At 33.0% G+C, this 288,358-nt stretch overlaps 1 pseudogene; it reads left to right on the top strand.

Moving 5' to 3' along the window:
* Positions 1–101,966: 101,966 nt before the first annotated feature.
* On the top strand, positions 101,967–257,748 carry LOC149577239 (putative LRR receptor-like serine/threonine-protein kinase At1g67720; annotated as a pseudogene).
* Positions 257,749–288,358: the final 30,610 nt, after the last annotated feature.

Genomic DNA, 288,358 nt, shown 5'->3' with positions numbered 1-288,358 from the left:
CTTTTTCCAATGGGGGAGGAATTTACCAAGGACCCACTAGGTGAAGGTTGTGGGCTAGGGGCTCTAAGACCCATAATCCTAAGGGGAACCATTTGGGATTAGGGGTACTGATGGGTAGGAATGTCAATTTTTACAATGCTAGGGGGGCTAGGGCAAGGTGGAATTGATACAACCTAAAAATCAAATCTTTGTGTAAAACTATAAAATTAACCCCTTTTTTCATTTTTTCCTTCACATCAACGACAATATCCTCTAATTCATGTAGTAGGAAGAAATGGAGTGAAATCAAATCATAGTGGCAAGAACGATTAAGGAGAGGAAAGTCATAGTAGTACCAGACTCCATACCTTCCTTCCAGGGTAAGATATTTCATCAAAACGAAACAAACCTCGTTCCATGGGTTAGGAAGTTTCTCCTGCATGAAACCTCCTCTATGTTGAATCAATTCCTCCCCATCCATGAAGAAACATTGTAGGCTCACATCATCTATCACCCTTGTCACCTTTTTCCATTTCCTACCCTTCATGGCCAAGCCCGTCACTAGAGCAATCACCTCCTCTAAAATATGAAATGAGATAACATTAATGGTAACTCTATAGTTCTCCCAGGAGTTAACATATTGCATAGAGCAATTCTCATCATGTCCATTAAGTGCCTCCATAAATGAGAGAAAACCACCCTCCTTCAGTAAGTACCACACCAGGGGCTTCCTCACATTTTGATCAATCATAGCTTGTTCAATGTGCATCAAATCACCACCCATCTCCATAATTTTTTCCTCTCCCCTCTTTCTCTTTAAAGCCCAGACATAGTTTCTAAAAAAGACTTCACACTTCGGTGGAAAAACCCAAAAGAAAAGATGATAATCACAATTAATAGTAATAATGAAAACAACCAACTTGGTAAGAAAGATCACATATCAGCCACCAGGATCTATCCCCCAATCATTTCCATTATTCCCAATGCACATCAAACCTTTAAAAAATAATTCCTTTCTCTGCACAACATATGTTGACACATTTAGGGAAATAAATAAAAAATCCCCCATTTCAAGCTTTCAATTTTTGGGCCATGAATATTTATTATTAGTGTACTCGATTCTTTACTCCTTAACACTTGTACATCAAGGACATGTCCTACTCACCAACTCAATAGTATACAAAATAACCAACTAGGACTCATCATTTATCACTTCATGGCTCACTAACTCCCTTACTAACTTTGGCAATGTATTCAAATTCCTCCAACATCTAAGCCCCTTCACCTTTAATATGATCACAACCATTCCATCAGCCACACTATTTCTCTCTTGAAATATGTGATTCAATAGGTACTTGATATCATCAGTCACATGTTTGATAGCCCATCTCTCTCTCATATTACCTTTGACAATCTCAATAATTATTTTAGAATCTCCTTCAATTTGCACATCCCTCTAACCCACACTTATGACCAATTTTAGGTCCCAATATAGAGCCATCACCTCTATGTTGTTTGAAACTTTCCCTAACTAACTAGTATACACAAACAACATCCTTCCCTTACTATCCTTGACTATACCTCCCCCCTACCAAACCCTCCTTTATGGCTACTCCATCAAAATTGATTTTTACCCAATTAGCAGGTAGGGTATTAGAATTATCAATTTCCATAATCCCTTCTACCAATGACCGACACTTGGCCACCCTGACCTCTAGGGTAGAAGGGGGAAACGTGAGTTTTCTCCACTTGGTGCAACTAATATTCTCGACTATCAATTTGTAGATCCTTTCCACCATGGCAATCTCCTCTCTCTCATCATTCCAAAAAACACTATTATTTCTCTCTTTCCAAATACCCCAACAAACATGTGGGGGAATGATCTTCCATAGACAGATAAGGACGGGTGGGTAAAGGGGCACTGCTAGTTCATTACCAATTGCCCCATGTCCACATTAAACATCCAATTCACCTCCAACATCTAAAGAATTCTCTCCCACACCTTTGAAACAAACCTAAAATGCAAGAATAAGTGGTTGATGTTTTCTTGCTCCATCTTACACATATGACATCTATTTGGTAATAAGAACCCCCAACTTATCAATTTTTCTATAGTGAGAATTTTTCCATGAATGGTGGTCCACTAGAAAATATTGATCTTTGGGATTAAGTGATTAAACCAAACATTCCCACAATCATTAGGTTCAAGGGTTTTTTCAACCATTAATTTGTAGGAAAATTTAACTGAGTACTCCCCTGTCAAGGTAGTCTTCCAAATGAACTCATCAATCCTATCTCTTCTTGGGATTCTGTACTCCTCAAGCAAAGAATTAAGCTCATTGATCAACTCCCTACCAACCATAACAGTTTTTTGTAGCGTCACCTTTTTCCACTTTCTTCCCTAACAAATAAAATCATGAGCTACCATTCCACCCCTTGGTTCTATAGGTAATACCGGAGAGACCCAAACTTTATTTTTATTAAAGGTTTATCTATAAGCCATGGATCCTTCCAAAAATTAATTTGGTTACCATTCCCCACAAGCCACCTAATACCCTCCTTTAAATGGGTTATGTTTCTCACAATATTTCCCTAGATTTTAAAGCCCATAAGAAGATTATTTCTCCAAGTGTAGTGAGAGAACATCAAATTTCCAAGCTACTTAGCTCTCATAATATTACACCAATTAGATTCTCCCTTCATTACATTCCACCCCATCCTAGTGAGAAGCACATTGTTTAGATTAGTTATCTTCCTAACTCCCAAACCTCCTTTCTACTTTGGTTTACAAACTATTTCCTAGCTAACCAAACTTATTCTAATCTTCTCGCTCCATACCAAAGAAAGTTACATTGATTTTTCTCCAGTTTATTAGCCATACACTAAGTAATTTTAAATAATGATAGGAAGTACACCGGTAATCCTTGAAGGGAGGAAATCAGCAGTTGCAGCTTGCCCACACTACTAAGGGTTTTACCTTTCCATCCTATCATCTTTTTCTCCATTCTTTCTATAATCCCATTCCAAAAGTTGTTACTCGTGTCTTTCATGGTTAATAGGAGACCCATATAAATATTCGGTAACTCAACAATTTTGTAGTCTAAAATATTAACAATCCTCAACTGTAGGTCAAGGGGGTATTAAAGAAGAACACCTTACTTTTATTGAAATTGATCTTTTGACCTACATTCATTGCATATATCTCCAACACCAACTTCCAAGTTCTAGCTTCACTCCAAGTTCTAGCATCCACAAACTATTGAATCACTTTAGGAGGTAGTGTGGAAGCAAGTTTAATGCCTTTGATTATCCCCCCTCCAACTTTCTCATCTTCAACAACCATAATAAATAGGTAGGGAGAGATAGGATGGCCTTGCCTAAGTCCTCTCTCCCCTCTAAAATTTCCCCAAGATAACCCATTAACCATCATAGAATAGATAACATTTTCCACCATTGACTTCACCAATCTAATAACCTTCTGACTAAGGCCTATCCTTTCCATAACTTTATACAAGAAGGTCCAACTAATCCTATCATAAGCTTTAGAGATGTAAAGTTTCAAGGCCATACCAGGATTAACAGTTTTCTCCATATAGTACAAGACTTTGTGCATTGTTATAGCAACATCCAAGATTTATTGCCCTAGGATAAACCTACTCTACATTTTCCCTATAAACTTATGTAGTAGTGGCTTCAACCTTTTCAAATAAATTTTAGAGAAGATCTTGTGAGTAGTGTTACATAGAGTGATCAACCTAAAGTTAGAAAGGACCTTTGGGTCTTTCACCTTGGGAATTAGTACAATCAAATTTTTATTCAGCTATTTAAGAAGCTTCCCAGTTCGAAAAAAATCATAGGCCACCCAAAGGAGGTCCAACTTGATAACCTCCCAAAAGTGTTGAAAGAACATCAGTGGGAAACCATCTAGTCCTAGGGATTCATAAGCTTTCATAGAGAACACTACTCTATGGACTTCCTCCTCAATCACCATTTGTTCTAACTCCTTGTTCTCTTCAATTGATATTACTATGGACATAGAATCAATCAACCATTGCCTATCCTCCTCTCTAAAGTCTCTTTACTCTTCCAGGTAAGAGTTTCTAAAATAAGCCATCGCCTAGTTCCCCATCTCCTTAGGCTTAAATAACTTCACATTATTGTCATCTTTGATGTTATCAACTGTGTTTCTTCATTTATGAATTTAGGAAAATCTATGAAAAAATGTAGTATTCCTATCACCCACTTTGAACCATAACACCCTAGATCTCTACTTCCAGTAAGTCTCCTCCCTGATCATCGTTTCCTTCCACACTTTTATATATGTATCATCCTCCTGAATAATCTTATCCATGGGTATGCTTTCCCCTATAGCTTTTTGGAGCTTGACTAACTTCCCTTCCACCTCTACCTTAGTCTTGAAGATATTGCCAAAATATTTTTTCTTCCAGGGCTGCACATTTTGTCTTATCTCTAGCTTAATAGAGAGTCTATACATTTAAGTTCCTTCAGTTCTAATCCCCCACCACTTAGCCACCCTAGTGCTGAAGTCAAGATGGGATTGCAACATTATTTCATATCTAAAAGGTCTTGGGCCCCTAGGGAATCTTCCTTCTAGTTATAAAGGATAGGGGCATGGTCCACGACCATCCTAGGTAGTCCCGTAAGAGAGGAGGAAGTTTATCCTTCCCATCTAGCTAGGACCATAACTCTATCCAGTTTGACTTGAATAAGGTCAACACCCTTCCTATTATTTGACCATGTGAACTTCACTTCTCACATATCCATATCTATTAAATCATTATTATTTATAAAATCAACCAAATCCTTCATACTATCATTAAAATCTATCATACCTCCAATTTTCTCTAAAGGGTATAGAGGGGAGTTAAAATCTCCCATGCAAAAGGTGTTCTTATTTTGAGAGAGAAAAATAGATAGCTCCTCACATAATCTATGTCTTCCATTTTTGGTATTAGGAGTATAAACATTAACAATATTCCAAATCTTATACCCCATCCTATGTTCAATTATAAGATAGAATTTAGAACTATAAATTAAACTTCCATTACTAGCATCTGGGTTCCAGAAGATAGCCACTCCTCTTGACACATCTTCTACTTCATTGTAGCAAAATTTTGCTCCTAGCAAAACATAACTTGCAATATTCTTCAAATTAATTATAGTCATTTGGACCTCCTAGATGAGTAGGATATCTATTTTTTGGTTTGCCAGTAGCTATTTGAGGGCAAACTATTTATGAGGGCTATTTAACCCCCTCATGTTCCATGATAGAATAATCATTTTCTATCTTTTAATAGGGATTCCAAAGTGGGCTTCCTACCACTTGCCACCTCGCTTGCCATCTTCTTCACTCTCTTACTTTACTTTCCTGACTTCCTTACATCCAACTTCAATTCAACTATCATCTGAGGTTTCCTTGAAACCCTTATCTGTCTTCTTTGTGTTTGCCACTTCCCTTCCATATTATCGAGTTGGGCCAAAAAATCCACCATCTTGTTTGATTGTTCATCCTCATTCCAAAAAAGGACCTTGGTGACCTCCCCCTCCTTTAAGTCGTTCACCTCACTATCCACCAAGGCCTTATCTATGTCCCCTCTAAAAACCTCCTCAATCACTAGGTTCCTTGAAGGGGTACTAAGGAGTTCCTTAATTCCTTCCAGAAAGGGAAAAGAAATCTCCCCTTCCTCCAAACCTCCCAGCTCGCCTTTTTATGTGCAAAGTGTCTCCAAGTCCCAAACCAAACTAGACCTCCCCTCCAACTCTTCCATTATAACCCTCCCCATCATAGCTTGATGGTTATCTTCTTGCTCCTTCCTAGTAAGGGAAGTCAACCCCTTCTCCATTTCTACTTGAGAGACCTTCACTTCTAGCTCCTTCCTAGGAGGAGGAGTCACCAACTTGCCATCATGATCAAGAGAACCAAAAGCCACCACTCCTAAATCCTAAGGAGGAGCCCCCCATTCTTCACCCTCAATATTCTCCTCAGACATGGCTTCTTACAATCTACAATCAAATTCCCAAATGATGATCATTTCTATCAAACCAATCCTACATTCTCATAAATGATGGGTTGAATCTTCTTACCCCACTTTGAGCTTAGTGTAATAGATTCAAGTAAGTAAGTTCCCATGTCCACATTTACACTAAACCTCAAAAAGACTAGCTGGGACCTCCACAAAGTTACCATGTCTGTAGCTACAAAGTTCCCAAAGGAATCCCCAATGGATTTCAGGATCTTCTCATCCCAAGACTCAAGTGGAAGGCCTAGTAACCAGACCTAGACTGGTGCCATCTTATTTAGCTCTTTTTCCTGATCCAATACTAGATGCCACTTTGGCACCACTAGGCTACGCTTTCCATATGACCAAGAACCACCAATAACCATTGTCATATCTTCTACTATTTTAAATTTAAAGCAAAATAGGTCTTTTGACATGGCTGAAACCATCACACTACCCTTCAACTTCCATCTTTGGCTTACTGACTTCCTGACCATCTCTATCGATGGGTGCAAGGAAAAAAATCTACCTGTGAGGTGCTTCAGATTAGCTAACACACTGTCAACCAAGCTATTTGATACCACTATTTCCACCCCCTCCTCACCATTGATCACTTTGGGAGCTTCCAATCAGGTGTTAGCTGCTTTCTCTCCAAGAACAACTTGTATGGCTTGTTTGAATCTCTTGGCCCAAAAATAATGTCACTGACTCCACAACCACCTCCCCCAATAGGAAAAATAGTGTCAACATTCCCCTGGGTAACCCTAGTCATAGTCAGAACAAGATATAGGTCTAGATAGGGATCCAAGACCAGGTCAAGCCCGTCAGGAGCATCCAAACTCATCCAAATTCAAAATATTCTATGTACACTAAAGCATGCATTTGTAACAATGTAATAATGTAGATTAAATTCTAGGCCAATAAGGTGGCTCTAGAAGTGGCCCACCTCTATGAGCTACTCAATCATTGGAGTAATGATCCCTATATGATTGCTAGAGTTCCTCTTGATGTCTTGATAGATCACACACTACCTAGGGACCACCACTATGGGCATAGTTCTTTTGCCCACCGCTCCCACATGCCTCATTCATAAGCTTCTCACCACCACTCTCCTAGTGGTGGTGATGGTGGTTGGCGTCATCACTTAGCTTCTTTTCCTGTCATGGCTCCAAGTGATCCTAAGGTCTAATGGCTCCCTCTCCTAATGCTCCTTGTGTGGTTTTTGGAAAATGGCCTTTTCGCCTAGAGTTGGTTATTTCTCCCCTATGAGCTGATACAAAGGTTGATGACTAGACCCCTAATGATGTTGCTGATGGTTGGACTATTCCTAGCCTACTTGCCAATCCTAGGGATGATAGGGGATTTCATGATCATGATGAACCAAACCCCTTAGCTGGCACTACTTTGGCAACCTGAGATGTTGGTTAATGTTTTTTTAATGAATAGTTGTTGATTCTAGCTTCGGTGGGGTGATCCTGTATCTCCCAACTCTTTTTTGTCAATTGTAACTAGTATATTATTTATTAATAGAAAAGGACTATTCATAAAAATTAAATAAAATTGTAAGAAACCATTTTTATTGACATTAAAAATAATAAGAGAGATTCTGGCCAAAAAAATCTTGAGCTTTTGTAGGGTAATCAATGCATTTTTCCATTGTGACCTATTATGAAAAGTCAATGAAAAATACTACCACAACTATGATTGCTTAGACTTCAAGTTTTTTTTTTGCTCTCCTTGTATGGTCTCAGTATCACACCAAACATGATTGAATAAAAACATCACATGGCCTCTTCATCATTACTACTGATGATGATACAAATACTTGCGACATAATTCCATTAGACTAGTATTCTTGCTCTGTTTAATCTTATTGAAAACTAGAAGTGAAAGACTCCCCCAACTCCATCTCTGTGGATGGGGATCCATCAAGTGTCAAACAAAAAGATTGATGTTCATGGAGTGAGAAAAAGATCCCTTAAATTTTTTAAAGCAAATTCATCATCAAAGTAGCATATGAAACCACATGCATTGGAATTTGAGGAGAGATGAAGTGAATATATATATATATATATATATATATATATATATATATATATATATATATATATATATATATATATATGTAATTTATTATTTGAAGATTTTGATAGTCGAATGAAGATAAGGTGAAGCATGTCTTCAACTCGTTGCATGTTATATAACACTAGAATATCTTTCATCAACAATAATATTTTTTAGAATTAGATCAAGATGACTTTACAATGCAAGAACAAAGACCTCGCCCATCTGCAACTTCAATTTTTCCAATCTCTATATTTAAACCACAAAATATTTGACAGAGCCTATCGTGTCCTCTGATAGCTACAACATTCAAATTCATTCAACTTTAAACATATGTTTGCCCCACCTAGATTTTTTGCTCTTCTTTACTTGAACATTTGGCAAGCATTAATTGAGTCAAGTCATCTAAATGACATAGTAGGTGAAAGATATTCTACCCCTTTTAAAGCAACCAAACACCAAGATGAATAGGATGGTTGTTGAGGGTATTGAAACACTCTCAGTCATTGATGGACAAAATGAGCTTGTCCATATCATATAGGGAATTCCTTTGGCATAACAATGGTTGTTGAGATGTTTTAAGAATATTTAAATGTCAATAATCCTATGAAAATTTATAGTCTATTTCATGTTAACAGTTTTATCTTTTCAATTCAAGAATTGTGTATTTGATAAAAAATCAAATTTATTTTGTTTCTAAATGTTTAAATTTAGTGAGAATAAAATATACAAATTGTTGATATGCAACTAACTATTATTCTAAGCTGATGCATCTATTTCTAGCTCCACCCTATTTTGACTCTTTATAATTTAAAGATCAAAAAATGAGGGACTTCTATTCAAAAGAAAAAGATTCTAAATAATATTCCAACCCTCCAAAAACCCTCTCATATGATCTCTTCTGCCTTCAAAAAAATAGAGTTGTAGGCCCTCCCGTTGGGCCATTACCTTAGAATTTTTCTTTATTTTAAGAATAGTTATTTTTTGAAATTGTTTTATCATCGATTTATGGATAAGCTTAAAATTGCTTAGTTTATATCCTAACTAAACTATATCTCTCATTTTTAAATCCTATTCTATTTTGTATTTTCATTTTTCTTTCAAAAAGTCTATATATTGTAATTGTATCCATATGGAAATTAAGATGAAAGAGTTTATTATTTATATTCTTTTTCTAAATATATGATCATCGATCTCTAAATTTTCTTTCTTTTATACCTAGATTAACTATGATGTGCAAGTTAGGCTAAATTTTATATGGTATTAAAAATTGCTTAAATTTTACATGGTATCAAAGCTTACAATTGTTAGAAATAAGAATAGAACTTCTTTTACAATTGGTCAAGGAATTTAGATCTTTTAAAGAATGGGATTTTTAGCCATCACAAATTTGATTCTATATTACTATTTCACATGGGAAAAAAATTATTTCTTCAGCACAAGAGTAGATGTTTGGATCAAATAATAATTTAAATAGAGCTTGAACAAGGTTCTATTTGTCCATCAAAAATGGAGTAGGGTCATGCCCTTTTCACATTTTTTTTTTTCTCCTCATTCTTCTTCATAACACATTGTCTCAATGGACATGTCACACTTCACTTTTTAGCATCATGGAGGGGTTTTCTACTATATGTGTTGATGTTTTCTTCATTTCATAGTTATTCAGTTTTATACACAATTGACATGTGTATTTTAGTCTAAGAATTTACTCTTTTGTGGTTCAGTAGTGTTTTCTAGGGTCACTCATAATGATTCATGAGTTATCTACATTATTAATAGATATATATTTTTTCTTTATCTATCATTTTATACTATTTTGGGGTACCTATTTAGACTATTGTCTTGCATATATTTGACTCACAAATATCCTATATTTTTATGTCATCAACTTATTATTCAATAGTGCCATTAGGAGCACTGATGCAATTGTTGTGAATTCAAAGGAAAAAATTTATTCACCACTATGATAATTATCATCCAATAGTCATCTATACATTTTTTGTGTTTAAGCAGATGTTATTCCAGTATATATATTTTTGGGTGCATGTGTGTGGGTTGGGGTAGGTGGGGGAGTGTTGAGGAGGGGCTTGATCTTACTAGGTTTTCCCTTTATTGTCCTTTTTCTTCCTCAACCCAAATGTCTCCTTAATTAGAATTAAAGGAAGGTGTTGGTGTAATAAAATAGAAAAACTTGGTTTTTTATGTAATTTCGAGGATGGTATTTTATCAACCTTTCTTTTATCTTTGATTTATGAATAAAATTTTAATTGCATAGTTTTTTATGCTAATTAAGGATGACATTTGATTTTTCATTTTTATACTATTTTTCTCCACTCTTTGTTTTGAGGAAGTCTAAAGATTGTATTTGTATTCATATGTAAATTAATATGAAAGAGTTTACTATTCTTCATCTTTCTCTATATTTTTATAGTTTAATCTATAAATTTGTTTAAGGTATGTTAAATTTTATATCTTATTTAAATCTCTATAAATTTAAAATACTATTTATACATTTTTTCTCAAGCTAACTATATATATAATGCTTGACCAACAAATTGAAACAATGTACCTCTATGAGGTCAAATGCGTGATCATTGAGTAATCTTAGCATATATATTCTTCTTTGTATCTAAAATAATTTTGCTTGTTGAGAGGTCCTTGGTCTACTAGTGAAGTTGAATGGCTCACAAAGAGCCCACCAAGGATCAAGTCTTTCCAAGTGTAAGGCTTGACACCATAAGGGATGAGTTTGGGATTGTCTCCTTGGTGATTTTGATGGTGTGACTGCCCTTAGTCCTTGGCCCTAAACTAAGGAGGTTCACATGTGGGCCTATATTAGGTTCCTAGCCCTTCAACCCCCAATAACAATTATCCTTGCTTTTGTTTATTTCTATATTTATTATTAACTTATATCTTACATATGTCATATTTAAAATAAAGTATTTAATTTAATTTAGGTCTAGTATTTATATTATTAATTTTAAAATTTATACAACCTATACAAGTGGTAGAGTTATCTTAATGTTGTGGGTAGTTTCCCATGGTCTCAACTTTTATTCTAAATTTAAGAAAAAAGACATCAACTAATCTAACCCAAGGGGAGACTAGTGTCATGCTAACTCTTCAAGTACCCAAAATATGAATTGTTGGTTAGTGGCAAGGATCTGGTAATATCTCTAATGCAAAAATATATTAAAATTTAATATAGTTTATGAAGAACATGTTAAATTAATACAATTATAAAAAAAAATATTTCTTATATGATATATTAAATAATTAAGGATGAAAAAACTTACTTTTTAAACATTGTAGAATGATTGTGGAATTTTTTCACTTTAATGCATCTTTTCCACTAAAGGGATATATAGATAAGTTTCTTTATAAATATTGTTAAATATCTCTAATATAAAGAAATAATAACAAATTATACATAATTAAAAATAAATTGTAAAAAATGCATGAAATTTTTTATTTTAATATTGACTTACTAAATGCCAAAACATTAATTATAAGATTAAAATTTTATGTATGCAATAGAATTTGAATTTATAAAAACCCATCATTTTGGTGATTATTTCAAACTCCACAAGAGTTAAGAATAATCTACAACTAAAATACCTATCACATCTCAAGAGAAGAATAACATTGACTTAATTACATTTCTTGATAAACACCTAAATTTTTCTTGCATAATTAAATAAATATTTAATTAATTTAATATTTCTACCATAATATCCTCTATTCATTAAATAAATGTTTTATTTAAAAACTAATTCACTATCCTCTTTTCCTATTATTTAAAATATTCTTATCATTTATTTATTTAATTCTTTAGCCATTTATATCAAATAATCAAACTAGCACTTGCATCCCAATGAGGTCTAATGGTTACATTCATAGTAAAATATTTATTTAGTAATCACATTATGGTGTTACCATGGCAATATTTGTAGCTGTATTTTTGTTCTATAAGGAGGAATCCCTTAAAATAATTATATCTAAGAATTTCCATATCCATAAAATAATTACATTTTCCTTCTCCTTCTTCTTATTATTCTTATTCTCATTCTCCTTCTATTTATATTTCTTCACCTTGTCAATCTCCTTATTCTTCTAATTCCAAACATATGGTTTGTTAAAAATAACTCATCCTAGAGGTTGTAGAAATGGACTTTAAAGAAAAGTAGGCTTAATATTGGAGGAAACCTTGTGACTAAACATGGTTTAATTTCAATAGTATTTGGATGTGTGACATCCTAATGTTTCAACTCAATGACTAGCACCTTGATGCAATGAATGCTAAGTATTCTATGAATTCTCATTAGATATGGTTTCTATTAAACCACTAATCCTAAAATATGTGTAAATTATTCTCACCTAAAAAGTGCACATTTAAATCTTGATAAAAAAATCACAAGCTAACTATTCTCAATATATTAGTATATTTAATTATTAATTAAATTTTAATTGAAGAATATAAGGTATAATTTATTAGTAATTGGTTTATTTATTGATAAAAATATGAATATAACACATTAATTTAGTATTTACTTTGTGTAAGTAAATGAAAGAATATAACAAGATTGAGAACTGTTGACAAAAAAGTTAGCACCATTGCTTAAGGTATGCCCTTAAGAAACCTTGTGTAACATGGAAACAATCTCCAAGCTATGGGACTTTAACTGTGAGGTTGAGTCTCTAAAGAAGGTTGAATTCCTCACAATCTGGATGCACCTAACTACTACTTGAGAGGAGAAGGGAGAAGGAGATGTAGGAAAGTAAATTGCTAAAAGGCAAAGGGGGTGATGCACCTAATTGAAATGATTACAACTCTTCCCTTTTATGCACAACATATTAATGAAAAGGCTAGATACACAGATCCTAACTCTATTCCACTTTCAAAGTGTTCACATGTAGGTTTACAACTAGTCAAGTGTTGAATAGAAAGACATCTTCACAATACAACAATCATCAATAGTTTGAAAACAACATACAACATTTAGAACTATGAAAGGAACATTCAAAACAAGGAAAGATACATTCACAAATAATGAATGACAAGAAGAGATAAAGAAGAGAGTTATTTGATTAATGGAAAGTGAGGAATATAGTTGTAGAGCACAAGGCTACTACAAATAGAGATGATAGAATAGAGCATAAACCTCAAAACATATTTACAACTTCCTTTTATAGAGTTCAGACATAATCATGATGTTTACATTAAAAATCTAAACTCAACCACTAAGCTCAAGTTGCAGAAGAGCAATAACTATTGGTCAAAAAAAGATCTAATTAGATGCATGTCCTCATACAAAAAATATGATCTTTCCATACAAATCTAGCCTTGAATAGATGGAAACAATAGACATAACTATATGGCTAGCTTGATGGATAACCCAAGGTGGTGAAATGAATAAAATTGCATTTAACACTCATGGAGAACACCAAAGAAAGTTGCAAACAATCAAAAGGATTTGAGCACTATGAAAGAGCTACTTATGATAGTATTCTCAATGTGTGAAGCCAATAATACCATCAAATTAGCTAAATTCAACTATCTAACTTTGTTATGTGGCCCTATGACCTTTACAATTTTTGCCACCTTGCCTAGTATTCTAACTATCTCATTGACCCATGCTCACAACCATTCATGGCTTTACAACTTATCTTCTCTATTAACTGCTTGATATTGTGAAGCTACAACCTTCCTATTTTATGCCTTATCATTGGTTCGTAGCCCTGTATCACTCTATCCCTTTGACTATTGCAACCTTGCAAACAACATAGAATTTTCCTTCTCGCACCCTCACCGTGGTTTGGATCTAACACTTACTTTTCATTATGACAGTGCAATGTCTTTATCTTCAACTGTGTCACATATTTGCAATTTCCTAATAGACATCTTTCTTAACCATGCAATGTTGCGAATACCATGAAATTTAACTACATCACCCATTAGAACCCCAAATGAAAAACATGGTTAGAATAAGCAACTTTGCAACCTTTAACTCATCTTTTGACCCTTGTGAGATTGTACTAAAGGTATTTCCCAACCTTGCCACCCTAATCTACAGTTATCTTTGATCACTTATGATGAAACGATGAAGAGGCTTAAATAAACCTATCCCACCATGACAGGCAGCAAAATCTTGTATTCATACTTTGGCTAGAATTTGTGCAACCTTAGAAAGTGGGAATACACCAATCATTGATCTAACAAGATTTGATGGCAAAGAAATCTACATCATTTGGAAACTAGAATGAGGCCCACAAGGATAGGTGTGAACTACTTATATTCCTGCATTCACTAAACTTCATGTATTTTTAGAAAGAGGGGATATGCCAGATGTTGATTAACCGAGATCTGATCATCAAGAAGATCATGGTCCCCTTAAGTGATTCTTAAGGCATAGCTTGAACTATAATCATGCAATTAAATTCTTCCATTCGCTTGCAACATGAAACTATACTCTAGCACTAATAGCTGTGAAATCATATTGACAATTATGTTGACTAATTTGGATCTTTGCAACCCATCTAATGGTTAAGTCATAAACTAGAGTGACAAGGTGATGAAAGGCAGTCACATGATGCACCTTGAAATATTCAGAAGAACATAACATGCAATATGAAGAATTTAAAGACAAAGGGATATCAAAGAAGAGAATAAGGTTTTTATGTATCCCTAACATGTTTGCATGGTAATAAAAGAATAATTCAAAGAAGATGGTCATGGCCATCACCTTGGGTGTTCATGAAACTGACAACATTTGGAAAAAAAAATTTGTGGGGGGGGGGGGTGTTGGTAGGGTGGGGGGCATCGGGGCACAAATATGGCTATCATTTCTAGAAATTCAAGGGGGGTGCTTTCCTACTAAGCATGGACCAGTGGCCTCAAGCAATCCATTGGGCTATAGAGTCTCAAAAATGAGCCACTGCTCTATAATCAACAAGAAAAAACTACAACCCTTGTAACTAGAAAGACTTCAAAACTTTGATATTTTACATAGAAATAGATTTTTCTCATGCACTTCTTGGGAAACTAAAAAATACTCTATTATGTACAAAAATGTATAGATATGAAAATTTAAACAAATCTAGTGATTGGTTTGTTGACATAGTTTCCCTTCCTCACCAATTGATTTCTTCTCCCATGCATGCAGCCAACTAAAAATAATAGCAAGCATGGAAAGCACACTACTACATGGAACACCTCCTTCCCAATGCTAAAAATAATGAATATTTTCAATAATATGACATTGTTAACTTAAGAAAAATTTGCTTTCTCTTCTTTGTGCTCTTCTCCCTCATGCTCAAGGGTAAGCATGAACGGGGGCAACTTGTTGATTTTTTGTAGAGCTAGATGCCTTATGGGGCATCCTCTTGATGGAATAGGGTCAAAGAAATCATCCTTGACCCTTTTTTTGTGCTCTACAACCTTTAAATCCTCTTGGCTAGTAGGGGCTAGCTCTGACTATAAGGCTAGTTATGTGTATGTTTCTTCATGTTGTAGTTGGAACATGTATTCCTCCTCAAGTCCATGTGAATCCTTGCAAACAAGAGGTTGTACTTCCTACACTTGTACAAGCTCTTGTGATATGGGAGGGGGGGATGGTTATGTCTCTTTTGCCTTTAATGTAGCACTCATCATCTTGATCAACCTCTCTTTTAGTTCCTTCTCACATCGTTCCTTTTGTGCAGCTAACTTGCTTGCAAGAATTGCTTCATGCTCTTGTTGTTGGGCCTCTAACCTCCTTGAAAACTCTGCCTCAAATTTCTTTGAAATCTTTTCCTTTGGTTTCCACAACCTTGTTTCTCCCTCTACAATGTGTGATGGTTCATGAGCAGCAACTGATACCTCTTGAACTTGGGGCAACAAAGGAAATGCTTCCTCCTCTATCATATCATGGGAGACCTCCTACTACAACATATAGTCTAGATTTTTTTTCTTTTGTAGTAGGTGCTCAAGCTCCATCTTAGGCTCAAAAGCCAAACTTTTTTCCTCAGGAAGAAGAGCATCCTCATTGTTATTTGTCTCTATCTCATCCACACTTGGATACAACTCAACATTAGGCTAAGGAGCTATAGGCTCTAAATCATTGTAGCAAGGAATTGAAATCTAAGGAGGGTCACTCCTTCTTAAGCTAGCAAACTTGCATTTGGGTGGCTCTTCTTCAAATGGATTTGGCAATATTTTTTCTAAGTGGCCCTATTGCTCTGATGTTTTGTCTTACAAGATAATAGGGCTGCTCTACAACAAGTAAGAAAATTTTCTCCTTGGATGTCCTTGAACTTCAGCTCTCTACATTTGGACAAGCTTGAGCCTTGTCTCCTCTTTTGCAGTAGCCAATCTTCTTGCAAGATCCTCCTTAGATTGCCTCTATTTTAATTCCTCCTCCTACTACAAATGGAGGAGAGTCTCATGAGCCTCATTCAAAATATCAAATGCCTCTAATACCATGGTGCAAACACAAGGATCATTCTCCCACATCTCCATGTCATCTTTCAACTCCATAAGCCAAGAGATCATAAAAATATTAACATAGGAAAAGTTCCTAAAATTTGTATTACGGTAAGGATTTTACACATAGTTGAAAAACTTAGAAAAAATAGCAAACCCAGATCTCAAATTATTTGAATAGACCTGAAGCTCAAAAAGCTTCAAGTTGAGCTTTGGGTAATTAGGTTGATCACAACCAGGTTATGGTTGAAATAGGGGATGGGATAGTGGAGGAGTAGCCTCTTCATGAAATGGGGAAAATTTAGAAGCATCTCTATGAAGGGGATCCATGGTAAAGCATTTAGGAAAACAAACTCAAAGAAATACTCAAGAAACATAAAAATTGAAAAACATACCAGGGTAAAAGTACAAAGTTGCATCACCTTTCAGGCTGACTTATCAGAGTGACTAGATCTGAGTATTTCTATTGAACAATTAATTTTTTGAAACATATGATCTAGATAAATTCATTCTAGCTAAGTTACATATGGTCTCACACTTTTTCAATTGGAAATGTCAATTAAATGCATGTTTTATACTAGTTTGTATCCAATCACTAAAGAAATAAAATTATTTCAAAAATATAACATTTCAATAACTCTTACTATTTTTTATGATACTTTTTTAGTAGCATATAAACACCATTTTATACAACTCATAATTAAGAATATCATCATATAGAATTTATAGTGTTTTAATTAGATATAGTATATTAAAATTAGAAAATTTTACAAGTATGTATTTTAACACTCGAAAATCTATTGATTTTGAGAAAGAAACAAATATTGATTCATGTCAAAAAAAGTTTAAAATTATATGACATTCTAGAGTAGAGAGTCCTCTTTCAGAATGTATAATTTTTCTTCTAGTTAGATTAGACTTATTTTGAAAAATGTGGTGGGAGGTGAAAACTATTGATTTCACATGAGTTGAAATTTGAATCATTATAAAAGAGAAAATATAGGTTTAATGTAAATTTTTATTTTTGATTGTTCTAGATATATATGTTATCTATAACATAGTCTAAGTTCAAATGGAAATAATTTTATTTCCATATAGTTTTGTGGTGGGAATGAAAGCCCTAATTTTCAATGTTTTTCATCAACTAAAAAATTATTTTAAAAAATTAGGAAAATATATCAATTTTTATTGAGAATAATTATAAAAAATTATAATCCTAAACTTCATCCATTTCTACACATATCATTAATTTATTTTAGTTTCAAATTCTAAATAATAATACTAGTTTTGTGTCATTGAAGGTGAAAAGTTATACTTTTGTTAGCCTTTTCCTTTAGAAAAGGGTGACACAGGTTTTTTTTTTTTACTCACCAGCACTTGATCTATTGAATCCAAAAGATGCATAGAGTCACCATGGTGTTAGATGAATGCCTCCAAAGGGTAATGACACTGAGAAAAACAACCAATTTCTCAGTGAATAAAAATCAACTAGCTAACTAATACACTTACGAATATGAGTTTGTCCCATTGGGCATGCTAAAAACTATTAACACAAAATTCTACACCCTTGCTTAAGACTTATGAATATGAATCTATCCCATCGGGCATACTAAAAACTATTGACACAAAATTCTACACCCTTGCTTAAATGACCTTGTATAACATGGAAACAATCTAAGCCAAGTTATAGGACTTGAACTATGAGACTGAGTCCCCAGAGAAGGTTAACTTCCTTATAATCAGGATGCACCTAACTACTACTTAAGAGGAAAAGGGAAAAGGAGATTCAAGAAAGTAAATTATTGATAGGGAAATGGGGTGATGCACCTAATTGAAATAATTACAACTCTTCACTTTTATGCACAACACATCAATAAAAATCCTATATACAAAGATCCTAACCCTATTCCACTTTCAAAGAGTTCACATGCAAGTTTAGAACTAATCAAGTGTTGAACAAAAAGATATCTTCACAATACAATAATGATCAATACTTTGAACACAACATACAACATTTAGTACTAGGAAAGAAACTTTCAAAAAAAGGAGAAATACATGCACAAATAATGAATGGAAAAAAGAGGTAAAGAATAGAGATATTTCATTAATGGAAAGAAAGGAATATAGTTACAGAGTACAAGGCTACTACAAGTAGACATGATAGAATAGAGGAGAATCCTCAAAACATATTTACAACTATCTTTTATAGACTTCAGTCATAACTCTAATGTTTGCATTGAAACTCTAAACTCAAACACTAAGTTCAAGTTGCAAAAGAGCAATAGCTATTGGTCAGAGAAAGATCTGATTAGATGCATGTTCCCATATAGAAAATCTGATCCTTGCATGCAAATCTAGCCCTGAATAGATGGAAATAGTGGGCATAACTGCATGGTTGGGTAGATGGATAACCCAAGGTGGTAGAATGAAGAAAATTGCTTTTATCACTCATGGAGAACACCAAAATAGGTTGCAAACAATCAAAAGGTAATGATCACTATTAAAGAGCTACTTCTAATTGTGTTCTTGATACACCAAGAAAACAATGTCATCAAATCAACTAAATTTGTCTATCTAACTTCACCATATAGCCATATGAACTTTAAGAATTCTACCTCCTTGCCCAACATTCTAACTATCTCATTGTCCTATGCTCACAACCATTTGTAGCTTCACAACTTATCTTCTTAATTAACTACTTGATCTTACAAAACCATGGCCTTCCTACTTTACCGTATCGCTACTTCACAGCTTTTATCACTTTGGCCCTCTGACTATTGTGAGCCTGCAAACAACATAGAATTGGCCTTCTCACACCCTCACCATGGTTTAGACCTAACACTTACTTTTCCCTATGACATTGTGATGCCTTTATCTTCAAGTGTGTCACCTCTTCACAAGCACCATACACACATCTTTCTTAACCATGCCATGTTATGATTTCCACAAACTTTAACCACATTGCCCCATGAGAACTGCCAAAACATGAAAGATGTTTGGAATATGTGACATTGCGCTAGCAACTAACTTTGACTATTTCATACCTCATATTGCAACTTTGTAACCTTAAACTCAACTTTTGACCCTTGCGAGAGTGCAACAAAGGTATTTCACAACCTCGTCACCCTAATCTAGGGTTAGCTTTGATCACTTATGTTGATGTGATGAATATGCTCAAATGTGCCTCACCCAGCATAACACTCATCAAAAGCTTGTATTTGCACTTTGGTTAAACTTCACATAACTTTAGAAAGCAAGAATATGCTAGTTCTTGATCTAACAAGATCTAACAATTAGGAAATGTGTTCAACAATGTGAGAATGATAATGTGATAAGAGTAAAAAATATGGATCTCACACATAAAGTGTAATGAGATAAAAACTATCAGCATCTAAAGTCAATGTTCTCCTATCCCATTTGCTGAAATCTTATACAAATTTGTAGTTGTCTTTAATGGAATTTGTCATGTATGAATTATCTTATAAAGATTAAGTAAAGTATAATGAGAAATAATTTATTAAACTAGCATATATGTTTAATTTAAACTTATGGGAACACAATTAAACTCACAATTATATATGACAATGTAAGATGGGATCCAAATACTAGATATCCATGTAAAATATGAAATTGCAAAAGAAATGGAATAAAATATCTCTGTAGTAAGTAAAATGGTAGGAGCTATGCCACTAAATTAGGGGATAAAGATGAGGAATTCTATACCACAAAGTAGATTGAAAAAGATCCACTAGGGAAGAAAGGAAAACCCATAAGACATTAACGTTGAAAGTTTAGAGACCTCTTTCTATTGATCTTCAGTTTAAGATAATTGTGATAGAATGTGTATGAATCTGATATATGATAAGAAAAGTAAAATATAGAGAGAGGAATGCATGCAATATTGAGATAAGTAGAAAAAGAAACATAAATATCTTATTTACTATGCATTGGAAGCTCATAATGAATTTATTTCAATTTTGAGCCCCTTGAAACTATTAGAAATGGAAAAAGAAATCTGTAAATAAACAATACCAGGAAAGAATCTAAGTGAGTAAATGCATGAAAAGATATTACCATAAAATAGGAGAGAGAAAGCTTCAAGCTCCAACACCATGAGACAAGATATTTGGAAAGGGGAAAGCAAAGAAAACCCCTTGTGATATTATGAATGAGGCATGAAAAGCCTAAGAAGGAAAAGAGAAAGAGTAAGAGAGCAATTGCTCATACAATAATTGAGAAGAGGAAGAAACCTCATTGTTGTTGAATGAGAGAGGAGGGCCATCTCTTAAATAGAGATGAGAGAGAGGAGTTAGAATGTAACTCCCATGTCTATGAATGCCACCATTCATATGTGTGTGAGGCCAAGTGTGAGATTCCTCTTAAGGAGGAATAATCTAAAATTAGAAATTACAATATATATTTGTCCTCACATATTCCACTAGATGACAAAATAAGATGTAGTGGAAAAGGACAAAAAAGAAATATATTAGGATACCTTGGCTTATATCCTAATATATTATAATAATAAATAAAGGAGTTCTAACCTTGGTTTATAAATACACCAAGGAAAGATTACAACTTCTAACAGAAACTATGAACTCCAAAGTGAGTTGGAATTTTTTCTTCAATACTAGATGGGTATGATTTGGGATATTAAGGATGACCTCAAACTTAAGCCAAGGTCATGGTCATCCTTGACCTTGAACTGGACCATAAATTGATGCCATAATCCTCAAATTGGCACTATGAGCTATAAAATCAATAACTAAATTACAACTAAAACTACAAGGTTACAAATAGCCTCAACTTTAGCTCTAGAGTGTTAGAACATAGAATGATATACAGATCTAAAAATTTCTTTAAAAAATCTTTAGATATGTTCTTAGAACTATACACTAAATTTGAGCTTCTATATAATAGAGGGAGAAATTGGTTTTTTGTTATGGGCTTGCTTCTTCCAAGCCCTAGTTGAGGAATGAACCTCAAATTTAGATAAAATCTAATAAATCAATTCTACCATGTAGTAGAATTAATACATAACAATGCAAAATATCATAGCAGTTTTGATGTAACTAATTTTAATATGTGACCAAGTATCTTTATGCAGTAGCTTTAACTCAACACAAAACCAAAATATAAATCATATATTATAAAATACCATATATAAGTATTCTTGTAATCTTATATGATATATTATTGAATAGAAGTAGATCACCTTCTTAATGGAATTATTATACAATGAATCAATATCTATATGTAAAAATGCATGATAAAGAATGAAGAAGGATACCTTGCTTGACTTTTTTATTTCTTGGGAACCTCTTTGAATGAACCTTGATATTGTGTGCATGTATATCTTGTGAATTGATTTTTTTTTTATCTATGAGATACTCAAATGAAGAGAGAATGTATTATTTTATAGTGATTTTGTAGAAAGAAACCAAGAAGGGGTGACTCAACAAACTAGCAAAAAGAAATAGTTAGCATTAGGTTTGAGAGCTCTTCAAGAAAGTAATATGGGAAAGCACTAACATCATCCCTTGCCCAAGGTGATTGATGAGCTCTTCCATAACATGGAGGTTACAGGCCCCCAAAATAGGCTCCAAATTTTATAAATATTAGAAAACAAAGGAAAAATGATAACATCACCTAAACACAAATTGTGTGAAATGTAACATTGATGGTAAACAATGGGATATATAGGGGGAGGGGTGATAAAATATTGGGAAATAAATTTATTAATGGCCTTTTAAAAGAATATAGGAAATAGTTTTAATAATTATACTAAAGAGGTGGTGATGTGATACAAGATTAAAACCCTTAGTGATAATGGAAAAGCCAATAGTCATTTAAGGAGACTCCAAACTTATTCACCCTACAAACATCCATACCCTTAAGCCTTTTTTTTTTTTTTCCCAATACAATCTCTTCTCTTACGTCACTGAATGAAGCAATGTCCTAGACTCCTTCTCTTCCTTACATTCTTGTAGATGAAAATCTTTGCTTCTGACCAACCATCTCTATAAATAGAAAATTAAGATCTTTTGTCGTACATCCTCCTTTGTCCATTGTAGGGTTAGGTTGGATTGGGTAGGATTCAATGACTCTACCCATCATTTCATGTCATTCCCTTCTAGTAACTTCTCCTTCAATCCTCTTTAAATTCACCTCAAAATGGTTCATCTTGAATTTTGTGCCACTAGCTCATCAATATTATCTTCATGCAATTCATACAATCCAGAAATCAAACTTTTCAGCTCAAATTCATTGAATTCACAAACTTTCTCATAATGCTGACACTTGGCATTAACTTGCTTCTAATACTCAAAACATACTGTGTTGCTTGAAATCCACTATCAAAACACTTAGCACAAACTAAAGTTGACTAGTGCTTGGCATCAACTAAACTTTACTTGGCTTACACTATATCACTTAGCTTACATTGAAATTTTCTTTGTTCGGCTCCAACTAATTTTCTACTTGGCTTGCACTAACTTTTCTCGGCATCTACTATGTAGATTGTTAAGCTTGGCAGACATACTTGATTTAACTTGTTCTTCTGAACTTTATTAGTGTATCCATTCTTTTCAACCGTAAGTAGATTATCAATGCACTATAATATTATTCTCTTAACTAGTCCTTGTACTCCTTTTCCATATCATAACTCAACCTTTCCTCTAGCTACTATTGTTACCTCATTTTATCAAAATCTCTTTATCAATAAAAAAAATGATATTAATCAAATTATCTAAGAAATTGTGTTACCATCAAGTAGTAGGTTTGACATTAGTGAAAAACAATAATTAAAACACATATTCATACTTGTATCAATCTATTTTTAACAACCCCTAGAGGTTGAAATGTATAATGGAGGATTGCAACAAGATGATTTTTAATTTCCATGATATTAGAATTAAGGATACCCTAAGGCAAGGAAATGAGGCAATAGATTTCCTAGCCATTCAGGGGCATAATTCTTATGAGTGGAAACAAATTAATTTTGAAGATTTCCCCCAGGAACTAGAATGTATCATTTATAATGATAGAGAATATCACTAAGTATATTGTCACTACTAGGAACCCAGGGATGCCTTCTACTATCAGTTGGAGTATGGAAAGTTTGAACAATTTTTTGAATTTGCAAAGTTCACAAAACAACAATAGAGAAAGGATTTCAATGAATGGCCTTTTTCTAAAAAACTTCAAAAGGATGGAATTGAAGAATTTTTCATATATCAACATCTATCTCAAAGTGTATCATGAGAGGACCAGAAGCATGATTACATTTTGTAATCCTATTTAGTGGGGTCTAAAATTGACACCTTTTTCCATCAGCTAACTTTTTATTGCATTTCTACTAAATTTATTCCTAATGATAATTAGGTAAGAAATATTTTGAAGTAGAGATGGGATGATTATGTAATTTTAAGAAAGTACAATATTTTAATGCCCAGGTTAGGTGACCTTACTACCCAAAAAGTATAGATTAATGCCATAAAAAAAAGACATCTTGTCACTCCAATTAATCAAATATTTTTGTTACTCTTGGATATTTTAATTATCACCCATGTGATCATTAATGCTCACTTTAATCCAACAATGACAGCATTCAGGTTAGCTTTCTTTTGTAGAGGAATAAAGCTATATCTATTGTTGGAGTGGTAAGGGCTATAACGTAGGCTATTCTTGTAGAAAACATAAAAAACCTAAAAGTGAAGGAGATGAATCCTCGTAAAGAGGAAGATTTAGATACTATGAATGATATAGGTGTTGGAAGCATGGATGTTTATGATATTCCTATGGGGGATTATTGTAGAAACATGACTAGATCATTATCATGATGATATGTTACATTCATGACTATGTTTGTCATTGATGTCAACATAGTAGTTTTCTGTGGTATCTGATAGAGGAACAATGTTAAAGATACAGTTGGTATGGATAGATGGTTGAGTATTTTCCCTGGATAGATGGATAGATACTACTAAGTGTCTAGTATATCCTGCTAAACTCGAGTGCAAAAGACATTAAGTCTAGAAGAAGTTATGCAAGTTTTGGTGAAAACTGTTCTGACATAGAGTTTATAGAAACATGTTCTGGTAAACTTGCTATATCTCTTAGATAAGTTGTTATTCTAAGAAGAAAGATTAAAAGCATGTAGAATAAATGTTGGAGATGACATGTCTAAGGTTGCTCATCATAATATTACACATATGGAAGGTTATTGAAGTTATAAGTTGACAAATTAATATTATTGCTAAGTAAAACATGTTCTTAATGTGGTCCTATAATAATTAATTGAGAAAGTGTAATAGCTAACTCAAGGAAATTATTTTATGGAATTGGTATAAAGGAAGGATATTTTTCTTTTTTATACATGAAACTATGACTAAAGGATGAAGAGCAGAAAAGAGGAGAAATGATATGAACATTGAGTAATTGTGAAGATAAGTAGAGTAGAGAAAAGTTGGAGAAAACTTTATTACTAAGATTTTATTTTGAGATCCAAGGTTTGATATTTGGATCTAAGGTTTGTGACCTAGTCTACAAGGTTTGATAGTGATTGGTCTAGTTGATAGGACAATGGAAAGAGGATAAAGAATAGTATGAACAATTATTCTACCAGGAATAGTAGAGAGATTAGTTGGAGAGTGAAGTTCAATGGTCTTGCCCCAAAAGTTATTTGGATAGTGGGTCCTTCTACCTTCTACTACTCCTAATAGGGTTGGAATCTTCTAACAAGGATTCAAAGTTTACTAACATGGACTCTTATGTACTAAATGTGTTTATAGACTCCTAATAGGGTCCATCCTCTAACAAGGAATATATATATATCAGCATATCTTTGTGGGCATCATTCCCATCATGGTTTTCACTCTAATCAAGGGTTTCACTAGTTAACAAATCTAGTGTAATTTTGTATGTACATCTTGTTATAGTTTTTTTTTACTTTGATTGAATGGTTAAGATTAATTAAGGTCGATAAATGTTCTAGTTGGATAATTGATTCACACCACACCCCACCCCCCCTCCCTCTTAGTTATCTTTGGGGACTATAATTTCTAATAATTAGAATCAGAGCAATAGGTCCTTGAAGATAAAGTTTAACAACTTTGGGAGATCCATTGATAACATATTCAGAAAGGATAGTCTAAAGTTTTATGGAATTAATTATGACAATTGGAAGGAAAACATGAAGAAACATCTGATGTGTATGGGTCCACGATATTAGATCTTGACCAAATAAAAAAAGACAATTATTATTGAAAGTGCAATAGAAACTTGTACCAAGGATGAGAGAGAAATTTGTATGCCAAACATGAGAGCTATAGAAGAACTATTATTTGCACTTCCTGAAGTAGAGTACAACTATGTAAAAACAGATGATACATCTCATAATATTTGGAAAGCTTTGAAAAATAGTTTTGAAGGTAATGTACATTTTAATAAAATGAGGCTACAAAAATGGATTTGTGCATTTCAAGATGCTAAAATGATGGAAGATGAATCTATGAGAATATATGTAGGTAGCATATTAGAAATTGTTGCAGGTATCATATCTCAATGAGGAACCAAGGAAGATGATGAAGAGATTTGGAAGATATTGAATAATTTAATACCACCATTTAAGAAGACAGCTCAAATGATATAGTTGTTGATCCCTTGTGCCAAAGATTTCACCAAGAAAACATAACTTGGGAGACTTGAAGTAGTTGAGAATAATCTTAGACTATCAGGAGAATTGTCTAGAAAAGAGACAACTTTTAGTGCCCTAAACATTTGACGTAATCTGTCAAGGAGCACAAGTGCTAGAGGAGAATTGGCTAGTAGTATCAAATCTAATGAGGACATAAAGATAGAAGGAGTAGCCCTTCTTGTAAGAAGAGACAAAGATAGTAAGAAATTCTTTTAAATATTGAACTTATAATGAGTTTGGTCATTATGCATCTAAGTTTCCTAAAAGAGAGAAAAAGTATAGAAGAAAGTTCAAACCTAGAAGAGATAGAGATTGTTTGTATGCCATTGAAAAGATGAATATGATGAACAAGTAGTAAGTGCTAGTGATGATCAAATAGGATTTGTGGATATTAAGGAATAAAGTCTAGAGAAAATGGCTTTGATATCATAGGTTGAAAAGAAATTTGATTGGATAATTAATAGTGGTTGTTCACATCATATAACTAGTGATATGAATAAGTTTATTGATTTCAAAAGTTATGATGAAAGCATTGTCAAATTTGGAAAAAATGCATCTTTCCATGTTAAAGGTATTGGATCTATAACTCTTGATGGTAAGATTAACACTAAGGATGTATACTTTGTTGATGGTTTGAAACACAATCTTTTGAGTGTTGGACAACTAGTGGAAAAAGCTTATCAATTGCAATTCATAGAGAAGACATGCATGATCAAAGACAAAGATGGAAAGGTAACTGGAAAAGCAACAAGATCTAGAGGCAATATATTTCAGCTAAATCCCACTGAAATGATTTGTTTGGTTACACAGGTAGATGAAAGTTGGTTATGGCATAAGAGATTTTTTTATATCAACTTTGACAGTATTGTGAAAACTAGTAATATGTTTGCAATTAGAGATTTGCCTAAGATTGTAAAGCTTGCTAACACAATTTGCAAGGAATGTGTATTCGCAAAGCATAACAAAGCTTCTTTTCCTAGCAAGAAGTTTACTAGTACATAAAAGTTGAAGATTGTACACACAGATCTTAGTGGTCCTACAAAGACTAAAAGATTCTATGGTAAAAGTTACTTTATGATTATTTTTGATGACTTGTATAGAATGATGTGGGTTGCATTTAATAAAGGAAAATCTAAGGCAATTGACAAGTTAAAGATATTCAAGAATAGAGTTGAGAATGAATTAGGTATGAAGATTAAATGTTTAAGATCAAATAGAGGAGGAGAGTTTACTTGAAATGAGTTTAACATCTTTTGTGAAGCGAATGGAATCAAAAGTCAAGTTTCGAGTCCTAAAACCCCTAAACAAAATGGCATTGCAAAGAGAAGAAACATGTTAATGACAAAAGTAGCAAAAGCTATGTTAGCTAAGAATGATGTATCCAAGATGTTTTGGAAAGATGCTATGAATACAATAGGTTAGACTATGAATTAAGTGTAGGTCAGGAAAGAGAAAAATAAGATGCCTTATAAACTATGGTTTGATCACTTGCCTACAATTAAGTATTTTAGAATTTATGGCAACAAATGTTATATCAAAAGAGATGATGATGTTGGTAAATTTGATGCTAGAAGTGATGAAGGTATGTATCTTGGTTATTCCTTGAAAAGAAGAGCTTATAGGTGTTATAATCTGAGAACTAAGACCATTGTTGAAAGTGCAAGTGTAAGAGTCAACAAGAAATTTAGGATATAAGAAATAATAGTTGACTACAACTCTGATGATGAGAATGTTGTTGTTACTAAACCAAGGAATGATGAAGTATTCTTTAAGACTAACAATAATTTATAGAATAAAGGTGAGCAAAGGTGGGAACAAAGTTCATAACCTAGAATAGAGCCAAAAGTTGAGAAAACAACTCCTACTTATGCTAAGAATATGACAAAGATCATCCACCAAAGTAGATCATTAGCAATATATAAAGGTGTAATGAAAAGAAGTAGAATCAATGAAGAACTATGTTTTATATCTCAAGTAGAATCAAAGAATGTAGATGAGGCATGCAAAGATGACTAATGGAAGCAAGCTATGAAAGAAGAATTGGATCAAATAGTGAAGAATGAGACATGGGAATTGGTCCCAAGATAAGAAGACAAGAATGTGATAGGAACATAATGGGTATTCAAGAACAAGATGAATGAACTAGGTGATGTTTTAAGGAACAAAGAAGAATTGGTATGTAAAGGTTACTCATAGAAAGAAGCAATATACTATGAAGAAAACAATGCTCCTGTGGCAATAATTGAAGTAGTAAGGTTATTCTTAGCCTATACAGCACATAAGAAATTCAAATTGTATCAAATGGATGTCAAGTCAACATTTTTGAATGGAGAACTTGAAGAAGAGGTATACATAGAATAGCCTAAATGTTTTCCTTTAGCAGATGAAAAGGATATGGTATATAGATTGAAGAAGGCACTATAAGGCTTAAAACAAGCACCCAAAACCTAGTATGCAAGGTTGGGCAAGCATTTGACAAAAAAGAGAATTAGGAAAGGTATGGTAGATAGTAATCTATACTTGAATGACATAGATGATGGATTGATGATTTTGGTGATATTTGTTGATGATATCATATTTGGAGGAGATCATAGTGAAAGTGACAAGTTTATAGAAGAAATGAAGAAGGAATTTGAAATGAGCATGAAAGGGGAAATGAAATACTTCCTAGGATTGCAGATTGTCTAGGATAAAGAAGGAATCTTTATTTATTAGACTAAGTATTTGAAAGATGTATTGAAAAGGTTTGGTTTAGAAACATGTAAACCAATTGGAATATATATGATAACTAGACACAAGTTATCTATGAAGGATGAGAGACCTGCTATTGAGCAGAAGAAGTATAGATCTAGGATTGGAGGATTGCAATATCTAACTCACACAAGGCTAGATATGGAAAATTTGTAGTTTGAATTGTTGCAAGATTTCAAGCTAATCCGAGAGAGCATTATGTAGTAGTTAAAAGGATATTTAGATATCTAAAGGGAACTGTTACCTTTCGCTCACCCGCCAAAGCTTTAAATTTTAAATGCTCAGCTCCTCCAACGACTAGCCACGGAAATATTATTATTTTTTATGCCAAGATCGGACCTTATGATGTATTTCGCAGCCCGCAGGATCTTCTCCATCAAATTTTAGCAAGATCGATGGTCGACGCGATCTCGTCATTAGAGATGCACGGGAAATAGCATCAGCGACATCGCACCTAATTGACACATGTCTGGTGGGTCTGGCGAGCGGGCTACAACGGAGGGCGGGTCAGGAAAGTTTTTCGATGCCGCAAGCGATATGTCGCTATCGCATGCCGGTCGAAAAATCTCCATAGCGACATAGCGCCTGGCAAAAATGCTCACGTCAACAGGCGACACGTTTCCACGGGCCGAAAGTTTCAAAACATGGCAAGGCGCCATGCCGCCAATGGAAAACCAATGCATTTTTTGATGGCGACATAGCGCCCAATCAGAAAATCCACCGTGGTGAGGAAGAATCATGCAAATGGGTCCCGTTGGTACTCTGCAACGCAATTTTCTAGCTCGGCGTCAAGATGGGTAATTAGATGTAGCCACGTATTCATCAGTGGGGTCAAGGCAACACAGACCCTCCGAGTTGGTGCTTTGTCAGACCAGGGAGGTGTCTCATTGGGCCAATAAAGAGCGACCACGTCCTCCAAGTCAGAGTTCAGTTAGCATCACTGGTACATGGAAGGGTAAGATCTCCACCATCAGATCAATCCAGATCAGCAGATGGCACCATCTCGCTATGGCAGAGATGCACGGGTTTTAACATGGCGACATAGCGACCATCCACCACGTGTCGACGGGAATCAGGTCTTACCCATCGGCATCAGGACAACGAATCAAATGCTGACATGCATTCAGTAGGCCCAGTAGTTTCGGGAGGAATGGCAGGTCTTCACGATCGTCGAATCCGCAGGGATCTACGGCTGGCGCTATCTCGCCATCGAAAACTGCCTGAGAGTTAACATTGGCGACATAGTGCCCAGGCACCACGTGTCTTGGTGGAACTGGGTTTCACGCAGCTGGCGCAGGAAGGATTAAGCGATCATCGGACCAATAGGAAAGTGCCACATGTGTCGCAGGCCCAGTGACTTACAAGGGAAGGGAGTTGCAGAATGATGAGTCTCCATGATCGTTGGATCGAGGCTGATCGACGGTAGGTGCCATCGCGCTATGGCAGAGATGTGCGAAGGTTATGTTGGCGACATAGCACCCGGCTGGGGGATGTGACGGAAAGCAGGTTTACGACGGGCCAGTTTTGTGGCGGGAAGAGGTCAGGCAGCCAGAAAGTTTAGAAATGTTGGTGGGGCGCCATGGCGCCATCAAAAAAATCACGAGTTTTCCGTTAGCGACATAGCACCTTAGTACCATGTGCCAGGTCAGTGGGGCCAAGTGTTAGGGAATTTTCCAGAATGGTGCTATGTCAGGCCAATGAAGGACTACCACATATGCCAGATCAGAACATAGACATGAGGTGGCACTAGATCTTCAACGCGGCTAGCGCAGTCAGGGGTTGAATTTTGAGCCATCAGATCTGTAGAGATCAAGGGTAGGCACCATCGCGCTATGGGGAAATTGCGTGAGGTTTTCCATAGCGAGTTGGAGCCTTTCTGCCACGTGTCCTTGGGGCCTAGGGGGGGATGCATAGGTAACATCACAGTTACGATTGACAGTTAATTTGCCAAGTCAATGATACAGTCTGGTTGGGGCATCGCAGTCATAGTTTGGTACCACCACGCATAGAGATAACTGTTGGGCGCTATATCACTATTAGGAACTTCAGGGCATGGCACCCATAGCGACATAGCGCCTAGTCAAACATAAAGGTGTGGTCAGCGCGTGAAGAGGACTGCCAGGGTGGCAAAGGGGAGGAAAGTGATTGCCCCATGTGGCCCAGTCAACATGTCGACCTAGTTGACCTTTTTGACCCTGCTGTTTCGTGAACCAGAAAGGATAGAAATCATTTATTTATTTTTTCCCATGGATCTAATTTCATAATCAATTTCCACCAACTCAGAGTGAATATCAGGTGTAGAGGGACACTCCATCTATCTAGTCGATCCATCTACCATGTCAGGGAATGTTGTGGCATCGTTTCTATCTTCTCTAGGCTCTTTCTCAGAAAGATATGAGATTTCTTGGTATGCAAGCCAGGATTCAATCAGATCTTCAATTGGATTCTCAAGATGGGAAGTTAATGCCAGTAGGTAAGAAGTGAGTGTGACACAGAAATCTTTAATTATGCCTGATCTATAAAGGCAATTTGGTGACTTGTTCTTAGGGTCGACTCTTCCTGATTTTCTCTACTACTGCTTGCAGACCTGCAATATAGAATCCCTGTGTCTCTGAGCTACATAGTATCATGTGTCATTCTTTTCAGTGGTCAATGTGTATGTGCTTCATTTTGCCTCTCATTGATGCATTATTGAGATTAGTGGTCCACATGTTGTATCTATCTTTGGCCTATTGGATAATATACAAGTGAAATCTTCTTTTCCTGGTGTCATTTAGTTGGTTTTCTGATCTGTATGTGATTATTGATCGATATAAGTCTAGATGTGTATGACTTTTGGATGTTACCCTAGTTCTATAGTGCATATATGGGCAGGAATGAGTCTGAACACTCTGTTTTGGTGCATCACCACCTTAGATTAGACTAGGTAGGTTTGCCTTAGTGCTCTCTTTCTCCCTTTTTCTCCTGAGAATAGATAGGTGCACCCTGACAGTAAGAGGAAGCCGGCCTTCTCCGGAGACTCAACCTCGTAGTTCAAGTCCCACAGCTTGGAGTTTGTTTCCATGTTTCACTAGGTTGTCCTCGCACATAGGCCTTGGACAAGGGTGCAAACCTAAGTGACAATAGTTTTGGGCACGCCCGGTGGGACTCATATCAGAATATTTAAGGTCTACTGGTGTTAAGAAGAGAGAATTCCAGGGATCAATGCTGAAGAAGTAGTGCTGGCTTCAGTATTCAAGCCTTCAAGAGGCTGATTCTTCAAGTACTTGGTGACTCTGAACATCAAAAAGTCTGGTTCCAGACCAAGTTTGCAGTGATTCATGCCCATGACTGAAACAAGGGCGTCTTCTAGAGGTAAATTTTGATATCAAGAGCTTTCTCTTTCAAATCCTAGGAGAAGAAGGACTAGAACTTCATTATCACCAGTTAGGGGTAGAATAACAGTTGATATACCCATAAGATCTATATCTACTCCCCCTACTATTTGAACTCAGCCTAGATTGCCATCAACACTCATCAATAGAACACTTGTTTATATGGCACAACCAAGAGTTCATCCTTTTGCCACCTTTAATGGTGGAAGTCCTCTGTTGTTAGCCCAAAGACATGATATACCAGTAGCTGCACTAAAAAGCATACCTGATTTTACTGGTGAAACTTCTATTTCCCCTTTAGAGCATATCCAAGAGGTAGCAAATGTCTGTAATATTCATGGTATTACAGAGAATGATGTTGCTGTCAGACTTCTAGCCTCATCTTTGAAAGGAAAAGCATTATAGTGGTATAGAGGCTTAGCTCATGGTTCCATAACTGATTGGGATGGACTAGGAGCGGGATTATGGAAACATTTTGAGGATAAGAGTGACCATTTGTCACCATTGGAGCAACTGACTACAATAAAAAGAGCCCCCCATGAATGTATGACTGATTTTAATTACAGATTCCACAAGACATGGGATAGAATACCTACTATAGTGAAACCTGCCCCTGGTAATGCTTTCTTGCATTACCTTAGAGCTTTCAACAGTCACATTGCCACTACAATCCAAACTATGGGAGGAGATACATTACCGAATGCTTATGAGACAGCTATAAAAGCTGAGAATATCCTAATACAAGGTGGGAAGTTGGCTCCAAGGCCTCCTATGCCTTTCTTTCCCGATGTTCCCAACCACCAACCAGCAATAGCCCCTCTTCCTACAATTTCTACATCACAAGCCCTTACTCCAGTTCCCCAAGCTTCCACATCCTCAAACGGAATAGATGAACTCAAGGAAATGCTCCAAGGTCTAGTGCTGAACACAGATAAAAGAGAGAAGACCCTGGATAAAAAATTACAAGAATAGGGGAGGGAGTTGAAGGACCAAGGGAAGAGATTAGAGGATAGTTTTTCTCTAATACAAAAGATGAGTAACAAGGTGGTGGCCTTAGAAAGGCAGCAAGCCCAAAGTGGCAAGCCTCCCTAATTACAATATCAGGCTCCAAGTGGTGGTAGGCCTCCTAATTAGTGGAATAGCTCTTTTGATCAGAATAGGCAAAATAGTCATGCTGCTACTTCAAGCTCAAATCAGAGTAGAGCTATAGTCCCTCAAAATAACTTGGCCGAAAAGCAAGACTTTTGTCCTTCATGTAACTATTCTTATACCTACTGGCTATGTCAGAAAGCAGAATCTTATTTGGCCCTAACTGTCCAAGAGTCCATAGTAAAGTAGTCACACAAGGAAGATCATCCCAAAGAGGCCTCATATGTTCAGAGGCAGGGTGATTGCTCTTTTATGAATCACTAGATAGAGGAGCATTGTAATGTAAACCAGGATTTTGTTGCTCATAACACAAGAAGTAAGAAGAGAGCTATGGAACATGCTGCTCCTCCTTCTCCTAAGCAGGCCTCAACTTCAAGTGTTATACCTCATACACAAAAAGCAAATGAGCAAACAAACACTTCACAAATGCAAAGGCAAGGTCCAAGAGAGGAGAATGCGAGTGATCCCTATGCTGCTCCATCTCAGCCTCTCATGGGTGTAGCTAATAAAGTTTCTACCAAAATTCCTAACGCACCATTGAGTGTGGTAGAGCAAATGAAGAAGACCAATGTAAACATTTCCATGTGGGATGTTGTTGCTACCATACCAATGCAGAGGAAGATGCTATAGCAAGAATTGGAAAGGATTGAACCCAAGGATCAGTCATCTACCGTGGAGAGTGCCACTAGTTTAGTACAACCAGCAGGAGATGTGGAGACAAGAAAAAAGGTTAGACCTCCTCCATTTTATGTTTCTCTGATTATAGGGGGAAAATTAGTCCATAATTAAATGATAGATTCGGGGGCTAGTAGCTCAGTAATGCCTAGGTGTGTTGCTGATGCTTTAGGGATGAAATATGAGCCCATTGTTAGGGATGTGTTACAACTAGATGGGAGTACTGTCAAAACCATAGGCATCCATAGAAGTGTGGAAATCGCCCTACATGCATGCCCTGGTTGTACTGTGATTCAAGACATATCTGTTGCTGAGATCAAGCCCTATTTTGCCATCTGTCTTTCAAGAGACTTCACTGCTCAAATTGGTGGATTCATATCTGTTGATTGGTCTTATATGTCATTTAAGACTACATATGGGGCCAATGCTTCAATAAGAGCAGAACCTCAAGCCCTTCATCACACTGAACCCTACACCCCCAACTTCATTAATATGAATTGCCCTATTTTGGAGATGGATGAAAATGACATAGTGAACAAGCCTGCCACCTCCATAGTAGAGATTCCTGATTTCTTCTTAGATGAGTGGGAAAATACATGTCAGTTTGAGCCTATGTTGGAAACTCTTGAAACAGGCCTTAGTACATATTGCATAATAGAAAAGGAGGCTCAAGTTCCTGATCTTGTTGGAGCTAATGATGACATGAGTGGAATATGGAGTATGTACTTTGATGGCTCAAGGAATAGAAATGGATCAGGAGCTGGTGTTATGTTGATCTCTCCTACACAAATAAGATATTATTTCTCTTTTAGACCCCAATTCAGTTGTACCAATAATGTGGCTGAGTATGAATCTTTGATCCAAGGTCTCCTACTTGGCCAAAAGAGGGGAATTCAAGCCTTGAAAGTATATGGGGACAGTGAGTTGGTAGTGAACCAAGTGAGAAATCAGAATATCACCAAAAATGGCTTGTTCAAGTCTTATAAACACAAAGTCTGGGATTTGCTTGAGGGTTTCCAAGCATTTAATATCCAAAGCATTCCTAGGAAAGAAAAAAAATATGCTGATAGACTTGCAGCAGTGGGTGCATCTTATGATGTGCCAGGGAATCTTGAGGAAGAGAAGAAGCAACAAATAAGGGTGGTAATAAGGCCTGTTATTCCTGATAATAATACTCATTGGCAAGTGTTTGAGTCTGATGAGAAAATTGTGAGTTTCTTGTAGAATGAAGCGAAATTTTCAGAAAGAAATCAGTCAAGACTACAAGACCAGTATGGTGATCAGATCATCCACCTCAGTTCCAACAAGTTTCCCAAGGGTCTTATTACCTTGGAGAGTATCTTTAATCCTGATGATCAGTCAAGGGGCAAAGGAATAAATCTAGCTACAAAAAAGAATGATCATGCTCCAGTTACTATTGCTGATGGAAAATCTCTTAACATGGGGAAGGTATGTTTTGAAGCTGAGCAAGAAAATTTCATTCATCTATGTCAAGAATTTAGTGATGTATTTTCTTGGACGTATGATGACTTAAAAGGTTTCAACCCTAGTTTGTTTCAGCATACCATAGATTTGGTTGATAGGGTCAAACCAGTAAGACAAAAACAGAGGCCAGTGAATCCCAAGATTGAACCCTTAATGAGGAAGGAACTATCCAAATTGATTGAAGCTAACATAATTTTTCCTATCAAACACTCATCATGGGTGGCTAACCTTGTCCCTGTGAGGAAGAAGAATGGAGAAATCAGACTGTGTGTGGACTTTAGGGATCTTAATCAAGATTCCCTTAAGGATCACCATCCTCTCCCTTCTATGGAGCAAATTCTGTACAAGGTCAGTGGGTCAAGGAGATTCTCTTTTCTTGATGGGTTTTATGGTTATAACCAAGTGCTAGTTAAAGAGTCTGATAGATACAAGACAGCATTTACTACTAAATGGGGCACCTATGCTTATTGCAAAATGCCATTTGGATTAACAAATGTAGGTGCCACATTCCAAAAGGCAATGGAGGTAGCTTTCAAAAGATTAATTGACAAGTTTGTCTTAGTATACCTCAATGATATAACTGTGTATTCCAAGAATGTAGAAGATCATCTTGATCATTTGAGATAGGTATTTCTAAGATGTTGAGAGTTTGGGGTTTCTCTCAACCCTGCCAAGTGTGTCTTCACTACAAACCAAGGAAACCTATTGGGACACATTGTATCTAAGGATGGATTGACCATTGATCTAGAAAGAACAAAAGCAATACGTGCCCTTCCTCTCCTTAAATACAAGAAGGGGCTGCAAAGTTTCCTTGGTAGGATAAATTTTGTAAGAAGGTTTATTCCTAATCTTGCTACCATGGTGAAACCCCTTACAGGCATGCTCAAGAAAGATATGGTCTTCTCATGGACCAAGGAGGGGAAGGAGAGTTTTGAAAAGATCAAGGCAGCCATAGCATCGGCCCCTACCCTTATGAACCCAAATTTTGAGAAAGATTTCATCCTCTACACTTTAGGTGGTGAGTCAAGTATTTCTACTGTCTTGACTCAAACAAATGACAAGAATGAGGAGCAGCCCATAGCCTTCTTTAGTGAAGGGCTCAAGGAATATGAAGATAAGTATACATTTGTTGAGAAGCAAGCCCTTGCAGTTATTAGAGCCTTGAAGAAATTCAGACACCTCTTATCCCATAATAGGATCCATTTGTTGGTGCCCCATGCAAGTGTAAAAGACTTCCTATTAAACAAAGATATCAGTGAGAAGAGAGCTGGATGGATCACTAGGGTAATGGAATATGATGTTGACATTCAGATTACCAAATTGGTAAGAGGGAGAGGATTATGCAAAGAAATGTTATCAAGTCAGGATTCAGATGAAGAAGTTGCTATGGTAATTATACAGCAGCAGCAGAAGTTGCTATGGATACCCTTAGGGATTGGACAGAGCTAAAAGAAGACAATATAGACTACAATCCATTCCCTATGTTTTGATTGATGATATCCTATTTAGGAGGGATTTTAATGGGACTGTGTTGAGATGTGTTGAAGAGGATCAGGCTGAAAGGATGATTAAAGAACTCCATGATGGCCCTGATGGTGGCCACTTCTCTGCGAGAACAACTGCCATGAAGATCATGAGGGCTGGTTATTACTGGCCATCTGTGTTTCATGATTGTCATAGGTATGTGAGAAAATGTGAGAAGTGCACTTTCTTCTCAGGAAAACAGAGACTTGCAGCTCTTCCTCTCCATCCCATTCAGGTGGATCAGCCCTTAACCCAGTGGGGGTTGGATTTCATAGGCCCCATTAATCCTCCATCTAGTGCAGGTCATAAATGAATCTTAGCTGCTACCGATTATTTCACTAGGTGGACGGAGGCAGTTGCCTTGAAGGATGCTACAGAGCCATCAGTTGTTGAATTCCTTGATGGAATTGTATCTAGGTTTGGAGCTCCTTCTACTATCATCTCAGATAATGCCAAATATTTTGTTGGAAGCCAGATTTGTGCATGGGCAATGAGTCACAATATCTATCTGAGCACATCATCAAATTACTACCCGCAAGGTAATGGTTTGGCTGAATCCTCCAATAAGAATCTGATCAGAATCATAAAGAGAACGATAGAAGACAATCAGAGGGCCTGGCATAAGAAGCTAAGAACTGCTCTATGGGCTGATAGGATAACACCCAAGAGATCTATTGGGAATTCACCTTTTGTGCTGGTATATGGTAGGGAGGCCAGACTCCCAATCTCATTGGAATTCCCATCCTTGGAGTTGGCTCATCAGCTGGAACTAATTGAAGATGATGCCATGTCAGTAAGAATGGCAGAACTAATTGAACTGGAAGAAAAGAGAAGCAAATCTATGCAAACTCTAGAGATACATCAGCAACAGATTAAGAGGAGCTTTGACAAGAAGGCAAGGGCCAGAATCTTCAGAGAAGGAGATTTTGTTCTCAAATGGGACTCAGACAGAGAAAAACTAGGAAGGCACTCCAAATTTGATCCACTATGGAGTGGCCCTTATCTGATCTCCGGTTGCAAACAAGCCAACGTGTTCTAGCTAAGCAGGCCAAATGGTGAAGTTCTACCCATTCCATTCAATGGGATCCATTTGAAGCCCTGTTTCTGAAAGTTTGGGAATCCATGTACATAAGTAGTTTAGTTCTCTCTATTTGTTCCTGTTTTCCAATAAGTGCACGTGCACAGAGTTTCTCCCTTGAGTTGCCAGTCCTCAAAATTTTGACAAGCCTCAGGTTGCTGAGGAGGTCCTATTTTTTGTTTCCAAGTCGCAGAGCCAGAGTTCAAGGGTTTTTTTTAATGTTTTGATTTCCTCATTTAGGGTTAGGGTTTCTTGCAGCTCTCAGTTCCATACCTTTTAGGCCCTCTTTTCTGACTCCATGGCCCAATGGATCATTCTCAGGCACTGGTCATGCATTGAGCAGGCTCATGCCCACTGTAAGTCGCCAGAATTTTTACCTTTCACTCACCCACCAAAGGTTTAAATTTTAAATGCTCAGCTCGTCCAACGGCTAGCCGCAAAAATATTTTTTTTTTTAATGCCAAGATCGGACCTTATGATGTATTTCGCAGCCTGCAGGATCTTCTCCGTCAGATTTCAGGGAGATCGATGGTCGGCGCGATCTCGTCATTAGAGATGCACATGAAATAGCATCAGTGACATCACGCCCAATTGACGCGTGTCTGGTGGGTCCAAAAAATAGGCTACAATGGAGGACGGGTCGGGAAAATTTTTTGGTGCCGCAGGCGCTATGACGCTATCGCATGTCGGCCGAAAAATCTCCATAGCGACATAGCACCCGGCAGAAATGCTCACGTCGCCGGGCAACATGTTTCCACGAGCCAAAAGTTTCAAAACACGGCGAGGCGCTAGGCACCAATAGAAAACCAATGCATTTTCCGATGGCGACATAGCGCCCAATCAGAAAATCCACCATGGCAAGGAAGGATCGGGCAAATGGGTCCCGTCGGTACTCTGCAACGCAATTCGCCAACCCGGCGTCAAGATGGCGAATCAGATGTAGCCACGTATTCATTAGTGGGGTCAAGGCAATACGGACCCTTCGAGTTGGTGCTTTTTCAGACCAGGGAGGTGTCTCATTGGGACAATAAAGAGCGACCACGTCCTCCAAGTCAGAGTTCAGTCAGCATCACCAGTACATGGAAGGGTAAGATCTCCACCATCAGATCGATCCAGATCAGCGGATGGCACCATCTCGCTATGGCAGAGATGCACAGGTTTTTACATGGCAACATAGCGACCATCCACCACGTGTTGGTGGGAATCAGGTCTTACCCATCGGCGTCAGGAGAATGAATCAAATGTTGACACGCATTCAACAGGCCCAGTAGTTTCGGGAGGAATGGCGAGTCTTCACGATCGTCAGATTTGCAGGGATCTACAGCTGGCGCTATCTCGCCATCAAAAACTGCCTGAGAGTTAATGTTGTTGACATAGCACCCAGGCGCCATGTGTCTTGGTGGAACTGGGTTTCACGCAGCTGGCACAGTAAGGATTAAGCGATCAGCAAACCAATAGGGAAGTGCCACATGTGTTGCGGGCCCAGTGACTTACAAGGGAAGGGAGTTGTGGAATGACGAGTCTCCATGATCGTTGGATTGAGGCCGATCGACGGTAGGCACCATCGCACTATGGTAGAGATGTGCGAAGGTTATGTTGGCGACATAGCGCTCGACCGGGAGATGTGACAGCAAGAAGGTTTATGACGGGTCAGTTTTGCGGCAGGAAGAGGTCAGGCAGCTAGAAAGTTTAGAAATGCTGGTGGGGCGCCATGGCGCCATTGAAAAACTCACGAGTTTTTTGTTAGCGACATAGCGCCTTAGTACCATGTGCCAGTTCAGTGGGGTCAAGTGTTAGGGAATTCGCCAGAATGGTGCTACGTCAGGCCAATGAAGGACTGCCACATATGCCAGATCAGAACATAGACATGAGGTGGCACTAGATCTTCAATGCGGCTAGCGCAGTCAGGGGTTGAATTTTGAGCCGTCAGATCTGCAGAGATCAAGGGTAGGCACCATCGCGCTATGAGGAAATTGGACGAGGTTTGCCATAGCGAGTTGGAGCCTTTCTGCCATGTGTCCTTGGCACCTAGGGGGAGATGCACAGTTAACATCACAGTTACAATTGACAGTTAAGTTGCCAAGTCAATGATACAGTCTGGTTGGGGCATCGCAGTCATAGTTTGGTACCACCACACATAGAGATAACTGTTGGGCGCTATGTTGCTATTAGGAACTTCAGGGCATGGCGCCCATAGCGACATAGCACCCAGTCAAACATAAAGGTGTGGTCAGCGCGTGAAGAGGACTATCAGGGTGGCAAAGGGGAGGAAAGTGATTGCCCCACGTGGCCTAGTCAGTATGTCGACCTGGTTGACCTTTTTGACCCTGCTGTTTCGTGAACCAAAAAGGATAGAAATTATTTATTTATTTTTTGCCGTGGATCTGATTTCATAATCAATTGCCACCAACTCAGAGTGAATATGAGGTGCAGAGGGACACTCCATCTATCCAGTCAATCCATCTACCATGTCAGGGAATGTTGTGGCGTCGTTTCTATCTTCTCCAAGCTCTTTCTCAGAAAGATATGAGATTTCTTGGTATGCAAGCCAGGATTCAATCAGATCTTCGATTAGATTCTCAAGATGGGAAGTTAATGCCAGAAGGTAAGAAGTGAGTGTGATACAGAAATCTTTAATTATGCCTGATCTATAAAGGCAATTTGGTGACTTGTTCTTAGGGTCGACTCTTCCTGATTTTCTCTACTACTACTTGCAGACTTGCAATATAGAATCCCTGTGTCTCTGAGCTACATATTATCATGTGTCATTCTTTTCAGTGGTCAATGTGTATGTGCTTCATTTTGCCTCTCATTGATGCATTATTGAGATTAGTGGTCCACATGTTGTATCTATCTTTGGCCTATTGGATAATATACAAGTGAAATCTTCTTTTCCTGGTGTCATTCAGTTAGTTTTCAGATCTGTATGTGATTATTGATCGATATAAGTCTGGACGTGTATGACTTTTGGATGTTACCCTAGTTCTGTAGTGCATATATGGGCAGGAATGAGTCTGAACACTCTGTTTTGGTGCATCACCACCTTAGATTAGACTAGGTAGATTTGCCTTAGTGCTCTCTTTCTCCCTTTTTCTCCTGAGAATAGATAGGTGCGCCCTGACAGTAAGAGGAAGCCGGCCTTCTTCGGAGACTCAACCTCGTAGTTCAAGTCCCACAGCTTGGAGGTTGTTTCCATGTTTCACTAGGTTGTCCTCACGCATAGGCCTTGGACAAGGGTGCAAACCTAAGTGACAACAGGAACACAAGAATTCTGATTGTGGTATGAAAGATTTAATTATTTTACTTTATATGCTTATATTGATGTTGATTGGCTAGGCGGTATGGATGATAGAAAGAGCACTAGTGGTGGAGCATTCTTTCTAGGAGGAAGATTGCTTTCTTCATTAAAAAAGAAGCAAGATTGTATCTCATAGAGTAAAATAGAGGAAAAATATGTTGCAGCAGCAAACAACTGTAATTAAGTTGTTTGGATGAAACACATACTAAAGGATATAAGGATAGAACTCAATGAATGAGGAATCCCATGCAGATGAACAATATCCTCCAAGAAAACATGTGTTATAGAAGAAGCTATGTAGGATGCTCCCATGGGTGAAAAATTTGCTACCTTGGATAACTTGTCCAGTGTCACCATGATGACATAGGCAACTGTGTGATAAAATCAATAGATATCATATCCCACTTCCATTCTAGAATGGTATGTGGCTACAAAAGACCCACTAGATGCCGATGCTCTACCTTCATTTTTTGGCACTCAAGGCATCTAACAACAAAATCAGCAACATTATGCTTCATCCCTACCCAAAAGTACACTTGTTTGAGATTAGCATGCATCTTCTTGACACCAGGATGTGCAAAATATGGTGCATAATGTGCTTTTGACAAAACCAAGGCATGAAAGTCACCTAACACAGGTGCATAGATACACCCCAAGTGTCATAGTAGTCCATCGGTCTCAAGCATATAACCTAAAAATTTCCCATCAAGAGTATGTCTAGACTCAATCTCCTCCCTTACCTCCTGATACCAAGTACCACTAGGACAAGCCTCCAAGATATGGCCTCACAAATCCACTCCCAATGACATCACTAATACCTCATATCACCTCCTACTCAAGGCATCCATGATGACATTATCCTTCCCTTTTATGTAATGAAAATCAAAGTCATACTTGCACAAAAACTCCATCTAGTGACATTGTTGTGCATTTAGCTTTGGCTGAGTAAACATATACTAAAAGCTCCTATGATTGCTATGTAACTCAAACCTATATCCCATAAGGAAATGTCTCCAATGGACAAGAGCATGCACTATAACCATGAGTTTCAAATCATGAGTGGGGTATTTAAGCTCATTGTCCTTGAGTTTTCTAGACTCATACATAACCACTCAACCATCTTACATCAACACCACACCCACACCTTCCAATAAAGCATCTGTGAAAATTGTAAAATCACCTATAGGATTAGACTCTGTAAGGACTAGTACACTGGTCAAACACTCCTTCAAAGCATTAAATTTTGCCTCACACTAATCTAACCAAACATACTTCTTCCCTTTCTACTGAAGAGAAGTGATGGGATGAGCTACTCGTGAGAAATCCTTCAAAAAATAATGGTAGTAACCTGCCAATCGCATGAAACTACAAACTTTTAATACATTATTGGGTACCGGCCAATCCATGATAGCACAAATTTTCACTAGATCCATTGCAATTCCATCACTAGTGATGATATTTCCCAAATACTTCACATCTAACTAGAAGAACCACATTTATTCAAGTTGCCAAACAACTGATGGTCTCTCAAGTACTGCAATACCTGACATAAATGGACTTCATGCTTCTCCATAGTCTTCAAATAGATCAATATTTCATCTAAGAATACAATGAAACATTAATCAAGGTATGTGTGAAATACACCATTCATCAAGCTCATAGACACTGATGGCACATTGGTTAACCCAAAGGGTACAATCGTGAACTCATAATGTCCATACCATGTATGAAAAGCTACTTGATAAATATCAACCTACTAGATACAAAGTCGACGGTATCATGACTTCAAATCAATATTTGGGAACACTCACACTCCCTTCATCTAATTGAATAAGTCATTTATCCTCAGCAAAGGATATTGATTCCTCACCATTACCTTATTCAACTACAGGTAGTTGATGCATTAATGCAATGAACCATCCTTCTTCTTCACAAAGATGACTATGCAACCCATGGGGATACACTTGGATGAGTATGACCCTTGGACAATAACTCCTCCGACTACAATCTAAGCTCACTCAACTTTTGAATATTCATGTGGTAATGAGCTCATAAAATCAGCTCTGCTCATGGTATAAGATCAATCTAAAAATCAATGTCATGTTGTGGTGGCATACCTAGAATCTTATGAGTGGGCTATCATGAAGTGTCACTGTACAACTCTTGGCTTCCTCAAGATCACTAATAGAAACAAGAAACAACTAACAACCCTTCTGTACACTCCAATTTAGGTAATTAGCTGAGATCATATGAAGTGATACTGGTTTTGAACTCCCAAAAGTTCTACCTACCCACCTATGTAATCAACACACCATATCATCTTACAATGACAATCAATATTTCCCTGATGTGTGGCTAACCAATCCATGCCCAACACAATGTTATATGATACCAAAGGTAGAATGCATAGATCCACTATGGTGGTGAAAATACCCAAATTCAAAAAACATCCTCTGACCAAAGAATCTACAACCACTCTAGAACCTATGGGTAACTCAACTTGCCACTTATTGACCTGACATACTACCACTAGCCCACATCACTAAACAAGAGATGGTGAAATGAAAGAATTTGAAGCACTAGATTCAAACAAAATTGAAGTTGAAATACCATGCAATGTACATCTAGCCTTGACTAATGTACCTTGATGATGCACTTGACAGCTATCAACCACTACAAAGACTTAATGATTCCTACCAGTGTCTCCTACAGCAGGTTAAGATCTGACTACATCCTTACCAGGTCTTGAAGATAGTTTTATGGAGCACTCAAAATATTTATGGCCATGTTGGCCATAAGAATAATAATTTCCTCTAAAGTTGGAACCTATTCTGCAACCAACTTGGGTAGCACTAGGATAAGGTGCACTACCCCAACTAGAATTCTACTAAGCACTCTAAGGAAGACAATCCTACTAAGATTTTTTTCATCACTTTTGATTATCTCATTTCTTTCCTCAGTTACCAAAGGACTATCCACCTTTTTTCCAAAACCTCTTCTTATTTCTACAGTGATTTCCACCCTAAGAGGGCTCTAATTAGGCTTGGCCCTTCCTAGAAGACTAAGTGAACTGAGCATCTTACCCTAAAAGCCAAGTACTTTGGTTTTGAGAACCAAATCTACTACTTAAACCTCTAGCTAGATTCTCCGCTACAATACATACATTCTCAACAACAAGAATAAGAGTCCTAGGCTAGTGTATAAAAACTTCTCCAACGAGTGCATCCTTAAGGCCTTGGATGAAATGATGAGCTAGGAGTAAATAATCATGGTTGTAGTATGAATACTTGCTAAGCTCAAAGAATCAAATTTTATACTAATCTAGAGTCATGTTTCCCTACTAGATTACATGGAACTCATTAGCATAAGCCTCTCTAAATTGAGGAGATAAGAATCTCTCTTGAAGCCTCTCCTCAAAGATCACCTAGGTGAGATCTGGAACATTAATCTAGAGCTTTTGATTCTCAATATTCCACCAAATGGATGTGTAGTCCCTCAACTGCATAATCATACAACGTTCTCTCATATTGGTTGAATATGGATACATGTGAAGTAGTGCTCCATGTACAATAACCAATTTTTAGCCTTGAGGCTACCACCCTTGGCATCATATAATGGTTGTTTAGATTGTTAAAGAGACTTCATAATATACAACCTAATGGAATCTTCACTATTGTGATCCCTACCACCCCAATGGTGCCCTCTTCCCCATGCTAGATTATGGGAATAATCACATTCATGTCCCTCCTCTCTATGCTCTGAATGGTAGGAATCCCCATGATGGGATCCCTCTTCCTGATTCTAATCCTGCTAGTGTTCCTCTACATGAGGGCCCAATTGAGCAAGAATCACCTAGAGTATTGGCATTAATGCCAACATGGAATTATAATTAGCATTATTAGATAGTTCTCCCTCTCCTTGTTGATGTCCCTCATCATGGTATTTTTCTCCACGGTTACCACTATGGGTACCACCATGACCACCAGGTCTATGTGCTGGAGGCATCACTATGGGAACAACAAGATACTATCAAAACAATCAAATCACAAGCATAAGAGTCAAAACCATGAACTAACAACCTATCAAACTAGTAATCATAATATAACAATACAATGAGAAACAAAACCATAGTGGAAGCACAACATAGAGATCCCAATGTTGCAACAAGGGCTCTGATACCAAATGTAATGCCCCGTGCAGAGATCCTTGGGACAAGGATGAAATACAAGACAAGATATTTTTTAAGAAAACAAGTATGAGATCAAATGAAAATGTCATACAAAAATCACATAGATCACAATGGAAGACTTAACCATCATCTCAACAACAAAAGAAACTCCTAATGCCACTACCGGAATTGACACAACACAACAAGAAAAAGAAACCCAAAATGACAAAAGTACCAAGAATCTAATATTTTTCCAATTAAGGAAAATTAAGTCAACCCAATGGGTACTTGAATCACCAAAATTTGATCCTCAAAAACTAACGCAGATACCTCCTATTTTCCGCATGAGGACCTACCTCTAATAGATTTTCATGCAAAAAAGTGCACCATGCCATGTAAAGAAATACCTTTCGGTGCAAAGATGTGCATAATGGCACAAAAAAGTGTTTGGTCATACAACCAAGACACCTAGAACATGTGTAGGGTTTCATGCAAGAATATGCTAAGCCATGCAAAAAAAACTCACTACACCATGCAAGATCTTACATCCTCATGCAAGAAAGTACAATTTTGCATGAGATCTCAAGTAAACATGCCAAAAACAAAACTAGTAAAAAGCTAAGAAAACTAAGTTTCAAAGTTCCTCCACACCAAGGGGTACCAAATCCACATTTTGAGGCAAGGACACTTGAATAGTAACTAGAAAATAGAAAACACAATCTAACCATCTAATAGTTAGTGAAGGCAAAGTAGAGAAGGAACATCATAGTGTACTGAAAGTAACATTGCATTTAAATAGAAATAACATTGCAATGAGAAATACAACCAAACTAAGTATGTAGTTGCTTCCAACCATAATAGCATCATAAGACCATTGTGGGCCCTAGCCATCCCCTACATGTAACATCCCAAGCTAACAATCAGATTATCTGTACTATCATAATAGGGATGTCACTACTTAAACATGCTAGAGGTAAAGCATAAGATAATCCTACAAAATAGATAACATCATCTATCATATTCTAATCATCATAATAAGAAATGTGATACTAACTAACATCATCTAAACATAGTATACAAGAATTTCAATGAAACCTAAAACCACAAGAAAACATACTCTAGAACCCAAAGTACCAAGTGAAAACATCTAGCAATGGTCACACTAGGACAATAGACCATCTCTGTACACTGGTCCCTAGCAATGGTGTAGGTAGCTACACCTCCCAACCACATGGAGCCTATAGGCCCACACTCGTCGTACTGATGGAAATAGTGATCCAACCACAAACACACATAAAGCACAACATCCATGGCTAACACTCATGCCAAACAATATGATGCTTGAAGCTAAGACATAGACAATGCATAGATGATAGGTCCTAGTTAGACACTCAACGAGCTGCTAAGTAGGGGTTGACAACATAGAGAGTCACTTGGCATCAACAAGCCCAAGCTTGTATTGGAAGCTCAAACTTCTCAATAGAAGGAGCACATCCCAAACCTTTTTAATATCTTTAATTTTTATTACCACCTAGTGTTTTATTCAGTTATCACTTTGTTAGTGAAAAACTTTTCCCATGAATGTTCATTTATCAAAATAGAGAAAATAATGTAAACTAACAAATGAATTCCTATTCGAAGGACTTAGGAATTCTCTGCTTAAAATTTCTTCAATTGAAATAGGTGCAGCTACCTTTATTGCATTGGGAGTTTTAACCAAATAAACTCAACAGAAAACTTTCCAAGGATGCAATCTGCTGGAGGTGTTGAAACAACTTATTTCATCTCATGAATATGAAACAAACTTTAATGCAAAAGAACCACTCGATTTTAATTATCAAAATGATCCACATAGCTGAATAATTAAATTATTGAGCAGGAAAATTTCATGAACTAATTTCCCATAGAATTTCCAAATTTAGAGTTCACAATTTCAAAATGAATAACAGGTGTAGCTAAAAGCTTAAATAGTATCTATAGAAATACCAAAATAAGTAGACAATAGTACCCACTTACAAATATTTCAACCCAAAATCAAACTATAAAGTTTCATGTGTCTGCTGAAGTTCTAAAATGTTGCTTCTAAACTAGAAATAAAACCATAAACAAAAGTAGTTCTATCTACCAGTCTACTGGAGAAATTTGAACCCCCTAAACAATACTAATTATTACATTTATAGGCATGGGGCTAGACTTAAGCCAAAATTACCCTGCCAGGAGTTAATTTTCTTTTGGAAATAACTGATAACTGAAAATGCAAGAAAACCAAATGGTAAAGAAACTACAACTAAACAGTTTTTGATCAGGTTGCATTGTCGCCACCAACCGCTCCTCTTGCCAACTTCCACATTTCGTAGGTAGTTGAAAAGGAAGAAATAATGGATTGATGTGGAAGACCAATGTAGGTGAGCCATTTCTTCCAAATTTCCTTCATCTTCTTCAGTTCAACAGCCTTTTCCTTGTGCATCTCCAAGTGCTTCAGATTGATAATCAACATAGCTTCAGTGTGAGCCACGTTGGAAAAATCCTGCTTGGTTGGTGTCCTCTTGTCCTGCCATTCTTGAATTTTTTTTTGGACTTCTTTGATTATTTTGTTTAATTGGGCAACAGAGTCATCTTCTCTTTCCATAAACTATTTTACAAACCACTTAAGGTCATTCTGAAGAATCTGATGTATAACCTTAAGTTCTTGTAATGCTTCTTTGATTTCAGATACCCCCTATGCCAGTGCTTCATTTCACCATTCAATGCAATCTTTTATGATGTACAAAGTTTTTTCATCAAGACCCACTACAGGACATTCAGCTTGAAATTCTGCAACCGAAATTCTTGCACATCTTCTAACGATATTACCACTTTTGCCCAGTTATTCTTCTCTTTTTCATATCCATCATTACTTACCTCCAGCTTTTTAGTAATGTTTGATATCTCCTTTGAGGCGTGATCTAGATGTCCAATGTGTTTTATAGTGTTAACTAGAACATCTTGTACCCATTCACCTGCTACTTTGGCTACTGCTTTGCACTTGTGTAGGTTCTCCAACGATTGTTGATTGGTTGCAGAGGTTACGTCAACAATGGCTGACATCTCATAGATTAGCTTTGCTTCAGGATGCAAGATAGCATTAATGTACTGCGCCATGTTCTTTATTGTCTCCTTCATTTCTTTCTTGTCTTGCCCATCCTTCCACACTCTCTCTGCAATCTTCTTATTGGATACCTCAAATAATCTCATGTCAACTTCACGGTTTCATTTTCCCAAATCAACCTTTGTTATTTGGAAATCTTGAGGCACTACAGAATCATGAGAACTCCCATCAAGTGGCGTAGCTATCTCCGCTGCCCATTGACCTAAACTTTTGTCAAAATTGATTCTTGCTTCAGTCCTTGCTTTTTTTTACTTTGGGTGCTTTACCAAGGCATTTGCTAACCAGGTCGTCAATAGGCATATTTATTGGGACCATACTTCTCTTCTTCTCCACTGATTTCTCAAGCCATTTAGGAGTAGTTTGATCCTTTGCAGTAGTAGGGGAACATTTAACTAAGGTGAGATTACTTTCCTGATTTCCTATATCCACTGGGGAATTTTGGGATTCAAAAACATTATCCGCCATAGATAGGTCTTATCCTATCTCCAATTCCAACGTTATGGTGCTTTTACTTTTGACGGCTGATGCCTTCTTCGTGCTTGAGCGGGTTACCCTCCTTCCTTTTGGAGTTTCTTCTTGAACTTGAAGTTGAAGTGTTTCTGGAACGGCTTCAAGTTCAACTTCAAGTGGACCTGCAACAGAATCAGGGACATTTTGATTAGTTTTCTTATGAGCAGTCCTTTTACTCTTGCTTCTTGAAGACTTCTCAGAAAAGCTTGGAGTAGCCGTTGTTTTGGACTTTATCGATTTGGCAGTTCTTACTATTACATCCTTGGTACTGGCATATATATCATTTTCTTCCCTTTTCTGCCAATCAATTTCAGGGATAGGCATGCATTCAATCTGATCCATGTAAAATTGATCAAGCACACCTTCAGAATCATCATCTTTCAGCCCATAGGTATCTAACTCCACATTGAACATGGTAACTTGATTAATGGTCAAGCACGACCATAGCCTCTTCCTTATTCCAAATTCATCATGACAGTTCACCTAGAAATCCTCTAGTTGCGGGGAATGAAAGAGAGAAGCTGCATTTTTGACATTGTTTCTAATAAAGCCGGTGTAGTCAAAATCTAATCGAGAGGTGAAAGATTTAAGACATAAACGAGTTAAAGATTTGGCTGACAATATGGTTTCTTTCACACTGGGGCATCTATAATGTCCAATTTCAATCAGGAAGAATACTGAAGAGGATTTTTTGGAAATTTGAAAGGACTCAACAAGGGAAGCAAACTGCCAACACATTTCTGACAACACTATAGAATCTAAACAGTAGCGTGGTAATTTCAAAGGTTCACCAGGAAAACCACCCACTCTGATATAGGTAAATCTAGGAAATTGGATGAAATAACAACCATAAATTTGCACAACCTGCATGGCCTCCTCTGACATCCTATCATTTTCTCGACCCTGTAGTTCAAAAACCAGTTTCCCTAGAAAAACATCATTGACCTTCTTAAACTCTTTGCATGATATATCTTCCTAGAGATCTCTGTAATATTGGTAGATAGGCATGTCATGTACCCAAGGTATATGTGGAAGATAATCCCAATCTTTGGATGTGGCTAGGGTATAAATCAAGTAAGAGGACAAGAAAAATGGACCGCAATTGATAACATCTATCAGGCTCTTATGTAAGTTCTCTGCCATTAGGTCTGACCAATTGATGAATTTGACACCTTCAACTATCTTCTGTATGAAGAAGTACATCCAAGACTCCCAATGGAAAGCATGTTCATTTCCCTTAATTCTATTCAGCAAGAATACAATATCTGCAATCTCCTTGATGAAGTGTTCGACGGTCAATGGTTTAGGCAACCTAGAACCTCCCTCTACAAGCTTCAAGAGCGAGGACTGAGCAATCTTGGTGTCATAGCTAGTTTTGTTTGTGTCATACAAGTGTTTAGCTTCTTTGAACATCCATGGCTCATAGGGTTCTTTATGAGGAATCCTGAGGGTGGAATTGACACTGGTCCTATTAATTTTGACAACTACTTCCCCTGAGGTTTTCTTAATGCATCTTGAAACAGGGTCATAATGGTTTGCACATTCAAGGATGAGCTCTGGGCATGGGATTGCAGCGGGAAAAGCAATGGCTTCTAATAAACCACTATCAACTAGCCTCTGGTAAATGGGACTTGACAGAGTAGTTTTGGTTCTTTCAACAACTTCAGATAAATTTCTATTACCCAAAAATGTATCGTGGATTTCAGGCAAGGAACTGAGTAATGGTGGCTTCTCTAATTTGGGCATTTTTGGTTGAACAAGTGTCATGATTATTATGACAACAAATCTATAGGACCAGGTTTTAAAATAATTTCAAAATGAAGCAAAGCACAACCAAAATGCAAAGGGGAATGGAGATGCACTTATATTTTGACAAAGACACAGCCCGAAATTTGCCTTTCTTACCCAGAACCGTCGAGATTTTTCTGGAGAAAATGAGATGAGTGGGAAAGGGTAATTGCATGCATTTAAGAAATGACATGGACAGAGAATCACAAGACATATTTATTGAGTAAAAATAATCATTACTCATTCGTGTGACATTCATTGGAAAAGGCGTCGTGGGTGTTCTTGTTTTAATTACCCTGTCAAATCCGCACGTACCTTCCCATAACAAGTAATCATGGAATGACATTGTTAATACTCCATTAAGTATTGTCCAGCTAAATATGTGCTGCCTTAAATTTCTTTGCATATGACTTCAGGTGCTTTGGGAAAATATTATGCTGCGACCCACCTTGGAATGGCTCGAGAATCTTTAATCTGCATACAAAAATCATTAGCAGACAAAATCAACACTGAAATTGAAGTTGAAGTTTTGAGTGATCAGGCTTCAACATCAACTTGGACTTCAATTTTACAAAGGTCGACTTGATAAAACTAGTGCGCTTATCACATGGCAGACCAACAAGACTTTGAACCTGAAGTTAAGGTAAATTACTATTTCAAGTTCAACTTCAATGGGAAGACTTGGGACCAAAACCTGTTAGGGTGTGACCAAGTTTACAAGCTCTAACACACTTATTAACCAAGCTTCTCCATACCAACCCTTGAGAAATAGACATTGGGCTATGGAGATAGAAACCCCTGCCATATGTAACCCTACCCTATCCATGCTCAATCAATGATGAGTGCCCATAGGCATGCAAATTCCCAACCCAAACCCAATGATCATAACTTTCAAAACTAGAATGGAAGATCGGGCCTTGCAAGTCACCCAACAAATGTACACGCATGTACTGGTGTGTGGCACACCATTGACACAAAGATCATAACACAAGGACTGGATGAGAACACAAAGCCAAAAGTCACTCAACTAAAAATAGACTTGAGAGGATGGATGAAACATGCAACCCAATGCAACAGAAAAGTGCAATAAAGGTCTGACTGACATCCAAATAGATAATCTAGGTCAACAACCCAACTCATGCCAAAAACCCCTAAGAAACTAGGGCAGCACACAAAATAAGGTAAACACCCCACAAATTGGAAAATTTTAAAATTAGAAACCATTTGATCTTTGGGTAAAAAACCCCAAAAATCCAAATATAATTGAGTTCAAACATTGTATACAAAAAATGGCTAGCATAACAATGCAAAACCCCAAACCCCCATCCTAAAAACAAGGAAAATGTTCATACCTAACCAACCGAATAGAACCAACAAACAAAAATAGATGGTAACACTAGTTCTCAGCCTCTTGCCAAATGGCTACCAATAACAAAAGCTAAAATAGATTAGAAACAATAAAATAGGAAGGCCCTACCTGATAGCAAAAGGGGTAGAAACTAAAACTTGTACAATAAAATTAATTGCCTGTCAAATCTGCCCAAATTTATAGCAAAGCAAGGTCTACCTGAGCCAAATCCTACAAGACTAATCTCACAAAAATCTCATGCTCACAGCTTCTAGAATGAACAAAAATCAAATCATTCAAAAGAGGATTTTAGAAAGGCTCTCCAAATTTCCAACTCCGAAATAGAAAAAGTGAGGAATTAAATTCCTCTTTCAATACTTATTCACTTTTCAAGTGAATAGTTGATTAAAGCAAATAGCCATTTATACTAGCTAGATCCAAATTAGCCCAAACAAAAATAGTTTATTCCTCGTAAAGGGAATTCACCTAAGGCAAAGCTACCAAAAATTAAATCTGAAAAGATTTAAAGCCCAAAAACCTAAAATCATAGAAATCACTTAACACTTTCACAACAACACAAACTTCTAAATGTACAGACGTACTCACTAGTCTAATCACATAATGCAGATGAGTTCAAATTTAATAATCACTGAAAGGTTTTAATTTAAACAATTTAAAATAAGAATGCATTGACCATATAGGGACAACATTGGTAAAATATGAATAGTTGAATCACTAGCTCGATGAGCCACTGCCAGGGATATAATTTTTGCACAGTAAAACATAGGATCAAGTGCAAGTGCATATAGTATTATAGCCAAAACAACAAAAGTATTAAATAGCCAATTTAACCATTTATTAAATTATAGCTAAATAATCCATTTACATCACTCATTTTTTCATAAAGCATAAAAATACAAGAATAAAGTAAATAACCATAGCATAAAATCCATCACATAACATAATAAGAATGTAAGAAATGATAATGTTGAGCAAGGAACGAGAAACAATCCAAGTAAGTTAAGTGTGAAACAATGTTACCATAAGATAAGCAACTCCAAGAGCATACACCAAGATGGTTCAACAATGGAGACAAGGATTTATAAGGGGAAAGCAAAGAAAACCCCTTGTGAGTTATTATGAATGAAGGCAAATGCCTAGAGAAGAGAGAGAGAGAGTGTTGGAGAAAAAGTAGCTCAATACAATAACATCAAGTGCTTAGAGTGGTGTTGTAGTTGTGAAGAAAGAAGGAGGAGCATCTCTTATATAGAGATGAGAGAGGAGTTGCATTTGTAACTCCCATTTCTATGAATGCCACATTCATAATAGGTGTGTGCAAAGTGTCACAATCCTCTTAAGGAGGATAAACTAAATAAAGAAATAAACAAGAGTTGTCCTTACATGTGGAATAAAGGACAAACAATGACATGTCCTCCACATGTGTACAAGTGGACAAACTACATGTAGGGACCCTTGGAATATCCCAATTAAAATATATTCAAGGAAAGATTAACCTTTCTAACACCCCCCCTTAATCTTTACTTGGGGAGTTTACTTCAACGGGTTGTAAACCCAAATTTTTAAAATGGAACTGAAATCTCTCTTTAGAAAGTGGTTTGGTTAAAATATCAGCCACTTGATCTTCTCCTTTACAATAAAGAAGAATAATTTGATTGTCTTCAACTTGTTCTCAAATGAAGTGATGTTGAAGTGAAATATGTTTGGTGCGGGCATGATACACTGGATTCTTTGCCAAGGCAATAGCACTTTGATTGTCACAATGTATAGGTGTAGGTAATTGTTGAGGTAGACCCAAATCATCAAGAAGTCTTCGAATCCACAAACCTTCCTTAGCTGCATTGGTACAACCTTTGTATTCAGCTTTAGTTGAGCATAGGGAAATAGAGTGTTCCTTTTTGCTTTTCCAAGAAATTGGACCTGAACCAACAAAGAAAAAATAACCACAAGTGGATTTCCCATCATTGGGATCTCCACCTAGATCGGAATCAGTATAGCCATGTAAAATAAATTCAGAGTTTGGATCATAAAATAAACCTATATTAATAGTTCCTTTAATATACCTTAAGATGCGTTTAGCAACTTTAAAATGAGTTTGTTGAGGTTTAGCCATAAAGCGAGAAACTAATCCAACACTATAAGCAATATCAGGTCTAGTAAGAGTTAAATAATTTAAACTTCCTACTAACTGTCTATACAAAGTTTCATCAACAAAAGGAGTATTCATATCATTCATTAATTTAGTTCCTAATTCACATGGAATTGAAACATGGTTAGAGTCATTCATCTTAAATTTTTCTAAAAGATCATAAGCATACTTGCTTTGAGAAACAAAGATACCTTTAGGAGTTTGAAAATTTTGTATACCTAAGAAGTAATGTAAGATACCTAAGTCTGTCATTTGAAATTTTTGTTTAAGTTGGAACTTAATATCAAAAATCAAAATGTCTGAACTAGAAGTGAGAATTAAATCATCTACATAAACAATAACAATGATAATATCATCGTTAGTATGTTTAATATACAAATTAGGATCATTTTTGCTTCTAGTAAAACCTTGAGAAATGAAGAAGGAATTAATTTTAGAATACCATTCTCTAGGTGATTGTTTAAGACCATAAATATATTTGTTCAATTTGCAAACTAGATTTTCACTACCTTTCTTAACAAATCCAGGAGGTTGAGCCATATAGATTTCTTCATGTAACTCACCATTTAAGAAGGCACTTTTAACATCCATTTGATGAATGGGACAATTTATTTTAGATGCTAAAGAAAGAACTAATTTGATAGTAGGCATTTTAGCAACAGGTGCAAAGGTTTCATTATAGTCTAAGCCTTCAATTTGGGAAAAACCTCTAGCAACTAGTCTAGCTTTAAACTTACTAATTTCATTATTAGTATTCAATTTTGTTTTATATAACCATTTACATGAAACTAGATTTTTGCCAAGAGGTAATGTGACTAAGTCCCAAGTGTGATTAGCAAGTAACGAATCATATTCCTCTTGCATGGCTTTCTGCCAATGAGGTTGAGAGTTAGCTTGATCAAAAGACTTAGGATCGTTAGAATTCATAATAGTAGTCATCAAAGCATAATTACAATAATTAATCCTTCTATGTTTAATTCCACCAGATTTAGAAATATAATCATCAGCTTCATTGATGAGGTTTTGAGCCCATTTAGGTTTACGTTTAGTTGTAATGGAATTATCACTAGAGGAAGAATCATGAGTAAGAAAAGTATCATTAATATCTATTTGAATATCATGAGATGTAGGAGCAGAAATAACCGGTGGTACTTGATTAAGAGAAAGAGTAGGGTTAAGAGAAGGAGGTTGGTCCTCCACTAGCACAATTTTAGTGCCATTGAATTCTTCATCCGTTGTAGTAGAGCAATCATGTACTCCATTTTCTGCAATACAAATATCTCTAGCAACTTGAACTTTGTTAGTAGTGGAATCATAAACACGATAACCCTTAGTGTTTTCATCATAGCCAACAAACATATAAGGAGATGACTTAGCATCTAATTTATGCCTTTTCTGTTTAGGCGTATGAACATAAGCAATAGAACCAAATATTCGTAAATGATGTAAATTCGCTTTCCTACCAGACCAAGCCTCTTTTGGAGTGATAGCCTTGAGAGCTTTGGTAGGAGTCCGATTAAGAATATAAGTTGCACAAAACATGGCTTCAGCCCAAAATTTATAATGCAAATTCTTAGCATGCAACATGCTTCGAGCCATTTCAACAATGGTCCGATGCTTTCTTTCCGCTACACCATTTTGTTGTGGTGTATAAGGAATAGTAAGCTCATGCTTAATTCCACACGATTTCAAATAAGAATGAAAAGCATTATTCACATATTCCTTCCCATTATCAGTTCTAAGAATTTTAAGTTTATACCCAGATTGCCTTTCAACATATAACTGAAATTCAATAAATATATCAAGAACTTGATCCTTGCTATGCAAAAAATAGATCCAAGTTCGTCTAGAAAAATCATCAACAAAGGTAAGTGCATACCGAGAACCTTGGATGGAGGTATTCTCCATGGGACCCAAAAGATCACTATGGACAAGATGCAACTTATGAGTTGCTCGCCATGATTTTCCACTTGGAAAGGGCTCCCTATGCATTTTACCACTCATACAACCTGTACAGGCAATCTTGGAAGGAATAATGTTAGGCAAGCCATCAACCATATTATGCTTTTGCATGAAAGTAATATAATCAGAATTTAAATGACCAAGTCTTTCATGCCATATATTGAAATCAATAGAAGTATGTAAAGAATATCGTGAACTAGCAAATTCATGGAATTTAAACAAATTGTCATTATCCATTTTAGCATGAGCAATCACTTTGAGAGTTTGAGGATCTATAATATAACATGTATCTTTGTAGAATTCAACTTTATAGTTCTGACATAGCTGTGAAACAGAAAGTAGATTAGTTTTCAAGTCAGGTACATATAAAACATCATGCAATTTGCCATTAGGAATAGTAACATCACCTAGTCCTTCAACTTTACAAGTCTGATTATTAGCTAACTGAATAGGAATGTTAGCAATATCAGGTTGTAAAGAATCAAAAATTTCTTTATGAGAAGTGACATGTTGTGATGCACCGCTATCAACAATCCATTCTAAAGGTTTACAAAGATTAAAGCTACAAGTAAAAGCATGACGAGGATTAGAACTAGTCGAATTACCTTTTTTATGGTTTGAGGTTTGATGATTGCTACTATGATTCATAGGTTTTTTATCATTTTGTTTTTTAAAACAGTTATTGACAAGGTGACCATCTTTGCCACAATAAGAACAATGAGGTTTGGAATTGGAATGGTTCCTTTGATTATTAGTATTACAAGTATTATTAGGATGATGGGTATTATTATATTTGGGATGAAATTTATTGTTGGTGTTATGTGAATTAGAATTAGATTGTTTGTAATTATTATTATTGGAACGAAAATTATTAGTTGAATTTCTAGAGACAAATGCATGTTCAGTTGATTTGAGAGTACCAAACTGAATTAGCTTAGCTTCTTCCTGTCTTAATAAAGTTTGAAAAATAACATAAGTTAACTGAGAAGTTAAAGTAGGAATAGCAAGTTGTGCATGAATATTGGTTATAAACTGTTGAAACTGTCTAGGAAGACATTTTTTAAGAATAAGATGGATTAAACGAATGTCCTCTAATTGAACACCTAAAGCCATAATTTGACTTTTAAGAGAATCAAATTTTAAGAGGAATTCATCCATACCTTTAAAATCTACATACCTGAGATCTTCGAGTTGATCTTGCACTTGTATTTTGCGGTATTCATCGCCACTATCATACTTGGTTTTCAAGATGGACCATGCATCATGAGCTTTAGAACAGTGAGCAATTAAGACATATAAATTTGGAATAATAGAAATACCAATTAACCCTAAAGCTTCTTCATTTTTAGCTTTCCAAGTATCTTTCTCGTCTTGAGTAGCCGCTGAACCGGGCTCAAGAGAAGGGTCAATGGCTATTTCGAAGAGATGTTTAAAATGAAAAATAAATGAGATATGAGTTTTCCAAGAATGATAATTAGAATAATTAAGTTTGATTTTTGGAATTAATGTTGACATGATTAGGGAAAAAAAATTCTTCGCTTTTTTTTTGAAGAAAAAAAAAATGCCCTAATTTGAAAATCAGATGAATTGAAAAAAAAATGTTGTTAAATGAGAGAAAAAAAAATTTTAATTTTATTAATTGAAAAAAATTGGTTTTTTTTTTTTTTTTTTTTAATAAGATTAAGAATATTTTTTATTTAATTTTAACTATTTGTGTGAAAGAAAATTAAAAAAATTGATTTGTTAAACAAATAAAAACATTAATATAAAACAGGTGTTATTAGTTTGAGTTAAAACAAAATTTTAAAAAACATAAAAGGTGGAAAATTAGCAAAGAGGGGGAAAATTTTTTTTAAAAATTTGAAACGAGAGCAGAGCTTGTCGGTGGCTGCCGCGTGGCCAAAGGAGGGGCCGAGGTCGGTTTGCGGGCGGAGTTATGGGAGCGGCGAAAGTGGTGGTTAGGGTTTAAAATGTGAGCAGAGTTGCTTTAGAGTCGCAGAGGTGCAGAGCTGTACCGGCGGCGGTGTTTGCGCGCGGTGGCGCGGAGTCTGTACCGGCGGCGATGTTTGCGCGCAGTGGCGCGAGTCTATACCGGCGGCGGTGTTTGCGCGTGGCGGCGCGAGTCTGTACCGGCGGCGGTGTTTGCGTGCGGCGGCGCGAGTCTGGACCACGGCGGTGTTTGCGTGCGGAGATATGGGGTCTGTGCCGTCGGTGGCGGTTGCGCGGGGTGGCGCGTGGGTGGCGCGGCCGCCCAACCAAATTCAAAAAATTATATATACATATATATATATATATTTTTTTTTTAATTTTATATATAAAAAGAAGCTTTGCACTATGTTTATAAAAAAATACAATATAGTAAAATATATTTTTTTTTTAAAGAAATTTTTTTTTTTATAAATGAAGTAAGAAAAAGTAGAGAGTTAGAAATCTTTACTATTGTGTTTTTATAAAAAGCTTTACCAATGTAATATGTTTTGTTTTGGCGGCATGCCGTCCAAAACAAACCAAAAAAAATTAAAATTTACTAAGAAAACCCTTTGGCGGCAAGCCTTCCAAAGAGGGTTAGTAAAAAAAAAATGAAGCTTTACAAGAAAACCCTTTGGCGGCAAGCCTTCCAAAGAGGGTTAGTAAAAAATGAAGCTTTACAAGAAAACCTTTTGGCGGCAAGCCTTCCAAAGAGGGTTAGTAAAAAAAATATGAAGCTTGCATGCACAAGATTAGTTAAAAAGAGCTAAAATCACAACACAAACTTCTTCTCTCAATAACGTCTCCAAATAAGGTGTGCTCCAATGAATGGCAACCTTCACCACAAAACTTAAAACAAGGATTAGATAACCAAGCTCTGATACCATGTAAGAAATGATAATGTTGAGCAAGGAACGAGAAACAATCCAAGTAAGTTAAGTGTGAAACAATGTTACCATAAGATAAGCAACTCCAAGAGCATACACCAAGATGGTTCAACAATGGAGACAAGGATTTATAAGGGGAAAGCAAAGAAAACCCCTTGTGAGTTATTATGAATGAAGGCAAATGCCTAGAGAAGAGAGAGAGAGTGTGTGTTGGAGCAAAAGTAGCTCAATACAATAACATCAAGTGCTTAGAGTGGTGTTGTAGTTGTGAAGAAAGAAGGAGGAGCATCTCTTATATAGAGATGAGAGAGGAGTTTCATTTGTAACTCCCATTTCTATGAATGCCACATTCATAATAGGTGTGTGCAAAGTGTCACAATCCTCTTAAGGAGGATAAACTAAATAAAGAAATAAACAAGAGTTGTCCTTACATGTGGAATAAAGGACAAACAATGATATGTCCTCCACATGTGTACAAGTGGAAAAACTACATGTAGGGACCCTTGGAATATCCAAATTAAAATATATCCAAGGAAAGATTAACCTTTCTAACAAAGAAAATATGTCCAAATACTAGATAATCAGATATCTTTAATAGACCTATTGTTATCACAAAATGGCATCAACATGCAAATATGATAAAATGAATAGCATAGTAGCATAGCGTCTATGGTACTCAATCAAAGTATAACATTTGACCCTTAGGTCATCTCAAAATAAAAATAACAAGAGTATCAAGTATCTCTTGAATCAAAATAGACAAGGTACAGACTACAAACATGAAATGCACTACATCATTCTCCTACCTACATTAGAGTAGATGATACAAGAGTGGATCAATCTAGTGGTGTAGAGCACTATTTTTTGTCTAGACTGAATGTTGATTCTTCTTGTATGGGGGAGTATTTATGATGGACAAAGTCATCAAGGACTCTTGATAGATTTTATTTTGAATAGTGTCTTTGAACACTTGAGTAGGTTAGAGATAGTTGTTGTAGAGATTGACAAGATGAAATGATAAATGGTTGTTGAAACCTTTGACATTAATGTCAGTGGAGGAGAGATTAGAACATGAAAAACATTTTTATATAGAGCACATTGAGGTATATTAATGGGTAGAAGTGTGTGAACACAGAAGCTAGTATGATTGATGAAGAGGATTTGAAAAGAAAGGATCACACTCTTTAATAGTTGGTATTCTTGGAACTAGATGTTTTCATTTATGTTGCCATTAATGCTAAAGGGGGAGATTATTAGAAGCATGAATTTTGATGATATTCCTATGGGGGAGTATTTTAGAAACATGATTACATTATTATCATTATGATATGTTACATTCATGACTATGTTTTCCAATGATGTCAACATAGTAGTTTTCTATGGCAATGGATAGAACAACAATAGTAAATATCAAGTTGGTACTTATAGATCATCGAGTATTTTCACTGATGAAGTTAAAGGGAGATAATACTAAGTGTCTAGTATATGAAACTAACCTCAGGTGCAAAATATATTAATTCTAGAAGAAGTTATGCAAGTTTTGGTGAAGATTGTTCTAAGACAGAGTTTACAGAAGCATGTTCTAGTAAACATATTATATCTCTTAGTAGAGTTGTTATTTTGAGAAGCAAGGTTAAAGGTGTGTAGAAGACATATTGGAGATGATGTGGCTAATCTTGCTCACCATAATATTATACATATGGAAAGTTATTCAAGTTAAAAGGTGAAATATTAATGTTATCGCTAAGTAAAACATATTCTTAATGTGGTCCTATAATAATTAATTGAGAAAGTGTAATACCCTACTCAAGGGAATTGTTTTATGGACTTGGTATAAAGGAAGGAAATTTTCCTTTTTTATACATGAAGGTATGAATGAAGTACAAAAAATGGAAAGGAGGAGAAAAGATATGAATGCTAAGTAATTGTGAAGATAAGCAGAGCAGAGTGAAGTTTGAGAAAACTTCATTGCCGAGGTTTCATTTTGAGATCCGAGGTTTGATATTTGGATCCAAGGTTTGTGACCTAGTCAACAAGGTATGATGGTGATAGGTCTAGTTAACAGGATAGAGAAAAGAGCATAAAGCATAGTACAAATAATTTTTTCTACAAGGAATAGTTGAGAGATTTTTTGGACAGTGAAGTTTAGTGGTCTTGCACTAGTAGCTATTTGGATAGTGGGTCCTTCTTCCTTCTACAACTCCTAATAGGGTTGGCAAAACTCCTAACAAGGTTGGAATCTTCTAACAAGGATTCAAAATCTCCTAGTAGGGACTCTTATGTACTAAATGTGTTTATAGACTCCTAATAGGGTTCATCCTCTAACAAGGAATATATATTCATATATCTTTATGGGCATCATTCCTACTAGGGTTTTTCCTCTAATCAAGGGTTTCCCTAGTTAACAAATCTCGTGTAATTGTGTATGTGCATCTTATTATGGTTCATTTTTACTTTTATTGAATGGTTAAGATTAATTAAGGTTGATAAATGTTCTTGTTGGATAACTAATTCACCCCCCCTCCTCTCAGTTATCTTGGTGGACTAGTATTTCTAACAATGGTTGGTCATCATCCTAAGAAGGTTGAACATATTGAATTCAAAGAGTCATTCCAAAAAAAGGAAATATGTACATAAGTATTTTAAAATGGAAGACTGTGATAGCTATATCCTAGCTAAAAGAGGGTTTAAGAACCTATTGTCCAAATAAAAATTAAGTCACACAAGGGCTAGGTCACTATTGGTAGCATTAATTTTATGGTAGTCCCTAATTTTATTGATAAAGCCAAGAGCCTAAAGTGTTTTGGTGAGAATGTATAAGGGAAAAGTGAGGTTGGTACAAACAATTACAAAAAAAAAAAACACTTTGAGGAGAAAGAGAAATCAATCCCCATTAGCTCAAAAAATGGGTATGAACATTTTTCTCTTCCTTCTCATTATTTTGTTATTTATTTGTGATTAATAAAATTCTTTATCTTGGAAGTTCATTTCACCTCTTATAATAACTATTACTTTCCCCTAATTAACATCTTAAGGAATATAGACAAAATTGATGTCCCCTTTGTCATTTTCACCTCTTTGCACAATAGTATTGCTAGGGAATAATCCTCCCCTTCACTAGGGCCCAATTGATCTTCTCTGCTAACATGTCTTCTCTTGCACATTGGGAATGGGTAGGTGCATTACTTATCATAAGAATGCCATGGAGAATCGTCCATCCTCTATTGTATTATAAGAATTAGGGTTGGACCCATTGGCTAAGAATTTCCTCTCTACATCCCATAAGAAAGTTAAGATGCCAAAAATTCTCCCAATCAAAAATATTAACATCCATTCCATAGAATAAACCTTGCTCACCATGACTTTGGCTAAGAAAAAATATTTCATCTATGAACAACTTGGTGAATACCCAAAAGCATTATGTGTCAAAAAAATGTGGACAAATAGCAAACACACTTCTATGTATCCTTACACTCAAAATCCTTCAAAATAACACCATGAAAATGCAAGATCTCAAGAATCGACTCATAGCTTCCTATTAGTAATGTGCAAAGACCTTCAAAGGTTTGAGGTGGTGGCTCTTATATGAACATGAGTCTTGGTCTTTGCAAGTGCATCCAATGAACAAAAGATTCAAAAGAAAAAAGTATTATTATTATTTTAGAGGCAAATATTAAATATTCTGTCACACATAAAATTAAGTGAGAACGGGTTTTATTTAATTAAAAGGGAGAAAACTCCTTTAATGAAATAATACAAAAATTAAGATGATCAAACCATTTATTTAAAATAATTAAATAAATGAATTCGAATTTAATCCAAGAAATTGATGTAAAATAATAATGATTAATTAAATAATTCAAATAAGTCAAATAAATTAAATAATTCAAATAATTTAATTTGATCAAAGGAAATGATGATGCAAATATTGATTGAAGCTTGACATAAATTATGAAACTGGGGCACATAGTCAAGATGACCATTTTTGTGTGCTTACACATAGTAGGATGGCAAAAGAAATTATAGATGTGTAAAATAATGAAATGGAGGGTGGTACCAAGTCTAAGGATGGGGAAAACCCTAGACTATGGCAAAGAAAGTATGATTCTAGAGCACTGGGGAGAAACACTCATCTAATCTAAAGAATAAATAGGGGAGAACCTTTAAGGAGGATAATATTGAGTAAGGTATCACCATGCAAGATGATGTTGTCTACAAGATAAAGTTGGTGTGTCACCCTAATAACAAAGTAAACACCAACTTAGAGGATGAATACTATAAAGTTGAAGAGGTGGACAATATGAAAGATGAGTGAGTGGAATATAAGCGACTAGATATTGAGGTGGAATTAGGGGAGAAATACTCATCAAGGTTGAAGAATAAAGAAGGGGGAACTTTAAAGAGGATAATATTGATTAAAGTCTCACCTTGCAGGATGATGTGATCTACAAGATGAAGTTGGAGTGTCAACCTTATAAGAAAGAGAAAACCAACTCAAAGGATGAAGACTATGAACTATGAAATTGAAGAGGCAAACAATATGAAAGATGAGGGAGGGGAATATAAAGGACTAGAGACTGAGGTGGAATTAGGTATTGAAATTTCAAGACAAGGAGAGAAAGAATTTTTGATTAAAGAGGAAAAATAAAAGGATACATCTACTCGGTTATAAAATATGATGCTGATAGTGGAGGAGAATTTTATATGAAAAATGTGTTCCCTTGAAAATATAGTCATTGGGCTAGAGAATACCATGTAGGATTGTGTATCAATCATCCAATTTGGGTTTCTATTTCTCAATTTTTTAATATATAGTGGGAAATGATGAAAAAGGTAGTGTTCAACACTATAACTAGGAGTAGTAAATTGAAGAAAGTAGGTAAAAATATTGATGGCATGTTCAAGGAAGAACAAGAAGTTGTTGATTTAAAAGATTGGAGTGATGATCTCAAGAATCTTATGGTTGAGTGGGAAGCAATTAAGAATACCTAATTTAATCCCTTGATCTTTATTGTTTATTTAAGTTTTCTTTTTATTGGTAGTTTTGGTGGACAAAGATTAATTCATGTATCCTTATCTTGTTATTTTCCAGAATAGAAATGTTATTACACTATTATCTTCTTCATTTCTTTTACTAATTGCAAGTTTGATTGGTTAGAAAATTGGTATATTAGGGATAGTTATATTAGTTTAGTTATCTTGAACATGGTTATTTTTAATAGATTTTTCTAAGAATGTTTGACAATTTTTTTCTTTTTGGTCGATGTTGTGATAACCTATTATTCAATTGTAATGTCAAATCATAGAGATACCTCATTTTTTGTGTATTTGTTTCTTTATGTTCAAGTCTCTCTCTCTACCTTCTTTATATAAAAAATCAATGCACCTTTAAAAATGAAATGAATCAAGTAACCCCTTAAAATAGATGATTTTTGCACTTTATATGTAGTTCATAAATATTTTCTACTTTCTTGTGATTTTGATAAATATAGTACACATTGTGAAGGAATAATAAATGAACATAATTAGGACACAAGATCACTAAAGGATCTAATTGATTCCAGGTATCAAATAGGTCAAAAGAGATCAAATTATAAAAGTGAAATTTCCATCCAAATAAGCTTATAGCTTGAGAGTGAATGTAGATTTTTCTAAGACAATAATGCACTTTTTAAAAAAAGTGGTAGCTTAAAATGTGTCCTTATGATCCCAAACAAAACTTATGAACATATAGATGAAGGATTAGATTGGTATATCCACCAAAATATAAAATTTATGAAAAATATATTCACCAAAAATAGAAATTGATAGCACCAATGATAAGTTTAAGAAATCTTATACAAAAACAAAAATTAAACCAAATATTATACAAGCACAATGGCCTCTCATGCAATGAGAATTCAAAATTATAAATGTTGAGAGGGTATAAATTTGAACTCTAATGATTTCATAAATCCCAAGGGATCAAATTTGATGATAAAATGACCATCACAACAAAAACAAAAATACCCATATTTGACAATCAAATGGTGGTCAATTTTTGCATGATGATTCCAAATACATGGAAAAGGGACTATTTAGAGGATGAATGGATGATTATGTGTTTGGCACAACTAAATATAATGACTAGACTCTTGATATTGTGATCTTGTTGATAGATTAAAGACTATTTTTGGTTTAGATGGATCAAATTTTTGTGGTGACTTGACTAAGAGAGTCGAGGTGAGAGATCAAGTCATCTCCAACAATCTAGAAAGATCAATATGAAATGTCTTTATGTGTCAAGGTTAATACGGAGAGATTTATTATTATACATTTAGCAAGATAGGTTTGCATCTAAATGGTGATAAGGAAATGCAATTTTAGCTCAATAGATTAAGGTTAGAGAGGATTAAAAAATAAGCTCAAATCGAGCTTGAATTAATACACCTCAATTTATCCAATTTGAATTCTTCACTATTTGAGTTCAATATTCTATATATTGAAGTAGAATTTTCAATGCATTTATCTTATGTCAAGGTGTTGAACTATCTAGGTGTATCTTGATGTCTTCCTGGATAAGTTTGCAATATCTATAGTGTTTGATAAAGAATTATCGATGCAGATTAAAGTCTCAGAGTCAATTTGGGATGTGGGTTGGGTTTTTTGACTAGTAAGGGCTCCATCTCCTAGTTATTATATTTCTTCAAACTATTAGGTCCAATGCACTCTCAATCTCAGATAGCATGAATGATTATAATGATTGTTGATGACAAGTAGTCTACTCATATGGTTGTGATGCTAGTTGTATTTAATGGGTGATATACAATAAGAACACCTAATTGATGGATCTAATACCATCTTAGAATAGGCCTCAATATTTTATACAATGTAAGAAAATCTCTAAGGAAAATAATGAAAATACCAAAATATATAAGCCCAATAAAAACCACAAGTGAGATAGGAAAAATGGTATGGTAAATTGATTAAGTTAATAATGATTAAGAGTAAAATTAATAAGATACCCATAGATTTATAACGTATATGTACATAGTTATACAAGCAGTGTATGATAACTATGATTATTGCAAGTGATAACCTATAAACTAGACAAAGTGTAATCACGTGTCCACCAAAAGTGGATCTTCTATTATAGAACAAAGTATTGCAACATGTGCAACAAAGAGATGATGTTAATGTGATAAGAGAACTAGATGGATCTCACACATAAAGCGGTATGAGATAACAACTAATTCTGCCTTAAGTGGATTTCTCCAATACCATGTGCTCAACTGAAATGCAAATTCTTATGAATCTACATGAAAATAAATAAGCAAATGTGTTCTTCTATGTAAACTTAAGTAAAGTGTAATTAGTAAATTTTAAGCACACCAACAAAAGAATTTTTTTAAGGTGGCGGTATTCCTTACAAGTGAATAATATATTTATTCTTAGGTTCATATACATGAAAAGTTGTAGGTCATGATTGTTGGGTGTGATCAAGTAGTTCTTGGATAGTTTAAAATAAAATAAGAAGTTGTGTTTAACTAGATCTATACAAGAAAATTAGAAGTAATAATTTCATATCATTTCACTTATTTAATTCTATTACATTCAAGAAGATAACTCCCTTTACTAGGTTAATCTTAACAAAGTGAGCATAATTCAAACATGTATGGAGTTAAATCTCTTGATCAATGGATAATTAATTTGAGTTTCAAATACTTTGGAAAGGTTACTCCTAATAGGACTAGGGGATGATTCCTTTGTCAAATGACTTCTAATATGGTTTTCTATTAACTAGGAATTACTATAAGCTCCTAAAAAAACTATGCCAATAATAATTTATAATTTAGAAGAGTGAAAATACTTGTGGGTATTGATTGTTGGAAATATTTAATCAAAAACAAGATAGTGAGAGATAGGGGGTGTAAAAATAAATTACTTATTTCATACCAAATTCATCTCATATCTTAAATCTATCACCAAAATTGTAATGCTGAAATGAAATTAAAACATAACATCCATCAAAAGTTTCAACACATAACACAAATGATTTGGTTACCTATAAACACTTCAATGTGAAGGTAAAATTGGGGTGGGGACAAAACCCACAAATATTCATTGCTGTAACAATAAAGTTAACCTATTAGGGTTAAAATGTTGATCATAATGAATGATCTACCCTATGAGGGATCTAACCTGTTAAAATCTTTAAGACTATTAGGTCTTACCCTATTTAGGGATTTTACACCTGAAATCAAGTAAGGATTCTATTAGGAGACTCTAAATATATCTGTTAGGATCACTCTTTTAAGAGATTTTCCTTGATTCAATCTATTAACACTAATTTAGTACCTGGGCCTCAATTTTCTCTAATATCTCATCTCGGATCTACTTTATTCAATGTCTCAATCTGATCTCTTGATCTAATATTTCCATTCCATTCTTCACTTCTTATATATCACTATCTGATATCCTTTTAGACTTGTCCTTTCTTGCTCTTTTATGTCCTTGTTAATTCCTTCACTTGTTCATTCACCCATTCATTACTTCTCTCATCAATGCATTATATTATCCTAGGGTTAGATCCCTCTTTAAATAAGTAATCTTCAAAAGTTCTAGATCATAATTAGCGGTTCACCATTCATCCCTTTATTATTTTTTGTTATGATTGGTTGTTCTAATTTATCTCTACAATCATTAAATGTTATAAAGAAGTCAACCAAAAACAATTTACATAAGTGTCTATGTGATTACAAACTCATATGACAAAATGGTTTACTTGGCATCTGAATGTTTTGACACTTAGTCACAACTAACATTCATGTTGGCACATAACTTCTACATAATTGGTCTATTCTATTCACTCAAGAAAAACATTGTCTTACAATTTTACTTGGTCTCAAAAGTGAAAGCTCGGCTTCTATATGTGTTCAACAATCTCTAACATTCTTGACATATAATTCAAAACAAATAAGTCTTTGTATTGTTGGCCTTTGCTAGATGACTCAGTCATAGTGATGACTATTCAACCTTGTGTACTAAATGACTAAGTGCTTTTACACTAATAGGTAACTTAGGCATAGACATCAACAATCTCCCTCTTTGACATCAATGGCTAAAACACTTTGTCATTATTTTTCCATGAATACTCCCCCTAAGACTATAATTTGGATCTACAAATGTGGTGAATCTATGAAATATTTGTAATATATTTCCCCCTTCTACTCTTACTCCCCCCTTATTGCTTATTACTCTTATTTTTGTCACTTGTGGATTGGGGTTCACCATGGCTAACTTATACTTATCACAAAAATACTAATGACTTGTCAAAATTTCTTCATAGCCTTTATTCCATTGATCCTTTACTATCTCCAAAACTTGAAATTGAATTTCTAGCTTGGTAGGTAGATCAATTAAACTTTCAACATTTGAGAAATGTGTATCTTTCTTCAAGATATTATGTTTTGTAGATACTACATTCTAAATAATCTCTGAATGTGGTAATAATAAAGATTGAATTAATATTAGTTTGTTCCTCATGTCATTGTATCGAGTTCTTAGCTGAACTAGCCTTTGCTAACCAAATGTTAACTTGTTATATGAGGGTTAGCTTGAACTTGCATTTTTGCCCAATGAAATAGTACAAGCCCTCATTTCAGCATGTATCAAATCAATAGATCATTTATTATCTAATCTAAAGAACTTAACATCACAAAGCTTTATATGATAAGAGTGAATAGTCTTCAAACTTTCTTTGATTGAGTGACTAAATTAGAAAGTTCTATTTGTCCATTTCCAAGTTCATGGGAGACTTTCTCCAAAACTTTGTGCTCAAATATTCTCTTAGACCATTACAATAATTTTTCATTGGTCTCAATATCTTCTGATTGAACCTTTTCAACTATATATACTAACTAATTGAAAATTTGATGTTGATTTTTCAAGTTAGCTATTTTGAATGCATCAACAAAAATGTCTTTAACATTATGCAATGCCTATTTATTTTTGTGCTCTCTCCTTAGTTGTTATTGATTTTCCTTGTGGCTCAACAAATTTTTTAATTCTTGCATTTTCTCCAATGTCAAGTTGTTCAAGTCATACATAGGTAGAGTAATTACCTCATCTATACTTACTAACTCATCTACCATCTCTTCCTATTGTGTCATAATATGAGATTGTGGGGTTGCATCACTATGTAGTGATATTTGCAATTGTTTACCCTTCTCAATCAATATAGATATTTTTGGTTGCTTCTCTTGAATAGGTATCACCTATTGTTTAGGTATTCTAGTCAATGATTCTGATCGTTTTTTACTTGGAAATTGTGTAATATTCCATGCATTTTCTTTCTCTTTTGGTGTCTTATCCTCTTCTATCAACTTTTCTCTTGACTTCTATTATCTTCCCTTTGGTCTGAGACATAGGAAAACAAGTAAATTGTGGAAATAAAATTATAGGCTTTCCTAGTTGATCAATATTTGTACCCTTAGTAACTAATGTAACCTCAAAATTATTAGTCTTTTCACTTTCAATCCTTGGAAAATCTATGATTTGTAACAAAACTGGATTGATGTTGGGTAGATATGTATTAAGCTCAACATTTTCCAGGTCTTCTTCTCTTAACCCATTCTAATCGACCAGTGTTGAAATATAAATATTTTCAATGGTGTCAACATCTTATTATTCACATCCTTCTACTTTTTACCTAATCTCCTCAACAAGTTTGGCAACTTCAATTGTATCATCTTCCTCTTCTTTGATCTCTCCGTCTCTTTTCACTTCTTCATCATCTCCTTTATTAGGTGATGGATTGAGAAATTCAAAATCATCCTTCCATATATTTATGCTTTTTTTCTCAACATCATGAGATTTATTCCTCAGAATTTTTTATACCCTCTCTTTTGGCATGAATTATTGAAAACACATTAATTTAATACAAGAATGAATATATGTTTCAATCATTATTTTTTCACTAGTGTCAAACCTACTACTTGCTGGTAAGATAATTTCTTAGATGATTTGAGTATTGTTATTTGTTTGATTAATGAAGAGGAATTGATCGAATGAGGTAACAATAGCACCTAGAGGAAAGGTTCAATTATGATATGGAAAAGGAGTACAAGGATCAATTAAGATAGTGATATTATAATGTATTGATAATCTAATTAAGGTTGCAAAGGATGGATATACTGATTAAGTTAAGAAGAACAAGTTAAACAAAGTATGTCTTCCAAGCTTAACAATCTGCATAGTATGTGCCAAGCAATTTTAGTTGGAGCCAAGTATATAATTAGTTGGTGCTAATAAAACTCAAATTCTAGTGCATGTCGAGTGATACAATGTAAGCTGAGTAAAGTATAGTTGATTTTGAGCACTAGAAAACTTTAGTTCATGTCAAGTGTTTTGATAGTGGATGCCGAGCAATGCAGTATGTGATGAACATCAAAAGCAAGTCAATGCTCAGTGTCATCATTATGAGAAAGATTGTGAATTCAATGAATATGAGCCAACAAGTTTGATTTCTTGGATTGTGTTAACCGTGTGGAAGATAAGCTTGACGAGTTGGTGACACAAAATTCAAGATAAACCATTTTGAAGTGAATTCAAAGAGAATTGAAGGAGAAGTTTCTAGAAGGGAATAAAATGAAAAGATGTTTAGACTCATTGAATCCTACCTAATCAAGCCTAGCCCTAAAATAGATGATAGAAGATGAATGAAAAAAGATCCTAATATTCTATTTATAAAGATGGCTACACAGAAGCAAAGGTTGTCATGTGCAAGAACCTATGGAAGATAAGGAGTCTAGGGTATTGCTTCATTTAATGACCTAAGAGAAGAGATTACTACTAGCAAGAAAAGCACGAAGGCTTAAGATTATGGATTCTTGAAGGGTGAAGAAGCTATTAGAGTTGAAGTATGTGAAAGCTAAATAGAATGAAGGGCTGAAATAGAGATCTCTAATCTACAAAATGAAGTTGTAAGTTGTTATTAGATCAAGCCTTATTGTTACCTTCTAATAATTGCCCTAGTCTAAGGTAAATCTTGTGGATTAAGGTTGACCTAACATTCATTTGTAAATCCTCTAACTAGGTCACATTCCAAGTGAATCATCTAAAGTCCTCTAACAAGGCTCACTCCTAATAGGGTGATTGAAATCCTCTAACCAAGTCACATTTAACAATGTGGATTGTAACCTTTAATACGGTTGGACTTTCATAGGGTATCACTTTGGAAGAGTGAGAAATAGTGGCATATTACTGGTGTTTCCTTTCAAAATTTGGGTTTCCATGTTAAATGATTTTTTCAAATGTGTTATTGAATCTATTATGTTTCATGCTTACATTTTTACAAAATTATTTGACAGTATCCTACAAGTTTAAATGATTGTATGATCTAATGGATGCATGCGTGATGAAAATTATTTATGGATATGGGTTCAAGAAGTTGTGAAAATGTTTATCTATACATCTAGACCTTGGATAACTGATTCATCCCCCTCTTAGTTATTCTAAATAGTTCTAACAATTGGTATCAGAGCCATCTACTTAAGAGGAATAGTTTGAAGGTGCTAGAAGAAAAAGATCAAGATGTCATAAAGAGATTTACCTAGGCTTAATAGAGATAAATTTCATGCATGGAAAATTCTAATGAAGCTACACCTAGGAGGTCTTAGAGATCATGCACAATCTATCATTACAAATGAACATGTTGATCCTGCTAGAGCCCTGATTGTTGAAGATCTAAAAAGAAGAAATAAAAAAACTAGGCAATGTTGGAGATTACCTATGCCCTAAGTTATGTTGAGTTTGATGATATCAAGGGTTGTGTTGGTGCAAATAAAATGTGGGATGCTTGACACACCATCTATGGAGGTGATGTAAATGTTCTAAGAGAAAAATCTAAAAGTCTTAGAGGTAAGTTCAATGATATGAGAATACAAGAAGGTGAAAATGTTGCTCAATATTGATGTACAATAAAGGATGTTGTTAATATTACAAGGGGATCTACTAGTAAGATAGATGATGAGATTGTATTAAGAAAAATATGAAAATATTGTTTCTTATTTATGCTAATAGAGTTTCTACAAGAATTGAGATGTGTACTAGGTTCTAATCTGACTCTTGAAGGTCTGATAGGTAGGCTCACTACTTTTGAGCTATCTAATTTTGATAATTTCAAATCTAAAAATGTTCAATTTGTGTTCAAAGCCAAGCTATCATAGAAGAAACCTAATGAGAAGAAAAAGAATAAGGTAAAATATGTGTCTAATAATAGTGATACATATGAGGAGGATGTAGAATAACTTGAAACACTACAAGCAAGGATATTTCATAGAGGTAAAGAAAAATTCAAAGGTAAGTTAACTCTCATATGTTTCAATTGTAATGAGGTTGGTCATATTGTTGCTAGATGCCTAGAGAAGAAGAATTATAAAGGTGGAGAGAAGTACAAAAGTAGAAGAAATGAAGATGACAAAGATTACAAAGACAAAGGCAAGAAGCCTTGCTACATTGTTGAAGAGAAAACTAAAGATGGATCTGACAATCATCATGATGAAATGGTGTATGTTACATTGAAGGATGATTTTGATGAGGATGAGGCAACTACACTAGTGTCTTGTGTGAATAAAAATGATAAAGGGATCATTAATAGTGGGTGTTCACATCACATGACTAGAGATAAAAGTAAGTTCATTATCTTGAATTATTATGATGGAAATAGTGTAAGGTTTGTTAGTGATGCACCCTATCTGATAAAAGTTAAAAGCTCTATCAAACTCACAAAAATGATTTTATGTGACAATGCTTATTATGTTGAAGGACTTAACTACAATTTGTTCAGTGTGTTACAACTATATAGTTTAGGTTGTAAGGTAGAGTTTGAAAATAAGATTGCTAAGATATATGATATTGATGGAAAACTAATTGGAAAAGGTAATCAAACTAGAGGTAATCTATTCTACCTTGATATAGAAGATGCTACTTGTTTAGTTATAGAATTAGATGATGTGTGGTTATGACACAAGAGGTTATGTCATGTTAATTTTGATAACTTGGTTAGTATTAGTAACATGAGAAGAGTTAGAGGTTTGCCTCAGTTGAAGAAACTTGACAATATAATTTGAAAAAAATCTTACTTAGGAAAAATGACAAAGTCAAGTTTTAAGAGTAAGACTCATACCTCTAAAATAATATTTGAGATTGTTCATACCAAATTGTGTGGACCAATAAATATGCAAAGCTACAAGGAGATAAGTACATTGTGTGATATTTTGATGATTATTCTAGAATGATGACAATTATGTTTCTAAAATAGAAAGCTAATGTTTTCAAAATGTTTAAGTGGTACTTAGCAAGAGTTGAGAAGAAAATAGGTACACATATGAAATGTTTGAGATCTAACAAAGGAGGAGAATTTATATCAAATGAGTTTGAGATGTTTCGTAATGATGGAGGAATCAAAAGACAGAAATTTGCTCCTAGGACCCATCCACAAAATGGAATTGCTGAAAGGAGGAATGGATCTATAATGGACTATGCAAGGACACTCATGATGGAGAAAAATGTTGCTTTGAAATACTAGAGAGAAGTTGTAATTATAGTTGTATATACCTTGAACCATGTACAAGTCAAGAAATGTATTCATTCAACACATTTTGAATTGTGGTATGGATACTCACCTAATGTAAAATATTTTAATGTATTTGGAAGCAAGTATCATATTCCCAAGGATTTTAGGAATGGTAAATTAGATGCAAAAATTGAAGATGGTATATTCCTTGGCTATTCTACAAGAAGTAAAGCATATAAGTGTTTAAATACTAACACTAACAAAGTTGTGGAAACTACAAATGTGAAATTTGATGAATATATAGAAGTACATGAGGCCAAACCTATGAAGGAGCTAGAAGAATACAAATAATTTGTATATATTTACAAAGATATGCCTATTTAAGAAGATGTTGTAAATCAAGTTACAAGTCAAGAACAAGTTTCAGTGACTCCAAAGTCACATACTATGAATGCCTTGTTGAATTTAGAAATTGAGCTAGATTCAAGTGCTAAGTTACAAAATGAAGTTGAGGCACATTCTAATTCTAGGATTGGTTTACATGAAAGATATTTTAAGCTACCCAATAGAGACATAAATACTAATTCAAAAATTGAGATACCAAATGAGGAAAATAAAGCAGAACTAAGACTGTCAAAGTATGTCAAAAGATATCACCCTATAGCACAAATCATTGGAGATAAAGATACTAGACCAATGACAAAGAACAAGTTGAGAAATGATACATCTTTTCTTAGCATGCATGAACCTAAAATAGTGAAAGATACTTTAGAGGATGTGGACTAGAGTAAATCCATGAAAGAAGAGATTGAGCAAATTGAGAAAAATAAGACATGGACTCTAGTTCCTAGACTAGAAGATAAAAATATGATTGGTCCCAAGTGGGTGTACAGAAACAAGTTAGATAAAAATGGTAAAGTCATAAGGAACAAGGAAAGATTAGTCTATAAAGGATATGCACAATAAAAAGGGATAGACTATGGAGAAACATTCACTCTTGTTGCAAGATTGGAAGGAGTAAGAACTATGCTTGCTTACTCTACATACAAAGGCATCAAAGCTCATCAAATGGATGTTAAATCTGCATTTCTAAATGGTATATTGAAGGAAGAGGTTTATAAAGAATAACCAAAAGGATTTGCTGATGCTCACAAAAAAAAACTTTTATGTAGAATACACAAACTTCTATATGGTTTGAAGCAAGCACCAATAGAATGGTATTAAAGACTTCATAATTATCTTATGAATATTGGATTTGAGAACCTGACTGATAATAATAACAACTTGTACTTGAAGAGGGAGAAAGAAAAAGCTATTTTACTATCTAAAATTTTGTTGGTGATATCATTTTTAGAGGTCAAGATACTCTATGTAAGGCTTTTCCAAATGAAATGAAGAAAGAATTTGAGATGTCTTTTTTTTGGAGAAATCAAGTTCTTCATGAGTTTGCAAGTACATTACATGAAATATGGTATATACATCACTCAATCAAAGTATGTAAAGGAGATACTCAAAACTTTTCGATTGGAAAATTCCATGCCAGTAAGTACACCTATGGTGATAGGACATAAATTGTCAAAGAATGATGATTCTGCTGAGGTAAATCAAACATTGTACATGTCTATAATTAGTAAATTACAATATGTAGTACATAATAGACCTGATATTACATTACATGTTGGGATAGTTGCAATATTCTCTACTAATCCCTGGGAGAATCATTTGATGGTAGTTAAGAGAATAATGAGATTTCTAAAAGGAATAGAAGACTATGGTCTATACTATAAGAAAAATGAGAAATTTGAATTGAGAGCCTACACTAATGTTGATTGGGTTGGAAATATTAATGATGGAAAGAGCACTACTAGAGGAGCATTTTTCTTAGGAAAAGGGCTAGCTACATGGACTAATAAGAAACAAAACTCTATATCTCAATCTTCTACCGAAGCTGAATATGTTGTTGTTGTAGTAAATTGTACAAACATTGTATGGATCAAATAGCTACACAAAGGTATGAACAGGGAAATCATTGATCCTATGATACTTTATTGTGATAATACAAGTGTTATAAATATATCAAACAATCATGTGATGCATACAAAGACTATGCACATTTCAATAAAGTACCATTACTTGGGAGAGTGAGTTCAAGTTAAAGAGGTGAAGATGGAATATGTTAACACAAAAGAGAAAATAGCTAACATCTTCACAAACTAAGAGGTAAACTAGGGGTGATATCCCTATCAAAGGCTATTTAAGAAACATGAGAAGTGCCCTGTATTAAACAATATGATTGACATATGTTACACATTAATGCAGTGGGTCTTACTTTAGGAGTTTCCTAAATTAATCAAAGAGTTGGAGCTACAAATCAATCACAAGCTAGGTGATTGAGGGAGAAATTGAAACTGTTCATATTTGCATATTAAGGTGACAAGTCTTTGGCATTGTTGCCAAAGAGAGAGAAATATTAAAAGGAGAAAGAAGATATAGAAGAAATATGAAATATCAGCCAGCAAGAGATAATGTCAAGGGAGATATGAGAAGTGATTGACTATCTGTTGATAAAAATAGAATTTTGTAACCTATTCAAAAGATCAAAATTATTTATAGAGGGAGATTTTCCAATACAAGGAATAAATTTCTTTTTAGTGTTATTATTACTTGTACTGATTAAGTTTAGTTTACCATCAATACCAAAGAGGAAGATTGTTCAAAATAGTTTAATAAAAGTATGAATATATATTTCAATCATTATTTTATCACTGATGTCAAACCTACTACTTTCTTGTAAGACAATTTCTTAGATGATTTCAGTACTACCATTTTTTGATTAATGAAGAGGATTTGATCAAATGAGGTAATAATAGCACCTAGAGGAAAGGTTGAGTTATGATATAGAAAAGGAGTACAAGGGTCAATTAAGATAGTGATATTATAGTGCATTGATAATCTACTTAAGGTTGCAAAGGATGGATACACTAATTAAGTTTAGAAAAACAAGTTAAACAAAGTATGTCTACCAAGTTTTAAAAATTGCATAGTAGGTGTTGAGCAATGTTAGTTGGAGTTGAGTAGAAAATCAGTTGGAGCTAAGAAAAGTCAAATTCTACTGTATATCGAGTGATACATTGTAAGCTAAGTAAAGATTAGTTGATTTTCAAGCACCAATAAACTTTAGTTCATGTCGAGTGTTTTGATAGTGGATGTTGAGAAATACAATATATGTCGAGCATCAAAAGAAAGTCAAAGTTGAGTATCAACATTATGAGAAAGATCATGAATTTAATGAATATGAGCTAACAAGTTTAATTTCTTGGATTGTGTGAACTATGTGGAAGATAAGATTGATGAGCTAGTGGCACAAAATTCAAGATAAATAATTTTGAGGTGAATTTAAAGAGAATTGAAGGAGAAGTTTTTAGAAGGGAATAAAATGAAAAGATGGGTAGATTCATTGAATCCTACCTAATCAATCCTAACCCTCAAATGGATGATGGAAGATGCATGGAAAAAGATCCTAATTTTCTATTTATAGAGATGAAGAAAAGTTTTTCATATGCAAGAGCCTTTGGAAGATAAGCAATCTAGGAAATTACTTCATTCAATGACCTAAGAGAAGTGAGTGTTATTAGAAAGAAAAGCAAGAAGGCTTAAGGGTATGGATGCTTGAGTGTGAACAAGCTATCAGAGCTGAAGTGTGTGAAAGCCAAGTAGAATGTACGAGAGAAACATAGATTTTTAATCTATAAAATGGAGTCATAATTTGTTATTAGATCAATCCTTTCTGTTACTTTCTAATCATTATACTAGTCTTCAGTAAAAAATTTTGATTAAGGTTGACTTAACAGTCATTTGTAAATCCTCTAGCCAGGTAACATTTAAAGTGAATGATGTAAAGTCCTCTAATAAGGCTCACTCCTAACAAGGTGATTGAAATCCTCTAACTAGGTCACATTTAATAGTGTGTGTTATAACCTTTAATAGGGTTGACCTTTCATAGGGCATCACTTCAAAAGAGTGAGAATTAGTAGTATGTTATTGGTGGTTTTTCCCAAATTGGTTTTCCACATTAAATAATTGTGTCAAATTTGTTATTGAAACTTTTCTACAAAATTGATTTGATAACAACCTACAAGTTTAAATGATTACACAATGTAATGGATGCATGCATGATGAAAATGATTTATTGATATTGGTTCACTAAGTTGTGAAAAGTTTTTTTTGTACATCTAGATCTTGGATAACTGATTCACCCCCTCTCTCAATTATTCTAAAGAATTCCAACATGAATGTCTTAACAAAATCTTTTAAGTAAATAGACATATGTGTCTTCCCTAAATCTAGCATTGTTTTTACTAGAGTGGTCTCCATGATCTTTTTCTTTTAGTAGATAATGACCACTTCCACTTAGCATCAACCTTATTGTACAATTTTTTTGGAATACCTTATCCTAACTCTATAGGTATAGTTTTAAATTGTATCATCATTTCTATCAAATATTTTTCAAGTTTTCTTGATCTTGTTTATTTAAGGAAACAAAATTGATGTCTTTGAATCATGGCAAGCTTGTTAGTTCAGTAATTTATTGATGTGTACCTTATCTACAATTGTAGAAGGTGGTTTTGGCATAATCTAAAATTTTCTCAAATCATCAAACTTGGTCTCTTCACCATCTTCTTCCTCCTCTGTTACAACTAATTTTCTCTTCAGCCACTTAGGAATGTTCTGTTGAGGTGAACTAGCATGTTTCTCTTTGCTACACCTTCTCTTGTTTTGACAACAAGAGGTTGGGCTATCTTTGATAGATCATTATCATTTTTTTTTAGGCTCCTAAGGTGTAGTACCTTCTACACAACTTTCTTGAGATCAGCTTTTACTTTGGGATTAATAATTATCACTTTCTTTTGCTTGGATGTCATAGGATTAGTAGTCGCTAGCTCTTGACCTTTTCCTTCTTCGACATTAGATGATATTTTTGATCCTTCTCCTTATTCACAATCCTTTTCCTCAAGACTTCCCTTTTTCCTTTTCTTGTCTATATTTGGCTCACTTGACTCTACATTCATTTCATCCTTCACTTTGTCATATCTGTTGAATGGCTTATTATTTTCATCAACATCTTCTGACAAAGTGGAGTCACCACCATTGTAACTTCATTAACATTAACTTCATAAGGCATCAACCTTACCCATGCAATTCTAGGTATTACTCCCTGTACACAAACAGAATCTGTGTCTACCATTAAGCATATCTCATCATTTGAAATATTTATCTACAATAAATTTGGGAATCCTCATTTGATTTCTCATTATATTTTTGAATTCCTTAAAATAGCTATCCAAAATTCCTTCAAAATTTTCTTCCAATTGACTTATCAAGTCATTTATTTATTCCATACTAGCTTGTTCCTATCCCATACTACTGTACCGACTGTAGGAAAAGATTTTTGTACATAGAAAAATGCATGTAAACTAACAAAGACCCAAAATTACACGATGTATTATTTTCTTTCCTTATTCTCCCTAGATTCTCTGTTAGTTTTTGTAATTTTAACTCAAAAAGATCATAACTATCATCCTTTTTGACAATTTTGTAGCCAAGGTCTACTACAATGCATGGTACATTGTTCAATCTACTAGACTAGAAGAATTTGTGTGCTATCACTCATATTGAAAATTTAAAAATAAGATCATCAATCCCATCAATTAACATCCCTTGACCATTCCAATTTTCTTTGGTTGATTTATCAATTTCATTTCATGATGTGCTTCTTATGCTCTTTGGTCTATCCAAGGTAGGGTATCTAGTAACTTGATGTATTATGGCCTTGTTAATTTGATTGGTCCTCCTTCTAACCATGCATTCATATCATGAATACAACTTAGGAAACTCTTTATCCACTCATCTATGAAAAATTTAGGAAGACCTACGGAATGAATAAGCCCTTTCTTTGCAATGATTTTGTATTCATCTTTTAGTACTCCATTGTTGCATAGCTTCTCATAAGATTCCCTTATCTTGAAATGTCTATTTTTTCCTATTTTGCACAAATAACAAGATCTCACATTTTGAAAAGTCAAAACCCTAGGTGGAATTGAAGATAGGGTGACAATATCATCTCGAGGTTCCTCAAATTTCACATTGTTCCTCAAATTCAATGGAGGACACTAATCATTCCTCATAATTTGAGCATTGCTCTCTTTCAATATTTCACTTGTTGATGTCATTTAAATCTAGGGTTTATGAAACAAAATCTTCTATGATAATCGTAGAAAATAATTAACTCAACACGGAAAGTATGACTTACTAACTTACCAAGTTCACCAATGCTTCACTATGATTTGCTTGCGTTGTTGCTAAATTTTCCTTGATCACCTTTGAATCACTTGTGAACTCTAAAATCACTTGGTGATTAAAAATGAATGCCCAAATCTAATAAATACCTTCAATTGTTGAGATAATGGGTGTTGCACACATTGCATAATATTGTTATTTTATTATTTTATTTTTTATTATGTAATGTTGTACCTAGATGGACGTGCAACATGTGATTCCCATGGAATATTCTTGATGAGTTGTATTGTAACATTGTAAAAATATTTCATGTAATTATTTAATATTGGGGAAAAGAATTAAATGCCCAATATTAAATGTGGGGTCAGTGGGTTAGGTAGCACATGGTTTTAGCACATGATTTATGTAATACCACTTGGTGGTTTTGTGGGTCTTGCTACTATATAAGAAGCCACAAGGGTAGTTGTTGTATAGAGAGTGACAAGGAGAAGACAAAAGGCAAGAGTCAAGCAGGAGCATTTGTGAAGGTTGAAAGCATGGCATGGGATGTGTGGATTCATTCTTGTTCACATAGTTTGCTCGGTTGTGGCTATGGCCATGAAGGCTTCCATGGTTGTATGGCAATGGTATTTTTTGCTGAATAATACATGGTGATGGATGCTTTTGGAGGCTGGGTTTTTCCCTCAATGAGGGTTTCCCAGGGTATATCTTGTGTCACAATTTTGTGAGTATGTTTTCTATTCTCTTGCATGTGGATTTTAATTTCGTGATTATTTCAGATTTATTATGGGTTATGTGGAAACTGTTATATTCTTCATCGCCAAGTTTCCTTACATCAATTACTCATTTAGGTCTTCAATAAATATTTTTGTACTTGGTAGGTGTATGAAAGTTCTCCCCATCTCCATGCTTACCTACTCGGTTCTTGTTACCTTACTCAGCTAATAAAAACTCCTTTGGTCTACACATAAGTTCTTAGTCTATACTGCAATGCTTGGTCAATATATATTGTATTGTTGATGCTTGGTACTTCATCTTGTAACTAATTCTCTTTCATTTTTCTCTCCATAGAACATTTATTAATGCATCTTTTATTATGCAGATATGAACTTTTAGCACATCATTTATTAGGAACTGATGTAAGATATATAATTAAATATACAATTCTATTGGTGCAAATATGTATTCACTATTTACACTTACTTAAGTTTACTTAGGTTAATGCATTAGTTAATTATTTTGCATTAATTTATTTGTGAGAAACTTAGGAGTTTGTGCACTTTTGTGAGTTGTCATGATGACATCACAGGGGGTCTGCACCTCTTTTAAGCACATGTTGTCTACAACACAAGAATCTTCTACACACATATGCCACTTTGTCATTCTTATCCATTCATCTAGAATGTTGGATAAGGTGCTTAGTTGTCTTATCTTCTGGTTGTTTCTAGAGACATTCTAGGTACTTCCTGAGAGGCCTTTTTATACAAGCACTTCTAGTGTACTCTTAATCATGGCATATTGAATATATTGTCATTCTAATCATACTCTATCTCTCTTTGGTCTATTGTGTGCTTGTGTTTGAGTTCTTAGTTCCTAGGTGAATTTTTTCCTTAGGAAAATTTTTATATGGTATCAGAGCAACTTGGAGACTTTCTCATCACATAGCCATTCAAAACCACGCTTGCTTCAACACCTCAGCCTGAATCCAAAAAACTATAGAAATTGGGAGTGTCTAGAGCTAGATCTAACCTTTCCATTGCATTTGGAATGTTGAATTGATGAAAATTAACTATAAACTCGGCTACCTTGGCCTAAAGTTGATCGTGGGGCAAAAAAATTTTGCAAATTGGAACCTAGAGGCCTCGATTTGTAAATCGAGTATGGTTGTTTCATTGATTTGATTATTTTATTTTTGGATTTGAATTCTCTATAATTTTTGGATCTATTATTTTTTGGTCAAATCGGGTGGTGACTCCCTGGCTCAGCTTTGTATTTTGGTGGCAGATATATTTTTTTATTGTAGGGTTTTAATTATTCGATGGGTATCTACAAATCAAATCTATGGCCATACTATTAAATCGGCATAATTTGGCATGCTAACCATTCACAAGCCCATACCCTACTAAACTCGGCGACCCAAACACTAGCTGACAACATCACTGACACCCATTGCAATTTTGGTCGCACCCTCTTTGTCTGTGTAAACTTGAGCATAGTGTTATTTATAAAATAATGAATCTCAAGTTCCCACGAATGTGGGACAAAAAAGTGAATCCCACTGCCCATAAAACCAAATTCTGACAATTGCTTTTCAAACCTAGTGATGTTCATAGATCTAGCGAAGATTCTGGCACACACAAACTCTAGCGTCGAACTGTTGCATTTCCCCGATAGGCTTTCTAGCCATGGGTTTCACATTCCACCATCAGATAAATCTTTTTCGATAGTCAATCACTTGTAGTGGCAACTAAAACAATTCTCGGTGATGACTCGCTTTTTCCAGCCATAGTTTATTTTCTCGCCTATTTAATCTCCCATCCATAAATGATAGATTCAGCAACCCATCTGACAAGCAACATTTTTTAATTTTCCAAGTCTAATAGAGTCACATCATTCAACCATAAGTTAGCACTCACTATGTGAAGACTCGGCAAGGACACACCATCCTTTTTCATATGTTTCGTAAGCAAAAATACACACTCAACTGACACGTCACCTAGAGGACCCAATTTTTTGTTGACATCATCCATTTATTATGTTAAAATTGACGATCGTCTAACTATCATAGTAGGGTAATTTACAACTATAGTGACGTCCATTTGACAAGTCAAATTTAGACTCATAGTTTTCCTTCCAGACCCCTCTCTAGATTGCTTTTCAGTTTGGTAGATTGACTTTGTGAGCCCATAACTTGGACATCTAGACTCCGATTCAGGTGTAATTTTTTTTAAAATTGGGTAGAATTTCATGAATTTTCTAGTGGTGGTGTTTTTTTTCTAGTTTTGGTGCACATATTTTGCAAAAAATTGCATCTTTTGGTGACTATACATGCATAATCCTATGTTTCACAACTTCAGAAGCTCAGTATGGGCACATCTGTTCACTTTTTTAGGTTCTTTTTTTATTTGAAAATACGTTATTTTTTTCTACTTTCTAGATTTGAAGTCAGATTCTAGGGTTGTGTGGACCAATTTCTCACTTTTAGAATTAGGCCTTTTTAGGCATTGTAAAGCTTTGATTCTTTTTCAAAATTGTTGTAAAATTAAACTATAGTGCTTAAGTGACAGATTTCAGCCTCATAAGGTAGTTGTAAAAGAAAAATCAAAAAGTCCACTTAGTTCATTTTGACAAGTGGCCTATTGTAAACGCACTACTTATAAAGTGCCAAAAACATCTTCTTCTTTTTTTTTTGGGGGGGGGGGGGGGGGGTCTTTTGATTGAGTGAAAAGGGGGGGGGGGGGGGGGGGGGGGTGTACTATGTTCTTGTGTCTCTATTGTGCTCTTTTCATTTTCTGCATCATGGGGTTTAAATGTCCTCCTCTAACTTCATGCAACTATTCTACATGGAAAGATATTGCATGGAGTAGATTAATGGAAAAGGGATATAGTGTATATGTTGATGGTACAATTACCAAACCTACTGATGCTAAAGAACTCATTGATTGGAAAATTCAAGACCAACAGGTTTTAGGTGTTATTAGGAGTTGTGTACATGGGGATCTTCTCTTTCACATTAAAAATTGTTCAAACTCTAAATAAGCTTGGGATAAACTTGAACAGTTGTATGGTAAAGTGGATGAAGAAAAGGGATTTCAGATTAAGGATGATCTACTTCTCTTGGATCCTAAGAATTTTGACACAATTCAAGATTACATCATTAAAGTCAATGAGTATAGGGCACTTCTTAAAGAATGTGGAAATCCCATGAAGGATGACAGGTTGATTCATCACATCCTAAAGAAGCTACCTTTTGAGTATGCCAACTTTGTTTTGAGTTTTAATACTCACAGGTTGACCATGGGATCTACTTACCAGAAGCTTTCCTTTGATGCATTTGTAGAGATGTTGATTGTTGAAAAAACTCACTTGGTGGATTTTGGACTTCTCAAGTCATCAAAAATGAAAGCCTTGGTGGCTAGTGATGATCACAAATCAAGTCAAGGGGCGAAAAGCAACAACAAGAAGAAGCAGTAGAAGCAGAAACAAAAATATGAGACACAACAATCATCCTCTCAACAAGGTGGTTCTTCTTCAAACAAGAAAGGAATTAATGAAAAGAAGGACAAACTTTTTTGTGCATATTGTAAAAAGCCAAATCATGACAAGCTTCATTGCAAGACAAAAAGAATTGATGAGTTAGAAAATCTACTCAAGAAGAACAAGATTCAAGTGCCAGGTACTTTCAAGGATTCAACTCCAACCTCTTCAAAAGGTAAAGGTCAAGCACTTATGGCAAACACAAATTCTTCTTTGGAATGGATACTTGACTTAGGTGCCTCTTACCACATGGGTTCTACAAAGGAAGACTTTTCTTCATTAAAGCAGTCAAAGGTACCACACATCTTTATGGGAGATCATACTAAAATAGAAGTTGAAGGGAGAGGACATGTAGAGATGGAAAATGGGGAATTCAAAGATGATCTCTACGTTCCAAACCTTAGTTCCAATCTCCTATCAGTTTACCAAATCACTCACCTTGGAGATGGTCACAAAGTTGAGTTCCTTCCAAATTTAGTGATGGTGTGAAGTCTAAAACTTGATTCATTGGTTGCAATAGAGAAATTCAATGATGACAAGAGGCTTTATTCCTTCTCCCACTTTGTGTCTAAGAGTCCTTCCCAAGCCTTGTTGACTCACTCTACTTCAAACATCAACTTATGGCATGAGTGGTTTGGTCACCTTGACTTCCACTCTCTTTAGCAACTTTGCTCAAAACACATGGTCAAAGGTCTACCTAATATCAGCTTTTCTAAGGGAGGATGTTCATCATGTTTAGTGGATATGAATCTCAAGGAGAAGTATGATAAAGGGAAATCTTCTTGAGCTCTAGTTGTTCTTTAGCTAGTTCACATGGTTTTAGTAGGACCCTTTGTAGTGACTTCAATTAGCCAAGGCCACTACATACTTACATTTGTTGATGATATTTCAAGATTCACTTGGGTCTTCTTCCTTCATCATAAGAATGAAGTGGTTCATAAGCTTCAAGACTTCAAGACTCATGTTGAACACAAGTCAAGGAAAGCCATCAAGGTATTATGAGTGGACAATGAGAATAAATATGTAGACATAAAACTTAAGAACTTTTGCAGAATTAAGGGGATTGATCTTTAGAACCCACTAGCATTCAGTCCACACAAGATAGATGTTGTAGTACTAAGGATTAGGACTCTCAGGGTCATGGCAAGTTGCATGATTAATGCCAAGTCTCCTCATCCTAAACTTGAAGTTGAAGCAATTAGCAATGCTACTCACATACTTAATAGATCTCCTCATCTAGCCTTAGATGGCAAGACTCCTTTTGAGGCATGGTGCAGAAAAAAACCAATTGTGAGTCACCTTAGAGTCTCTGGTTGTCTATCATGGGCAAACCTATCCTCCAGGGGTTGCAAGGCACCGACACCTAGGCCGTGTACCTTCATCGGGTATAAAGACAATGCTAAAGCTTACAGACTTATGGATCTAGAGACTCATGAGATTTTTGTGGAGAAGGATGTTCACTTTGAGGAGAGTTCACCAAGCTTATCCCCTAGTCCTCTTCGCACTTCATACACAATGGAAATTGATAGTGACACTAGTGATAGTGCTTCAACAGGTTCAAACACATGGGGTTCTGTCAATAGTTGCAATAAGAGGTCATGTCAATCCAATCCAAATGCCTACATTGCCATAATGAAAGATCCAACATAGCATGGTATATCTTGTCTTCTAGCTCTAGCTTCAGTTGACTTGGGAGACACACTTGAGGACATACATCTTCTCATTGATGAAGGTGATCCTTCTATAGTTGTTGTGAGTTCTCACTCTGACCCTCATGTCCATTCTATACATGATCAATCTTCATAGGTTAGTGTGATTGTGGATCCTTATGAATAGAAATTAGTGGAGGGCTCTTTGCTAGTTGAGGAGAGAGATGGTTCAGTGGAATAGGTTCAATAGACATCCTTGACAGATCTACATTCATTCTTTTCAGCACAGTTGGAAGCGATGAACTTTAGCATCAGCACTAGGATACTTGAGTAGATTTCAAGGCCACCATACATCTTCAAGAGTGTACCTTTGCCTTTCTTTCTTCCTAAGGGAAAGAATAGCATTCTGCATTCATGGACCAGCTTCTTCATCGAGGTGGCTTTCACTTGTTGGCATTCTTTCTTTTTTTGGGGGGGAGGGGGGGGAGAGGAGCCTATTTTTTCTCTCTTCCTTCTCTCAATCTCTTATGTATATACTGGATGTATGTCATAATGGGGGGGTCTTGATTACTCCATCCATCTATGCATCCCTATTTATCTCTCTTTTTGGGGGAGGGTTTTCCCCATGAGGTTTTCCCTCTTTCCCCACTTTATAAGAGATTTTCATTTTCATTATGTACATGGGTACCTAATATGGCCTAGTAGCAGGGAACCATTATGCATCTTCATCCTAGTTTTTTAAGCTTAATGGCATTCCCCTAAGTTGCACTTAAGCGGGGTGTTGGTGTAAATACATATTCACTATTTACACTTACTTAAGTTTACTTAGGTTAATGCATTAGTTAATTATTTTGCATTATTTTATTTGTGAGACACTTAGGAGTTTGTGCACTCTTGTGAGTTGTCATGATGACATCACAAGGGGTCTACACCTCTTTTAAGCACATGTTGTCTACAACACAGGAATCTTCTACACACATATGACACTTTGTCATTCTTATCCATTCATCTAAAATGTTGGATAAGCTGCTTAGTTGTCTTACCTTCTGGTTGTCTCTAGAGACATTCTAGGTGCTTCCTAAGAGGCCTTTATATATAGGCACTCCTAGTGTTCTCTTAATCATGGCATATTGAATATATTGTCATTCTAATCATACTCTATCTCTCTTTGGTCTACTATGTGCTTGTGTTTGAGTTCTTAGTTCTTGGGTGAATTTTTGCCTTAGGAAAATTCTTACAAATTCTTACATATGTTCTTCATTTAATTAGTTGTGATGGGACTTCCTATTCCATTGGATTGGGTGCTCTCAACTTTGCTTGCTCTGTTGCTTCCAACTTTTACTTTCTCTTACCATGTTTTCTTTCTGTCAATCTTTTCTTTACCTTTCTCATTGCAATTGTTTGGTGCTGGTACTCTAGTTCTATAGTTTTTGCTTACATGTCCAACTTTAAGAAAGCTAAAAGAAACTAGTTCTCCATTCAACCACTTGTAATTTCTTTTGAAATGTGTCTTGATACAATTCTCTTTAATGTGTCCATATTCTCCACAATAATGACAAGTATACAATGTATTATAATCCCATTTGTGAGAGTTACCTTTTCTTGGTGCATGTACTTACTTTTCATATGTCTGGCAAGATTTTTTATTTAATCCACACTCATGAGTTCTATGTCTATATTTATGACAATTATAACAATGTCCTTCAAATCTAGGCGTTGTGGATAGATTACTCTTTTTTAATCTACATTCATGTGCTTGGTGTCCTACCTTATGGCAATTAAAGAAATGACCAATAAACTTAAGTTTAGAAGTTTACATACCATTCTTAGTTCTGTAGATGTTGGTTGTATGTTTAGATTTTCCACAATGATGACATGTGGGTTAGCCTTTGTATTTTGCATATCATTTCTCTTCATTTTTTGATGATTCTTCTTCATCAGTAGATTAAAAATGCTTGATGTTGATCTAGGTGATCTCATCAATTCTTCAAAATATTTGATAGCTTCACTTGGTTTATTTATTCTTTCTAGAAGTTTCTTTTTAGTCCTCAACTCATTTCTTAGATGCTCATTTTGTGACCTTAAACTCATGATCTCCATGTCCTTCATCTTTACTTCCCAAGTTGCAATTTTCAACTTATTCATCATATCCAATTGATTGTTTGTGAGCTTCTATACTTCAAATGATCTCTCTTCAAGTCTAGTTGCCATCTATCTTTTATCTTATTCAACCATGATTTCTTCTCCTTCTTCTTTCTTCTTTTTCTCTCTCACTTCACATAGTCTTCCTGACTGGGTTTCCGATTCTATCTCAAGTCCTTTTAGGTCTTTTATCATAATGTTGTTCTTCTCCACTAGTTCTTCTATTGTGTCATCAATATCACAATTTTTTCTATTGTAAAGTATTTCATCCATATCAATATTTTTGTATAGGGTGTCATTTTGTTGAATTGTCATTGCTTTCCTTTTTCTCAAATATTTTCTTAACTCTTGTCTCACCCCTTCAATTTTGTGTAATATGATCTACATATCAATCATTTGGTTCTCAATGATTTTTCCTATCTTGTATTCCTCCATCTCCAAGATATGATCCTCTCAATTTTTTAGAATTCTTCTAAGAGAACAAAGCTCTAATACCAACTGTTAGAAGGGTTTAATGGTAAACAAGATAATTAGAAGGGGGGTGAATCAGGATCTTAAACTTTTTCTACCAAAAACAAATTACTGATTTCACACCTAATTCATCTCATATCTTAAATCTATCAGCAAAACTATAATGCTAAAATGAAATGAAAACATAACATCCATGAAAAGTTTCAACACATAACACAAATGATTTGGTTACCCAAAAATACTTCAGTGTGAAGGTTAAACTAGGGTGGGGATGAAACCCCCAAATCTTCATTGTTGCAACAATAAAGTTAACTTGTTTACAATATTAATGATAATGAACGAGCTACCCTTTGAGGGGTCTACCCTACTAAAGGATTTAAGACTATTAGGTCTTACCTTTCTAAAGGATTTTACACTTACAATCAAGTAAGGACTCTATTAGGAGATTCTAAATAGATTTATTAGAATGACTCTATTAAGAGATTTACCTTGATTCAATCTATAAAAATTGATTCAGTACCTAATCCTTAGTTTCTGCTAAAATATAATTTTGGATCTCCTCTATTCAATGTCTCAATCTTATCTCTTAATCTTATATCTTCATTATGTAGGTAAGTGCACCAAGTTGTTGTACCAAAAAGATGACAACTTTTTTTTCCTTTCTAATTTTGAAAAGCATGTATGTGCTATTGCACACACGCACTATAGTGTGTATGCATTATAGTGTGTACGTGCTTTTCAAAAAAAAAATTATAAAGTGTGTATGCACTATTAAGAATTAAATTTAAATAGTACATACATGCTATAGTGTGTACGCACTATAGCACGTATGCACTTTTCAAAAAGTAAAACAAATTATAAAGCACATACGTGCTATTTAGAATTAAATTTAAAAGGGTTTAAATAGTGCATGCATGCTATAGCATGCACACACTATAGGGTACATGTGTTATTTAAATGCTTTGCATTCTACCAAGCCTAAGGTTTGGTTTTGCCTTGGGGATCCAACCCAAAGGTTTGGAGTTTGTAAACTAGTTTGAGACGTGTTTTGCTACAAACATACAAAAAATGATTGATTTTTCTTGTGTGCTCTCCTTTAAGTTTCCTCATGGTTGAGCATCGATAAAATTAGGTTACATGACATTGAAGGTCTCTGTGTTAGCTATATAACAGTATAATTTATTTTTAAATTGAACTATTTCAAGCCTTTCATCTATAATTTCTTTTGAATGTATGTCCATTTTTTGTCAAAAACCACCATGTACTAATTGGACTGTAGATTTTAGCTCGTTCATTGAATTTTGTAAAATGTTTTGATTTTAGATTAGTTTTCAATTATTTCTAGGGGGAGCACATAGATATTTCACATATTTGGGATGTGTCTAGTTAAAAAAATTATTTTAAAAAAATACACATTATAAAATCACCCGAAAAAATTGGGATAAATTACATAGTGTTAAGTAACTTTTGACCAAAGCGATTAAAGAATTGAAAAAAAAATTTAAAATTTTAGGGGGGCCACACTTTGTACTATGTTATTTTTTTTTCAAATAAATAGTACCACTTTCTGTGGCCCCCTTTTTTTAGGACTTAGAACTAAACCATTTTGAAAAAAAATTAGTAGTTTAGAAACTAGATTCAAAGGACTATGACTTTTTATTTTGTGATATCTTAAAATTTTGAGCATAACTATCTTCAAATTCTTGTTGAAGTTCAGAAATTGCTGATTTTAGGAAAAAGGTGTCCACTTATACCCCCCTTTTGGCACCACAACTTGGTGCACTTACCCATGTCCTTCACTCCTTAGATTGCCCTATTTGATCTCCTTTTAGAATTATTCTTTCTTTCTTTGTTCTTTCCTTTTTTTCTCCTTCACTTCTGCATGGACACATTCATTAATTCTCTCATCCATGCATTATATTAATCCTAGGGTTAGAGTCCTCTTTAAATAGATAATCTTTAAAAATTTTGGATAGTAATCAATGTTTCTCAAATCATCACCTTTTCCATTTTCCTTCTAATTTTCTAATTGGTTGTTCTTCCTTTCTTGAGAACATTACCTTTTGCAATGATGCATAAAATCCATCTTAACTATCTCTACAACATTAAATGTTGTATAGAAGTTGGTCAAAAATGGTTTACATAGGCGTCTATATGATTGCAAACTCATATGACAAAATTAGTTTACTTGGCATCCTAATGTTCTCATGCTTAGTCAAAACTAACATTCATGGTGGCACTTGGCTTCTACACACTTGATCTATTTTGTGCACATGAAAAAAAACATTATCTTACAATTTTACTTGGCCTTAATGGTGTAAGTTTGTCTTTTATATGTGCTCAGTCTCAACTATGGTACTCGTCAATCTCTAACTTTCTCGGCATGTAATGCAATATAAACAGTTTCTTCCATAATTAGCCTTTACTAGATGACTTGGTCAAAGTGATAACCATTCAACCTTTCCTAGTGAATGACTAAGTGTTTGGACACTAATAGGAAACTTAGACATAGAGATCAATGCTGATTTTTACCATGGTTTTTCACTTTAACTAAGGGTATCCATGATAAAAATCTTGGTGATATTATTTTTCTTTTGTGGATGGTTTCATTTGATTCATTATTTTCTACTTCACAAGTTATAAGTTATGCATGACCTTGAATCGTTCACTCCTATCACTAATTTTGGAGGTTATAATAATTTGGTTTTTTTTGTGGCTAGCTAGTGGAACCTCACTCCTTTTTTAATCTTCTACAACTTGTAAAGAACATGAGGGAATGACCTAAGCTCAAATATTGATGGTTTCTGTTAAGTTTCTGAAATAATGACATTCATGTTGATAAGGATTTCATAGAGGTGGTGAGTATATACTAGTAATGAATGTGGTAGTTATAGGGTGGCATTCACCCCTTTGGGAAGTCCTCACTGAAATATCTACAAGATTCAAGTAGAACCTTCAATAGAAATTTCTAGAATTGGGCATTAACAAATATTTTGACATTTTTATCGGTATCTTAAGAAAAGTATTCATATTTGAATCATTATCTTGTTTCCAAGCATGTCCATGTATTTATCCCATCAACTTGTGCCTCAACTTTTTTTCTTATTATCTCAATGATCAAAAGATAATTGTATATTATTTTAATCCTAATATTTGAATCATAGCATTAAATCAAATAACAATTCATATACATTCTAATAAGAACCAACTTGGCTAATATCAAAATTCATTTATTATATATTCACAAGAACAACACTGATTAAAATCAGAATTAATTTATAATATATTGATAAAAATAGTGTTTGAACCATATTTTTAGTATTTAACATTCCAAATTTAATCTTTTATTTGAAGTATCTTTCTTATTAAAGAAACTATGAAAAATCAAGAAGACATTTTTTCTTCAAAATATTGTACCATCTTTCACTTAGATATAGATGAACATTTTGAAAATCTAGTCTAGTCCTAAGTTTTCAACTATTTACGTAACATTTGAAAGGTTTGTGTGTAGCATAAATTCATAATATTGTTTGAAATCTAAAGGGAAAGAAAGAAACTGAGGGGGGGGTTAATTGGGATCTATAAAACTTTAACACTTCAAACAAGTATCAAACCAAATATCTTCACCATTAATACTTATCTCAATAATACCATAAATTAAATAAACATTTATTGCAATGCACAGTCGGATCTAGCATCTAATAACATGAATAACCCACAAATATGAAAAGTAACTCATAACACATGAATAAAAATATTTGGTTACATAGAAACCCTCCAAGGTGAAGGTAAAACTATGGTGGGGTTGACACCCACAAATATTGTACTAGTAAAGTTTTCTTGTTATGGATACAAGTTTTATCACCTCAGATGATCTACCTTGTGGGTGGTTTACCCTTTTGAGAGATTACATTACTTATTCAGTCTTCCTTGATTAAAGGATTTAAACTTACAACTAAGTAAGTACTCTATTAAGAGATTTACAAAGGTCTATTAGGACAACTTTATTAAGATATCTAAACCCTGACTATACATGTTAAAATGTATGAGTACCCAATCCTTCGATTTGTACTAATATACTAATAACAAATCTCCTATATACATTAATTGTTCCCACCTCTCTAATATGATATGCATCTACCTCTACACTTCACTATACTACTAGATCTCTACATTCTATCTTATCCACCTTCAACCTTAAACATATCCAAGGGTAAAAGCACAAACCCATGTCACCCTTTTGTAAAGGAAAAGGCTAACAAAAGTATAATTGTTCACCTTCAATGATATAAAATTGGTATTATTATTTAGAATTTGAAAATGAAGTAAACTAATGAAATGTGTAGAAATTGATCAAGTTTAGGATTATAATTTTTAGCAATTATTTGGAATAGGAATTCATATTTTTTCATATTTTTTTATACATGATTTTTATTTACTAAAAAATGCTTAAAATTAGGGGTCTAGTTCCTACTACAAAACTATATTGAAATAAACATATTTCCCTTTGATCTTAGAGTACATTATACATAACATATATATCTAGAAAATTCAAAAATAAAAATTGGCTTTAGACCTATATTTTCCCTTTTATAATGATTCAAATTTCAACACACTTAAAATTGATAGTTTTCCTCTCCCACCACATTTTTCAAAACAAATCTATACTAACATAAAAAAACTATACATTCTAGAAGAGGACTATCTCCTCTAGAATGACATATGATTTTTATAATTTTTTGATATGCTTAAATATTTTTTTCTTTCTCAAAATTGACATCTTTTGGAGTGTTAAAATACGTGCTTGTAGAATTTTTTAATTACAATATACTATATCTAATTAAAACACTAAAAAATCTATATGAAAATATTCTTGACCTTGAGCTCTATAAAGTGGTGTTTATAAGTTATTAAAAATATATCATAAAAAATAGTAAGAGTTATTAAAACATCACATTTCTGAAATTATTATATTTCTTTAGTAACTTGATACAAACTAGTATCTAGAATATGCATTTAATAGACATTTCCAATTGGAAAAGTGTGAGACCATGTATAACTTAGCTATAATCAGTTTATCTAGATCATATCTTTGAAGAAAATTGATTTTTAGATAAAAATACTCAAATTCATTCATTCTGATAAGTCAGCCTAAAAGGTGACATAGCTTTGTACTTTTACCCCCAATCCTTCGCACTTCTTATGCACACAACATACTTTTTGAATTAGGTAATAGACTCTTCTTAAATAGATGATTTGGTGAACCTTCTAAGTCTAAATCAATAATATAGAATCAATCCTTTTTCTCATTTAGACCTTGCAATTTTCTAATTGGTGGAATCTCTTTCCTAGGGATTAACTATACTCAAAATAATACTTAATCACCTCCTTGAGTACCTCCTCAATCTTAAAAATACACTTCCAGCTTGACAAAAATTGTTAAGATGGATTTTATTGCCATTCCAAGTAAAATTATAAAACTATGTTACTCAACACTCACATCACACTAACATTCAACATACATTATTTCTTCATGTTGTCCCTCAGCATTAACCATGCTCAACAAATACTGAACAACTTGGTCTTTATAACATGCATCTTCAACTAAATTCTACCTAACTCAATAGTCATGTGAGTACTCGGAGACCATTAGTACACTTAGTAGTAACTACTGCTTGTTACTTGACATAGAATATTTACAAAACTTCATTCCTTTTCTCAACTTATATGGGATGACTTGCTCACAATGATTGAATAATCATGCCTTGTACTGACTAAGCATTTGACACTAATAGACAACATGACTTAGGGATTGACAATCTCCTTGTTTCACATAGTGTCAAAAACACTTTGTCATGATAAAAACTCTTCAATATAGAATTAAAACACAAGTACTACCCCTAAGGATATAATCCATACCTTACTTAGTATCTAGTGTACATGTATTGACTCTGCCACTTTCTATATACATGCAAAACTCAAAAAGAAAAATCAAAACAATTTTCTATTATTCTACAAAAATAAAGTTCATTTTATTCATCTAATCCCTTTATTCATCTCGTTTATCTAATCATGTCCATTAGTCCCATTTTTTTTCACTCATGTTTGTTCAGGTGGAGTAATGGTAATGTCACACTTGTCTAAAAATAGTTTTTGAATTTGTGCTATCATGGCTAAAGCATGATCACAACTTATCCTTACAGACTTCAAAAATTGAATCTTTATTTCTATCATGGGAGATAGTTCTCCCTAACTATCAATAGTAGAGAGATTTGAATCTCTTTGTGCCACCTCCTTTGCTAACTGAAGCTCTCCCTACAAAACCTCTAAGCCAGATATAAACATTGTTTGAATAGAGATCAGGTTATCCCTAATTTTTCTATCATTAGCCATCAACTTGAGTAACCTAGCTTGGGAAAATGTTAATCAATTAAAATGAAATTAGTTTGAACCTGCATCCATGCTCAATGAATGTACCATAGACTTTAAATCTTCTTGTTGTCTATGTATGAGCTCTTGATTTTCCTTTTTAAAGAATTTAACATCACATAACTTTCTATGCAAAGAATGAATATTCTTGACAACTTCTTCTACATTATATACAAGGTTTGATAAATGAACTTTCCTTAATGCATTTTAGTGGAAACTTTTCGTATAACTTTCTTCTCAAACTTTCATGTTGTCCACTACATCAGCTTCTCATTTGAATCAACATCTATATGATTGGCCTTCTTCTTAATAGGATCCTTCTCATTGGTTTTCTGCATTGAACACTTCTAGGAAAATATCCTTAATCTCATGTAACACTGTCTTCTATTGTTCCTTCCTTCTCAAATCTACTTGTCTCATATTCCTTGCCAATAGGTCTTTAAAGGTTATCATCTACTCATATGTCAAGTTATTAGTGTCCCAATTCATAATCACAATAACTTCATCCAATGTTGTTGGCTTCCTAGGTGATTGGTCCTTTTTCTTGATCATCTTTCCTTTAGAATTTGGAGTACTATAGCTCGACAATGACAATTGCACACTTTGATTTTGTAGCTCTAGGATCAAACTTTGAACAATACCTTGTGTGCCCTTAACACCTTTTGGCTCCTTTGTTGGTCTATGTTAGTTGGTCACTACAATTTGATCAGTGGAACTTGGTTGCATTGTCTCCATTTCTTCCTCATTCAAAGGTTGAGAGACATTTGGTCTCTTAATGCCTATTGTAGATTTCTCCACTTGTGGACTTTGTCTTTCTGACTCCTTTCTCTCCTTATGTGTCAGCCCACTTTGTTTCTTCACAATAGCTACAACCTCATCTAAAATTTGAACATTTTTTTCAATAGTAACTTTAGATGTATCAATTATACTTAATGTTACTCATTGAGATGGTTGTTGATCACCAATCTTTGGATATTCCTTGATTTGAAAAATCATTGGTTTGGTGTCCATCAATGTGTCCTTAATAGATTTAGGAGCTTTCTCCTCTTTTTCTAGCTCAATAGACACTATCTTCTCTCTCTCTTCTCTAGCTATAGCCACATTGGGAAATGTAGTATCAGGGGTTTGATCTTCAATGGTGACTACTTTTGTCTACTTTTCACTTTATTGCAGCTATCTTCTAAACTATTTCAACTAACTTCTCAATATCATTGTAGATGTCTTCTTAATTATCCAACTTAATTTACTCTTCATCCTTTTCTTCTTATTCTTTACATTTACAACCATCACTCCAAATATATTCTTCCAAACTATTTTACTTTCCTATACAGCATCTTCAATTTTATTTCTCAAAATTTTGTATACACTTTCCTTTGGCACAAATTTCTTTGCATAATATTTCATGGCTATTTCCATATGATGCTTCCCTAAATCAGGCATGACTTGGGCTAATGTAACCTCTCTCATTTTCATTTCACTATTCAATTCCCATTTCTATCTTTCATCAATTTTATTATACAGCTCTTTTGGTAATTCTTTACCTAGCTTTATTGGCATATATTTAAAATTTACCATCATAACTAGAGATGTCTACCTTTTCAACTTTCTCTTTATCAACTTTTCCTAAAGTTTCATACTTAATATGCTTAAAACCAAATAATACTATTGAACTTCTCAAATTTTCCTATACCTTATCAATGTCTTGAGGCACTCTCATTGGCATAATTTGAAACTAACTGAAGTCATCTGACTCAGTCCTACCAGACTCATTATCCACAACATCTAGTTTGACAACTAAGTGTCTTCTAGGATTCTTCTTTTATTTCCCTTTCTTAACCCCATTAGCCTCTAATTTCTTCTTCTTCAGACTTTTTATCTCAACTGACCTCGTAATCTTCACTAGGCCTTTTCTTACTAGCTCCACAACTACAAGACTTTCTACCTTATATCTCTTCCTAGTTACTCTTTTTGGTGTAGAAGTGGACTAGGTTGCCACTTTCATTAAACTCTTCTTCACTTTAGACTCAACTAAAAAAATACTTTTTCTTTAGTTGACTTAGTCTCAGCAACAACAAGTTCCTTTCCTTTTCCTCCATCTTCTACACCATCACCTTCATCACTGCTAAGATCTTCTCCTTTACCTTAATTAATCTAGAGTGGTGTATCTTGAAGCTTACTTTCCAAGTCTTGGATCATCTTCTTTCTCTTTTTGTCCAACTTGGAGACTTTGGTCTTCATCATCATCTTTATTATAGCAGTCTCATATGTACCAAATGGCTTGACATTCTTATTGATCTCCTCAGCTAATAAATCTATAATGGTAGATGATACTTCATTGACATTAACTTCATAATGCAAATGCCTTATCCATACCACTCTAGGTATTACTACCTATACATATCTATGATCCCTATCAATAAGAAAACATATGTGATCATAGTACTAATCAACTATCGACTTAGGTATTCTGGAACTATTCTTCATCTTCCTCTTCAAATATTCAAAATAACCATCCATAATGGTTTCAAAATTCTCACCCATCTAATCAATATACTCATTTATCTAGTCAATCATAGGCTTGGTCTTATCCCAATCAACATCTCCAAGGTTGTTCGCAAGCCGTATTAATTGTAACTTAGCCAAATCATAGTTGTGGTCCTTCTTGACCAATTTGTAGCCCATGTCAATAGCTACACATGGCACCCTATTCATTTCGCTCAACTAATAAATCTTATAATCAATCACACAAAATGCAAAATCAAACAAAGGATGCTCAATCTTTTTGATTGACATACCTCAACCATTCCACTTTTCCTTTGTGAGGTCTTCAATCACATCCCATTCCTAACAATAAAGAGTCTTCACTCAGTACAAAATAAGGTAATCGATTACATTATGAATAATAGACTTCATTATTTTGACTGGCCCATCCTCCAACCATAATTTCATGTCGTGTATCTTGTCAAGAGAAAGATCTTAATCTATTAGGATTTGTTTAGTTTGCATTACATGCTAAGAAAATCAAAGGTTGTTGAGTACCCTAGTTAAGATCAAGAGTATATATAATCCAAGCATACATAGTTGAGACAAAGAAAAATGATAGATAATTTTTTGTGAAGCAAAGAGAAAGGATCAAGTGTGTAGAGGTCAAGTGATGGAAGGAATTCTAGTTATGACAAACTGTTATAACATTCAAATGTTGAATAAACCAATTTTGACATATGAGTTTGTAATGGAACAAACACTCATGCAAATCATTTTGGCCAACTTCCATATAATATTTAATGATTGTAGAGACAGTTCAGATGGACTCTACATGTCATTGCATATGGTATTGATTCTAAGGAAATCATATCAACCAATATGAAGGGAAACAAAAAAAAAATAGGTGAATTGTGAACCATTGGTTATGATCCAAAATGTTTGAAGATTATCTATTTTAAGAGGGTTCTAACCTATGACTAGAGAGAAACTATGTGGAAAGAGAAATGTGTGTGTTCAAATAAATGAATGAACAAGCAAGTGAAGGAGAGAACAAGGATAGAATGGAGAAAGGAAGGATAAGTTTGAAACAAGACAAGACAGAGTGACCTAAGAAGTGAAGAAAATAATGGAGATATTAGATTAAAAGATCAAATTGAGATATTAGAAAGAGAAGATTCAAAATCATCTTTCACAAAAAACTAATGGTCATGCACTAAATTAGTTCTAATAGATTGAGTTAGGGAAAATCTCTTAACCAAGTGATCTTAATAGATCTATGTAAATCTCCTAATAGAGCCCTTACTTAATTGTGAGCATAAAATCCTTTAATAGGGCAAGAACTAATAGCCTTAAAGATTTTAATAGGGTAGACCCTTCACTAGGTAGATCATATATTATGATCAACATTAACCCTAATAGGTTAATGTGATTGTTGCAATAGTGAAGATTTGTGGGTTTCAACCCCACCCCAATTTTACCTTCACATAGAAGTGCTTTTAGGTTACCAAATTATTAGTGTTATGTGTTGCAATTTTCATGGATGTTCATTTAATTTTAGAATTACAATTTGATGTTAGATATTCTAAGATATGAGATGAACTAGGTGTGAAATTAGTAATATGTTTTACAAGTAAAAGTTTGAAGATCTTGATTCCTTCCCCCTCACCCACACTCAATATCTTGCTTCCTATTAAATCATTTTGATATGACCTTGTTCTCATCCTTTAATATACCATTTTCACACAACTTATCATAGGCATTACTTAGTTCAAATTCACCCATCTCTCCAATCTAGCACATATCACATGATCTTACATCGTGAAGCATGATCATTAAGGGAAGAATTGAAGATAAAGCTCTGATGAGTCTCTTCTCAAATCAATATCTAGATATGCCTTAAATTTTGGTGGAGGGCATACATCATTGTGAAGAATTTGTGCATTGTTATCCTTTAATGCTTCTTTCTTCTCAGTCATGGACATAAATGATGTCATTCTTGCAATCTAGGGTTTCAAGCTTAGACAACTTACATGTTTAGCTAATGATACACTTTTCAATCTCCCTATAACTTCACACAAAATGCTCCTAGAAATCTCTTTATTTCTTTGGTCTATGAACTTGATAACCTAGTGAGTCAAAATGAATGTCAAAATTGGCTATATAGCTTCAAATGGTTGAATTAAACTTCCATTAAATGTTTTGTATGAAGTAGGTGTACACAAAGTACATGACAATTATCTAAGCTTTCTCAATCTATTAAAACTTTAACACTTGAAACAAGTATCAAATTTGATTTCACCATAAACCCTAATCTCAATAATACCATAAATTAAATGAACATTTACTACAATTCATAATCAAGACTAGCATCTAATAGCACAAATAACTCTCAAATATGAAAAGTAACTCATAACACATGAACACATAGATTTGGTTACCCATAAACTCTCCAAGGTGAAGGTAAAAATGGAGTGGAGATGACAACCACAAATCTTCACTAGCATAGTAATTAAGTTCACCTATTATGGCTACAAGTTTGATCACTTCTAATGATCTACTCTATGAGGGGTTTTCCCTTTTAAGAGGTTATAAGACTTGTTCAGTCTACCTTGCTTAAAGGATTTAATCTTACAACTAAGTTTAAGTACTTTGTTAAGAGATTTATTGAGGTCTATTACGACTACTCTGTAATGAGATCTAAACGTTGACTACACCTATTAAAATGTATCAGTACCTAATCCTTCAGTTTGGACTAATATGCTAATAAAAAATCTCCTCTATACATTAACTAGTCACCTCTTTGATCTGATATGTATTCATCTCTACACTTCACTATACTACTTTATCTCTGCACTCTATCTTATCCACCTTCAACCTTGCATGCATCAAATTTTTCACACTTCTTACGTATGCAACAACCTTTTACAATTAGGCCATGGACCCTTCTTAAATAAATGATTGGGTGAACCTTCTAGATCCAAATCGACAATCTAGAATCAATCCTTTTTCCATTTAGACCTTGTGATATTCTGATTGGTGGAATCCATTGCCTAGAGATTAGTAATCCTCAACAAAATGCATAATCACCTACTTGATTACCTCCTCAATATTCAAAACATGCTTACAAATCAATGAAAATGGCTAACATAGATTTCAGTGCCATTCTAAACAAAAATGTAAAACTATGTTACTTGACACTTACATCCAACTAGTGTTCAACTTACATTGTTTCTTCATCTTGTCCATCAGCCTTAACTATTTTGAACATATACTCAACAACTTGGCTTATATAATAGTCAGCTTTCGCTAAACTTTGACTAACTCTGCAATCATGTGAGTACTCAGCGACCATCAGCATGCTTGGCCATAACTACTATTTGGTATTGACTTAGAATATTTATAAGCCTGCATTCTTTTGCTCGACCTATATGGGATAACTTGCTTGCAGTGATGACTGAATAATCCTACCTTGTGAATGATTAAATGTTTGACACTAATAGACAACATGGCTTAGGAATTAAGAAAAGCATGATAAAAACATTTTGCTTTCTATGTTTATATGAGCTAGGACAGTTTGATTGTTCGTGGTCTTATTACAAGGCTTGGAAATGGCTATTTCTTACCATGAGTTAGGTTGACCATTATTTAGTCTCATGCCATTCAAAACAAGAACCTATCACATAACCTTTTATCGTATCGTAAAATTTCTTTGGACTTGCTTGAATGCACTTGTGGTAGTCTTGCCTTCAAAAAAAACTTTTAAATAGGAAAACATTCATGGTATTCCTTTAACTTGTGTATTTCTCATGACTTGAACAAAACGAGAGTAGTTAATAGTAGCTTGGAAAACAAAATCATTTTGAAAGGCCACTAGTTGTTCTAGTTGGAAAATTAAGATATTTTAAACGCTGGTGAAATAAAAGGTAGTTTCAACTATTCACAGTGGCAATTTTCTAACTTACTTTCCCATTCTATATTGTATGTCACTACTTGACGCGAAGCCTTGTATAGGTAAGTCGCAAAAATGCTTTCTAAGATTCCCAGCTTTTCGCGGTCATAGACGGCTGTCATTCAGTCAAGCGCCCGACCCTTTTTAATTGGGCATCTGGCCGGCCGTAGATGCAATGATGAATGCCATTGTTTGTTTAATATTGTTTAAACGATAGCCTGATAATGAGAATGGAAGCTATCGTCTGTGTTTTGACTCTCATGGTATCGTGGGGTGTATACTTTTGTTGCGCCGAATCAGGTGCAATTCTCATTTTTCTTAAATTCCATCTTTTGTCCCTCTGTCTACTGGCTATCTGATGTTATTGATCCTTTTAACACAGGATTTCTGAGCCTCGATTGCGGTGGAACAGAAACCGCAGAGATCCTAAAACGGGCATTACCTGGACTCCCGATGACAAGTTCATCCATGGTGGTCACAGAAAAGTCCATATTGACCCAAGCCTTGAATTTTACCAGCAAAGTTTACAACTCTTCCCCAAGCCTCTCAACAAATCTTGCTATAACCTCCCCATCCAACCTGACGTGCCTTTATTGTTAAGATTATACTTCTTGGGGATGGATTACACTAATAAAATTCAAGATTTCGACTACTCCATCGAGGCGCAGGACATGCTAAGCTTAAGTGAACCAACTCTTCAAAGTGAAATCCCTAAAGCAAGTGAGATCAGTGGCGGACAAGCGCTGTATATTTGCTTGATCAGAAAATCGGAGGATGTCGATCTATTTATTTCTTCTATTGAGCTCAGACCTCTTCGACAGGGCATGTACGCTCCTCATCTTAGCCCTGGTTTAATGTTTCAATTCTTAATGAGGCAGAATTTCGGCGCATCTGAGCTTCTCAGGTTAATAATGCTCACTCTATTCATTTTTGTATCCCAAGATTTGTAATTTACACCTCTTTTAATAATTCGGCCATGAAATAATCATTCATTTAGGTACCCTCAAGACCAATTCGACCGCACGTGGGAGCCGCAAATAGTTAATGGAGCAGATAACGTTACTTCTGTTGAGAAGATTTCAACAAGCGATACCCGAGATCTTCCTCCACCTCTGGTCATGCAAACGGCGGCGTAGTTCTAGAGTAGTTTACTAACTTAGATAATCTGAAAGTGTAAAGTTTAGGTCTCTTTCTTTGTTAGAAGATACATCATAATTATATTCCTGTGATAACAAAGATCTAATTATCTTATCTATTATAATTTTTCCAAATCCTTCAATTACTCAATTGTTACAACTATAATTAAATTTATTATGTAGATTTTTTCAACTAATATGAATAATTTTAACACATAATTCATTCACACAACCTATATGCCTTGCCCAATAGAGATTTCAATAGTTTTTAAGCTAGTACTATGATCAACAAAACTTCATCAAATAATAGCAACAGTGCACAAACCTAGCTCTTTTTACTTCTCTCCTCCACACAGGAATAGCGATTTTGGTAGATACTTCATACTCTCCAACACCTTCAACTCTCTTATTACAGAACACTTCAAATGCAAGGCTTCCATTCAATCTCTCTCTTTATTCTTTTCATGACCCAACACACAATGCAAATTTCTAAGCCAAAATTGCAACATCACCAAACTACCATTCAAATGTTGTTCATATTTCTTCATAACAACACTCTCACACTAAGTGTCTATGCACTTTCTGGCACTCCCACTTGCAAAAAGGTGATCCACAAACTACTAATCTCTGATCGACAACTTCACACAAATCTCTGATTGATAGCTTCATACAATGCAACAATTTTTTTTTTTGCAAGCACACAAAGCAAAAAAAATGGCAGATTAATCACAACTCAATTGAAACTGCACAGTCATCGCAAATTCTAAATATGTGTGCTGCCAATGCCAATGAGTAAAAACTTGAGCCTATGTCTTCCACTCAAAATTTTTTGTACTTCTCAGACAGTTGCACACAACAAAAATGCTCCAAAACAATTCGAATGAAACATTGCACAAAAGAGTGCTAAAGTAAACTTGAGCTCACACCACTTGTCACCTTTGCTTCAAATGGCTTGCACAGTATGCTCTAATTTTTAATTTCAGCTCCTTCATGCAACTCCTAACAACAATTTTTGAATCCTTTACTTCTCCCCTCAGCTCACTATGCAAAATATAATTCAGCAATCCTCAATCATGGCTCTGATCACGAAGTTGAGAAACCTAAATATGGGCTCTACTAATCACAGGTCGAATTTATAAGCAAATAAAATGTGTAGTAGGATTGTATGCAACATTAATGACAGACAGTTGAGTTGGACGGTGCAAGATAGCTCACTATATATGAAACATGTTCTTCTCTATGGTATGTGCTAACATATAGTTGGGATTGTTCAAAAGATCTAACAATAAAGTAGGCTGAACAATGAATAATTCAGTAATATTTTTTAAAAAATAAATTCCAATTGACAATAGTTTGGCTACTTTTAGTCTTGTGCAAAAATTAATACTTCTAATTTATAAGATAACAATCTTCATTATCGTAGTGTCATTCAGTCTATTAAACATTGATATAATTTTAAACTTTTTACTTAACCATTAGATTATACATACCTCTTTGATTATTTTCCAAAATCTAAAATTTTTCTTTTAAATAATGATCTCAAATCAGTGATTAAACTTATAGTTATGGGCATTCCTCTTCTTGTACACTGAAGTCTATTTCTTAGATAGTGATTTCTTGAATGTGGTATTTACAAATAGGAAAATAAACTTATTAAATAAAAAAATCATATTACCAAGGTACCAAATAGTTAAGTACTGTATAAAAAACAATTAAAATGTCTAATTTCAATTATTCTCCAGAATAACAATAGCCAACTCTTATTAAAAAAATATACAGAGACTAGATTTGCATATACAAAAATTATAAAAAAATCATATGACTACAGTAAGCCATATAATGAACTAAGGGAAAATTTTATTTTAACTTTAACCATATAATTGTATGTACAGAATTATTAAAACTATGTTAAAATAGTGCCCAAAATTCTACATGTTACATGTTCCATGTAATCATTTATCAGCATATATTACCCAGTTCAATATCATGCATCCTACGAATGACTTTTGAAGATTGTGGCCTTGATATTATTAAATGGGTGTAAGTTTGGTTTAGGATATTTTCATCAAGCTTGTGTTTACTCTCTGGGCACGTGTGATTAGATCTCCCTCAAAATTTTCTATCTTTAGTTTAGGAAACTTGAAAATAATATCTATTGAAACATGTAAACGTAGTTTTGTTTTCTCGACTATTTAATTTGGTGTAGGTCTGTAAGGTTTTATTTCTTGTGAAACTCTCCCACTTTGCTTATGTTATTTTTGTTATTGAGTTCTGGCCCTCTCCTAATTTATAATATGTAAATATAACAATAGCAAACTGGAGTCGTTGTTCAAGTATTTACAAAACAATTTGTTAAGTGGGCATCTTCCAGACTGGCTCTCTGAGCTACCTAATCTGAAAGAGTTGTACGCATCTCATCCAAGCCAATTAATGCATGTGAAAATCTTAAATAGCAAATCAATTTCATTTGTAGTACCCAATTGAGAGAACTTGTTATACTATGCTACACCTAAAATTTCATTTCGACTTCCTTCTGTTCTTGTGACAGGTTTATAGAGAACAACAATTTCAGTGGTGTGATTCCGCAAAAACTTCAAGATACCAATTTATTGAAATTCACGTAATTTGATGTTTTATTACATTACTGTTTTGTCAAACCTTGAAACTTAAGAGCTATGTTGCATATTCTTCATGACCATGAACCTTAGATGTTAGATTTTTTATATCCAGGAATTTGGTGGTTTGAATTAATTTGATATGTAACAGATATGAAGGCAACCGATTTCTCTGTATAAAAAGGGAGGAATGCCGATTGTCCTCATATTTCAAATGGGCACCGGAGAAAGACTCTAACAGTGGAAATAGTGTGTCCAATTGCGATAGGAGCTCTACTTTTGCTGGTAGAAATCAGCATTTATAGAAAGAAATTGAGGAGAAATAACATTGTCGATTCAGGCACTAAAGGCTTCGCTCAAGTGACAATCTATATATGTGTGTGGCCAAGGTGTGACAATCTTTTCGTGCTCGATTTCCAAATATTATATATAATTAGATTTTGTTAACCGTATTGGCTGAGGTTAAGTACAGAAGACATAGTTATAGGGGATATCTACACATGCCAATTACTCTAATGCATAATTTTTAGCTGGCGTGCCGATCACTTGAGTGTTTTGGTACCAAGTACACCAAAATCTAGGTCATTCTCTCTACAAGAGATGATAATGGCTACTAAAAACTTTAGTGACAAGATTGGACACGGTGGATTTGGATCAGTGCTTCTAGGTGAACTCGCGGAAGGAGAACAAATTGCTGTGAATGTTCTCTCCTTATTCTCCAATCAAGGGATTGTACAGTTTTTAAATGAGGTAATTTATCTGTAATGAATCATGTCTAGCAAAGACTAATCTTTGACACTATTGTTTGGTTAGTGAAACTAAATTGTGCATGATGAACAGATTGAACTTCTGTCGAGAGTTCATCATAGGAACTTGGTGTGTTTGCTTGGATATTGTAATGAATCTAGGGATCTCATGCTTGTCTATGAGTACATGTCTGGAGGCTCACTAAGTGATCGCCTTTATGGTAAAAGCTCTTCCAACTATTTCCTACTCTAGTAGGCATTGAAAAAGCAACTCAAAATTATAAGAAACACATCTAATATTTGTTACGTTGGGGTTCTAAGTCGTAATTGAGAGGTTAAATATATACATTCTGAATTTAACTAATTATTACTATGCCTTCTAAGAAGAGGAGGTAATTAAGCGAGTACACAGTGTGACATACAATTCTTTTAGGTTAGGCAATTGAGATAGCCAAGCTAGAACTTCCCCACTCAAGTTATTGTTTTGTAAATGCCTGCACAATCACTTAAGGTTTGAGTTGGTATGTTTGCATATTCGACTAGTGATTATTTTGCATGTTTAAGATGATTAATATGAAAATTTTGAGGGGTTTATGCATGAGTAACTTATAGGCTCTCCAACTTTCCTAAGTCTGGTAAACCTCCACTAAGATGGTTATTGTTTAGTGATCTGATCACATATTCCCATAAAGTAAATAGACGCTCAATGAAATATTTAAATAGAATATCCCGTGTCTTTTCCTATAGGCTAAGTTGCAGGACATTGCCATGTAATATGTAGAATTACCCAATCATATGGGTAAGAAAATATTTTAGTTGTTGCATTTTCATAAAAAAAAATTAGTCATTTAGAACTTGATATTTAATTTTTAGTCGATGATAGGAAACTTATGCAATCATTTAGCTCAATAAAATTACTAATCAAATCATTTGACTAGCCAAAAAGAAAATTTAAAAATGAGGTCTTAATTATTTTTTATAAAGTTCTATTCTTTTAGTATATTTATTAAAATGAAAAAAAAACTATTTATATAGAATCTTATTGGTTACTTTGGAAAATAGTGTTAAAAATAGAAAAATAATAGAGAAGGAATCAATATCTGCATTTAAGTAATTATGAATTTTACTACAATGTAGTGTGTCCAATATAATTTACTAGAATTTATAATGTGCAAAAATCTAGCCAAAATAGAGAACCCTTAGTAATGAGGTGAACAATACAATATAAAGGAAAGTTTTCATCAAGGGCCACATAGATGATGAAAACAAGAAAGGAAAGGGATCAAGTGCTAGAAACATCGGTTGATGACATCAAAAGTCTCAACCCAAGTGTAATTGATGTGAAACTTCAAATGAATGTTCAATTCCCTCTAATTATCTCAAAATCATTAAAACATTAGTGGGTTAGATAGAAGGATAAATCCTTATAACATAAGAGTTGAACTACATGAAATACCAAGTCAACTAATCCAAAAGGCTTTCCAAGTCATCTAGAATTGGTACTACCCTCAAAATACTCTAGGATAAATTAAAAATTTCCCTTGGATGACCCACCAAACTGAGAGAAAATAAAAACCCCCTTTTGGGATATGCATTTACATATGGAAAAAATATAAATGTGTCCATCATGCTAGAAAATGACCTCAAGATGCACTTCAACCAATCTCCATGGACTAAGAAAAGAACTCTAAGTCCTACCATAGAAAGATGCCCTCATTATGTAAAATATCCTCTAGTTATATATGAAAAAAATCTTCTTGGATGAAAACTCCACCTCAAGATAGAAATTTATTACAATTTCTTTTAACTACCCTTAAATTTAATCTTTATGGTAAATAGGAAAAAAAATATCCATGTTTTATTTAAAATTATGTATGGGTGAACTGGTGGTTGCCTATACTGGGAATTTCAGAGGGGGCTAAAAAAATGAAGCAAAAGCAATGGCTCTTCTATGGAGAATGAGAATTGTGAGAGCTAGAGGAATTAACAGGTTATCTATTGAGGGGGATTCAATGTTAATTATTAAACGTGTTAAAGGAGAGGATTAAAGTAGTTGAAGATCAAAGTGACAATATATGAAATTCACAAGTTGATGGAGGGGTGTCAAAAGATCCATGTGAACCACATTTAGTGTGAAGGCAATGGAGTGATAGACAAGGTGAAAAAATTTGGCCATAATATTGTTGGAATTATAAATGGAGTAACTGAGGGGGGGGTGAATTAATTACCACAAAAAAAATCCACAAATCCCTTAGTTGCCTTAAATAACTAGTTACTATTATCACTCAGTAGCCACATAGAAAAATGTTGTAACTTGGTAGATTAACTTGTTATTGATCTTTAAGCATTAAAAATCATTAACATGCATGCAAAAGAAAATAACATCAACACAAGAGACACTAGATTTAACATGGAAACCCAATATGGGAAAAGCCACCGAGTAACTAGCTATCAATTTTTACTCTTCTGAAGTGAGCCTTGTTAGGAACCAACCCTATTAAAGGTTACAAAATACATTTTTAGGTGTGACCCTATTAGAGGATTTATTTACCTTGCTAGGAGTGGCCTTGCTAGAGGACTTTAGAAAAATTTAGCAGAACCGTCCACCTTGTTAGAGGATTTACAAAATGGCTATTAGACCAACTCTATTAAGAGATTTACAAATCACTACTACAATGATGAAAAAGTAACAATGAAGTGACCTGAATGAGATGCAACTAAACTTTTATATTATAGATCTCTGTTCTACTTCAATAGATCCTCACTAATCAGATACAACTCTACTGCTCCTCAAGGATATCTTATCCTTCTTCAAAATTTCCTCACACTTTTCTCTTTTCATAATCAACTCACTTGCATACTCACTCATTACAATTAGAATCCACAACCTGGCCTTTTATTTATACATTACAAATTGTCAAGTCGGCTCGTTTACAAGTTACATTTACTAATAAATAATACATCAGCCGGCTACAAACATTACATGAAGCAAATAAACTTTATTTCTAAAAATAATGAAATCCTTCATTGGCCAACCCTACTCTATAAACAGTGCTCCAAAAATGATTTCTACTGTTGACCAAGTGAAGCTCGGTAAACACTACAAACTCTGCAAAAATCCTTTGGAGACTGAGTGAACTCAGTAAGAATTGATTTCTCATCTCTAACCTTGTGAGGTTCGCAGAAATTGTGTTTTGTCATAAAATCCTTCAGTGCCCTAGTGAGCTCAATAGAAACTGTCTCCACAATGTAATATTCAAGAATGCTTGGTAGACTCTGTAAGTCACTTTGCTAACCTTCTAAGCTCGATAGACTCTATCTTTTGCTTTGTTGACCAGCTGAGCTTGGTAGACTCTATCTGATAACTGATATGACATTTGTGTAACATCAAAGAAAACACACAATTGAATAATTATATCCAACAATCTCCCTCTTTGACATTGATGGCAACACAACATGTCATAGTAGAATGAAATTTGAGAACAAGTCTTTTCTGACAGAATGTTTCTCCCTCTTACATTTCATTCCACAAAACTTCAAATACAGTAATCTCCCTCTGTGAAGGAATTACATAGCTTCTTTGCAAACATCAAACTCTTCACAAAAAAATTTAAATTTCAGAAAGATATGACAGTATACTCTCCCTATTTGAATACACATGCCAAAGACAACACAAACCAAATAAAGAACAATGTACCTTATGTACTGATTCATATGCAATATTCTTATGACTATACTACATCAATTGAAAGATCTTCAACATGGTACCTATTGATGCATCACTAGAACTTCATTTTAGTGAGCTTTAGATAGGGGAATGACCCCTAATTTACATCTTAGATACAAAAATTCATCCTTAGGTAAAGGCTTGGTGAATATGTTAGCAACTTGTTCTTTTGTATGGACATATTCCAATCTGACCTCCTTATCCTACACCAATTCTCTTACAAAGTGATACTTTATTGCAATGTGCTTGGTTTTTGAATGCATCACTAGATTTTTAGATATATTAGTTGCACTTATGTTGTCACAAAACATAACAACAGGTTTTTTGATTTCTTAAATAACTAGTTACTGCTGTCACTTGATAGCCACACAGAAAAATATTGTAACTCTGTAGATTAACTTGTTTTTTATCTTTAAGCATTCATAATCATTAACATGCATGCAAAAGAAAATAACATCAACACAAGAGACACCAGATTTAACGTAAAAACCTAATATGGGAAAAACCACGAAGTAATTAGATACCAATTTTCACTCTTTTGAAGTGAGCCCTATTAGGAGCCAAGCCTATTAAAGGTTACAAAACACTCTATTAGGTGTGACCCTATTAGAGGATTTAATCACCCTGCTAGGAGTGGCTTTGCTAGAGGACTTTAGAATAATTCAGTAGAACTGTCCACCTTGTTAGAGGATTTACAAAATGGCTGTTAGACCAACTCTATTAAGAGATTTACAAATCACTGCTACAATGATGAAAAAGTAACAATGAAGTGACCTGAATGAGATGCAACTAAACTTTATTGTTACAGATCTCTATTTTTCTTCAATAGATCCTCACTGATCGGATACAACTTTGTTGCTCCTCAAGGATATCTGATCCTTCTTCAAAATTTGCTCACACCTTCCTCTTTTCATAATCAACTCACTTGCATACTTGCTCATTACAATTAGAATCCACAACTTGACCTTTTATTTATACATTGCAATTTGTCAAGTCGGCTCATTTACAAGTTACATTTACCAATAAACAATACATCAGTTAGCTACAAACATTACATTAAACAAATAAACTTTATTTCCCAAAACAATGAAATCCTTCATTAGCTAACCCTACTCGGTAAACACTGCTCGAAAAATGATTTCCAATGTTGACCAAGTGAAGCTCATTAAACACTACAAACTCTACAAAAATCCTTTGGAGACCGAGTGAACTCAGTAAGAACTGATTTCTCTTCTCTAACATTGTGAGCTCGGTAGAAACTGTCTCCATAGTGTAATGTCTAGGAATGCTCGGTAGACTCTATAATTCACTTTGCCAACCTTATAAGCTTGGTCGACTCTGTATTTTTCTTTTTTGGCTAGCTGAGCTCGGTAGACTCTATCTGATAACTGATATGACATTTGCGTAACATCAAGGACAACAAATTGAAAAATTGTATCCAACAAATATCATGTGGCTTAGCCAAACTCTGTCATCAACTCAAGTGATGATGGAACACAAGTTTACTTCTCATAATGTTGCATGAATCATTACAATAGGTAGCATGTCTTTAAGAATCGACGTAGGTGGGAAGGCTAGCGGATTTCCTTTCATAAAGTAACATTTTGGCAAGATTTTATTAGGATTTTCTTTTATGATCCTCTTACCGCAAGCCTTAATTATTTCTAAAAAAGGATGAATGGAGTGGATTTGTCAAGATATAAAATACTGACAAAGAAAGATGATAAAGAAACTTTAATCAAACCCCACTCTAACTACAACTAGTGATGAGTGATTACAAAAGAAAAGGTACTAATCACATGTGCCATTGAGGGAAGTTTTTCAATTTTAGGGAAACCTTGCATTCTTATGATGGGTTTTTGATGCCTTAACATTTTCATCTTGTGCAATTTCTTTTAACCAACTGTGACTACCAAATTTTTAATAAGGAGATGTCTAAAAAATTTGAGGAGTTGGTGGTTGAGTTGGGTGGAGAAATGGGTACAAGTAACTGCATTGAATTTGTGGGGGTTGAGGCTTGCATTCATAAGAGTGAAGTTGTGATGGTTTATCTTTGAGAAGGTGGTTTACTACCATTTATGGAAGGAATGGAAAAACATGACGAGCACATTTCAATGGAATTCTTCAACTTTTCGAATGACAGGAAAGTGAACATTAATGGGATGGCATTCAAAATCATGGAAGAGCTTATTGCTATGGTTAGAGGATTTTCCCTGATGGTCAAGAATTGGCGCAAGTAGGTTAGAGTGAACAAAGAAACTAGTATGAGGAAGTTCTTTAAATTTAATAAGGAGTCATTTTGCATGCATGGTGGGTTTTCTAGAGAGCATCTTTTGAAGCCCTGGGATACTATTTTCTACACCATAATGAGGTATATTACCCTTGAAGATCAGTTCTAGGTAATATATTACTACCATTTCCCCATTCTCAACCATTCCAAGAACTTGGATCAGATTTCTTTTCTGTATCTTATTTTGAATTCCATGGAAGACCGTGTCTGTAAGGCTAGGAAAAAGAAAGAGGAGGGTAAACCCTCTTATCTCATTTAAATTTTACAACTACCACATTGCCTTAAACTAACCACATAGAAGGATAAATCCCTACAACATAAGAGTTGAACCACATGAAATACCAAGCCAACTAATCCAAAAGGCTTTCCAAGTCATCTAGAATTGATACTAGTATAAAAACTGCTCTGGAATAAATTTTAAAAACCCCTTGGATGACCCTCAAACTGGGATAAAATTTAAAAACCCCTTCTGCGATATGCATGTACATATAGAAAATTTTTAAGTGACTCTATAAAATGAACTCAAGATGTACTTCAATCAATCTCCATGGACTAAGAAAAGAACTCTAAGCCGTACTAGATAAAGATGCCCTCATTATGTAAAATATCCTCTAGTTATATGTGAAAAAAAAATTCTTGAATGAAAACTCCACTTCACCATGGAAATTTATTACAATCTTTTTTTTAACTACCCCTAAATTTAATCTTTATGATAAAAAGAAAAAAATATATCCATGTTTTATTTAAAGTAAAATTTATTAATTTTAAATGATATAATGTAAATGAATATTATCTTGGATAATATTTTTCTATGTTATAGAACTTATAAATTAATAAATGTCATTTAAAGTATAATTTAGAAAAAAAACTATATTAAACATCAAAAATATTAAAATAAATGTAGCATCCTAACAATATCAAATCATAATTGTTTAGGTGAGAGACATAGCATATTATAATGAAATAAATCAGAGAACACATGATATCATACAATGCTTTTGAAAACCCAAAACTAAAACAACTCATTCATTTTGGCATTTTGGAACTTTGTTGTTGTTATTGTTGGAACAAAATGGAAGTCCTCTATTGTGCATCAACATGATGAAAATGGGTTTCATCTTTATCTTAAGAAGATTTTTTAAAAATATTTGATGAGTTCTCTTTGAGGACTACTACATGGGTATGTAACTATTTAGGTTTAGAAAGATTATTGGCTATGAATAGCTTTACTTCTATCTCTTATTAGTCTAATTGCCACTTATGTAATGCAGGTATCTTTTTTCTTCTCATATTCATTGATTTTATGCCACAATAATATAGTAGACTATAGAGTTTGTCTACAAATTGTTTTTGCTCTCTCTCTCTCTCTCTCTCTCTCTCTCTCTCTCTCTCTCTCTCTCTCTCTCTCTCTCTCTCTCTCTCTCTCTCTCTACTTTTCTTCCGGAACAATATTCCCTTAAATAATTAGTTGCAATATATCCTTATCGGTGAAGATGAATTGACACTATTAAGAAATTACATATTCTATATTTTGTTTATATTTGAAAAGGGTTTTCCTTTTAACTCCACGTTGTGTCTTCCATGAATTCTTTCTTTCATCTTTATATTTACAACTAAATTTTTTCTAGGATTTTACCCTTTGAAATGATAAGTACCATGGTCCAAAATGGGCTTTGTATTTTTGTGTCAATTTTTTTCAAAATAAAAATTGGTTATCTATTTGGGCATTCTAAAAATGTTCTTCAAGGCTGTAAGTGTGCACATTGAATAAGGATTGAGAGGCTTCCTGTCTTTTCCATGTGCAAAATCTCCTTGGGAAACCAAAATTTGTTTATTTTACCCAACTCTCTCTCTCTCTCTCTCTCTCTCTCACACACACACACACACACACACACATTTCTATATTTTTATTGCATGTAAATCCTTCTAAAATCCATCTATGGTATAGTATACCATGGGGTACAAGCATAGATCTGTGTCAACTTATGAGGACCTCTAAACCTATTTTGGTCAAATCTCATTTCTCTATATAAACTCAATTTTTTCCTAAAACTAAAAATACCCTTATATAGATCTTGTAATTAAAACCATCATTTTATAAATTTCATAGTGCTTTTATTAATAAAAATATGTTATGATTTCAAAATATTATAAGTATTTATTTTAACATTTGAAAAGATGCTACCTCAAGAAAGAAAGAAAAATAGTAAATCATAGATTGATGTAGTTTCTAGGATTGATTGTGTTTGGTATTTTTGCATCAAGATTTTGAATAACACTATGTGATCCATCATCAAGATGAGAAGTTTTTGGAGGTTATTGTTCTTGCACTTCTCATCTTGATGATGAATCATAGAGTGTGATTTGAAACATTGATGCAAAAACATCAAACACAATCAATTCCAGAAATTGCATCAATCTAAGTTATGGATTGTGGAAATATATTCAAATTAATAGAAAATCATATAAAATAGATTTATCATAGAGGAGATAATCTTCTTCAATAATATGTAATTGTTTTTTCAAAAAGGTATAAATTTGATAGAGAAGTTTTGAGGAGAGGAAACAAGAGTTGGTTTTTAATAAGGTTGATCTCAAGTTCTGATAAAAAAGAAAATATACATAAAAAGAAAAAATTTCTTTTGTGACCTGGCTATACATTTTTATCTATAACATATTTTCAAATTAGTGCAAAAAAGATGATTTTCATATACTTATTTGATGGGAACTATACCTTATATTTTTTGTAGTTTAAAAAAAAAGACTTCAAAAATTTTTTAAAATGAATAAATTCTTATTAAAAAAATTTTTAAAGTTTATAGGCATAAAACCCATCCAATTTTATGCATTTCATCAGTTTACATAATCTTCAAATTATAAACACAAATACCATTTTTATGACAGAAAAGTTGAACAATTCATGTTCTGGGATCCTTTTTCTTTATAAAACGTGACACAGGTTTGTGCTTTTACTGCATGAAGGAGGAGTAGAATGATAATAAGGAGACCCTTCACATAAATAAGGTTGTTGACACCATAGAGAAATTTGGGCTTAAATTTGTGGAGTATCTTAAGAACCTTGTCTAGCTAAGGCTTTGTGTTGGTTTTTTCCTATTTTGTGTTGTTTTCTAGTCCATTGTTTTTGTTTCTTGATGTAGGTGGTTCTATTTTGGATTTTGTATAGGTGCTAGTGTATGATAATTTTGTTTAATATTTTGTCTAAGTTGTGTTTCAATGCTTATTGTCTTTATATGCCAGTGAAAAAGGGTTTTAGGACCCCTTTAGAACCTACTTTCATTTAACAAAAAACAAATAATGGTGTTCACAATTGCAACAATGGATGATCAAAAAGTGGTGTTCACAAGACTAAGTAGTCACACAGAGCCCTTTAAAGAAGGTGAGGCCCCAAGTTAAGCTGATTCAAAATCGTGATCTCTCAATTTTTTTTTGAATTCTAGGCTTTCTAACTACATTATCACCATGTAAGGTTTTAACAATACCTTTTCCCTCACATTTATTTGATTCTTGGAACAATGGATAGGTCTCCATTAGTAGTATCAAGTTTGTGGTGATACTAGAACTCATTATTGAAGACAGTAGTTTGGAATGTAATGACAACCTTGATGAGAGAAAGAGGGCTCGAGATTACAAAATCTACAAGAAATAATTCACTAAGAAGGATGAAATATTGGTAGTTGCTTCTTCCAACTTTGAGTACTCTAGATCCTCCTATCCCCCTCCGTATCCTCATTTTTTTTGTATATAATAAATTATTTTACTTTATAGGGTGGTTGTACTAGGTATCATGGATACAAATTCATTATTCTCAACTACAACTTCCATGGTGAAAATGTTACTATTTTATTTCACTTGCTTTTGTCTCTCAATAATTGTAATAAAAAAGGTGATGGACCTCCCCTCCATCAAGGTCTTATGTATTTTCTATATCAACATGTTTTTAGTCATGTTTCCTCTACTAGTAGAAATCTTACTTACCTATAGTTGGGTAGCACTCCCAAAAGATTAGTGAGCCTTAAGCCTTTGATAAGTGAACCCCTAAAGTTAAAAATAAAGTTCTATGAGAGCTATACTATCTAAGTGTCTAAATACACTATGAAGTCTTGAATCTAGAAATTTTGTATAAACCTAAGATTGACACCTACAATTAATTAAAAAAAAGATGGAAGAAAATGACTATTTAAGGATGCAATTAAGATAGTTTTAGGTTGTTGGTTCAAAGTTGATTTAATTGTTGATCATATTGTTGGAGTGTTAAGTTGTTTGAATGTGAAGTTGAAGAAAGGGAAAGAAGATAATTTAGCTAGGTGAACTGAGAAAAGTTTGAGAAAGTGAAGGTGTTAATTAGCCAGTCAAAAGTATGGAGTGAAAAGAGATCCAAGAGAGAGACTAAACATAGAAAGAGAAAGGAACTAAGATCTAAAAAAGTTAAAGTAGTTTCTATTCATAGCAGATCATCTCTACAATTACTTTTTCACCATTGTAGTAAAAAATCTCAAAAGTACCAAGTGGACCTAACAAGTCCATGAAATCCTATATGTAACATCGATTAGTGGTGTTGGTAAGTCCTTTAAATCAGGCTACTCTTTAGTCATGAACAAGGAGTGATAAGGTCTATATGATCTTTTGTTATAATCCTCCAACACGGTCACATTAACAATTTGTATATAACCTGTAACAAGGTTGGCTCCTACAATACCTCACTTCAACAGAGTGAATATTTTTGAGTTTTCTATTCTAGGTGTTTTTCCCCTTCACATGGTTTTCATGTTAAAATCATGGTGTTAAATGTGTGAATGTTATTTGTGTTGCAAGTTGTTTCACATATTTTATACTTTACTGCGCAACTTGGTAATAACTAAGTTTATGGTTGGTAATTTTGAATTTATTTATTGATACTCAATAATATAAAGAACAATAAGTTAACAATTTGGAAAAAAAAAAAGTGAATAATAGAGTTAAATGATTAGTTGAATGATTACATAGAGTGATTACTTTTTAAGTTTCTAAAGTTTTGATGGTACTAAAATAGTTTAAAGGTACTGGTATTGAATGTAAGCTCGGGCATTAAGGAATACTTGTTCCACGTGGTTATGAGACCTGACGTTGCCTGTACCTCCACGTTGTCCTACCGTGACTGATCAATTATATCCTTTTGTATTCAATGAGTTTCTATGATTCTCTTAAGTCTATTGTCCCTTGATATGCTACGGTCAGTACTCAATGTAAAGCTTGCTGGAGATTTCAGAATTAATGCTTGATGCTAGACCCGATGAGATTGGGTGTAGATCTTGACAAATATCATGATGATGATTAGTAAATGCACTCGATGCTGATTCCCTTCAAAAATATTGATGTCATTCCGAGTGACCACGTCTTCGCTGTATTTTCTATTAGTGTCGTGGCATATATTTACTTCTCTTGTTTTTAGGAGAATCGGTGTTGCTACCTTATCCCCTTGGTCTGTGCACATTTGGGGTTAAGCAATGTAATAATCGATACTTTTTCTAGTCAGCTATCCCTTTTAACCGTTCGCTCACCTCTTTAAGTATTAGCTCGATGTGACACAACTCTTCCTTGTCATCAATGGTTTATGTATTCTGTTGGTTGGGTATATTAATAAGTCTTTGGTATAACCGTATGTTGTAATAATAATATTACTAAGATCAATGGTTTATGTATTCTGTTGGTTGGGTATATTAATAAGTCTTTGGTATAACCGTATGTTGTAATAATAATATTACTAAGACCAAATAGTATTATTATTATTATTATTACATAGTGTATTTGATTGTTTATAAATATAGTTACATAGTGTATTTGATTGTTTATAAATATATTTACTACTCATATTTGAAGTAATATATTATAATATTATATGTGGATATGTGTTATTCCATTATAAAATTATTAATGCTATTTCATATTAATTATAATTAATATCTTTGTAATTATTATATGCTATTATAACATATTAAATATATGTTATGTAAATATAATATCATATTGTGCTATCACTTAAATTAATTCTTGAATTATTATTATATATTATATTGATTAGTCTATTAATCAATTTATTATTATTATCATTAATTATTAAATTCAAATATTCATATATCCTTAAATTTGGGCTCATGACAAGTCCGCCCCTCTTGAATTTGCTTCTCCTCAACCAATAATCATTTTCATATTTGTTCATCTTATATAACAAAATTGACTACTAGATCCCATTCAATTTTTTTTCTTATAAGATTACTTCATTCTATTCTATAAAGAGCCACACATGCAGTATGCATTTGAATGCGAAGTATACATATGAATGTATGGAGACACAAAGAAAACACAAAGCATACACATTGATGCCTAAAGACACGATGTAGACACATCATACATAACCTTGATTAGATCCTAAACTGCATAATGACTATACTTCTTTTTTAGGCTTATAAACCCTGCAACCACAAAATAAGCATAAATACATGCATATATATATATAAACTTCAAAGAAATTTGAATGATATTAAGTTAATCCAAGCCAATTCCATGCTAAGCCCAAGAGCGGAACTTTGGCCCCCTTGGCCTCGATGGTAGGTGTTAGGCATCCACATGAGGTTGTCCACATAGTGGATTTCTTGTTTGGCTAGAAAGGTTCTTGTGAAAAGGAGCCATTATTATCTTTCCCTTAACCAGTACTACAATAGGGTGTCCTAACCGCTCTCCCTTGATTGCAGACTCCATAGGAAAGTTGGTAGGGTGCCCTTACTATCTTCCCCTTAACTAGTACTACAATAGGGTGTTCTCACCTGATTGCAGACTCCATAGGAAAGTGATAGGGTTCCCTTACTATCTTCCCCTTAACTAGTACTGCAATAGGGTATCATAGCAACTCTTTCCCGATTGTAGACTTCATAGGAAGGATAGATGCCCTTATAGTCTTTCCCTTAACTAGTACTACAATAAGGTGTCTTAACAGACCTTCCTTATTGCAGACTCCATAGGAAAGTTAAATATGGCCTTTCCCTAAATTGATACTACAATAAGGTGTCTTAACAGACCTCCCTTAATTGTAGACCCCATAGGAAAGTTAAATATGGCCTTTCCCTTAATTGATACTACAATAAGGTGTCTTAACAAACCTCCCTTAACTACAAACCCCATAGGAAACTTAAATATGGCATTTCCCTTAACTGATACTACAATATGGTGTCTTAACAGACCTCCCTTAACTGCAGACCCCATGGGAAAGTTAAATGTGGCCTTTCCCTTAACTGATACTACAATAAGGTGTCTTAACAGACCTCCCTTAACTGTAGACCCCATAGGAAAGTTAAATATGGCCTTTCCCTTAACTGATACTACAATAAGGTGTCTTAACAGACCTCCCTTAAGTGCAAACCTCACAGGAAAGTTAAATATGGCCTTTCCCTTAACTGATACTACAATAAGGTGTCTTAATAGACCTCAATTAATTGTAGACCCCGTAGGAAAGTTAAATATAGTAGGGTTTCTATATTTCCCTTAACTAGTACTATAATAAGGCATCTTATAGACCTTCCTTGATTGTAGACTCCATAGGAAAGCTACTTGAAATCCCTAAATCATTTTTCAAGTAATCAACTTTACATCTTTATGATTACATTAATTAAGAAAATTTACAATTTCATATTTTAACTATGGTTGAACTTCCTCGAAGCTCCATTGGTTTCCCTCTTTGTTTATTGACTGAATTTTATTGATGTTCCCTTGATTATATCTCATCTTCTTTAGTGATGTCCCTTCTAATTTTGGGTTGATTATTTCCTCTATTCTATGAACTTGGCTTTTCTTCCCACATTTATGTCCTGGATTTATGTCCTGGTTCCCATGATTCCTTGCATTTGAAGCATAAATTCTTCCTTCTTAAGTCTTCTCATTATTTTTGAGCTTTCTCATCTTGGCATAGGTGACCCTTTTCAAAGTCCTCACCATAGTGAAAACATTTTCTTTTTGGGAGTTCTTGATTGTGCTTTTCACTCGTATCATGGAATGGTTTGCTTTGGTTGTTTGAAGGTCTACAACTTGATGATGAAATTTCTAATCTCAAAGCTATTTCAATGGCATCGTCCAAAGATGTTGGTTTAAGAGCACTAACAAACCCTCTTAGTGAATCTTTTAATCCTTCCATTAACAAGTAAGTGAGTCTGTCATTATCTACTCCTGTAACTCTGACTGAGAGTTTTTGGAATTCGGTTATATACCCTTCAATTAATCCTTGTTGCTTGATTTAAGTCAACTTTCTAAAGTCTTCTTGAGGGTGCTTCCTATCAAACCTTTTAATGATTTTTTGAGAGAATTCTTCATAAGAAGTAATATTTTGGCATCCTTGAGTAACAAGGCCATGATGCCACCAATCATGTGTCGTGCCTTCTAAGTGAAGGATCACAAATTGAAGTGCATCCTCTTCTATCATCAGGCTAAGGGTAAGATAAGTGTTCAACTTTTGTAGCCAAGCACGTGCAGTGGTCTTTTTCGATCCATCAAAATTTGAGAGTGTTATTTTATTTATTTTGCATTTAAGATCTTGATTTTGCAGTCTTCTTCCTTTCGTGGGAGTTTCTTGCCTGTTGGCTTCATAGAATTCTCTAAATGTTGCTCTCTGATTTTTGGTTCAAGACTAGCATAATCTCTTGCATTCTCAATAGCATGATTGGTTGTTCGTCCCTCTCCTTCCATCGATGGGTCCTCCTGAGGTAAGAAAGGGGGATTGGGCACTCGAGATGATGAAGCTCCATTATTTGTTGAGTGGTTTGAACTTACATCTCTTCCACTAGCATTATTGTTTCTTAGATTGTTTATGGAATTTCCCATGTTTTGCAAGGCTTGAAGAAGTGCTTGATTTGATCTTTCTATTTGTTCTGCTAAGGTTTGGTTTGTCTATTCCATAACATTTCTAATTTAATTAGATAATTGCTCACTCATCTTTACTCCTCTTGTCATTTACTATATTTCTTAGGATGGCAGGATCAGGCTCTGATACCCATTGTAATGAACCCAATTTGGGCTATACCTCAAGTTGCTCTTGGTTCCAGTTTAAAGGCTTCAAATATATATTTTATACTTAGAATTATATAGAATTTGTAATTGTCTTCAAGAAATTCTAATCTTTAAATATATATTTATATCAATTTAATATTCTTTCCTTATTAATAATCTAATTCAACTTCAATAATTCTCCCCTATATTAATGAGATTGAAACAATAGTAATGTATCCTGATTATGGTATTGAATGTAAGCTCGGGCATTTAGGAATACTTGTTCGACGTGGTTATAAGACCTGACGTTGCCTGTACCTCCATGTTGTCCTGTCGTGACTGATCAATTATATCCTTTTGTATTCAATGAGTTTCCTATGATTCTCTTATGTCTGTTTTCCCTTGATATGCTACGATCAGTACTCAACGTAAAGCGTGTTGGAGATTTCAGAATTAATGCTTGATGTTGTACCTGATGAGATTGGGTGTAGGTCTTGACAAATATCATGATGATGATCAGTAAATACACTCGATGTTGATTCCCTTCAAAAATATTGATGTCATTCCAAGTGACCACGTCTTCGCTGTATTTTCTATTAGTGTGGTGGTATATATTTACTTCTCTTGTTTTTAGGAGAATCGATGTTGCTACCTTATCGCCTTGGTCTGTGCACGTTTGGGGTTAAGGAATGTAATAATCGATACTTTCTCTAGTCAGCTATCCCTTTTAACCATTCGCTCACCTCTTTAGGTATTAGCTCAATGTGACACGACTCTTCCTTGTCATCGATGGTTTATGTATTATGTTGGTTGGGTATATTAATGTGTCTTTGGTATAACCGTATGTTGTAATAATAATATTAGTAACACCAAATATTATTATTATTATTACATAGTGTATTTGCTTGTTTATAAATATATTTACTACTCATATTTGAAGTATTATATTATAATGATATATTATAATATTATGCGTGGATATGTGTTATTCCATTATAAAATTATTATTGTTATTTCATATTATTTATAATTAATATCTTTGTAATTATTATATTCTATTATAACATATTAAATATATGTTATGTAAATATAATATCATATTGTGTTATCACTTAAATTAATTCTTGTATTATTATTATATATTATATTGATTACTCTATTAATCAATTTATTATTAATATCATTAGTTATTAAATTCAAATATTCATATATCCTTAAATTTGGGCTCATGACACCTTCTCTTCCTACTCCTCATACTACTTCTCCAAACTATATGTTTCATTCCTATGGATAATATAAATGTCAAAAAAATTATGAGTTAATTATGCCTTGCGACCTTTTTCCTACAACCTCAATAACTATTTCTTATGATTTTCCAATTTCTAACAATCATGGCCCCTTGCATCTCCCAATCCTCCTAGTGTGGCTCCTTCAGCTAGTATGACTCCTCCTACTTTGGTTCCTCCTTCTACATTTCAACTTTATATTGTTCCTCCTCTTGTGTTATCAAAAGGTAAGGAACATATGGTTTTTGATCCTCCTTCATCTTGTCAACATATGGTTTAACTTGATTTGGATATTTTACTTGTGCCATCAAGTGATTCTTTTGTTTTGAGGGACCTGGCAAGGACCAGCAGACAATCTCCTCTTCCTCACTATAAGAAAAAGTTGCATCTACCAATGGATCTTATTCTTCTATAAACTAACAGTTGATCTCAAGACTCTTTTCTTCAATAATATCTTTATCGAGGATAAGAGTCTTTCCAATGGGTTCCTAAATTTCTTCCTCATGCTAACACAACCATTCTTTGGGTTTAACTTCATTTCTTCTTTGTTTAACTAGAGTTAGAGTTGTAGCTATTGGCAAAACACAAGTGGAATTCTCTAGTGCAGGTATGAGATCATCAAAAGATTCTTCTTTAGAGGGCTCTGATGGAGTATTGTCACCTTGATCTATAACATTAGGAATAACTTCTTGTCTACCAAAGACTACAATAATATGAGAACTAGAATTAGGTTGCACTACCAAGGGGGTTGCATGATCAGGTGTAGATACTATCTTCAGCTTTAGGTCATTTCTCTTGTCTTTTGTCTAGTCCTTCAAATTTTGGAATCAGTTGCAGAGGTGGCCCCATATCATTCTTGCTTTGGGGTCATGTCCTCTATTGAGGTTCTCTGCAAGATTCAACAAGATCTTTTGAAATACCTTGTCCTTAGTTGCATGGAGTTCTTCAAGAGTAGGCTTAGGCTTTGGCCTCTCCTTCATGTTCACATCAAGAATGTTCACCTACTCTTTAAACATCTAAAAAACATAAGGAATAGGGTAAAGTGACCTTACCAAGGGTTTTTTATGTTCAACTATCTATACTTGTTTCAGCTTCCTTCTTTCACTTTCTTATAGGTCCTTGAGTCTTTGAAAATAGGCACATCTGTGACTCCAAAGCATCTTTGACATATGATCATCTTCTATGTTGATGTTTTCTTGAGCTTCATAAGAGATGCTTTGTCTATACTGGTCAAAAATATCATGAAGCACCTTGTCATTTGTGGTGGAAAGATCTTCAAAAGAATGAATGAGCTTCATCCTTGCTTGTTTCAACCTCAACTCCTCTCTTTGCATGTCTTTCAGTTTTTATAATCTAGAGCACACACAATTCCACAAAGATGCATAAACATGATCATCTTCAATGATAATATTATTTTGGATAATATGGGAGATGCTTTTTTTATATAGAAGCACAAGCTCTTGTAAAAGCTTGTTATTAATCTCATTAAGTTCTTAGAGAGTGGGTTTAGGCCTCTACCTTCTCCTAGTCCTTGAATTTGACATGACCATTGAGTTAAACTAGACCTTCTTAGATCAAAGGGAGCAGGTCCTTCATACAGAGTCACCAGTCTTCATCCTAGGGAAGACACCTTTAAATTCCTGAGAATGAGAAACCAAGCACTAGTCCTAGATTCCAATCCCTAGTGGAGTCGCTGAAAACTATTGGTTAACAATTTTTTCCTCTTGCTAACTTGGCTTTACCTTGACTCTAGATGCCTAGAATGTGAGAAACAAAAGGATGCCACCAAAAAATGGGTCATTGTATGTGTTATATCATTTCCCTTTGAATTATAAGGTACAACTCCCTTATATGCAAGATATGCAATGAATTATGTTTTAATAGACAATTAGGATGGGGGTAACCTCTTAACTTGAGAGAAAATGAGGATAAGCCAGGATGCTCATAGCTACAAACACCCCGGGCAGAAATAGATTTGGACAACTTATAACACCTAGTGGAATGGATATCACAAGTTACCTTAAAGCCCTTCTAATACTACTCCTACTCTAATCTAAATATAGACTAGTCCTAGTGAAATCCAATCTAGGGAGAGAGTAGAGATGCACATGAAAGATGAAATGGATTCCACCTTAACTAATAACCATTTACCAAAATGGAATCTAACAAGGAATTAATAGCTTCAAATGCTTCATTCCTACAATCCCATAAAAAATATTCTAAGATGCAAGGTTACCTTAGCTAAAGAAGACAATGAAAGAAACCTGGGCATGCTAGTCCTAAATGGAATCAAAACATCACATTACCTAACTGACAACATCATACAAATCCTTCATTCCATCTAACTCTTTGATTCTCACTCAACATCTGGAAATGTAGGGGGAATAGTTGGTCAGAATTTGCTGATTTATTCTATTAACTTAGAGAATTACATATATAGGCCCCATCTTAGGGTTCTTTGCCAATTACAGATCCATCTATTCTATTAAAAAAACACATGAATTGCTCAAAAATCCAATAGTCATCAATTACAATTCAATACATCAAATAAAGAAACTAGAATGATTAGAAATCCTCAAAATGATTCATATTCTTCTCTAATCTGTTGGTGCCAAATTCATATAGTTTGAATCTCAATGATCACAACAGCTTTAAATCTCTACCACTGATCACAATCAAAACCTTTTAATCCTCTTTATTTCTCCCTTATCACTTATTCATTACTTTCTTTCATCCAATATATTTACTCGATGCAATGATATGGTCCAATAAGTATTATCTCATTTCACATTTTCATAGCCTGAAATGTTTTGAATTCCTTTTATCTATTGACCTTACGATTACTCTTATTCACCACTTTGTAGCTTGACTTGTCTCCATTTTACTAACCCCGATGACTTAGTGACAACTTCACACTAACATGATCATGCCTTCACAACTTGAAATAACTTCAATGTATTCTAACTTGTGACCTTGCGATGACCATTTGAGGTTGACTGCTATCACTTTCTCCACATTGCAACTTAAAATGTATTAAATTCTTTTTAGTTGGTGAACTTTGTGAAAACTGTGCACCTTAACTTTTATTGTCTTCTACACTTTCACTATAGTTTATACCTTAACATTTTCTCAGATTGTGATCATGTGAAAAGGTTTAACTCTATTATTTTGCACTATTGCAACCCTAATTCATGGTCAACATAAACTAGCAGTGACAACATGACCTTTAGCTTTTCACTGCATTGTGAATTCAAAGTCAACCTATGCATCCTATTGGCTACATATGTAATGTTCTTGAGTCTTCATTGTAGAGTGGAAAATAGAGTTACTCATGATCGAGAACGTATAGCTCGAGAGTAGCGAGTTTTGGTTTGTAATCTAGAATGTATTGGCTGTGATTAGGAAGGCCTTCCAACCCTCTATATTTCTTAGCATTTTGTATGTGATTTGTGTAATAAATTAATATTAAGTGGTGAATAGGAGGGTATTTTGTTAATAAATTGAGGTGTTTCCATTTGTACCTTGTTATACTTCTATTGTTTTGTTCTTTATGGGGGCTCAATCTTCTCCTTTGGGGACACACCTATCTTGCACTACATCATGTTTTGTGATATTCAACATCTTCCAAAAAAATGGGATTAATATCTTGTAGACATACATTTTATGGAATTTTAGATTGCATAGTTAAGAAACTAGTAGGATATGCTTTCCACAAAAAATCAAATTGTATTGATAATATGCTTGTCCTCTTTGTTCATAGCCATGTTATCAACGTTAGCTAACCACTACCATCATCTCTAGATCTAGCTCAACACCACTCTTCAAAGGTTTCTTTTTTACATCACTTGTTTTCAATTGGAAAGGAACATATGTTGGAATTACAAATTGGAAACATGTGCTTTTGAGAGGAGGGGTGAATCAAAAATTCAAACTTCAGCTATTAAAACTTTTACCGTTCATTTGATGCATTTAATATATGGATTGAAAATAACATGTAAAGCACATACATCTAAATCATGTAAGCATATAAGAAAACACTCACACTTAACACCAAATATGATTAACTAGAAACCCTCCAAATGAGAAGGTAAAACTAGGGTGGGGATGACACCCACAAATATTCACTACTACAACAATAAAGTGTAACCAATTAAGGTTACAATGGTTTGACCATGAAACATGATCTGCCTTGTGAAAGGCCTGCCTCGTTAAAGGCTTACAAAGACTATTAAGTCCCACCTTGTTAGAGGATTTAAAAAATTGTTAGAAGTGTGCCTAGTTAAAGGAATTTAGAACATCCACTTGAAATGTCACCCTATCAAAGGATTTACTACAACCTATTAGGACTACTCTACCTAGGAGATTTAACTAAAATCACTTGTTAGGATATTTCAGCATTGATCTCATGAGTGACTCTGGTTGCATGATTACAGATCAAATCTGTATAGTGTCCTTCTTGATCCTCTTTGATCTAATATAACAATTGATGAATCCTTCTATTCTTTGTTCTCCTCCACCTAATTCTGCAATTCACTCTCACTGCTAAGTCACCTCTAATGCTTTATGAACAAATTTGATCATTCACCCCTTGTTACCTCCTATAACTTGATCTCTTTCTCGCTCTTGATTCCCTTTAATTGTTGGGGCTTTGTCTTCCTTATAAAGACTTTGGTGGATAATGGTTAGGTATGAATCTATAGCTAAGATTCATTCTTTTTTTTTCCCGCGTAATCCTTCTTATTTTTTGATTGGCTACTTGCAAATACATAGGAATTTTGCAAATGGATTCATCTTTATTTTTAAAGAATCAAAATAGAACCTTATGTTAACTTGAAAACATTTTACATAGTTGTTTGTGCAATCACAAAAAAGTATGTCCAATCTGTGTTACTTGACACTTGAAGTTACTGATGTTTGGCACATATTGTAATTTTTTTTCTGACTTGGCACTTGAACTACTTGGCATCTACTGTTCACTCAGCACTTGGATTGCTCAACATTGTCTATCTACTCGGCACATGAGTGACTCAACACTCATTGCAACTCAACACAGTCTTGTATTTACATATTATACTTGGCATGCATTACTACTTTGACATTAACTAAGTAAATTTCTTAAGTGTGTTGACACTTAATTGTCAAAACCAATCTGAGATCAACAACATGTTCCCTCATTCAGGATTATATTCCCTATCATCCAACTTATAGAAAAGGGTTTTCCAATCCATTATGGATATATTTCTTCTTAGGGTTAAAAAAGTTATTTAGATATGATATATCATTTTCTACCTTTAATCTTTCATTTTTAGCACAATAAATACTTCATTACAAATGGATTCATATCTACCACTTCCCTACCCTACTAAGAAGACATATAGTATCCTTGTGTGACATATAAGTACTCATAGGGAGTCATATCAAGTGCTTCTACCCTTCTTTCACTATTGTATTTCTATATTTTTCTTTTATCTCTAGAGTTTTTTTATGTGGTTTATTTGTACATGGATACATCATCAAGTCACATGACATAACCCATCCTTGCATGCATCACTATATGATAATTTAGTGGAATCTAAGCTTCTTAATAAGCCAACCTTAAGGAGAAATGCTGGAGTAATTAGGCTAATACTAAGTTTATTAATAATTAGTTGATTAGTTAGATCTCCTATTGCATATTTTACTTAGATTTAACTTAGCAACACTTCCCTCCATCAGATTTCATATATTTTTTTCATTAGCATTTATTGTAAACATTGCAATCTCTTTGAATTTTCAAGCTCATCTCAATATTAGATAATTTGTGGATCAATCTTTAGAAATCCAAGTCATTTTTTTACATGGATTTATGAAATGTATAGAGGAAAAATTGGACATGCAATGTTCTCTTACACAAGGTGATAACATACTCTTAATGTCTAATGATTAAGGGTAATGTGATTGAAGTAAATAAAAAATTATATATTATGAAGTGGGAGTTAATCTTCAAGGTAGATATTTCAAAGCAAGTACTATGATTAGGTATACTTTTATGACATCGACAAGAGAAGGGTGACATTTAAACAACAAACTAAAACATATATCTTACCAAGGGAACACATGATTTTTATTTTCTGTCCAAACCTCCTTTATATAGTTTAAATTTTAGTTTGTTGGATAACCATTTCCTAAAAATAGGTAAAATTCAAGTCATAGGGTGCATGTAATCAAGATTTTCTTGCGGGCTATAAGATTAAAATAGTGTTATAGTTCAAGAGGTGTTTGGTCTACTGATAAAGTTCGAAGGTTTTTTAAAAAAGGATCATACCCTGAGTAGCCATAAGACTCATGCTCTCATATGGAATAGTTAAAACAATTTCATGAAAAGCCTTATTTAAAGAAAAAAAGGGCGTGAGAGGCTTTATAAGAGTTTATTTAGATGGAGTGTACATGGAGGATTTTCTTGTAGCTATTCAGGAAAATTGGGCACGATTATCGAGGCCTCTGCCATTTTGATGGAATCAAGACAAACACTATTAATCCGCTTGTAGATACAAGGTAACTTATATGCACCTGTATCAAATGTTAAATAGTCTAAAGAACTTATGTTTCCATTGAAAACAGGTGCATATAAGTTACACCGGATGGTGCCATATATTAGTCACTGTGTACTAGCTTGTAATGAAATTTGTGTCACTTCCCTGGAAACATTTTCATCTATAATACAACATTCAGTCAAGGGGCTCAAATTCGCACAGCTGTAAATTCGACATGTAAATTGAGTCAGGATCTGCCCTATCTTGTCGTGTAGGATACATTTCATGCTGTCATCCATGGTGACGGATCATAATAACAAATGACATGTGATACAAGTTACGGTTGTAGGAGAGAACGTGAAGGTCCTGCAAAAACTGTACAAAGGTGACAGAAAATATGTGGTGAACATAGCTGCTATCCAGAAAGACTTCATGTAATTCCAAAACCATGCCAGCTCTCTCTCTTACGCCTACGCGACTAGGGAATATTCTCTAATTTCAATTAACTCCCTATATAATTCACCACTCGTCTTCTCATTTGATCAGAGTTGAGTTTGCTAAGGATGAAGATGTGGGGGTTTCAGCCGCTTAGCCTGTTTCTTCTTATTTGCGTTGCAATTACAGACTTAGAGAATGTTGAGGGAACTCGAACAGTTAATATCCCTGACATTGTTGCGAGAGCTTGCACTGGTTTTCGCATCTTTCTCTCCCTTGCTGGTGGCGGCAGTGCTGTTAATTCTGTTGGAACCCAAGGAGTAAAACAAGACGTTCAGGTTGTGGAAAATCCTGACCAGTTCCACCCATAGACCGCTATTTATGTATTTTCTGTCTCTATGTTTATGCAGTCTAGCGCGTCTATGTATGCTATTATATAATTAGTCTAGTGTCTCTAATGTAATGTGTAGGCTATCGGTCATTAATTTCTTTTCATGGACTGTTGAGACCTGGAAGCAATCTGAGGTACGACCACATAGACACAATTTAATGTTGTATATTTTAATATTTATAATGGTACCTATTTTTCTATTGCTTAATGACATTCCGAAGTAGCTGAACACTCTTTGTGAGATAACAATATTGATTTGTTGTAAAAGGATATCTTTTATTTATGTATGAATTTACTGGTTTTTTTAGAGATATCCTTCATGAGGTGTCTATTGCACTTACTTTAGACAATTTATGAAAATAGGTGCCTCCACACTTATATATATATATAAAAGCTTGGAGCACTAGCAGGGTAACATGAAAGACATTATTATTAGTTTTAATTATAGTTAATTTATAATGATAAATTTTAATTATTAATTATATAATATTTTTATAGTATATTATACATTTTATATGTAATTTTTAATATATCTACTTTGGATAACTCTACCTTTCTTCCATCTCTCTCCCAATCTAACCATTGCTTCCCCCCCTCCCCCCCCCCCCCCACTCTCTCTCTCACTCACTCACACACACACCCCTCTACCCCTAATTACTTTCTTTCAGTCCTTGCCCCTTTTTTCATAATCTATCCTCCTATTTACCCTCTATATATGCCTCATATTTCTCACCCCCCCTCTCTCCTATCCCTTGTCTCTCACAATCTCTCTATGTCAACCTTGTGTCTATATCCCTATAAACCCTTCTCTCTCTCAAACAAAATTTCCCTCCCATATGTCCCCTTATCTGCCAAATTCTCTCTATATGTACATGTTTTGATTATGGTATAGGTTTACAATGAGTGGTTAATATTATTGTTACTGTTAGGATTTAGGATTAGGTTAATATTAGGGATTAACATCTATTAATATGGCTAGGATTAATATTTATCAATTGTAGGATTATAGTTAGGTAAATGTCTATGATTATTATTTTTAATTAGGGATGGAGTTAGGATGTACATCATGATTAGGGATAGGGATAGGGTTATCATAAGGGTTAGGGTTAGTGGTATTATTAGGGTTCAAGTTATAATTATGGTTAGTGCAAAAATTATGATTAAGGTTAGGACTAAGAGTGTTGTTCTAACTGTAGGATTCAAATCAACCTTTAGTTAGGATTCAAATTAGGGTTTGGTAATCATTATGGAAGGGTTAAAATAGGGATATATTTGTTGAATTAATATTATGATTCAAAGAAAATTAAGGTTAGATTTCACATTAGGTTAGGGTTAAGGTAAAATTTATAGACAAATTTTTATTTATAATTAGGGTTTTAAAAACTTAAAAGTTAGAGTTTGGTTATGGTTATATTTTAGGGTTATATTAAACTTAGGTGGAGTATTAGGTTTTTATTAGTTCTATAATCAGAGTAGTAAATTAATTATATTACATTAGGTTTAAGTTGAGGCTTAGGGTTCAAGTTGTATTAGATTAGAGTTATAGTTACGACACACACATATAAAACTAGATAATATCATTTAAAATTAGGGTCATGCTGCACATGTGTATGTGAACTTATATATCTTAAACTTAATATTATAATTTAGGATTAGGGTTAACTTATTTAAACTTTATGTAAATTAATATTCAATTGTGAATTGGGGTTTTAGTGAAAGAGTTATAGTTAGGCTCAAGTTTAGGTTTAATATATCAAGTGACTATTTTATTTATCTTAGGTTGGAGTATATTTGTGAAGCGTTGAGAATTATTAACCATGCTTAGGGTTTAAAGATTGGGATTGAAATAAGGATGGTACTATGGTATGGTTTTATAATAAATTGGGCTAGCCAACCAAGGGTGAAGGATAGGATTAAAATTTTTGTTAGATCTATCAAACAACAGTAAATTTGAATCTTAACATTTTTGGAAGTTAAAAAAGCATTATCATATTCTTAACAATATTAAAATAAATTTAAAACTAAAATTTATATGTTAAAATATTGTTCCTATTTCTAAAGATATTTAAACAATATTTTGGTTGCATTCAAATCAATTAAATTTTTTTGAATTGATCTTCTCATTTTGTAGTGACTTTCAAAGTAAAATCTTGATTTGGTAGTTTTTTCTATAACTTTTTAAAATATTTAAAAAATAAAATTACTAAATAGAAAATAGAAACATAAATGGTTTTATAAGTAGATATGGATTTATAAAAATGTATGTTTAAATAATCATCATAATCAAACTTTAAAAAAAAATTAAATTAAATCATCATAAAATCTAGATTTAAGAGAATCTTTGTAAACTTTTATGCACATTAATTTAATTTAAGAATTGTGATTTATTTTTCATTTTTAAGAAACTTTAAAAAAAAAATATTGATTTAATAAATTACACACACACCCACACACACACACACACACTATATATATATATATATATATATATATATATATATATATATATATATATATATATATATATATATATATATATATATATATATATATATATATATATATATATATATATATATATATATATAGAATCAAGGATTTGCAAGAGAAAAATAGAGGAGCAAGAATCACCAAAGGTTGCTTTGTTTCAAAAATGAAATAGAAGCAAACAATAATAAATGATTAGGCATAATATATTATACTAATTCCTTTATAGGATAACTACTTATCTTTTTTGGTAAAATAAAAATATCCATAGCATCATAATGTATTTTTTAAACTTAAAAAAAATCATGCAATTCCTTTTTTCGTTAAAACTATGAATGAGTAACACTAAATGGGATATGTTTTAGAGGTATTTTTTACTACTTGAAGCAATTAAAATCAGTAGATTTTTTTTTAAGATAAGGCATTAGAAATATAACCTACAATAACAAGTAGATTTACATAATGGGAACAATTTATAGCTATAAAATAGAAGCATATCATTGCCACATCAAAGCTTTGAATCTAAAATTGGCCAAACATATATATCTTAGAAATGACAGAAATAACGACAAAATAAAATGTGTCAACTTGGCTGAATACAAAATCTAAGCCTAGTGTTTAGCTAGGTTAGCGAATTTGAAAAATGATAGAACAAAAAGGGCAATAACATATTAGGTGGGCATATAGAAACTAGTTTTTTGACACCAATATAGAATGAAAAAGATAGATACCATACAGGAATAATCAACAAAAGCATTTTTTTGAAATACTAAAAATGATTGTGAGAGAAATTGAGTTACACTTCAAGAATTAAGACCAAAATATAGTGCTCTAATGGAAAGAATGAATACAACAGAGAAGAGATATGGAAAGTATAAACCTAATATTTTTCAATATTGAATTATAGTGGAAGCAATAGCTTTTGAAGGAAAAATTTTTAATTTTATTTTTTCACTCTATTAGAATTACTTGAATGTGAAATAATAATATAATATTTAACTATTTTGTGTTGAATCTAGGGTCCAAGTCTTTAGATATAAGATTTTTCAATATAATGTCATTCCTGATCCATAGAGGAATCTTATATTACATAAGAAAGTAGTGAGGATTGGGCTTACTAGTTAATTTGTGATAAAACTTTGAGAATTTATCAATGTTGACTAGGTTCGATCCATGCTCTAAGCTCCCAAAAAGTGAATTCTAGTTTCCTTTTCAAAATCTACTTTTCTTCTACACCTCTCACCTGGACTTTAAATATTTTTTTAAAATAGGTCCAATTTAGAAAAAACAAATAAATCAAAGAGTATGAACTCTTCAGCAAATGCAAAGGCATTCATTACGGCCTCAATAAATAGGTTGTGCACCTTAAAGGTAGAAGTAACACTCAAATCAAAGGATATTGCAAACACTATTTTGTAGGGATCCAAATATTGAAGTGGCCAAAACTATGCTATAGATGGGGAAATATCAATTATAAACAATGATTGGGCATTGTATAGGTGATCAAGAGTGGCATAACCTTGAGATTAGAATGAATCTAGATAAGATCCTTACCTTGCATGCGATGATTTTTGAGTAGGGGAAAGGATTTTCATACATAGAACTTCATGAGCACAAATTGGTTATTCTCTAATAAACAATCCATCTCTATTTTTGATTGAATTTGTGAGAGATTGGAAGAAAATTCTCTCTTCCACTAAAGCGTATTTAATGGAAACCTTTTGTTGTTATGAAAGTTGTATGAATTTCAATCTTTGCATTCATGATATTATCGTTTATGTTATCTATTTTAAGCTTCCTTTGAAACATTTTCTTATCGCATGGCTTTAATTTTGTCTATAACTATACTTTTAGTTACACATCAAATTTATTGAAAAATAAAAAAGTTTATATTGATGAATACTTCCACTATAGAAAGCCTCTCGGCTTAATGAGTTTTTAAATTAGGATTGTGTGTACTTCCAAATCAATGCAGTTTAACAATTGCCTCAAATAATAAATTAAATAGTGGCTTGGAAAATAAATAAATAGAATTATTTGGTGAAAAAGCGTAATATGTTGTTTAATATTTAATAATTTAAAAATTAGGATTTGAGGTATACATATCAAAATCATTCATATTCATCATTAATATGATTTATACAATAGAGTGTGGCAAATTGTTTTATGTATATATTTATATATGCTTAATAGAAAGATAAAATACTCATTAGTAGATTTAAATGATTTAATTAATGTAGATGGGGAACACTTCTATTATTATAAATGATTAAGGATTTACTTTTTTTGAATTTTTCCTAGGCTAGTATTATTGCTTTCACTTTGTAAGTTGTAAGATTTTGGGAGATTATCCAAGCTCAATTGTATTATCCACGTGTATTGACTTATTAATCCATTTCATTTTTTAATACACAAACCATCCAACAATGAGATGTAACATTTTGAAAAATAAATATTTAAAATTACATATTATTCATATACAATATTAAACTTTTCAAGAACCACTTTCAACATACGTAGGCTAAGTACTATTGTGATACATATTGAATTTTACACTTTAACTAGTGATTAAATTTTTTAGTTTGTACGATTCAAAATTAATTGTTGTTAACTTCTGTTATCAAACTATTATGGTCAACAACATAGATGCAAGATTTTAAACTTTACAATTTTTAGAATATATATTTCTAATATTTGATTGGGTGAATTAATTTAGATCCTATATTGGTTGGGTTCGATGGATTGTATAGTTTTTTTTATTATGGTCAGTGTGATTCATTTTTTAATATTTTATTTTTGATCGGTAAATGGCCGAAGCCTAGATTAATTATTATTATTTGTTGCAATTTATTATTATTATATGTTAAGTGAACGTAGATTCAAACCCAAGACCTCCCACATGAGAGGCTCGCAAGTTACCATTGCGTTGTAGGCTTTTGCCTATTTTTAATATATTTTTTTAATCTAAGTGGGTTGGCTTAGATTTTTTATTTTAATATTACATTTTTTTATAATATAATTTTAATCATTCAATTAAAATACTAAAAAAATGATATTTCCTATATTATATAATTGTTTCAGAAATATTATTATAAAGATATTATAATTTATTTATAATATAATAGTATCACATGATATATATGCAATAAAACATGTATATCAATAATTATATTAATAAAGAAAATTTAAATTTAATTTATAATTAATATCATTATAAAAACTATAAATATATAATATTTTTATTAATTAAAATATTTGATAAACTATAATAAATTTATTAAATCAAAACTGTATATATTAAAATTAAAAATAAAGGCAAGTACTAAGCAAGTATGAGGCACTTGTTATTGTTCAACTTGTAGTTATATCTATTTTATAATTACTAATTTAATATATGAAAGAAGATCAATTATCTAATTTAGACATTGATTATTCAATGCCAATATAGTCCTATTTCTTTCATATTTCTGTAAAAAGAGTGGGCTTTCTTTATAGTTTGGGACAATGAATTAAAAGATGTGATTTAATTTAAAATATGAATATTAAATATCTTAATATTATTTATTTTTCAAAAATATTTTTAATTGAACAAAGAATTGGAAAAGTGTATCTTTTAATCATTAGTTTAGAGCTATCTATGTTTTAATATTCAAATATTTTATTTGTTTGGTTAACAATAAAATATCACATATAATTTGTATCTTTCTAATATTTCAATCACTTTACTACATTAAACTATTTGCTTTGATATTTGTTCATGATTTAGTTAGTTTCTTGTCTTAAATATTTCAATTTTTTATTTAGAACTTGGCTAATTGAATAATTGTATGTTTTATATTTTCTAACTATATATAATACACAATCATTAATTAACTTAAAGGAAAATACATGCCACTACATGGCACTTGTTAAATATAACATTTAAGTGAACTCTTCTTTTCTACTCTCATTATTTGTTGCTATTGAAATTCACAATTTGTCACCATGTTTTGGTTCAATGTTATTGTTGATATGCTTAATGAATGTGTGTCATGTCCTCACAATGGATGGAAGGTTTAGAAGTAGAATTTTCCTCTTTCCTACTCTCAGAGTTTGTTGGTGTTGAAATTCATGATCTGTCCCCATATTTTTGGTTCAATGTTATTGTTGATATGCTTGTTGAATGGGCATCATAACCTCACAGTGGATGGAAGGTTTAGATGTGGAACTTTCCTCCTTGTGTTTTCTTAAAAGCATAGGGTTGATTATAGTTCTTCTATTATGAGTTTTTCTAGTATCATGTCCTTTTTAGTTGATTTATTAGGAGAGCATCTTGTATTTTAATTATTTTTTTTAGTGGTAGCTATAAGACTATTGTGAAGTATTTTTGTTTTTCAATGAAGTATCTTTGATTATAAATTTTTAGATTATTTATATTAGGATATGAAGTCTAATACTCATACTCCAATTCAACTTGTCATGTCTCTTTGCTTGAGGGCTATATGTGAATGTATAAATGGACATATGTAGTCATGTGTTGTAATGGTTTGTTGATTGGATTAATATAATAATTCTCTAATAAAAAAGACAAGTTTGTGCGATGAAAATAGATATTATATTCTTGTATTTGGTGTTCCTCATTTACATTTTATTATGTTTCTTTTCTTGTTTTACATTTACAATTTAACTATTTTAAATTTTTTTAATGATTATTTAACATCTTATACATATTATTATTGTTATATAGATTTATGAGACTTTTTATTTTCTATCCAATTATGCTGAAAATTATAAAATTGAAATAATAATTTTACGAAATTAATGTAGCTCCACTAATATGATAATACTTATAAACACTAAATTTAAAATTTTGATTTTTTCAATGTGATGTCATCCATGTGCTTTGACATTTATCTTTTCATTGTTCCAAAATAAATAGATTAATAAATAAATTTATATTGTATTTCACATTGCCATATACTTAGTATTTCATAAATATTTTCCATTCAATACTTATTACCATTTGGAAGGTATAACCATTAAAATATGTTTTATAAATAAATGCAATCAATATATCAATTCAATCTACTTAGTTTAATAGATAGTTAAAAATATATATGATAAATGCATAAACTTAATTTGAAATAGTGATTAAAAATAAATTTGAAATTGCTAAAAATATCATTATCAAATAATCAATTTAGTGAAGAGTGCTCCCTTTAGTACCAAAAATAAACTAGCATACTTCAAATTTACATTTTTTTTTTTTGGTAAATTAAGCTAAGAGATATCTAATTTAAAATATGTAAATTTTTAAAAATATAAATAGTTCATCATAGAAATATCATAGAATTAATTTATTTTAAATAATACAAATATTATAAATAATCATAACAAATAGGCAGAAAAAAATTAAAAGAAAGAATAATCAAAATAGTTGGAAAAGATTTTTGTAATTTGGTTCATTCACTTTTGTAGTATTTTTAGAAAATCTTTATGACATCTAAAATATTGTTATATCTATTAGATTTCACAATTTACTATTTACCCATATCCAAATCAATTTTTTACATTTAGCAAATCCAAGATATTCATTCTATTCTAGTTAAAAATATAATTTTATACTAAAAGTTTTAATTTATTTTGAATAATAAAATAATAGAAACATCATAGAATTACTAATTGAATATATAGATAACAAATAGATTAAAAAAATAGAACTTAGTTACTTATTGAAAATTAGGAACCCTATAATAGTTGACAAGGATGATAAAAATGACTAGTTCTTGTTTCAGTTACAAAATTAATTAAATCAAATCATGTTAATGTTCAGTATTGCTAATATAATTTATCTTCCATTTCAATACGCATGACACCAAAATGACTATCATTTTGTTTAAATGATGGAAATTTTACATTGATAAATGCTTCTACTGTAGAAAGCCTCTCAACTTAATAACAAAAGTAAAGAAATAACAAAAATTTGCGAGAAAAAATATGGGCTTCTTATTATCATTGCAAAAGTAGAATTATAGAATTTTGAATTATAATATGCAACCCCACATGGATTCCTTCCTTACAATAATTTTCAAGATAAAGCTATGAACTATCACCTAGAGTTATCCTAGACAATCTATGGGCCTTTCTTATATAGGAAATTTTATGCCACTTGAGAAGTTTCTAGAAATCAAATCATAACCCTTGATGTTGACCAACCCTAAAATTACATATAGAATCAACCCAAAACAATTATGACATTATTTTAGAAATTTTGATTAGCTCAACTTTGAAAGACCATAACTTGCAAACCGTTTCTCTTATTGACTATTATAACGCCATTCTAGAATCCATAGCTTTTGATCTACAAGGTCTAATTCATGCAAGCTCTTGTGGACCCCACTATGGAGCCCATCCAAAGACTCTGAAGCCTTCAAAACTGAAGCTGAATTTTTTCTACCAAAATTGTACACTAAAAATCTGCAATAACTTCACAAATACTCATGATATGCAATTGAGTCTAACTAATAGGATCATATATCCAAGATGAACATCCACCTCTAAAATTAGGACATTCCAAGCTCATATGACAAAATTACTAAGTAGTAAGCCTCTAGAAACAATAACTCTACACTAAAACAACCCTTATTTAAGAAACATAAATGAAATATTTCTAGGTGATGCAAGATTGATCTTACACCTAGGATCCTCCTACATCAGATACTCGGGGTAATTCGAGAAGTCATCTCTTCATGTCTTAAGAAGTCAGATGTAAACCAAGATGATCAACCTCCTCCCTTGCTAGTGTGAATCCTCCACTAGCCTCCCTTTTTATTTGACTAGATACTCTTCATATATTATGTTCCTTATACTTCTTCCAACATGATCATCCAATATCTCATCAATCTCCTTTGTAGATGAAGTTGTTGATGGAATACAACACTGTGCTTATGCAACTTCATCTCCATCATAACCTTCATAATATTATGTCAAATCTAAAATGTTAAATATTAGTGAAATATTCAGTACAATAGGAAACTCTACTTCATTGGCACTTCCAAAATTGTTCTTTTTTGGTATTTTGCATGGTCTAAACTTCTTCATTTACAACTTTGTATATGTACCCACTAGAAATCCCGCATTCCTCAAATGAACCATGACTTCATTTCCAATCTAAAATTCTTTATATCTACTTTTCATATATGCCTTAGCCTTGTACTATGTATTTATCTTTGTAATGTGCTTCCTCACCACCTCATGAATGTTCTTCAAATATTTAGAAAAATCCTCCACTTTAGCACTACATATCTCTCCTTTATCCAATGGCCTCAATTCAAAACCATTTCTGGGATTGCTTCAATGTATAATATATAATGGTGATTTACCAATACCCTTTTTGATAGAATTATTATGTGAAAATTATACCAGTGGGAAAATTTGAAATCATCCTTTTGGCTTATCTCTAATCAATCATCCTAGAGAGATTCCTAAGCTTTGATTCACAACTTCTATTTTTCCATTAATCTATGGATGATGTGATGAGTTGAACTTCAAATATTTCATCAACTTCTTCCATAATGTATGCTCAAGATGCCCAACAAACTTGGTGTCTCAATTGAACACTAAGCTATTTGGAAGACCATGTAGTCTCAAAACTTCTTTGAAAAAAAAACTCTGTCATATGAACACCATCACTAGTCTTCTTGTATAGAATGAAATTTGTAATCTTTGAAAACTTGTCAACCACCATAAATATCACATCATGCCCTCACTATGTCATTGGTAATCCAAGAAGAAAATCCATACCAATATCTTCTAATGGCTTCTCAGGTATAGGTAGTGGTTGATACAACCCTGTATTCTGCTTCACTCCTTTCACCATTTGAAAATCTACAAATCTATACAAACTTCTTCATATCTTATAGTGACTATGGTTAGTAATAATTCTCAACAACCAAAAAAAGGTTATATCTCTACCAAATTGTCCACCCAATCCTCCACGATGCTTCTCCCTAATAGAACTTTTGGGAATGCACAATTGACTTCCTTTTAATGACAATCCATGTTGGATTATAAAATCCAACTACTTTCCCAAATTTTATACAAGCTTTCAAGGAATTACCAAAATCAAGATTCTCTAGATACAAATTTTCTTGAGTTCCTTGAACCCAACCACCACAATCTACATCCTTGTGAACAAAAGTCATCTTCTAAGAAGAGCATCTCCAACTATGTTAGACTTCACACTGCTATGTTTTAAATTAAATATATAAATTTGCAAAACCACAACCCATTTGAAATATATTGGGTTCAATTTTCCTTGACTATTGAAATATTGTAATGCTTGATGATCAATATACAAAAGAAAATTCTTAGGAAGAATATTGTGTCTCCACTTCTTTAATGCCTACACTATAGATTAAAATTCCTGATCATAAATATAATATTTTCTTTTGTCATCATTCAACTTCTCACTGAAATAAGCAACAGGTCTACCTTATTGACTCAAAAAAAAATCCTATTGTAGTACCACTCACATCACTTTCTACTTGAAACACCTTGTTAAAATCTGCAAGTGCTAAAATAGGATGCTATGTAACTTTATATTTAAAAAAAATTAAAACTCTTCCTCTAAAATTTGAATCTATGGGTGACAAAAAGAGGAGAAGATTTTGAACATACCACAATAATTACATTATACTAAAAAGAATAGGATGTACTAATTTAAAACAAAGAAAGGGTAGAAGGAAAGTATCATAACCTATACACTATAAAGTATGCATAGATTGGTTAAATATTTGAGCTTGTGGATAGGATTTCTAGCTTTTGAAGTGGATACATTGACCTAGAAATTAACATAAATACATTGGATTTACTACAATTTCTAAAGGATCAATGCATCGTCTCTAGTCTACAACTTGCACAACTTTATCAGAATATTATTATACTCGACTATAGTGGAAGTATATAAGGTCAAGAACATGCACCTAAAGAGTGCTAAATTATTTGGGGCATTGTATGTAAATTTGAGCACATGTATGGGTTGAAATAACATGATCTATGCTAAAGTAAATAGTGTGCACACTATGGTTGAATAGGAGATTGATTAGTAGGGTAGCTTACGCTGCAAGAGTACTTGTAACTTTTGACATCTCACAGATGTAGGCCTCTAACTACACTTAAGTGAGCTAGTGAAAGATCATGAGGGCGACCATGTTAAAATAGGTGGATCATTGGTATTATGTGTGAGAAAAGACAATGATGATGATATTTCTAGTTATGGCATGCGAAAACAAGAGACAAAGATTTCACCTTTGTATGGGAATGTCATTGAACACATTGGAGAAAATAACATAGAATTTTTGGGTATAGATTTATGTTGCAAAGGTGAACTATTCGCTCAAGAAGAGAAAATATTTATTTTATCAAAAAAAAATTCTAGATACACCTTAACAATGATGAGTAGTTAACTACAAGATTTAATAAGGATTTGCAGTGTTACTAGGCTATCTTTGGTGGGATTGATTAGATATTAGCTTTGTTAAGACTTTTGAGTGAATTACTTCTGATTGGGATAGGCTACAACTGTACTCAAAGTACTAAAGGGGACTCCTATTGCACAAGAAAATTATATCCTACGAAAAATCTACAATGTTCTCTATTTTTTGTAGATAGAGATACTAGTATAACCTTAGCATGTAGGAGTTGTTCTATAAGGTGTTTGACATTTGAGAATATTTTAATATTTAAGTAAAAAGAATAGAAAGAGCATCAATAGAGTTACCATATATGCTATGTGACATGGAAGATCATTACATTAAATATGAGTGGGGTTTTTGGGTTATTGGTGGAGGGTGATTGAAAGATGCTAAAAATATAGGAATTTGTACATGTGTATACTGATGCTTTAGAAAATTATAAGGGATAAACTAGTAGGCATTATACTATGAAATATGTAATATCAGCCAATGTTAGTGGTGCTTATAGATCATCATTTAATAGAAATTGCATAGGTACACCGAGTAAGTTGGTAACACTAACATTCTTAGTGGGGATGAGGGCACAAAAATGAAAACCATCAAATTTTGGGGGACTTATGTTGTATCATGTAGGATATATATATGACATGGTATGATGTTTTTGACACATATGATGTAGGAGGATATGTGTATATATACAATATGCACGTAATTGAGATCTATGCTACTAAATGTTTGTGATGAAAGTTGTAATACATATTATATGTACATGGATCTATAATATATGGTATCGACAATTTCTGATGCACAATAACTATGAGCAATTAAAAAATATCTCGTGTTTCCTCATCCATCGTAAGAATCATGTTCTCATATGTATAAACTTAGTAGAGACTTAAAAAGAATGCATGAGGTAGGGTAAAATGTGTGATATGTATCACTGAATGATTTCATCTATAATTTGACAATGATACAAATAGGAAAAAATGATGGTGAGAGGCATCCCTTGATTTTGAACAACAAAATATCCTTAGATACTAGAGCCAGCTGCTAGTGACTAAACACATTCTAGATATTTTAGAGACATAAACCTATTAAACTCCTTATTCTATTTTTTGCACAACATCACACATTAGGACAACATTAAAGACACTAGTACCCAACATTTCTATTTTATGTGGTTAGTACCATATTTTAGTACCAAGTTCCTCTTCATATCTCATTTCTTATTTTTTCACTTTCTTTTATATCATTATTATATATAATTTATATTATTTTGGTCATGTTCAATTTTGAACTTTTGGCTTGTTTCTTTGCATGCACCTAGGAAATCCATATCATACACTTGCCAAATAAAAGTGTGATTCTAAGAGAGCTTGACTATACTTTATGGATAATAAATGAAATAATCTAAATAAGATATAAAATGAAGATATTTAGGCAATAAAAATAATAAGAATAAAACCACTTTCAACTCATAACTACAAGGACAATTTGAATATTTTGAAATTCTACAATGGGTTGTTTGAATACAAAAAAAAATTATAGTCTTGCCTTAGAGGTCAAACTTGAAGGTCATTTAGGATCTAATAGTGGGGATTGTTGGTTTTGAATATAATGCAATAGTAGTTTTTTCTCAAGTAATAAATTAGCTTTGGCAAGCTAGACCTGACACATCTAAGTTTGTGCAGATAGTTCAAATAAAATGACAACTCGAAAGAGGTGGAAGAGTATAAGAATCAAGCAAAACAACATAAGAGTGCTAAAAACTGAAGTTGAGATAAGAAAAAGTATCACACAAAATTAGTGCAAAATATAAGACAACATTTTAAAAATGTACAATTTACAAAACTAAATTAATACATGAGATAATAGAAAAAATAAAAAATAAAAAATAAAAAACTTCAAAGTTTATTTATATAAAAAGTGTGATAATTTTTTAAATGAAAATTTGTGATGGTTGGATGATTTAATCATTTTTCAACATCGTGAGATGTTTATGTATTCATAAATTGCATTTTTATACATATACATATAGCTTTTGAATGATCTTCTTTAGCCAGGAAAGTTGGAACTATTCTCACTGGAGGCTATCTCCTTCGATCCACTTGAGTAAGAAGTAGACACTTGGCTACCCATTTGATCAACATAGTCCTTGCTAAACTCTGACACGTCAAAAACATCACCTACATTGTTCTCCTTCTTGTATCTCATAGCCACTTTGATCTTAGCTACAATATCACTTACTGTTGGCCTAGCCAACGAATCGGCTTCACTGCATCTAATCCCTAGTTCCGCCACATGAATGACATATTTTATGTTATAATCATGTGACTGCAACCTCTTTTCCACTATATTTGATATTTTGATAGATATATCCTCTTCTACGTGAACATATGGTGTAACCTTCTCAACCATAAACTAATTATTTTTACTACTAGAGTAAATGAATGATATGTAAGTGTAATATATGAATATCCAAATCACTTCTTACCTATCTAACAAGATTAATTTCCTCTTTAGAAAGTTTTCCATCGATGGGTTTTCTACCGCATATGATTTCCAATAAGATTGCTCCAAAACTATACAAATCACTTTTTTCTGTGAGCATCTGAGTACTGAAATATCTATGAAACAAATAGAAACATAATATCATACTCATAAGAATCATCAAACTAGCTTGTAGTGCACATGAAAAGAAAAGAACAAAAGCTAAGTGAACATTTATAATTACTCTGGATCCAAGTATCCCATAGTTCCTTTTACAATGGTTGTTACATGGGATTCCTCTCTGTCTATCATAACTCTTGAAAGACCAAAATTAGCCAGTTTACCATTTAGATTTGCATCTAGAAGAATGTTTTCTATCTTTACATCCTTGTGAATTATTTTTGGGGTGCAACCCATGTGGAGGTATTCTAGCCCTTTGAAAAATTGCTTGATAGAGTTCGATTCGGGTGAACCACCCATAACAATTTCAAAAGTCAAAAGTCAACTTTATGGGTACTAAAGAGATGCTTTAATTCAATTTTACATGTCAAGCAATGGAACATAGTTGATAATCGTTACCATATGCAGCATCCAATGCTATTTTTTGCCTGGTTTTCCAATCTAGTTTGGCAATGCATTTGGACCTGGAGTAGGATGTTGGACACAAATGAATTATGCTTAGTAATTAATCTACTATTTTTAAGAAAAAATCAAGATTTAAAATGTATGTCAATTTTAATCATTTAACACTTATCTAGTATAACATACGTATTGGGGTACCTTAGGTCGTCAAAATGTTGAGACAAGTTTTTGGGATGAAGGAGCAAAAACACTAACCAAAATTATTGAACAATTACCATAGTAGCATAACCCAAAGTAATATTCAAAATCAAAATTCAAATAGAAATTCAAGTACCCATCTTGACTTTAGCATGATTATGGATAGAGGATAGGTTAGGATACTTGAGTGTTCCAAGCACTGGGGATTTATCAAAGGTAGGTACTTTGAAATTTTAAAATGAGCAAGTCACTATAATTCAGTACTTTTAACTTAAGAATCAGTCATAGTCATTAGAATGTAATATTTACAACAGAACAATGAATATTAGCACTAGAAAAAATAAATAACATAAGACCTTATTTACCATAGATGTAATCCTTGAGGGAGCCTCCAGGCATGTACTCGTAAGCAAGCATGAGCTCCCTAGACTCATTGCAGTAACCCAGTAAAGACACCAAGTTCTTGTGATGCACTCTTGACAGAAGATCAATTTATTAATAAGGTGATAAAAGGTAAGTGAATCAGGGTTCTTTTCGTCATCAGGGAAATTGCCGTGTCCATGAACGGTACTTCAATAGCAGAATTGTTTCTGACAAGACCAAGGTCGGATACTATTTTTCGCTCATCATTAATGGCTATGTCAAAAATTCTTGACCCAGACAAATTCATGATCTCTGCAAAATACAATTACAGTAAGTTTTTCCCTAGGGCCAATGCAAACACAAAATCTAAAGTCATGTTCGCTGTGGACACCGCTGTTTGCATGACCAGAGGTGGAGGAAGATCTCGTGTATCACTCATTTGTGGGGTTTCACTTTGAAGAGTTGGTTTTCTCGATGGAGTGAACAATTTAAACATCACACACTAATGCTTCATTCCTAAAGTAAAAGTGTTAAATAGTCAAAATTTGACTTTACTTTTCCAAGCTTAATTTCTTCGTTAGTGTGTAATATTTAAGATTCTTTGGAACATATGTCAACATATATTATATAGATTTTTAAACATCTACTTAACTATTTGGACTTCAAGAATATGCTTATGAATACCATATACAAATTTAGCTATCAAACTATGATTATTGACCGCAACATTTATCTATCTATTTTTGTATTCCATCGATGAAGTACTTGAAATCTGGAATTTTATTAGTGTAATCCATTCCCACTAAGTATAATCTTAATAAGAAAGGCACGTTAGGGGTAATGAGCAAGTTTTAACAAGATTTGTTGAGAGGCTTGGGGAACACACGTAAGCTTTGCTGGTAAAATTCAAGGCCGTTTGGATCAATACGGTGTTTTCTGTAACCGGCGTGGATGAACTTGTCATCGAGAGTCCAGGTAATACCGGTGTTGGGATCTGTGCGATTTCCACTTCCACCACAATCGTGGCTCAGAAATCCTGATCAAAAGAGTCGACTAAAATTACCTAAGCAGTAGAAATACAGATAAGAGACGAAATTATAGAAAAATTAGAATGGCACCTGATTCAGCGTAACAAAAGTATGCACCCCACGATACGATGAGAATTAAAACGCAAACGAGTGCTTCCATTCAGTTGCTCATTCTCAAAGCAATATCAGGCTATGGTGATTAATAAAACAAACAATGGCGTTCATCATTGCAACTACGGAAGGCCATGATATACCCAGTTCAATATGCTCGTGCGCTTGACTCAAAAACAGCCTTCTGTTTTATCGAGTTCATGATTAATGCTAATCAGTGCACTTATAATTTCTAATAAATCTCAAAGTCCTCTTCAATTGTTTCTTCTCCCTTTTATCTAAAATGCTCATATTATTTTTAATTTATGCCTCAAAAAGCATCTACCACTAAATCAATTAGCTGTTAAAGGCGAAATAATTTGGTAGTTGCGACTTTGACTGGTGAAATAATTCCAGAGCCTGCGTTTTTTTGTTTTTGGCAGCATGTTGAGAATGCAAACAAGTAATGTTGAGAATGCAAACAAGTACTATCAGACAGGATTAATTTCAGGTTTAGCTTTAGCTTAAAATGGGAGGCTTTAGCTTATATCTTTAGACTAATTAACAGGGTGCATACAAGTTGCCCATGTTTATCCTTGAATATTTGACAAGTCTATCAAAACACTAAAATAGCCACTTGAAATGACATTTCTTTATAATTGTTAAAAGAGCCATTATCATGACTCCTTCTGACGTCAGTGAGAGAGTTATATAAGGGATAAATGACTCCTCGTGACATCGGTAGATTCTACGAACATAAAATCTTCACGTGATCTCATCTGGTTAATTTCTCCAAGTTGGATGGATATGGTTCAGTATTCCTTTGGCTATCCTTCCTTTGCTTTTCGCATTCAATGCAGATTATTGTCTTAAACCTATCATCTTCTACATTGATCACCACTCCCTTATTTAATACTTTCGTTCGCAAGAGGACGTGATGAGAAAAGTCAATGACTCTAATTGTCACCGTTGTCAAAGACAATACATTAAAAATGATAGAATGTTATTTTTAATCATCTTTATGTTACTTTTATCATTTCGAAGGTCAAAGAGAAGCATATCACATGAAAGTAGACGCTCCCTAGCAGGCCTTTGAGGTCACCCTTATCTCTAACATGAATATTTTTACAATAGTTCGATCATTATCATTTTAATGCTTTTCATTATACATTTTATTAAAAAAATTGATTGGCAAATTTATACTTTTAATTTAAAAATAATTTACATATATTTAAAAAAATCTAAATATTTAACAATATATAAATATTATTTTAAATGAATTAAATTACTTTGATTTTTTTGCAATATTTGTAAAGTCACAAATTTACAATAGATTTCTAAATCATATATTTTATTATACAATGTATCAAATTAATTAAGCAAGTTGTTAAATTCATAACATGCTTTATTCTATCTTAATAATATTATAAATTATTATAAAAGAGATTCACAACATATAAAAATAAAAAGCTTATATATTATCAAATAAAAGATATATCATACATATATATTTACATTATTCAATAATATATTATACTTTCTTATAATAAATTTTGATGAATTTGAGTGTCATATTTATAGTTTTAGAAAAAAACGTCTAGCAATCTCTAAGTTCTATAAAAAATTCAGCTGTCATATAAGAATATTATTTATTTAGAATATTATTGGTTACTATAGAAAATGGTGTTAAAAATAGAAAAATAATGGAGAAGGAATCAATCTTTGAATGTAGCGTGTCCAATATAATTTACTAGAATTTGGAATGTGCAAAAATTAGGCCAAAAGAGAGAACCCTTAATAATGAGGTGAAAAATACAATATAAAGGCAAGTTTTCATCAAGGGTTAGATAGATGATGAAAGAAACAAAGGAAGGGGATGAAATGCTAGAAATATGCAGTTGACCATCTCAAAACTCTCAACCCAAGTGTAATTGATGCGAAATTCCAAACGAATGTCCAATTCTCTCTAGCTGCCTCAAAATCATTCAAATATAAGTGGGTTAGATAAAAGGATAAATCCCTATAACATAAGAGTTGAACTACATGAAATACCAAGCCAATTGATCCAAAAGGCTTCCCAATTCATCTAGAATTGACATTAGTCTCAAACTACTCTAGGATAAACAAAAATCCCTTGGATGACCCATGAAACTGAGAGAAGAAAAGAACCCTTCTAATATGCATGTATACATAGAAAAATTTAAAGTGCCCAAGCCATCAAACTGGAAAATGAACTCAAGATGTACTCCAATCAATCTTCACAGACTAAGAAAAGAACTCTAAGTCCTACTAGAGAAAGATTCCCACATTATGTAAAATATCCTCTAGTTATACATGAATTTTTTTCTTGGATGAAAACTCCTCTTCACCATGTAAATTTATTACAATCATTTTTTAAACTACCTCTAAATTTAATCTTTATTATAAAATGAAAAAAAAAATCCAAGTTTTAATTAAAATAACATTTATTAATTTTAAACAATATAATGTAAATTAATATTACCTTGGATAATATATTTATCTATGTTATAGAACTTATAAATTAATAAATATTATTTAAAGTATAATGTAGATAACTTTTTTATATTAAACATCAAAAATATTAAAATAAAGGTAGCATCCTAACATGCTTAAATTATAATTTTTAAGGTGAGAGACATTGCATATAATAATGCAATAAATCCAAGTGCACATGATATCATAAAATACTTTTGAAAGCCCTAAACTAAAACAATTCATTCATTTTGGCATTTTGGAACTTTGTCGTTGTTTTTGGAACAAAATGGAAGTCTTCTATTGTGTGTGAACATAATGAAAACAAGTTTCATCTTTATCTTAAGAATATTTTAAAAAAATCTTTGATGACTTCTCTTTGAAGACTACTACATGGGTATGTAACTATTTAGGTTCATAAATCTTATTGTCTATGAATAGCTTCACTTCTATCTCTTATCATTCTAATAGCTACTCATGTAATGTAGGAGTCTATTTTCTTCTCATATTCATTGATTCTATGCTGCAACAATACATTAGACTATTGGGATTGTCTACAAATTGTGCTCTCTCTCTCTCTCTCTCTCTCTCTCTCTCTCTCTCTCTCTCTCTCTCTCTACTTTTCTTAGGAAACAATTTTCCCTTAAACAATTAGTTGTAAAATATCCTTATTGGTGAAGATGAATATATTATTAAGTAATTAAATATTCTATATTTTGTTTAGATTTGACAATGGTTTTCCTCTTAACTCCATGTTGTAACTTCCATGAATTCTTTCTTTTATCTTTATATGTAAAATTGAATCTTTTCTGGGTTTTTACCATTTGAAATATAAGTACCATGTTCCAAAATCGGCTTTCTATTTTTGTGTGAATTTGTTACATTAGAAAAATTGGTTATCTTTTTTGAGCATTCTAAAATTGTTGTTCAAGGTTATAATTGTGCACTTTGAATGAGGATTGAGTGACTTCTAGTATATTCCATGTGTAAACTCTCTATGGTAGACCAAGATTTGATTCTTTTACCCAAGTTCTAGAATAAAATGAAGATTCTATTGTTCAAACTCATCCTAAGAACCCTTCATTTATATATAAGGGTTTTTTGTAATATAAAATTATAATATTGTAACTAATCTTGTATAATAGGATCCTAAGTCATAATATGTTGAATAACTGTGCTTTTTATATGACAACATGTTTCTATATTTTTATTGCATGCAACTCTTTGTAACAGCCTACCAAGGTGTAGTATACCATGGGGTAAAATCACATATCTGTGTCACCTTTTGAGGACCTCTAAACTTGTTTTGGTCAAATCTCATTTCTCTATAAAAACTCAACCTTCTTTCTAAAACTAAAAATACCCTTTTATATATCTCATGGTCAATATCACAATTTTATAAATTTCATAGTGTTTTGATTAATTATAATATGTTATAATTTCAAAATATTATAAGTAGTTATTTGAACATACGAAAAGATGCTACCTCAAAAAATGAAAAATATAGTAAATCATAGATCGATGTCATTTCTATGATTGCTTGTGTTTGGTTTTTTTGGATCAACATTTTGAATCACATTCAGTGATCCATCATCAGCATGAGAAGTTTCATGATGGACCACTGAGTGTGATTCAAAATATTGATGGAAAAATACCAAACACAATCAATCCTAGAAACTGCATTGATCTAAATTATGGATTGTGGAAATCTCTTTAGATTAATAGTAAGTCATATTAAAAAATATTTAAATAATGTATGTTTATCCTGAAAGGAGAGAGTCCTCTTCAAGAATATGTAATTTTTTTCAAATAGGTGTACATTTGATAGGAATGTTTTGATGGGAGGAAAAAACTATTGGTTTCTGATAAGGTTGATCTTGAGTTCTTATAAAAAAAGAAAATATACATCCAAAACAAATATTTCTTGTTATGTGCCCTAGCTATACATGTTTTTGAAGTAATTGATGGTAGCCAAAAAGACAGGAAGCTGACCCTGAAGTACAAAAAGGCAGGTAACATATAATTAGAGAAAAAAAGATAATCTGCACATAATTATTTGACAAGAACTACACTCTATATCCTTTGCAGTTTAAAAAATGACTAAATTTTTTTTTTAAATGAATAAATTCTTATTCAAAAAAATAAAAAAGTTTATAGGAATTAAATCCATCTAGTTTTACACATTTCATCAATTTACATCATCTTCAAATTATAAACACAAATACCATTTTTATATCATTAATATCAAACATTTTGTGTTTTGGGATCCTTTTTCTTTATAAAAAGGTGACACAAGTTTGTGCTTTGATGACATGAAGGAGTAGATTTCTAATAAGGAGATGCTCAACCTAAACAAGTTTGTTAACACCATAGAGAACCTTAGGCTTAAAGTTGTGGAGTACCTCAATAACCTTGTCTAGCTAAGCCTTTGTGTTGGTTTTTCTTTTTTCCATTTTTGTGTTGTTTTCTAGGATTGTTTTTGTTTCTTGATGTAGGCAGTTCTTTTTTGGCTTTTGTCAAGGTGCTAGTATATGATAATTTTATTTACCATTTTGTCTAAGTTGTGCCTCAATGCTTATTATCATTATATCCTAGTGAAAAAGGGTTTTAGGACCCCTTTAGAATTTGGAATTCTAGGCTTTCTAACTACATTATGACCTTGAAAAGATTTTTAATAGTACCTTTTCCCTCAAGTTTTTTAATTCTTGAAAGAATGGATGGGTCTTCATTAGTAGTATCAAGTTTGTGGTGATACTAGAACTCATTGTTGAAGGCACTAGTATGGAGTGTAATGATGACCCTGATGAGAGAAGGAGGGCTAGGAATTACAAATAATACAAGAAAAAAATCATTGAGAAGGAAGAAATATTGGTAGTTTTTTCTTCTAATATTGAGTACTCTAGATCCTCCTTTTCCCCTCCATATCCTTATATATTTGATATATTATGAATTATTTTACTTTATAGGGTCACTATAATAGGTATCATGGCTATAAATTTTTTATTCTCAACCACAACTTCCATGGTGAAAATATTACTATTTTATTTCACTTACTTTTTTCTCTTAATAATTGTAATACAAAAGGTGATAGGTCTCCCTGCCATTAAGGTCTTATGTATGTTTTATACCAACATCTTTTTAGTAACGTTAACTCTACTAGTAGATATCTTACTAACCTAAAGTTGGGTAGCACTCCTAAAAGATCAGTGAGAATTAAGCCCCTAAGAAGTGAACCCCTAAAGTTAAAAACAAAGTTCTATGAGAGTTATATTTATTGAGTGTCTAAATACATTGTATGAAGTCTTGAATCTAGAAATTTTGTATGAACCTAAGATTTATAGCTATGATTAAGAAAAAAGAGATGAAAAATATGGAGGCTTGGAAATGACTATTTAAGGAGGTGATTAAGAGATTTTTAGGCTGCTAGTTTAAACCTGATTTAATTGTTGACCATAGATTAGAGTGTTAAGTTGTTGTGAATGTGAAGTTGAAGAAGGTGAAAGAAGATAGTTTAGCCACATGAACCAAAAAAAGTTGGATAAAGGGAAGGTGTTTAATAAACCAGCCAAAAGTACAGAATGAAAGGAGATCCAAGAGAGAGATCAAACAAAAGAAAGAGAAAGGAAGAGAGATCTGAAAAAGAAAAGGTACTTTATATTTGAAGCGTATCATTTCTATTGTTAACTTTAGCCATTGTAGTAGAAAACATTATAAGTACCAAATGGATTTTAACAAGTCTATGAAATCGAATATGTTAACATCAATTAGTGGTGTTTGTAAGTCCTTTAAATTAGGCCACTCTTTAGTCAGGAAAAAGGAGTGATAAGGACTAGATGATCTTTTGCTGAAATCCTCTAATACAATCACATCAACACTATTTATGTAACCTTTAACAAGGTTGGTTACTAGAAGACCTCATTTAAAAAGAGTGAATATTTTTGGGTTGCCGGTTCTAGGTGGTTTTTCCTTTCACATGGTTTCATTGTTAAAATCATGGTGTTAAATGTGTGAATGTTATTTGTGTTACAAGTTGTTTCAAATATTTTATGGTTTACTGCATCTTGGTAATAACTAAGTTTCTAGTGGATAATTAGAAAGTAATTTACTAATACTCAGTAATGCAAAGAGTAGTAAATTAAAATTTTGGAATAAAAGTTAATGATAATTTGAATGGTTACATTGAGTGATTGTTGTTAAAGTTTGTGATGTTTTGATGGTACTGAAATAGTTTGAATTTACTATATGATAACTGGACATAACTGATTAACACCCCCACCTCTCAGTTATTTGACATCTTCTTGATCCTACTTCTATGGTTAACATCACCACTGAAAAAAATCTTTATAATAAAGGGAAACAATGTAACTTCTATGACTCAACTGATACTTGGATTCAATCTTGTAATGGTTTCTTGTATCCTCCATAAGTTTCCATTTTTTCCTATTGAGCTATGTGGTAAAATGGTGACTATTACTTTTTTTGCATTCCTGCTTCTGATTAGTTTCAAGTGAAGCTTGGTTTACCTTGGTTTATTTCCCTACAGGCTATTGATTGTCCTATCCATCAATGCATTGAATATCCTTATGATGTGGAGACTAAGAAGACCAATCATTGTCTTTATCATCCTTTTAGACCTCAATATTGTGATACTCTTTATTGTTTTGGCCTTCTATTCCTACTCCTCCTCCTACTCTTCCAAACTATATGTTTTTCATGTATCAAGTTTTTTTTTGAGTTAAGTATGCGTTGTTGACTTTCTCCTATAACCCCAATACCTATTCCTTCTGATTTTTCTATTTCTAATAATCAACCACCTCTTACATCTCCTAATCCTCCTAGTGTGGTTCCTTTGGCTAGTATGAACCCTCCTACCATGGGTCCTTCTCCTACATCTTAGCATTCTATTGTTCCTCCTCTTGTGTAATCAAAAGGTAAGGAATATATGGTTTTTGATCCTCATTCATCTTCTCAACAAATTCCTAATAAAACTAAGTATAACTGACATTATCATGAACATTGAAAGAACCATCAAGGTCATGCTAAAGCCTATATGAATGCTTCTCACCAACCCATGTCTATTGAAGAGGATAATGCTATTCATATTCATGTTTTGGATTCTATTACTATTAATTTAGATGAGGAGGGTACTTTAGATGATGAGAATAAGATTATTAATATTGATGTTGATTTATCTAACATGCTTTCAATGCATCTCACACTTACATCTACACTTGAGCATAATGACTCTCCTAAGAGTGCTTCTTTAGATTAAGCTATATTTCCTACTGTGTTGGACATAGATTCTCTTTCACATTTTCCACCTTTTCTTATTACTATTGATCAAGAAAGGGGGAGGAGGGTAACATGCTTGAAGTGAGTGATCTAACATAGTAGCTTTTTGTGTGTTTCCTTGTTTTTATGTGTTTCCCTTGTATTGTGTTTGCTAAATGTATGTTCATATTTCTTTAACCCATCCTTATTGCTCCTTGAACTCAAGGTGATAGAGAAATCACCACATCATGAAATTCTTCTATTTGTATCTTACTTGTTCTATTTGACATTCTATGCTATGTTGGATATGTACTAATGTTCTTACTTGTATCCATGCGTTGTTTGCTTGGATTTTTTTATATTGAAGCACTGACTCTTTCTGGTCTCTATGATGATGGTCCAAGAAGACTCTTCTTCGTAAATCTTACATGTATTTCTTCCATTGTATTTTAGTTATACTTCCTTTGGGGATGATGACATCTCATACTTGATATGATACTTATATATTACCATATGATCATATTGACTTGAGAGTTAATAGATTCCTTTTGTTCTCTTGCATGTTATATTTTCATTTCTCTTGATCTTTTCACTGCTAGGGACACCTCATAGTAGAAACATCTTAATGTAGGAGCATCAAGCATCACAAAAAATTAAAGGGGGCATGATAGAATCAATTTTAAAAAGTGGAGGACATAGAAATTAAAAAATATTAGGAAAAAAAAGAGAGGAGAAAAAGGCATTTCATTTATCAAGGTGCATAGGTAGTGTACAAAGAAAAAATATTAAAAAGGTTTTATTTCATTTATCAAGGTGTGCAGGTGGCATTTTAGAAGTTTGTGGAAAGTTCCTTAAATCATGCATCTAATATTTGTTGTGATCCACAAAGGCAATGTAATTTTCTAATTGGAGCACATGGTGGTGCTTAGTTGTCATTGAGTGAGAATTTAATTTTTGCTGTAAGGTAGTTAAATTTACCTGTTAACCCAAATTGGTTGTGTTTGTAATACCTTAGGTGGTAAGTGCCTATATAAGCAAGGTATCTAAGAATTTGTAAGCAATATCTAGAAGTGAAAGATCTTAGTTGGGAATTTCTTCTTGGTGAATCTCTTTGTATTCAAATTATTTCGTTGTAAACTATTATTGTGGAAACTCTTATCTTGGAAGCTCTTATTTGCAAGTTCTGTCATTTGAAGAATTTGTAAGCTTCTTTTGTAAACAATTATATTCTTCTTTTGGATAATTTGTAAGGATTTTTAAGTATAATAAAAGCATGATTTTTGAAGAATTTTTTCTTCTCTTTGTCTCATTGTTATCATGTTTACAATTATGAGTTGGTAAGGGTGGTGTGGCCCTTGATGAAGTAGTATTAAAGTAGGAGTTCCTAAGTGTGTGGATAGATCACCGAATGTGAGGCAGTTTGCACTAGGACCTTGGGTTGGGTGAAGTTCATCAAGAAGAAGTTCTTGAGTATGTAGATAAACCACTGACTATGATGGAGTTTGCACGAGGATTGTGATTTTAACTGTGTGAAGAAAAATCATTGATTGTGAGGTAGTTTGCATAAGGTGCTTGCATTGCACAAAGCTTTTCTTATGAAGATATGATTATGGAGAAGATAAAGAAAAAGACAACCTTTGTGATTGGATGGATTCTAAGGATTCCTAAAATTGAGAGATATAGAAAAAGAATGCACGAAGAAATATTGTTGTATTTGAATCTAAGAAAATGAATGAAATATAAAATGAGTTGCAAAAGAGATGTTTTCTTCATCCAGAAGGAGATGCTGATAATTATTTGGATTTAGAAAGAAAAAACACTTAGTGGAGTGTCACACATACAATAAAAAAAAAATTAAGAGCATGAAGACAAAAAAACTTGTGAATCCAAAGTAGATGAAGATGATTTGAAGATTTCAACACTAGAGGAAGAGTAAAATTCCTTTGTTGGAGGTCAAAAAATTGAAGTGGTTACATGCCTTGTTGAAGAAATGAAAGAAACAAATAAAGATGAAGGTATGGAAGAGGTAAATTATTTTGAATTATGAGATGCTGAATTTTTGATGGATTTGACAGAGAACAATTAATATTTCAATGAGGATCTTGTTAGTGATGTGTGGTATGAAAATGAAGATTTGTATGTTATTATAGAGTTTATTACAAGTGCATTAGATCCTACAAAATCAGAGATGGCTGAGAGTTATACTTGGACATAGTTAATTGTAGAGGAGTATTGTCAGTAGTAGATACTTGTTCCTGTTGGAAATATGGATGAAGTAACTAGGTTGGGGGGGGTGAATTAGTTACCAAAAAAAAAATTCTATAGACCTCTTAGATGGCTAGTAAAACTATTTACTGCTATCACTCAGTAAACATACTTAAAATATTGTAACTCGGTAAATGCAGTATATGTTATACTTTAATAGATGGGTATGTGCGGGATCATGGTGTACCAAAAAGTGGCGATCTGAAAAAATCTATAGTTCTAAAATGTCTCAACCATTTCAAAATCTATTCCAATTTTTTTCCCACCCAACCTACTACAAAATGAAAAAAATTAATATCTTTATAAGGTCTACTATATCTTTTGATACCAAACCTATATGATCAACGTTAAAAACATCCTAAAAATGTGTTTTTCGCTTGTTTTTATGTGATTTTTACCTCAAATATGTAGCTGACGACTTTTTTTTCACCAAAATTTGATGAAATGAAAAGAGTTTCTTAAGAATGTTCTTATCTTTCCATAATTGTAAGGTTTGTCAAATTATGAGATTACTGAGTAATTATTACTTATTTTATAATGGAGTTACATATAAAGTGCTAACTGACACACTACTTGAAAAACTACTATAACTTTCAAATGGTACAACATTTTTTAAATCTAAAAGATGCATCACATTCTATGTTTCTTCTACTATAAGGGAAAAAAAGGAAAAATTGAATTCTATAAAGTTTTGAATTAGTTAAGGTAGTTAGACACGAGATTTTTTTATTCCAAAAATACTAAAATCAAAAATTAGTTATTTATTATTTATTTAGAATAAAAATACCCAAAAATATGTGTCACATCTAGGTATGAGTCCATTACTTATATCTAGAATATTATTAAAAAATATTATCATTTGATTTTGATTAAGGTGGTCAAACATATGTCCACTTCTTATTTTTGTTCTAAATTTTTTGTAATATTGCATTAAAATTCAAAATTTTGACCAATCAATTTTTATTTTTTTGAGATAAGTCCTAGTAATTTATAAACTAGATTCAATTTCCTAGAGATTTTTTTCTCTCAACTTTTTGATATAAAGTTAATAACAAGTAGAAAATTGCATGTCAAGTTGACATAATCCTGATTTTCTAATTTTGTATTGCCACTTAAGAGCATAGTTTGGTTGACCATGATCCTGCACATACCCAGATCTTAAACATTCACAGTGATTAACATGCAAGCATAAAAGAAATAACATGAACACATGATACACCATATTTATTGTGGAAACCCAATATGGGAAAAACCACCAACACTAGTGCATTTTACCCTAAATTGCAACCAAAAATTGTGACCAAGTATTTTAAATGGGTTGGTTGGTCGAGTTATAAAGCAATTTTTTTTTTTTTAATAACATGCTCGTGTTTGTCGCAATTGCGACAAATTATTTTTGTCAGAATTGTGACACAGACCACAACATGAAACAAAACAAAAAAGGGAAAAAATATAACACATTTCATTTGGCGTGAGGGTTGCTGCAAGTTTGGAGAACAGAACATAAGGGCGGGCTTTTGATGGTTCACGATTGTCATATAATTTTAGGCATAGAATTGTATGGCAATCATTGGAATGCTTCTTGATGTGCTAGTGGTTGACCTCCTTTGACCCACCACTTCAACTCCTTCACTTCTAGCATTTTTCTCGCAGGAGGACATAGATTTTCAAGGGTGGCTTCCAGAAGAGAGGACTCGGCATTGTGTAGGGACCATTGTAACAGGTAAGAGTTTAGCGCTATATGGTTTTCTTTACCACGGCATTGTGTAGGGTTGTAATATATAAAATTTTAGTTGATAAGGTTTTTTTCTGGCTAATTATGTATGAAATCCTTGTGTTTGAGGTGTAGGATTAACCGCTGATTACTTCCCATATATACCTGAGGCCAAACATAGAAACTTGTTATTAAAAGCCTTGCAGGCTTTCAAACCCTTAATAGGACTCTCATGTTTAACTTTTTTTTCTCATAAATGTGTGTACATTTGGAGTACTGATTGTTAGATACATGTGTTCAAAGAGATCAGAGAAGGATTCTTCAGATGAGGATGGGAGTAATTTTTCCAAACGCTCACCACTTAGTAGTGAAGAATGTGAAACTCTTGAATTGTATGACTTAAATTCAATTGAGGAAGGGAGCGTTTTAACCTTCTATGGGACTTTGAATTATGATACTCTTGCTACAAATCAATCTTTTGGCTGCAGCTATGTGTCTAGATGGCAAGGAAGATCAACATGGGCTATAGGCACTCTGTGATCTGCGTCATTTTTTGTTGGTGCATTTTTTTGGTGGTAACTCCCATAGTCTAGTTTTGTCGCCCTCTATCTTGTCTAGACTCCACATAGATTCACCATGAATACCTTCATCCCCTCTTCCAAGCACTCAACTCCTCATGCATGATCAAGGGTTGGATCGTGACTTTTTTCGCATTCAAGCCCTTGTTTATGTATTGTTAGTTGGTACATGATTTACATGATTTATTATCCTCCTATATTCAATAGTAGAAAGTGTTCCCTTCTCCGCCATGTGGTGTCAATTCAACCACACCATAAGGGGTTTCATAAGAATATTCTTGGGGACTCCATGTTGGTGAAATTTTCTCCAAAATTAGTGGTTTGAGCACTCCATTCATTAATCTTGTGCTACTTTTTCAGTTTTGACTGCTTAATGCATCCTGGTCTTCTACAGACATGTGTTTTATTCATCTTGTGGAACTTCTGGTCCATCAAACTGTTTGTTAGAAGGGCTTTGAATGTGCATTTAAAAAACTTTCAAACAACCGTAATACTATGTACCATATAACAACTAAAAAGGATAGTACTTATGAAAAGAGATTGAAGTTATATTGAGCCCATTAAATTGAACAAAGAAATTAACCAAGATAATCTTTGATTTCATGCAAAAAGTAGCTTGGTGAGATATACATTTACGCTGTCCTGACAAGGCAATTTTTTCGCTATGGCATCCTACTTTTGGGGAGCTGAAAAACTAACAATTCAAATCTTAATTCAGTGTGCTGAGAAAGTTCTACCTAAAACATTTAGATTTTTTGAACCTATGTTATGATTGACTTCATTGACTTCAACTATTTCACTATTTTAAGCTTCATGCAACAATTTGGCTCATGTTTTGTGTCAGCTATACAATGCAATTTCTTTTAGACACTCTAATGGTTTGAATCTGTAGCCTGTGACATTTTTTCTACCAATTACTTTGGTTATTGGTAAAACTGATGAATAATATTCTGTATTTGGAGAAGTTATTATGGATTGAAGAAATCTTAGCTTGTTTAATAATATTTTATATAGGATCATGAGCTTTAGATTGGAACTTTTTATATTGGGAGCAACATAGTGATTATATTTGTTATTTGATATGGAAGTAGAATTCTCAGAGTGAAACTTTTTGGATTGATAGTTGAGAATGATATATATTTTTTATTGGATATAAGAGTATGAGTTCTAGATTAATATTTCTTGGAGAAATAATCAAGAATAATAATATTTTTTTATTGTTTGATATGAGAGCATGAGTCTTAGATTAGAGCTTCTTCAATTGTAAGCTAAGACCAATAATTGTCTTTGTTCTAGTCTGTATGGGAGCAAGAGCCTTAAACTGAAACCTTTTCAATTGAGTGACAAGGACAATAATTATTTTCGCTACTTGGTATGGAAGCCTGCGACCTAGCTTGAAAAACCTCTTTGATAAGAACCAAGAACCATAATTGTTTTTGTTACTTGATATGAGAGCGCAAACCTTAGATTGGGATATTCTTAATTGGTAGTGAAGAACACCAATCATCTTTGTTACTTGGTATGGGAGTGTGAGCCTTGTACTAAAACCTCTTCAACTGAGAGCCAAGAACAATAATTGTTTACGTTACATCACTAAGGGAATTTCCCTCTCATTTACTTATAGGCCCTCCAGAACTAGTGGAAATCAAGAAACTAATATGCTGACTGGTTTGAGATTTCTTTTCTTCTACATTAAATGGAATTTGCTTGAAACTTAACGGAAGTTTGGTGCTTTTGCTAATTGCATGTTATTCGTAGGGTTACAAAATAGTGTTAGCAAAAAATTTCTAGTTGCATTTGAGATGCAAAATTTTTAGCTTTTTCAACTAGTTATGGGTATTTCTAAGGGTAATTAAAAATGCCACGTTTATCACTTATAGTGGTGCATTGACCGGCTGGATTGGGGGCATCATAGAAGTTCAATTCATTGACTTTATTTTAATGTTCTCCACGAGCAATTTAGTGTGCCTATTTAACAATTTTCTCCTATACTTCTTTCCTTCTATTATGTGGCCTTATCTCACCAAGCTTTTCTTCTTTAATTTTGCATTGATCTATGTCTTATCAATACATCTGTATTTTATTGATGGAAACTTATGGCTCATAATTAGTGTTTTGTGTTTTAGTGAGTAGATAATGGAAAATGTAGAAGTATCCTTTTAAATGTAAATGTCGAAAATATGCTTTTCATATATACAACTAAGCTAGTCTTGATACCAAGGATGTCTATGAGATAAGGTAATATCTTCCAAAACTCATAACACATTTGTACATGATCTAGAAATAAGCATTACAACAAGTAAACAATAAGGTAAAGGCCATGTGAGATAAATGCACATTTAATAAATAGTAATTATTCTATTACAATTTGAAATGATTAGAACTCTTGAGTAGTAGTATATGAAATACTATACATCTCTAATGTAGTTTGTCTAGCATTTAGGAAAAACATTGGCATCATAGAATATCATTTCTTTAATATTTTGAGAGTTAAAAACTATGGTGAACTACTTATATATTTTTAATATTTCAAAAGTGTCATATAAATGTGGAACCAATTTTTGTTGTGTCTTATAAATGTGGAACCATGTTACACTACAAGTTTGGTATATCCTTACCTTACCTTCACCCATTTTGTTAATGGATTTTGACTGCAGTGAAAACAAAACCTTCCATAATTATTCATTATAAGTCAACTAATATTTTGAATCATAACGATTCCGGGATTTATATACATAAGTTGTCTATTTTTATCTTTCAAATGTGCTTTACTTCTTGCAGTTATTTCTATAAATTAGATTTTTTTGAATGTAATTTTTTGACATCTCTGGTAAAACTTAATCTTGTTTGGCATCCTCTTGGGTGATGGAGTTAAACAATCACAATATAGGAGTTATAAACTAGTATAGGAGTAGTTATGCATATAATTTCATACATCTGTACTATAATTTTTAGAAATGTGGAAGCACAACACTACAAATTTCACAATACCAAATCCAACTCCATAACTTAATATGTCAATTGCAACAACATGTATCCAAGATGAGAGAAGTTCTCTGTTAGATTTCAAGGGTGGCCTTTATCTTTCTTCGAGTCAGTTATTCTCTTGGCGTGGATTGAATTGTTGCGAGTGGGAGGGCGTTGGCTGTGATTATCATACATCACATGTGATTACCCTTGATCTAAGAAATCAGTTGAGTGGTGAAATTCATCCATCGGTGTTTGATCTGCAGCACCTATATCACTTGGATTTCAGCTATAATTACTTTCAAGGTATTTCTATTCCTCCACAGTTCTCAAAACTGCAGAGGCTTTCATTTCTTAGCTTGTCAAATGTTGGATTTGGCAGTTAGGTTCCTCTAGTGCTGGGAAATATGTCAAGCTTGTGTCATTTGGATCTTTCACATAATTGGGAATTTAAGGGTGTTAAGTTTGATGTATGGGTCAGAGGTCTGAGAAGCCTTGAATTCTTGGGAATGAATGAAGTGAACCTAACAATGGGCTTGGAGCGCTAGGGTGAGGCCCTTAGCAATCTTCAAAATCTCACCCAAATTCAACTATCTAGTTGTAGGCTGTCAGGTAATATTCTAGATCTATCAAATCTGATCTCTTTGTCCCTTCTGCATTTATCATGGAATTCATTCCCATCTGAACTACCCTCTTGGATTGAGAATGCGTCTTCATTGGTTTCACTTGATCTCAACTACATTAATCTAAATGGCTCCATCCCTTCCAATTTCATGCCTCATTCAAAATTGAGAAATCTTGACCTTAGTGGTAATAATGACTTGAAGGGAAACCTTTCTTTTGTTTTAGGCCATTCCAACTCACTTGTTGCTCTATCTCTTTCTGGCTGCAATTTAAGTGCAGAGTTTCCCACTCTGCTGTAAACTATTCAAAACTTGAGACCATGGATCTGTCCCATAATAATTTGGAGGGAACTATGCCATCCTCTTTTGACACCCTTTTATCCCTTGCACATCTAGACCTCAATAACAACCAGTTGTCAGGAAGAATCCTAGACTCCAATTCAACGCTGGCAAGTTTAAGAGTATTGTTACTCAGCCATAATCATCTGACTAGCCAGATTCCACCCTCTCTATGTGAGCTTTCAACATTAAGTGAGTTGTATCTGGGCAATAACTAGCTGTCAGGAACAATTCTAGATTCTCTTTTGAAGATGGCCAATTTAAAAGTGTTGGTGCTTGCTTCCAACAGATTAAGAGGCAACATTTCATTTCAGATGCTCAAAAATCTAACTCGCTTATGAGGATTGGAACTTTCTAAAAATTAGTTATCTATTACTATATCTGCAAGTTGGATTCCACAATTTGACCATTTGGAGTACTTGGCATTAAGGTCTTGCAATATAGAAGGTGCTTTCCCTGCATTTTTGTCCCAACAATATCAATTGAAGGAACTAGATCTTTCAAGTAACAAAATTGTGGGAAATATTCCTTTGTGGTTGTGGGATCTTCCTAATCTTGATACGCTCATTCTTTTAGATAACAATCTGGAAGGTTCTCTATCCTGGCAGATATCCCATCTATTTTCTGTGATGGATTTGCAAGGGAATAGATTGTATGGCACACTTCCTACTTTGGATTTTGTTTCATTCCTATTAGATCTATCAGATAATATGTTTAATGGCTTGATTCCAAACATTAGACCTCCATCAGATATTTGGGCATTGATCTTTCTATCATTGTCAAGAAATAACCTCTCCAGAGAAATTCCAAGTTCTACTTGCACAAATTCAGATAGAGTGGGTATTTTGGACTTGTCAAATAACAAGTTGATGGGCAAGATCCCTGCAAGTATCAAGTTGTGTTCTCAATAAGTGGTTTTAAAATTTTTTCACAATGATTTGGAAGGTTTGATTCCAGAGGAGTTGGGAAATCTCACAACTCTTCATGCACTAAATCTCAATGGCAATAGGTTTCAAGGTAATATTCCTTCATCCCTTTCAAATTGCACAGGTCTCAAAATATTTGATTTGGGAAATAATAAATTTGAAGGTAAAATTCCTGTTTGGATTGAAAAGCTGAAAGATTTGAAAATTTTGAGCTTAACCTCTAATAATTTTGAAGGTAAAATTCCATCCCGACTTATGAGGTTGCAGAATCTCCAAATTCTAGATTTATTGAGTAATTGTTTATCAAAAAGTATCCCTCAAGATCTAAGTAATCTATATGCTATGGTAAATCAATCTCAAATTATTGATGGATGACTTACCTTCTCTTATTTCACTGATCTAAATCTGGACTCTCCTTATGAATCAAAGTTCGAGGATGAAGTAACAATTTGGATAAAAGGAAGGGTTCAAACATACGAGAAGATAATCTATGTAGACAAGTTCATGGATCTCTCACATAACAACCTCTCAGGCAATATTCCTCCAACATTGGGAGTCCTCCAAGGTTTAATTTCTCTCAACTTCTCAAATAATTAGCTATGTGGTTCAATTCCTGAATCCTTAGCAAACATGGCTCATTTAGAGTCTCTAGATCTTTCAAAAACCAAGTTGTCAGGAAAAATTCTTTTCAAATTTTCAAATCTAAACTTCCTCAAAGTATTGAATCTTTTAAGCAACATGTTATTAGGATTAATACCATAGGCAAAACAATTCGCAACATTTGAGGCTTCCTCCTTTTTAGGAAACCCCAACCTTCCTGGGTTTCCACTTGAAAATATGACACTGGGTTGTGGTTCAGGTTGTAGAGAGCATCAAGCATAATGGAATAAGACTATAGTTGGTAGTAGCAAAGATATAATGGAGAGTCGATGGTGGGTAGTGGGATTGGGATTAAGTTATAGAGTTGGATTTGGTATTGTGATTGCAGTGTTGTGCTTCCACAGTAGTTATAAACTAGTATAGGAGTAGTTATGCATATAATTTCATACATCTGCACTATAATTTTATTTTTATGCATGGTTAGAACATTAGCTATAGTTTCTTAGTTTAGGAATTGAAGCATTATATAAACAAGTATGTACAATGTAAATAATATTGACAATTTTTTTGCAATAAAGCTTTATGCAATTGTTGCTTCACTCATGGTGTGAGAATGCTTATATCTATGTTGTTTGATTTTTTTCCACATCTTGTTCAAAACATATAATGCAATCTCATCTATGAAGCGTATTAAAAGCTAAGGATTTGGAGTGACTCATATACAATTCATTTTTTGTCTCATTATATGGTTTGAACAAGTGTGGAAAAAAATCAAATTTTTATTATGAATTTTCTGTTCACCAATCTATGTTAAACTAATCAGCAAGGTCACTTTCCTAATACTTTATGAACTAGATGCTATTCGCAAGGTCAGTTTCCTAATACTCACTATAGTACTTGCTATTCAATTGAGATAGACATGGCTCATTAGTTTGTTTGTATTCTCTTTGGATTTTGTTAAAGAAGATAGTTGAATGCTATACGAACTAAAATTTCTATGGTGTCAACAGGCTTGTGCATATCTTGAGCCAAATTACCAGCCCCAATGACATTTTTTGTTGTTCAAAAGTGGCACCATACTAGACTATTTGCAAACAACCATGTAGATAGGCATTCTATAGATAGACTTGGGAACATCTTGCCAAGTCTTCAGTACATAATAGAGCAACTGAATTTCATAAATTTTTTTTTGATAGTTGATTTGTTTAAATATTTCCCATCAAAAATTACTTAGTACATCTCATCCTTTTTTTGCACAGGAGTTTGCAGTTTTGAAGAATCTGATAGCAAAGAATTTGAAGAAGATATTGTAGCAAAGGTATATCTGGCGTTCTTTTTTAAGTGAAAATGTGATTGGAAATTTTGTATATTGTCATATTTCACTTGCAAAAAGGTCAAATTGTAAATAGAGGTGAAGTTGTATGGATTTAAGTTTCTTCTTCATTATTTATAATGCTCTTGATTCCTCCTTTGTAGCTGTAAAAATACTTGTTTATTTTCACCTTTCCAAATACCATTTACTAGGTTCTTCAAGATTCCAAAATATCTTGGGCTGACTCCACTCTAGCATGTCCTAACTCCTACTTGGTTCAGAGACCTAACTCCTTTTTATATGTGTCTTCCTCTTACTACTCCATTTGTAGGTTGCAAACAAATCATCCTTCTTCCACCAATGAGTCATTCCTTTCAAGAAAGACCATGTCTGACGATATCAACGCACAAAAAAATAGGGAGACAATTGCTAGATTGTGGTCTAACTTAAAAAGAAAAGGTGATGGAAAATATTATTTTCCTTGCAAAATGTGTAAGGGCTTAAAGACTCGAAGATATCTAATCACAATAGGTAAGCAACATTGCAAGCAACATGGTCACATCGAAGGGGGAAACGAGTATCATCAATTGGTATGTATTTTAATAGTTTATAAATTACATAAGACATGATTTGATGATGACATCATGGTCATGGTTAATATAAGGTCATCAATTTCATATAGGTCAACATCCTTGAGTTTCATGTTATGGACCATGAAAATTTGGAGAATGCAAATTTCCAAACGAGGGAACATGGAGGTGTGAATATTGAAGTAGAAGGTAATGATACTATGGAAGAAGACCAAGATGATGAAGATCACGATGATCAAGATGATGATGATGATGATGATGATGATGTAGAGCTTGATTTACCTTTACTTGAGAAGGCACACCAGTCCCTATATGAAGCCTCCAAAACAACTCTTCTTCCTGCTGTATTGCTATTGGTGAACTTGAAGGTTATGAATGGTTTATCCAACATAGCAATGACACGTATGTTAAGGTATGCCATCTTCTTTCATTATTTTACTCATAGTTCCCTTACAATTAACATTGGGTTCGTGTAGCAATTAATATTCTTTAAATTAAGAAATTATATTTTTGGTTGTAGGTTGATAGGTGAGTGTTTGTTACCACCATCAAACATTCTACCTCGCTTGTACAAAGAATTATCTTCCATCATGAAAGATATTTGAATGGAGTATCAAACAATACATCCATGTTTGAATGATCATATTATATATCATAAACAGCATGAATTTGCAACACAATGCCCTACTTGTCATATCAGTAGATATCAATTAGATTGATTAACAAAAAAGGTGCCTTGCAAGGTTCTTTGGCATATTCCCATTATTCCATGTCTACAACGATTATTCAAGTGCAATAGCTTGGCACAATTTATGGATTACCATGCACACAATAGAAGTGAAGATGACATTATGCTAATGCCTGCTGATGGTTCAGCATTTAAGGAAATAGAGACAAAATGACCACACTTTAAAGAAGAACCTCATAATCTCAAGCTTTCATTGGCAGCAGACGGTGTCAATCCTTATGGAGAGATGAGATCTACTTACTCGGTATGGCCTATTTTTGTTATCAACAATAACATACCTCCTTGGTTGTCTATAAAGAGGGAGCATATAATGTTGACACTGATTGTTCCAAGTATTTTTTGATTTAGTAGTCATCTAAATTAATTTTATTATTACTAATCCATCAAATTGTCAAAATAAGTATGTAATGTTTTTCCTCATTCAACTACGTAAGTACCAAGTTAAAGATATCAATGTATATATTGAACCATTTATCAACAAGTTGGTAGTGTTATGGAATGGGGTTACTATGTATGACATTTGTAGACCAATAAGACAAAGACAAATTCAATTTCATGCAATGCTTGTATGGACAATACACGATGCCCCTAGGCTAACACATTTTTGTGGTATGTTCTCTTCTTGACACCTTTTTTTGGTATGTCAAAGCTAACAAATTTAATCCAATTATACATGATCTTTTAGGTCTTCAGACAAAGCATAAATTTGCATGTCTAGTTTGTGGTCCAAAAATGAAATCTCATCATTCAAAAAGTTTAAGAAAGCAGGTGTTTGATGAGAATAGACACTTTCTATATAGAAATAATAAGTACCGCATTATCAATAAACATCTTTTTAATGGTCTAGAAGAGACTACGTCAAAGCCACAGAGAATGACACCTCGCCTATGGAAGTTGGCATACAATAAAATAAATCATCGAGGTAATGTCATTCCATTTGATGGTTTTTGTTTCAAATTTATATTTCGATATTGTGTTTTGTTTGCTGATGATATGATTGATGCTTGTGAATGTCATCAAGACATCAATGACCAACTTTCAAAAGGACTAAAAAATTATCCTATGCAATTTACTAGGTTTCTGTACTATGAGCAACTCCCAATTGTGCATTTGTTTGATCCTATGCACATTGGAAAGAATGTAGTAGAGACATTATGGAAAATCTTGGATGGAAGGCATGACAAAGATCAAATTGTCAAAACTTGTAGTGACATTGAAGAATCCAACCATGCAATGAAAAATGGCATTCGATCAAATAACAATGGAGAATAGATTGATACAAGTGCCCTTAGTTGGTTATTGTTAGAGCAACAGAGCAATGCTATAAAATAAGTCATAAAAAAAATACTATTTCCCATAGGATTTGCTGCAAACATAAACAATGTCATATCAAATAAAAGTGAATTTGGGCCAGGGTTGAAAACACATGATTGGCATACATTTATTAAGGTAATTCATGTTATTTTGTATTCACTTTATATTTATATACTGCATGTAGTTTCAATTGCATTACAAATATTGACAAGATCATTTTACAAATATTGTAGTACGTTCTACCTTTATCTCTCCCACGCCACTTCGCCAACAATGTCAAACAAGTTATATATGATCTTGGAAAATACATGAGGTGGTTGTCATCTAAAGAAATCAATAAAGAAGATATAAAATATTGGACGAGAAAAATTTCTCTTCTAATGTGTGAAATGCAAAAGTGTCTACCGCCAAGTTTTTTCAATGCACAAGAACACTACCTCATACATCAAGTTGAGGAGATTGAATTGTGTGGACCTATACCAACTAGGTCAATGTGGATGGTTGAGAGGCACTTGAAATTTTTGAAAGGCTTGGTTCAACAGAGAGCACATCCTGAGGGTTCTATGGTGGAGGGATATATGGTATACTAGACCATGGTGTACATTAGTGAATATCTTCCTAAGTTTGCAGCAAAAATTCATGTAGATCATATTTGGGATCTCAACTCAATTAACAAATTCGAAGGGGAGTACTTGATGGGAAAAGGTAGATCAAGAAAAGTGAGAGGTCAATCTAAGATGTTATTGTAGTTAATTAATTCTTATAAATCTTCAATATAAGTTATTTTTAATTGGTGTATTTTTTTGAAATAGGTGGTCACGAGTGGGATGCAATACATTTGTATATTGTGAACAATCTTGATTGGATGATGGAATGGATTGAACAATGTCAACAAAATGGTTTCTCATTAACATGGGAAGGTGTTGCTTTATTGGTTACAAAAACTCATCGTGATGGAGATTCCAATGTTATGTTGATGGTAGTTGATCTAGTAAAGGGTTTAAGAGGTGGAGAGGTATGTAGAAATTTATTAATGATCATAACTCGATGTATGTTTCTATCAACTCAGGATGCAAATAATTTACACACACTTCAAAAATTGCAGGTCAAGCACTACAAAGCTATGTACTATCATGGCCACAAATTTTGCATAAAATGGTTGGATGACACAAAGAAAACTTGTGATTCTGGGATAATTACAGTTTTCGAGGTCACCAATATATCATCTAGAAATGACATACATCCTCAACAATCTCAAAATCAATACTATGGCATCTTGGATGATATAATTGAGTGTGAATTTAACACCTTCAAAGTAGTTATATTCATCATCAAATGGTATAGGTTACAACTAAATCAAAATGATTCAGATAGAACATTTATTCAACATGATAATGGATTTACAATGATCAATACAAGGCCATTTGAGCCAGTTGGAGATGAGCCCTATGTTCTTCCAAGCCAATGTGAGCAAGTGTTTTACTAAGAGGTTCCACATAAATAGGGTTGGTCATTTGTTGTTAGACATGATCCAAGAGGAAGGCTGATAAAGTATAATGTTATGGAAGAAGAAGATATTGAAGATAATGAAGAAGCAGATGATGAAGATCAAGATGATGGTGATGACGATGATGGTGATGGTGATGATGATGATGATGATGGTGATGGTGATGATGGTGATGATGATGGTGATGATGATGGTGATGATGGCAATGACGATGGTGATGATGGTGATGATGATGGCGATGATGATGGTGATGATGGTGATGATGATGATGATGATGAAGATAATCAATGACTACAAATGTCATCACCCCTTCTGTTGATGATCTTGCATTCCATATATAATGTAAATTTGTTCATGTTTATGATGTTGCGTATTGTTCATGTTGTCTTCTAAGTTATTTGTAGCATACACTTATCATGTAATTTTTAGCTAACTTAAGATAAATGATTAACTTATGCAGGAAATTTGATTACATATTTATTTTGTTCATTTCTAATGATTACAACATATGTAATTTATAGTTACCAATGTTTATGTTGTGTTTGATTATGACCCTTTTTGCAAATAGTCAATTGACTAGAGGTACATCGTCACCCCTTCTATTGACGATCTTGCATTCCATATTTAAGGGAAATTTGTTCATGTTTGTGATGTTGCCTATTGTTCATGTTGTCTTCTAAGTTATTTGTAGCAAATGTGTATCATGTAATTTTTAGCTAACTTAAGGTAAATGATTAAAATATTCAAGAAATTTGATTACATATTTATTGTGTTCATTTCTAATGATTAAAACATATGTTATTTATAATTACCAATGTTTATATTGTGTCTGATTATCACCCTTTTTGCAAACAGTCAATTGACTACAGGAAATTTGACCCGTTTGGCATGGATTGTGCATAGTGACATGGATCAGTGGGTATAATTCAATAAATAGACATAATTTTCTTATATTATTCTTATTTATCATTGAGCACATATGTTATAAATAGACATATTATATAATCATATAATGTATATATTGACAAAGCAGGTCCGTATAGAAATATAATTGTATAATCACTTCCAACTTACTACATTTTATATTTGTCACTTTCACTTTCCATTTGATGGATTGTAGGACCCACCAAATAGGTACTTGTTAGATCTATCTACATCAAATGAGGGAAATGAGGAACTGGTAGATTAAAGCTCTACATGTAGTATGGCTAAAATAGGGAGATCAACTAGAGGTCAAAAGAATAGAAAAAAAATTGATAAACACATGCAATTTTTCCTTGCTAATGGGGGGTCATGTTCTTATGATGATGAGACCAAAGGTGACATCAAGGTGCCCTTTCGATACTCACACATTGAGCAAGAATGGGTACCCAATGAGCTACCTCCAATTAACATAGATTTTTGTGTTAATGAGAGGATATATCACATTGCTTCATCCTCATTACATGGTTTGGACCTATTTTCCATGAATGAGATAAAGGTATGTTACAAAAAAGTTGTCAAATTGTTCAAGTATGTCGTTCCATGTTACAATTACAATGATTGGATGCAGATTGTTCGATATAAAAAAAAATGCATAGGTATGGGGTATTAGCTAATTATATACAATGGAAAGAAAATGATCAAAGTAAAAGATTTGCTATGTACATTGATGGGAGACCAAAAGCAATATGTAATATTACAGGTTTTATAAATAGTACATGACCTTCAACTAGTAAGCAACCCAATTGCATATTTGAGGCGCGTGAGGGGAATGAAGTTTTTGTTTGTGCAATAAAATCAATAAGTGCAGGGGAAGAACTACTAATCGATTATCATTTAAATTGCATAGATACAAACAAAGTTACTATCATGAGGGTTGTAAGTACTATTTACCATTTTGTTAATAAGTTTTTTTTTCTGTCTATTGCTTTCAATTAGCTAAATTTTTTATGTTTAATCTTTGTGATAGGACGATATGGATCTGACAGATGATAGAGGTCACTAGGATGTTACTCCCACCCCTTCTTCAGTGAGGGTAAACCTTTTTGAAATTGTACAAATTAGATAGTTGAAAAATGTTATATTATTACATTATTTTATTTACGATTTTTTAGCTTTTATGGTAGTTTTACTGATATTCCTCTCACAATTTGATATTCAGGATAAAGGTAAAGTAGCATCAGTAAGTACCGAGCCACTAGGTATGCCTTGTAATGAGGATATTGCTGAAACTCCCAATTTCATAAAAATGTTGAAGAAAAAAATTTAAAAAATTAATTTAGAAGCAATGAAAATTTTCGATGAGGCAAATATGGAATCCGAGGAGATGATGAAGAGGCTATCTGATTTGAGAGCTCAAGCTTGTTGTTATGAAGTAAGCTCCAATGAATATTTAGTTATAACAAAAGTTCAATAAAGATTTATATTTTATAATCTTTTATGTTGTGAAGTAAAATATGTAATATGTGCAAAAATACTTTATTGATGCAATTTTTTTAAAGAGTTGTGAGAAAATTTAACTACTAAATTCTTGTTATACAAAAATTTTTGGCAATTGATCCACAACTTGGTCAAGGACAATGCAGTGAGGCTGGTAGTAGTAGAGCTCTAACTGCCACTAGTAAAATAATCTTTTAATTGACAAGTTAGAAGGAATTTTTTTATTTTGAACATTCAAAACTTCTTAACTCTTACTTTTATTATTTTAGAATGTCTTTGCTAACAATGTATTGTTCAACTCATCTAGTGCAGGAGACTCCTACGAGGTTGATAGACATTTGTACGAGATTGCCAACTGCAATGTTGGCAACAAGGGGGCATCTAGCTGGTAAATCCTTGTTTTGCTATATTTGGTTTTGTGTTAATTATGAGTTGATAATATGTACTTTAATCTTGGGTGCATCACATAGTGTATTGCTTTTTTTGTGGTAAGGGATGCACCGTCTGGTACACCACCAAATGCAGATCATAGTGCATGCATTTGTGATAATTCATCGTCATTTCTTGGAGTTACCCATATTTTTAGCACGAGAGGTATGCAGACATCATTGTTGATTGACAATAGTGAATTAATGTCTTTGAAATGTCCTAAGATTCCAGGTACTTTAAATAATTATTTTTTAAATTGTAATAAGGATTTTCTTGCAAAACGTAAACATGATAGCAAGTGGTGAATGCAAGGGCTTTTGATGTGGAATGATGCCTCATGACCTTCTTTAGTATGTCATATTGTGCAAGTTATTTAATTATTCTAGAATTCTTTTTTATTAGGGGTTTGATAGGATCATCTGAATTATCAATGACCTTTTGTCTATACCAATAATTCTCTAGTTTAGTAATTTGGTACATTGCAATTTCATGCTTTTAGTATAAGATACTAACCAATTTTTCTATAGAGAACCAAAAGTGGGAGTCTTCTTTCATATTCAATGTTTAGTTTTCAATGATTTCCCACATCATTGCTATTGCCTGTTAGAGTTTTAGAGTGCTCACTTTCAGCTTCGCTATCTATTTTAGCAATATTTATTTTCCATAATATCCCAGGTATGATCAGTGACAACACCAATTAAGAATGACAAAAAATGAAGGTCATGGCAAGTTATATGTATTATGCACTATTTTTTTTTCAAGGTATACTAATTAATATAGTCACAGTACATTTTTTTAGTTTCAGAACATCAGCAACAGAACCCTGGTAGAGTTTGACTACTTTTAGACATTTTAAATTTTTTTTCCAAACTTCTTTTTTGGTCAATTTTGGTCAAGTTGATCCTCCAACCCTGAAATAGATCACTAAAAAGATGAAATGTATCTCATTTTTTGTATTTTTTATTGACTATGAAAAGTATTCTTCACATGATTCATTTTAATGGTTCTTACTATTAATTATCCCATGACATTTTTTGCAGGAAATGATACATTTTATAGGAGGCTTAATGACCTCACACGTGAAGATTCAGGCCCACCATACGTAAAAGGTGGAACATCATATCTGAACTAATTTTATCCCACTATTTTATTTCATATCATTAATTGGTGCAACATTTTTCCTTTCATTCAGGTCTTTTCTTATACTAGCTATATCTAACAATTTTGTGTTTTTTCTTAAAAGGTGGAACTACCAAGATCAAAAATTAAAAGATGAGCTCATCAAAGATATAGAGCATGAGTTTGGTAGTAATATTTTTTATCATAAGAAATAGTTAAAAAAAGCTTCCAGACATCTTAAGGTTGTGAGGGACACATATAGAAAGAGCCTCGTCCTAAACTCGAAGTACGAGCATCCTCCCTTTGTTTCAGTGAGGGACTGGAATGAGTTCATTTTGGATGCAAAGGAGAAAAGGGAACATCCAAAAGAAAGTACACCAAAAAATCCAAAAAGGTATGCAATAGTATTAACTACTAGTACATTAATGAGAAAATTTAGAGTTCAACTTCAGTATCAACAATTTCAACTAGCTCAATTTAATCTATCTATTGGTGAAAGGTATGTAATTCATATGCTAACACAATTGCTTATAAATCTCAATCTCAATCTGGGCATAAATCCTACATAAAATATAATTGACACAACTTCTTATAAATCCTAAATTCATATGCTAACACAATTGCTTATAAATCTCAATCTCAATGCTGACACAATTGTATATATCTCAATCTAGGCATAAATCCTACATAAGATATAAATAGTGTGCTTATAACTTCACATATAGCTATATTATGTCTTAAAAATATAGTAATGCTCTACTACATGTACCATAGTTGTATGTGTTAGCAGTATAGGTGATAAATGATATTCAGTAATTGTAGTGCCTGCCCCTAGGTCACATTTTTGTTATCATTATCAAACTCTTTTAGGGCTAGTTTTATATTGATGGTTAGCAGCATTGTTTTGAGACTATCAGATATTGTGCTATGGATTCAATTGATATGTGATAAGATTACTTAGAGTTTACATTTTATGTATGCATGATGATTATTACATTGCTTGCAGTTATTAATGATGATTAGTAAGATCATTTATTATCATATGTGTTTTCTTATGCATACTTACCCCATACTTGCATGTGTATGTGTGTTTGTTCTTGTATGGCATTTCTGATGTGATTAAGGAAGGGAGTCGTAGTCACCTGCTAGTCAGGATCTACACGATGCACCACTTCTTGCCATTGCCTGTTTAGCTTAGAATATATATATTGTATGTACATGCATGGGTTTTATGCAGGTTGCAGGTACCGGGTATTGACTTTCCTAAATTGCGAGGATGAGCATACCCTATCACATTATCTCAATGGTAAGAGAGGGGAGATAAATTCTCAAGTCCAAATCCCAACCCTTTTAAGCCATTTGTCCTAATTGAAAAATTAGGACAAGTATCTGAGTTGAGTACCCTCCGAATATGTTGGATAACGTAATTCGTGATATTAACCCTTTTGGTTTGATTTTGTCAGTGTTTTTCTATGATGGGTTTTCATATTTTATTTTGTGAGTCTTTGGAGTATTTTCTATTAATTAAGCCTAATTAAAAGATTTAATTAATGATTTAATTTAATGAAAAATCAATATGATATTTTAATATTAATTTTATTTAATTAATTGGGAAATTAATTAAATAAAATAATCAAATTTGAAGATAAAAGTTATAATTTTAAAGATGGAATGTGATAATATTTATTTAAATAAATAAATATTTATCAATTAAGTTTCAAAATTAAATGTAAAAGTGGAAAATATATTTAAAATTATTAAAAGATTCTAGATTTCGTGTGATTAAAATATAAATATATTATGATAAAATAAGTGGAGTTATTAAAGTTAGTGCATGAGATTTAAAGTTTAATAAAATAATAAATAAATGAATAAAGTAAATATTACATTGATTAATGTGCATTATTTTAATGTTTGCTCACATAGGAGTTGGCAAATTCTCAGGAGTTGTCATGTAGACAACACAGAAGTTTGCACTCTAAGAATGCACAAGTTGTCTACACTTAGGAGTTAGCATATTATTTGAGCACATGGTGTCTATAACCTTATGACTCATCTAGAAGGTTGGAGAAGACTCATGCTTAGTTGTCATGCTTATCTTCTAATTGTTTCTAGAAACATTCTGGATGCTTCTTAGAGGCCTTTAAATAGAGGTTCTCCTAGTGTGTTTGAACAAGCTTCAAAGCTTACATGCATTTGAGAAGCTCATATGCTTCTACATGCTTATATGTTTCTACATGCTCCTATGCTTCTTCAAGCACTTTTAATCGTGTGGGAGGTTTCGGTTGGCTTGGATCTTGGAGGAATTGTGAATGTTGGAGAAGGAAGATATTTTCTATGGACTTCTGAGGGATGGCAAATTAGCATCAGTGTCCAGGTGCACTCATGATAATCACATATTCTATTTGCACTCTTTCTCTTCCTGTCTTCATCATGTCTGTTATATGTGTTTGAATATTCTCTATGATTAAATCTGCAATTTGAAATTGGAATATAGATATGTATGTTATTTGGTCGCAAAGAAAACAATAGAAAACCCTAGTTCCAATTAAGAAGAAATTAGATCTAAATCAGGTTTGGGTTCGAATTAGAATCAAATTGATAAATAGATTTAAAAAGGGTTTCTAAATCTACAGTCAAACCTATTAGAGGAATTAATGAATAAATTTAGAGACAAATATTTTATAGGAAATCTCTTAAATTGGAAGCCTAAAAATAAAATGTGTATATGTTCTTTGTGGAAATATACATGTTTATATATTTTCAAATCTGCATACTTTGTACACACACACACACACACACACACACACACACATATATGTTTGTTATTAAAAATATTGTACTGTTTAATAAAACTCTACATGTGTATATATATATATATATATATATATATATATATATATATATATATTTATTTATTTATTTATTGAAGTCAAATATTTAAAAAAAATGTAATCTGAAATCGCACGTTGAAAGAAACATTTAATGAAAAACATTTTATATTAAAAATTTTGAATAGGGGAGGGCGGAGCCCATACCCCCTCTTCCCTGGGGGTATGCAAAGGACCTGCCGTTGCAGGGATTGTGACGACAGGGGTACTCTATACCCACTGTCGGCACAAACTTGCGATAGCAGGTACCACGTACCGCGCGGGTAGTTATATGGTAACTGTTTTTATTGTTTTAGATTATTATATTTATTAAAGGTTTATGTTATGTGATGTGTTGTAAATCGATTTTTCATTATTAAAGTTATTAAATATTATTTATTGTATATATATATATATATGTGTGTGTGTGTGTGCATATATATATATATATATATAATATATAATATTATAATTTGATTTTGAAATGATAAAGTTATTGATTATTAATTATTATATATATATATATGTATGTATGTTTATATATAAACATACATATATATATGTATGTTTATATATATATATAAACATACATATATATATATATGTATGTTTATATATATATATATATATATATATATATATATATATATATATATATATATATACATATATATATGTATGTTTATATATAAACATACATACATACATATATATATATATATATATATATATATATATATATATATATATATATAATAAGAGATATAGCTAGAATTTAATTAGAATGAGTTTAAATGTTATAAGTTATTCTCATGTTGGTGATTGTTAAATATAAGATTTTGTTGATTATTGTTAATCAGAAAGAGATTTTGAATTATTAATTTGTATATTGAGGGATTAGAGAATAGATGACTTTTAATATTAATTATTTAATGTATATTAAATATTCTTTAATATATATTAAATAATTAAGAGATGGTAATTTTATATTACATTAATATTAGTTGTTTAATGAAGATGATTTTTAAGAGACTTAAATCTTAAAATAATATTGATTGACAAGGGTCATAATCATTGTTATAACTTTTAATAACCTTGTTATGATCTGAATTGTTAATATGTTATGTATTATTTATCGATATACCTTAATGGTGTTAAGAGTTAGTCAAATATTAACTAATAAAGTTTATGGAGGGATTCTCTAGATCGATTATTTATAGTCTTGATGATTTTATTATTTATTAATGTTTGTTGGGTCTAACAAACTATTAATAAATAATGGTATAAATGGTTTAAATAATTATTAGTTAATGATTGAAGTTCTGTAAAAGATATTAATCAATTTGAATTGGTTAATAATTGGAAGAGTAGTAAATAATTGAATTATAAACCAACGTACATAGGGGAAGTTTATTTGAGATGATAATATTTGGTATTGGGGATTTATTATAACTTGTGATTAAATATTAGCAAGTCATTATTAATATTAGATTATGGTTGGCCCTTAACTTACAAATTATGACTAGTTATTATTTGGGTCGATAATATGGATTAGTAATTATTAATTAAATTAATTAATTAGAGTTGATTAGATTTAACTAATAATTAAGTTATGTATAGAGTTTTAATTGATAAAGTTGCGAAGTATCTACATCAAAGTTGATGAGTCTTATTCTAATGACTTGAACAAAGACTTTAGGTATTTAATGGTTACTAGTGATGATTTAATCAAGAGACTTAAATTTTAGTGATATTTAATTGAGTTTTTAGAATGTTATAGAGTCATGGATTGTGTACCTATGTTAATTGATTGATTTAATCGATCATTTTAATAAAGTTATAATCTTCTTATTCAAAGATTGATAACTGGCTCTCTTATAATTTAAACAAATAATGATCCTTGATTTATGTTGAAAGTTGAAGTAACATTAAGGAAGAGTTATTCAATTAGTAACATTGATCTTAGCAAAATAAAGCGAATGATTTTATTAAGTGACAAATGATTTAATGAGTAAATATTTACCCTTAAGTTATTCTTAGAATATTATTCTAAATAAATGGAAAGAATAATGCTATTGGGGGAACAAACGGGTTGACTTGTAGGTCAAATGATAAATCCTATACACTTGAAGTATACCGGTAAACATAAACTGAAACTCTACAGATAATTCAACTATGTGATTTTAGTAAACCAAAACATGTGTTTGCATTGTGTTTTCTCTATGCTTCTTGTTTTGGGTTTTTGGGTTGACTAGTGTTGACCAGTCTTAGGTTGTTACCAGAGGCTCATGGGTTATGAGATGTGATGGCATGTTGATCTTATTTGGTCTCGATCTTTCTAAATCCAACCATGGTTATGTGATGGTATGTTCTATGAGATGTTTTTATTTTCTTATTGTTATTACTCATCAGTCTTCTTGAGTGAAGCTGAGTTATTTGTATCTCAAACACTTGACTTAACCATATTTTTGAGTCATCGATCAGTTATCCTTGGGTTATTTTCCAGTTGCCATGATGGGACTAAAATGTTGATTTATTTCTTGATGATGTCATGTTGTGACATGTTTAACTCAACCATTTTGGAGTCTTCGATCAGTATGATTTTAAGATATATTTTGGTTATTAAGAACCAATGGATACTTTTGATTCTCAATGATACCTTCAGTTACCAATAGAGAACTGTTGTGGTCATGATTTTCTATGGATGTTTTTTAGATGCTAATGGAGATTTGATGCTTTTATTGTGGATATTTGATGATTCTTATTGTGGATTATCTTTTGGTATTTCTTTCCAGTCGCTTGTATAGGACTGGGGTGATTTTATTATTCCATAAGCTTAGGGTAGGTTATCTACTTGTAGTTTCGGGAAGTGGCTTGCAATGGGGACCGAGGCCCTAAGTGGCTGCCAGGGTAACTCATTGTAAGTTTTGTTAATAAGTGATAAAATGTACACACTAAATGGGGATTAAATGAACCCAAAAAGATAATTGTTTTGGTTCTCACCCATGCCTTGAGTGCTTGTATAGACTAGGATGGGAGTAGAGAGAATGCATGGTTGCGACCTTGCATTCCATAGTATGCCTCGTTAGTATGAGAGGATACTAGTGGCTGCATGAGGATCAGTAGGGACCTGTGGAGTTTAGCTAACTACCAGGGTAACTTCTACATGATATATCCAATGACACTTTCCCACTTGCATAGTAGGTTTCCTACATGTCAATGTGTGCCTTTGGAATTAGATGTCGGTTTTGTGATTGGAAACTTTGAGTTAGTATACTTTTAGGATTCCTAGACTTAGAGAGTATCTTTGCTTTGTGATTTGGATAGCCTATTTGGGACTTGAGATTATCTCCTCAGCACGGTGGGAGTGGACCACTTAGGTTCCATGTGGTCGGGTGGTAGTGTTTTTCCACTCTTATCATTTGAGATCCATTTGAGACATCGTGGCTGATGTGTCCTTCATGATGGTGGATATGTATCCTTTCAGTGATGATTAGCATATGTTAGATGATGTTATCTTATGCTTATATTTGCATGTTAGATTACTTTCTGCACGAGATGTAGTATGATTTAGGAGTGACATTCCTACTATGTTAATACCGATGATCTCTTCGATGATTTGGAATGTTATGCACGGAGGGATGGCTAGGATCCACGATGGTCTAATGATGCTATTAAAAATTGGGAGGAACCGTGCACTTAGATTAGATGTGTTTTATGATCATGGCTATCTTCTATGATGGATGTTTATATCTTTTGTGATGATGTATCATGTATGATATGTGGTTTCATTTACTTTAATTGCATCATGGATTAATATTGGATGATGATGTACTTTATATACACTAACGTTTATTCTTTTAATCCTTTCATACCTTGTAACATGTACATTGGATGATTGAGCTAAACTAAAATGCAATTACAAAAAGGACACTCGTATATGGTTTAAGAATGTTGGATGTATCATTGTTATTTCATAAGGATGTGATGTTAGATGAATAGTTAATTTAGATGTGATTCAACGTTAAGGGATCCTTAAAGAATGTAACATATTATGTACGTTATGTTTACTTTCATTTGAATTGTTGCTATTGCTTCCGCTATCATGTGAATGGTTTATCTTTCATGTTTAAAAAAAAATATTTGTTTGGAAAACTTAGTGAAATTTTAGATTAATTCTTTGGATTCCTTGGCAGGGCATTATAGTAATTGTAATGACAAGTACAATTTTTTTGAAAAACTTTGCAAGTTTTTAACTAATGGTCAATCTGCTAAAAGTAATAAGCATCACGTTCAATGCCAGAAACACAAGTTAATGACAACAATAACATTCCTATCTTTGAGGACTAACAACAACCCTTGTAGATTTATATTTATTGGTATTGTGGAGAGATGATCTAGCCTACACTAGGTAAGACAAACTATTTGAGACTTCATTTGGATGACATGATGTATGTTACCTATAGACCATGGCTAGGCATAGAGCCATAAGATGATGTCTTCTCCTAGCTAGGATTCATGTTGGTATCTTAGCCACTGAATAGCCATTCTTCATTGAAGATAGAGAGATTTCCACTAACCCATGTCTAGAGATAGTTCGACTATCAATATAGTATATCACAGGAGTACTGTAGTTACACCTGCTTCACCAAGGAGGTAAAGAAAGGTTGTTCTCCTAGATTGGACCCAATTAGATGTATAGAAGATGTTAGTGGCCTTACCATTTATAGGTGGGACTACTTTCTAGATGTAGTGAATGATGGTGTCACTCCCTAGTACATAGAGCATTTGGCCACACATTCATTTCCTCATATAACTGATCCTATAGGGGTAGTTAGTCAAGCACCACACCCTGATGTTCAGCAACCATAGGAACATCCTTTGAGGGAGGAGAGACCATTATAATGGCCATTGGTAGTTCTTGTTACAATTCCTTCTCATACTGTTAGATTGGATCTTAGATCAAGCAACAATGAATAGGCACATAGGCCTACTCATGTGAGAACTCACAGAGAGATGAGCACCATGGGTGTAGTAGGAGGTGATGCCAAGAGACATAGGGTAGAGGAGCCACCACAATAGGATGTGGGTGGAGGAGGGGATGATGATATTCCAAATTAGCCTCCACAAGTTTCACCCATAGGAGATGTATTAGCAAAGACTCAAGATTCTCTATGACATGTGAGGGAGAGATTGAGGACTTCTCAGAGGTAGGTGGGCAAGTTACAGGTGCAAGTTATAGTTAGAGATGCATGACTAGAAGAGGGGAACTATGAGATAGTAGATCTATGGTCTAAGATCATAGAGCTAAAGAGATAGATAGAGTTAGAGCAAGATGAGACCTGTCATCATACCTCTCGGGCTGCTCATTATTATGTAGTAATGAAAATGCAGTACCTCTAGCTCAACATGTCTCAAGGTTCTTCGATTATGCTTGAGCTTTTGATGGTGTAGTGCCTCCTGCACATGTAGATGTTACTCCTCCTCCTCCTCCTGGTGATGAGGGGGAAGGCTGTAGTTAGGTCCATGTTATCTTTTGTTCGTTTTTATATCTTTATATTGATCATGAGATTCATTGTATACTTGATGTATCATTTTGAGACTTGAGATATTGATAGTGCTCTAATTAGCACTTAGTTTTGATCTTTTGATTATATCAACCCTCCAACATGTCAATGATATATATATATATATATATATATATACATTGGATGCGAATTGTCCACTCTTAGAAAGCATTAGAATTATTGATTGCAGTTTTCCCAATAAGATAATGGTGAGCTTCTGTTTACCTAAATGTCTCTATTTGGAAATTGACACTCAAGTTCTGGAACATTTTGTAAAAGTGAAATCGATCAGGAAAATCACCTATTCTGATGATGAAGATTTTGCTAATGTCAAAGTTCCACAATGCTTTCCTTATTTGGAGGAGTTGTGCGTGTATTCTCCATTATTGGTCGTGTCCCCTACAAGTGTAAGCATTTATGTTATTTTAATCTGCATGAAAGTATTTGTTTGCAAGCATTTAAAGTTATGAATTTTTTTTGGAAAACTCTAACAAAAATTTCAATCTTATAAATAATGCTGATAATTTCTGCTATTTCTTTCCACTCTATGAAATTTATTGTTTCTTAAACTCTTATACCTTATTTATAGGATCAAAATTATGTGGCATTATTAAAGTGAATGGTTTAAACATGATCACATACTAATCTTCTTAATTTCTACAGTAAAAGTGTTAAAGTTGAATTTTTATTTTTCTCTATCCTTAATTCTTCTTTCATATGTGACTTTTAAGAATAGTTGAAGCTTATCTAAATAGTTTTCTATCCAATTGTCAGCTTTGAAATTGTTTGTTATGGATGTAGAATACACGAAACATCCTCCAAACTATGATGTAACATTTCTGATCTTCTCAAACATTCTGAATGGTGCTCCACTGCTTGAAGCAATAAAAATAAACATAGATTAAGACAAGTCTTAAGTCGTGAGTCTTCTGTTGGAATAATGCTAGGTAGTTCTTGTTAGTTGCTAGTTATCTTAGCAAATCAGTGGGGATTTTGTTTCAGTTACAACCACCATTTATAAAATTAGTTCCATGCAGTGTGGAGGCTAAAGAAGCACTTCATGCACAAAGGTGATGTCTTTTAAATTGAAAAGAAAAAATACTTACTTTTCAGCTACAGGTAAAAAGGAATGCTACTAAAATAGTGTGAAATCTGACATTCGCCCTCAAGTTTATACCTGTTGCAGCCTTGGGGATAAAAACACTTTGAGTGTGGAACCTATGGATACTCTGTAGGACATCAAGGACCAGCAGGTAATGATACCAGACTCATGCCTTTCCACTAAGCATATAGACTCTGAACTACAATTTGAACCAGTGGTTCCTCCATGAAGCGTGCCACCCACCCCCTCCCCCCCCCCCCCCCCCCCACCCACCCCCCCCCACCCCCACAATTTACCAAGTATGTTCACATCCCATTCAACTAAATTGACTTATCTTTGATGGAATAAAAATTTAATCTATAAAATCTGCTAGCTATTTGAACTTTTAGCTTATCGTTTACTTTGTGTGGCAATGGATAATATAGACTGTCAAAATTGATGTGTAATTTTATGGAGAGGCATGTCAGAATATAGATAAATAGCATAAACTCCATGGATAAATAACATGATTACACATGTCAATTAAAGGTATGATGCTATAATTTCTTCTATTTTTTCATATTTTTGGTGGAACATGCTACTTTATGCTAAAACCTTCATACCAATATATAATAATCCACTATTTAGTACTGATCTTTATATCTATATCATCTAACATATTTCAAATTTTTCATAGGTTGCAAGACACATCAAAGGCAACAAAGGCTAGGCTGGAAAAGGTTGGGCAACACAGACTTGGCTCTAGGGGATATCTAAAAATCAAAGCACGCATTGTAAGTAGCAATAAATGAATGGGAAAGAAAATTTATTTATAAAATGAAAATAATTTTGTTAATTAATAAAAAAATGCAGGGTGCTGATTTTAATCTGGAGTCCACAGAAGAACACAAAAAAATTGCCTTCAAGCAAGGCTATGCAGCAATGGCTAAATGCCTATGGCAAACTTCCATTGCCCCAACTGAACAGTTTCCTGCATCATGTGCACAGGTAAATATGCCAAAATATATATTAGAAATTGAATACTTGAGCAACAATTTATTTGATAATAATGTGCATGACATTGCAATGTAGCCTATTAATCATGACACACATCATACGCAGCATCATGAAGCCTCTGATGTACATTGTACTATTGATGAAGGTGCTCATTTGTTATTTAAAACTAATTATATAATTATTAATACAATTTAACATCTTTAATTGAACTTGGTGTAACCTTTTTTTGTTGAGGATATAGAATCATGTCATGATGAATGAGTGCCAAAGGATGTTCAGACTGATCAGCAGGTAGACCATGTCAGACATTTAGGTAAAGAAAATTTGTGTTTTGTTCTTTTAAATTAATTTTTTGATTTATAGTTCTTTTACTTAAATAAAAACTCGTAATTCACTAATATAAAATGGTGTGAATTTAACTCATGAAGTACTTGTTATTGCAGCAGACCCCCCTTTGGTGCAATAGCCTCATGATGTTCTTGAATGGATGAGGAGGAGACATGTGTTAGAACTAGTAGAGGAGGGGGATGAAGAGGACATTGATATTCCTCTTAGAAATTTTATGAAAAAAAGAAATGGAAAGAAAGCAAAAAAGATATGATTATTCATGAATGACTTACTCTTGAATATTGTTAATGAATATTGTTAATGAATATTATTCATTAATGTTGGGTGTTAATGAATATTGTGTTAATGAATTATTCATGAATGAATTACTCTTGAATGTTGTGTGTTAATGAATTATTCACGAATGTTGTGTGTTTATGAATTTTATGTGTTAATGAATGTTATCATGTGATTATAATGATTGAATGTTATATTTCAAAAATGGATGAGTTGAATGTTAAAAAATTGAATGGGGATGACGAGGAAATTGATATTCCTCTTAGAAATTCTATGAAAAAAAGAAATGGCAAGAAAGCAAAAAAGATATGATTATTCATGAATGACTTACTGTTGAATATTGTTAATGAATATTATTCATTAATGTTGGGTGTTAATGAATATTGTGTTTATGAATTTTATGTGTTAATGAATGTTATCATGTGATTATAATGATTGAATGTTATATTTCAAAAATGGATGAATTGAATGTTATTAAATGTTAATGGGGAATTTAGAGTGATGTTAGTGGGGGGGGGGGGAGGCAAGTGAGCTTCCACCTTCACGTGGTTGGCCCTGTTAAGTAGAGAATATTTAACTATTAAGCTCAAACTTTAAAGATAAGCTTATAGTTAATAGTGACAACCAATTAGCAAGTCAAAATGAAGTTCTTCGTTACATGTACCTTTTTAGTTTTTAAAGCATGATATCATGTTTTAATATTGTATAGTTTTTTTTCTTAAGTTAAAGTATTCTTTTACTATAACAACATAATTTATGACCATTTTAATAACTATTCTAACATCGCTTTATGACAAATCTTGTTTTGGAAAAGATGGCAATATGTGGTGCTGTCTATTCCTTGGGAGATTGGATTGCACAGGTCTATATCTCAACATCAACATGGAAAATGGTGTGAAATTGCACTTTCCTTAGTCGTCGTTGCATACCTGCTGCACTCTTTTATTTGAAAAATGAATAGAAATACCATATCTAGTAGCTTCTCTATGTTGTATTCATTTATTGGTAATGATTCAATGACATGCCATTTGATGGTAGCTTCTAGAGTTTCGTTTAGTTGTAAGGTGTGTCTTATCTTTTCAATTTTGTATACTCCATTTGGTAGTTTGTTATTAATTGATGATGTCTAGGGTCTTCTACCTTCACTGTAGTCTTCATCATCATCCAACTTGGTGGTTGGTATTTTCCATGTTATCCTCTATTTCCATGGTCTTTAGCATGGTTGTGTATTTTATCTATGTAGTTCAAAGACTCTATGTGCCTTAGGTGGAAGCCATTTAGAACTAATAGTTGGAGAGATCATGTTTCCCCTCGTAAAACTAGAAAATGTCACGAGTTTAAGGTCAAGAAGGAAGAAGTTGTAACATTTTGAGTAGCAAAATATGCTTAAAATTACATATTTTGTTGATTCTTTGGTGAAGTTTCTTATTTCAATTCAATTGATTTTGTTTGTCAACCAAATTCGTAACTGCAATGTATATTGTATTTTAGTGCTACATTTTCATAGGGATCTAAGTAAAATGATAGTTGACTATTATTTATATTTGAGAATTTAAGTTGTGCCTTACTATGATCCTTTGATAATAGAGGAGAAATCAATCTGAATTTGTTTCTCATGTCCCATGTTGGATGCTTCTTCTTGTGTAACTAACCACTTTTGATGTGGGTTATGAACTCTGATGCTAGTATGCTATAACACTACCATTTATTATAGAGTAGATATAATAAGTATCTCTGAATATACTGTAAGAATCTCTAAACATGAGTAAAGAAATATTACATAACATAGATCTGAACTCAAAATTCATGATGTTTTCCACTCTAGATAAAGAGGGGAACTTAATATACTCGTAACACACCCCATCAAAAGAGATCCACTGGATGGTTTTTGTTGGGGTTTGACTCTCTTGGTGTAGTGCTAAGCTAGGCTTCTAGGTGCTAGGATATTTGCTCTTGTTTGTGGTTCTAGATCCCCTGAATGCTCTAGATAATTGTATATCAAATTTTGGTTGAAGGAGCTATGCTTGGGCTATCAAGTCTTATGCAAAGTTTTTCCTATTTTGTGGTGATAACATGGACTTTTATCAATGCAGAAGTATGGTCTATAAATTCTTAGAGTCTCTAGTGCCTCTAAGATTTACACCATTGGGTGACTAATTCTTTGAAGTCCCTAATGTTTGGTGACATTGAGCTATACCTATGTGAGTTATGTTTGGGTTTTCCTTCCTCATCTTCATTTCACTTTTGTGAGTTGTTTTACCCAAGGCCATTGGAAATTCCCTTTGCTGGTTCCTAAAATTGGATGGATCTAGTACAATTTTGGGCTATTCTATGTTTGTATTCTAGTTGAAATAGAAATCTCTCCACTTCAATCATGGTTGATTAGAGGCCATGGGTGAAGCATTGAATATAAGGGTTTTCCATTTTGTTGTAGAGATTGCATCTCTATAGGATACATGCCTAATGATTGCCATTTTGTGTTGGATAGGTGCTATCACTTGATGGAAGGCCATGAAAAATGACCATTTGACAATTAGAGCTTCTAATTTTGTTTTAGATTTTCCTTTTGAGGACTTGATTTCTAAAGAAGAAGAATTTTTTTTTTATTATATTGATGCTTCTAATGCTATTGGTCTAAGCTAGACTTCTATCGCTTCCATTCTTGTCATAATTTTGGATGTTGGACAATATTTAAGGTGTGATGCCCGCTAGCTTGTGGCCTATGTTGTTGAAGTTACTGCTCCCACTTATGTTTTGAACAAAATTCTACAGATAATGCTAACTCTTAAATAATCACTCTTGGGCCTTGTTGATAGGTTGTAGTGGGGTTTCCTTTGTTGCGATCCTAACAATAGCGTAAAGGTTAACAACCCCTTGTTTTGGTTGTTATAGAAAAACAACATATCAATATCATCCTTTTAGATTGAACAATACTAGACGAGTAATGATACTATCTTGAAAAATACAAGAAGCCAAGACTACAATATACACTCATTTGATGAAGCAAATAAAATCCTTCCAATAATAATTAGTTGAAACTATCAAAGTGAATTTTTAGGATTGTATAAACACAGTTGGAAAATGGATCAAGAAGATTTCATGTCTTTCTCATGGCAACTCCACAATCAATATTGACAGTCTCTTGCCCTCACCATGCAACTGAACTACTTTAGTTTTATTGATGTAGCTGAACTACGAGTGCCTCTTGTGTTCTTGACAAATCATAAGCTTTCAACTTTTGTGAAGCCATTATGGATGCAAATGAACAACTGGTGAGGTGTCAATTTTAAGGAATTTTTTTATTTCTATAATGTATAGTTCAATTGTTAGAAATATTTCATCTAGATTGTTAATTGATAGATTGTTAACTTTTCATGTCATTTTCTACTTTGGTTGGGTAGTTCTCCTTGCATTTGTAAATTATAAATCTTGCTGTAGTCTTTAGCCTAATGACAATTTGGTATTACATCTAGGGCGATAACATAGTTGACTTAAAACTTTGCATTAAAGAAAACATCAAGGGATAGTATTTGAATTGTGGATATTTGTAAATTATGTTGGTTTTAGACATAGTTATAGTTATAGTTATATATGCGCTCTTATGATGATGTGATTGGGATTGTAAGTTTTTTTGTCACATTTATCTATTTGAAAAATAGATGAAATTATTGGCTTTCATTCATAATAAATAATTCTTGCCTAATTTTATTCTTCCCTATAGGAACCAAAATTTAGACACGATGTGCCAATTATTGCAAAGGCTTTGCTCTCATAGGAGCCTTCTAAACTCCACAAAATTTGAGTTGTAAAGCATAATTGCTTGGTGGAAACAAGATATCATGCACATTTCTTCCTCCTTCCCATTGTTTTTTGTAAAATAAATCATTTGATGAACGAAACAATGGTGTGGAGGTAGAAATGTGCATGATACCCTGACTATCATGCATCAAGCAATTACACTTTAGAATCAAGTTTTGTGCAATTTTGAAGGCTCCTATGAGAGCAAAGCTTTCAAAATAATTGGGATAGTGCGACAAAATTTATACATATCTTGGTCTCAATTGCGAAATCAAACTAATTTCCTTTGATGTTGCGAGTATGGCATTGGCATAGAAAAGTAAGGGGTTTTGGTCAGAATTCATATGCAAAATTAATGTAGGTTTACATCACAATTGCGACCACCTGCACCCATAAATGAGAAAATAATAGTTCAGGTTGACTAGAGAAATCGATAAAATTTGTGTTGGTAAGTCCACCTTTATGAAGTCAAAATTGTGACTCAAAATGAATGTGGCAAAAAATTGACCAAAAAAGATCGACAGCAAGTTTGATGGCTTTATCGACCTACTCTTGTCAAAATTGTGACCTTTTCACGTCAAAATTTAGCCCTAAATTTACTAGTGCAAGTAACTAGCTACTGATTTTCACTCTTATGAAGTGAGCCTTGTTAGGAGCCAACCTGGTTAAAGGTTACAAAACACACTATTAGGTGTGACCTTGTTAGAGGATTTAGTCACCCTATTAGGAGTGGCCTTGCAAGAGGTCTTTAGAACAATTCAATGGAATTATCACCTTGTTAGAGGATTTACAAATAGATGTTAAACCAACTTTGCTAAGATATTTTGAAACCATTGCTACAATGGTAAGAAAGAAACAATGAAATGACCTGAATGAGATGCAACTAAATTGATGATTATAGATCTCTATTCTAATTCATGCTAGATCCTTCTTGATCAAATATAACTCTACTTCTCCTTGAGGATATTTAACCATCCTTCAGATTCAATCAAACTTTCCTTCTCAAACAATCAATACACTTGCACACTCGCTCATCCACTTTAGAATCTCAACTTGACCTTTCATTTATACCATTCAGATTATCAAGTCAGCTCATTTAAAACTTAAAATTACCAATAATAATTACCTCAGTTGGCTAGAATCAATACTTGAAACAATTAAACTTCATTTCTCAAATTAACAAAATCCTTCATTGACTGACCTTGCTTGGTAAACATTGATCTTGAAATGATTTCATGTGTTGACCAACAGAAGCTTGGTTAACACTACGAACATACAAAATCCTTTGGAAATCAAGTGAACTCGGTAAACACTAACTCTGACTAACTTTCCTTTGTTAACCATGAGAGCTCGGTTAATACTACTTTTTGCCACAATTTCCTTTGATGCCTAAGTGTGCTCAATAGACACTGTCTATGTAGAGTAATCTCCAAGAATGCTTGGTAGACATAGAAAATTGCCTTGCTAACCAACTGAGCTCGGTAAGCACTAATAGACAACTGATATGATATTTGTGTAACATCAAAGACAACACACAATTAGACAGTTGTATCCAACAATCTCCCTCTTTGGCATTGATGGCAACACAACATGTCATAGCGTAATGAAATTTGAAAACAAGTCATTCTTTGATGTAAATTTTCTCCCTCTTAGATTTTATGCCACAAACTTATCTAATATAGTAATCCCCCTCTATGAAGGTATTACATTTCAAATAGTAAACTTTCCCTCAAACAAATTTTAGAAAGATATGACAGTAAACTCTCCCTCTTTGACAACACATGCCAAAGACAATACATACCAAATGAGTATCAATCTACCTTGACTACTAATTCATATGTAATGATTTCTTGACTATGCTACATCAACTAATAGATCTTCAACTTGGTTCCTATTGATGCATCACTAAAACTTTATTTTAGTGAGCTTTAGATAGGGAAATGACCCCTAACTTTCCTCTTACGTACAAGAATGCATCCTTAGGTAATGGTTTGATGAATATGTCTACAATTTATTCTTTTGTATGGACATATTCCAATCTAATTTCTTTATCCTACACCAATTCTTTGACAAATTGATATTTTATAGCAATGTGTTTGATTTTGGAATGCATCACTGGATTCTTTGATATGTTAATTGCACTTGTATTATCACAAAACATAACAACTGGTTCTTTGATCTCAACCTTCCTACCTTCCAAAGACTATTTAAACTAAACAATATTAGAATAGTTCACTGCTGCTGCAACATATGTTGCTTTTGCTATAGATTGGGATGTGCAATTTTTCTGTTTACTTGTCCAAGATACCAACCTTTTTTCAAGAAAGACTGCTCCACCACTTGTGCTCTTTCTATCATCAATGTTTCCTACCCAATCAACATTAGTAAACACTTTTAAGTCCAAATTTTCTAAAATTTTATACCATAAGTCATAATCTTCAGTACCTTTAAGTATCTCAAGATTCTTTTGATTGCCATCATATGATTTTCTTTGGGTTTTGCCAAGAATCTTGCCACTATACCAACTGCAAGAGCAATATCAGCCCTTATATGAACTACATACTGTAATTTTCCTATCATTGATCTATATAAGGTTTGATCTACCTCTTTTGAGTCATCATTTTTGGTAAGCTTCCATCCAATACAAATGGGGGTTCCAAGTGGTTTTGAATCTTCCATACCAAACTTCTTGAGTATCTCCTTGATATATTTAGATTGAGTGATGTAGATACCATTCTTGCTTTGTTGTATTTGAAGACCAACAAAGAACTTAATCTCACCAAACATAGACATTTCAACTTTTTTGTTCATTTACTCTAAAAATTCTTTGCATAGATCATCATTCTCTATAAACAAAGTGTCATCCACAAATATTTCTACCAAAACAATCTTGTTATCTGGTCCTTCCTTAATGTACAAACTACTGTTATCATTAGTTCTCTGCAAGCCAATCTGAATAAGGTAGTTATGCAATGTCTTATACCATGCTCTAGGGGTTTGTTTCAAACCATACAATGCTTTGTGTAATTTGCAGACCATGTCCCTTTTATTTGGATAAAAAAAACCTTCAGGTTGTTTAATGTAGACTTCTTCATCAAGAATATCATTGAGAAATGTAGATTTAACATCCATCTGATATACCTTAAATCCTCTGTGTTGCATATGCAAGTAAGGCCCTGACACCTTCCAATCTTGCAACACGAGCAAAAGTCTCACCATATTAAATTCCTTATTCTTGAGAGTACCCTTTACATACCAATCTAGCTTTGTTTCTTGATACCTTACCATCTTCATTGAACTTATTCCTGAATACCGATTTTGTTCCAATCACATTTTAATCTTTAGGTCTATGTACAAGAGTCCAAGTTTTTTTCTTCTCTATTTTCTCTATCTCTTCATTCATAGCCTCAATCCAACTTTCATTTTCTAAGGCATCTTTGACATTTCTAGGTTCAAAATCAGCTAGTAAACATTTACCTTTTATTTTCTTCTTGTCATAGTACCTTCTAATTTATCTCCAATAATTTGATCTGGTGCATGATGCCTTCTGACATACTTGGCCAATACAATTTCTTTGACTTCTGAATGAATTGTATTGTCATCCTCTTGAACTTCAACTTTAGGTTCTAGCTATTCAGACTTGGTATCTTCAGAATGTGACTCGAGTCCTTGTGACTGGGTTTGAACTTCTTGCAACTCGATGACTAAGGAAGACTTGGGAGTAGAAGTCTCCTGATTGATAGATGTGTTTGGAAATGTATCAAGTGTAATATAAAAAAATCTCTTGTAATCTTATGGTTCCTTTTTGCTTTCTTCTTCAGTCCTTTTTGCTTTCTCATCAACTTTCACATTTGCACTTTCTATGATTTTTTGAGTAGACAAATTCAAACATCTATATGCCTTACTCTTGCAAGAATATCCTAAAAATATACCTTCATCACCCTTTACATCAAATTTTCCTTTTCTAGATTCTTTCAAGATATAAGATTTACTTTCAAATACTTTCACGTAACTTACATTGGTTGTATAGCCATACCATAACTCATAGGGGGTTTTGAATGAGTCCTTATTCAACTATACTTAGTTTAAGGCATGAACTGCAATGTTGATAGCTTCCTTCTAGTATTTCATAGCAATGTTCTTTTCAATCATTAGAATCCTTACACAATCCTTGATAGATCTATTCCTCCTTTTAGCTATTCCATTTTGCTTAGGAGTTCCAAGGGTTGATACCTATCTTTTGATTCCTCTTTCAATGCAAAAGTTATTGAATTCATTGGAGATGAATTCACCACCTCTATCTAACCTTAAGCATTTTATTCTTTTTCCTATTTCCTTCTCTACTCTTGCCAAATACCATTTGAATTTCTCAAATGCTTTTAACTTCTCTGTTAGATAAATGACAGTCATCATTCTAGAGTAGTCATCAACAAAAAGAATGAATTATTTTTCTCCACTATAGCTCTCAATTCCAATAGGTCCACACAAATCAGTATGCAAAATTTTTAAAATATCTTCAGATTGATAGTTTTTACTTTTAAAGCTAGTTTTTCCCATTTTACCAATCTGACAATTCTTGCATAGACCAAAGTTAGGTTTCTTCAAACTAGGAATGCCTCTTACTTTCCTAAATTTTCTTATTTTCACCATGTTATTTACATGACATAACCTTCTGTGCCATAACCAACTTTCTTCAACTTGAGCATTAAAACATGAGCACTCACCAAGATAAAGATAAAACAAGTTACCTTTTGTTTGTTTGCCTGATCCAATCAGTTTTTCTTTGTCATCCAATAGTCTTGCCTTACCATACATGAATTCCACCTTGAATCCAATATTGATTGGTTGTGCCACACTCAATAGATTATGTTTTAGTCCTTGAACCCAATATGTATTATCACACACAAGTTCTTTAGTTAATGAGATTTGAAATCTCTCTTTTATGCAACAAGGTTCATTGTTTCCAAACCTTACACTACCACCATCATAGTCTTCAAAGTGTTCAAACTTTTTTTTTATCACTAATCGTATGATGTGAACAACCACTGTCTATGATCCATGTATCATTTTTTCTTACATGAGAGATAAGTGTCATCTTATCTTCTTCATCACCATCAAATTCATCTTTCACAGCAATGTAAGCTATTTCATCTTCACTATTATCAGAATCCTTAGCCATAAAAAATGTCTTCTTACCTTTGTCCTTAAATGATTTGAAATATTTCTTTCCATTGCACTTGTGACCTTTCTTCTCATTGTTGCTTGCTTTGTTTGGGAACTTGGCTGCAATATGACCAATTTCTTCACATGAAAAATAGATTAGGGGAACTTTACCTTTGTATTTTCCTCTACCTCTAGAATATTTTCTTGCAAGTAGAGCTTCAGCAATTTCAAGATCACTGTCAAAAATTTCCTCTAATTCTTCTTCACTTTCTAACTAAGTGTCCTTTATTTTCTTTTCTTTTTCCTTAAGTGAAAGCTTGGCCTCAAATGCAGATTCAATATTCTTGGAAGTTGGAACATAATTGTCATAGTTATCTAGCTCAAAGGCTATCAATCTTCCTACTAAGGTATCCAAAGTTATCTTATGAGTTGTCTCACACCTTCTTTCTTGAATTGTAGATAATCTAATTGCATAAATGGGAAGCAATGTTCTAAGAACTTTACTTATAACTGTTTCTTCCTTGATCTCTCCTCTCGAAGCTTTGATTGCACTCACACTTGCTTTGATCCTTTCAATGTATTTAGCAATGTTTTCATCCTCTTTCATTCTCATCTAATCAAATTGTCCTCTGAGGCTTTCTGCTTTGGCTCTTCTCACATTATTATCACCACCATAGATATCTTTTAGCTTGTTTCATATTTCAAAGACAATTTTGTAGTCCTTGATATCATCAAATTCCTCATAGCTTAAAGTAGATGCAATGTACATCATCATGGTGTTATGAGTCTTTTTCTCAGCAATCTCACCAACAAAGAATGTACTAGAAGGAGTTTTGTATTCTTTATCAAGGTATTTCAATCCTAAATCACCAATGGAAGCCAAATGAAGTCTCATGAGACCTTGCCATGCTGAAAATTTATCTATGTTAAGCCTTGGAATTTCTCTCTTGTAAGACATCCTAATCTTTAGCTTAGGCCCTTGAAACCTTTCCTGCAAGCACCAAAATCTCTAATACCAATTGTTGGAAATATAGATGGAGTAACTGGGGGGTAGTTGGTGAATTAGTTACCACAAAAACAAATCTACAGATCTCTTAGATGTCTAATAAAACTATTTACTGTTGTCACTTGGTAAACATACTTAAATTGTTGTAACTCGATAAATGTAGTGTATGTTATACTTTAACAGATCTTAAACATTCACAGTGATTAACATGCAAGCTTAAAAGAAATAACATGAACACATGAGAGACCAAATTTAATGTGGAAACACAATATGGGAAAAACCACCAAGTAACTAGCTATTGATTTTCACTCTTCTGAAGTGAGCCCTATTAGGAGCCAACCTAGTTAAAGGTTACAAAATACATTGTTAGGTGTGACCTTGTTAGGAGTGGCTTTGCAAGAGGTCTTTAGAACAATTTAATAGAATTTTCACCTTGTTAGAGGATTTACAACTAGTTGTTAAACCAACTCTGCTAAGAGATTTTGGAATCATTGCTACAATGGTAAGAAAGTAACAATAAAATGAACTGAATAAGATGCAACTAAATAGCTGATTACAGTTCTTTGTTCTGCTTCATGCTAGATCCTTCTTGATCAAATGTAACTTTACTACTCCTCAAGGATATTTGACCATCCTTTAGATTCGCTCAAACTTTCCTTCTCAAATAATCAATACACTTGCATACTTGCTCATCCACTTTAGAATCTTAACTTGACCTTTCATTTATAACATTGAGATTATTAAGTTGGCCCATTTACAACTTATAATTACTGATAATTATTACCTTAGTCAGCTAGAATAAATACATGAAACACTTCACTTCTCAAATTAACAAAATCTTTCATTGGCTAACCCTGCTCGGTAAACACTATTCCTTAAATGATTTCCTGTGTTGACCAACAAAAGCTTGGTGAACACTGCAAACTTGCAAAATCCTTTGGAAATTGAGTGAACTCGGTAAACACTAACTCTAACTGACTTTCCTTCATTAACCATGAGAAGCTGGTTAACACTACTTTCTACCATAATTTCCTTCGATGCCCAAGTGAGCTCAGTAGACACTGTCTATGTAGTGTAATCTCTAGGAATGCTTGATAGACACAAAAAAATTTCCTTTCTAACCAATTGAGCTCAGTAAGCACTGACAGGAAAGTGATATTACATTTGTGTAACATCAAAGATAACACACAATTAGACAATTGTATCCAATAGTTCCAACTCAGTGTTGGAAACGAAGAAAGAAGGAAATATATTGATAATGAATACTTATTCTAGCTAGGTGTTGGAAAGAGAAGAAAGAAAACATGCCATTAGTGTCTACTTCATTTTGTGAATCCATTTTCATAAAAAAATGTCTACCATAGGTGTCTAATGCAGGAGCATCTTACATCACAAAAAGGGAGTCATGATAAAAATGAAAATTGAAAAAAAAGGTTTATTAGGGTCAATTAGTATCTCCTATTTCCAGACGCAGTCAATTAGGGTCAAATTGCACCCCTGATGCACTAGTTCTCCCATGTTAGATCATTGAAAGATTTTTGAGTTTTATTTATTGCATAGTTTTAGACCTAGGTCAATAAATTTCATTCCATTTTGATAAGAGAAACAAGAATAAAACATATTTCAATGGTAAGCTCCTTCTCCCCCTTTGTATGCATATATGTATATATGTATATATGTATACATACATACATATATATACACATATATGTATATATACATATATATACACATATATATACATATGCATATATTTATACATAGACACATACATACATACATAGATATAAATATATATGTATCTATGTATCTATGTATCTATGTACACACACAGACACACACACACACACACACACACACACACACACACACACACACACACACACACACACACACACACACACACACACACACACACACACACGCATGCACGCACGCACGCACGCACATATACACACACATACATATGACTATACACACATATTTATATATATGCATATGTACACACGTGCACAAGTGTGTGTGTGTGTGAAAATAGATACCAAGTTGATTCTTTTGAATTAGCTTTTAGAATATCTATATCTATTGACTATAATTTGTTACATGACTATATCCTTAGTATATCATATTTTATTTATATTATAAGTCTAGTTAACCATAATTTTGACATATGTTCACTTCATATCTTGTAACTTTGTTTTGTATTTGTCTAATTTTAATTTGGTACTTTTAATAGAAATAAGAATTCAATACTTAGTATAGAGATATTTTTCATATTTTTCCCCAAAAAAATACTATTTTCCATGAGCATCAAACATATAATTTGACATATAGTAGAATGTCTATGTTTAGTAAAACTAAAAATATGGAGTCATAGTAAACTTAATTTTTGTCTTTCATTAAGTGAAAGAAGTTTTTGAAGGGGCCCTAAAACCCTTTACAATAAGATAATTAAAATATAGACCATTAAGAAAAAAAAAATAGAGCTACACCATTTAAAATAAGATGAAAAACCCACAAAAGCTAGGTAAGAGGCCCAAATAACATGAGATACAACAACCCAAAGACAACAACCACACAAAAAAATGAAAAAATGGAGTTGACACAAACTAGAGATAGCAAACATACTAGACCAAAATTTTGAGAAGCTCAAGGAATTATTTCTCTATTTTCTATATATCTTGAGAAGCCTTCTTAATATCCTAAATTTTTTTGGCATGAGGCTGGTCCTTCTTTCTAGTACTATCTCTAGTTCTTTTACTAGGGCCAAAAGTGACATTGCTAGGACTATAGTTCTCCTCAAAAATCTAACAAATGGCCTTAGCAAAACTTGAGCTCTCTAACTTTTCTACCAAGATTATGAAATGATTAGAACATGCCTTCAAGATTTTGTAGCTTTGGTCCCCAATATTTCTAAGGGAAGCCTCAATACGAGTGTTCCTATTATCCAAGGATGAAATCCTATCCTTAATTTGTTTCAATTTGGGAACATCCATATCTTTGTAAATATGATCCTTATCATCCATGTCCAAGACCATACCTTATAGAGTATATTTTCCCATGGATGCAACCACTAAGAGGTCATATTTAATTTTCATTACCCTTGAAGGGGATATCTTCAAATTTGTGGAAGGACCATTTAATTACTCTATGGAAATCCAACATCCCATTCTAGCTGCCTAGACATCATCAATGTCATGTTTATAACTAAATCACTAAGGTTATTCATGCCAAGGTCAATGAGAGACACACGATTCACATCTACCATATCAATAGTAGTGTTAGTTGTAAAAACCATTCATTTCCTAAGAACCTAGGTAAGTATTGTAATAGTTAACCTTATCAATTGATCCATTTAATTTCTCATTAGAGAGGGTGGTAAATATTCGGTTCCTTAATATCCTCCACATCTCTAGAGATAGTGTCGCTAGCCCTAGAAAGTGAGGGGGGAAGATCCATTATAGCAATCTCCTTAGGGTCACAAATCTTTCCTAAGATCTAGAGAATCTTCTACTTATTCCCTTCAAAATCCTACCCATCAATATTTGTTTCCTCATTATTTTGATTATACTCCTCTTCTAAAGAAAAAATCCCAAAAAGGAGAAAGGAAAATAATTTTTTTCTTCAGAAGAGAAGTATAATGAAAATGATGAGGAAATAAATATTGAAAGGGAGAATTTCAAAGACAAAAAGTAGTAGACTATTAGCCACTTAGGCAAGACTTTTATGACCACATTGACCAAGGAATTGACCAAAGTATTAGACTCCCTACAAATATGTAAAATCTAGTATTTTTCAAATGGGATAAGAATGAAATTAGGCTTATAGATGATATTTGGGATTGTCCAAAAAAAAGAGATATGACCCTTTAAACATCCGATGATGTTATTGGAATCCCCTTTAAGAAAAACTTCAAAGACACAAGATTTTTTAAAAAGACTAAGATCCTAAAGGCCACTATAGCTTATGTAAGGTGGTTGATTCAAGAGTACCCACAAGGAATGCCACCAGAAAATGATAACATATTAAGGTCTCTCAATAATCCCACACCCAATTTGCCTAATATTACATTTGGTTGAACCAAAAAAATTATTTTTAATCCAATCCATAGGAGGAAACATCCATCTCCTTTTAGCTCTACCAAGACTTTAGGAGAAGGATGAAGAGATTTCCGTGAAGAGGTCGGGAAGAATAAATTAGAAAAAATATCTAAGATAGACCTATCACCTTCCTGAATACCACACTTGAGAAATCATTTTTTGCTCTCAATATTTATTGTTCTTCACTTTCTAGGTACCCTAGAGAACAAGACAGAGGATGGGGGGCCATAATATTCATGCACATTTCTCCTAACAAGGGAAGTGATATTGGTAAAAAAACATTGAATAGTTCTTGGGAAAATCTAGCACACATTAAATCTACTATTAAATAAAAGGGACCATCCCTTATAAGAAGAAGAATAGTGGATTAATATGTGTTTAACACTATCCTCATCATGTCCATAGAGGCAACATCTATTAAATTAAAATAAATCTTTTTCATTAGATGTCTACTATAAAAAAATTCTATTCTGAAGAAGAATCTAAAAAAAAATATTAATCTTAGGAATCAAATGTGTTATCCAAGCATTTTCCTAGTGAGGAGGGGGTCATTAGGGGTTGTGTCCATGAGATAGGTAGATGAAGTAGAAAAAACTAGATGGAGAGTCCCCTCAAACAAGCATATCCTCTTCACTGGGGTTTGAGATCACTGAATTAAGAGCTTTCATGACTACATAAAAATGAGGGGAGAGAAAATAGAGATGAATCCATCCAAATCCATCCCAATAATCAGCAATAATATTTCCATATCTTTCAATGCAAATGGGCATCCATTGGGAAAAAACCCCAATCATTTTCAAGATTCTACTTGACAACCACTCATCTTTCCAAAATGCATTTGGCATTTTCCACATAATACCCAAAGTAGTTGTACTTCCAAATTTTATAATATTACTCCAAATGGTTGATTCAGAAGGAAGGTCATTATAACACATGAAATCTTTAAAGGATAATCCTGGGTGTAAGTAGTTGGACCTAATAAAAACATTACATTCACCTAAACCATTATAAATCTTCTAATATTTCTTTGCAAGGATTGCTTGGTTGAGAATCCTTATTCTTCTAAGCTAAAGGCCCTCCCTAAATTTTGGGTGTCATAAATTTTCCCAGTAAATGAGAATCACATGTTTCATATCTTCTACCCTTGGGCATAGAAATTATTTTGAAAATTATCCATGGCATCAACATACTTTGAAGGAATCCTAAAAAGTCTTAAAGAATAAATAGGTAGACTCTACAAAGTAGATTTTAATAATAAATTTTTTTACTTTTTGACCAAGAAGACTACCTTTCCAAAGAAAAGGATTTCTATTAAATTTTTGCACCAAGATTCTCTAGAAAGTATCTATAGGTTTAGTGTAGCGATCAAGACCCAAATAAGTAGAGGGGATTAAAGAGATATTTGACAAACCAAAATCTAAGCAATACCCACTTGTCTTTCCTCTGGGATATTAATAAAGAAGATGGAGCTCTTCTCTAATTGATAGGTTCTCACCTGTCTAATGTAATTAAGATCTTTCTTCATGCTTCTAGCTTCTTTTAGAGTGTGTGCCCATTAAAGATGGTGTTATCCATGAATTTATGAGAGAGCATATAATATTACTAAGGAAGATTTAGCTCCTACAAGTTTTCTCTCAAAGATAAGAGAAGAAATGAGTCTACCAAGACATTATCCATAATAATAGATAGGACAAGGGATAAAAGGTCACCCTATCAAAGTCCCCTAGATGGTATAAACAAGGTTGAGGGAGATCCATTAGCAATAAAAAAAAGACAAGGGGAAGATACTAGTTGAAGAATAATTTGGTAGAGCATCTACATACAACCCTTAAGGATAGGTCCTAGATGGATTGACTAGTATTCCACAAATACCATGTTATACTATCATTACAACTATTGCAATATTTTTTATTTATGTTGTCCATAGTAAGGAATATAGCCTTACTAGTCATAATTCCCTTTCCTTTGTGTGATTCATACTGAGAGATACGATTCCTTTTGGGCTATGTAATAATATTACTCCAAATGGTTGATTCAAAAGGAATGTGATTATAACACATGAAATCTTTAAAGGATAATCCTAGGTGTAAGTAGTTGGACCTAATAAAAACATTCCATTCACCTAAACCATTATAAATCTTCTAAGATTTCTTTGCAAGGACCACTTGGTTGAGAATCCTTATTCTTCTAAGCCAAAGGCCCTCCCTAAATTTTGGGTGTCATAAATTTTCCCAAGAAATGAGAATCACATGTTTCATATCTTCTACCCTTGAGCATAGAAATTATTTTGAAAATTATCCATGGCATCAACATACTTTGAAGGAATCCTAAAAAGTCTTAAAGAATAAATAGGTAGACTCTACAAATTAGATTTTAACAATAATTTTTTTTGAGTTTTGGCCAAGAAGACTACCTTTCCAAATAACAAGATTTCTATTAAATTTTTGCACCAAGATTCTCTAGAAAGTATCTATAGGTTTAATTTAGTGATGAAGACTCAAATAATTAGAGGGCATTAAAGAGATATTTGACACCAAAATCTAAGCAATACCCACTTGTCTTTCCACTGGGATATTAATAAAGAAGATAGAGATCCTCTCTAATTGATAGATTGTCACCTATCTAAAGTAAGTAAGATCTTTCTTCATGCTTCTAGTCTCTTTTATAGTGTATGCCCATGAAAAGATGGTATTATCCATGAATTTATGAGAGAGCATATAATATTGACGGAGGAATATTTAACCCCTACAAGTTGTCTCTAAAAGATAAGAGAAGAAATGAATCTACCAAGACATTATCCATAATAATAAATAGGAAAAGGGCTAAAAGGTCACCCTATCAAAGTCCCCTAGATGGTATAAATAAGGTGAGGGAGATCCATTAGAAATAAAAAAAAGAGAAGTGGAAGATACTAGTTGAAGAATAATTTGGTAGAGTATCTACATACAACCCTTAAGGATAGGTCCTAGATGGATTGACTAGCATTCCACAAATACCATGCTATACTATCTTTACAACTATTGCTATGTTTTTTATTTATGTTGTCCATAGTAACAAATATAGCCTTACTGGGCATGATGGTCATAATTCCCTTTCCTTTGTGTGATTCATACTGAGACATACAATTCTTGTTGGGCTATGTAATCATATCACCCCCCCCCCCCACCCCCCCACCCCCCCCCCCCCCCCCCCCCCCACCACCCTCTCTCTCTCTCTCTCTCTCTCTCTCTCTCTCTCTCTCTCTCTCTCTCTCTCTCTCTCTCTCTCTCTCTCTCTCTCTCATGTCTTAGTCTTTGATTTTATATAGAATTAAGTCATTTGGTGTCTTGATACTTCCTTTTCTCTTTGGCTTTAACAAGACTATCTTATGGACCTCTCTACTTTATCATGAACATGATAAATCATATTATACTCCTACTGATGTGGGAAATAAATGTATCTTAAAAATTAAGCACTTTATTTGTGTCTTTTTTGAGACTTTCTACTCCTCTTTAGTGTGGTCCTTCTCATTGTGATATTGTGTTGGTTGCACTCAATGGATACATCATTTAAATTTATATATTTTATTTCCTTAAATCTTTCTCAAAGCACTATATTTTCTCTAATTCCTATATATGATCTCCCATTTATTCATCAACTTACTTATTTTTATTCCCCTCTCTTGTTGTTATAATAGTCAAGGTAGGATTCAAAGATAATACATCTTCCTCCACTTTTCAATCTCTAACTTTTGCAAAATTGAGGTAGTTATAACTAATCTTTATGCATCATCCTCTATTTTTCCAAGTAACAAAAAATGTACCCTTCTCCTAGGCCCTATCTTTGTTAGTAAGAGATTTACATTCCTTTTAACTCATTTTCTTCGTGTATCTTTCCAAAATCCCCCAAATCCTTAAGACATTATCTCTCCTTGCACCAACACCTTGAAATTTGTTCCCTGCTAGAATAGGTTAGCTAGGTGTAACCAATACTTTCAAAACCCCCTTTCAGATGTCACATATCTAATGCATCATTTCTTTATCCTTTCCTACCTCATCAAGTCAACTCACCAAAATTAGAATCACTAAGAACTATAAAAGGGAATCTTCCTAGCTCATAATTTTTACATTCATGTTATATTAGAAAACTAAAATCTTTCCTAAAGTCCTACTTCAAGAAAAATATTGTGCATTCTAGGAGATCAAGAAAGAAATCATTTTCATCCATCAAGAGTTAAAGTATTTCTTTTGATAGATTGTGTTCCTTTCCTATAGAAAGAAAAGGAGTTGGCCATTAAGGGAGAAGATCTACATAATTCACTTAATCTTCTTTCTTTTACGGTCCATGATGAAGGATTCATGATTAGAGTTAATCTATTACATAAGTGAACACAACCTACATTCCACTTCTACATTATAATATACCTAAGATCAAGTGGACATCTTTGTGGATAGAAGACTCAAATCCATTCATAAGGATTTAACTACCAAGGTGAATATTAAATTTTATTTTATTTTAAATACTTTACTATATTCATTTCAATGTCAATTCCTAAAGGAGATCTTGAAAAATGGAGACTCATTTTGTTGGAAATGAAGAGAGTAAAAGTGAGGGGAGGGGTGAATTAGTTACCATAAAAATAATTCACTATCCCTAGATGTCTAATCAAAGTTTTCACTGATAACACAATATTGTCTAGCTTGGTTATAAGTAAGTTATTGTTGTCACTTAGTTAACCAACCAAGAAATATTATGAATATTAATCTATTTTAACCTTTAGTAAATTAGTTACAAAAACATAAATCATAAAGAAACCAACATGAACATAGATGAAAACAAGAATTAATATGGAAGCCCAATTTGGGAAAACCACCATACAACTTGTTATAATATTTTTTACTCTTATGAAGTGAGCCTTATTAGGAGCCAGCCCTATTAAAGATTACAAAACATACTGTTAAGTATGACCTTGTTAGAGCATTTAGATCACCTTGTTAGGAGTGTCCTAGTTAGAGGTCTTCAAAAACTTCAATTTGAAAATTTCACCTTATTAAAGGATTTACAATATGACTATTAATTCAATGCTTATAAGGTAACAATAATTAGAACTGATTCATGAAGCAACTTCCTTTGTAGATTAAGGTCTCTATTCTAACTTGACCTGTGGATCCTTATTGATCATAATATTCTTTGCATCTTATCTTCCACAATTTCCTGCCCTACCTTTTCCTTTTCTCACATATCCATTTTATTCCATATTCTACTTGTGTATCATATCCTCACTACTTTATTGGAATACTTTAGAATAACTTGGGGGGGGAGCAGGGGGGGATTGGGAATATGTTATCCAAGGTCCAAATGTACAAATAAAACTTTTCTATACCTCAACTTATACTTATGCATGCATTGATCATTCAATATCTTAAATATGTGCATATTGTTGTCCTAGGTCAAAATAACTTTACAAAAATGTAAACATGCAAAACCACAAAATCAATCACACATTTTGACACAAGGATTTTACGTAGAAACCCAATTTGTGAAAAATCACTAGTAACATGCTACCAATTTTTGTTCTTCTAAAGTTAGCCCTTTGAGGAGCCAACCTTGTTAAAGGTTACAATGCACATTGTTAAATGTGACCCAGTTAAAGGATTTCAATCACCCTTTTAGGAGTGAGCCATGTTAGAGGACTTTAAAAAAATCTATTATATTGTCACCCTATTAAAGGATTTACTAATGGCTATTAGGTCAACCTTAGTTCAAAGGATTTATCTAGACTGATACAATTGTTAGAGGGTAACAACAAGACTTGATGTGATAACAATAACAACTCACTTGCAAATTATAGATCTCACATACAGTCCTCAATTATGCTTGGTATTCATCCTCTTTGTCTCTGACAACTTGTTCACCCTTCAAGAATTCATCACCTTAAGCCTTCTTGCTTTAGATATCATTTATAGATATTTTCATTCAGCCACCACTCAGGTTCTCCAACATGAAACTAGTTGCTTCTAGCCTACTATCTCCGTATATAGAGAATTTAGGTCTTTTGTTGCTTAACCACAATAGTCCATTCTAGGGTTAGGTAAGATTCATTGAATCTACCTAGCTTTCCATTTTGTTCCCTTTTAGAAACTTCTTGTTCAATCCTCTTTGAATTTCCCTCAAAATAGTTTATCTTGAATTTTGTGCCACCAAGTCATCATAATTATCTTCCACGTGGTTCACATAATTAAAGAAATCAATGTCCACTTAGATTCATTAAATCTTCCATCTAACACATTTTATTGTCACTCAGCAATAACACTTTGTTTTCTTAGCAATGACTATCTCCTGATACTCGGTCATTACTGGGTTGCTCAAAATCTAGTAAGTCTTTACTAGTGCTCAACACTTACTAACTATCTTCACTCGATACTAACTATATTTCTCTTGCTTGGCACATACTAAATTTACTCCTTGGCTTCAACTAATTTTCTTCTCAAGTTGCATTGTTTGCTTGGTCAGGCTTGGTAGACACATTTCTTTACTTAGCCTTAAGTGGATAAAAAATACACTATATCATCAAAGTCTTGCTTAGTCTTAGTGCTCCTTTTATACACCGTATAAGTCAACCTTTCTCTAGGTGCTCTTGTTATCCTTTTCAAATCATCTTCATCAATCAAACAAATGATAGCATTCAAACCAAGGTAAGAAATTGTCTCACTAACAAGTAGTAGGTTTGACATTAGTGACATAATAATGATTGTTCCATGCTAGGTTCATCGACCTTCTTCTTTTCAACAATTTCCCTCTTTGGCATTGATGGTAAACCAATACTAACAACAATAGTAAAAAGAAACTCAATACCTTATACTAAAATCTCTCCCTCTATTAGTATGTGTTCTGTCCTCTAATTTCTCCCTCATATGATCTCTCTTTGATATCTCCCATCTAGTCTTGCTTGTCTAATATGATCTCTCTCTGATATCTCCTTCAATATATTCTCAGTAAACTCTCTATATTTCTTCCTCTTTGACAACAATGCCAAAGACTTGTCATCTATACATGTAGATATAACGAATTCAAGTTCTCCCCTTGTCACCTTGCATGTGACTATAAACCTTTTGTTTCATCTCCTCATTTACTTCAAGAAGATCCTAAAGTAAGATCCACTATATCAAGTTTTAAGATATGTCATTCAAATCAATTGATGCAGGGCACTACTCTTACTTCTTAAGTAGCTTTGGATAGGGGTATCACCCCTAGTTTACCTCTAAGATATTCATGTGCATCCTTAGGTAAAGGCTTTGTGAATATATTAGCTATCTATTTAGTAATTTCCTCCTTCATTCCTTTGAGTATCTATTTGATCCATACCATATTTGTGCAATTCACTGTAATATACAATTTTTTTTCTTGCTGATCCAAGTGACCAATATTTTTCCTAAGAAAAATACTCCACCACTTGTACTTTTTCTATCATCCATGTTTCTAACCCAGTCAACATCTGAATAGGCTCTCAATTCAAACTTGTCATTTTTCTTATACTATAAACCATAGTCTTTTGTTCCTTTCAAGTATCTCATAATCCTTTTAACAGCCATTAAATGATTATTTTAAGAATTTCCATAAAACTTTGCAACAATCCCAATAGCTAGTGCATTGTCAGGACTTCTATGAACTACACATTGTAATTTTCCAATCATAGACATGTATAATGTTTGATTTACTTTAGCAAAATAATCAGTTTTGGATAGTTTGTGTCCTATCACCATATGAGTACTAACAAGTTTTGAATCTTTCATACCAAATTTTTTTAAGATTTTCTTAATGTACTTGGATTGAGTGATGTAAATACCATATTTCATTTGATATACTTGCAGTCCAAAAAAGTACTTTATTTCTTGAAACATAGACATCTCAAAGTCTTTGTTTATTTCATTTGAAAATGTTTTACACAATGCATTTTGTCCTCCAAATATGATATCATCAACAAATATTTTAGCTAGTAAAATTCCTTTACCTTTTTTTGTCTTCAAGTACAAATTGTTGTTGTCATCAATCTTCTCAAAACAATTTTTCACAAGATAGTTATGTAATCTTTCATACTATGCTCTCGGATCTTGCTTTAAACCATAAGAAGCTTTGTGCAATCTACACACCATGTTCTTATTGTTTGCATCAAAAAATCCTTAGATTATTCTATGTAAACCTTCTCTTATAGTATACCATTCAGAAATGCTAACATAACATCCATTTGATAAACTTTAAAACCTTTGTAAGTAGAGTTATTACTCCTTCCAATCTTGAAACTAGGGAAAATGTCTCTCCCTAGTCAATTCCCTCTTCTTGTGCATACCCTTTGCAAACTAATCTTGCTTTATTCATTGTGACTTCACCATTCTCATCTAATTGGTTTCTGTACACTGTAATGAACTTAGATTAATGTAAATTTTTACTATATTAAATTAAAAATCTCTAAGAATTATTTCAATCAAATTGTATATGTTAAGACAAATATTATTTTAAAATGTTAATATGTTGATATTACTTTGAAATGTTTCAAATATTATTTTAATCATTTTTCCATTTCCTTATGAACAAACATAACCTTAAATGTATTATTAGTTTACAATACATTAATACATAAACCCTATTAATATTATTAATGTTATTTAATCCTATAAACTTAAACCTAATATAAGTATTTAAAAATCTTCTAATTCAAGAAACCCTAATTATTAATTATTATCATATTGGAACTTATACATAATTATCGAGATTTACTATATACATATGCCTAAGCTAAATATAATCTAATATTAATCGATGCACTTAGAGAAACTAAAATATAACTAAGTTACATTGAATAGTCACGACACCATATGGTGACTCCCGAATAGCATATTAATACCTATTTTAGGGTTAGGGAAAAGGGAGGAGAAAAATACGAAGGAAGGGATTGCATCAAGCGGCATAATATATATTTCGCATTCAGAGAAGAAAGGAAAGACAAAGGGAATGAATCGCATCAAACTGCATAATCAATACTCCACGTGCAGTAGACAAGACACGATTGTTTCACCATTTCCATGGCATCACTTAATACACATACTATAATTTTCATCCAAAGTACATCGTTGTTGAAACATCATTTTTGCCGTCAAGATAAAGGTATGTTAATCACTCCATGATACTTTGTAACAAAATAATATTTAAAGGAATTTCTTAATGTGTATTGCATTTGTACATGTTAATAACTTAATAAGACATGCATGATGCTGAATGTGAGATTGCAAATTATGCAATCCTTAAAATGCCATATTGAGTTTACAACTAGAAACATTAAGTATTTCGCATATAATATTAGCCAATAACTTAATATTGTTTCTTTCACGGATCAGTAAACAATGTCACATGGCATTGAAGGTAATTATTACAATGAGTATATATGTTATTAAAATCATTTACAATATTACTATGTTTACAATATATATATATATATATATATATATATATATATATGTTAGAATTCTTTAGAATAATGGAGAGGGGGGGTGAATCAGTTATCCAATGTCCAAATACCCTAATAATACTTTTTGACAACTTATAATTGTTAGAATTAGGTGAAAAACTAATCTCCCAAGAACACCTGCATGCATAACCCTGTCACATGGATGAAGCAAAGAATAGAGGCAAGGAAAAATCAAGGAGGCCAAAAATCCAGATCCATCTTATGGACATGCAAAGAGCAATATCTCATATAATCCAATAAGTGAATCAATAAAATACAAAGAGGTGAATCCTTATAAAGGAATCACGAAACCCGAAAAGGGAAACTAAAGCCTAAAAAAGCTAGGGTTGCACAATATAATTAATAAAATATTAATTATATGCACCTACAAGATAGCTTAAGAAAACTAGAGTAATAGGCAACTCAATTAATTAAATCAAAGTGATTTAATTAATAAGTTAGAACAAATAATTACTCTAACAATAATGAACCTATAAAATTTTCATTCATCCAACTTAAATTAATCATCCTAGCAAATTACAATAAATCAATATGCAGAAATAAAACATGCAAGATCAACACATGACACAGTGATTTACGTGGAAACCCAATTTGGGAAAAACCACCAGTAACATGCTACTTGAATTCTCACTCTTCTAAAGTGATGCCCTTTTAAAAGCCTACCCTGTTAAGGGTTTACATCACACTGTTAAATGTGACCTTGTTAGAGGATTTCACCATACTGTTAGGAATGGGCCTGATCAAAGGACTTTAGAACATTCACTTGGAATGTCACCCTATTAAAGGATTTACAACATGGCTATTAAACCAACCTAAGTCCATAGGATTTAAACTATTTGTTACAATTTTTAGAGAGTAACATTAATGGATTGTTGATCTGATACAACTTACAACATACTTTGCAAATTTCAGATCACTCTTCAGTTCAGTCCTTTTGCTTGGCTTTTAATCACTTCAATTCTTGCAGCTTGTCATCTCAAGCTTCTTGTCCTTGAGTCTTCTTACTCATCATACCAATGCATTAATATCTGTGGTCATCTGCTGAAGTAGAGTAACTGTGCTTTCTTACTCCTTAGCACCTCCTTTAGCAATTATGCTTTCATGCTTGACCTACTCTCTCTCTATTGCTTTGTGATCTTATGACTCCTTAAATAGAAATCCGGTTTTCCTTTGCTGCTTGATTCTCCCTTTCAAACTTTAGGGTTTCAAATGGATTAGGTAGGATACAATGTATCTACCCCATATCTTGCTCTTATCTAGAAACTTCGTCTAGAGTCCAGTTGTATTCTCCAAAAAAAATGTTCTACATGGTGTTCTGTGCCACCAACTCATCATTTTTATCTTCTATTTAATTCATAGAATTCAAGATAACAACCTGGCTGACTTAGTTCTAGCGAATCTTTGATTTTTTAAATAATGCAGCAACTCGGCACTATTGGTTTATTGATGCTCAGCATCTCTATGTTACACGGCACTTGTATCTACTCGACACTTGATTCTGCTTAGCATCTAATTGTGCTCAGCATCTGATTCTACTCGGCACTTGATTCTACTCGGCATCTGATTCTGCTTGGGATTTGATTCTGCTCGACATCTAATTCTACTCGGTACTTGATTCTGCTCGGCATTTGAAGTTGAACTTGTTCGGCTTCAACTAGGAATCTGTTCGGCACTTAACAGCTTGCTCGACTCCTTCTCTCTAATGAACTTAGTTAGGCTTTACAAATGACTTAGCTAAAAACTTACATCTTTGATATGTTTTAGTGTGCCCATTTTCTATGTCTTATAGTATGCGTTCAATACACTTTTTCATCAATGGCTTAACTGATCCTTGTATTTCATTACAACATCATAACTTCAACCTTTCTCTAGGTGTTCTAGTTTCATCTTATTGATTACCTCCTCCTTGTCAATCAACCAATTGATAGTATTTGGATCACTCAAGCAATTGTCATTCCTGCAAGTAGCAAGTTTGACATCAATGACAAAACAATGATTGAGAACATTCTTTACCAATTCCACATGATCATTCCAACAATTTTCCTCATGACCTTTTCAATCATATATATATATATATATATATATATATATATATATATATATATATATATATATATATATATATATATATATATATATATATATATATATATATATATATATATATATATATATATATATATATATATATATATATATATATATATATATATATATATATATATATCATAAAGGCTTGAATAACATTGTGAAGTATTTTGAATTATAGTATGAAAGGTGGTATCTTTCCCTGAGCTATGGAATTTTGAGATAGGGAGTTGGTGGGGGGAAAGGTGGAGTAATTTTGAGGACTTGTTGGATACGCTTGGACCTTGTTTCACACGCCCTCTACACCATCATTCTACCATCTCAGAATGATCATAATCAAGAAGAAAGATTACCTAATACTATGAGGAGAAATATTCCTTGAAAATCAATAAATTAATGATAATGCTCAACTCCTCACATAACTAATAGAAGAAAGGATCTTAGGTTGTTTGTTAAAAATTTGATGATTTCCTAATTTATACCTAAATTGAATATCAGGTTAAAATTCTAAAAAAAAAGGGGTCATTACATACACCCACTTGGTTCCAATCACATTCTTGTTCTCCAATCTAGGTACACATGTCCATATTTTGTTCTTGTCAATATGATCAATTTCTTCTTTCATGGCTTAATTCTAGTTTTCATTTTCTAATGTATCCTTCACTAACTTAGGCTTAGGCATGCTTAATGAACATGTGTCATTTCTCAAACTATTCCTTATCATTAGTTTGTCTTCTTTATCTCCAATAATTTTTCTAGCAAGGTGATGTCTTTTGGCATACTTTGACAACCTTGGCTCAGGTCTCCTTTCTAGATTGGGTCTTTCATGAAGTTCAATTTTAGATTCACTATGCACTTCTCTATTAGGTAACTTGACATTTCTTTCATGTAAACTAAGTTCAGTATCAAAATGTACCTCAACTTTTGACTACAACTTGGCTCTTGACTACAACTCCACATCCATTGTATGTGACTCAATAGTCACTGATTCTTGTTCATTAACAACTTGCTTTGTAGAATTATCAGCATTAGTAGACATGTCTTCATAGTAGTACACAAAGGTTATGTAATTTTTGGGTTCCTTCTTTGGTTCATCTTTATGCACTTTTGTATATTTATGAAACTTTAAATTTCCACATTCCACAACATTTTAAGTGTTAGTATTTAAACACTTATAAGCTTTACTTCTTGTCACATAGCATAGAAATATATCTTCTTCACTTATAGTATCAAGTTTACCATTTGTGTTGTCCTTAAGAATGTAACACTTGCTTCCAAATACCTTAAAATATTTCACATTTTGTGAGTATCCATACCATAATTCAAAAGGTTTGGAATTTGTACCTTTCTTGATTTGTACTTGGTTCATGGTATAGACAACTGCACTCATAGATTCTCTCTAGTATTTTATAGAAACATTCTTCTCCATCATTACTGTTGTAGCACAATCCATTATGGATATATTTCTCCTTTCAACAATCCCATTTTGTGGAGGGGGTCCTTTGTCTCTTCATTCCTCTGTCATTATAGAAGTTTTCAAACTCACTTGATGTAAGCTCCCCACCTCTATCAGATCTTAGACATTTCAAGCTTTTATGAGTTTCCTTTTCAACTCTTTCTAGATACGACTTAAACATTTGAAGAACATCAGATTTTTCTTTTAAAAACATTATTGTCATCATTCTTGAGTAATCATTAGCAAAATGGATAATGTACTTGTCATCTTTGTAGCTTTGCACATCAATTGGTCCACATAAAATAGTATGAACTAATTCTAGAATTTCTTTTGAAGTATGAGTCTTAATTTTAAAAATAGACTTTGTCATATTTCTTAACTAACATTTTTTGCAAATCAGATTATCTAGTCTCTTCAGTTTTGGAAAATATCTAACTCTTTTTATCTTACTAATACTAACCAAATTATCAAAGTTTACATGACATAACCTTTTGTGATATAACCACACATCATCAAATTGTACAACAAGACAAGTAGCATCATTAATGTCATGATAAAATAGATTACCTCTAGTCTGATCTCCACTTCCAATTAGTTTTCCACTAGTGTTATAGATCTTAGCCTTTGTGCTATCAAATTCAAATTTGCATCCTAAACTACTCAATTGTGTCACACTTAACAAACTATAGTTAAGTCTTTCTACATAGTAAGCATTGTCACACATGTCTTTTCTATCAATCTTATTGATCTTTTTCCTTTTATTAGATAGGATGCACCATTACCAAATCTAATACTATTTCCATTGTAATACTCAAGGGTAATTAACTTACTTTTGTCTCCAGCCATGTGATGTGAACATCCATTGTCAATAATCCATCTATCACTTTTGTTCACATCAAATATCAATGTAGTTGCATTATCTTCATTAGAATCATCTTTCATAGAAACATAAAAAACTTCATCATCATGATCTTTGGATTCATCATTGGATTCTTGTTTAGCAATGTAACATGCCTTCTTTCCCTTTGCCTTGTACCCTTTGTTACTATCATCTTTTTTACCTGTGAATTTGTCTTTATTCTTGTTGTTTGACTTGTTAGCACATGTTGCTACAATATGACCAACCTCATTATAGTTAAAGCATATGATAGGTAACTTACCTTTGTATTTTCCTTTGGCTCTTTGAAATTTCCTAGCTGACCATGCTTCTAGTTCTTCTAGCTCTTCATCATCTGTATCACTATCACTAGCAACATTTTTGACCTTTTTATTTTTCCTATATATAGGTTCTTTTAGTGTTAGCTTAGCTTTGAAAGCATATTCAACATTCACAGATTTGAAATTATCAAAATTTGGAAGTTCAAAAGCATCAAGTCTACCAACTAGTCCTTCAAGGGTCAGATTACTACTAGGAGTACACCTTAGTTCTTGTATAGAAGAGACTTTAATAGTATAGATAGGTAGTTGAGTTCTCAATACTTTTCTAATCATAGTTTCATCTTCAACCTTTCCATCAAATCCTTGAATTGCACTATCAATATCTTTGATCCTTGCATAATACATGACTATACTTTCACCTTCTTGCATTCTCATTTCATCAAATTTCCCTCTGACACTTTCAACTTGATCTCTTAGCACATTCTTTTCTCCCCCATAGATCTTCTATAGGGAATCTTACATATTCTTAGCAAAATCACATCCTTTGATGTCATCAAACTCTGAGTAGCTTTGGGCAGATACAATCTCCAACATTGCTTGATCGTGTTCCTTCTTCTGTTTTAATTGTTTAGTAGTTGGGGCTCTAGTTGGTTCAACATGCTCAATGGTGATAGTTGAAGGTGCATAATATCCAAGACCCTCTAGATTTAGCTTCATCAAACATTTCCATGCAGGAAAGTTTTCCTTGTTTTGCTTGGTTACCCCCTTTTGTACATGTTGATCTTTAGCTTTAAGTACCTTCAAACTTTCTCACAAGCACTTGGTGATCTAATACCAATTGTTGGAATAAATTAGAAAAATTGAGAGGGGGGAGGTGGGGGGAGGGGGGTGTGAATCAATTATCCAAGGTCCAAATGTACAAATGTACAAATAAAACTTTTCAGTAGCTCAACTTAAAGTTATGCATGCATTGATCGCTCACTATCTTAAATAAATGCTTATTATTGTCCTAGTTCAAAACAACTTTGCATAAATATAAAGCAATACCACATAATCAATCACACATTTTGACACAAGGATTTTAAATAGAAACCCAATTTGAGAAAAATTATGAGTAACATACTACAAATTTTCACTTTTCTAAAGTGAGCCCTGTGAGGAGCCAACCCTGTTAAAGGTTACAATGCACACTGTTAAATATTATCTGGTTAAAGGATTTCAATCACCTTGTTAGGAGCTAGCCTCATTAGAGGAATTTAGAACATTCCATTAGAATGTCACCCTATTAAAGTATTTACTAATGACTATTAGGTCAACCTTAGTCCAAAGGATTTATCCAGACTCATACTATTGTTAGAGAGTAATAAACAGACTTGATTTAATAACAATAACAACTCACTTGTAGATTATAGATATCACATTTAGTCATCCATTCTACTTGGCATTCATCGTCTTTGTCTTTTAAAAAAAAAAATTCACCCTTCAAGCATTCATCACCTTAAGCCTTCTTTCTTTATATGCCAATCACAAACTCTTTCATTCGACCACCATATGAAGTAGCACCCTAGACTTCTTGTCTTTCTCAGGTTCTCACACATGACACTAGCTACTTCTATCGTCTAATCTCCTTATATAGAGAATTTAGGTCTTTTTATACCTAACCACAACTATTCATTCTAGGGTTAGGTTAGATTCATTGAATCTACCCATCTTTTCATTTTGTTCCCTTCTAGAAACTTCCACTTCAATCCTCTTTGAATTCACCTCAAGATAGTTTATCTTGTATTATGTGCCACCAACTCATTATAGTTATCTACAACATGCTTCTCATAATTCAAGAAATCAACTTTGTTAGGTCAAATTCATTAAATCTTTGATCTAACACATTTTACTATTACTCGGAAATAACACTCTATTTTCTTGACAAACACTATCTTTTGATGCTCAGCCATCACTGGGTTGCTTGGTATCTACTAAGTCTTTACTGGTTCTTGACACTTACTAATTTTCTTCACTAAACACCAACTAGATTTATATTTCTCATCAGAAACTAAACTTATTTCTTGGTTTCAAGTAATTTTCTACATGGCCTACATTGTTTGCTTGGTCAAGCTTGGCAGACACATTTCTTTACTTAGCCTTAAGTAGACAAATAATACACTATATCATCAAAGTATTTCTTGGTCATAGTGCTCCTTTTATACATCATATAACTTGACCTTTCTCTAGGTTCTCTATAATCCATTCTTTTCGAATCATTTTCATCAATCAAAAAAATGACAACATTCAGAACATAGTTGAGAAGGAGGAGAAGAAAGGGAGTGATAGTGAAAAAAGGAGGAGGATTTTTCTGACATGTTGGGAAACCCTAAGAAAAGAAAAATAGATGAATCTTTTGACACCAAAGACTAGATTCCTAGCCCTGGCCCCACTTCTTTCCCAAATGTAGACATTCTAGGAAAAGAGAGTGGGGGAGGTGATAACAAAAAATAGGAGGAGATCTTGGAGGAATTTTAATTTGAATAAAGCCAAATTGGGGATTTTTAGGGAGCTTTTGAACATTCAAGTGATGGAGGACATTGATGGAAAAACCCATTATGATGATCTCATTGATCTGGGTCTGGTTGTGATCTCAGATAATGCAAGGGAAACTGGGCTTAACCTTTTGAACAACACTAGGAACAACATGATAGACAATTTCTGGTCTATCAAATGGTTGTTCCATAAAGTTGAAAAGATCAAAAGGAGAAGAAGCCAAGAAGGTGACCAAGTTAGATGTAGCAACCAGGGGCACAATGAAGAGGACAGAGGCCAAGAACAACATCATTTCAATGATCAGGTTCACAGGGTAGAAAAGGAGGACAGAATCACCAAGGTTGAACACAGAGTCCAAAAGATGGAGGTCTTCCACCAAAACCTAGAAAATCAAGTGATTGCCACCTTGAATACCCTAAACAAAAATATTAACAGACTGGGTGAATCACTGATTAGTGCTGGTTTTGGTAGGGAGATTCTAGAGAAGATCAACCTAGAGAGTGGGCAGGCTAAGGATTATTCGAAAGAAACTAGGGACCAGGTGGATGCTTAGAATCAGGACCAAGAGGATGTGGACAATAGGTGAAGACCATAGAAGTTGCAGAATCCCTGCAGGTTCTTGATGAAGAGAATTGGTAGTTAGGTAGTTGTCTTGTTTTTTCCTTGTGTAGTCCTTTCTTGTTGTTGGTTTTTTGTTCCTGGCTACAAGCCAACTTTTATGTTTAGATTTTGTTAAGTTGTTTCGTTTATGCTGAAGATTACTAATATTTCTATTTTTGATATGTTGTAATACTTTTGGGTTTCAGGATCCCTATAAGACCTATTTTACTTAATCAAAAACATTCAGAAAAAAGTAAGCAACTGTCTCACCAAAAATTAGTAGGTTTGACATCAATGAAAAAATAATGATTGTTCCATGATAGGTTCATCAATCTTCTTCATTTCAAAAATCTCATTTCAACATACTTGACAAGTCAACTTGAATAACCTTTCAAACAATCAATAAATATCCATATAGTTGGCCTCAAAAAATTAATTATTAGACAAGTGTTTTCTATTGTCACTTGGTCAAAACAAGAAGTCTTTTGATGCTTGATCACTCAGTTAACACTCCAAGCTAGATATTCTTCATTTCTTGAATGGTTGGTTATCACCAAACTCCCTTCATTCCTCCACTAATTGGTCAAAACTAAATATTCTTGGTTAATGCTGCAAGTTTTTCATCATTTGATTAATACTAACATTTGTGTAACATCAATTTCAACATTAAATTTATAGAATTATATCCATCCTCAACTTTGGAATTTATGGCAACACAACATGTCAACATTAAAATGATAAAAGTATGAGCAGTTGGATAATATCCTTAATTTCATTTTGATTCTCATCCATGCTAACTCCCTCTATGATTCTACCTGGATTTGTCTCAGCTACTTCCAAATGAATTCTCCCTCTTACATCTATCATCACTTTGTTGTGCACTTTTGTCATTTTCTCCCTCTTTGTTGTAGATTCCATAATTTGAATATCTTCCTTGCATGATACAAAACTCTCCCTCTTCCTCTTTGACATCAACTCTCCCTTGTTGACACTAAACTATCCCTCTTTGACATCAAATTCTAGAGGATATAAACTTTGAAGTTACTATGTACCTTATGTACTGAATCATATGCAATATGTGAACTGTACTTCTCACCTGAAGTGTGATAATCTACATCAACTTGATAGATCTTCAATGGAACTTGGCTGATGCATTATTATCTTGTGCTTTAGTGAGCATCATATAGGGGAATAAACCCTAGTTTAACTCTTAGATACATAATTTCAGCCTTAGTAAATATGTTTTCTATCTAGTCCTTGGTGTTTACATATTCAAATTTTACCTCTTTGTCTTGAACCAATTCACTAAGGTAATGATACTTGATTGTAATGTATTTTGTCTTTGTGTTCATCACAAGGTTTTTAGATATATTGATTGCACTTGTATTATCACAATAGGTAACCACTAGTTCCTTGATTTCATCCTTCATTCCTAGCTATAATTGCTTGATCCATATTATGTTAGAACAATTGATTGTTGTAGCAACATACTTTCCTTCTGTTGTTGATTGAGAAATACAATAATGCTTCTTTCTTGTCCAAGATACTAATCTCTTTCCAAGAAAGAATGCTTCTCCACTAGTGATTTTTCTATTATCAATGCTTCCTTCCTAATCTGCACTAGTAAAGGTTCTTAACTCAAGATTTCCTCCTTTTTTATACCATAAACTATGTTTTTCAGTTCCTTTTAGGTACCTCAGAATCCTTCTTATTGTCATCATGTGATTTTCTTTAGAGTTTGTAGAAAACCTTGCAACTATGTAAACTACCGGTGCAATTTTAAGTCTGGTGTGTACCACACACTAAATTTTTGCACTCATTGATCTATAGGTAGTCAGATTTACCTCTTTTGAATCGTCATTCTTTGAAAGTTTATGTCTAGTAGACATAGGTGTTCCATCTAGTTTGGAATCTTCGATTCCAAATTCTTTCAATGTCTGCCTAGTGTACTTTTACTAAGTGATGTATATGTTGTCCTTCATTTGATGAACTTGTAGGCCAACAAAGAATTTTATCTCTCCAAACATACAGATATTTCAAATTCTTTCTTCATTTCTTTAACAAATGACTTGCATAACATCTCATGTCCTCCAAATATGATATCATCAACAAATATTTTTGCAAGCAATATCTTGTCATGTGGTCCTTCCTTTATATACAAATTACTATTGTCATTTGTCTTTTCAAAACCAATTCTTACTAGATATCCATGCATCCTTTCATACCATGCTCTAGGAGCTTGCTTCAGTCCATATAGAGCCTTATGAAGTTTACATACCATGTCTCTTTTGCTTGGATCAATGAAACCTTTGGGATGTTTAATGTAGACTTCTTTTTCTAGGATTCCATTTAGGAAAGCTAATTTTACATCCATCTGATATACTTTGAATGTCTTTTGTGTAACATATGCTAGAATTTTTTTGACTTCTTCAAGTCTTGCAATAGGAGAAAATGTTTCTCTATAGTCAATACCTTCTTTGTGTGCATAACCTTTGCATACTATCCTTGCCTTATTTCTTGTTACTTCTCTTTTCTCATTCAACTTATCTATGAAAATCTATTTTGTGCCAATCACATTCTTATCCTTAGGTCTAGGAACAAAAGTACAGAATTTATTCTTTTCTATTCTCTCAATTTCTTCATTCATTGCCTCTATCCAACCTTTTATTTCTAAAGCATCTTTTATAGATCTAGGGTCAAAATTGCTAAGAAAAAATGTACCTTTTAATTTTTTCCTTTTTAGTATGCCATTTGTCTCTCCTCAAATTATTTTTTCAGCTACATGATGTCTTTTGACATAATTTTCCAGTCTTGGATGTTTCTTTCTTGATTTTGAGCTTGGTTCACTTGGTTCTCCATGATCTTTGGCTTTTTTCTTGGGCTCCTTTTTCTGATATTGTTGTAACTCTAGTTCCTCTAACTATAACTCAAATTGAACTATCTATGACTTGGGTTTCTTTGTCTATGACCACAACTCAGGTTGCATTGCATGTGACTCGAGTTGTACTGCTAGTGTTTTACTAGGTTCATTTTGCTACTGCTTAGGTTGCTCCTCATAGTAAAAAAACTTTTGGTATTCTTTAGCCTCCTTTCCACTCCGTTCTTCACTTCTTTCTACAAACTCATCAATCTTCACATGTGCACTTTCTATGACTTTGTGAGTAGCAAGATTCAAACATGTATATACCTTACTTTTATTGGAGTAACCAAGAATATAGCTTCATTACTTTGTCAATAAAGTTTTTCTTTCTTTAATTCTTTGAAGATATAACATCTAATTCCAAATACTCTAAGATAAAAAACATTAGGCTTGTACCCATACCATAATTCATAAGGTGTTTTATTTGCACCTTTCTTTAGCTAAGCTCAGTTAAGTGTATGAACTGCTATGCTGATTTCTTCTCTCTAGTATTTTGGTGGGGTATTCTTCTTAGTCATTAGTGTTCTTGCACACTCCATGATGGATCTATTCCTTCTTTCTTCTATACCATTTTTCTTTAGAGTTTTAGGTGATGATACTTTGTCTTTTGATTCCTCTTTCATTGTAGAACTCATCAAATTCATTTGAGATGAATTCACCTCCTCTATTTGATCTTAGGAATTTCAAATTATTCCCTATTTTTTTCTCAACTCTAGCCAAATACCATTTTAACTTTTGAAAAGCATCAAATTTATCTTTTAAGAACATTATAGTCATCAAAAAATAGAATAAATATATGTCTCTATAGTAGATTTCTATAACTATTGGTCAATAGAGATCTATATGAACTAGTTCCAAAACTTATTCAAAATTGAAAGACTTACTTCTAAAACTTCTTTTACTCATCTTGATAATTTTATATTGTTTACACATGCCCATCTTAGGTTTCTTTAGATTTAGTATGCCTCTTACTCTTTTGATCTTACTTATGGTAACCAAGTTATCAAAGTTAACATGACATATCATTTTATGCCATAGCTAACTTTCCTCTATTTGAGACAATAAACATTTACTTTCAACAAGATCTGGGTAAAACAAATTACCTTTTGTCTAATTGCTAGTCCCAACAAACTTTCCTTTTCCATCCAATAGTTTAGCTTTTCCATTCATGAATTGTACCTTGTATCCTATATTATTACTACTCATGTGATGAGAACAACCACTATCTATGCTCCATGTATAATTTTTGCTAACATCAGAAATAATTTCCATCTTTTCATTTTCCTCATTATTTGATTCATCCTTCACAAAAATGTAAACTACTTCTTTATTATCATCGCTATAAGAATCTATAGCAATGTAACAAGATTTCTTACCTTTTTCTTTGTAGTCCTTGTAGTTCTTGAAGTCTTTCTTGCCTTTGAACCTATTATTTATTTTCTCATCTTTGTCTTCTTTGTTTGAACATCTTGCAAAAACATAACCAACCTCTTCACATGAGAAACAAATTAATAGAATTTTGCCTCTTAATTTCCCATTCCCCTTTGATACTTTTTTTGCAAGTAGGGGTTAAGTAAATTCAAGGTATTCTTCTATTTCATCTTCTTCTTCACTATTAACCTATTTTTCTTTTAAGTTTCCTCCTTTTCTACCAAGAGTTTGTTTGGCTTTGAATGCAGATTTAAAATTTCTAGGATTAGGAGCATAGTTATCAAAGCTATCCAATTCAAAAGCAGTTAATCTTCCCACAAGTGCATCCAAGGTTATATTATTTTTAGGATTGCATTTCACCTCCTAAATTTCTAAAACTCTAATTGCATAAATAGGAAAAATATTTCTTAGTACCTTTTGTAACCACTATTTGATCAGTTATTATTCCTCCTATAGATCTGATTGCACTCACGCTTTCTTTGATTCTTTCACTATATTGGACAATTTTCTCACCTTCTTTCATTTTTATTTGATCAAACTTGCCTCTTAAACTTTTTGCCTTGGCTCTTTGCACATTTTTATCACCTCTATAGACTTTTTGCAAATATCCTAACATTTCAAATGTAGTAGGACAATATTTAACCTCATCAAATTTAGAATAGTTGAGAGAGGAAGTTGTATCAATCATCATTATATTGTGATCCTTTTCTTCTTTCATATATTCCATAGTCATAAGTTTAGGTGTTGGCACATATTTATTTTCAAAGTAGAATAGACCAACATCTCCAATGGTTGATATGTGTGGCTTCGTCAACTCCTACCATGCTGAAAAGTTTTCTTTGTTAAGCTTGAGAATCTTTCTTTTGTATGACATCTTGATCTTTAGCTTAGGTCCTTGAAACCTTTCCTACAAGCACCAAATGCTTTGATACAATTTTTTGGAAATAAAAAGAGTAACTGAGAGGGGAGGGGTGAATCAGTTACCACAAAAAACAATTCCATGTCTCTAGATGTCAAATCAAACTTTTCACTAATAATGCAATACTATCCAGCTCAATTAACAATGCACTTTTATAAATATTAATCTATTTTAACCTTTAGTAACTTAGTTGCAGAAACATAAACCATAAAGAAAATAACATGAACATAGATGAAAATAAGATCTAACATGGAAACCCAATTTTAGAAAACTACCATGCAACTAGTTATAATATTTTTCACTAATCTAAAGTGAGTCCTATTAGGAGCCAACACTATTAAAGGTTAGAAAACACACTATCAAGTATGACCTTGTTAGAGGATTTAGATCACCCTTTTAGGAGTGGCCTAATTAGAGGTCTTCAAACACTTCAATCATAAAATCTCACCTTGTTAAAAGATTTACAATATGACTATTAAGTCAACACGTGTAAGAGATTTTTTTACTGCTAAAATGGTTAGAAGGCAACATTAATTTGACCTGATTCATGAAGCAACTTCCTTTGTAGATTTAGATGTTTATTTTGGCTTTGCCTCTGGATCCTTATTAACTAGAACATTCTTTGCTTCCTATCTTCTACACTATCTTGCTTTGCCTTTTCCTTTTCTCACATATCCATTTTATTCCACATTCTACTTCTATAACATATCCTCACTAATCGACCTTTCTTATATAGCATAATCTTTGACAAGTCACCTTAATACTCTTTCATATAATCATTAAAAATGTAAATAGTTGGCCTCAAATAGTTAATGATTAGACAATTGTATTCTGGTGTCACTCGATCAATACTAGGATTGAATGCCTAGTTAATAATGAAAGTCCTTCGATGTCTGACGACTCAGTCAACACTGCAAATTAGATATCCTTTATTTCCTAACTTCTTGATTAACATTGAATCCCCTTCATTTTTTGAATGCTTGGTCAATACTAAATATGCTTGGTTAATGTTGCAAGTTCTTCATTTCTCAGTTAATACTGACACTTGTGTAGCATCAATGGAAAAATGGAATTTGAAGAATTATTTCCAACACCTTTGTCCTAAAAAATTCCCTTTTTCTTCTATGTAGTTTTAGGATCAAAAACCTTAAAATCTAAAGAGTAAGATTTGAAAGTATAGTTTTCATCATATGTTTGACACCTTTGTTTATATCTCTCCTAGGTACATAGGTCACCCAAAAGAAACTCATGCTAGGCATAGATTATCAAAAAGTGACTAATACTAGAACATCCAATTTTTTTTGCCCAGGAGTTATATGCCCCTAGATTCTTGATCTTAGTTAGTTTTTTTTTTCTAGCATAGTTTGGTAGGGCATTCCATATTTGAAAGTTCAACCTCTCCTAGAGCTCAAGTTGAATTCTTTTTCCTTTTATTTCCTCTCTAGAACTTATCATATACACTAGATCATAAATCTTGTTCTTTATCATTATATAAGAATTTATTCAACTCTTGTTGCATTCATATAAGATTTCATTACATTAAATAGAAAATGGAACACAAAGCTCTTATAGTTTACATTTCCTCTTAGATGTGAATCTTGCATTATCATCCCTACAATTATTTGAGTAGTATGGATCTAGTTTTCATCAAAAGTAAGTCTACATTTTGGGATCTCCTTTTCCTCTTTTTCAACTTCATAGCATGAAATTGGGGATCTGTCATTGGTTACCATTTTAACCTACAAATTTGTGGAAAGATCAATATCAAAAAAATTATAGAGAATGTTAATGCCCAATCATGAGACACTATTTACTTGGTAAATATTACAAAGGGGTATCTTAATACCAAGGTTACCAATGTGGGATAGTTCACTACTTGTCTATCATATCCAATACTTGAAAATAAATAATTGTACCAAATAGTCTTACTTCTAAAATATGATCTGATCTATAATTGTATTTGCATATGCATCAAGTTAGTTCTCATTGAGATAACAATAAGTATAAATAAACTATATAATTAGATATATTATTCCAATCTCCAACAATCTCTTCACATAAGCTTTTCACTACATTATATCACAATCTTATATCTTGTCATTATGGATTCCTTACACTTATTTATTGCTTGTAAAATTATTACATCATCCTTCACATAATTTTTTCAATTTGCATACGTACCACACTTAGATCTAAAAGTATGTTCTATGTATATACTTATTAAATAATATAAATTTAGAATAGGTCATTCGAGCACATGTGTTGGATTGAGCACTATTTCTTTTTGAAATATTGAGTAAAGCCCAACATACTAACATCAGATCTAAATGATAGGTTACGCAAAGAATATCTTCCTACATTATCACTAGAACCTTGAATAGGATATATGTAAGATGATATTTCTACATAGCATAATTGCCAAAGAATAAAAAATTTAAGGTACATAGGATGTATTTCAGTGTCAATAGAAACACCACAACAAAGATTGAGTCTTTATATCCACTAAATTAATTTCTAACTAAAGGAACAATATTAATAAAAAAATTTCATAAAAATTATAGAATTTGATGTACTAAAATCTTGCAACATACTTCATAAATTTCCAAATAGAAAAGATACCAAAAATAAGATTTGAACATGCAACAACCAATATCAATGACTTAATCTTCATAATATTGCATCATAATTTTGCATCATCTATCTTTCATTATTTTCCTAGAAAGAAGTACCAACATAACCATATTAATGATAAAATTCACAATATTCATCATCATAGCACATTATATAGAATCAAACAATGTGGATCATATGTTTTTGACTTCAATGAGAATAATGCCATATCTTCTCAACAAAAATATTTGTCACTTTTATCTTAACATATTTGAAAATAATTTGTTTACAAAATATTTGAGATAGCTTGACAATATTTTCTCCTTTGTTTTGAGATCTCCCATCAATATGTTGGAAAAAGATTTGACAAGTCTATGTGTAAATTAAAAGTTTATATAACATTTTGAAATGATTTTTATTCATAATAATAAGGTTGTTAATGAAATTGTTTCTTGGGGTCATCAAGAGACTAAAAATGACGATTCCTCATGAATCACCGAGGTTTATCCTTATTCTTCCTAGATACACTCACAATGTAAAAGTTGGTTCTAAAAGTTGACAAGTTAAGTCAATAAGTTTTTAATGAGCCTACTAGAAATCAATTCTTTTTTATTAATATTTTGACATCTAATAAGGATGACTATATTATTGTTCCTTGAGAAAATTTAGTATAATAAACACACCTTTTTCATTGGCTCTTATAGAAAGGGGTTCAATAAAAAGACTGAAGTACATAATAATAAAAAATATATGAAAAATAAGAAAATATGCAGTTCAATAGACTTGCAATGTCTTGTGTTCATTCAGAAAATTGTCTTCATCGAAAGGATAGTCTAATGAACTCTCTTATAGTTACTACAATTGTTTCAACATGATGTGATATAGGATGCATGTCGGTAATTACCACATTTGATGAAGTCAAAAAAATACGTTTGTGTGTTCATTTCTCAAGTTTTAGTAAAAATATATGAAATGTCAAATGACCTCACATATTTCTTAAAAATCAAAGTATTTTATATGGCTCTAGGCATTCATTAGAATAAATTATTGAATAATGAAGGTCATAGAATTCATTAACATGTTTTTGGTAAATAGATTTTTCTTTTATATTATTACTCTTTATTACCCACTTAAGAACAATGTCTAATTACGAACAGTTGGAAAGCCTCTGGTGAATAATTTAGCTTTCCTCTAAATTGATAGATAAAACTCCCTAAAACAAATTTGCAATGAATTTTGTTTTCTTCCTAAACTACTTTGTGGTATGTTCTTAACCCGAAAATAGTAAAGGAATAACCAAGTTAGAGCTAAATTGAATCCAACTCAGACATATAATAACCTCCCAATACTGAAACAAATTCATGTACCCACACATCTTATGAATCCATAAATCCATTTGCATAATCAACTAATGCTAAACTAAGCCAAACTCAAATTTGAATTATGACTGATGAATCAACAAAACTAATAGAATTCTTTCGTCAAATGAATTATAACAATACTTATTACATTCATTTGTTTTCTGCAAAATAGGGGAAATGAAACTCTATTCTTCCTTAGTTCTCTGTAATACAGAAAGGGAAATACTAACTAATCACAACACGTATTGGAATGAAAAATGATTGAAATAAAATACTACTCAATTGTCTCTGCAACAAATAGTACTTCACACCAAAAATTTTCTGACCTTTCATTAATCATTCAACTTCATACATATAGATTTTGAGAGATGACCATTATAATAGGAATTTTAATCGGTTCATCTTCTAAGGAGAAAAATCGCAAGATGCGAGTTTGTCATGTTACAAAATTTACAAAATTGGTAGAAGTTGCAAAAGAAGGTGAAAAGGAGGAATCATTGAATCATTTAGACTTCTTTCCCTTTTCAACTTTCACCCTATATGCCTTAGTTGTGATTATAATGTGAACTAATTCCTCATGACTAGGCATGTGCACATTAGTGAATCTTAAGAGCAATTTTGAATGTTCTTGAGCCAACTCTTTCATAGAATTTAGATGTCCTATCAATTCTTTAGCAGCTATGTGTATGCATCCACCTAGTGTTTGTAGCTCTGTCACTCTATTTTGAATGCTTGAAGCCATTCCTGATAGGTTACTTAAATACATGGAGAAGTTGTTCTTCATCATCTCTACTCCAATAATAGCTCTCAATTGACTGCTAGTTTGTGGATCTATGTGTAATCCTATTATTAGGTCAAATGCCCTAGCTTGAGTTATTTTCACTTTATCTCCTATTTCCTTGAGTCCTTTCACCTTGTTGAATCATCTCTAGCTTGAATTGCATACCCTAGAGGCATTTAAAGAGGGGTTCAGTTCCTTTCTTCAAAAAATTTACTTCAACCGCCTCCTTTGATTTCATCTAGATAATCATTTTCAAAAGAGAAATACACTCATCACATCTTGCTTTCTCAGTAGTCAAAGTGTGTTGATTAGATGAGATATTATCTTTCTCAGTCTCTAATCGAAGGATAACATTTCCAATTTGATCAATCAAAGAAACTCCATCTGCATGGAGTTTATCAATCCACTCTTTCCCAATCTGACCAAAATGTCTATTTTTCTGAAGCTGTGAGATGAAAGCTTGCACTTCCTCTACTATAGGATTTTCAGTAGCAGGCAAACTAGTAATGCTTGCCAATGGAACAACTAGCTACCTGATGAATCTTTTGAGTTCTTCTATCTCAGCTTTCATATTAATCTTTGACAATTTGAGGATTTCTAACTAGCCTTCTATTATCACATTACCTGATCTCCATAAGCCAACTTTTGTATCATGTCTGGCCTCTCCAAGATCAATTGAATGCAAAGTGAAGTATTTAGGAGTCATATCCTCAATCCACCTTGCTTTATTTGGTTTTGCAATCTCCATAGTCAAATGTCCAATCTCTAGATCCTGCCCAAGTATGGACAATGTTTTCCGCTTCTTAGCTTTTACCATCGCCGACCTAGAGCGTACCACTTGAGATACAACATCCTTTATAGGAACACTTTCATATTTCCTCTTTCTTTTTCTTTCTAAGGTGTCTTCAAGCCAAGACTCCACACCAATCACCTTAGAAGCCACTCCAAGTGAGTCTATGCTGAATATTTTCTTCTTTACTAGAGTCACTGCTACTGTTGTTGCAGAGAAGGGGTTCTTTAGATTTGGAGAGAGAAGCTGAGATGAACCTGAGACATTCTCTTCTTCTTGAGTTCTCTTTGTAGCTTCATCAGATTCAGTAGACTCACTACTGCTACTCTTATCATCTCTGATCTCTACCATCTGGATGGGAGAACCAGTTGGCTTCAAAAGAGAAGAACCTGCAGATGGAGTAGGGCTATGATGAGGAGATGAAATTAGAGTAACACAGGGAGATGGAATAAGGGTAGCATGTGGAGATGGAATTGGGGTAGCATGTGTAGATAGAATTGGGGTGGTGTGAGGAGGGGAGGCTGGAGCGGTGGTTCCATCTTTCGGCTCTTCTATTCCTTTTTCTTCAGTACCAGCCTAAGTTCCAATCACTGGTAGAGAACCTTCTTGGCAAGTCTGGGCTATTGAAATATTCTTCTTTGGGGGTTGATCACCTCCTCTTGCAGATTGAGCCAGCCCTTGAGTAGCTAAAGTTGTAACATTGGGTATGGTGCTTTGAGAGGAAGTGGGAATAGCAGTAGTTGGAGAAGCTTGGGTAGTCTTGCTCCTGCTCTAACTCATTTTTTCTATCCACTCAACCCATTTCCTGGTTCTCTTGATGATCTAAGCCATCATAACATCAATATCTTCTTCTATACTTACACACGGCTCAGAGCTGATTGGAATGCCTCTCAATTTGATCAAATATGTATTACTATACATTTTTTTCCCATCATCTTCTAGCCCTTCCACATCCAAGTCGATGCCATATGTCTTTATTTGATCTATTGTGAGTCTAGCAAAGGCACGGTCCTGGCTCTCTAGCTCATCTCTGTAATCACCCCAGCAATCTTCTATAGTAGTTATATGTTTGATGATGCTTCCAATTTGAAGCACATCTCTAGCATACCCATTTGGATCAAACATGGGCCTTACCACTTCATACTCCTCCACTCTGTATTTGTTCTTGAATGCTTTGAGTATGTTCTTTGCATCAGATCTAGATTCACAACAATAAGCTCCAACCTTTATGGGGAATTCATACCCCTTCTTTCTTAAACTAGCGCTTAGCACATTTACTTGAATTGCTCGCCTAACGATCTTGATGAGCACAATAATATCATCTGGATATCTAGGTAGCTTTAGGGTAAATTCGTCAAATGTTGCAAGACGTAAATAAGAGAAAGATGAGAATTGAATAAAATAACAACCAAACTGGCTGATGACCACCATTGCTTTGGGGTTGAATCTCTGCTCTGGACACCTTGGAGTTCCTTGCAAATTCTCATAGTGAATGCATCATTAACCCAGATATACTCTGCATAGCTATTCTATAACTACAAACATGGATAAAACTCATAACTTTTTACATTTTTGGGAAAATTCTCTATTTTGGGGAGTCCTAGCCACAATTGTAGGGAAGCCAACATATATATCAAGAAAGATGACATATAAAATGAATTGTAAAACTTGGCTACATTGAGAGCCTTAGAAAGATGTTCACTAACCTCATATGCCCAGTCAACATACTATGTGTCTAAGCAGATAATTTGTACCATAAAGAAGTATTGTTTTATAAAATTGAGTACTTCTACCTCACCTTTTAGTTGATGCAAGAGGACCAAAATATCCACAATTTTGGGCTTAAGATCCATGCCAAACAGGGTTTTAGGGATCTTACTCTTTGCTCCCCTGGGCTTTTGGAACCAAGACTTTATGATCTCCTTCTGCCACACCATCTTCTTCACGGAGAATTCAGACATGGATCCTCCTATTGTTAGCTCAGAGAACTCCTCTCATTCCAAAATTTGTAGACATTTCACCACCACTTGCCTATCAATTGAAATCAATACCATTTGATCAAGCAATAGGATATGCTTGGTGTCCGGGTTGTAATGATTGATACATTCCACAATTCACTCTGGAGCTTGTATGGGGATAGGAAACCCGACTACCTCCACTAGTCCACTTCCTTAGAGCTTCTCTATTATAGGGTGAATTGGCTCAGTTCTTAGCCTTCTCTAAAAATCTTGCATATCAAAGAAACGTAGTGAAGTATCAAAGATACTCTGCCATGTTGACTTGATTTCACCCAACCCATCAAAACCAAAGAATCTTCATGCCATCTTGCCTGATATAGAATGATAAAAATTCAACAATTGGGATAATGTAAGAAAACAAACCCTAAACTTTAAATTTTTTCAAAAGCATTATTTAATATAACAGTATAAGAGTAAAGCAGTGATTTGAAATTCTATTATGTTCTTCTTTATATAAGAACCCTTGATCTGCCTGTAAAATTCCACAATCCTCACCACACGAGCGAATTTAAGGATAAATCCATTGGATTAATAAATGTAACAGTTCTAATGGATTTCTCCTTGTCATTTTACTATTTCCATTGGCCCAATAGTAACTCTCCTTTATTACTGACTTACTTTTCTATTTTCACCCAGTTTCAAAAAAACAAGAACGAAGTACTCCCTGGGGAAAAATCCCTTTAGCTAGATTTTTCTCAAAATATCCTTACAAATTTAACTAATTTTCTTCTATTTCTATCCCAAACACATCCTATGATCCATTCAAACACTTACCATGCTTGCAAGAGCAATTTTTCATTAGATGCGAAAAATTGCTCTCAAGGGTAGAAAACCCGCAATGGAGAAGGCAATTTCCATTTTTCCACTTACGCTTTTGTTTTACCTTTTCTGCCTCAAGAACTTTACTATAAGCCTTCGAAAAATATAAAAAGGGCTTCGCAAGTGAAAAATGGGGCCCACTAGTAATTTACCCTTCTATTTAGGTCTTTTTGAAAAACTTACTTCTTGGTTCGAAACCCGCCAAAGGAGAAGCTATTTTTGAGTAAGGATCTAGACTACCTGCATGACTCATGATAATAAGGAATACCCACTCAGCTACATAATGTGGGAAAAGGAAAAAGATGGAAACCCAATGGAGAGACTTAACACTTGAGGAAGGAAGGACCAACTGACTCGACCAGCCTAAACACAATACGAGTAAAATCCTCCACTTTGCAAAATTGGAGTATGGTAAAAAGTGGGGCAATAGCTGGCTCTGACTGGGGACTTTTGTAGAGTATGCCCAAGCAAGGAACTCAAAATCTCTGGTTTTGCAAAAGAATATAAAAAATGGCAACACAACAAAACCTAAAACAAAACAAGGCACAAGGAAAAGAGAACAGAAGGAAAAAAAAAAAAAGAAGGCTAACTAAGGCACACACAAGACACTAAGTCCAACTATAGTACACTACAGTGGTTACTTGTTTTCAATTTGAAACTTGATAGAGCTTCAAATCCTGACCATTGTAAGTCAAGGAGAGTACTTCACCATCCTCATGAGCCAATTTGAAAGAGTTATTCTCAAAGGTTTGATGAATTCTGAGTGGACCTTTCCATAGAGTATCAAACTTCTTATACATTCCTTTCAGAGCCTTTTTTTTGTCCCAAAGTAGCACACTGTCTCCTACCATGAATTTCCTCGGTCTTGTTCTCTTATCAAATAGTTCTTTCAATCGCATCTAATACTATGTAATATGGTCTAAAATTTCTCTCCTTTCTTCTTCAAGTTTTCTCAGATATAGGATCCTCTTCTCTAGATCATCTTTATAGACATCGTCCTTAATTACTATTCTAAACTTGTTCATCACTAACTCCAGAGGTAGAGGCAGATTGGCTTCAGTTCCCTAAACCAGTTCAAAAGGGGAAATATCGATTGCCCTTTTAGGTGTTACTCTGTCTGCCCAGAGCGACTCATGAAGTTTCTTGTGCCAGGTCTTCTAATTATCTGAAACTAGTTTCTTAAAAATATTAATTAAGTTCTTATTGCTAGATTTTGCTTGGCCATTCCCTTGAGGGAAATAATTAGACGAATGTCCAACAGTGATCCCATACTCAAAAAAAAAATTAGTAATTTCAATTGAAGAAAAATAAGACTTGTTATCCATCACTAATTTGATAGGAACACCAAACATGACCAAAATATTCTCTTTTATGAATCCACACACCACCTCAAAAGTAGTCTTCTTTGTAGCTTTAGCTTCTACCCACTTAGTGAAGTTGTCAGTTGCTGTTATTATATATTGATGACCAGCATTGGATGTTGGATTAATAGGACCAATAAAATCAAGGCCCCATTGTTGAAAAGGCCCTTCTATGATAATAGGTCTCAATGGTAGGGCAGCTAGTTGGGGACGTCCAGAGAACATTTTGCACTTTTCACACTTTTCTACCCAAGAATATGCATCTTTAAACATCCCAGGCCAGTAATAACACTGCCTTAGTATTTTAAATGTTGTGACTAAGAAAGAGAAATGTCCACCACAAGCTTCATCATGAAATGTCTTCAATAGATTTTCTTGCTATTGCTTATCTACACACATAAGGAAAGTACCATCAATAGTTCTTTTGAAAAGTTTACCATCACAGATCACATATTTAGTTGGTTTCAATTTAAGGTCTCTTCTTTGCTTTACATTTACGCCCTCTCGACATTCACCATATGTTAAAAAGTAAATGATGTTTTCAAACCATGGATCGTGGAGACTTATAGCTAACACCAATTGTTTGTCACCCAATTCTTCTAACTCTCTAGTGAATTATTTCTTTATGATTGCCTTACATAAAGCATTCCCTCTTATCAACTTTGTAGGTTTAATCTCAATATCGTATTCCTGTATCTTTGCTACCCACACTCCTCTGACATTGCAACCTACTTCCTATTATGTTAATATGCTTTTTATAGCTATGTCTAGGACAAAGACGATAGAGTGTGAATGTAAGATATAAAACCAAAAATTCTTAAGTGCTCTAACCACTACATAAGCATGCTTCTCAATTTGTGAATACTTCAATTCATGATTTTTCAAAGGTGTGCTCATAAATGCTATAGGAGCTTGTACCCCTTCATCATTATCTTGCATTAATATTGCAAATAAAGTATTCTCAAAAGCATAATAATAAATAAAGAAATCTTGTTTATAATTTTGATGACTCAAAATTGGGGCATGGGCAATAACAGTTTTTATATCTTGAAAAATTTTCTTTCTCACCTCATTCCATTTAAAATTTTAATTTCCTTTCATCATTTCCACCATATGTTTAGTAGTTTCTGCAAAATCAAGCACAAATCTTCTGAGAAAATTCTCTTGTCCAAAGAAAAACTTAACCCCTATTTTTCTTGAGGGTGGACTTAATCTCTAAATAGCCTTAACTTTTTCACGGTCAATTCTAATGCCTTCCTAGGACACTATATGACCCAAAAGCTTTCCTTCTATCACACAGAAAACTGTCTTCTTTGGGTTAAGAGATATTCCATGCTCTATGCACCTCTGTAGTACTTTCCTTAAATCTTCCATACGATCTTTTCTTTTTCTTGAGAACACGGTGAGGTCATCCAGATATATGACTATGATTTAGTCTTTCAAATCAGCAAATGTCTTACTCATGCACCTTTGGAATGTAGCACTAGTGTTAATAATCCCAAAAGGCATTCTATGATATGCAAATGTACCCCAAGGGGTAGTGAATGTTGTCTTATGTTGATCTTTCTCTTCTACTTCAACTTGATTCTAACCTAAGAATCCATCGAGCATAGACATCATTTCAGATCCCGCTACCATTTTTAGTAAGCAATCCATATTGGGGAGAGCAAAGTTATCTTTTAGAGATGCCTGGTTCAAATTGTGAAAATTGACACAGATCCTTATCTCTCCGTTCTTCTTTTTGATGGGTACTATATTGGCTACCTAGGTGGAGTGTTGAAAGGGATAAATTATCCTCGCCTTCAACATCTTATCTACCTCCCAAAAAATGGCATTTTCAACCTTAGGATTATAATTCCTCTTTTTTTGCTGGAAAGGGATTGCATTAGGTTTAAGCGGAATTTGATGTTTTATCTTCCCATTTCTATAGCTCTTCAAATCTTCATAACTCCAAGAAAAAACATCTCTATACTCCATAAATAGATTCTTTGAGGCCTCTTTTTCTTTAGGTGAACAACACTTCCCAATGTTAATCAATTTGGGATTATGAATATCTCCAATGTTAACTCCTTCATATTCACCTATGGTAGGTCCCTTTTTTGTTCTCTTTTTCTTTACGTAAGCATCATGTCTATTAAATAGTTTTTCTAAAGCCACAAAATATGGAGGAATGGTGTTACCTTTCAATGAAACTTCTCCATTTTGACCCCATTTCTCAATTACATCAGAGCTTTCAAGAGCACTTCCACTAGGCTCATGTTCAAAACTAGACTTGTCATTATCTAAAAACATCTGCAAACTCTTGTCATCACTGAAGACTTGCCAAGATTTTGTGTTATCTGGGATGACAGATCAATATACAATTTTGATTTGGTACTTCTTATCTTTGAAATCTGGATGAGGGATTTGGATCGATATACTGCTAAAGACTCAGCTTTGGTATTCATCTCCCTTGGAACTACTTCAATAGAAAAAGCATCTAGACCTTCAATCTCATCCTAGACTCTGTTCCTATAATTTTTAAGCTTATGGTTTTTAATAGAATACTGCCCTTTTAATTTCTTTACAATAATCTTAGCATCACCTTGAGCTTTTAAAATCTTTATCCCTCTTTCTTTTGCTGACATTATTCCCAGTAATAAGGCCTCATATTCTGTAGTATTATTTGTATTCCCAAATTCCAATTTGAAAGCCATAGCTTCAGGTTCTCCTTTTGGGGATATCAATACTACACCTACTCTAGATCTTAAAGAGGCACAACTTCCATTAAATTCAAGTGTCTATATGCCTAGTACATCTTTGTTTTCATTGGGAATTTTATCACCTTGATCTTCATCTATTTGTTCACTCATACCTTCTTCAGTAAACACCATATAGTTGTCGAATACTAGTTCTTGATATAGAATTTAAGCTTTAGGATCATCTAATTTCAAAACTATGAACTTTTCTTTTTCTTTAGGTTCTAATTTGACCTTCTTATTCGCAATAGATATCACTATCTGGGACCAGTCTAGTTTTATTTCTCCTCCCAAGTCTCAGCAAAAATTTCTACTTAATAGAAGTCCATAGCTTGCTGGGATATCAGCTACTAGGCTAGTCAATAGGAGTTTCTTTTTCGGATGTGAAGCTAAGGCTACTTGAGCATCTTTGATTTGTCCAAGTAAAGGGACTTGTTTGGCATCCATAGAATAATATCTCCCATGCACCTTAGTAAGATTGAGTCCCAAGGCTTTAGCTACGGAATATGGCACAACATTATCTGATGCACCTAAATCTATTATGCAATTACTAAGTTTACATCCATTGATGTACAATGAAATATAAAAAGGTTCAAGCTTCTATTTAGGGAAGGTTGCTAAAACAATAGAATCTTCTTGATTAAACAAGCCAGATGTTAAGGTTTCATCTTCAATTTCAATAGTCACATTATGATTCAAGTTTGAGATACCCCCTTTACATCTATCCACTAATCTCTTTAACTCAGAAGAATGTGACTTTAAATAATCGATAGTGGAAATTTGAACTTTTGACTCTTCACAAAATTGAATGAAATCAAAAGATGTCTCATCCTTACCCATTTGTGAAGTGGATGTTACTTGATCAGTATGTACCTTACTCGTAGAAGGACTGGAGTCACCTCTGTGAGTATGAATAGAGGCTTGATTCTTCATCCTTTGTCCACAGGTGAGTACTGTCTATGAATTTCCATCAATGGTCATGTAACACTCACCTTTTGATTTAGAATCTGATTCATATTCTAAAAATAAATTTCTAGAGTTTCCATTTGAGTATGAATCTAGCTCTAACCAGGAGTTACAATATTCAACTCATCAGTGGATAACAACTGTATCATTCGAGTAGTTTCTAGGAAACTTGCACTATCATGGTCTGTTGTTAGATGAAACACACACATATTTCCTTTCTTTGGTGCTGCCTCAATCTACAACTTGGGTTTTGAACCTTGAAACTGTGCAAATTTTCCATCATTATTCCTTCCTAGTGGATTTTGATAATTCCTTTGGTAAGACTAATTAAGCCCAAGCAATTGTCTCTTCATTACTATCAATTTATTTGATAATTTTTGAATCATTTCATCAAATGATCTGGTATTATTGGAACTTCCCCTAGTTTGAAGTTCTCGCTTCCATTTTCCTGCAGAAATCAAATCATCTTTAAATTCTATTGCCCTCTTTTGTGCATCAGCTAAGTCTGTGGGATGTGCTCTCCTTAAATCATTATTGATATTTGGAGGCATAGAACTAATAAAGAAAGTTTTCAGATTACTAGGTGTGGATCTATCAGCAGTAGGAATCCTACTATTAATCTTATTGAATTTGGCAACAAAATCTATCATGCTCATAGTTGGTTGCTTCTTAATTGAAGTCAATTGTGTCAACAAGGCATGTTCATCTTCAGCAGTTTTGAATCTTGTCTCGAACTTAGTTCTCATTGTATCCCAATCAATTATTGAGCCATCAACTAAATGATAAAACTAGTCTGTTGCACTATCTGTAAGGGTCTCCATGAATAATCTTATAGCAACATCCTCATGTCCCACCCCTAATATATGGGTAGCTGCAAAGAAGGCTTTAATGTGTTCATCTGTAGTGACTTTCCCATCACCTGAGAATATAGGAAAATTCTTCCTTGAACTAGTTGGGAGTGGATGATAAGCATTTAGTGCTAACGGCCCTGTTGCCACAGCCCATGGAGTAGCCATGATTGTTTTGGCAGTGTATGGCAGAAAATTAACAACGGGGGGAGCAATAATTCCGTGCAAGGCCAATACCTGATAGGTAGAATGAGAAACACTAGTTTTTTGATTCTTAACAAGGGAGGGTGGTCTACTTTGACTCTTCTTCTCACTCTTTCGCATTGGAACTTCTATGATGGGAAAACCAAGCTTTGTAAGTCTATCAGAAATAGGGTCTTGCCCACCTTGTTCCGTGGTACTTCTAATGAACCTTTCTAGGATGCTGAATTTATTTTATCTCTGATCTTGTTGTCTAACTTGTCTTTTTCCTCTCCAGATATCTCTCCTTTGAATAGCTCTTTCCAAGATTTCAGCTCTTCTTTCTTCCTCCTCTTATACTTGGCTAGCATTTCGATAATGTTCAATGTTCCTTCTGTGTCTCCAAACGAAAGTATTAAGGGATGAAATTATATCCTCTTGGTCATCTTGAAAACCAAGGTTAGGTTGGAGCACTGGAATTATATTTTCATGAGGTAGTACCATTTTTCCTCATGACATAGGCTTTTTAATCAAGCAACTATTAATGTCCCCAATGGAGTCACCAAAAACCTAGTGGTAAATAGATTGTTCTTTTACATTATTACTCTTTATTACCCACTTAAAAACAATGTCTGGTCACAAACAATTGGAAAGCCTCTAGTGAATAATTTAGCTTTCCTCTAAATTGATAGGTATAGCTCCCTAAAACAAATTTGCAATGAATTTTTTTTCTTCCTAAACTACTTTGTGGTATGTTCTTAACCCGAGAACAGTAGAGGAATAACCAAGTTAGACCTAAATTGAATCCAACTTAGGTAGATAATAACCTCTCAATATTGCACCAAATTCATGTATCCACACATCTTATGAATCCATAAATCCATTTGCATAATCAACTGATGCTAAACTAAGCCAAACTCAAATCTAAATTATGACTAATGAATTGGGAAAACTAACAAAATCCTTTCATCAAATGAATTATAACAATACTTATTACATTCATTTGTATTCTAGAAAATAGGGGAAATGAAACTCTATTCTTCCTTACTTCTCTGTAATACAAAAAGGGAAATACTAATTAATCACAACACATACTGGAACAAAAAATGATTGAAATAAAATACCATTCAATTGTCCTTGCAACAAATAGTACTTCACACCAAAATTTTGCCAACCTTTCATTAATCATTCAACTTCATACATATAGATTTTGAGAGATGACTATTGCAATAGGAATTTTAATTGGTTTATCTTCTGAGGAGACAAATGGCAAGATGCGAGTTTGTCATATTAAAAAATTTACAAAATTGGTAGAAGTTGCAAAAGAAGGTGAAAAGGAGGCATCATCAAATCATTTAGATCTCTTCCCCTTTTCAACTTTTTCCCTATATACCTTAGCGGCGACTATAATAGGAACTAATTCCTCATGAATAGGCAAGTGTACAGTAGTGAATCATAAGAGCCATTTTGAATGTTCTCGAGCCAACTCTTTCACAGTTGTTAGATGTCCTGTCAATTCTTTAGTAGCTAAATGTATGCATACACCTAGTTTCTATAGCTCTGTCACTCTATTTTGAATGCTTGAAGCCATTTTGATAGGTTACTTAAATACATGGAGAAGTTATTCTTCATCATCTCTACTCCAATAAGGGCTCTTCCTTGACCGCTAGTTTGTGGATTAGTGTGTAATCCTTTCATTAGTTCAAATGCCCTATCTTGAGTTCTTTTCACTTTATCTCCTATTTCCTTGAGTCCTTTTTGAGCTTCTTGAATCATATCTAGCTTGAATTGCATACCTTGGAGCCATTAAAAAAGGGGTTCATTTCCTTTCTTCAAAAATTTTACTTCAACCACCTCCTTTGCTTTAATCTGGATAATCATTTTCAAAAGAGAAATATACTCATCGCATATTGCTTTCTTAGCAGTCAAAGTGTGTCGATTAGACAAGATATTATTTTTCTCAATCTCCAATTGAAGGATAACATTTCCAATTTAATCAATCAAAGAAACTCCATCTACATGGAGTTTATCAATCCACTCTTTCCCAATCTGACCAAAATGTCTATCTTTCTGAAGCTGTGAGTTGAAAGCTTGCACTTCCTCTGATGTAGGATTTTCAATAGCAGGTACACCAGTAATGGTTGCCAATGGAACAACTAGCTACCTGATGAATCTTTTGAGTTCTTCTATCTCAGCTTTCATCTTAATCTTTGACAGTTTGAGGCTTTATAACTGACCTTCTATTATCTCATTGCCTAATCTCCATAAGACAACTTTTGTATCATGCCTAGCCTCTCCAAGATCAATTGAATGGAAAGTGAAGTCTTCAGGAGTCATATCCTCAATCCACCCTACTTTATTTGGTTTTGCAATCTCCATAGTCAAATATCCAGTCTCTAGATCTTGCCCAAGTATGGACAAAGTTTTTTGCTTCTTAGCTTTTTCCAGGGCCAATCTAGAGCGTACTGCTTGAGATACAACCTGCTTTGTAGGAACACTTTCATCTTTCCTCTTTCTTTTTCTTTCTAAGGTGTATTCAAGCTAGGACTCCATGCCAATCACCTTAGAAGCCACTCCAAGTCACTCTATGTTGAAAATTTTCTTCTTTACTTGAGTCACTGCTACTGTTGTTGTAGAGAAGGGAGTCTTTGGATTTAGAGAGAGAAGCCGAGATGAACCTGAGACATTCTCTTCTTCTTGAGCTCTTTTTGCAGCTTTGTCAGATTCAGTGGACTTCCTACTGCTACTCTTATCATCTCCAATCTCTACTATCTAGATGGGAGAACTAGTTGGCTTCAAAAGAGAAGCACCTGCAGATGGAGTAGGGCTATGATGAGGAGATGAAACTAGAGTAACACACGGAGATGGAATTGGGGTAGCATGTGGAGATGGAATTGGGGTGGTGTGAGGAGGGGAGGCTAGAGAAATGGTTCCATCTTTTGGATCTTCTATTCCTTTTTCTTTAGCACCAGCCTGAGTTCCAATCACTAGTAGAGAACCTCCTTGGCAAGTTGGCACTATTGAAATATTCTTCTCTGGGGGTTGATCACCTCCTCTTGAAGATTGAGCCAGCCCTTGAGTAGCTAAAGTTATAACACTATGTGTGGCACTTTGAGAGAAAGTTGGAGTAGCAGCAGCTGGAGAAGCTTGGGTAGTCTTGCTCCTACTCTGGCTCTTTTTAACTGTCCACTCAACCCATTTCCTAGTTCTCTTGATGATTCAGGCCATCATAACATCAATATCTTCTTCTATATTTACACACAATTTAGAGCTGATTGGAATGCCTCTCAATTTCGTCAAATATGTATTACTATACATATTTTTCCCATCATCTTCTAGCCCTTCCACATCCAAGTCAATGCCATAGGTCTTTATTTGATCTATTGTGAGTCTAGCTGAGGCTCAGTCCCAACTCTCTAGCTCATCTCTGCGATCAGCCTAATAATCTTCTATAGTAGTTATATGTTTGATGATGCTTCCAATTTGTAGCACATCTCTAGCATACCAATTTGGATCAAACATGGGCCTTACCACTTCATACTCCTCCAGTCTATATTTGTTCTTGAATGCTTTGAGTATGTTCTTTGCATCAGATCTAGATTCACAACTATAAGCTCTAACTTATTTGTTCTCGAATGCTTTGAGTATGTTCTTTGCATTAGATCTGGATTCACAACTATAAGCTCCAACTTTTATGGAGAATTCATACCCCTTCTTTCTTAAACTGGCACTCAGGACATTTACTTGGATTGCTTGCCTGACGATCTCAATGAGCATTATCATATCATCCAGATATCTAGGCAGCTTCAGGGGAAATCTGTCAAACACTACAAGATGCAAATAAGACAAAGATGAGAATTGAATAAAATAACAACCAAACTGGCTGATGAATGCCATGGCTTCTGGGCTGAACCTCTGCTCTAGACACCCTTGGAGTTCCCTGTAGATTCTCATAGTGAATGCATCATTAACCTAGATATACACCGGATAGCTATTCTGTAACTACAAGCATGGATAAAGCTCATAACTTTTTGAATTTTTGGGAAAATTCTCTATTCTAGGGAGTCCCAACCACAATTGTAGGGAAGCCAATATATATATCAAGAAACATGACATATAAAATGAGTTGTAAAACTTGGTTGCACTGAGAACCTTAGATATATGTTCACTAAACTCATACGCCTAGTCAACATATTGTGTGTCTGAGCAGATAATTTGTACCATAAAGAAGTATTGTTCTATAAAATTGAGTACTTCTACCTCACCTTTTAGTCAATGCAAGAGGACCAAAATATCCACAATTTTGGGCTTAAGATCCATGCCAAATAGGGTTTTAGGGACCTTACTCTTTGCTCACCTAGGCTTTTGGAACCAGGACTTTATGATCTCCTTCCGCCACACCATCTTCTTCAGGGAGAATTCAAACATGGCTCCTCTAATTGTTAGCTCAAAGAACTCCTCTCATTCTAAAATCCACAAATAATTCACCACCGCTTGCCTATCAATTGAAATCAATACCATTTAATTAGGCAATAGGATTTTCTTGGTGTCCGGGTTGTAATGATTGATACATTCCACAATTAGCTCTAGAGCTTGCACTATGACGGGAAACCTAGCTACCTCCACCAGTCCACTTCCTCATATCTTCTCCGTTATAGGGTGAATCGGCTCAGTTCTCAGCCTTCTCTGAAAATCTTGCATATCAAAGAAATGTAGTGAAGTGTCAGAGATACTCTGTCATGTTGACTTGATTCCACCCAGCCCATCAAAACTAGAGAATCTTGATGCCATCTTGCTTGATATAGAATGATAGAAATTCAAAAATTGTGATCATGTAAGAAAATGAACCCTAAACTTTAACGTTTTTCGAAAGAACTATTCAATATAACAATATAATAGTAAAGTAGTGATTTGAAATTCTGTTATGTTCTTCTTTATATAAGAACCTTTGATCTACCCGTTAAATTCCACAATTCGTGCCACACAAGCGAATTTAAGGATAAATCCATTGGATTAGTAAATGTAAGGGTTCTAACAGATTTCTCCTTTTTATTTCACTATTTTCGTTGGCCAAACTGTAACTCTCCTTTATTACTTACTTTTTCATTTTCACCTAGTTTTAGAAAAACAAGAACGAAGTACTCCCTGGGGAAAAATCTGCTTGGCTAGATTTTGCTCAAAATATCCTTACAAATTTAACTAATTTGCTTCTATTTCTATCGCAAACACATCCTATGATCCATTCAAACACTTACCATGCTTGTAGGAGCAATTTTTCATTAGATGCAAAAAATTGCTCTCGAGGGTAGAAAACCTGCAATAGAGAAGGCGATTTCCATTTTTTCGCTTATGCTTTTGTTTTACCTTTTCTGCCTTAAGCACTTTACTATAAGCCTTCGAAAAATATAAAAAGGGCTTTGCAAGTGAAAAATGGGGCCCACTAGTAATTTACCCTTCTATTTAGGTCTATTCGAAAAGCTTACTTCTTGGTTCGAAACCCGCCAAAGGAGAAGCTATTTTTGAGTTTTTGGCCGATGCTTATTCTGATCATCCTGGTGAGCTCTGAGTGATTCCCTCCATGAAAATATGATAATACTTGAATGATCCATCCATATTATGACTCACCTTTTGTTGTTTCAGCCTACAAATAGCATTTATAGATCCCTGTGGAGTTTCACCTTTGGGGTGCAAAAACCCGCTAAGGAGAAGAAGAAACTTGATTTTTTGCCAATTCAACTTTCTTTATAATCGGATCAAAATGAATTGTAGATAAATTCATCTGAGGTAGCATTACTCAAGAATCTCCATCGAGTAAGGATCTAGACTACCCGCATGACTCATGACAATAAGGAATACCCACCTGGCTATATAATGCAAGAAAAGGAAAAAGATGGAAAGCCGATGGAGAGACATAACACTTGAGGAAGGAAGGACCAACTGACTTGACTGGCCTAAACATAATACGAGTAAAATCCTCCACTTTGCAAAATTGGAATATGGTAAAAAGTGGGGCAACACATGCTTGGTCCATAATCCAATACCAACATTCTATTTGGCTTAATTTCCTTGGAAAGCTAATAAATATATATTTGATTCAATATATTTGTTGAAAGAAAAAAATTTTGAATACAAATCTTGGAGTGACATTGTTGACTTCATTAGGAGACTGGCAATATAGACACTTATTTTGTAATGCTTGTAGATATAATGACATTACAAAAAATTGATTGAATAATTTTATTTAATATCAATTTTCAGTAAATATATCTTATTAACTACATATTACTATAAGTAAAATAATATACTACTCATAAAACATATTAGCTAGTAGAAATATTCGTTCCTAAGAGTCTTAATAAGAGTTGTTAGGTTTGGGGAAAAGTATAATAGATGGGACAAACCAGATACAAAATGAAGTAGCTAATGATATTCTAGAATGTGGTGGAAGATCTTTATCATCAAATTTGTCCACACTATTCTCTAAAGCATAGTAATAAATAGATTTCTAGTCAATATGAACATTATCTTCAACCTTTTGATATCTTATTTTCATGTCTTTACTATTATTTTAATCAATATCTTTAATACAATGAATGACAAAAAATTTAATTAACTATACAAACAATTACTAATCTAAATACATTGACCCATCCTAAGAAATTCAAGCCATAAAAGACATTAAATTTATAAAATTCAAACAAGCAAATAACATTTTATAAGATTGACCCCAAAAAAGGCAAAAAGAGTACGTAAAAAAAGATTATATCGCCATCTAAATTTCATTGCCACTTAGCTTAAAAAACATCATTTTAACTCGTGTAAGCATGGATTTCAAAATTAATGTTAACAAGTGTGTAAATCTTATCCCTAAGAATCAAGACAAAATGAATGTTATAGTCAGTCTCACTGGTCATCTTGTCAACTGGGGACAAAAATAGTAATGAAAAGTGGTGCGTGAAAAGAAGAGTTTTCAAAATTGAAAGCTTAGAAAGAGGAATCAAAGGTGCGTTCTTCAACACCATATCAAAATCACAGAGCCATGAGGAATCATCTCTTCTAATTTTTAAAAAATGATTTATAAAGTAGTCCTAAAAATTTAGAAGAAACATACGAATATGATGAATAAATGAAATATCATTTTTTTTTATAAATGTCAACTGTACACTTTAAATTACATTTCTAAAAATAGTTATAAAAGAATAAAATGTATTATGGTTGAATTATTATTATTATAATATTTCTTTTAAAATTTTATTAAAAATCAATTTTTTATGAAAAAATTATTGAACATTTATAGTTTTAATGTATTGATTATTATTAAAATTAACATTAATATTGAATTACTACTGTCATATAATATATACATTTTTAATGTATGATAATTCTAAATTCAAAATTTTTATTATAATAATATTACTTCTAAAATTTTATTAAAAATCAAATTTTTATGGAAAAATTATTGAACATTTATAATTGTAATGTATTGATTACTATTAAAATTAACATTAATATTAAATTACTACTGTCTTATAATATATATAATTTTAATGTATGATAATTCTAAATTCAATTTTTTATTTTAAAGAAATTATAATTATTAATATTTTAATATTGATAGTTTATAAAATAAAATAAAAAAGAATATAATGAATTTTTAAGGTATTATAATTATTATGACTATTTTAATACAAATGATGTAATATATTTAAATAGATTATAATTTTCAAATTTAAATTTAGAATTATCACACATTAAAGATATAAAAGTCAATAATTACATTTTTTATTTTTTATTTTTTTTAAATTAAAATTAAAATATGAATTTTTTACTTTTTGATTATATTATCTTTAATTATTTTCTAAGAGAACTATTGAAATAATTATTAGAATATAATTTTATGTTTTCAGTGGGATGTGGTGACAATAGGCATCAAAATCATAGAGCCGTGAGGAATCATCATTTCTTTTGATGTTAATGACACATTGTTATCATCTTGGACCTTGTAAACATCAACAATACTGTTTGGACTTGAAAAGAAAACAGACCAGATGTTTGGACTTCAAAAGAAAACAGACAAGATTTTCCAGCAATATGATTTTTTAATTGGACTCTAAAAAGTTTACAAAATCTTCAATTCTCTTTTGTATGCTAGGTTTTCGCATTGAACCGTCCATAGAATTGTCAATTGTTGAGATATTTTATTAAATGCATAATAATGCTTCAAATTTATTTGAAAGAAAACATGTAAATTGGAAAGAAAACAGCACATGTTTAATTTGTGTTAATTATTGTTAGTCAGACAGCTGTTATTTCTGACCCAAAAATAGCAGTAGTATTTATGGGTAGCTTGGACAGTTGTTCGTCCTTATCTATGAATAGCAGTAGTATTTATGGATAGTTTGGACAGCTGTTTGTCCACTTGCCAAGAATTAGTAAATGGTTATTATTTACTAATTTTAGTGATTTCCTTTTGGACACCTTGCAACCAATTCTATTATTGGCTGTCGAGTTGTCTTAATCTCAGCCCTTGGTTTGATTTAATCTCAGTCGTTGGTTTACCAACAAGAGTAGTATAAAAAGGGGTCATTGGGTCATTTGGAGGACAAGCTTTGGAGAAGCAGTTTGCAGTGTTAGCAAACAGTCTTGCAGTGTTAGCAAGGGCGCAGTGTTAGCACGGGAATAGCAGTGGGGAATATCAGCGGGATAAATTAGGAGGTTGTCGAAGTTCTGCCAGTGAGAGGCAAGGAATTTTTGTATCTCTTGATTTGCTGAAGTTTAATATAATTCCTCATCTATAGAACTGGTTTTCCCTTAGGGGTTTTTCTAGGGACAATTTGTCCGAAAATATTGTGTTCATTGTGTTGTGCATTTCTTTCCGTATTTTATAAGTGAAGTTGTAGTTGTGTTATTTTTTGATATTAGTTGGGAATTTATTTTCAGCATTTTAATAATCATTTATGATAGGAGACTAATAATCAGTGACTGCAATAGTTGATTTTTTTCACATGGTATCAGAGCATTGTTAAGGGTAGAAGAGTTTTTCCCTAGGAAAGAAATTTTGATCTCTTTAGATTTATTATTGCTTTAAACCCTTGAGATGGCTTCAACTGGTTTGAAAGATCAGGATAGATTAGATGGTGCTTCAAATTTTGGTGTCTGGAAAGCCATAATTTCTTTATTTTTGGAAGAGAATCGTATCAAGGATTATGCTACCAGTGTTGTACCTATACCAACAGATGCAACGCAGCTTGCAACATATAGGAAGGACGATGCCAAAGTGAGGAGGATTATCCTTGATGGTGTCAAGGATCATATTGTTCCACATATCTCGAAGCTAGATACAGCGAAGAAGATGTGGGACGCCATTCTCAATCTATACCAGAATGCTACCACCAACAGGAAGTTGATTCTCAGAGAGAAGCTAAAGAATACCCAGATGAATCAGGGAGAAGACGTCACAAGTTACCTCACCAGGCTCAGACTTGTCAAGGATGAGTTAGCAGCTGTTGGAGATAGCCCTAAATGGGTTTACTAAACAATGGAGTATCTTTGTTCAAGTTGTTAGTGGACGAGATACTTTACCGAGTTGGGATCAACTATGGACTAATTTCACTCAGGAGGAGTTTAGACTAAGTCTTGTCAATGGGGCCAACAAGAGTCAGAAAAATGAGGTGGAACAAGAGAACGTTGCCCTAGCGGGTAAATGGAAAGCAAAGAAGGGATCTAGAAAAGGATCAAATTCACAACGTGAAAAGAAGGACCTTTCTAAGGTCAAGTGCTTTGGATGTCACGAGTTTGGCCACTATGTTAGTGATTTCCCAGAGAGGAAGAAGGGTAAGAAGCAGGTGGCAGCTTCAACAAGTGCAGAAGAACTCTCCAGTAGAATGGAAGATGAGTTTGCACTCATAGCTTGTATGGTTAGCTCAACCTCATAGTGTTTTTGGTATATAGATAGTGGGGCGTCATTTCATATGACAGGAGTTAGAGAGTACTTCTCCAGTTACAAGGAGGACGACACCAACATCCAAATTTCTATGGGAAACTTGTCCAAACTCAACCCTGTTGGGAAAGGGACTGTTCAATTTCAGAGGGAGAATGGAAAGATAATTCCACTTCATGATGTGTTATATGTGCCAGGCTTAGGTATGAATTTGATTTCTGTATTTTTTCTTCAGGATAGGGGGTATAATGTACTCTTTAGAGGGACAAATGTGTTGATTAAGCACAAGGATTGGAAATCACCCATAACTATTGGAGTTACGAGTGGTCGCCTTTATAGATTGCAGTTTGATACTCCTAAGGCACTCATGAGCAACAGTAATCCTAGAGATCTTAGAGAGCTATGGAATAAGAGGATGGGCCATATTCATCATGGAGCACTTAGATTGCTTTGTGAGACGGTGACAGGTGTTCCAGAGGTGAGCACAGAGCATGACGATGTATCTAAGGAGAAGGATGTAGATCCCACTTTATATAGACATTTGATTGGTTCGCTTATGTATTTGGTCAACTCTAGACTAGATATAGCATTTGCAGTAAACTCTCTTAGTTAGTTCATGGTTGAACCAAAGAGAATGCATTGGATAGCGTCTAAGCATGTGCTACGTTACTTGCATGGTATAGTCGAGTATGGGATCAGATACGTTCGAGGTGAAGGTATCAGGTTGATAGGCTATACTGACACATATTGGGTAGGAAGTAAAATAGACAAAAGAAGCACTTTAGGGTGTTGTTTCAGCTTGGGATTAGGAGTTGTATCTTGGTTCAGCAAGAAGCAGAAATCTGTGGCTCTAAGTTCAGTAGAAGCAAAATACATAGCAGCTAGCATGGCAACATGCGAAGCTATATGGCTTCGAAAGTTGTTAGTAGCCTTATTTGGTTAGAAGGTTGAGACTACTGTGATACATTGTGACAATCAGAGTTGCATCAAGTTGTCTGAGAATCCAGTGTTTCATGATAGGTCTAAACATATAGATATCAGATATCACTTGATCAGAGATTGTGTACAACGAGGTATTGTTCGAGTATAATACATACCTACAGATGAGCAGGTAGCAGACATTCTAACGAAGGCTTTGGGAAAGGTCAAATTTATCTTCTTCAGAGATAAGATGGGTGTCATGTAGAATAGCTTCCTCGCTAAGAGGGAGTTTTAATTCTTGTTAGTCGGACAACTGTTATTTCTGACCCAAAAATAGAAGTAGTATTTATGGGTAGCTTGGACAGCTGTTCGTCCTTATCTATGAATAGCAGTAGTATTTATGGATAGTTTGGACAGCTGTTTGTCCACTTTCCAAGAATTAGTAAATGGTTATTATTTACAAATTTTAGTGATTTCCTTTTGGACACCTTGCAACCAATTCTATTATTGGCTGTTGAGTTGTCTTAATCTCAGCCGTTGGTTTGATTTAATCTCGTTCGTTGGTTTACCAATAGGAGTAGTATAAAAAGGGGTCATTGGGTCATTTGGAGGACAAGCTTTGGAGAAGCAGTTTGTAGTGTTAGCAAATAGTCTTGCAGTGTTAGCAAGGGTGCACTGTTAGCACGAGAATAGCAGTGGGGATTATCAGCGGGATAAATTAGGAGGTTGTCAGAGTTCTGCCAGTGAGAGGCAAGAAATTTTTGTATCTCTTGATTTGCTGAAGTTTAATATAATTCCTCATCTGTAGAACTGGTTTTCCCTTAGGGGTTTTTCTAGGGACAATTTGTCCAAAAATATTGTGTTCATTATGTTGCGCATTTCTTTCCGTATTTTATAAGTGAAGTTGCAGTTGTGTTATTTTTCAATATTAGCTGGGAATTTATTTTCAGCAGTTTAATAATTGTTTATGATAGGAGATTAATAATCAGTGACTACAATAGTTGATTTTTTTTCACAATTTGAACCCAAGGGCCTCTATGAAGCCAAAGGAATGATTGTTCAATAATCTTAGCGTGTGTATTCTACTTTGTAACTAGAATAATTTGTGCTTTGAGAAGGTTTGTTGTATATTTATTATTTATTTATACTTTATATTAGTCATTTAAAAAATAAAAAAAATTATTATCTATTTATTTTTATATTAATAATATTTAAACTCATATGAAGATAGTTTGTGGACACATGTAAAACATTTATTTGTAGAGAAGAATGATTATATGATATTTTAGATAATTGAAGATAATAAATCTCATTATACAAACATTATATATGAAGCGCACAAGTATTTTGTTCATTTTAATACAATAATTGAAGTGTTTAGAAAATATTTCATTAGTAAGACACACAAATGAATGTATTTATAGATTTCACTAATATTTCTAATGTAAGAATATGAAAATAAATCACACATAACAATGCCTATTTGAGTCTAGTAGAAAATATTTTCACAAAATTTGGATGAATTGTTTTATTTGAATATTGACCTACCAAATGTCAAAACATTAATTCTAAGAGTAATATTTTGTGTGCAATAGAATTTGTGTTATATTTGAATTAATAAATGCTTATAATTTGTTGGAGTTGAATGTGTGCTCCACAACTATTAAGAACCATCTGTAATTATATTACATTGTCAAAGTGTACCCTTGACTCAATTAAATTTCTTACTATAGACAACTAAATTTTTAAAGAAACCTTTTTTTTAAAATGTTTTTTTCCCCTACACAATATCTTCTACTTTTGAATATATATCATTGTTTATTTAATTAAATCATTAGCCTCTTCCTCTATTTTTTAAAACATACCTGTAATTCATATATTTAATTTTTAAGCCTCTTATATCCCATTAAAAAACTAGCACTTGCAACCTAACAAGGTGTAATGGTTACAGTAATAGTTAAAAATATATTTAGTCATGAAATTTTGGTGCTAACATGAAAATAATTGTAGTCATATTTTCCTTGTGTGGTGAGGAATACACTAAATTAATTACATCTTTGATTTTCCATATGTGGAAAATAATTATATTTCCTACTACTCTTTTGCTTCTTCTATTTTTGTTTCTTTTTTCTCCCCTTCCCTCTCCACTCCTTCCTATTCTTCTCATTCCCAATGAATTTTTTGTAAAGAAACAATACTTTTTTACGGTTGTGTAAATGGGGTTGCAAGAAGTCATAACATTGGAGTAAACTTTGTTACTAAACATACTTGAATTAGAATTGTATTTAGATGGGTCACTGCCTAATTTTTCAATTCATAGAGTATCACCTTGATACAATGAGTGTTAAAATTCGATAAATTATCATGAAATGTAGGTTCTTATGAACCACTACTCCTTAAACACGGTTCAATGATTTTGACTCAATAACTACAATTTCAAATTGTGATAGCAATATATCAAGATAATTATTCTTAACTATTTAGCTAACAAAATGAGATAAAATTATTATTTAATTTCTAATTAAAGAATATAAGGTTTAATTTAGTATTTATTCAATTTATTGATTGATAAATATATGAATATAATTCATTAATTGATTGATCTAGAAACTCAAAGAGTAGAAAAAGATTGATAAATTAATTTGGTCAATTAATTTAGTGGATTCAACAATTATGAATAATACATCAATGCTAAATGAATAAAGTGTACAAGTTCTTGAATATATAAGAAACCCATGATAACTAGGAGATATAAAAGGGGTCATGCATTAAAAATCATAGGTGGAATCACATGTCCATCAAAGGGGGATCAAGTATCATTTCACAATAAAGTATCTACAACAATGTGAGGATAAATGTGATAAGAGAACTAAACATGAATCTCACACGTAAAGTGGAATGAGATAACAATCCATGTAAATTTAAATCTCTCTTACACCATGTTCCCAAATGAGATGAAAACACAATGTGTAGAAGCTTCTACATTCATCATGGAGAATGCATCATTAGTGTGCATTCTCCAATGAGATAGGAAAACTTTGTCTCTCTTACTCTTTCTCATGCATAACACATTTTCCTCGTAAGGGGTTTTGTCCTTCTCATACGTCTTTAATATTACACTTATGCATTTACTATTCTTGTTGTGGGAGTTTTATTTTTTATCATTAGGATTTCTCACTTTATTTTTCTTATGAGAGCTTGTGTTGCATATCTTTTGCATTTTCATAATGTACATGGGTACTTTACATGCATTGTATTTAGGACCCATCTTATATTGTCATTGAGAATTATCATTTTAAGTTCATTCCTATGAGTTTCACTCAAATTAAGGTGTTGGTAAATAAATTAATTATAATTATACATTTATCTTAATTAGGATTATGCATGCATAGTAATTTAGATTGAACACACATTAACCTAACTTTCTTACAACCATTAGAGCTTTTAGATTTCTTCAAGCTATGCAATGCATGCTTGTGCAAATTAAACATTTATAGAGGTAATACAAGGATCTAGAAGTTTCTCTTCATGAATATTCTACATCCTAGAATATTCTACTCAAATTCTAGAATGTTTCATAGAATACTCTAAATTTGGAATGTTCTATAGCAGGCTTTAGAAATTTTATCCCATCTAGAATCTTCTAGACAATCTTAATCTTCCTAGCATTTTGATTTCAAGCTGCCTCTTTTCTTTCTTCCTTTTTTTCTCTATATTCTTCTTCACAAGAAGATAGTGATGTAGTTGTTGTTTTATTTTTGTTCCATGTAGTCAGACTTGTCCCAAGCTAGAAAAACATAGCCTAAAGTAGATTTTAGTTTTTTCATTATTATCAACAATGCATGCTTCATCCTCACAAATATAGTCTTCAATTATTTCTTTAATTTGAGAATATTTATTATTGTAAAATGAGAGGAGGTGGTTTTAAGTTGTGAATTCTCATCAAAATTTACATCTCCACTAAGAAATACCTTTTTTTTTGTCAATTCATATAGCCTATAAGCCTTTGGTTCTTCACTATAGCCTATAAAAAAATACTTGACTCTTTCATTCTAATTTTTTTCTCTTTTCATCACAAATATGTGCCCAAGAAATACACCCAACTACTTTAAAATAACCAATGTGGGGCTTTCTACCACTCCAAGCTTATTTAGGGGTGATATTCATAAGGGCTTTGGTGGGAATTCTATTCACAATATATGCAGCACAAGAAATAATCAAATCCTTCAATTTATTTTGTAAACTTTAAAAGTGCAACACACAATGTGCCAATTCTAAAAGAGTTTTATTCATTCTTTCATCCACCTCATTTTCTTGAGGACTATAAGGAACTTTCCTTTGTACTTTAATGCCAAAAACTTCAAAAAATGACTCAATTGCATAATTACAATATTCAACCCCCATTATCTATTCTTAAACTTTTAATCCTTTCCCACTTTGATTCTTAGCTAAGGCTTGAAAAAATTCAAGTATTTCATTTTTTCTTTCAATAAAATCAACACATACTCTCTTACTATAATCATCAATAAAAGTGAGAAGATACTTGACACTCAAAAGTGAAGTATAGCCTAGCTCATATAAATCACTATGAATGAGTTGTTATAGATTATTAGCTCTCCATGCTTTACCTGAGTCAAAATGATCTTTGTGATGTTTATCTAGCACACACCCTATACAAACTCCTTCAGATGGTGAAATTTTTGTTAATACTCTAACCATATCTTATAATTTCTATAATTTATATGTTTGAGTCTAGAATGCCAAATTTTTGGCATAGAATCATCTTGAGAAATATAAGCATGAGAGTGCATGAATTCATTATCAAAAAATCCCATAAATTTAAATAGACCCTCTTCACAATCAACTCTACCAATAGCAATTATATTGCTTGGGTCTTTTTTATCTCTAATAATAACATGATCATTAGTAACAAAAAAATCATATCTAGATTGAACTATTTTGTATACTGAAATAAGACCCACCAATTATCCTTCAACCAAAAAAAAAAATTTTAAAGACCCATTTGTTACATTAATAATTCATGTTTCTAGAATGGGAAGTTTCATTTTATTTTCAATAGTAATTTCTTGATTTGAATTTTTTTCTTTGTAAAAATCAATAAGAAGAGATCTATCTCTAATAATGTGAAATAATTTCCTCTAGATCTAAAATTATTTCTTTAATAGAATCTAAAGAAAAGTATTTTCCTTTAGCATTACATTTAATTTCAGGTGTAGTGATTACCACTTTACTTGTTTTCTCTTGCCTTTTATGGGAGATGGCTACAAAGTTGTACCTATCTTTCTTTCCATCCTTAAACATTTATTTCTTAAGCTTGTAGTATTGATTCCATTGTCCTTCATCATTTTTTGAAAAATGGTTAGAACCTTCATTATTTGAAATTTATTATATCCTCTCTAATTCTTCTTTCCATCATTTCTAAAGACTTTACTTTTAGCTACATATGCATGATTTTTCTTAATATTTCCTTCTTTAATAAATTGATCTTCTTCATCTAAAAAAAACATACAAAATTGATCAAATGTTTGTTGTGGAGCATTAGGATTTAGTTTAATAACACATTTCCTTGATTTCATAAACACCTTGTATGGCTAAGGGAGTTTAGTTTCAACCTTTGCGATCAACTGAAAATATTTTGTTGCATACTCAACACCTATTTTCTTCAATTGAGGATTTAAAAATATAACTTCACTAAAATAATCAGCCATTTTTCAAAAGAAGATGGATCTAAATTCAGCAATTCCTTGTCTATGCTAAATGTGCTAGCAATATCTCTATCTTTATAATCTCTTTCAAAATTCTTCCAAACTCTGTTGGATTATGAACACCAAAAAACCTTTTATTGAGATTGGGGCTTATAACTTTACCAATAATGCCTCTTGCTTGGTCTAACATGATCTTGCAAAACTTTTTTCTCTGTCATTTTGGAGTTCTTTAATCTTCCTATTTACTATCCTCCATAAAGCCTTTTCTCTCAAAGCATTCTTGAATGCAATCTTCCAATCTACCAAAACCACTTCCATCAAATATTGGTAATGCCTCATTTGTAGACCCCATGTTAGCCATATTTTTCTTAAAAATAAATACTATTCTAGAAATATAGAAGCCATGTAAACAAGTAACTTAAGCAATATATATCTAGCTAAACCTTTTCTTTGATACCATGTTAAAACAACCCAAAAATAAAATGGAATATCATAATAATAGTTGTTGCAATATAACAAAAATAGAGAAAAATGGAGATACATAAGTCATAAACAAGAATATATTAATCTAACTTTCTTAAAATCATTAGAGCTTATAGATGGCTATACCATGCATGTTTGTGCAAAGTACATATTTATAGGGGTAATACAAGGATCTAGAAGTTGTTCTTCTAGAGTGTTCTACTCACAATCTAGAATGTTCCATACAAGAGTGTAGAACTCACAATCTAGAATGTTCTATAGAAGATTCTCAAATCTTTCTCCAATCTAGAACCTTTTAGACAATCTTAATCTTCATAACATTAGGTGAACTAAAAAAATGGATATTTGACTATAAACTAGTAAGGATTTCCTCTTGATTAATAGATATTTGAATATGAAAGAAGAAATTTTATAGATTTCATTAGATTTCATTTATATTTACATATTTAGAATAGTTTTATTCCATAATAACATTACAAATGTTGAACGTGTAACTAGTTAATTCTTGGGACAGACTAAAAGTTTAGTTTTATTCCATAATAACATTATAGATGTCGAATGTGTAACTAGTTAATTCTTGGGACAGACTAAAAGTTTACAAGTAATTTTTAATTTTAATGTAGGCCTCTAATTCGACAATTTAAGATAAATTGCTAATGAAAATTATAAATTTCCTAAGATTTTAATTAATTAAAGGCTAGCTATGATGTTCAATAGATTGCCAAGGAACCATAAAAGTTGAAAAACCTTCTATGTTTACTTCCAATTAGGTCAAAATAATGAAGTTTAATTTTCTTTTCTATATAAAGCTGGTTTGGTTGTTACTAACTTCTAGATCAAATTTTGCAGTATGCTCTGATTGCAAACATCCCACAGCCGAAAGTTTGACAAGGGAACAAATAATGATACCTTATAGAGGGTATTGTCTTTTAATTGTAAAGTGGAAAGTGTGGCTTGCTAAAGGCAACATTGAACAACAGAAGCATTACTAAAATTGTGAATCGGTACTCCTGGTAAAATCTGCACAACAGAACAATCTGTAAAGCTAACTTTTTTAATATGGTGTATAAATGGCTTGTAATTTTAAATTATGACCTTGACATAGGTAATTCAGAAAAGGAAAAAAGAAAAAATAAAAAATTATTTTTATTCTATATAAATCGTTGAGAAGTTAATCTGTAAATGAATTATAGAAATTAACAAATCTAAGGTGTGTAAAAGCATTAGAGTCTTAAGGAGACATCACTGGTCTCTAGTTCTTCGCAGATTTCAAGGCCAACGTGTTATTTTAAATCTCAAATTTCATGGCATCTTTAATCTCCATCACAACATCACTTGCTAAGGGCCTCTCGGAAGGCTCACTATCAATACATCTTATGGCTAGTTTGGCGATACTCGTTATCGATTCTTTGTTATAATTATTGCCCAAGCTTTTATCAACAAATTCTGTGACATTGATAAAATGCTCCTCCCTTTACCTGTTGAAAGAAAATGCGAGTCTCTCATTCCTAGGAACATCCTGTAAGTTAAGGAATGAATTTATAAAAAATATTTTGACTTCATACCCATTTGACGAGGTCCATTTGAGGTTCAGATAGTGTTATATCAACAGCTCTCCTGCCGCATATGATCTCTAACAGAACTAAACCAAAACTGTACACATCACTTTTCTCTGTCAACACATGGGTGGTAAAATACCTGTCAAACACGCGGCTGATTGTCAAGTATAACAGATAATTATGAATAAAATTCATTCTATCTCAAGAAAAATGAAAGTCATGCAGAATTACTTGGGGTCTACATATCCAGCAGTTCCTCTCACAGCCGTAATGACATGGGAAACATCATCAGTTGCCGCTCGTGAAAGACCAAAATCTGCCAATTTGCCGTTTGAATTGGCATCGAGAAGAATGTTGGATGTCTTTATATCCCTGTGAATTATTTTAGGAGTGCAATTCCTGTGTAGATATTCCAATCCTGGAATATGAAATATTACAAGTATCAAATAAAATAAAATAATTTGGTTCATAGTCACGTGGTTGCTAACATAAAATATATTTTAATACCTTGTGCTAAATTTAAAGCTATTTTAAGCCTTGTTTTCCAATCAAGTTTAGGATATTTGAATACATTAGTAACCAATAAGATTCTATATAAATAGTTTTTTTTCATTTTAATAAATATACTAAAATAATAGAACTTTATGAAAAAAACTAAGCCTTCATTTTAAAAAAAAAAATTGGCTAGTCAAATGATTTGATTAGTAATTTTATTGAGCTAAATGATTGCATAAGTTTCCTATCATTGACTAAAAATATAATATCAAGTTCTAAATGACTAATTTTTTTTAATGAAAATGCAACAACTAAAATGTTGTCTTACCCATATGATTGCTTATCTCTACATATTACATGGCAATGTCCTACAACTTAGCCTATAGGAAAAGACACAAGATATTCTATTTAAATATTTCATTGAGTGTCTATTTACTTTATGGGAATATGTGATCAGATCACTAAACAATAACCATCTCAGTGGAGGTTTACCAGACTTAGGCAAGTTGGAGAGCCTGTAAGTTACTCATGCATAAACCCCTCAAAATTTTTATATTAATCATCTTAAACATGCAAAATAATCACTAGTCGAATATGCAAACATACTAACTCTAACCTTAAGTGATTGTGCAGGCATTTACAATACAATAACTTGAGTGGGGAAGTTCCAGCTTGGCTATCTCAGCTGCCTAACCTAAAAGAATTGTATGTCACACTGTCTACTCGCTTAATTACCTCCTCTTCTTAGAAGACATAGTAATAATTAGAACGTTAATTCAGAATGTATATATTTAACCTCTCTTGTTTTACTCTCAATTTTATACAGAATAATAATTCCAGCGGTCTAATTCCTCGAAAACTTCTACATACCTCTTCGTTGAGTACCAAGTACCTTAAATTTGCTTCCAATTCATTTTACTGTAAAATCTATAGAAGAAAATCTACTTCGCAGTGTTGATGCACCCCTTTAATCTCTAATCACAATAATTTAAGTGCAAGCCAAATATGACTTAATATTCTACAGATGTGATGGTCACGTTTATATTTTTATGCAGATGTGATGAATTACCTGATTAATAGATTGATCTTTTGTCAAGAATTCATCCCAAGAACCTGTTGTGTTTATTTGGTTACTGCAATGAATCAAGGGAGCTCATGCTTGCCTACGAGTACATGCCTGGAGGTTCTCAAGGACTACCTCTATGGTAAATAAGCTCTATTTTATTTGTTTCTTGGAGTGCTAACATTAATTCTTTCATTTGATTTTTAGATTAAAAGTTATAAATAATTAATATTGACTTATGTTTAGTTTTTCCTAAGAGTAACGTTTTCCTCAAGTCCAAATGCAGGCGATAATGCAAGACTAGATTGGAAAAACTAGATGTAGGATTGCTTTGGATGCTGCTTATGGTAAGAAGTTCTCAACTCTTTTCCATTGCTTGGAAATTACAATTGAAATAAATCATCTATTTAGTTACCATAGAATTGGTTTTTTTTCTTCTTTTACCTTTAAAAGTGATTTGGATAGGTGACCTGAGTCTAATTATATCCAACACATGTTTCAAAGGGCTGGAATACCTCCACGTGGGCTGCACCCCAAAAATAATTCACAGAGATATAAAAACAGCAAACATTCTTCTAGATGTGAATCTAAATGGTAAACTGGTTGATTTCGGTCTTTCAAGACTTACTATCCATGGAGAGGAATCTCATGTTACAACCACTGTAATAAGGAACTGCGGGATACTTGGATCCAGAGTAATTCTATATTTTCACTTAGTCTTTTTTCTTTTCTTTGGGTGTGCATGACAAGATAATTTGATTCCTATAAGTTTGATGTTTCATTTCTATTTGTTTCATAGATATTTCAGCACTCAGATGCTGACGAAAAAAAGTGATGTGTATAGTTTTGTAGTAGTCTTATTGGAAATTATATGCAGTAGAAAACCCATAGATGGAAAACTTTCCAAAGAGGAAATTAATCTTGTTAGATGGGTAAGAAGTGCTTTTGATATTCATGTATGGTATTTATTTTTTATTATTATTATTTAGTAAACTTTTGGATGGCTTAAACATCATACATTAAGACTTGATTATTAGGCTTAAAGTATTAAATAATCAAATTTGACTTAATTTTTCTATTAGTATATGATTTAGTTTATGGCTAAGCAGGTTACACCATATACTTACCTAGCAGAGGATCCTATCAAAATATCAAATATAGTCAACAAGAGGTTGCAGCCACATGATTGCAATGTTAAATCCATCATTCATTTGGTGAAACTAGGGATTAGATGCATTGTAGGCAAACAGTAAATGATGTTGTAGCTGAGAACAAAGTGGCCATGAGATATGAGAAGGAGAACAATGTAGGTGATTTTTTTGACGTGTTAGAGTTTAGCAAGGACTACGACAATCAAATGAGTAGCCAAATGTCTACTTTTGAGTCGAGTGGACCAAAGGAGATAGCCTCGAGTGAGAATAGATCAAGCTTCCATGACTAGAGAAGATCATTCAAAAGTGAAAAGTTATCTGTGTGTGTGTGTGTGTGTGTGTGTGTGTGTGTGTGTGTGTGAGAGAGAGAGAGAGAGAGAGATCTAACCATCATAAAAAAATCATTTTAAAAATATATGATACTTTCTATATAAATAAACTTTGAAGTTCTTTCTTTTGAATTTTTCTATTTTATCATGTATTAAAGTAGTATTTCCTATTTATAACACTACCAGCCTTCATACCATAGTATTCCTTACGCTTATCATAATCCCCCTAGTACTCTGGTTCCTAGAGTTCTACCCAATAGCACCTTTTATTCCAACTAATTCATACACTCTTCCTAGTGTTTCGAATGTTCCATTCCCAACCATTACTTCTAATGATTTCACTATCATTAGCCTTGGTCAAACTATTTCTTCCTTAGGCATTATTCATGTTATTTCCCCTTGGCAAGTTGATATGCCTCTCCTTGATACTTGTAATGGTACAAGTGACCTTGTAACTCATCTTAAAACTTTTCAAGTCATATATAGTGGTTGTGCCCATGACAATAGGATTTTAGACTAGATATTTTCCCACACCTTTCATGATAAGGCCTTGCAATGTTATTTTCCACCTTATTATATTGATCCCTTTCACAAAATCACTAATGTTTTTATCCAATAATTTCAAAATAGCATTGGTCCTCAAGTGTCCTTCACTAATTTCATGCACTATAAACAAGGTCCTAAGGAAATAGCAATCAATTTTATTGGTATATATAAATATTTGCATGCTTAGAATTCTTAACTTGTGTCTGATATTAATATTCAACATATGTTTATTGCTAATTTATAAAAAAACATTAGGGACAAGATTTTTCTTACTAAATTTGCCTCTTTTTCACAACTTTGTAGAGTGCTTCATCATTATCAATTACAAGTAAGTCAATTTGAGACCAACACTCCAATTGCTCATGTACTAGTTGATAAGAGTCATGTCACACCCACAAATGACAAATTTTAGAAACCTAACAATTATATCAAGATCAAAAAAAATACGAATAAAGTAGATGAATAAGTAACTGTTGCATCCAAAGGTGTCACTTCTTTTTCTTTTATTTTCTAGCTGGACCATAGTTTTATTCCTACATCAAATTCTTTTCATTCAATTATGGGAAGGTTTTTAAGTGCTAACAATATTATACTTTTTTATGTTAGACCATTTCTTCCATCCACAACATCAAGTCCACACTTTGATTTCAAAGCCTTTTATCAATATCATTGTCAGCCTAGCCATAATGTTGAACAACATTATACCTTGAAACATAAGATTCAACACTTGATTGATTCTAATACTTTGTCTACTTTTAATAATGATAGTTGGAACAAATATTTCACACCCCCTAATCAAAATGTTCAAATCTACACCTATTTTTTGCCTCAAAACCCCACTAGTATGATTGCTCAACATTCTCCCTCTATTAAAAATATTTTCTATGATTAATTGAAGGAAAAGGATGACCATACCATTAACACTCTGGAGTATGTACCTCAACCTCCACCTGAACCTAATCCTAAGATTCAATCCAAACATCAATTACAAGCCAAGCCTAAACCTTCAACTAAGTGTGCTTAGGACCTTACTATTAACTTTCATGATTTTGAAATTATTCATGCTCCTAATGGTACTCATTATATTTATGCTAGGATTTCTAAGTATCCTTCTTATGGTTATCTTTTTTACCCTACTTCCATGATTAATGTCATCATTAAAGAACATAATTCTACCAAATAACTATGACTTTTATGATTCAACTACTAATTAAATTCAAACTTGTAATGTTTGCTTATATCCACCTCATGGTTCCATTTCCTTGTCTTTTTAACTTTATGCTAAAGTGGTGAATACTACCTTTTTTGTCGTTCCTACTTCTAATTAATTCCAACTGAAGCTTAGTTTCCCTCAATTGACTTCTATGAAATCCATTGCTTCTCCTATTCACAAATGAATCAAATTCCCTCATGATGGTGAGATTAAGATGATCAATAATAGTCTCTACCATCCTTCTATGCCTCAAAAGTGTGCTACACTTGACTTCTTTTGACCTTCTATCTGTACTACACATCTTACTTCTCTTAATTATCTTTTCCAATCATATCAAGATTGTAAGCATAGAAATATTTCTCAATTGAGTATTCCTAATGATGTTACTTGTGTTATGTTTCCCACAAGTTCTACACCTATCTCCTCAAACTTGTCAATTTCTAACGAGAAAACATGTCCTGCATCCAACACACTACCTAGTGTGCATCCTCCTCTACATCTCAAACTATTATGATTCCTTCTACTCTTCTGTCAGAAGATGGAAAGGAAACTATTTGTATTGATCATTCTTATTTCCAACCAATTTTAGGAAAGGCTAAATGCAACAAACATGCCCATGATCATTGAAATAACCATCAAGTTAGAGCTATATCTTGATTCCATTATTCTCATTTTTCTTCTCCTTCCTTTGACCATCCTATATCCATGGAGGAAGTTAATAATAAAGATGATATAGATAATCATGATTTTCATGTAATGTATTTTATTTCTATTAATCCTAATGAGGAAGATACATTAGACAATCCTGAAAATTATAATGATGATGAATATGATGAATATGACACCATTGATCTTCATAATGATTTACCTAACATGGTTTTAAAACATCTTTCACTTACATCTAATCTTGAGCTATCAACTCTCAACAAGGTCTCTATTGTATTGGATGTTTCTCCCCTTGTAATTTTTCCACCATCCCTAAATGCTAAAGATCAAGTTGGGGATTTGGTCAATGCACTTGACTTGTTACTCTAAAATAGTAGATTTTGTGTATTTTTCTTTTCTAATGTTATTTCCCCATATTGTGCTTTCTATTCATTTTTTTAGATGTCTATACAAAACCCTTGTTTCTTTGTTTTCTTAGATTTCTTTAAACAACCCTTGTTGCTCTATTTGTTTAGATTTATTTAAATGACCCTCATTGTTCCATTTTTTAAAACTTATAAATGAATTGACATGTGGCACAACTCTTTTATTTGTACCTCACATTTTTCTATATGTGATTTTTTACATGTGTCTATGTTTGCAAATGTATCCTTGTGTTTGTCTTCTTGGATTTGTAAGATGGTAGCACCAATTCTTTTTGGTCTCCATGATGGTAGTCAAAAAAGACCCTTCTTTATAACTCTTACATTTTTTGATCCATTGTGTTGTAGTTCTACTTTCTTTGGGTAATGATGAAATTTTATTTGAAATAATATACACATAGTATCTCATGATCATACTATCCCTAAAGTTAGTAGATCCCTTTTTGGCTCTCTCTATATACCATGTGATTATTTTCCTTGAATTATCTTCTCTTGGGGGCATTTCTTAGTGGAAATATCTTGAAGGAGATGTATGTATAATTTGTTAAAGCCATATCTCCTATTAAAGTGTTAGAATTGACTTTAACATGGAGGCATACACTCTGCTCATTTTTTGCCCACACACACACACACTTACTTGATACCATAGACATTCACTTGTGAATCCCTTTATGGATTACACACAATCCTAAATAATTTATTCTCCATGTGCACCTTTAATTTTATTAAGTGGGCATCCTTAGGAAAAGGTCTTTCTTTTTTTTGCATATTCAAAAATGCTAGATCCCATACACGAGTAATGCATTTAAATATATGCTAAGTCTCATACATGGGTAACACATTAAATACAATATGCTAAATCCAACACATGGGTAAATCATTTTGTATGTTTTGTTTTTGTGTGACTCATAATGAGGCGTACACTTCAGATCGAGAACATTTATCACATCATCTTCTTTCTATTCTGCTCTAGGTGGGTGATCTCTCTCTTGTTATGATCTTGGACTTAGAAAAGACTCAAATACCTTGGGGGCTTGATGGATTCTCCGTCCCCTTGATTAGGATATAATTATCCTATGTCTTGTGCTCTAGTTTAACAAGAAGTTCAGTTAAGCTCATATTCTTGCTAAAATGAAGGATAAATGTATCATCTTAAATTAGAACCACTTTAATTTAATGATTAGTTAGCACCTATTTAGTAATATTTAATGCAAGTATTACATTTAATTTGCATTCTCCCATTTTCTTCATCTCTCTTTATTACTCCTAAATAAAATTAGGGTAGGACCTACTTGATCCTCCTTGGTATTGCTATTGTGTGACACAAAGATTGAGGTAGGACCTATACACTCAAATCCTCTCTGTCCCTTTGTCTAATCATTTTGAATCTCTTTTTTGCACTAAAACTAAATTTTCTCAAGATCTATACCCAATTTCCAAAATCTGACACCTACTCTAGAACCCTAGGAAAATATCTAGAGTTTATGTTCCTCAAAGTCAAGGACATAGTGCATCACTCATGATATAGTGTTTCATCCATGACATAGTGCATAATTTATAATGTAGTATTTCCTTGACTAGGACCCATTTTTGGGTTCCCTTGTCAAGCTAAGCATTGCAGTTGATCTAAGGCATTCATTTCTTACCCAATCAAGTGGGGGGAGAAAGTTTATTCTGAATCCTTTAAAAGCATATCCAATTTCCTTATTTTATGTCATCATATCATCATCATGCATGATCAATCAATAATTCAAGTGTTTAAGCATTTAAGCATTCAACTATATTCAATGAGATCCTTTTTCAAGCCATTAGAGAGGAGATCTCTTACATTCAAGGTACTTTCAAAGAGCTTCAAGGAGATCATTTGGAGGCTTCATCATCTCTATCATGTTCATGTCACAACCTTTCAATATCTAACTTCCTTCATTGGTGATAGTGGAGCTTGACATCAATGGAGGGCTTCTATATTTATCCTACTACATTCACATCCCCTTGATCCATTCAATTGGTAAAGTGAACTCATTTCATTTGATATGATATAGCCTACTATTGTAAGGTGAATTTGTACATTTATTTTACATTTCAATTATTTTGATTTCAAGATTAATTCCTAAATTGGGGTTTGACCAAGGAAAACCCTCGGTCAAACTGCATATTAACAAAATAATAATAAAAATTATTGGAGTTTATAGACAATGGGAGGAAACATAGAGCACAAGTTCATATACCCTTTTCACAGAACTTCAAAGATTTAGAAACTATTTCACATTTAGGTACAAAAGGTCAAAGACACAATGTAAACCTAGCCTCTCTCCAGATCAAGCCTAGCCTTCTAGATCAAATCTAGCTAGCTAGAGCTTAGATATTTCTAGGTCTCAGAGGCCTCACTAATTCAAGTTTAGCTCTAGATTAGCTCACTATTTTGAGTTGCTCAAAAACTATATAAAAACAAGATCCAATATTTAATCTCACTTTTCAAGGTAAATCATTTCATTGCTTTCTTCATTTTAACACATTTACCTTCCATTTGTAGAATATTAATTTCATTTCATATTCCTTACTACACTAGGGCTTTAAGGGTCTTGGATTCTTTCTCTAATTTTATAATGATTAGATCTATTAGTGCTCCATTATTATTTGGATTGCAGTAATCTTCTTAGACCTAATTACCCTAAAGTTTGAATTAAAAGGATTAATCTCCTTAAATTCACTCTAATTTATAAGGTTAACCCTACCCTCAAAAATGTGAGGTAATTGAGCCCTCTTATGATTGCTTCATATTTCACCTTATACAACCATTTATCCCAAACACTTTAAAAAAATCATCCTTTGATATATGGGATCAAAAGAAGATCAAACAATATTGTCATAGGCTCACTAAGGAAGATGTGGTTTATATGCTAGGGCTCTTACTCTTGTGAAGATGACATTGCATATAGATTAGCATTAGCCCACTATGGAATAGGATTCCTATTACTTTATAATGAAATGTGTTTGTTAAATTAGCAAATGGTGATCTAATACACACACCCTCTTAGTTAGTTAGTGCATACTATTATTGCACCTTATCCCTTTTCTCAGTAGTGGATTGATTTTATAGGTTAGTTACATCCCACCTCCTTAAGTGGTCAAGTGATCATCCTTACCACTACTAAATATTTCACTAGATGGGTTAAAGATATTTCTCTAACCTACACCACTAGAAAATAAATCTCTAATTTTATATTGTGCAGTATTATCTATTATTAAGGTACCACTTAGTGTATCCTTACTAATAATACTACACCTTATATTAATAAGGATGTTGAATATGTGTGTCATATATTCAATATTAAACAAATTTTCCTCCTTTTATTACCTCCCAATGAATGGTCAATCTAGGGATACACATAAAACCATCATAAAAAATACTTATAAAGATAATCAAATAAGTTGGTCATGATTAGAACCTATATTTACTATTGGAATTCTTTAGAATAGCTGAGAGGGGGGGAGGAGGGGGGGTGAATCAATTATCCAAGGTCTAGATGTACAAATTAAAATTTTCACATCTTAGTAAACCCATATCCATGAAACATTTTCATCATGCATGCATCCATTAGATTATGCAATCATTTAAACTTGTAGGTTACTATCAAATCAACTTTGTAGAAATGTAAATATGAAACATAACAGATTCAATAACACACTTGACACAATGATTTAACATGGAAACCCAATTTGGGAAAAACCACCAATAACATGCTACTCATTCTCACTCCTCTAAAGTGATGCCCTATGAAAGGTCAACCCTATTAAAGGCTACAATGCACATTTTTAAATGTGACTTGTTTAAAGGATTTCAGTCACCCTATTAGGAGTGAGCCATGTTAGAGGACTTTAGACCATTCACTTGAAATGTTAACCGGTTAAAGGATTTACAAATGACTATTAGGTCAACCTTAATCCAAAGGATTTACCCTAGACTGATACAATGATTAGAAAGTAATAGTAAGTCTTTATTTGATAGACAACACACTTGCAAAATACATATCTCTGTTTTAGTCTTCCATTTTGCTTGGCTTTCACACACTTCAACTCTGATAGCTTGTTCAGCCTTCAAGCATCCATACCCTTAAGCCTTCTTGATTTTCTTTCCAATGTAGTCTTCACTTAGGTCGCTAAATGAAGCAATACCCTATACTTCTTTTCTTGCTTAGGTTCTCGCACATGACAACCTTTTCTTCTAATCGACCATCTATATAAATAAAGAAATAAGATATTTTGTTGTTCATCCTCCATCATCAATTTTAGGTTTAGGTTAGATTAGGTAGGATTCAATGATCTACCCCTTATTTCATTTCAATCCCTTCTAGAAACTTCTCCTTCAAACCTCTTTGGATTCACCTCAAAATGGTTCACTATGAATTATGTGCCACCAGCTCATCAATCTTATCTTTCACATGGTTCATACAATTCAAGAAATCAAACTTGTTAGCTCAAATTCATCAAATTCTTGATCTTTCTCATAATGCTAACACTCAGAATTAACTGGCCTCTGATGCTCAACACATATTGTGTTCCTTGACATCCTCTATCACATCACTCGTCACGAACTAAAGTTCACTCGTGCTCGACATCAACTAAACTTTACTTGAATTACACTGAAATTAACTTTGCTTGGCCCCAACTGATTTACTGCTCAGCTTGCACCAACTTTGCTCAGCACCCACTATGCAAAATGTTAAGCTTAGCAGAAAAACTTCATTTAACTTGTTCTTCTTAACTTAATCAATGTAACCATCCTTTGCAACCTGAAGTAGATTATCACTACACTATAATATCACTATCTTAACTTATCCTTGTACTCCTTATCCATATCATAGCTCAACCTTTCCTCTAGGTGCTATTGTTACCTCATTTGATCAAATCCTCTTCATCAATCAAATGAATGATAGTACTCAAGTCATATAAGCAATTGTCTTGCTAGCAAGTAGTAGGTTTGACATCAGTGACAAAACAATGATTGAAACACATTTATCATACTTGTATCAATCTATTCTCAACATTTACATCTTTCCTTATGGGCCTATCATACTTCCATCTATGTACCTACTAAAGATACTTCATATTTGTTCATCTTTAGTTATAAATTCATCCTTCCAATAAAGATCAATCTCCCTTCCCACAGGGTTTCCTTTTGAAACTTATTTGTAAAAGAATAATATAGATTTGTCTTCTAACAAAGAATTAAAAATCTTTGACAATATGCTTCTTAACACATTGAACCATCTATGTGTGTATTAAAATTTCCTATGCTTAAAATAAAAAAATAAGATCAATACCTATATGTTTGGAGTAGGTAAACTTATCCTTGTGAAGAATCAGAAGAGCCTTTAGAACTTTGTCAAAAGAAAGGAAATTTAAGCCTAATTGGTTGGGATCAAAGATCATTGTTTCTAAATTTGGGTCTAGAGCACATTATCTTTCTCTAATAGAAGGAGATTCTCTCCCTTACCCTATCAATACTATGTATCTCAAGTGATTCTATATGTGACTAGGAAATTCCGTCCACTTACATTATAAAAAAAATATGTTAAAAAAAAAAATCTCAAAAATAATCATTATCTCAATTATCATTAATAAAAATTTATTGACAAAGTAAAAGTTTATCTACAAAAAATTATCTCCTTTGAGTGCACTAATATCATTAAAAAATATTTTTATATTGTACTTAGTTATCCTTCTATTAGATATGTTAGTTGTTTAATTAAATCGATATGGAGCACTTCTTGATCTCATACATCAATAAGACACTATCATATTACAACAAACCAATCTTCAACCATTCACAACCTAAAAGATAAAAAGACATGCATTATGATTTCAAAATTTTAATTAAAAAATGATAGTAAAATAAACTATAGTTGACATTAGAATCATTGTCATTTTCTAACAATACTAATTTGTATTGAATAAATACGATGAGTAAGAACGATAATGACTCTACTAGGATTTCTATCAACAAGGAGGTGGTGGTGGCTGAGGATGATGAAGGTGACTCAAATGACTTGCTAGTTTAGGGCACTAGCTTCTATTGGCAGTGTACATGTGCAAGTTTCTAACTTGTCTCTCTATTTTTTAGGCATAGCCTAGTTTTCTTGTTGAACAGAGGTGCCATGTTCTTGTTGCTAATTGGGGGCTTCTCTTCCCCTTTTTTTTTGTGGGTGTTGATCATGCCCTTTATTAGGTTCTTTGGCTTGGTTGTGGGAGCATTTCTATTAGTATTTGTTGCAAGCTAAAATAAATTAGGTTGTGGTTCTCATCTCCTCTACCTCTTTCTCATTTTTGGATCTTTCCTATGTGTCTTCAGTTGATGAGGATTCTTGGGGTCAAATCTAGTGGTAGTTGTTTCTCCTTTCTCTTTATGGATTCTTCTCTCTTCCCCATGGTGGTGTGTGGGGTTTTCTCTAGTCTTGCTAACACTTTTGAGGTGGGTTTTTCTTTTCACTTCTCAATGGGGTTGAGCTCCTACTTGCTCTATTTCATCTTTCTTACTTCTTGTTGAGGTAGAAGCCCCATTGTAACTAGAGGAAAGTTTTTGTTTTTGTAGGTGGTCCCCTTTTTCTTCTAGTGGTGTATACAGAGGCTGGACTAGGGATCTCTCCTTTTGTGTTGTTCAGATTTGGCTTTTTTCATTGGATCACTTTGTTTGTGTGGGTTTTGGTGTGTTGCGATTCTGGATTTCTTGCTAGTGGTAGTTTGGGTGCTTGTTCTTCTTAGTGGTGATGTTGATGTAGGATCGGTTTCTCCATCTTCTCCTAATACTACAACTTTTCATGGCTGCTGGATTTGGTTCTTCTTTATTGGCCTTTTTTTTTACTCTATTGTTCCTTCTTCTCCTTGGCTTTGGTGAGGTTTTCATATCTTCTTCTACTTTTTCCCTTTATAAGATGGGGTTTTTGGGACTCAATGGTAATAAACTACATCAAATTCCTAGTGATACAAGAGTTTGATAATAAACGATTAGTAAACATATAGTCCATATTAGCATTGAAGGTAATGAAGTCTTTCAAAATAATTAAACTTACATTAATAGATGACTTGAAATATAAAGAAATTAAAATAGTTACAATAATGAAGCATCTACAGAATACATAACTAGCAAATATGAAGAAACCAATCTCCAAGAGAATTTTTCTTGGAAGCATCCTTCTTTGTAATAAGCCTTCAATTTATTGAGATACTACACGGGCTCTCTATTCAATCATTTTCATCGTCATTCAAATCTTTCTCATACATACCATGCCTTGATTGACACCCTAACACTTCTTCAAATCCTTCCTCATTTTTCTCTAGTGAGTGACTAGCCACATAATAGCTTTTTGTATTAATAAATTAGTAATTGGATAAAGAGAAGTGATTGAATTACCAAACTTAACTTTTGAGTTAGTAACAAATCATTTTCCTCAAGAACTCCATTATACAAATCTTTTATTTTTTCTTTAAATTGAAGATAATTATTATCATGTATATTAATATTTAGGGTATGGTAATTCACAACTTTAATATCTTCATTGTTGTTAATAGGGAAAGGATATGCATAGTATATAAAGTCATCATAGGCATTCAAAACAATTATTAGATCAAGGGTTTTCTCTCTTATTTCCTCATTAGACTCATCTTTTATAGCCTTGTAGTCCTTATTATCAAAATGATTTGACATGTTGGCACTCAATTTCTTTCTTAGATATATTGTTATTATGATACATATAAATTTAAATTTAATTTTTATTTTAAAATATTATATGTAATAAGAATTTATACAATTAGAAAATTAAAAATATTATATTATTTTGACACAAAGTATATGTATGTTTATATATGTTCCCATTAATATTGTTCATTATCACAAATCTTGTCAAAAATATTATGTTTATGAGAATGTATTCACTTATCAAGTCAATATGACTAATGTTGTGACATACTATTTTAATAATATTTAGAAATCTAGAGAGTACAGGTGAATATGCCTTCAAGTGCATATTCTGTCAAGATGGTCATGTGTGTCAAAAATTATTTAACCATTTAATAGATGAAGTCTATCATTCTAAAATGAAATACATTTCTTTTAAGAATGGAGTAGTTCTTTAAATAGAAATTTAGTACTAATTGATCATAAATTGCAATTTCAAATTTATGTTTAAACACTATTTTACAATTAAATTTATATATTTATCATACACAATTGTAACTACCTACCAACTCTATGAATGTAGATTGAATTAATATATTGATTGCATTTATTTATAAAAGAGATTTTATTGGCTATTTGTTTCAAAGGATAATAATTATTTAATAGAAAATAATTATCCTATGTATGTGGCAATGTAAAATAAACTTTTATTTATTTAATTTAATTTAATTTTTAAATTTAAATTTAAATGATTCACATATTGTATCTCACTTTTCTATCTTTCAAATGATAGGTAAAACTGAAGGACTACTTCCCAACTCTGTCCTCTTGGGTGCTAATTTTGTACTATATAATCAATAACTTGGGCCTCTTGCTTCTCAAAACAAATTTTAAAAATAGTTAGATTATATTATCATTATAATAGTTAAATTATATTAATTTAATACAATTATTATATATAATTTATAACTTGTATTATAAATTATATAAAAAAATAAAAAATTATAAATTTATATAACAATAATAATATATATCATACCTTAAAAATTAATAATGACAAATAAGCCTAGAATTCACAATCAAGATACTATTAAAGAATTTTTTTTAAAAAGACTCGGAGATGATCATATAGCTACCACTCAAAAAAATTCAGAAGTCAAAATGAGCTTCCAACATACCAATTAATATAATCAAGACAAGTTAGAACATGATACGGGCAAAGCTAAGAATGGTGGAGCTATAATTAACCCCGTCCGGTTAGAAAAGATCTGAAAACTGAGCTATTTGCATACGTAAAAGAAATTCCTACGTGTAAACATTCCATCCATTGGGAGGACATGATGCCCATTTAGCAAGCATATCAACAATGACATTCGTTTTATAGGTTATGAACCAATTAAACTAAATCAAAACACGGGGGTAAACAATGAATTCACTAGCAGAAAACATATCGAAAGACAAGATCTCACAGAATTGCTTTTATTAAAAAAGAGAAACTATATCCAAAGTCCTTTTGAATAATAAAAGTTTTCACTATCTACATTTATTCAATCGTTTAAAAATTCAACGAGGAATATTTTACCTCCCTATTCAACATTTATAAATGGATGTATAAAACAATTCGTCATACTGAATTCTAATAATCATATTAAAGATAGATAGTAATAATTTAAATATATAAACCTCAGATTCTAATTATTCAATATAAAAAATTTACCACACTTATTTTATCAAATTATTATTATTATTTTTAAACTTCCTTTGATTTGTTTTTTTAGGCAATTGTAAAAATTCATGAATTTAGAAGCAAGATAAATCTAATTTATAAATTAGTATATATCATGAATGGAAATAATATGATCATCCTTAAATATCATATACTAAGTTTAGAAAAAATAAGTCAATTTTAACTATTTAACACTTTAAATCTAGAAATCAAACGTTGACATATAATGCTTACCCATAAAAAATAAAAAGCAAAAAAAACAAATTCATCCACTTTTGAAGCAGGCCGTCTCATAAAGGAGTGTCCAGCTACTACAGGAATGGCATTGAACAATAGAAATATAGATACAAATATAGAAATATAAACTATTACACGTTTATATAAGGCCGATAGCCTACACACGATAACCTGCACATTACATCATGTGCAAGGCTCTTGACTACACACTCCACTACTACTACTGACATACATAATGCAGGGAACATAGATATAGAGACAAGAAATACATTATGGGTGAAACTGCTGAGGATTTTCTACAACCTGAGCGTCCGGTTTCGCTCCCTGGGTTCCAACAGAATTAACAGCACTGCCGCCGCCAGAAGGAGAGAGAAAAACACGAGGACCAGTGCGAACTCCGGCAATAAGTCTAGGGATATTAAGTAGTGGAGCTCCCTCAACATTCTCCATGTCTGTAATTACAATGCAAATAAGAAGAAACAGGCTGAGCAGCTGGAACCCCCTCATCTTCATCCTTGATTAGCTATATCTCCGATGATCAAATGAGAAGACGGGTGGGGGATTATATAGGAAGTTAATTGACATTAGAGAATATTCCTTAGTAGAGACTTAGCTGGCATTGTTTTGGAAATACATGTAGTCCTTGTGGATAGCAGCTCTGTTCACCACATATTTTCTGTCACCTTTGTACAGTTTTTGGAGGACCTTCACGTTCTCTCCTGCAACCGTAACTCGTATCACATGCCATTTGTTGTGTTATTATGATCCTTGTGGGGTTGGGATGACAGAATGATTAAAATGTATCCTACACGACAAGTTAGGGCAGATCCTGACTCAATTTACATGGCAAAAGCTCTTTTTGTTCCACTGTACCAGGCAGGCCAAATCCTCTGGAACGCACTGCAAGATCCACGGAATGAATCTCCTCCTTACAGCTGTGTTAATTTGAGCTCCATTACTGAAAAAAAAAAGTAAGTAGGTTTTATAGTCCACGACACTATGCCATAGTTTTTGGGTTTACATACATACCCTACCCACCAGTGGGATTTGAACTTGTGACCTCTCTTTCAAGAGTACAAGTTCTCCACCACTAGGCCAACTTGGGTTGAATGATATATTGTGTATGAAAATTTTGACAGTGAAGTTGACACAATTTTTCATTACAACTGAGTCACCAATAGTGTTTGTCTTGATTCCATCAAAATGGTAGAGGTCTCCGTGATAGCCGTCCAACTTTACTGGGAAGAAAATCAGGCACGTACACCCCATCCTCCTCATCATAATAATATTTTTTTCCACAAAATTATTTTAGCTATCTGATATGCCCGAGCACGAGTCTTGCCTAGGGCACTGAGCACGAGTCTTGCCTAAGGCACTGAGCACGAAGCACAATATGACCCAACCTGATCTAGTATCAATGTCAAGAGTCTTACAATCAGCAAGACTTATTGCTGGTGGGCTCTTTAAGAATCTTACAACTTCACCATTAGACATGAAGTTCCTTTGATGTATTACACCATTTTAATCTTGTAGCGGTAAGAAAATCTTGATTACATGCACTCCATGTCTAGAATTTTACCTTTTTTTAGGAAGTGGCTATCCAGCAAACTAAAAAGTAAAATATATAAAAGGAGTTTTTTTCAGTAGGTTAAGTACTATTGTGACAACTTTTGGATTTCATTAAGTTAACTGGTGATTAATATTTTTTCATTTTGACGGTTAGAATTAATCATTTTAAAGTTTTTTTTATAAAACTATTGCGTTGTTTTAGCATAGATGCAAGATTTTTAATTTTGTAATTTTTACAAAATATTTTTATGTGATTTGATTGGATGAATCTAATATGGGCACAATTTCATAAATTTTAAAACATAATACTTTTTAAAGAGATTTTTTTATTAATCATAATAACATTCATTAATATTTAATAATTGTAAATGTGCTAAGTTAGTTTAAATTTTGATCATGTTTCTTTTAGAAATAACTAAATTTTTATTCAATTAAAAATTCTAAAGCAATAATATATACTTTTATATTATATAATATTTTAAGAAATATTATTATATTTTATTATTAGGAATTTTTTTTTTTTTTTTGATATTATAATTTTTTTATAACATATATGCAATAGAAAATATATATCAATAAATATATTTACAAATAAAATTTTAATTTTAATTTTAATTAATTATATTTTATAATTAACAATTGGTAATTATTTACATAATTATAATAAAAAAATATTAATATATTTATTTAAAAAATAACTATGTAATACTTTTATTACTTTAAATATTTTATATAATATAATAAATTTATTAAATTAAAATAACAATTTTATAACTATTTATGGCTCACTTGTCTTAAAATATGATAATAGAAAGCATAGAATCAATCTTTTTATCCTTTCAATTTGTAAATTAGAAATGAGTGTGGAAGAATACATTGTTTGCATATTGTCATATATCTTAATAATCAATGTTTTTATCCTTCCAATTTGTAAACTAGAAATGGAAATGATTGGAGAAGGTAAAGTTTGGATATTTTATTAATTGGATTATTATTTAAGCCTATTTGGTTCCTTAATTTTGTTTCATCAAGTAATAATAAGCTAATACATATAGTTTTGTAAATTAATTTTGTAAAAAGTTATGAAGTTAGTTGTCAATACGGGGTTGATGTATTGTAAAAAATTAAAGTATTATTAAGTGTATTATATTTTTAATATTATAATTTATAAATTAATTTTCTTTCACTCAATTAACAATATTATATATATACATATAGTATACAATCTTTTAAGAAATACTATTATATATTATTATTATAAAAATGATATATAATATTTTTCTTAACTTAAATATTCTATATAGTAAAATAAAAAAATTTAAAAGAAAACTAAAGTTTTACTAAAACTACGGCAAGTACTAAGCCATTATATGGCACTTGTTTTATACACCTCCTAAAAATATAGCTACAGGTAGTACTTGTTTGGAAATATCTACCTTGATTAACTCCCAATTCAGAATCTACAACTTATTATCTACTTCAATCACATTACCCTTCATCATTAGACATTAAGAATATTTTATCACCTTATGTAAGAGAACATTGTGCATGCCCAATTTTGGCTCTTTACATTTCATAAATCATTTTTTTAAATGGCATACAATTTCTCAAGATTGATCCACAAATTACCTAATATTGAGATGTGCTTGAATACAAATAGATTGCAATGCTTCCAATAAATGCTATGGAAAATAAATGATATAATCTTATGTAGAGATGTATTTCAAAGTTAAATATATGTAAAATATGTTGTGGGAGAACTAAATAATTGCCTAGTTATTAATACACTTAGTGATTACTTGAATTACTTCATCATTGTTCCTTAAGGTCAACTTAAGGGGAAGCTAATAGCCCATTGAATACTCATACATAGGTGGATGCATGGATGGAATCTACTATGAGACTTGATGGGGTATCCATGTACATATAAACCATGTGGAAAACATACTCTGTCTAGATAAATGAAAAAATTAGTAATATTTACAAAAGTGAAAATAGGGTAGGAGGAATTGAGATTACTCACTATGAGTGTTGATATGTCACACAAGGATAGTATATGTCTTGCTTGTAGGGTGGGGAAGTGAAGGATATGAATCCATTTATAATGAAATGATTACTGTACTAAAAATGCAAGATTGAAGGTAGAAAATGATGTATCACCTCTAAACAACATCTTTTCCCTTAAAAAGAAATAGATCCACAATGCATAATGTGCATGTGCATAGTTGCACACCATGTACACTTTATAAAGGTGCACATGTGTGCTAGTGCACAATTGCATAATTTGACATCTCCAAGGAAAATTAGTGCACTAGCACACCTTCCAAGGTGCACGAGTGCACAAAAATGGCTTTTGGAGGGTAAAATCCACTATCTTATCTATTTTGACTGATGTTGAACCATTTTTTTGTCAATCTAAGTTTTGTGGAGTTCTCTTTTGGGTCTTTCAACATAAGATAACTAATGTTTTCCTTTTTGTGTAGATAAAAAGGCATCCTTAACTTGTCAGGGTCATAACTTTTAACCTGGAGCTCAAAATTCAAAATCGTTTACACTGTTGGAAAGAAGAGCTAAAACTCTAATTTTAGTCTCTAAAATAGTGAGCCTTTGGCTTCCCAATTTTAGACATCGATGAAAGTTTCAAATTGAAATTTTGAGAAAAAAAGAACTCCAAAAAAGCCAATTAAAAACTTCTAGAAAAGCTTGTTAAAAAAGATTTGAAAAAGTTTCAAACATTTTATCATTTTGGTAGTTTGGATCACCTAGTATTTGACTAGGAAGGATTAGGCAGTCAAAGAGAACAAAAAACAAGAAATAGACTTCACAGTGCATGAAGTGCACATAACACAAAGGTGTGACACATAGCACGCAAGTGCACAAATCATGATAGCATCTTCATTATTAGCAGCAATAAAGATCTTACCTAAGCTGGTAACCTTCACCTTCAAAGAAGCCACATGTAAGTTTTGATTCATGACTTTACACTAAAGATCAAAGATATAGAGGTTGGACACATGAACCGAAACAAGTTCCTCATCTTTCGATACTATTAATGATAATATTCAACACATGTACTTTGGGAATTTAGATAGAAGAAGTAGGAGTTCAAGTCTATGTCAATGTTCAGCTATTAAGAGGTATAAATCATCAAAAAGGGAAAAATAAGTACACAAAAGTGCTCCCAAACCTTGTATGGGAAAAACCCAAAAACCATTTTCAAAATAAAGAACTTTGATTTTTGGGTGAATTGAGCACCTTGCACAAATTCCTTGAAGGTGCATAAGGTGTGCAAGGTGCATAGGTGCGTAAGGTGCACAAGGTGCACAAGGTGTTCTTTTCACATAGGTGTGCTAATAATTTTGAATAAGTAATAATGCACTGATAGTTAACTGCTAGTTGCTATTTTAAGAACATTCCATGCACTAGAAACACATTTTGATGGCAGTTCAACTCCAAGAAACATTCAAAGAAGGTCTAGCTTCCATTTTTGGAGCTTTTAAAAGTACAATGTTGTGTCACCTTTTAGGCTCACTTATCAAAATGATAGAATTTGAGTGTCCAACTAAATTTATTCTAGCTAAGTTATATATGGTCTAACACTTTTCCAATTGGAAATGTCTATTATATGCATATTTTATACTAGTTTGTAGTTAATTACTATAATAATAAAAAATATTTTGAAAAAAATGACATTTCAATAACTCTTACTATTTTTTATGATATTTTTTAGTAACATCTAAACACCATTTTACAGAGCTCAAAGTCAAGAATATTCTCATATAGAATTTATAGTATTTTAATTGGATATAGTATATTGTAATTTAAAAAAATTACAAGCACACATTTTAACACTCGAAAAGATGTCAATTTTGGGAAAGAAAAAAATATTAAATCATATTAAAAAAATTAAAAATTATCTTCAAGAGTGTATAATTTTTCTTTTGTTTAGAATAAATGTGTTTTCAAAAATGTGGTGGGAGATGAAAACTATCGATTTCAGGAGAGTTGAAATTTGAATCATTAAAAAAGTGAAAATATAGTTCTAAATTCAATTTTTATATTTGATTGTTCTAGCTATGTATGTTATATATAACATAGTCTGAGCTCAAATAGAAATAAGTTTATTTCCATATAGTTTTGTGGTGGAACTAAACCCCTAATTTTTAGTGTTTTTTAGCAACTAAAAAATCATCTATAAAAATTAGGAAAATATATAAATTCTTATCACAAATAATTATTAAAACTTATAATCATAAACTTCATCCATTTCTACACATTTTATTAGTTTACTTCATTTTCAAATTCTAAATAATAATACAACTTTTATGTCATTGAAGGTGAACAATTATACTTTTGTTAGCATTTTCCTTTATAAAAGGGTTACACAAGTTTGTGCGTCAGTGACTCTCAAATCCTCCTACAGCTTCCTTCTTCTTATCTACTTCTTCTTTCATTGTTTTTAGGTCATGTAATAGCTCATGCACCCATTAATTGATAAAAACAAGGGTGGGGTCCTACTTAGCACCATTTAAAGAGTCAATTTGTATATAATTAGATTTTTTTATTAGTTTAGCAGCATATTTTTACATTAAGAGATCTCTCACCCTCAACACAAATTGAGGAGATGATTTCTTATAAATTTAGGAATATAACATGTATTCTAGGCCATTATTTTGTTGCAATAATATATGTTATTGGTACTCTCATTTTGAATGTAGTTATTCTTGTCAGAGTGTGTTATTTTTTTGAATTCTTGTTCATGAATAATAATGGGTCCAATGGTTTTGTTGTGTTGATTTGATTGTATGATCTTTTAATTCTAGTGTTTTCCATGTGTTGATGAATTTCGCTAATGTACTAAGTTGGAGAAGAGATCACCTTATTGTTCCTACATAGCTTCTTGTCTCACATGAGTGCAATTTTTATGACCTTGTGATTCAATAAGAAGTGAAACATCTTTCAGTTTTTACTAAATTCCCATCGATGATTGCATTTTGGATTTGAGGAAGTGTTGCCCCTATTTTCATCAATTTTCTACCTAATCTTTTCAATGATTTAACTTGCAAACATGTTGTTACCATGGTTTTTGTTCGTTAAGAATTTTTCTTTCATGTTATTTTCTTTCATCTCTTGTTACATTATCTTCATCATTTTCTTTGCTAACCCTTGGCTAAATTTTGAATTCATATAGTTACATTGTTAGATTGCATTCATTTGAAAATAGAAAATACCAAAAGCATATCTCTTTTTGTGGTTTATTTTGAAATAGCAAGCAAATTGAATATCTTATCTAAAATTGGTCAGAACTAGCAAAGGCCTCCCTGTGAACAAACACATTTATATTTAACTAAGTGATCCCAATAGGTCACAAGATATGCATACCTTGGAGTTGATACTAGATTAGATTTTCAAGAGAGGAGTTCAAAAGGATTCCTATCATTAAGCATCATTCAAAATGACATCTTAGTAGGGATCAGCTAATAAGATATGCTCTATTGAAAGTATATACCAAGTATAGAGTATTATAATGGATCTCACAAGTATTTAGATGCACTACCTAGGTCTCACTACTAAAATAAAAAAATGCTTAGTACCTTGGGAAGGCTCATTTCCTTACATAAAAATATTGGATTACAATCCATAATTCATAAACTAGATGATAGCATCTTCAACATGCCTAAATCATTTCTATTGAAGTACAATTATAATTTTCTTTTCTACAATAGAGCTCTTCATTATTTACACATCTATTCATTCACACTCACTAACACACAATCCAAAAGATCCATTAGAATGAATGAATTTGAGTATTTCTATCCAAAAATCAATTTTGTTCAAACATATGATCTAGATAAATTCATTCTAGCTAAGGTATATATGATCTCACAAATTTCATCTTAGAAATGTCTAATAAATGCATGTTTTATACTAGTTTTTATCTAATTACTAAAGAAATAAAAATATTTTAGAAAAATGATGTTTCAAAAACTCTTACTATTTTTTATGATATTTTTTGGTAACATATAAAGAGCATTTTGTAGAGCTCAAAGTCAAGAATATTCTCATATAGATTTTATAGTGTTTTAATTAGATATAGGCTATTGTAATTTAAAAATTCTACAAAAACATATTTTAACGCTAAAAAAGATATCAATTCTGAGAAAGAAACAAATATTAAATCATATAAAAAAATCTAAAATTATATGACATTCTAGAGGAGAGAGTCGTCTTCTAGAATGTAATTTTTCTTTTGGATAGAATAGTTTTGTTTTGAAAAATGTGGTGGGAGATGAAAACCATCAATTTTCAGGTGATTTGAAATTTGAATCATTATAAAAGAGAAAATATAGGTCTAAAGCCTTTTTTAATTTTTTATCATTCTAGCTATATATACATTATCTATAACATAGTTTGAGTTCAAATGGAAATAAGTTTATTTCCACATAGTTTTTTGGTGGGAACTAAACCCCTAATTTGCAACAATTTCTAGCAACTAAAAAAATATCTATAAAAATTACAAAATAATATCAAATCTTATTCCAAATATTTATTAAAAATTCTAATCCTAAACTTCAACTATTTCTACACATTTCATTAGTTTACTTCAGGTTCAAATTCTAAATACCAATTTTATGTCTTTTAAGGTGAATAGTTGTACGTTTGTTAGCCTTTTCCTTGAGAAAAGGGTGACACAGGTTTGTGCTTTAACCTATTTACAAAACTCATCATGTTTTGAGAAATATAAAAGAGATCAAATAAACTCTATCCACCTACTATCACATAAGAAAACTATATATGATTTAAATATTTAATGCTAACTAGGAAATATCAACTTAGAGATAGCTAAAATCATTAACAATGTCCTCAAATGAAATAAGAATTTTATAATCATACCTCTATAATTTGCAACATACTACATCACCAAGTCAGCCAAGACCATGAAGAATATGCACTCGCCAACAAAAAAACACGAAATGTGAGAATAATATTTAATGTGAACTATCAACAAAATATGAGTATGATCTAGAAACATCTAAAAGAATCATTAATAGTCATGAAATATTTTAATCAAATTAAATACCTTAAATCATTAGCATCATCACAACAAACCTTGTGAATACTAATATTAATCATTGGCAACCAATAAAATACCTTATGGGTCTCCAAATCATGAACTAATTGAGTTGAGAACATACATCAATGTCCAAAACATGCTACAGAAATCTACATGATAAAATATTGCAATGTGGGGCACTACCATTCAAAAAACTATCACAATATCACCTTTGAATAACCAAAATACCATTCTCAACATAGAAACCCATAACTTGCTAGTATCATCATATGAACCTCTCAAGTTGAACTAAAATAACTATATCTACCTCCCACAACATACAATACCATCAAAAAAATATAATATTTAGTATACTAACAACACCAAACCAATGAACTCGCTAAATATATATCAATATTATCTCGAACAAAGAAATGTGTTTTTATGATATGACATATATTTATATTCCAAGAGACATCATATCAATAGAAATTACGACTCAAGAAAAAAAAAATTAAGACATAAATTCAATCAATATTTTATTTTTTATTTTATTACATCTTATCATATTATTGCATCTACTCATCAAGTGAAGGTATATTCATTTCAATTCAAGTATTTTCAACCAATAATTCTAAATAAGATTTATATTTAAATTCATGACTTAGTTTTTGGGTAGAGTCCCAACCTAGGTTTTGACAAAGTAAAACATATATACAATCTATAAAATCATGTTCCTCTCCATGTATACAAATTCAAGTCAATTTTTAGTCTTTTGGTAGAGACATGAGGTGAAAAAACTATCACAAGGCCAAAATAAAACTTTTACCTGAATTTTGACATTGTAACCTAGATAGAGTTGTCTAGGGTGGCCTAGTCTAGGATAGGGTCACTTGATGTGCCACAATCCTAGGATATTATCAATTAGGGAAACTTTGTCTGCTTGGAATTTCCTAAATTTTCTTAAGTGATAAATAAAGGGTCTTGGGATATGAATTTAGTGTCTAGGTTTTAGATAATTGCATTCCAAGTTCATAAACCCTAATGAAATATAGATCACCCTATCTTTATTTTGATTTGAATGATAGGTGCACCACATAAGTATGCTTTCATTTTTGTAAATTTTTTTAACTTTACAACATCTATATTATTCAATATCGCCTATTTATACTTAGATCTACATTTCCTAGTTTATCAAATCATTCAATCATTATTTAAAGAAAACAAGTAATAGAAGCCCTAAGAGTGTGATGTAATGTCCCTCAGCTATCTAGATTGAATATTTTATTAAAATAGGTATTTTGCCATGGACTAATTTGAATATATTTCAATGAATAAGCCTAATCAATTGTGTCTACTCATCAAAGTTCATATATGTATTATGTTGATTAGTTTTCTTAGTATATAGAGATGTCGTTTTCCTTGATTTGGAATTCCTTATTGTATTGTATATCTTTTTCCCCATAAATGATATTTTTTCCTAATAATTATATATTTTTACCCATCTGTCATGATTCCTTGTGATTTAATCAATATATTTGGCATTATATTAATCATTAATTAATTCTATTCACTATATGTATGTATTAATTCATTAATCATTTATTAAGATTAAATAATGCATCATAATAATTGATACATGTATCATAATAATACTATTTGATTATTATTGATTTGTATGATATCTTTATTTATTAGTATTTCATATTATTGTTTATTATGCATTTAACCATTATTATAATTATTGTTTATTATCTTGGTAATGTTTGCTTTTTTTTATTGTTAAGAGGTCGAAGCCAAGATTAATTATTATGTGTTGTGACTAATTGTTATTATTACTTCTTAATAAGCGCAAGCGCGGGTCAATTTGAACCCAAGACCTCTTTGATAAGAGGCACACAATTTACCTTTGTGTCGTATGCTCTTGCCTATTATCTTGGTAACATATTATTATTACATACCAATAATATATTATTATTTGGTATTTTATAATCATTAATGGGTAAAGGTACAAAGTTGTGTTACCTTTCAAGTTGACTTATTAGAATGATTGAATTTGAGTATTTCTAACTAAAATTCAATTTTGTTCAAACATATGATCTAGACAAATTAATTCTAGCTAAGTTATATATGGTCTCACACTTTTTCAATTGGAAATATCCATTAAATGCATGTTTTATACTAGTTTTTATCCAATTACTAATGAAATAAAATTATTTTAGAAATATGACATCTCAATAACTTTTACCATTTTTTATGGATATTTTTAATAACTTTTAAACACCATTTTATAGATCTCAAAGTTAAGAATATTCTCATATAGAGTTTATAGTGTTTTAATTAGATATAGTATATTGTAATTAAAAAATTTGACAAGCACATATTTTAACAATTAAAAAGATGTCAATTTTGAGAAAGAAAAAAATATTAAAATATATCAAAAAAAGTTAAAATTGTATTATGTTCTAGAGGAGAGAGTACTCTTCTAAAATGTATAATTTGTCTTCTAGTTAGAATAGATTTGTTTTGAAAATTGTGGTGGGAGATGAAAACTATCAATTTCAGGTGAGTTGAAATTTGAATCATTATAAAAGAGAAAATATATGTCTAAAGCCAATTTTTATTTTTGATTGTTCTAGCTATATATATTATCTACAACATAGTCTGAGATCAAAGGGAAATAAGTTTGTTTCCATATAATTTTGTGGTGGGAACTAGACCCCTAATTTTTAGCATTTTTTAGCAACTAGAAAATTATCTATAAAAATTAGGAAAATACATCAATTCTTATTCCAAATAATTATTGCAACATATAATCCTAAACTTCTTCCATTTCTACACATTTCATCAATTTACTTCATTTTCACATTCTAAATAATAATAAACATAAATTATGTCATTGAAGTTGAATAGTTATACTTTTGTTAGCCCTTTCCTTTACAAAAGGATGACTTAGGTTTGTGCTTTTACCCTTTAATAATATATTATACCTTCATTTTAATTATTTTTAATTACATTGAATTTATAATATAACATATTATTATTTACTCCTACAACTATTTTAAGTATATATAATTATTAGTATTATGTATAATCTATCTATATACTCACTAAACTAATATTATAATTAATTTATTTTATTTATATGTTTATCTAAATTTTATAATTAGGATACATGACAATCCACCCTTCCTCAAATTTCTTGTCATCAAGTAATGACCATTTATACCAAATAATTCTCATAAAACCAACATACAAGGCAAAGACTAGGGTGCAAGAATCCATAATGTATGCATGGAATATAAATATTATTGCATAAAAATGTGAAGTATGCACAAAGTAAACACATGAGTGCTTGTAGACACAAAGCATACACAAAGAAGATCTTGACTAATGGAGTTATAAATAGGATAAACAAGATACTAAGAAGGGGGTGAATCTAAATCTTAATCACTTAAACTTTTCGCCAATTCATTCACATATATTAGTAAACTTGTGCATGTAAAACATTGTAATGTAAATCTATTGTAACATATAAATTTGATCTATCACATGCAAGTAAATAAAATACATAATACAATATTTGTTACCCAACAACCCTCCAAGGTGAAGATAATACTGGGGTGGGGATGACACCCACAAATCTTCACTACTATAGTAATAATGTTAATCAGTTAAGGTTACAATGTTTGATCATAAGATGTGATCTACCCTATGAGGAGTCTGCCCTATTAAAGGCTTAAGAGACTGCTAGGTCTCACCTTGTTACAGGATTTCACTCTTACAACAAAGTAAGGAATATGTTAGGATACATACAAAGATCTCTTAAGACCACTCTATTAAGAGATTTACCCTGATTAAAGTTGATTAGAACTGACTCAATACCTAACTCTCAGTTTTCTTTACAAGATGATTTCAAGTCTTCTCCTTGCTAACTGATCCTCTCCTTTGATCTGATAAACTTGTCTTTCCCTTTCACTTCACTACTATGAATAAGTCACGTGCTCTATTAAGTGATAACAGAACCCTTCACTGACTTATGATCTGATCTCAATCTTTTTCTTTGCTCCTTGTTCGCATGCATATACTTCTCATCTCTTTCTCTTGCCTACTTACTCTTGCACACACTCTTGATTGCTTATTCTTGAACATGCTCTTTCTTACCTGTTCTTGCACACACTTTGATCTAGGTTAAGATCTTCGTTATTAAAGAGTTTTCTAGATGTTTCCATGTTTTGCCTCTTCATCTGAATCATTGATTGCACAATATAGGGATATGTAATCTACATCATTTAAATGTTGTGTGACAACCTCTATATGCATCAAACATTTTGTAACAACCTCTACAAACTTGAAATGTTCTTTCCCTATCTGCTTGGAAAATGTTTTGCCTCAAACTCTATTCCATTCCTAACTCTTATGTAAACCTTGCACTCCTTGGCCTTTACTATGTTCTAATGCTTGACATTGTTGTTGCTCAATCTGTATTGTTCTCTTCTAAAGCTTGATATGTATTGTGCTTGGCACACACTATGTAACTTGGCACTCATATCCTTGAAACTTGTTCAGTCATTATTGAGCTTAGCTTGTGTAGAAAATTCTTGGTGACCATAACTTACTTGGTTACTATAGAGCTTGGTACATACTTTCTTATGTACATGACTTGGCCTATATAGAGTAGCTTGGTCACTGTGATGACTATCTAACTTTGCCTTGTAAATGACTAAGTAGTTGACACTAATAGGCAATAATGGTTAGGGATACCAACAATCTCCCCTTTTGACATTAGTGGAAAAAACACTTTTTCATTTATATATCTTTATAATACAATCTAATAAATTATCTTTCTCCTTAAGTTTTATGACTTATGCCAATGAATGATGATTAAACATTGAAAAAAATGAAAAAAATAATTTCCCCTTATTCAAATCTATTTCACCCTTATTTTCTTTTAACAAATCTATTTCCCCCTTCAATATCTATTTCCCCTTATTTTTTAACACTTGATGTCACTGTTGTTGGGGTTCAACTGGTGCAAGTAAGCCATATTGCTCAATAAATTCATTATGAACTCTGATAATCATGGATAGTGCATGATCCCATGTGGTTCTTGTTACCTCCAAAAAATGATTATACAATTGAAGTCTTGTAGTTAAATCAATTAAACTATCACCCACTGAATGATTATGATCTTCAATGATAAGATCAAGTAGGTTATTTTCAATTCTCTCTACATGACCTCCAAATGAGGTATCATCATTTCCTAAATAAGATCAATTTGGATCTCATATTGTTGTCAGCTACCTAAAGCTTGGCCAATGAGTGTTGAGCATTCAGTCAATTATTAAAATGATCACTGACTCAGAAATAATGTTGATGGATCTATTTATCTCAACCTAAATTTGATTTATTTGTACCTAAATGTGATTAGTGAATCTTGGCACATCTAATAAATTGTGTACAAATGTTGAACCTATTAGAATATATAGTCCACAAATATAACTAAGAGTGGGGTGAGTCAATTATACAACTATTATCACAATTATCAACCTTATTAAATCTTAACCATATGGGAAATATAATCAAAAACCACAACAAGATACTCATGCACAATAGCACCAGATATGTTAACTAGGGAAACCCTTGATCAAAGGGAAAACTCCAGTGGGGATGATATACACAAGATCATGTACTAATATAAATATTCCTTGTTAGAGGATAGACTGTGTTAGGAGTCTTATGAAAATATTTAGTACATATTTGTCCCTGTTAGGAGACTTTGAATCCCTTTTAAGAGATTCCAACCTTGTTAGGAGTTGTGCCAATCATGTTAGGAGTTGTAGAAGATAGATGGGCCTACTATCCAAAAAGGTTCAATGGCAAGACAAATGAACCCACTGTCCAAGTGATCTTTATATTATTCCTCATAGAATAAAAGAATTGAATTATACTTTCTTTCTCTTTCTCTATCCTATCAACCAAACTTCTACTCATTCTAATCTTGATACCAAATCATGAACTTTGCATCCAACAATCCCTTGGATTGCTTATTTGCATTCACTAAAATACTCTACTCTAACTCACACTTCCTTGATCACATTTGTATCTCTCACTTACATCCCATCTATACAAACAAGGAAAAACATATTTCCTTTATACCTTATCTTCAAAATGATTCCTTTAGTTAGCCTTGAGGCTTTCCCAAATAATTATAATAATATAATTAATTAATTCATAATTACAATAGTGTTATCTACTCACAGTTTATGCAAAACTTCACACGTGCGACTTCAAGACTTGTACAATCACTAATGTCACCATTAGACTGTCCTCTATCACTTTCTAACTATGCATCACCAAATTATATCTCTTCTATAAGATATAATAGGATCATCAGAAACTACTTTCCATGCACTCTATCTCTACAACACTCTTTATAAATCACTTATAGATTCCATATATCTTTGACTTATACTATGTGCATTTAACATCATCATCAAGACATAGAGTGGAACATGTCCTTAATTGTGCTTAAATTTTACATCAAAACTTTGTCTGTATAAGTATGATCTATGTCTTCTATTCTGCTAGTCTTGACAGAATTACTGCTATGTTGATATCAATGACAAACATAGTCATGAATACAACATGTCAATACTCTCCAATTCTTAGGATACTCCCCCAAAGGAATACCATAAAAATACATGCTAAGAGTACCTTGTATATAAGTTCAATCATAACATGTACTTTCTCTTGTAATAGTACATTCTGGTCGGTAATGGTTATGGAGAATTTGTCCACAACCTTAGTTTCAAGTATTCTAGAGAACCAATCCATTAGATTTTCATTTGACTCCATACTACTAGCATTCACTTGATCAACTATGTTTACAAGCTAGTTGATGATTGGTGCATCTTCATCAAATTTTGTATGTCAAAAGCATCAACAAAAACATGGTTTATATCATGTAGTACCAATTTTTGCTTGTGCTCTCTTCTTTTCTCTTCTTGTCTCTTCTTCTTTGCCATGCCAAAACTTCTTGTAGCAAAATTTTTTTCTCCAAGGTGAGATTTTTCAGATCTAATTGTGGCATCTCAATGATTTTATCCAAACTAACCTCAATATCTGGTGAAACATCTTTTATTGCTCTTTTCTCTCTTGGTGAAGGAGTGTTGTTTCTTAGCACTACCTTAGGATTTGGTCAGGGTTTTTCACCACTCATTCATGCTTGTACATCTATGTTTGAGACAATAATAGTCACATTTAGTTCATCTTTATTTGATTATTTACTTTCCTCAATATGAGGTGTTGAAACAATCTTATTATCTTTCTCTTTGCCATCTACCTATGTGTTTGTGAGCTTTAATTGCTCAACCTCTGAAGTGTCAAGGGTGTCGACATGTATTGGGGACATGATTAATTGTGGACTCAGAGCACCTAATCTTTTTCAACTACTATAATCAATCTTCAATGTTTACAATGTTTTTCTCAGTTGTCTTCGTAGATAATCCAAAAATTCTTTTCTACAGCAACTCAATTTGTTGTGCTAAAACTTCCTCTTTATTTTGTAGTATAAAAAACATTCTATATTTAGGAATAAATATGTTCCTATAATATTCCAAAAATGTATCCTTTTTTTCTTGGGATAGATCAGGCATGACTCTAACTAATGTGTTAGTTCTGATATGTTTCTTTACTACTTCAATCTGTTGCCATCTTCTCTCCAATCTATCATATAGATCTTTGGGTATCTTCTTCTCTATTTCACTAGAAGTTAGTTTATGATTTTCAATCATGTCTTTCATAGCTTCCTCAACTTTGTTTCTATCATCATTATCTAGTGTATCATACTTTGCAAATCTGAAACTAGATAATCATATAGATCTTCTTAGATTTTCACATACCTCTTCAATAGTCTGTGTTTTCCTAATAGGTGGTCCTTTGATGAATCTCCTTTTTCTAGTTCTTGGGGCAATGGGCTCTATAGATTCTAGTACTTTTTTCTTTATAGACTACTTGGCACTAGTAACTACTCTGGTCCTTGGCTTGCGTGGTACTAGAGGAGGGATGGTTGTCACTATCAGCTTCTTCTTTGTTCCTTAAGCCTTCTTTTTCAATGGCATGACAACAACTAGGGATTTAGCCTTGTCACCTTCCTCTTCTTCCTCTTCCACATCACCACTATCATTTTCCTCATCTTCACCAAGACCTTGTGTTAATTGTAATAGTTATTTTCCATTGCCTAGGGTGTCTAGTTTAGCTTCTAGGTCCTCAATAATTTTCTTCCTTTTCTTCTCCTTTTAAGCTATCTTGATGTCACAATTTTTAAGCTTTGAACTCATATCTAAAAAAAGGTTCAGCCTCGACATCTATTTATTCTTTCAGTAGTACCTCAATGTTTACACTCACTACATCATTATCTATACAAAACCCTATAACCAATCCTTCCTCAACTTCACTATCTATACAAAAGTGTTGTCCATATCCACAAGAAACCATATGTCACTATAATACCTTGTGACTAGTTCTTCAGGTATCCTCATCCTTCTTTTCATCTTTTACTTAAATTCATCAAAATAAGTATCCATTACATTCTTAAAATTGTCTCCCAATTGAGTAATATACCCATTAATCTATTTTTTCACTAGTTTGTCTTGCTCCCATACAAAATTACCAACACCAAGAAAATACTTTTGGATATAAAATTAAATACAAACAATGAGAGATCCAAACTTACACATTGAATTCTTTGATTTTCTTATGGATGACAGATTCTCTGCAAATTGTAGTCTATATAGCTTAGCAAGATCATATAACATGATATTTCATCACTATCTTCCATGCTTGATTCACAGCCATACAAGGAACACTAGTAAATTTGATTGGTTGATAGAATTTGTGAGCAATGACTCTCACTAAAAATTTAATTAGTGGATTAGAAATGTCTGTAATGGATAGACCAATTCCATTCCACTCAACTCCTGTATTCACCTCAACTTCCTCTCAACTCAAATGTTGCATGGTTTTCTTCTTATCTAGGGTTGGATAGCCTGTAACCCTATGTATCATTTTCTTTGTGATCTCCATGGCTCTATAATGTAGCCAATACTTGATGTCATGAATTATGCTCAAAACAATTTTAATCCATTTGATTTTGAAATTCCTCGAGAATTATAGGGCACAAGTTAACCCTTTCCTTTCAACAACATTGAATTTGTCCTTCAAGATTCCTTCATTGCAAAGCTTCTCATAAGCTTCTTTGATTTTATAATCTCCTACTTCTCCAATTTTACACATGTAGTAGTTTTTGACATCATGAATCATAATGACTTTAGGTGGTATTGAAGATAGCGCACCCGTTGAGTACCCTTTCATTGCAATTTTTGGAATAGCTCAAAACTTTGGTGGAAGAAAAGAGTCACTCTTCACTAGTTGGATTTTACTAACCTCTTAACTCATTCCC

Source organism: Cupressus sempervirens, chromosome 1 (assembly GCF_028749045.1).
Source record: "Cupressus sempervirens isolate cs-2001-9-10 chromosome 1, ASM2874904v1, whole genome shotgun sequence".
In the NCBI taxonomy this organism is placed as follows: Eukaryota; Viridiplantae; Streptophyta; class Pinopsida; order Cupressales; family Cupressaceae; genus Cupressus; species Cupressus sempervirens.
Note: the sequence above shows the minus strand (reverse complement) of the source record. Positions and strands in the feature narration are given on the sequence as shown.